At 39.7% G+C, this 288,358-nt stretch overlaps 13 protein-coding genes and 1 pseudogene across 19 annotated transcripts; 7 read left to right on the forward strand and 7 right to left on the reverse strand.

Annotated features, from left to right (window-relative positions):
* Positions 1–826: 826 nt before the first annotated feature.
* Positions 827–4,052, reverse strand: LOC139461612 (putative nuclease HARBI1). Its single transcript, XM_071243081.1, has 4 exons — positions 4,032–4,052; positions 2,853–3,607; positions 1,179–1,296; positions 827–991 (listed from the first exon to the last, which is right to left on the reverse strand). Exons 1-4 carry the CDS (start codon positions 4,050–4,052, stop codon positions 827–829), a joined length of 1,059 nt encoding a protein of 352 aa, XP_071099182.1.
* On the forward strand, positions 2,871–54,236 carry LOC139462416 (egg-lysin-like). 3 transcript variants are annotated; one of them, XM_071244117.1, is made up of 11 exons: positions 2,871–2,890; positions 15,879–15,986; positions 16,978–17,113; positions 18,275–18,402; positions 18,796–19,057; positions 30,367–30,461; positions 45,236–45,326; positions 45,903–46,002; positions 47,003–47,144; positions 53,333–53,384; positions 54,106–54,236. In XM_071244117.1, exons 4-10 carry the CDS (start codon positions 18,363–18,365, stop codon positions 53,356–53,358), a joined length of 756 nt encoding a protein of 251 aa, XP_071100218.1. In that variant the 5' UTR covers positions 2,871–2,890; positions 15,879–15,986; positions 16,978–17,113; positions 18,275–18,362; the 3' UTR covers positions 53,359–53,384; positions 54,106–54,236. The 3 variants fall into 3 exon arrangements, with proteins under 3 accessions (XP_071100218.1, XP_071100215.1, XP_071100216.1); XM_071244114.1 differs by lacking the exons at positions 2,871–2,890; positions 16,978–17,113 and having other exon boundaries at positions 15,580–15,986; XM_071244115.1 differs by lacking the exons at positions 2,871–2,890; positions 16,978–17,113 and having other exon boundaries at positions 15,580–15,986; positions 53,336–53,384.
* LOC139461613 (uncharacterized) lies at positions 6,763–7,797 on the reverse strand. The gene is made up of 2 exons (XM_071243082.1): positions 7,580–7,797; positions 6,763–7,117 (listed from the first exon to the last, which is right to left on the reverse strand). Exons 1-2 carry the CDS (start codon positions 7,795–7,797, stop codon positions 6,763–6,765), a joined length of 573 nt encoding a protein of 190 aa, XP_071099183.1.
* LOC139461614 (mucin-3A-like) lies at positions 9,992–15,796 on the reverse strand. The gene is made up of 2 exons (XM_071243084.1): positions 15,761–15,796; positions 9,992–11,083 (listed from the first exon to the last, which is right to left on the reverse strand). Exons 1-2 carry the CDS (start codon positions 15,794–15,796, stop codon positions 9,992–9,994), a joined length of 1,128 nt encoding a protein of 375 aa, XP_071099185.1.
* On the forward strand, positions 53,493–54,684 carry LOC139461615 (transmembrane protein 53-like; annotated as a pseudogene).
* Positions 54,685–60,234: 5,550 nt separating this feature from the next.
* LOC139461989 (uncharacterized protein C56G2.4-like) lies at positions 60,235–71,423 on the reverse strand. Its single transcript, XM_071243481.1, has 9 exons — positions 71,345–71,423; positions 67,572–67,832; positions 66,499–66,734; positions 64,528–64,711; positions 63,175–63,279; positions 62,613–62,748; positions 62,106–62,230; positions 61,110–61,371; positions 60,235–60,728 (listed from the first exon to the last, which is right to left on the reverse strand). Exons 1-9 carry the CDS (start codon positions 71,391–71,393, stop codon positions 60,467–60,469), a joined length of 1,620 nt encoding a protein of 539 aa, XP_071099582.1. The 5' UTR covers positions 71,394–71,423; the 3' UTR covers positions 60,235–60,466.
* Positions 71,424–75,730: 4,307 nt separating this feature from the next.
* Positions 75,731–89,306, reverse strand: LOC139462418 (transmembrane protein 53-like). Its single transcript, XM_071244119.1, has 2 exons — positions 89,200–89,306; positions 75,731–80,855 (listed from the first exon to the last, which is right to left on the reverse strand). Exons 1-2 carry the CDS (start codon positions 89,239–89,241, stop codon positions 79,983–79,985), a joined length of 915 nt encoding a protein of 304 aa, XP_071100220.1. The 5' UTR covers positions 89,242–89,306; the 3' UTR covers positions 75,731–79,982.
* Positions 89,307–98,992: 9,686 nt separating this feature from the next.
* Positions 98,993–115,387, forward strand: LOC139462419 (uncharacterized). 3 transcript variants are annotated; one of them, XM_071244122.1, is made up of 7 exons: positions 98,993–99,012; positions 102,537–102,820; positions 104,196–104,337; positions 105,422–107,410; positions 109,123–109,364; positions 111,234–111,534; positions 112,060–115,387. In XM_071244122.1, exons 2-6 carry the CDS (start codon positions 102,602–102,604, stop codon positions 111,531–111,533), a joined length of 2,892 nt encoding a protein of 963 aa, XP_071100223.1. In that variant the 5' UTR covers positions 98,993–99,012; positions 102,537–102,601; the 3' UTR covers position 111,534; positions 112,060–115,387. The 3 variants fall into 3 exon arrangements, with proteins under 3 accessions (XP_071100223.1, XP_071100221.1, XP_071100222.1); XM_071244120.1 differs by having other exon boundaries at positions 111,234–115,387; XM_071244121.1 differs by lacking the exon at positions 98,993–99,012 and adding an exon at positions 99,665–99,702 and having other exon boundaries at positions 111,234–115,387.
* Positions 115,388–125,194: 9,807 nt separating this feature from the next.
* LOC139462420 (uncharacterized) lies at positions 125,195–158,102 on the forward strand. The gene is made up of 6 exons (XM_071244123.1): positions 125,195–125,248; positions 130,211–130,568; positions 145,480–145,633; positions 146,629–147,768; positions 148,885–149,075; positions 149,994–158,102. Exons 2-6 carry the CDS (start codon positions 130,428–130,430, stop codon positions 150,366–150,368), a joined length of 2,001 nt encoding a protein of 666 aa, XP_071100224.1. The 5' UTR covers positions 125,195–125,248; positions 130,211–130,427; the 3' UTR covers positions 150,369–158,102.
* Positions 158,103–162,031: 3,929 nt separating this feature from the next.
* LOC139461990 (COMM domain-containing protein 9-like) lies at positions 162,032–178,966 on the reverse strand. Its single transcript, XM_071243482.1, has 6 exons — positions 178,861–178,966; positions 168,450–168,587; positions 165,727–165,811; positions 163,934–164,023; positions 163,029–163,132; positions 162,032–162,278 (listed from the first exon to the last, which is right to left on the reverse strand). Exons 1-6 carry the CDS (start codon positions 178,897–178,899, stop codon positions 162,138–162,140), a joined length of 597 nt encoding a protein of 198 aa, XP_071099583.1. The 5' UTR covers positions 178,900–178,966; the 3' UTR covers positions 162,032–162,137.
* Positions 178,967–179,244: 278 nt separating this feature from the next.
* On the forward strand, positions 179,245–180,843 carry LOC139461992 (uncharacterized). The gene is made up of 4 exons (XM_071243483.1): positions 179,245–179,358; positions 179,982–180,072; positions 180,246–180,375; positions 180,575–180,843. The coding sequence occupies exons 1-4, from the start codon at positions 179,345–179,347 to the stop codon at positions 180,703–180,705; spliced, it is 366 nt and encodes a 121-aa protein (XP_071099584.1). The 5' UTR covers positions 179,245–179,344; the 3' UTR covers positions 180,706–180,843.
* A 17,221-nt stretch (positions 180,844–198,064) lies between these two features.
* LOC139462421 (nucleobindin-2-like) lies at positions 198,065–220,225 on the forward strand. Of its 2 annotated transcripts, none has more exons than XM_071244124.1 (12): positions 198,065–198,162; positions 198,745–198,895; positions 204,192–204,299; positions 204,418–204,580; positions 209,143–209,231; positions 210,352–210,537; positions 211,353–211,443; positions 211,698–211,756; positions 212,104–212,298; positions 213,196–213,279; positions 214,940–215,560; positions 215,688–220,225. In XM_071244124.1, the coding sequence occupies exons 2-12, from the start codon at positions 198,758–198,760 to the stop codon at positions 215,712–215,714; spliced, it is 1,761 nt and encodes a 586-aa protein (XP_071100225.1). In that variant the 5' UTR covers positions 198,065–198,162; positions 198,745–198,757; the 3' UTR covers positions 215,715–220,225. The 2 variants fall into 2 exon arrangements, with proteins under 2 accessions (XP_071100225.1, XP_071100226.1); XM_071244125.1 differs by having other exon boundaries at positions 204,418–204,544.
* A 1,540-nt stretch (positions 220,226–221,765) lies between these two features.
* LOC139461993 (uncharacterized) lies at positions 221,766–224,618 on the reverse strand. The gene is made up of 2 exons (XM_071243484.1): positions 224,343–224,618; positions 221,766–223,529 (listed from the first exon to the last, which is right to left on the reverse strand). The coding sequence occupies exons 1-2, from the start codon at positions 224,551–224,553 to the stop codon at positions 223,126–223,128; spliced, it is 615 nt and encodes a 204-aa protein (XP_071099585.1). The 5' UTR covers positions 224,554–224,618; the 3' UTR covers positions 221,766–223,125.
* A 19,801-nt stretch (positions 224,619–244,419) lies between these two features.
* LOC139461994 (cryptochrome-1-like) lies at positions 244,420–258,408 on the forward strand. 2 transcript variants are annotated; one of them, XM_071243486.1, is made up of 10 exons: positions 244,420–244,470; positions 245,134–245,367; positions 246,260–246,454; positions 247,623–247,741; positions 250,681–250,832; positions 252,285–252,431; positions 254,357–254,521; positions 256,191–256,331; positions 257,142–257,293; positions 257,802–258,408. In XM_071243486.1, the coding sequence occupies exons 2-10, from the start codon at positions 245,153–245,155 to the stop codon at positions 258,115–258,117; spliced, it is 1,602 nt and encodes a 533-aa protein (XP_071099587.1). In that variant the 5' UTR covers positions 244,420–244,470; positions 245,134–245,152; the 3' UTR covers positions 258,118–258,408. The 2 variants fall into 2 exon arrangements, with proteins under 2 accessions (XP_071099587.1, XP_071099586.1); XM_071243485.1 differs by having other exon boundaries at positions 244,444–244,475.
* Positions 258,409–288,358: the final 29,950 nt, after the last annotated feature.

Genomic DNA, 288,358 nt, shown 5'->3' on the forward strand with positions numbered 1-288,358 from the left:
CCATTGAAATAAGTCACAGTTGGTACCGGCTTAATATTAATGATCGATGTAACTACAATTTGGCTGAGATTGTTCTATCTATCTACAAAAAGTGTATATAGTATATATATATGAATATTAGTAAAATCATGCTCCTTTTTCACTGCTTTTTGTTACTGAATTCAATGTTTTCAAAATTAATTAACTGAAATGTATTTTCTGACCGAATTATTTGTAAAAGGAACTAGAGAAAGACATTGTATATTCTATTTATTATAACCAAAAATATGTGTGATTGTAACTTAATTAAAATCTTTATCAACTTGCCTTTGTGTTGGTTCATCTTTTCCTCATCCCGTTAATGGTACAAGTAGCTCACCATATCAATGTTGTTTCCATCTGAATTAAATCAAATGGTCTAAATATCTAAACAAGGTGTATTTACTTGAAAATAGTCTTGTCTCTGTTTTCAATAAAACTTGAAAATTTAATTTAAATCAGCAAATTTACATGTTTTAAACTTACATTTCTCTTTTCTAAATGTTGTCATGAATATTTGAAAATATTTCATTATTACATCCATAATCACATGTAATGAAAGTTTTAATTTTTTAAAATAACTTACATTTCTGTCCCATAATCATTGTCACAATACACAGAGATAGTCATCAATGATCAGGCTTTCTGAAATTTGAAAGCAAATATAACATTATTTAAATTATCAATATTATTTGAAATGTTGATATGAATTAATTGTTACTTCATGTCTTTATATGAATATCAAGATAACATATTTTAAAACCTTCAAATCAAAATTTTATTATGATCATGGATACTCTACACTAACCTAAAAGTACTGTTGGGTGATTTGTTGGCGGTATCTAATTCCATCAGCTGCAACTGGACCTTGGTGAATATTGCCACCATTGCCACCATTGTTATTACCTCCTCCATCACCAGCATTTATTGGGACATTCAAATTCTTGCAAATATTGTGCAAGATAGCACAAGCCTGTATAAAAAAGACATGTGAGAAAATGTTACATTGAATAACATTTCATATACCAATGTCAAAATCATGAACAAACAATGAATGACCTTAAAGTTTTATCTATCAGAACAAGTACATGACTACTTAAATAATTAAAAGAACAGAAAATGAAAAATGATATTAAAATGGGGAAATAATAATTTCTCACCACAATAACTTTGCAGACTTTTATCGGTTCCAAGCGGACCTCACTGTGCAGTACACGAAACCGTCTCTTCATTTGTCCTATTCCACGCTCCACTAAACTTCTTGTGATCTTGTGTGATCTTGAACATGATGTAAATGGTAGGAATTCTTATGAAGTAACTGCTTTAAAACAATTAATTAATTCATAGGCATAATAGCATATTTAGAAAATAATTGGATGTAAAGAAACCCTCAATATGCCTATCAATTACTGAATATGTTCTGTGTATTAGTAACCTAGTGATAAACAGCACAAGTTGTTGCTGTTCACTTCTTCATGCTCAAATTAATGACAGGTGCATTAACTCCCTTGGTTAAATACATAGAGGTTATCACGCGAGTGTGTTTGGGGATGGTAAATATCCTGCATTAGGAATAAACATTGTATTTAGCGAGCCTTGGCGAGCTAAATACATAGTGTTTATTCCTAATACAGGATATTTACCATCCCTAAACACACAAGCGTGATAACCTCTTTATCATATAATGTCATTCTTCAAATCTGTGCTTGAAAATCGCTTCCCCTCTCTCACAAACATTACCTAAACATTGCGAGTTTTCCTGGAATGCGCGCATTAATATTTATTACGTCACAGGGTAGGTGATGTGTCAGTCGGACAGTGACAGTAGCCAATATAGTTCAAACTGAAATCTGTTTCTTATACACTGGCGAAGCAACATATACGCAAAACAACAATTGTTTTTACTTGCCTTTCGCGACAATCCATCGGTCTGTCCGCTAGAGTAACTGCCCTTTGTCAAAGGGAAGCTACTCTAACCCTAGTCTATGAGACATCACGGCCAGTGATTGTTCACAGTCGGCCTGTTCTGTCATAACGTTAAGAAGTGTAGTCAGATGTATACACAGCGCCAAAACGAAACAAGGTAACAATTCATACATATTTCGCCTAAACCCAACTATTTTTATTTGTGGAAAAGGTTTCAAGCCACAGAGGTCTACAAGCACAGGTATGGCTTCTGATCCCGCTTGGCTAGGCCTAGGCCTAGTGCCCTCGCAAAATTGTTTCGAAATTTATATCTCCAAAGTTGCCCAAACTTATAAAATGCCTTAGTTACGTCGCAGTTCGACACTGACTTTCAGTATATAAGACTGGGTTTTTTAATAATTGTATCAATTATCCCTGTAGTTTATCCAGATTCACGATGGTTAATTCTGACTCGATAGCCGAATGACAAATGCGACGCCATGTTTGTTTATATACACTGAAAGTAGTCCCTACTTGACCTTTGATATTTGCATCTCTATCCGCATATGACCCCAACGGATATCGTTTTTATCCGTTGAATTTATCCTGCTGAGAAACCTACCCATTATATGATAAATTTTTATATATAAATTAGATGTTGCAATTAGAAAAGATGGAATATTGATAATGACTCCAATCTCCTTATGTAATATTTAAATGTTAAGCACATACTTTCCGTATCATTAGTCAGCTTAATTACTTCCAAAATAATTTGAAAACTAGGGCCTAGATACTTTATTACATTACTATCAAGTCCACCAAAGATGTGAAGCTTCTGTACAATATTTAAAGTGATAAGGGGACACTACTCTCATTTGTGTTCCCGGCATTCCTTCGGTGACGATATCCTTTTGTTTTGATTTTTTTACCTGTTGTAATTTGTTTGTTGTCCGGGTTGAGGCCGCAGGTAGGGCGTTAATAGATGTGGCCGGCAGGGATAGCCGCTGTCCCCGAGCAGGTGACAACCGTGCGGAAACTGATTATTCAGAAACGCATGTCTCAAAATGGAATTATTCCAAATCCTGGAATCATGTACTGACCCGGGCCACTTTGCCACGATGTTTAGTATTTTGTAATTCGCGTCCATGACGACTTGAACGTTAATGCTATGAAATCCCTTGCGACAAACAAATTCTGGCTCATTTACATGTGGAGCTATGATCCTAACGTGTGTCCCATCAATTACTCCGATCACACCCGGAAATCCACCAATTGCTTGAAATTGCACCTGCGTTCGATTGAGGTCGGCCGCATTGGAGGGCATAGAAATGAAGCGATGTAAGATGGCCGGAATCACTAGTGCATTTAAGGTCTGATTTATGACACGACTGACAGTTGCTTGACTTATCCCCAGATCGTCGCCATTGCAAAGCTGCATCTTACCTGTCGCCAAGTATCGCAGAGTAATGATTACTTTCAGTTCAGCGTCTAGCGACATATTTCGTTTCGTAGGGCTTTGCAACTGATTTGTCACAAAATTTATGCCGGCACGATTGAGTCTGTATCTTTCAATAAGTTCATAATCAGTAAGGTCATTTAACACATCTTTTCGAGCTCGAAATATACGGTTTCTACGATGTCGCAGCTGCACGGCGGCGGCCACATTGGAACTCGAAGAGTTTACCTGAGTAGATAAGAGTGCCAATGACCACTCCTAAAGATAGGAGTAACTTTTATGAGTTAGGAGTTAGGAGTAACTTTTAGGAGTTAGGAGTGAACTCTTAGGAGTTTTGGCAGTTAGAAGTAAATTTCCAACTCTAAGAGTTTATATAAATACGGGCCCGGATATTTACTCGGAGAAATGAATTTCAAAAATAGCATATTAGTGATCACGGGTATCTGTCTTTTATGAAATCACCAATGATCATTCCAAAACGTCTCCGATAACGCTAGAGTCGTTTAGAATGTTTTGGAAAAAAACGAAAACACGAACGCCGAAGTGAACTTTCCGCCATATTGGACAGTGTTTACAAAATCACGTTTCAGGTACACCGGTTATGAGACGCCTGTAACATCACGTATATTTCAAACTTATCTGCGATACCTACCTCCTTGAATTCCTCATACATTTTAGAAACAAATGACCAGTGGTCTTTGCCACCAATACAAAGTGGCTAGATGAAATCAAGCAAAATAAGTTAGGTGTGAAAACGAACGCTGTGCTCGAAAAACTGCACATGGTTGAAATGTAAACAAAGCAAAATTCAGATTTTACACAGTGTAGCATTTTATCCTATTTTGAGCTATCCATTCGTCTATTCGTTCAAGATATTGGCTCAACATTTTCAGAATATACATGGGAAGAGAATCGTAGGAAAAATTAGGGAATTTCAAATAGATACATTGCAATGATTTGATATTTTCAACAGAAGTTGTCAAAGTTACCGTTCTGGTTGACACCATGACTGACGCAAAATCACGCACAACGACAACGGTGTGTTTCAATGAAAATTATGACAACAAATAGAATGTTTCTGATTACTTACATGTCACATTTATGTTTATACGATGCCTGAATCAACGAAAGTCCCCTCGTACAATCCCGCGTACTGTTGACAGTGTACACGCCATTTTGTAAAAGTGGGTCACAGGTAGTGTTGTCATACGTCAACATTGTTGTACATATTTGGTAATTTCTTTGAGGTGAAGGTCCTTGAATGAGAGTGCACACGATCATTGTATCATGCCATTTACAGTTTCAGTTATGGTGTATATTTTGAATGTCTTTTATACATTTTTTCACACAATTAATTTCACTTTGGATATTTGTCAATGTTCAATATGAAATCATACGTACATATAGGCCACAACATGTATGAACGAACGAATAAATGTAACTGCAGCATGTACGTATTTCTTGGGATGTGAATATTATAAGTTCATATATCTAATGTCCATGAATAGCCGTTTCATTTTATAACTAAAACTGAATATATTACTTTAACAAAATGGATAATATTTTTCGGTAAAATATATGCACACATTTCTGAAATGTGTTGGTCTTGGATTTGTCTTTTATGTCGTTGGATACAGAGAACAGTGATATCTAACGATTCGCCAGGTGCGCGTTAGTCACAAACAATTTACGAATTATATTCCTCTCGTTTTGCATTATATAATCAATGGTTTCATTCTTATTTCAATATTGTGATCACAGGATAGTAAATGGTTTACAAATTTATTTCTCCAGGAATTGTAAAATGTATAAAAATAAAACTCATGCCAGGTACCCCGTTGGTTCAAACGTATACGATTATCCTGATAATTCTAGACCAATAGAGCTTTCTTTGCATCTTTTAATGTGTAGGAAATAATAACATAATAATGAACAAATATATGTCCAATATTGAATATAATTTTGGTTGTTTTGAAATATTCTTTTGGGAATTTCATTACGTAAATTGATGCCAAACAGGTGCGTGTCTTGTCCAATTAAGAAATACGATAAACTATCTAATTGTTTACATATTCAAGACATTTTTTACTTGGTGAGAGCAGTCATTTTATGTTGTGTCGAAAAAGCGTCAAATTCCGTTCCACACATCGAGATTTTCCATACCATGAACGAAAATTAGGGGAGATATATATTAATCAAAATACCAGTGTCATCTTTTTCCGACGTTATCAAAGACATAAAACCAGCCATGACGTCAAAAGGAATGGTGTTATGTTTAGGGTATTTCATTACATTTGATGATAAGGCTTGTGCTCCATTAATAATGATGCAACATTAGTCAAATTACACTTACACAATCAGGAGAATGTTGAAATCTAAGGACTAAGTTATAGGTTAGATAAGGCCATCCATTTTTCTATTACCTCCTTTTTATGAAGTACGATTTCATCATTTCTTATGGGTATATTTTATAACTAAACGTGTACAGTTTCAACATCGATATTTGTGTTGGAATAGTTTGGTTCCTCCTGAACAAAACACCACGAAAATATATTGTCCTTACCCACAGCTAATTCTCACCAAGCGACCTGAGTTACAAAAAACTAGAGCTAAGCATAGCGGAGTTATGCCCCCTTTTCTTTGTACGTGTGTAACCTCTCTGTCACCTTTTGACGTCATAGAGAAAAATCAGTTTTCGTCATTTACGGCATGCTATTTTTGGAATTGAATGTATGTCGTTATAAATACGCATATAACTCCATTTGATATGTAGTTATGTCGTTCAGATATTAGGCAGTATTTTGTTCGCTCACAGTTTCCGTAAAGCTTCTTAATACAAAAAATCGTCGCACAGTACTTTTATCGGTATACGATAAAAAGCGGAGAAATTTACTGTTTTTCAACGCAGAATAAATTCTCGGACAACACTTAGGAGTGTCTTTTTTAAAACCGGTTTGATATTTACAGTTAAATTTACACCATCAAATAGGAAATTTAATATTCTCCACCTCTGCGTAATTTTATAGCCAGCGGGAGATCCAGTGCCGCGTGAGCGCAATTCTCGCACAACCTTCACTTTTCCGATCTTAGGAAAATGTGCGTCAGAAAAAAAACTCGGCATCCGGAGGGTTAGTAGATATTTATGAAATGTCCTCCCATTAGTTAGACAGCCAGTTGCAGTGCTGCTACCTTGATTGATAATGGAATGACCCATAGCTAAACATCAAGATATAACAAAACAAAAAGACGTGTAAGTCAGATGTACTTATTTTATAAACGTTCAGATTTGGCTGTTACATCAGATTATATCCACATATATTAAATTTAGTCATGATATGTACACAACGTCATACTCGGTTCATCCTGTTGTCAGACTAAGGTCATTAGGCAAGTTTCAGGAGGTGGCCCACAGCATCCAAAAACTGAACTGGAGTCTTCTGACCAAGGCGTAGATGGTCTTTCAATCTGATGATCCGGTTGTCGATCTCGCGATACACTCGCTTGCGGCTGGGTGGTGCTGCCTCAAAGTTGACCTGGACGAGTCTGCTTCTTTCCGCATGTTCAATACGTCTGGTGACCTCTATAAACCGGAAGATATTGGGATGGCGACGAGGCAGGGACTGGTTCAACCGGCAGTGAAAACCTTCCAGACTGTTCTTGATGCGTGGCCCTTCAGTTTCATGGTGATTCCACAGGGGCAGCGGAAACCATCTACCACCCAGTTGATAACCATGTTGTCTTTGAAATCTACAATGTGGCGACCATCAGGGCAAGAGTTCATTACATCCAGCCATACATCTTGCACTCGGTTTGGGGGAAGTAGAGCCAGGCTAGCCGCTCTCCTGATAAACTGTTGGACCCGAGGGTCTTCTTTGTATGGCACTGCTAGCCCTAGGTCTTGCACTTTACTCCACAGGGCTTGGCAGTAGTGGAAGTAGCACCCTTTGATGATGGTCTGGGGAAACTCTGCTTCTAATTCACGGATTGCGGCCAGCTCGAAGTCTGTCTGAATTTTGGTTGGAGCAAGTGGTCTGTTCAGACTCTGCTGCACTTCAGTCTTCAAGAGTCGGAACAGTCTGACATAGGTGGCGGCTTGACGATCAGGCAACAGGGTGAAGACAAGTGGATAGGATGTAGAACCAGCTCGAGCTTGAAGGAAGCATTCTTGATCCCACAGGCTTTCGAAGTGTGTTGAGGAACTTGTGTTTGTTGACATGTTCTGGTGGATGGTTGTGCTCAGTCTGGTTCCGGAGGAAGTCGTCACTTGTTGTGCATCTACCAGTGCAGGTCTTGATAACACACCTCCAGTGGGTGCTGGTCTGTCTTTCTCGATTTCGGTTGTAGAGATATCCATCCAGAAGAATCTGAGGTGTGCCTCTCTGTGACATAATATATTCCACATTCCTTAACCCAGCCATTCTGATAATGCTACCATGATGTTTGTTGTTGCATTAAGTGTTTAAGAGGTCGCCTTCTGCCTAGGCAATTTCGGCTGACCTGTCCCTCCTTGGGACTCCTGTGTGTGAGAAGGGTACACATATCTGCCAGTAATGATATTTATATCACAGTTGCATAGTTAAACTGAGTAGACTCTGACAAATTGATATTGTTTTATATTAAGAATGTTATTATAACAAGCTAAGTGCAAGTGTAACTTGAGTAGTAGTCTAGTTGAGAAGTTCTTCATTTTCCACAAGTTTTAAAGATCAAACACTACATATTAGATTAACATAATAACTTATAATCAGAGTACAACATGCAACTGGAGTAGCAACTGGAGTAGCAATCTAGTAAATAACTATAACAATAAATAAGTAGAAAATAAGTTGAGAAAGTTCAAACAATGAACCCTGAGACATGCCTAATTAGTTCACTGAGTAGGATTGTACCATTGTTGTGGGCACTGCCCTAATTAATCCCCTACTTAAGTGTCTGACAACTGGCTGTCTAACTAATGGGAGATTACCATTTATAAAGCATTTTTAAATAATGTGATAAACTAGAGCTAGTGGTAATATGGTGCAGGGACAGACTACACTATTGCTAGCTTTTACACTAACAATCGTTGTAGCTAAGATCGCTTTGTGTAAGTGTTTAATTGTTTGTTGTTTAACGCCACACTCAGCAATATTCCAGCTTAATGACGGCGGTCTGTAAATAATCGAGTCTGGACCAGACAATCCAGTGATTGACAGCATGATCATCGATCCACGATGATGTGCATCAACCAAATCAATGAGCCTGACCACCCGATCCCGTTAGTCGCTTGTGACGACAAGCATAGTCGCCTTTTACTGCAAGCATTGGTTGCTGGAGAGTATTCTACCCCGGACCTTCACGGGTATTGTGTAAATGGGCCTTGAGGTAATCAATCGTATCTTCAGGAGTTGTGTACAATGTATCTTGTGTACATAAAGTGTACAATGTATCCATGTTATCGCTCCCTATGCCGGCCCGAGGATCCTCGTGAACAGGGACAACATCTACGTGTGGCTCGTGCTGAAGCAGCAGACGACACTCAACGTGACCACCGTCAAAAACATCTTCGTAACGCTCTTCGATGTTGACTATTCTGTGTATATGGAAGATGTAATCTCTCGCCTAGCTCTGTCAAATGAGTCGGTGGTGTACTTCTGTGTGACGTGGGTGATGCTGTACTCCTGTGTCACACAGGTGATGCTGTACTCCTGTGTCACGTGGGTGTTGCTGTACTCCTGTCACATAGGTGATGCTGTATTCCTGTGTCACAGAGGTGATGCTGTACCCCTGTGTCACACATGTGATGCTGTACTCCTGTGTCACATAGGTGATGCTGTATTCCTGTGTCACACAGGTGATGCTGTACCCCTGTGTCACGTGGGTGATGGTGTACTCCTGTGTCACACAGGTGATGCTGTACTCCTGTGTCACGTGGGTGACGCTGTACTCCTGTGTCACACAGGTGATGGTGTACTACTGTGTCACACAGGTGATGGTGTACTTCTATGTCACACAGGTGATGATGTACTTCTGTCACGTGGGTGATGCTGTACCCCTGTGTCACGTGGGTGATGATGTACTCCTGTGTCACACAGGTGATGGTGTACTTCTGTTTCACACAGGTGATGGTGTACTTCTGTCACGTGGGTTATGCTGTACCCCTGTGTCACACAGGTGATGGTGTACTTCTGTGTCACACAGGTGATGGTGTACTTCTGTGTCACGTCGGTGATGCTGTACTCCTATGTCACACAGGTGATGCTGTACTTCTGTCACGTAGGTGATGCTGTACTCCTGTGTCACACAGGTGATGGTGTACTTCTGTGTCACACGGGTGATGCTGTACTTCTGTCAAGTGGGTTATGCTGTACCCCTGTGTCACACAGGTGATGGTGTACTTCTGTCACGTTGGTGATGCTGTACTCCTGTGTCACACAGGTGATGGTGTACTTCTGTGTCACATGGGTGATGCTGTACTCCTCTGTCACACAGGTAAAGGTGTACTTCTGTGTCACGTCGGTGATGCTGTACTGTGTCACGTGGGCGCTGATGTACTTATGTGCCTCGTGAGTGATGTTGGACTCCTGTGTCACGTGGGTGGTGGTGAATGTGTGTGCCACGTGAGCCGGTGCTTTATTTCTGTGTCATGTGAGTGTACTCCCGTGTCACGTTGGTGGTGATGTACTTCTGTGTCATGTGAGTGTACTCCCGTGTCATGTTGGTGGTGATGTATTTCTGTGTCCCGTGAGTGTACTCCCGTGTCACGTTGGTGGTGGTGTATTTCTGTGTCCCGTGAGTGTACTTTTGTGTCACGTTGGTGGTGATGTATTTCTGTGTCCCGTGAGTGTACTTTTGTGTCACGTTGGTGGTGATGTATTTCTGTGTCCCGTGTGTGTACTTTTGTGTCACGTTGGTGGTGATGTATTTCTGTGTCCCGTGAGTGTACTTTTGTGTCACGTTGGTGGTGATGTACTTCTGTGTCATGTGAGTGTACTCCCGTGTCATGTTGGTGGTGATGTATTTCTGTGTCCCGTGAGTGTACTCCCGTGTCACGTTGGTGGTGGTGTATTTCTGTGTCCCGTGAGTGTACTTTTGTGTCACGTTGGTGGTGATGTATTTCTGTGTCCCGTGAGTGTACTTTTGTGTCACGTTGGTGGTGATGTATTTCTGTGTCCCGTGTGTGTACTTTTGTGTCACGTTGGTGGTGATGTATTTCTGTGTCCCGTGAGTGTACTCCCGTGTCACGTTGGTGGTGATGTACTTCTGTGTCATGTGAGTGTACTCCCGTGTCATGTTGGTGGTGGTGTATTTCTGTGTCCCGTGAGTGTACTCCCGTGTCACGTTGGTGGTGGTGTATTTCTGTGTCCCGTGAGTGTACTTTTGTGTCACGTTGGTGGTGATGTATTTCTGTGTCCCGTGAGTGTACTTTTGTGTCACGTTGGTGGTGATGTATTTCTGTGTCCTGTCAGAGTACTTTTGTGTCACGTTGGTGGTGATGTATTTCTGTGTCCCGTGAGTGTACTTTTGTGTCACGTTGGTGGTGATGTATTTCTGTGTCCCGTGTGTGTACTTTTGTGTCACGTTGGTGGTGATGTATTTCTGTGTCCCGTGAGTGTACTTTTGTGTCACGTTGGTGGTGATGTATTTCTGTGTCCCGTCAGTGGACTTTTGTGTCACGTTGGTGGTGATGTATTTCTGTGTCCCGTCAGTGGACTTTTGTGTCACCTGGATTGTGGTGTCTTGTGTCAAGTCAGTCGGTTCTTGTATGCCTGTGTCACGTGCATGGGTGGTGGTGTATTTCTGTGTCGCGTGGGTGGTGGTGTCTTGTGTCAAGTCAGTCGGTAGTGTATGCCTGTGTCACGTGCATGGGTGGTGGTGTATTTCTGTGTCGCGTGGGTGGTGGTGTCTTGTGTCAAGTCAGTCGGTGGTGTATGCCTGTGTCACGTGCATGGGTGGTGGTGTATTTCTGTGTCGCGTGGGTGGTGTCTTGAGTCAAGTGAGTCGGTAGTGTATGCCTGTGTCACGTGCATGGGTGGTGGTGTATTTCTGTGTCGCGTCGGTGGTGGTGTCTTGTGTCAAGTCAGTCGGTAGTGTATGCCTGTGTCACGTGCATGGGTGGTGGTGTATTTCTGTGTTGCGTGGGTGGTGGTGTCTTGAGTCAAGTGAATCGGTAGTGTATGCCTGTGTCACGTGCATGGGTGGTAGTGTATTTCTGTGTCGCGTGGGTGGTGTCTTGAGTCAAGTGAGTCGGTAGTGTATGCCTGTGTCACGTGCATGGGTGGTGGTGTATTTCTGTGTCGCGTGGGTGGTGGTGTCTTGAGTCAAGTCAGTCGGTAGTGTATGCCTGTGTCACGTGCATGGGTGGTGGTGTATTTCTGTGTTGCGTGGGTGTGGTGTATTTCTGTGTTGCGTGGGTGGTGGTGTCTTGAGTCAAGTCAGTCGGTAGTGTATGCCTGTGTCACGTGCATGGGTGGTGGTGTATTTCTGTGTCGCGTGGGTGGTGGTGTCTTGAGTCAAGTCAGTCTGTAGTGTATGCCTGTGTCACGTGCATGGGTGGTGGTGTATTTCTGTGTTGCATGGGTGGGTGGTCGTGTCTTGAGTCAAGTCAGTCGGTAGTGTATGCCTGTGTCACGTGCATGGGTGGTGGTGTATTTCTGTGTTGCGTGGGTGGTGGTGTCTTGAGTCAAGTCAGTCAGTCGGTAGTGTATGCCTGTGTCACGTGCATGGGTGGTGGTGTATTTCTGTGTTGCGTGGGTGGTGGTGTCTTGAGTCAAGTGAGTCGGTAGTGTATGCCTGTGTCACGTGCATGGGTGATGGTGTATTTCTGTGTCGCGTGGGTGGTGGTGTCTTGAGTCAAGTCAGTCGGTAGTGTATGCCTGTGTCACGTGCATGGGTGGTGGTGTATTTCTGCGTTGCGTGGGTGGTGGTGTCTTGAGTCAAGTGAGTCGGTAGTGTATGCCTGTGTCATGTGCATGGGTGGTGGTGTATTTCTGTGTTGCGTGGGTGGTGGTGTCTTGAGTCAAGTCAGTCGGTAGTGTATGCCTGTGTCACGTGCATGGGTGGTGGTGTATTTCTGTGTCGCGTGGGTGGTGGTGTCTTGAGTCAAGTCAGTCGGTAGTGTATGCCTGTGTCACGTGCATGGGTGGTGGTGTATTTCTGTGTTGCGTGGGTGGTGGTGTCTTGAGTCAAGTCAGTCAGTCGGTAGTGTATGCCTGTGTCACGTGCATGGGTGGTGGTGTATTTCTGTGTTGCATGGGTGGGTGGTCGTGTCTTGAGTCAAGTCAGTCGGTAGTGTATGCCTGTGTCACGTGCATGGGTGGTGGTGTATTTCTGTGTCGCGTGGGTGGTGGTGTCTTGAGTCAAGTCAGTCGGTAGTGTATGCCTGTGTCACGTGCATGGGTGGTGGTGTATTTCTGTGTCGCGTGGGTGGTGGTGTCTTGAGTCAAGTCAGTCGGTAGTGTATGCCTGTGTCACGTGCATGGGTGGTGGTGTATTTCTGTGTTGCGTGGGTGGTGGTGTCTTGAGTCAAGTCAGTCGGTAGTGTATGCCTGTGTCACGTGCATGGGTGGTGGTGTATTTCTGTGTTGCATGGGTGGGTGGTCGTGTCTTGAGTCAAGTCAGTCGGTAGTGTATGCCTGTGTCACGTGCATGGGTGGTGGTGTATTTCTGTGTTGCGTGGGTGGTGGTGTCTTGAGTCAAGTCAGTCAGTCGGTAGTGTATGCCTGTGTCACGTGCATGGGTGGTGGTGTATTTCTGTGTTGCGTGGGTGGTGGTGTCTTGAGTCAAGTCAGTCGGTAGTGTATGCCTGTGTCACGTGCATGGGTGGTGGTGTATTTCTGTGTTGCGTGGGTGGTGGTGTCTTGAGTCAAGTCAGTCGGTTGTGTATGCCTGTGTCACGTGCATGGGTGGTGGTGTATTTCTGTGTTGCATGGGTGGGTGGTCGTGTCTTGAGTCAAGTCAGTCGGTAGTGTATGCCTGTGTCACGTGCATGGGTGGTGGTGTATTTCTGTGTTGCGTGGGTGGTGGTGTCTTGAGTCAAGTCAGTCAGTCGGTAGTGTATGCCTGTGTCACGTGCATGGGTGGTGGTGTATTTCTGTGTCGCGTGGGTGGTGTCTTGAGTCAAGTGAGTCGGTAGTGTATGCCTGTGTCACGTGCATGGGTGGTGGTGTATTTCTGTGTCGCGTCGGTGGTGGTGTCTTGTGTCAAGTCAGTCGGTAGTGTATGCCTGTGTCACGTGCATGGGTGGTGGTGTATTTCTGTGTTGCGTGGGTGGTGGTGTCTTGAGTCAAGTGAATCGGTAGTGTATGCCTGTGTCACGTGCATGGGTGGTAGTGTATTTCTGTGTCGCGTGGGTGGTGTCTTGAGTCAAGTGAGTCGGTAGTGTATGCCTGTGTCACGTGCATGGGTGGTGGTGTATTTCTGTGTCGCGTGGGTGGTGGTGTCTTGAGTCAAGTCAGTCGGTAGTGTATGCCTGTGTCACGTGCATGGGTGGTGGTGTATTTCTGTGTTGCGTGGGTGTGGTGTATTTCTGTGTTGCGTGGGTGGTGGTGTCTTGAGTCAAGTCAGTCGGTAGTGTATGCCTGTGTCACGTGCATGGGTGGTGGTGTATTTCTGTGTCGCGTGGGTGGTGGTGTCTTGAGTCAAGTCAGTCGGTAGTGTATGCCTGTGTCACGTGCATGGGTGGTGGTGTATTTCTGTGTTGCATGGGTGGGTGGTCGTGTCTTGAGTCAAGTCAGTCGGTAGTGTATGCCTGTGTCACGTGCATGGGTGGTGGTGTATTTCTGTGTTGCGTGGGTGGTGGTGTCTTGAGTCAAGTCAGTCAGTCGGTAGTGTATGCCTGTGTCACGTGCATGGGTGGTGGTGTATTTCTGTGTTGCGTGGGTGGTGGTGTCTTGAGTCAAGTGAGTCGGTAGTGTATGCCTGTGTCACGTGCATGGGTGATGGTGTATTTCTGTGTCGCGTGGGTGGTGGTGTCTTGAGTCAAGTCAGTCGGTAGTGTATGCCTGTGTCACGTGCATGGGTGGTGGTGTATTTCTGCGTTGCGTGGGTGGTGGTGTCTTGAGTCAAGTGAGTCGGTAGTGTATGCCTGTGTCATGTGCATGGGTGGTGGTGTATTTCTGTGTTGCGTGGGTGGTGGTGTCTTGAGTCAAGTCAGTCGGTAGTGTATGCCTGTGTCACGTGCATGGGTGGTGGTGTATTTCTGTGTCGCGTGGGTGGTGGTGTCTTGAGTCAAGTCAGTCGGTAGTGTATGCCTGTGTCACGTGCATGGGTGGTGGTGTATTTCTGTGTTGCGTGGGTGGTGGTGTCTTGAGTCAAGTCAGTCAGTCGGTAGTGTATGCCTGTGTCACGTGCATGGGTGGTGGTGTATTTCTGTGTTGCATGGGTGGGTGGTCGTGTCTTGAGTCAAGTCAGTCGGTAGTGTATGCCTGTGTCACGTGCATGGGTGGTGGTGTATTTCTGTGTCGCGTGGGTGGTGGTGTCTTGAGTCAAGTCAGTCGGTAGTGTATGCCTGTGTCACGTGCATGGGTGGTGGTGTATTTCTGTGTTGCGTGGGTGGTGGTGTCTTGAGTCAAGTCAGTTGGTAGTGTATGCCTGTGTCACGTGCATGGGTGGTGGTGTATTTCTGTGTTGCATGGGTGGGTGGTCGTGTCTTGAGTCAAGTCAGTCGGTAGTGTATGCCTGTGTCACGTGCATGGGTGGTGGTGTATTTCTGTGTTGCGTGGGTGGTGGTGTCTTGAGTCAAGTCAGTCAGTCGGTAGTGTATGCCTGTGTCACGTGCATGGGTGGTGGTGTATTTCTGTGTTGCGTGGGTGGTGGTGTCTTGAGTCAAGTGAGTCGGTAGTGTATGCCTGTGTCACGTGCATGGGTGGTGGTGTATTTCTGTGTTGCGTGGGTGGTGGTGTCTTGAGTCAAGTCAGTCGGTAGTGTATGCCTGTGTCACGTGCATGGGTGGTGGTGTATTTCTGTGTTGCATGGGTGGGTGGTCGTGTCTTGAGTCAAGTCAGTCGGTAGTGTATGCCTGTGTCACGTGCATGGGTGGTGGTGTATTTCTGTGTTGCGTGGGTGGTGGTGTCTTGAGTCAAGTCAGTCAGTCGGTAGTGTATGCCTGTGTCACGTGCATGGGTGGTGGTGTATTTCTGTGTTGCGTGGGTGGTGGTGTCTTGAGTCAAGTCAGTCGGTAGTGTATGCCTGTGTCACGCTGCTTGTGGTGTCCTCCTGTATCTCGGTGTACGGGAGTCGATTGTGTACTCCAATGTCACTTTAATATATGCGGAAGTCCCGTTTGACATGGGTTTGCTGGTGTACTCCTTTGCCACGAGTTGTACTCTAATGTGTGAAGTGACTGCCAAGGGCGGTGACTGCTGACGAAGGTAATGCACGGGGATGTCCATGGAGGCAAACCTCAAATGGCGTACGAGATGAGATACTCTTCCGCATTACACGTATATCGAAAAGTAAACTGAGAATGATTGACGATGGACTGTCAGAAAATACTATCAAACTGTTTTTGTGTTGTCAGCAAAGTCGTACGGCTTCAACACGTTCCGAGCCAACACAGACGAGTACGCTGCCGTCTGCATCAGAAGGCTGGGATATCTCAACCAGTGTCCTGGCTACTATGGCAAATGTAAGCTGTCTTAGAATCTTCAAAAACACGTAAGACGAGGCGGAACATGGGTGTGATAACCCGGAACATCTGGTATCAGAATTATGTAACAATCGCATTAAAGTTAGAAACCGCCTCCGTAGTCTAGTGGTAGAGCGTCCGCCCGGAGAGCGGAAGGTCCGGGGTTCGATCCCCGGCCGCGTCATACCAAAAGACGTTAAAAGATGGTACTTGTTGTTATCCTGTCTGGCGCTCGGCATTAAGGGGCTAAAACAAGAAATGGTCGGCTCGGAGTCAGTATACTGTCTGAGTGAAGTATCCATGTTAAACTGCGGCATGGTATCTCAGTGAGCTAGCACTATAAATCGGCATCAGTCCGGACTAGTACAAGCAGCCACACAAACACACACACGTATATGCACGTCGCTATATAAGTGCAATATTCTTGGACGCGACGTTAAAACCAATTTCACCTCGCCTCACCATTAAAGTTAGATCTTATTGCTTGCTACCGCCACACAAAGATCGGAGGACATACGTGATTGGGGGACGATGTTCGTATCACGTAACTCAGTCATAGTGGTTTGGGGACGGAGTTCGTAGTGATTGGGGGACGATATTCGTATCACGTAACCCAGTCGTAGTAATTAGGGGACGATGATCGTATCACTTAACTGAACCGTAGTGATTCGTGGTCGGTGTTCGTTGTGATTAGGGGACGATGATCGCATCACTTACCTGAGTCGTAGTGATTAGGGGACGGTGTTCGTATCAGATATCACGTAACTAAGACGTAGTGATTGGGGGACGGTGTTCGTATCAGATAACTGGGTGTGGGGTCAGGGAACTGATTTTGTATCATGTATCCGATTCGCATGACGCAACTGAGGCTCTTTTTTATCCTTTTAGCCACCGTCAATCATAGTTACACATAAATATCAGAAAGTGTTAATGAAAAAATATTACTTAGTCTATTAGATTTTCCCTAAATAATCCATTTCTCACGTTATAGGGTTAACAAGCTATATCAGGCAACAAGACGGAGTGCCATCCCTGTCGTTACCCCTCCATCTAACTGTCTCTGTTGACGTCAGCTTTTCTGCCCCAGCCATTACCTACAGGTCATGTGACATACTGTACTCAAAAGGGTAGGTCCCCGGCCGTTATAACAGGCCAGGTGGCAGCATGTGTTTGCCTTAGTGGGAAGGTACTTCCAGGTACCCGTCATAACATACCCGTTGTGAAACATATTGTCAGATACTGTTCATGTTCGGTGCTGGCCGTCCATGTTTTAATCCAAGATACAACAAATAACCCAGGTTAGAACAGGTTCCCAGTCTATGGCTCTCTGTAAGATACGTCTAACGGGAACGGTTGATCAGACTCGCTGATCACGATGGCGTGGAGCGTTGCCCAGTGTCCATCACTGGATTGTCTGGTCCAGACTGGACAATATACAGTCCACCGTAACATAGCTGGAATATATCCCAGTACGGCGTTAAACATCAAATTGACAAAAAAGAAAGAAGGCAAATACCCTTTCGGCACCACAGCTTTGTTGAGAGTTTTATTACTATCTCGATCTTTCTCCTTACACACTTGGGGCGGTCGGGTAGCCTTGTGGTTAAAGTGTTTGCTCGTCACGCGAAGACCCGGGTTCGATTCCCGACATGGGTACAATGTGTGAAGCCCATTTCTGGAGTCCTCCGCCGTGATATTGCTGGAATATTGCTAAAGGCGGCGTAACACCATACTCACTCACTCACTCCTCACACTCTTCGCACGAAAGAGGGCGGTGGCCAAAACGTTCGAGGCGCCATCGTTCACTGTGCAGAGTTGCGTCCCTTGGGCACGCCAGAAATCTATGATTGGGTTTAGATCCCGGTTTCTAGGTTTGTCAGCAGCATATTCATTTGGTAAACGTCTCAGACCTGCATCACTTCGGACTTAAACCCAATTCACTCACTTCATACAGAATTCCTCTCGCTCATATAAATATATATTATACATCTAATCCATATTTGACTTATGATATGAACTTTATTGAAATAGGTATAAGTTCGAAACAATTGTGTTTAAATGTCTGAACATGTTTAGATAATGAGGATATAGTGGTGGTGTTCAGGCTGTGAGACGATAGTTCATTTCAAGTGGTTAGACCTAAATGCGTTTTGATAGAACACAACATGTGGGTTTTCAGTTAAGGATGTAAACACATTCTCTATTCGTCAATGTTTACATTCTAAACACATATATGACGGTATAGATCAACATGAAAACAATACCTAGATCCTACACCTCTGTTCCAGACCTGTAAACGTCACGTTAGGTTACCAGAACTTGGAGCTGTTAGGCTCCCTTCAGACACGGATCTCCCCTAAGGTCACTCTGGTTCCCATGGAGATCCGTTATGATCCCCCCGCTGTCAAACTGAGAGGTGAGTGAAACAGTTCCTTGGAAAATTGTACTATCTCATAAATGGAAATGGGTTTATAGGATTCAATATAACTATAAATTAGCATGTCACATGCGCATATTTCACGAGAACTGTCCTCTGGGTCTAGTCACTTCGTGACTTGGATAGTATGTGCACCCTTTTTTCAAAATCCTGGATCTGTTTCTGCAGAGGTGCACGTGGCGTCGAGGTGTGTAGATTTGCAAAGCCAAACTTTCTGTTTAAAACTACTACTCAAAAGACGTTATGGACCACCCGATTCTTTCATGTTGCTATAGTAAATATGTCATGTCATGTCATGTCATGAGTAGCATATTAGCATGCGTGGCGCCAAACATTAGAAATGGGTTGCCATTAGTAGTTGTTTCTTTTCAGACAAGAAGTACACCCTGTTGAGGCTGGACCCGACCCCCGAGCTGGGAAAGACCAAACAGAACTCCTATATTCACTGCATGGTCGTCAACATCCGGGGTACTGACATCACTTCCGGTGACGAGGTGTATGACTGGCTTCTTCCCATGACGTCAACGTTGAATCAGCTCTACCTCTTTGCCTTGTTCGAGCAGACGACACATGTGGGCGCCGCAACGGCGAGGACCTACGGTGGAGCAAATTGTCCTGCTTTCATCAAATTCAGGTACTATGGAATATTCATTATCATCTCAGTCAGGATGTATCCAGCCAACTATTAACAACAATATAACGGCGCAGCCTTATATTTCTACTGTTGGAACTTGTCGTTTTTGTTCTACTTCGAGACGAATAAACCAGAGATGTTGTTTTGAATTTTCGCTCACACGTATCGAGAATTTGGAAAGAGCATCGACGCTGATTGGCTGATTAGATCGTCTGTCCTCAGATCGTCTTGCATGCATATATTTGTTTGTTTGTTGTTAAATGCCGCACTCTGCAATATTCCAGCTGTATGACGACGGTCTGTAAATAATCGAGTCTGGACCAGACAGTCCAGTGACTAACATCATGAGCATCGATCCACACAATTGGGATACGATGACATGCATCATCCAAGTCAGCGAGCCTGACCATTCGATACCGTTAGTCGCATCTTACGACAAGTATAGTCGCCTATAACGGCAAGCATGGGTTGCTGAAAACCTATTCTATCCCTTGCATGCATAGAGGTATTGTGAACTGTGTAGTGTTACGTTTCTCAACGGCCAGGATCTTCTGGTAGTGCTTCCAAATGTTTTATCTTGATTCGACATGAGTAGTATCCTCGGTCACTCATGCCGTGAGAAATATAATGCATGGCCACGGCCTGAGTCACTGGGATTTCCTGCCGCGGCGGCAACCGTGCTATAACTAAAATAATGTTCAAAACAGAGTTAAACCCAACTCACTCACACATTTGTCATGTTGACAATGTAACGCTAAAAGACTGCTTCACAATATTCAGACCGCTTCCGTGGTCTAGTTGATATAGCGTCTGCCCGGAGAGCGGAAGGTCTGTGGGTTCATCCTTTGGCAGCTTCATAGCAAAATATGTTAAAAAATCGCTCTAGTTGTACCCTGCCTGGCGCTCGGCACTTAATTATAAGAGGCTGACAAGGATTCGTCGATTCTTAGTATACTGTGTCTGAGTGAGGTATCTTTAAACTGCCGCATGGCATTTTACTGGGCTAGCATGATAAAACCAGCTTACACGCCTACTGACACTGTTGTCTATATAGTATTGTACAGTATATACAATGGGGAAATTGGGTTTAACGTCACGTCCAAGATTATGGCACTTATATAGGGACGTGTATGCATGTGTGTGTGGCTGTTTGTACTAGTTCGGACTGATGCCGATTTGTAGTGCTAGCCCACTAGCTGTGCATAGGCACCCCGAATATGATGCATGTGGCAGGCATACCAGCAATCCCAGCAAACGTTATACCCCCACCCACTAACGTGTCAAATGACGACCGTAATACAGCTAGAATATATTGCTGAGTGTGGCCTTAAACAGGTGAGGTAAGGTGAGATTGGGTTAACGTCGCGTCCAAGACTATTGCACTTATATAGTGACGTGCATGCACCCATGTGTGTGTGGCTGCTTGTACTAATTCGGGCCGATTTAGTGCTAGCCCCCAGAGATACCATGCCGCAGGTTAACATGAATACCCCACTCAGACAGAGTATACTGACTCCGAGCCGACAATTCCTTGTTTTACCCCCTTAATGCCGAGCGTCAGACAGGGTAACAACAAGCACCATCTTTTAACGTCTTTTGGTATGACACGGCCGGGGATCGCATCTCAGATCTTCTATCTCATAAACTATCGGGCAAAAGAAAGTTTTCACTTTAAAAATAGTTATATAAAATGCAAAAAAGCTGATATAGGTTTGAACCCCCGCAGAAAACATTCGCCCAAATGCAACATGACCACAACCACAACGCAGCTTTCCAAATCATGCATTGTTGAAAACGTGCAAAACGTGATTTTGAGACATTGCTCCAAATGCACGTGCGTGATTGTGGCATAAATACCGACGTTGGACAGAGGCATTCAGTAAGCAAAAAAACACAAAGAATATGCCCAGACTTACACAAGCGCAACGAGACAGAGCGATCGGTATGGCCACCATCAGCAAGTTGATAATCCGCTACCAATAGACAGGACAGACTCAAGACCGGCCAAGATCGGGAATACCGAGAGTGACAACACCGACCGAAGACCGGTATGGGGTGGCATTTGTGGCCAGATTACAACACGGCTGGTTATCATCCGAGGAAACCTGAATGCTCAGCGATACAGGGATGAAGTGTTGAGACCTGTTGTGGTGCCCTTTATTCAACATAAGCCAAGAGGATTAGTTTTGCAACAAGACAACACAAGGCCTCACACCGCCCGAATAGTTCAAGACTACCTGAACAACGTTAACGTCAACGTATTGCCCTGCCACCTTGTTCTCCAGACATTAACCTCATTGAACATCTCTGGGATCATCTTGATCGCCAGCTGAGACATGTACCGCCTCCAGCGAACCGACAGGAACTTGAACAGACTCTATTGAACTTATGGAACAGGATTCCTGTTGACGTTATCCGCCGACTGACGACGTCAATGAGGAGGCGTGTGTTGGCGTACATGGATGCCCAGGGTGGTCACATTCGCTATTGATGATGTGTTACCTGACTACTGTGTCATTAATGGACTCTTCGTGCACTTTTTCAATGAACTCTGATTTGTGTAATTTTTAATTTGGACCCCTTGACTCTTTCTGTGTGTATTGCGGAGAATGCATTATCGGCATTACAATGTATTTTCATTCTAATTCATGGAAAATGATTTCTGTTTATAATTTAATCATCATAAATCTCACATATGCCTTTGTTTTTGGTGTTTGGTCAAGTGAAGTCGGTGAAAACTTTCTTTTGCCCGGTAGTTTAGTAACCTTGTGAGGGGAACTGTTTTGAAGTGAGACCTTTAATATGCATCCAATGCTGATTTTTGACTGTTTAAGAGTCCCAAGTGTTTTCACATGAAAATTTCTGCCCACTGTATTGTAACCCACTGTTTTCCCACTGAGACACAGACGGGGCAGGTGGTGAAAGGGTGTTCAATCTTGCATATCATGACTTCAGTTGTTTGCATGCTGCAGCTGATCTTTCTCTCGCCTCTCGTCAAATTCGTTTACTACTGTGACTACTTTATTGTTTCGCTATAAGGTATCCCGATCATTTTTTATTTCCGAGGCTACGATAAATTTTAACTCAGTCACTCTTATTCTTCTGGTATTATCTTGCACTTAGACAGTTCATACGTTGATTGAAACACTCATCCTCGCGATCGGTTTTCGATGAAAATGTAACATCTTGTGTTTACGAAAAGCCCTTGCGGCTCATGGAGCTTTTCTCGCGCTTGATGTTTTACATTTTCAATCAAAACACTGGAGTCGTGTTTTAACGATAACTTAATCCGATTAGTACAAACAGCCACGCGCATAACATAAGCATGCACGTCGCTGAATAAGTGCAATAATTTTGAACGTTATGTTAAACCCCCATTTCATCTCATCTCACAACATTCAATGACATTCACAACTCTGCTACATACAGGTGCATGTTTCGAGATTGCGACTTCATCCGTGAGAAAAACCTCTCCCTCGTCGGCCTACGTCATCTCAGAATCATCCCTGACACCTACCAACAGTATATGTCGTACACCGTGGCCAAGTTCGAAACCATGGACCAAGGTTTTGGGGGGCGCACACCTTGCTCCACTTCCGGTAGCAAGCACACGACGCCATCGGCGCCCATAGTTGGGTTAAAAGACCCGAGTAGTGGGCTTAAGTTGGGACCTGTGTATTAGTCCTTGGTCCCAGAACGAAAATTTGGCAAATTGGTACCACTTGGGGGGGCAAAGGGACATATGCATTTTTGTACAGCCTAGTATACATTAATCATATTGTGATATGATAGCAAGGTTTTTACGGCAGCTTATTTATAGAAATGACCTTTGACATTTGAGGGTGTCTAAAAATAGTAACAAATATTAAACATTGGAAATGAAAGATTTTCTGTCCCTTTTACCCATTTAAAGCATAAATATGTATGTCTTATTGATACTTTAATATCATATAGCCATATGTATGCTCATCTGGGTTGTGAAATGATAACATGTAATTATTTTAGACCTTTTTCGTAAGTTGGACATGATTTTGTCCACCACAAGGTATCAAAATCCCAATAATAGAAAATAGAGTCTGTTAGCAATCTTAATTGTCATTAAGGTTTTGTCTACTGATTCTCCATCCACAATTTCATAATTGTCCTAAGAACTGTCTTCCAAGGTAAGCTGTTCTTCAACAAATACAGGCTGGATCTCACATAGAAGAGCATGGGGTGAATGACTACTGTCCTTGTAGTAATGTTGAAAATATTGACATCCACAAATCCTTTCTCTCTGTCAGTAATCAAGTTGGCTAGTTCTTTGCAATATAGCACATATATTCTGTTAGGGAAGAGCCTTGTCAGTGATAGTGACGTCTGAGTTGGGTGGAATGACAAACTCCTGTGCACTTGACTAATCCAAGCTGAAATTGTCTTCTCTCAAACTCCCATTCCTGTAGCACGATGCCTATGCTTGAGGGTTGTTTAACCAGCACTGTAGGCGTCTAAGACCTGCCTTACTTCAGGCTTTTCTCCCAAATAAGAGCTGACATTAAAATACACTTGATGATATCTACATAATTACAAATATTATCAGTTCAAGTCAATCTTTTTCGTCTCCACAACTGTCGCCTGACTCGCTCTCCTCACCAAAGTTGGTGCATGTTTGGAGTTTGCACATGCTAGTACAGGTCAGTCCATTTAAGATGCATGTGCAGCTGGGAAGTTTGCATGACTTGGGACACTTGCAGGCTAACAGCTGCAACACAGCTTCAGGCGCTGGAAGACCACTCATCCAGTCAACTGCCAGATCATATCCATCAGCCGTCTGTTCCATGGTCCATCCAAAGCCATCAGGTGATGGGATGTTGGGCCTGTTGTCAAGAGCTTTCTTCCATATTGCTGTTTGATAGTTGGCTCTCTGTGAATGTTTCATCAAACAATCTCTGCATGGTGGAAGTTGGTGGGCTTCCATTTCACCTTTTTTTGAAAGGAAAAGGTTGTGCCGCAATATATTCACATGCTTGAGAGAGAAACCATACAAAGAGCAAGTAAACTCCTCAAGTATGGAAAACACTTCTTCTGGCAACTTATGATGGAGTCCCAGTTCTTTGAAGCAGGCTTGGTACTTCTTGTTACCTTTAAGTAATCCCAAGGCAGACAGTTTACCTTTCCCAGCAAAGGAGCTGATGGTGTCACATCCTGTGAAGGCATGGCATCCAAGAATGGCTTCAGATACATTTTGTCCCAGTGCCTTCCTAACATTGGATATGCTGATGAAACTTGTTCTGTTTCTTGTTCCAAGCTTCATGTAGACATCCGACTGCAGGTGGGAAAGCAAAGACAGGCATAGGAGAAATACATCGGTATCCTCAGAACACACAATAATGGTGCAGTTTTCTCCAATTCCCTGGCCAAAGTTGATTTACTTGTCTTTCTGAGTGATCCATCAGGGTATGCAAGTGACAGTGGTAAAGGTCCAAGGGGGTGGGTGAATACAGATTTCATATTGAGTTGTCTGCTCTGTGCTATTATGACCATATGAGCAAACAGATTTCTATCTGCTCTGAGCACTACTTCAGCTTGACTAGTTTGAACCTTTTGCTTCTTCTTGGTCAGATTGCTGAATGTTTTCAAATTGTTTCTTGGCAGCGGATCGTGAAATTTCTGCAATGGAGGGTTGGTAAGAAGATGTCTGGAATGAAAGTCACTGAAAGACTTTTCTCATATTTCTTCTGCTCTCAGAAGGTCAGAAGTGATGTTTGGAGTGGCTGCAGCAGCAGTGGATAGTGACACCAACTCAGCATTGTTGAAAGGATTGATCCAGTTGTTCTCAAGATGATATTGCCAAATGTTTCTTGGTGTTTCCAAACAATCTCAGCTGCTTTGGCATAAAGGGCTTGATCCAAAGTGACTACAATGTTTTCAAGTTGGAGGGCATTCATTATGGTCAAAGACTGCTGCAAGATTTCATGAACTGTGGACATGTTAGTGGCAGGTGCATTGATGGTTGGAAGGTATCCAATTGTGTCCTGTTTTATGTCATCCTCATCACCACCCAATATATTGAAGCCAGTCCATGAACTGATCTTCTGTTGTTGGATGTTATGAAGTCTTGCAAGAATCCATGTTAGGTTTTTCTTCATTGATTCACCCATAGCTGATTCCGAGGGAGAGCATGGTGCTGGTATTGCTGGTGGTCCAACTCTTTCTCCTGCTTTGTACAGCTGTAACAATGGAACAACTGAGTCAATGGTGCGTCTTCTTGTCTTTTCTACTGATGGAGCTGGATGTTTATCAAGATGTGGGCCATGGATGGTAGGGTGGATTGCTATACTATTCTATACCACTCTGTGGGAAGTGCCTCCTCCTGTCAGAGTTTCCTCAAGGCGGTCAATGTTATCCCATGCAAGTGAAGTAACAACATGAGGGTGAATGTTTTGTGGTAGTGGTACAGCATCTTCTTCAGCCCATGCTAGCTTTTGGAGGCATATTGGAGTCTCAATTTCTTCATATTTTGGGTGTGAAACAGCATGACCAAAACGGTTCAAAATTTGAATAATGGCAACATTGCCAGTGAGAGTCTTGACAGCAAACGGAATCAAAATTTGCTTGGGTGTAATTGTTTTACCACCAGTCACTGCATAAACAAGGTCTTGACCAAAGGAGTCTGAAAGAATTTTTGTTTTCCCCGACATGAATTCTGGTTTCACATCTCCAGTGAGAAGAATTTCCAAAAACTCTTTGACAAACTTGGATGGATTTTTCAAATCTGATGGTTGTGGTGGCCATGGCAGTTCGTCTTTCATATTCTTTATACACTTGCGCAGTAGAATTGCAGCTTCCTGTACAACTTTCTCTGTGTCACTCTTTGTCCTCCAAACATTCAACTCTTCTTGCATCTTTTGATTTTCTCTGGCAATGGTTTCAATAGATGGGGTGTTTGGTAAAAGAAGAAGCTTGCCATTGTTGTCAGTAAATATGTGAAGGCTGTCACCAAATTCAGAACTAAGTTTACGATGCAGGTGCTTCATTGTTGATGCCTTGATTTCCTTGCATCCTGCATTTTCAAGCAGACTTCTCAACTTACTAGCAAGGTCTGTAATCTTGAGCACAGATGGGTTTGGAAATATTGTGGTTCTAATGTACTCACAAACTTCTTCAAAGGCAATTGATACATCATGTTCATAAATTTGATCTTCTTCGGTTTGCTCTACAGGAGTTGAATGGTGATACCTCTCTTCATTCCTTGTGTAATCTCTATAGCAACTTCTGTGGTAGTGTACCTCAGGTGCAATAATATCTCTGCTAGTAACTGCAAGGATTTTAGAATCTAACTTCAGTGTTGCTATTCTCCTGAGAGTTTCATCAGTTCTAAGTTGTGACGATATTACTAACTGCTCCCTAGAGTTGGTGCCTTTTTTATACTTGGTCTTGCTGCAAAATACACATTTTGCCTCATGCACAGTTGTTGAAGAATGGCCTGACCTGTTCAGTTTCTCTCTCACGAGAATAGACTCTATTGTTGCTTCAGGTGACAGGAACTGTTTCAGATCTCTTTCATTTGTAAATCTGCTCCGACAATTTCAGTGGTACAGCAGTGATGGAAATTTATCTTCTTCTGTTATTTCCGCTATTCTTAAAATATTAGCATGTTCTCAAAGTTTTGCTGCTCTGAATAGTGTTTTCCACGAAGAAACAGAAGACAGTGAGGTTAAATTTGAAGAAGACTCTTCACAAATGATGCAGGATTCATTGTAGGTCTTCTGTTTGGACAAGATGGAAACATCTTCATCAGATTTCTCTGCCATGGTCCACTGCCTTCACAGATAGGTGCTGCAACCAAAAGATATTTATAAGTCCAGTGCAAACCTGTTAACATAAAAGTAAATTTATTTCAAAGATGTACAACTTAAGACTAACCCAGCAAAACATATATCGTAATAAATAATCATCTATTGCATATTATATTATCTGACCAGCAACTCTCTGAGAGGACTACACTCACATTTTCCCTACAAAGATTCCTTAGAGATTGTTTACACAATAAACCCATCAGTCATAAAGAAAATTAAAAAATTGGGCATAGCTTTCGCGTGCCGGGCTACCTGCCCGGTCGAGGGAGCATGACCGCTCAATTTCTTCAACCCCCCAACCCATGAGTCACAAGGGCAACTGCCACATGTATGCAATGACTCCCCCATTCCCCAAACAATATGATCACAAATATCAACTTACTTGCAACAAATGTTATCTCTAATTGGTCTTAATAGAACAGCACATACTATTACATTATAGACATACATTCTTTTTTTAAAACAGTAATATTCAACAGAGTACTCATGCCATGATAATATAGTCTTAAGAAAATACTGTCTTCTGTTGTTTGTTTACAGTGTCACAACAGATCTAATTACCAAATCTTTGCATAGATACATTAAAACAACAAGAAGCATTGCACATTGGATAACTAGTAAATGTTTTTTAACTGCTAACTCCCAACTTTGAGGATCATTTGTATGTTAGATTTCATTTTTGAGCAGATTGAAAGAAAAGTTAATTGGACTATATTTAGACATGACCAATTTCTGAACAAAACTTTACCTTCTCATACAGTGTAACAATATTCAAATAAAAAAATAACGAATGATAATTGGACAGCAACAGTAACTTACCTTGTATAGACCTTGGTTCATTGATGAAATTTCATATGTAGCTGTGCATGACAAGAAATAGTAGACCTCTGTCAACCAGTGCTGAGACCTGGTCCCATGCTGCTGCCACCTTGACTGTGCTAAAAATAGCATGTGGCTACTACTAGCCTGCAACTTGTTCCACAATATGTAATTAGCTGGCAGCAGCAGGGCACTAACTAAAAGTGGCTATAAATGTTAAAAGCTGTGAAATTAACTTTGCTATCACATAAAATCATGTTAAACACATTAATGTGTAATGTTTGGTATATGTGACACTTTGCCCCCCCAAGTGGTACCAAAAACATATTGGGACCAAGGACTATATTGTGTGTTTCAGTCAGTGAATCATTTCAGTTATATTTGCCACGGAAGCCCCCGGTTCAACCCGCCCTTCTGGATTTTGCTCTTCAAGGCGAGTGTGTTTGTTTACGCCATCTTTAGCAATATTCCAACGACACGACAGGACCAATCTCATTCAAATCATATCTTAGTGGAATCGCACCCGGGCCTTTGGCGTAACGAGTGAACACTTTAACCGCCCCGTTGAGTATAACTATAAGGGACCTTCCATTAGATATCCTTGTTGGGGGGCGCAGAGGCTAGAATTGGACTTTTAAAAAAAAGGAGACTGAGAAAAAATGACAGTTCTACTTCTGGATCTTTCATACACTGAATAATCAAGGCTGATGTTTGTTTATTTGTTTGTAATGAGTAATGTGGAGCCGCCATAAATCGTATTTGGTATGCAGATTCATCCTTCAAAAATAAATGTTTCACGTAAAATATTCTTTATGTGCTTTATTTTTTCTATATTTTCCATGTAATTCAACTGAAATCATACTTAGACTCCTTTTTTTTTTTTTGATTATTGGTTTGTTTTTTGACGCCGCACTCAGCAATATTCCAGCTATATGACGGCGGTCTGTAAATAATCGAATCTGGACCAGACAATCCAGTGATTGACATCATGAACATCGATCCACGCAATTTGGAATCAATGACATGCATCATCCAAGTCAGTGAGCCTGACCACCCGATCCCGTTAGTCGCCTCTTACGACAAGCATAGACGGCTCTTACGACAAGCATGGGTTAAACTGCATGGAGACCCGGGTGTTCTCGGGTCGTGTGACTTTCGAACAATGACTACGGGTAGTAGGTAAACAATAAATGACCAAATTCAAAGTTAACTACTTATTTGAAATGATTAGAAATATAACAAACAGACGTCAAAGCAAGTTGCCTGAGTGATTAGCAGTTGAAAACATACCACGAAACTGGACTAGTGATAGTCTAATCAGGAAGGGGCGATAACGCTTGTCAGTTAAACTCGACTCGAATAGATCACATAATCGGAGCTGTACCAACGTGAAAACAATTTACTGAACTTTGTTAGCTATGGAAACATATGTCCCTGATTAATCTATCCGTGTACCACGCTAAGTTCTGGCTCCTACACGTCCGTGTCGTTGTACAAAACAACCTTAGCGCCTCGACTGTCGTCAGTCTATGTTAAGGTCATGGAGTTACGATCACCTTAGCAGTAAGATCGCTTTGTACAAAATCACCCTTTTCTACAGCCGAGTTAACTGCAGCTACGCTGTACACGGAGCCTATTAGACGACTAGACTCCTTATATTAGGCCAGCGCGAGCACACTCCCGCTACGCGGATGGAGGTCTAAACGCTGATTGGTTGCCAGATAGGATCTACGTCATACTTGTTACCGGTTACGGGTTCGTGAAGCGCTGCGACGCGTGGGAAGAAGAGACGGCGTCCGTTATCATCACAGGTAGATTTTCCAATTGAACCTTGATTTATGTTTAAATGATTACAACCCGACCGCAAGAGTACACTGCCCTTTATCAAAGGGAAGTTCAAGCTACTCTTACCCTAGTCTATGGGACGTCTCGTTTGTTTGGTCCTCCTGTCCCGTCACACGTTACGAAGTGCAGAGTAAGATGTACAAAGCGACAAAATGAAACAAGGTTACAATATTCGGCAAACTCCAACTGTTTTAAATATTGTGGAAGCCGCCCCAAGCCGCAGAGGTCTCCAAGTTGCCCAAACTTGTAAAATGCCTCAGCTACGCCCCACTTCGACACAGATTTTCAGTATGTTATTACCATTGTATTGATAATGATAATGTTCAGTGGATACCCCAGTAGGCCTAGTTTCTCTAGATTCATGGTTTTGACCAGGGCGACGCCATGTTTTGTTTGCAAAAAACTGAATGCCTAGTAGCCTAGTACTTAGTACTATCACCAGATCTTATATATATATATATATATATATATATATATGTGTGTGTGTGTGTGTGTGTGTGTGTAAGTTACACAGATTTGCTGTGTATGCGATCATTGTAGAGTAAAGCAACTTTTGCCCTACTAACATATACAAACAATATATACAATCTTGATATTTACATGGTTGTTTTTTTGTGACAATTATCGGCCCTGCGTTAACGTAAACGTCCATGTTACTGATCTTGCCGCGCCGTATGGTTTCTGGAAGTGACCGTCAATATAGTTATTTGACATGTGTGCGCAAGGTGAACGTTCGGCTAAAACATACGTGCACACCACTTTCCATTCTGTACCATGCATTGCTAATAACGTTTGTTTTAATTATAGTATGAGGACTTTAGTGCTTGTCTGTGTTTTGATGGCGGCCCTAAGTGTGACGCATGGAAAAGGAAAGGCTGGAGGAAAATCGCTCTCGAAGAAAAGTTAGTGTGTCGATGTTGGACATGTACTGTGGTCTATGTAAAGAATGCAATGCAAACCTTTAATTTTAAAAGTAAACCCCATACTAAGTTGTGTATCTAAAGCATGCAAGGGCACTTTGGGTTCCATGTGTTCTGACCAAATTTAAGGCTTTTGTGTCGTTGCTTTAGTTTATCTAGATAAAATATCACGATGGTTAGAAATGCAGCTGGCCGTTGAAGATACCATTGTTTAATGACAATAAGACGGTTGAGCTCGTTTCACAGACAAATTATTGATAAATATTGAAAACACTGAACACTCGATGACCCCAGCAGCCATGTTGCTTGGCTGGCGTCACCGACATTGTTTCACTTTAACAATTTACGTCATAGGGTTTCTAAACTGTAAACAAAGCCATCTGAGGTGATCGTAACTCCCATACTTTAACACTGGCTTACGATAATCCGAGCGCTAACATCGCTTTGTGAAACGGTGCCCTGACCTATCTATAAACACTAAAAATTAACCCTAGTTAAACTCCTCTTCTCCAAATGTTGTATGGAGAGGGCGCCAGTGCCTGTGTCAATTATCTGAGACGGAACAGGCACACGTTCAGATTGTAAGTCTGATTTTAGTCATATAGTAGTTAGTTTTTGAGTATGGTTTAACGCCGCTTTAAACAAAATTCCAGCACTATCACGGCGAGGGACTTCACACATTGTACCTATGTCAGGATTCGACCCCGGGTCTTCGGCGTGACGAGCGAACGCTTTAACCCTCTGGATGCCGAGTTTTTTTTCTGACGCACATTTTCATAAGATCGGAAAAGTGAAGGTTGTGCGAGAATTGCGCTCACGCGGCACCCGATCTACCTCTGGCTATAAAATTATGCAGAGGTGGAGAATATTAAATTTCCTATTTGATGGTGTAAAGTTAACTGCAAATGTTGAACCGGTTTTAAAAAAAACACTTCTAAGTGTTGCCCGAGAATTTTTTCTACCTTGAAAAACAGTAAATTTCTCCGCTTTTTATCGTACACCGATAAAAGTACTGTGCGACGATTTTTTTTATTTACCAGCTTTACGGAATCTGTGAGCGAACAAAATACTGCCTAATATCTGAACGACATAACTATATACCAAATGGAGTTATATGCGTATGTATAACGACAAACATGCAATGCCAAAAATAGCATGCCGTAAATGACGAAAACTGATTTTTCTCTATGACGTCAAAAGGCGACAGAGAGGTTACACACGCACAAGGAAAAGGGGGCATAACTCCGCTAAGCTTAGCACTAGTTTATTGTAACTCAGGTCACTTGGCGAGAATTAGCTGTGGGTAAGGATAATATATTTTCGTGGTGTTTTGTTCACGAGGAACCAAACTATTTTCAACACAAATATCGATAAAGAAACTGTATACGTTAGTTGTAAAAAAAACAACATAAGAAATTATGAAATCGTGCTTCATAAAAAAGTGGTAAAAGAGAAATGGATGGCCCTATCTAACCTATAACTTAGTCCTTAGATTCCAACATTCTCCTGAATGTGTAAGTGTAATTTGACTAATGTTGCACCATTATTATTGGAGCACTAGCCTTATCATCAAATGTAATGAAATACCCCAAAAAATAACACCGTTCTATTTGACGTCATGGCTGTTTTTATGTCTTTGATAACGTCGGAGAAAGATGACTCTGGTATTTTGATTAATATATATCTCCCCTAATTTTCGTTCATGATATGGAAAATCTCGATGTGTAAAACTGAATTTGGCGCTTTTTCGACACAACATAAAATGACTGCTTTTACCAATTAAATAATGTTTTGAATATGTAAACAATTAGCTAGTTTATCGCGTGTCTTAATTTGACAAGACACGCACCTGTTTGGCATCAATTTACGTACTGAAATACACAAAATAATTTTTCAAAACAATCAAATTATATTCAATATTGGGACAGATATTGGACAGATATTTCTCTTCATCTTGTCTCAGAATTACACACTAAAAGATGCGAAGAAAGCTCTATTGGTATAGAATTATCAGGATAATCGTATCCGGTTGAACCAACAGCTAGGGTACTTGGCATGGGTTTAATGTTATACATTTTACAATTCCTGGAGAAATAAAGTGAACAGTTTAATATCCTGTGATCACAATATTGAAAAAAGAATGAACCCATTGATTATATAATGCAAAACAAGAGGAATAATTCGTAAATTGTTTGTGGCTAACACGCACCTGGCGAATTGTTAGCTATCACGGCTCTGTGTATCAAACGACAAAAATTTTTTTTTAAAATTCCAAGACCAAGACAATTTCAGAAATGTGTGCATATCTTTTTACGAAAAATATTATCCATTTTGTCAAAGTAACATAGAACTATTCATTTTTAGTTATAAAATAAAATGAAACAGCTATTCAAAGACATTGGTAATATGAACTTATGATATTGACTATTACACATCCCAAGAAATACGTACATGCTGCAGTTACCTTTACGCTTCATCTAGTAACACTTGTCCAAAGGAAAGAAATATCGTATTCGACACTAAAAACCTATCAATTGTTATGTAAACAATGTTCAAACAAACAGGAGATTATCAAAGATTCGTTCATACATGTTGTGGCTTATATTTGCGTATGATATCATTTTGAACATTGACAAATATCCAAAGGGAAATTAATTGTGTGAAAAAATGTATAAAACATGCAAAATCTACTTCATGACTGAAACTGTAAACAGCATGATACAATGATCGTGTGCACTCTCATTCAAGGACCTTCACCACAAAGAAATTAACAAATATGTACAACAATGTTGACGTATGACATCACTACATGTGACCGACTTTTACAAAATGGCGTGTTCACTGTCAACAGTACGCGGGATTTTACGAGGGGACTTTCGTTGATTCAGGGATCGCATATACATAAATGTGCCATAAATGTGCCATGTAAGTAGTCAGAAACATTCTGACAATCTATGTACTGTTATTTGTTCTTATAATCTTCATCGAAAAGAACCGAAATAGGCAGAAATTCCGATAAATACCGTTGTCGTTGTGCGTGATTTTGCGTCAGTCATGGCGTCACACAGGACGGTAACTTTGACAATTTCTGGTGAAAATATCAAATCATTGCAATGTATCTATTTTAAATACCCTAATTTTTCCTACTATTCTCTTCCCGTGCATATTCTGAAAATGTTGAGCCAATGTCTTGAAAGAGTAGACGAATGGATAGCTCTAAATTGGAGAAAATGCTACACTGTGTAAAATCTGTATTTTGCTTTGTTTACATTTCAAACAAGTGCAGTTTTTCGAGCACAGCGTTCGTTTTCACACCTGACATAATTTGCTTGATTTCATCCAGCCACTTTGTATTGGTGACAAAAACCATTGGTCATTTGATTCTAAAATGTATGAGGAATTCAAGGATGTGTGTATGGCAGCTAAGTTTGAAATATACGCGATGTTACAGGCGCCTCATAACCGGTGTACCTCAAACGTGATTTTGTAAACACTAGCCAATATGGCGGATAGTTCACTTCGGTGTTCGTGTTTGCGTATTTTCCAAAACATTCGAAACGATTCTCGGGTTATCGGAGACGTTTTGGAATGATCATTGGTGATTTCATAAAATACAGATACCCGTGATCACTAATATACTATTTTTGAAATTCATTTCTCCGAGCAAATATCCTAAATTTAGATTTCAAAACATGCTGTAAATAACGCCATGAGTGGTGATTTAGTAATGTGTAAAAATTGGCGACATTTACGATGTACCTAATTTTCAGAGGTCATTTTCAATAATTTTGCTTGGACTAAAATGGCAGTGGATGATATCACAGAACAGGGATTTTCCCACCTTATTCAAAACTGTGAAGTGTATTTGTGTGGGTGATGTATTTTGAATTTTATTCGACTTCAAAGTGAGGGTTGTAGAGGAAGGACATATATGTCCCTCTGGCATCCAGGGGGTTAACCATTAGGCTACCCTAATATTTGCAGTATTTTGGTCACCACATCGGTGTTTTCCGTAAGAAAACCGCTGCCGAAGGCAACTTCGCTTATATATACGCGCGCAAGCGTGCCGAAATCCGTTAGGAGGCATTGTTTAGCAAAAAGGACCCCCAAAAAGAGCTAGACGTGAAAAGTATGATCTATGATTCCACCCCTGTGGGGGCCGAGAGTTTTACGATAGAAAGTGAAGCCGAATTATCGTACTGTCGACTTCTTGTTGTTTGTGGGCGGGACATTAATGACGTAAGACGTCACGTGTCTGACCATGTGACTCCATATATGGACTCGTTACTACGAAAGCAACTTCGCTCATAACTTGTAAATTCATAAACTGTGGCTTGTACAAATAAAACAGTCGACTTGGAGTACAGTGAAGACATCTTTGCATAGGTATGGGACGAAAACGGGAATGTATGACAATTATTTTGTTCAAAATATTATCAGAAAATAAATATTTCAGTTGTTCAATTGATCAGTTTCTATTATTCTAAGTTCACCAGCCGTGTTTACATTTTTTAAACTTAGGAAGCAAAATGATCGTTTAAGAAAAAGATGAAAAAGAAGCAGAAAAAGAAATTGAACTAGGTCTAGATAGATCCACAGGCTTAGGGCCTATATGACAGTCAATACGAATTCAACGTTTCAAATGATTTGTTTGAATGCGAAAGTATCGGCTTAGCTTTAGAATACAGTACCACAAACTTTTCAAACACGTGAAAATAGTCTATGACGTAATTTGTATTATTTTGTTGCCAGTCACAGCGGCGAAATAATGTCCTATGACGTCAGGGGTCATCGAGTGTGCTCCTCCCAGTGATCTATCATCTCTACACGAAATGTCATTGAATACTCCAAGCGCTGTGGAGTTTTGAATATTTGTCTACTGAATATAGACTGCGGCGGCGCATTTTATAGCAAGCGCTAGTTTACGAAAGCACTTTTATTTTTTATTTATTTTTTATTTCGTTTTTCTCGTAATTCAGGTGGCTAAAGGGGTTATAAATGGGAACTAATATACATATATTATTTTTCGGTGCATTAATTTTCATTATTATGCACAAGAATGTAGTTTATTAGGGATATTAAAGTGACGCTGAACACATCCAAATATCGCTAGTGTTAGGGTAGATTACCCCGAACTCTATCCTTAGCCCTTGGATCAATCACCCCTTTTCGATCATTAGGGTTAGATACCCGTTTAGTGGCTATTAGATTACCCGAATTCTGTCCTTAGCCCTTGGATCCCCTTTACGATCAATCATCCCTTCACGATCATCAAGGTTCGAAAATCTACCCGTTTAGTTTCTCCTAAACGTAATTCTTCACACAAAAACATCGAGTAAAAAGAATTAAATAGTTTTGTGTCGAATACCTTGGTTACTGGAAACTGTCCTGGAACATTCACACAAGCCACTTTCACCGGCTACATTTTTTCAGTACTGATTCAAAAGCGAACTCACCGTTGTGTCGTCACTAGCCATGCACATGCCTCCCTCGTTCCTTACTATTATCCACATCATCCTTACAGTGTTCCCTACCACATTTTTCTGTTACAAAATCCACCCGACGAATTGTTGAATAACTCGTCATTCATGCGTAGTTGCGAGTTCGACGTCTGACGTCTGACGCCTTGGGCCGTTTTCAGTTCTCGCCATATCGGATCATTCCTCGCCACTCGGTATCTTGTAGATTACGGAATGGGACGAGTGTGCCAAATGGCATCGGGATCATTCGTAAGTGTCGATAGACTAAAGTCACGAGACACCATGCCTACCCGTAACCTTCGTAAGGGTCCGTCACCTATTCGACCCTTTTCGTTCAGTCCTGTAACGTCGTAGGCATGACTAGGTAAATTTGCATTTTGTATCACAGTGTGGACGTAGCTCAGTCGGTTAGCTGTCGGGCTAACAATCCGAAAATCGCGAGTTCGCGTCCGACGGACTCTCTACAAACCTGGTTGCTTGTCTTTGAGACATGTGACCTACGGCAGACATCGCCCTCACGAGAAATTGTGGTACTGTATTCTAAAGGTGCTCCTTTATTTTAAAAAGGGGGATCCTCCCCCTTTACCCCCCATTTTTACTTTAATATTTCGGCAAGGGGGGTGCAAACCCCCCTTGAACCCCCCGTGTGTTGACTGTAAGAAAATACTGAACTGCAGACAGCGTTCGGTAGAAAAATGGCGGCCAACAAATCCTCTCGCTTCGACCGTAAATAAAGAACTGCGCATGCGTGGAACGTTTTTCATTCGACAATTTCTGTAAACACGTAAAAACGTTCCCTCCGAAATGGCGACCCAAATACTGCAGTCTACCCGACCGCCCCTAGTCATATAGTACTTACCAAACTGCCTTATATATATGTAACCGGAGTGGTTTAGGTGAATGAATCACTAAACGCAGGTTGATTTGTGGATGCCAGTTGTTTTAATACAGAAATAAAACGGCCCTGTGAAAATAAATACACAGAGTTACAATATGCACAATACGTACACATACAAATAAATCATTACATTATAACTTATTAACAAACATTAGAATCTTAAATATGATTATATACATTGTTATGATCAATCATAGTTAGCATGATTAGTTTTGTCTTACTGTACTGTAAATATTACAGATTTATCATATAATAAATTGACAAACATAGTTTATCAATAATAGGTGAATGATGATAAATGCATTAATACATAACACACAATTAAAGTACATATCACTATAAATACATACAAAATATAAATGTCCTCACCAGGTGTATGGCACTGTGCCCTATGATGTCACAACATCAGACATTTGCTTTACAGGGACACACCTGAACATAAATATATATAACATAATTACAGTGTAACATATTACATCAATATGTTTACATCCTTAGGTATATACAATAACCCTAAAATATATATTCTAATTACTCACCTCATCATACAGACATACAGACATACATTCATACATGTGCAGCTAGGTGCAGAACTTTAATTTACAGGTAAATAGCTCCAGTCTATCAATAAATGTAATGTATGCTTAGTTACACAATAAGTTAAGTAATATCAACATGAAAATGCTAGTTAAGATTATCTATTATAAACATACTTACATAAAGTATTTAAGCAAATTTAGCCTAACTACATTTACCTGAATACGATGACTGATATGATATATATTTATCACACCTAACAATATAAGTATTATTAAAAGAAGTTAAGAAACCATACATATGCACCTTAACAAACTCTTCAAAGCACTAAATAAGAACACATAAATATACAATTCAAACAAACTAACCTGTGTCAATTGACTCAATTATATCAGCGATGAACCGACTACTCCATACATAATCAACTACAAGTGTGAATTTAAACTGACCAGTCCCATAATGCACCCTGTCACTGAAAGTAAGGGGCTGGGGCTAAACAATAGAAACCAGAGAAACAATAGAGAAGGCAAGCGCAAGGGTGACTGTGCTATTGTATTAGTGAAGCAGGTTAGATTGGAGTGTAGACTAAAACTTAGGTATTAAAATAAGAGGTGACCTTAAAATACACTTGATGATATATACATAATTACATACTACTACATATAGGGTGTTATAAGGACCATTAGAAATTTGGGAAATTTGCTATTATTCAGGGTTTTGCTATGGGTTATCACTATAAGGACTAGTGGACTCAAACAATTAATTTCTATGGCTGTGAATGTGAGACCATACGAAACTGGGGGTTTCTTGCTTTCTGATTTTGGCTAAATTACATGAGAGGCCATCAACGTTTGAGGAGAAATCGGATTGCTTTCTCTTCCAACAAAGTTCGTAAAAACTTTGTCAAAGTTTATGACGGTATGTCGAAGTAGACTTTGACCCAGCTTTTTATTGAAGTTTTTTTTGTAGTGTAACGGGGGTGTAAAGGTAGGCTATTGACCTTTTTCACACTTTCGCCATCTTGGATCGAAAACGAGGCTTGGAGAGCATAGCTCCATGCAGTGTGAGTCGCATCAGCTCATAGGGAAATGACAGCATGTTGTGCATTTATCTGATGGACATTTCAAACAAACAAAAAATGGTATCCTCTGTATCTAATACAGAAAATATTTCACATTTAATCCTGAGATCCAACTAAAATATGCCTGTAATACATTGGAATTAGTATTTTGCTGTCAGGATCCCGGATGTGAATCGAAAGGTGCATTTCGAGATACGTATTTCAGAAATAGATTGTTTTATCATAACCTCGTCGGCATATAGGTACAATGTGACAGTACATTCAATGACAGAAGTTTTGTATTGCAAATGAACCGCATAACATGAAACACGTCAGTGTACTTTTGCAAATTTGTTCAGTCAATGCGTGGCTTGGCAAACTCGAGATCGTCGATCATGTTTATTTCACGTTTCATAGTGGTGTTTGATGCACAACACACTATCGTTTTGCCACGAGTCCATTTCACAAAAGACACTCTTTCTGCTATGAGTTTCTTCTTAACATATTACGATGTAAATGAAAATAGTCTACAAAATAATTCGTGTGTCCAAATAAATATTCAGAAGGGGCGATAACTCTATTTAGTGTGTACAATGACAGATGATACTTTACATGTTCTTCAAACATCACTTACTTAACTGATTATTGCCGATTGAGATTGCACCATGCACGACAAAAGTAATAATGTGTGAACTGTTTAAAATAAGTTAAAAGGAAACTAAAAAATTGATAAATATAAATAATGCATGAAATTGAAGAAATATAAGAATTGATACGAGGGGTGTTCATTAAAGATTTCCCCTGACACACTTCCCATGGACCTAGTGGAATGAAACTTTGCATAGGTATTAGTCTTTCTCCACATAGGAACCACCAAGAGTTACACACTTCTCCCATTGTTTTATGTAACTATGGAGACATCGCTTGTAAAAGCCCTCATTTTGCGTCTCAAACCAGGACTTGACTTTTAGAAATCAGTGTTTCATCATCTGTGAAGCGTTTTCCCTTCAAAAATGACTTCATGGTTGGAAAGAGGTGGAAGTCAGATGGTGCAAGATCAGGAGAGTAAGGAGGATGTGGAAGGATTTTATAGCCACAGGACCGCGCTTCTATCAGGGCAACATGAGAGTTGTGTACTGGAGCATTGTCTTGCAGGAGACGGACACCCTTGGTCAGCATGCCACGCCTCTTAAGCTTGAAAGCGTCCCGCAATTTCCGCAGCAGTGAAGCATAATAAGCTCCTCTAATTGTGGTACCCTTTGCCAAGAAATCCATCATCACTACTCCGTGCTGGTCCCAAAACACCGTGAGCATGACCTTGCCTGCAGAGGGTTGGACACGTGCCTTCTTTGGGGGTGGTGTCTCCACATGCTTCCATTGCATCGACTGAACTTTAGTCTCAGGATCATAGTGATGGACCCATGTTTCATCTTGTGTGATAAGTCTGTCAAAAAAGTTTGCCTGTTTTTTTGTGGCACATGTCCAAAAGATCCTTTGAGCAATTGACTCGTTATTGCTTTTGGAAAGGTGTGAGCAACCTGGTAATCCATCGTGCAGACACCTTATGCATGTTCAAATTGTCATGGATGATTTTTTCCACAGACCCTACACTGATCTTGACATCTTGTGCTGACTGGAGAACAGTTATACGTCGGTTTGCCAAAATGGCGGTCTCCACTTGATGGATTGTGTCCTCATCAATGGCTGAATGGGGGCGACCAGGAATGGCAGCTGTTTCCACAGATGTCCGACCACACTTGATCACGTCATATGATGTCCGATCACGTCATATGATGGGGCATCTTCCCCATAAGTTGCTTTTATTTCATCGAAAGTTTCTTTTGGTGTGCGACCTTTCAAATATAAAAAACCTAATCACTGCTCAGTATTCTACTGGCTCCATTGTCACACCCTACTCGATCATAACACCTGTAAAAGTGGTAAGATTAATAGTTCTGTGCTGCAAATTCAGACATAATCATTACACATGTGAAATTTCAACCAAATATGATAACCTTAAGTGGTTTAGGGGAAATCTTTAATGAACACCCCTCGTACAACCACCAACTTCTTGAACACCCTCACCTAATCCTGTATGATGATAGGTAATTGTATATCAAAAGGAAGCTACTAATACATTTATCCTGAATATTTTGTTTTGATCAGATATGAGTACAGTTAAAATAACAAAAGATAAAAAAGAATCAACTTCAATTGGCAATCAAGCCAAGATAAAATATATGTATCGGTATATGTTGATGGAACAATCTGGATTTCTTATATTTAACAAAGAAAAACAAACCAAAATTTTCATGTCTTTATTTCTCACAATATAAGTTTTCAAAGCTTAACATGGACCGGGTGTCTTTGTCAGTCAAAAGCACCTAATAAAATTCCAGGAGAAAAAATAATTTTCTTGCTTATAAACAAATGGTACAATGTGCTTTTTTAGTGTCTGATAAATATTGGCCGTGTTGTTTTGTGAGTGAATAAGGTTTTTCACTTCCTCGTCCTATTTAAGTGAAATGTGACAGAAAGCACATTTGTTGATTGAAAGAAAATGGCTTTTCACTTCCTCATCCTTTGACAGGACGCACATTGTAACCAGTGTGTTACTGTCAGCAGAAAGCTCCTCCTGACATCCATCACCGGATACTAGTACTTCATTGTGTTGACTCGCTGCCCTGAAATGAATAATTCAATAATATTGTAATAATATTTCTACTTCAATAAAAAAATTTATAAACAATGCATATTCACCTTTTCTCAAAATAGTGCTTATTTAGAAAACAACATTCATCGCAAATAGAGAAATTTAAGGAAAATTAATCACAGTGTGTAACATTACATGCAACTTAAGAACAATCTTGAAGGCATCAATTCATCTGATATGTCGAAAACACAAACAGTATATTCTGTGTAAACAGTAACCTCAACAGATGCATCAATTTAATGACAGTGTACTACAGCTCTTTATATCAATGTCACACAGAAATTTACTCTTGTTTTAATGAAACACGTTTTGATATTTGTATTACCGGTATGTATTTAATCATGACATACTTTGTTTAGTCTGACCATGCTGAAAACATACTTTTGCTAGAGTGAAATAAATAAGATTTTTATTAAAATCAGGTGAAATATCACGTTTTGTCATCCCTACAGTCAGTCTGCCTCATTGACACTATGGTAAGGTCATGAAGATCACAAAGAAAATATAAGACTTGAATTTATTTTGTCAAATATAATGTTTATCTCTTCTTGTTGTTTACTAAAGTTGATATCTTGACTTGAAAATATTAACTTTGTCACATCACAAGATGAGATAAATTCACGCTATCATCGTTATTTGACAAGGAAAACAAATTTCTTCCATGTATTTATATTTTTTTATACTACTCGTTTTGATTGAATTATAAAAATTATAAAAATTATCACACCACTTGACTTGATTGAAATAAACTTAAGTTTTAAAGATTGTTAACAATAGTAAAATATTACATCATAACAATATAATTATTGCAAAATGACACAGAAAGCACAACTATATTCTTTCATATAAATTGATATGATTAATAATCAATAATACATGGCAATTGCTTACACAAAAGAAATCATTTTGTTTTTAAAGTTTCAAAACATGTTTGTGGACATAAAGCCAGATGACTTTCACAATTAACCAAAGAGAATGAATGAGTTATGACTGTAATAAGCATTGCAATTAAAAATAATTCTGTTTATACTTTAAGTTTATAGTAATGTCAATATCAATTTATGCATTTGAAATATTTGAATACAAACTGTTAAAGAGTTATCTGTTTGTGTAAATTATATAAAGATCACATGTAGATTGAACATTTACTGGCCATTAATTAGTTGGATTTTTGTTCATTTCATGACATAATTAATTTGGTACAGTAAATATCATTTTGGTAGAAATATTGTTTACAAAATTGCAGATCAAACTGTACTTTACTTCAAATATTTAAACACCTTTTATGTAATAATTCAGTTGAAATATTACACCTCATGGTATCTAATCTGTCAACATTGAGAATCAAAATAACAACTTTCACAATATTGACAGCACAAGTAGATCTAGAGGTCTAATATTTTATTGGAATGTATTTGAGTCCATTACAATTTACATCAAATACGCAACTGATGCTAAATTCTGATTTGTTACGATTATAAATTCTCAGTAGGTTACAATTTGATACATTATATCAACATATCAATTTAGTTAGTTTCTGACATATATCTAGATATGGTCAAAAGGTCAATATTTCGACTTCAGTTACAACCCGCAAAGTTATTTAAACTCACAATAAATAGTTTGGCCTAAAGGTGTGTAAACAATGAATTATTCTTTACAAGATCTCAGTAGCATTTGTATTAAGTCTGTTCAGCTACCATAAACTGCACTGGGAGTTACCAGGTGGTCATGGATATTTTAAAATGAAATCACAACAGAACGGCCAGACTCACATTTATATCGGTAAGGAGACCAGATAACAGTTGAATAGTTTGTCAATGATAAGAATAAGAACAATGTTCAATACTTACGATAAATGTAACTGGATGGTTAAAGAGTCACAGTTTGCCCCGATTGCGTGCCTTGTTGACACATCCTTGTGTTTCATGTGCAATCCAGCCTTCTCCATTGCTCTCCAAGCCTCGCCTTCAAACCGGAAGTAGCGAAGTGTGAAAAAGGTCAATTGTATGGTATTAAATTAATACGTGTCAACTTTTGATGTGTTTGAAGTTCTATTTTTCGGTTGCGGATCGCGAAGATGTCTGCCTGTTTACACACGACAGTGAAATATTATATTCATACGCTTGAGCTCGTTTATGATGTCTATTCCCGTGATGTTCAAGGGTAGAATAGGTCATCAGCAGTTCATGCTTGTAAAAGGCGAGTATGCTTGCCGTAAAAGGCGACTAACGGGATCGTTTCGTCAGGCTCGCTGACTAGGTTGATGCATGTTATCGTATCCCAATTGTGTGGATCGAGGCTCATGACATCAATCGCTGGATTGTCTGTTCCAGACTCGTTTATCAACAGACCGCCGTCATATAGCTCGAATATTGCTGAGTGCGGCATTAAACAACAACAAAATAACCAAAACAACAACATGATGTCTTATCTATCCTGCTGCTTACAGTATCAATCATGATGTAGATTGTGCGCACCTTTTGTGTCTTTTTTCACGCAGTGAATTAAACTATGGATATTTAGCAATGTTCAGTATCACATATTACGTAGATCTAGGCCACACAATGAATGAACCTTTGTTTGAACATCATTTACATAGCAGTTATAATGTCTTAACTTTAGACAATTGTTAGAAGATGAAATGTAAATGTAACTGCAAAATGTACGTCTTTCCTTTGGAGGGTAATATTCAAAATTGTAATTTGGTATATCAGGTCAGTGAATAGCCATTTCATTTCTTCCCAACAACAAACTGAAAATATTTCTATGAAATATATATGCACCCATTTGTAGGGTGAATTGTCTTTGTCTTGGAATTGTATTGACCGTTTGATTGACAGACCATTGATGCACTGTATAACGATTCATCAGCTGCGCGTTAGCTACAAACGGTTAACGAATTACTCTTATTTTGTATAATATTTTCAATTGTTTCAACCTTTTTTTTATATTTTGATCACAAGATATTCTCTGTTTACTTCATTTTTACATGAATTGTTCAAAATGAATATAAACTGCCATGATAATTCCATACAAGAAGAAGCATTTCCACATCTTTCTTTCTATATTCAAGACATTATTTGCATCATCGTATCAATGTCGTCTTTCTTCGCGGACGTCGCCAAAGACGTACAATAAGCCATGACGCCCAAAAGGTGTCAAAATATTAGTAATTCATTGCATTTGATGATGAGGCTAGTACTCCATTCATCAACACTTGTTAAATTGCACTTACACAATCAGGCAAATGTGGGACTAATTTACATGATTGATGAGGTCATCATTTGACTATTACTTCCTTTTAATGTAGATCTAATACGATTTCATCATATCGTGTGATATTTGTGTTGGAATAGTTTGGTTCCTCGTGAACAAAGCATGCCTGCCGTAAAAGGTGACTATGCTTGTCATGACAGGCGACTAACGGGATCGGTTGGTCAGGCTCGCTGACTTGGTTGATGCATGTCATCGATTCCAATTGCTCATGTTGTCAATCACTGGATTGTCTGGTCCAAACTCGATTATTTACAGACCGCCGTCATATAGCTGGAATATTGCTGAGTGCAGCGTTAAACAACAAACCAACCAACCAACCAATCCAGCTACATGGTATAAATAATCGAGTCTGTACCAGACAATCCAGTGATTGACAACATGAGAATCGATGACAAGACTAAACCAGAGATCAATGTAGATAAGAATGCAGGGATAATTCTGAAGGGGCCTTGTGCTTTCAGTCCCTGAATTTGAAAAAGCCCACATTTTCAATTACAGTGGGACATTTTAACATTGTGTGGGTGTACCTCTGGAATATTTGAAATCTTCACATAAAGGGCCCATATCAGTGACTGGATTGTCTGGTCCTGACTCGATTATTAACAGACCACCGTCATATAGCTGGAATATTGCGGCGTTAAACAAAAACAAACAAACCGTCCGAAGACCAATCTCTCCCTCTCTCCCTAAACCTGTGATACTCTCTTTCTCTTCTCCCCCCCCCCCCCCCCCCCCCCTTAACCTGTGATACGTGACCAGTTCCTAACTCCCCTTGCAATTCTCTTGCAGGACAATACGCACTGAAGACATGGATTGTCCGCATTTTCGACAAGAAGTTGCTTCATTTCCTGAGAATGATAAAGGGATGGATTAGTATAAGGCGAGTTATTTTAGGACCATACTTTTAAAAGTGAATATAGAAGTGTAGGAAGTGAGTTCGTGGCGAACCATTTGTATTTCATTGGTTTACATTAAAATGCATTGTAGCTTGTCTCGGAATGACACGAGTTGTCACGGTTTCTATAAAGACGACAGTGAACATCTGCGAAGAACCGACAGCGGGAAGGACAGACTTTTGCAGGAGTGAGTGAGTGAGTATGGTTTTACGCCGCCGGAATATTGCTGAGTGCGGCGTTAAACAACAAACCAACCAACCCGCCTTGTTGTATCCCGTTTATGCCAAGCGCCGACCAGGGTAACACATGACATCTTTTTACCCGGAATTGAACGGTATTTAAGTTATATCACGGCATGTCAGCTAAATGTACAGGTTTGTTTTACTAACCACAAACTCATGAAGACCGATATGGTGCTGAAAAACTAAGAATCACGATCGTAGAATTCCAACAGCAGACTCGATAAATCTTACTAGGTTAAGTGAGTTAAGATTTAATGTCGCATCATTGTCGCAGTCATTCCCAAATATTCTAAATATTTGTTTCTCCTTAAAACACAGCCGTACGCAAGTGAAGCTTCTACTCTATATGAACAGACGTCATATGGTGCGCAACTGCAAGCTCTACCGTAAATACGCCACCGACAGACTATTGCACAACGTAAGTATGCTTTGTTCAAAATGTCAGTATTCTGTGGTGATTCGTGAATTGAACTAAAGGAAAGTACATGGATAAGGTAGTCTGTCTGGATGCTTGGTTGATTGTGTTTCATGTTACCTTGACTGTGTGGATCATTGCTCTCAATATCAATCCCTGGTTTGTCGGGTCCAGACTCGAACATTTGGCTGGAACATTACTGAATGCGGCGTTAACTGCACTGTACTAAACTCCAGCGTTAGAAACTAACAGTTTTAGGCCACTAGTCCTTATAATGATAGCATATAGCAAAACCCTTAAAAGGGCAAATTTCAACTAGTCCTTATGATACCTTAACTATTGGGCAGTTTGGCAAGGACTATAGGACTAGTGCCAAATACTAACGCTGTACTTTTCAAGCACATCCAATTTGGGTAGAGCAAGGTGACCTGCACATTTCATGTTTCTCCTCTGTCATTGGTTGGTTGGTTGTTTAACACCGCACTCAGCAATATTCCAGCTATATGACGGCGGTCTGTAAATAATCGAGTCTGGACCAGACAAACCAGTGATTGATATCATGAGCATCGATCCACGCAATTGGGATCGATGAAATACGTCAACCATGTCAGCGAGCCTGACCACCCGATCCCGTTAGTCGCCTTTTACGACAAGCATGGGTTGCTGAAGACCTATTCTACCCCGGATCTTCACGGGTCCTTCTCTGTCAAGACATAATAACATGGCCCGTATCTCTCGTATGTTACAGATCCCTAAAGATCAGAGTTGTAACTGATATCTAGCAACCCATGCTTGTCATACGAGACTACTGGCGGGATCGGGTGGTCAGGCTCGGTGACTTAGTTGACGCATTTATCGTACCCCAATTGTGTGGATCGATGCTCATGATTTTAAGTCACTGGATTATCTGGTTTAGGCTCAATTATTTACAGACCGCCGTCATAAGCTGGAATATCGGTAAATGCGGCATTAAACAACGATCACACAATCACTCATGTTATAGGATCTTCGACTAACTGCGAAGAACTACGCTAAGATGGGTCAAATCATTGGTTTACGTATCAAGATGGGTTGGAGGTACTACCGGCTGCTATCTCAAAGCCCGCCCCCAAAGTTCACAAAACAAATGGAAAAGACTCTCGCAAGTGAGTAACACATACGTTGAGAAACATTACCGGTGTTTGTGTGTGCAAATGTTCCATAACATAGTTAGTGAAAGGTCTGTCCGCTCAACTGAAAATCTAATCGAAATTAGGCATGGAAGTCTAGTCTGATGGGACTCCCTTCATAATGATTAAGTTAATGGGTTCCTTGATCCAGGACTTGACCCTTAATTCTTTTAAAAACTGTTCATACTGATGGTGATTCATTCTTGTGTTCATGTGCCTAAAGTTCGTAAGAATTCAGTGTACTTTAAAGCTCTGCACGCTAACGTCGAACCCATTCGACAGAGGTGTCGATCCCCGTGCATCTGATGTCGAGCCCATTCGACAGGCGAATAGCATAAGAACACCCCAAAATAAAACTCGCCATATCTATTTACCAAGAAGGCTTTGCGTAACATTTAAATTACTTATGACATGCATAAATGCTCAGCTTGCTCAATATCAAAACGTTCAGTCATTTATTTACCTCAAAAAGAAAATATCGCGAGTTAAAAAAGTTTCGGCAAAACTTCTCGGCACACAACTACCAGGAACGGCCATTGTTGACTTTTGGCACTTCACGTTGAGCGGCATGCAGTCCGATATTTTCTTTATAATTTCATCATTTTTCCTATTCGATCATAATTTTTTGTTTGCTGACGAAAGGAAAACACTCATGTTCCTTTATTTCTAAAAATTAGCAACTTTCGGTGTAACTAATTGTAAACAAAAACAATCTGAATCGTAACATCATCGATTGGATGGAACTTGTACGATCATGGCAACGGCGGTAAACAAACAACTCCACATGCATAGTTATCCCGTTAGACTATTACAATCATTTTGTTCCATCTAACTTAATTTTCTAGAATTATTGACACGCATGTATAAATCTTTGTAAAAAGAATTTCATTTTTAAAGAGTTTGCAAATGATTTCGTTTGATAAACTTTCCGACACATTGACAAGCCGACAAACGTCAATGATACGTTTGGGCGTGGCCTAACTCGCGATTTGTTGAGTTGAACAAAGTCAACAAACACTGCGAAAAATGACAAATATTGGATGATACGCAAAATCTGAACTGATATACATTCTAGGTAAACCGTTCAATAGCAAAATAATGCATTTTACGAGAAATAATCAAAATACTTGCAATTTTAGCTATCATTTCTGAAACCGGAAGCACGTACCGCATGTGACACATGGAAGCAAAATATGCAAAAGTTGGTAAGCTATCATAAAGAAATTCCGAAATAGATTCAAATTCAAAAGAAAATACATAATTTACTATTTTTCGTCAACTATTTACTATTTATTGACCTGGAGAGCAGTCTTCACTCTTATGTGTTTCATATTTCTTCGTGATTGTCGCCATCAAATGTGTAAGTCTAAATCCGAAACCGTAATGGATTTCACGCTCGATGATTTTAATTTTAAAATATTTTCTATAAACGAACGCAAAGGAGAGCGATACAACGTATTGACATGCCATAATAATAACATAATAATAACATAATATTGTTATTGGTCTAACATTACCAAAAGAACAATTTAAATATTAAAGATGTTGTTGAAAACTTTCTGAGAACCTCCCGTCCTCTGAACCGATAACATTTTGGTACACAACGAGGTAGTGTAAATATATATAGATTCTATGCTCCTATTCATATATATGTGTGATTTTGTACCCAAAACAAATTAAATTGTACCCAAAATACTTTGTGAATTTGTACCTAAGAAAATTAGACAATAGATCTATAATTATATTTATGTTTTCATGTAGATGAACAGAACACATAATAAAATATTTCATCAAGTTCCAAATATGATTGTGACTGTGATCCTTGAAATTGATTGATTAGTTTTGAGAGAAAATTGACGTCTCGTTGACGAGAGGCCAGTTAAGTTGGTTAGACCTAAGTTAGAATGAATTGTTTTGATAGGAAAGTGATATTATGTTAAGTTTAAGACACCAAATTAATTTATATCTTTGAAATAATTCTAGGTAGATCTACAGAATCACATACCCATTTGGGTAACAAATTACTAGAAATTTTGGGTACAAAAGTCATCACTGTACATTTCAACTGATTTTCGTGAATCAATGGGATAAAAAAAATTCGTCTGAATGATTCCTTTTCTCATTTTTTAAGACAAGAATTTGTTTTACATAACAAAACAGGCAGATCTACACGGATCACGTTTAGTCCTAAAAATGTGAAAAATATGGACACCTCAGAAATGAGGGCTTATAAGGTTATAATTCTACCTAACTAGTCACATGGTTTGACTTAGATCTAGGTCTATCTAAGAAAAGTCCTTATGAAAATCTTTTTAAATTTTTTTATGACACTGACATTTCTGGCACTTAGACAAAGAGTATTCAAGGAAAGACAGATATGTTTTTGAATGAAAATATGACTTTCCTTTATAATTCTTTTTTCGTGATGACAGGGGAACTTTTAAACACACCAGCTGAGGAAGTTGATACTGTGATTGCATACAAAGAAAAAACAGGTTGGAAGCAGTACCTGTATGTATAAAATAGACCACATAAGGTGAACAAAAGTAATGGATTGGCTGACTGGAAAAAATACATCTGGCAAGGGTAAACATGTACACAGGCATGTTTCTTTTCATTCCAACCAGAAGACTGAGATAGCATTTTCTAAGAAACCTATGGCAAACTTACCAGCTTATGTGCCACCATGGTCCTTGTGATTAAACAAACAAAAATGTCATGTACTGTTACAAGTACTGTTACTGTAATTAAATTAAACTAATTCCTATTAAATTATATTTCAGAATTGTTTTATTTGGAAACAAACCACATAATGAACAAGATTAATGTCCATATGAGTTTAGTATGTATATGTTAAGGATCTGATATATTCATGGAATACTAAAATTAAAATGATGACATCAGAGAGTTACTTATTCACATAGTTGATTTTCAGAGTGCAAGATAATAATTGTTGAATAAATATGTTTAAACTAAAGATAATAATTGAAGTTTGATCAGTTACACTGTGCTGATGCAAACACTAATATTTACTGTCCCCACACATCATCATTGTGGGAAAAATAACCATTAAATATAACTTAAAATTTTAAAACCTGTAAACAGCTGTAAATAATTAAACAATTACAAATCTATCATCAATGCGCAATCATGGTGGTCTTCATATTTTTGGAATAAATTTAGAAATCCTTCGTGTAACTGTTCTAGAATATGCTAGAATCTATGAATGTATTCCCGATAGGAAAACTATCCTAAATGTAATGTGGAACTAACACCGGAAATATGTACGTAGCATTTTATTGCTTATATATATACCCTATCATATTCAGCAACGCGGGGATATTATTTTGAAACACGTTTTGTCAAGCCCATTTTCGCGCACCTGTTATTGAGGGTGATCTTGCTGATCGACGATATCCATAGACGTATTACGTGGGATACACTTGTTGTAGTGAAACTTATCAGCGTGTACATCCCAGAAATATGAATCATGTCCCATATATATTTACAACATTGAATGGTGATTCTTAAATATCAACAGAAGTTCAAATAAAAGATACCGAGAAACTTGCATGTGGCATGTTGATTTATCGTCAACCGTTTCCGGGTCACGGGAGCATGCAAAGTCAAACGGATTAACTAATACGCGAATTATATCGTCAAAGTCACATTTTTATTTCATTTTAGTGGTGATTACTTATACTGTGTATCGACTTATATTTTTGCTCTAAGTGATAGGCGAACTATTTCAAAATTTAATGTAATTGTTTTGTTTCGAAAGCTTATCAGCAGACTACCCCTGTCTGTGACATCACATCCGCTGACCTTAGCACTTATTGAAATAGTGCTGTCAGAATGTCACGATCTTTATTTTCATTTTTCTCTCGTCATATTTATAGGAATATGACGAATAAAACATTCTTCGATTGAGAAGATCGTCAACTTTCGCCAAGTTATATTTATAAAGGCAATGTAAACTTTGTTGATATTAAAATAGCAATAAGTTATGCGGAGGTCGGGCGAAGCGCGCCATGTTTGATTTTAGGACGTCTGCTAGCATCATGACACGGGTTGTTTATTTTTGTATATCGTAAATATTCAACCAAAACGCTTGAAATTAGGATTAGTGAATATTTATAAGTCATTAATTGTTTACTGCAAATTTTATAACATGACACGTCAGATGAACCCGAATATTCGTATTTCTGCAACCGACATGATGACCTCGAAAATTAAGTTATTTTTCTGTTTAACGTTTAGATAATAAATTCACTGAAATGGTTCATAATTTACCATCGCGCTGATATATGCCGATTATAAAAGCCGAATTGTTACTCAATTAAAATTAAGATATCGGAGATATGATTATTGAAATCAATTTGCACAAATGTTACGATATTAAAAGGTTCCTGGCAGGAAATGCAAACCACCTTCAATAACGCAATTCAGGTAAGTTCAAGAAAATTTCGCTTTGGTCTTAACCTTGGTATGATTGAAAACACCAGGATATTTTTATATAGAATTGTGCAGTTTTCTATCAGGAATAAATGTGCCAAATATTTCTTCAATTGGCCCTTGTTTAATGAGGCACCGACTGTTTGAAATCACCCACCCTCTTTAGAGCGCCTTATGCTAAAATTAATCCAGTAGACAGGGGTAAGAAGTGTGAAAATAATTCAGCAGGCTAAAGGTTAAAAAAGACAGAAAGGGTGGGCGCTTATTAGGGACAATTCAGGTCAAATTGGCGTAAATTCATCAGTAAGCCTTACCGTATTTTCTTGAGAATAGTGCGCACTTTTTTTCAAAAAAACACAGCTGCGTAGAAGGGGGTGCGCATTATACACGAATTAATGAGTTTTGATGTTTTTTCCCCCATGGAAAGACATTACTGTGAGCACGTAACACCGGAAATACCATGTCAACAAATCCATACTGAAGTTCGCAAATTATTCATGTAATTACACTGTCTGGCTATAAAAAGTGTTCTTTGTATATCTGGACTTTTGTTTGTAACTTATTTCATTAATTATATTCAAAATTCCTTCTAATATTGTTTTAATTAATTTCACCGTTATTAACAGCAACCACGGTCAGACTACCGCTATTGACGCCTTGAAACGAACTTAAGTTGACAGAGAATGGATACATATATCATAAATGCCATACTTTGAATCGTTAAAAGTCATATTTGTTTTTGTTGGACGATTCTATGTCAACACGTAATTCTTGCGATCACGTGCACGGGAGCCTTGACGGTGACTGGTCAGACTGGTTCCAAGTAAAAAAATAATACCCGGCAATAGCGATCAGCTGCTTCGCTTAGGGTTATTATTATTTTAAATATGTTTAGTAAAAGCTGCATCTAAATTAACCAGATATTGGAATATATTATTCCTGATAAAAAAATAGTTTCAGATACAACTTTTGCCGATCCTTGCATTTAAAATCCTGTAAAGTTATTGGGGGAGGGGCGCTTAATGGGTCGAATACGGTATTTATTCGTAATGGTGTGGAGATATAGTCCAGTTGATACTCAAAGCTGACAATTTACGTGAGGCAGAACAAATCACCACACAACGAAGTAGGAATTGCAGCGCAGTGTTGATGCCTATGTATTGTGTATCAGTAGTGTTCAATACATTATTTGGATATGATCGATATTTCCAGGGATGCTGACAACTTACCGACTCCATTTGCCAATTCGTATCATTTTGTGGAATAAGTCATGAAAACAGGAAACCGTTTATGCCACAACGTGGCACATTACATGAGCGTTTCCAGGAATGGTTTAGTTAGGAAATGGCAGAAGTAGAGTCAGAGGTATGGGAAATGGTAAGATTTAAATCCAATCTCATTGAAATCAGATCTTAAACAAAGTTTAGCGGTAGCGAAAACTAAGATCTGATTTTAATGAGATTGGATTTAAATACTTTACTATGACTTTCCTCTAAGAAGCCAGCAAGAAGTGCTTGCAGGATTCAAATAGCTGCGGTCAGAGGGATGTATGAATTGCCACTGAATGCTGTACTGGAAATGTCAACATCCGTTGTAACACATTGGTACAGCGTAAACACCGAGTCATAACCGTTATTTTATACTAAAATGAGGACTGGAAAACCCAACAGTACGTACCATTTGTTTGTTGATTTTAATTCTGTTTACAGCAGTGCCTGGTTACTTATCCTGCTAGAGTGATGCGTGCGGCTCTCTGATGAGGTAACACACCCAGTCCCTGACACAGTGTCACCATTTATAATACACTGAGTAACGATTCTGTTATGCATATTTAGTTGATGGCACATAGCTCATCTGTAAACCACCAAGATGGAGTAATAGATCAGAATTTCATTAATTTGGTATGGCTATGGAAATTGTTAAGTTAATTGCCCCTGTCGATTGTAACAATATTTTATATCGGTTTTGCTGACAATAATTACTTGTACCCAATTGATCATTAGTAAGTGAGTGAGTATGGTTTTACGCCGCTTTTAGCAATATTCCAGCAGTATCACGGCGGGGACACCAGAAATTGGCATCACACATTGTGACGAGCGAACGCTTTAACCACTAGGCTACCCGACCGCCCCTCATTGATCATTAGAGCACAACAAAAGACTCTGCCACTGGGAATTTGTCATTTGGGCCACGTGTTTAAAGTATTATCCCGATTGTGTACTTCAACCATACACGTTGTACAGCAGTTCCACATGCATGTACACCAACTGTTACAAATGCCCAGGCTGTGGTTCAGGAAAACAAACAAACACACTAACACTAACACACTCATTCACACACATACACACACACACTCGCACGCACGCACGCACGCACGCACGCACACACACACACACGCCTATATTGCTGGAATATTGCTAAACGTGGCAACAACTCATCAGTATTTCCTCGTATTTAATCTTTATTTGCTACTTTGTTACAGATGTCTCCCCTTAATCCAATGTGTTTGCTTCGCCGCAAGTGTCCCTGGGTCAGACACTGTCAAGTTTTCATCTAACCTTGAACTTCGCAGCCGCGGTAATGTAATAAAACACTCTCAAGGTCAATGCTACTAGTAGTCCTCGTTGGTTGGATGAATGAAAAGAAGCGTCATCTTGATAAATACGGAAATCTATATATAAGCAAAGGATTTGACGTATTGAGTGTTCAGGTTCCTCCAAGCAAGGTGATCCAGCCCAAGAAGGCTCAGGTCGTCATGCAGGAGGTGATCAATATTCTGGACGACAGTAGCAGACGCCATAAGCCACTCATGATCCACGGTTTCTCTGTTGGGGGATATCTCTATGGCGAGATGCTGGTCACTCTGAGGGACCAGGCGGCTAGGTACACAAGTATTCGAGATCGACTTCTGGGTCAGATTTTTGACAGCCCTGTTGACTTTGCAGGTGTTCCACGAGGATTCCTTGTAGCACGGAAGTGGACCAGTAAGGGAATCCCAGTCCACCTACAATGCTGGGAGAACTAGCCTAATGTAAGCCATTTCCGCCGACACCCTGTGTAGAATCAGACATGGCGTCCTTGGAGAAAGTGGAATCTCTGCTCTGGGGAGGAAAACGTTGTTCGGGCAGAAAAGAAAGGATAGTTGAATGTATTGACATATTTTCTTTATTGATTTGTGTCGCTTTTCAAACTGCAATCATATTATCATAGCATCCTGACAAGAGTGATCTCCCTTTCATTACAAGTTTTCCACTGGATATTGTCCATTTTTTAGGAATATTTTAAATACCTTGTCTGGTCATACTTGTTAGATCTCACGAAATTCATATTTGCCTGTGTAACTTTCTCCTCCTCTTAAAAAGACAGATTGGGGAAGCTGAACTTTGGCATGTATGTTTCTTCTGATGATGTGTTCATATTTATGCAGACTATCAATGTTACCAGTTCTAGTGTCTGTTTTTATCTGCTGACTACATATCCAGGTGAGCTACATGTCATTGACCCCATTTATCATTATTAAGTGAATTCAATATAAAAATTGCTATTATCCTTTTAAAATACTGTTTCCGTGGTTTCCTCTGATCCCAAGGAAGGTATCCATTATGTATACTGGTATGTCTTTTGTCCGAAGTCTTCTTATATGAACATGGCAATGATCAAATGAATATTTCTTTTGATGTCTCGTCTTGAAGTTGCTTGTTAATTTGTTATAAATGACTCATATCAGATAGGTGAATTCATTGAAGTGTAGTGGTATATGTATTTAATAACAGGAGACCTTTAGATATTGAAATGAAACTGGAATGTGTAAATCACAAAACATGCACATCAGGACCAAATTCATTTTTAGCTCACCTAGATTTGCAGTTTGGTAAGTTAAAGCGTAGGTTGTATGCCCTTCATCTGTCCACTCTTATGTATACATTTACATTTTGAACACCTGAAATTATAATACATACATAGTTGAAACTCGAAACTCGTAAGTTATGGTGTCTCCAAATATTCTTAAAGAATCCAGATCCAGTTACCGCCAATGTGGCCATGTTCAAAATATTACTTGTGCCCATTACGTAAACTTCTCCATGTTGCAGAATGAAAGTGTATTTCCAGTGAGATTATGGTATGCAGAATAACAATACAATTTTTGTGGGGTTTTAATTTTTGACGCTGCTGTGCACTCCTGACCTTCACAGTTTTGTTACATTTTCAGCATCTTTGAACATGGGAGCCATTGGTAAATGTCATGTTTTAAGTTGATGAAATTGTTATATACATAAATTGTTGTATGTCCAATAGCACCATGTATTTTGTTGTGTATTGTGACATTTGGCCCAAATCTTGTTTGATAGGCATTACTTAGAAGTTGGCGGATGACAAGATAGACACAATTTTTATGGATAACAACTTCTTTCATACTGTAAAAAGCGACGTTTCGGTATAAGGATCTATACCGAAACGTCGCTTTTTACAGTATTAAAGAAGTTGTTATCCATAAAAATTGTGTCAATCTTGGCCCAAATCGACCTTTGAGTCTCAATTCTATATCAACCTGTGATTTTTTGTACATGCAAAACTCCCCTCACTTATTTTGAATCTTCTGTTGATCTTTCTCGTCTATCTGACTATCTCCCCGTCTAGTGCATAGAGCACCAAAGTTCGATCACAGTCGCATCCTCCCAGAAGACGTTAAAAGATGGTACTCATTGTTACCATGCCTGGCACTCAGCATTAAGGTGATAACAAGGGCTGGCTGCAAGTATACTGTTTCTGAGTAGGGTATCCATATTTAACTGTGGCATGGTATCTCAGTTGGCTAGCACTAGTAAACGGTCGCTATATAAGTGCAATAATCTTAAAAGCTAACTTAATAGCATTTCACCCCTGATATGATTTCTTTAGGCCAGAAAACAAGTCAGGTGAGCTACAGTCATGTGGTCATTTGATTTAGCAGATTTTGGTTTACAGAGTTATGCCCCTTTACTGAAATGAGAACTTTTTTACAATATCATTGTACCTTTTGTTATCGGGATAACAGCAACACTTTTAAGTCACTCCCTGATATGCCAAAGTAAAAAATTGTTCGCAATGATCTGTTTCAATTGGTTGAAATAAGGTGCGCTAGCGTGCAACACAAAGCCTATGCTGTTTGACAACCTACGATCAATGTGGACCGGTGAGATGATGCAATAGAGATTGTCGATAAGCAAATTACATCATTTTCCACTGATTTCAACATTTTATTTTTCAAACATCTTAAAGGGCAAGTTCACACGGAAATGAACCTTTTTTTTCTTGTACTTTTTCCACATTAAAAGTGTTAACATAGAAGTGTCATAGACAAAAATATAAAAACATCATATTTAATTAACATATTTTTTGCACTAAAACGATTTATATTTTTCACATTTACCAAGTGTTCTATTTCCATAACAAAAACACCATGGCTTATGTCCCTTGCAATATGACGTCATTGGTGCCAATTGATAAACATTATGACGTCATCATGCTTTGTTAGAGCCGCTTCACGTGGTGTAGGTACAGTTTTTTGATTCTAGCATCTCAGATTCCAGCCAGAATTGTGTTATGGCTGAGTCACCACTGCGCCGGAGTGTGTCGTAGACCATGTTGTTTTACCGCAAACTGGTCCTTGATATCTTTTGCGTTGAGAATGAAAGGGACCCAGTTGAATTGGCACCAATTACGTCATAATCTAGGGGGGATAACTCAGGCCTATTTCGCTCGTAAAACGAAGGCCTCATAACGGCATATCACTTTCACACTATTGTGAGCTTCCTACTTTCACTGTGAAAAAAAATGAGTGTATATTTTCAAACACAGATATTAACTAATTCTAAAATTGCGTTTTGTTTAGAAAAAGAAAGAAAGTGATTTTTGCGTGTACACTTCCCCTTTAATAGTTTAGATTTAATAATCACAAAACAACAGTTCGCAGAACATGTTCAAGAAGACGTATTTAAAATCAAAAGCTATTTTCTCCTGTGGAGTGCTTGTAACATATTGTAAGGGCTAGTTGTCACTTAGCCTACAGTTATAAAAGTGGGGCACGGATGTCTCAGTCGTCCAACCCACAAAAATTCGCACTGCAAAGTTTCGTCCCAAAGGCTTGCTTTTGTTTGTTTGTTGTTTAACGCCGCACTCAGCTGTATGACGGAGGTCTGTAAATAATCGAATCGAATCTGGACTAGACAATCCGGTGACGGCATGAGCATCGATCTACGCAAATGGGATACGATGACATGCATCAAACAAGTAAAAGCAAATCAGTGCATGTCTGTGTGGGGTATCCATGTTAATCTGTAGCACGGTAATTCAGTCGCAAGCACCAGAAAACCGACAAATATGTAGTGAGAAAACGAGCTTCCACACATACTAGTGAAATATACAGAATCTCGCCCGAGTGTCTTTTGATATCAAATATATCAACACGAGTTGATAAAAGTGGAAGAATTCCGAGGCTTGCCGAGGATTTTTGCCACTTTTATCAACGTGTGTTGATATATTTGTTATCAAAAGACACGAGGGTGAGATTTTATTTATCATCCAACATCATTCTTTCAACTTTTTCAATTTGTAGACAGTAATTAGCAGTGTCTTCAGTGTAAAAAGAAAACAGCTTCAATACCAGAGCCATTAGTGATGTCATTTGATTGTGACGTCATGGTAAACAGTGACGTCACAATGGTCTGCAAAGCATTGTGATGTAATTTCATTGCAGCGATATCTACAGTGTAGATATCGCTTGATCTCATCCAAGCGATATCTCCTGTGGGAGCCAGTTTTGGATGATAAATTCTTGTAAACGACTTTAAACTCTATTTCACCTCACCTCACATGCACAATCTGCGCACACGAATGACACAAAAACTTAGTATGAGAGTCAGTTTTGTTTGCTTTTTGTTTAAGGCCGCACTCACCAAGAAATGACGGCGGTCTGAAAATAATTGAGTCTGGACCAGAAAATCCAGTGTTTGATATTATGAGAATCAATCTAAGCAAGTAGGATAGTTTGACATGCATCAACCACGTCACCGAACCTGACCACCTGATTCTGTTAGTCGGTTGCTGAAGACAAATTCTAATCAGGATCTTCTCGGGATGAGCGAGTCAGTAGTATATACTGAACCGCAAAAGAAAGACAAATTCCGCCCCACACCATGATGCTCAGACCACCCCACGAGTCTTTCTCAACAACACAAGCATCTGAATAACGTTCCCCACGGCGTCGCCAGACGTCTCCTCCCTCTCTCTCTCTCTCTCTCTCTCTCTCTCTCTCTCTCTCTCTCTCTCTCTCTCTCTCTCTCTCTCTCTCTCTTCCACGCTGGTGGCGTCAATGCTGGTGCTGTGTTGCCAACTGAAGACAGTCCCGGTGATGACGTGGTGTCAGAATGGGTCCTCGGTGTGGCCTGTGCCAGAGGGGGTGTCTGCTTGTCATTCGTCGACGCACGGTGTCCGCGCTAATGTGTCGTTGGTGTGTCCCCATGGTCTGTCGAGCAGTTTCCGCAGCAGTAACAAAGCGATCTTGTAGATTCTGTCGCACAATCTGACGTCGGGTGGTGACCCTTGGTCTTCCACTACGTGGTCGGTCATCTGTAGCGTTGGTTGTCTGTTACCGTTGCTGGAGCCGGTATATGGTCCTTAAGTGGACATGAAATGCATTGGCTACTTGCCGGGCGGTTTTTCCAGCTTGCAATCGTCCAATGGCTTGACGATTCTTGTCAGTCTTGGCATGTGGTAGCAATTCAAAATTATTACGAATGTTATCCGATCTGGGTGGATTTTTATAGGGCGAGATATGGGGGAACGCATGTCCATTTCAATTTGCACGGTACTAACGTGCATCGGGTTACCATGGCCGTTGCCGTGATGCGTTTGGGCGGTCGGTTTTATTGTCATCTGCTTTGTAATTTTGACAAGGTAATGTCAAATTTTAGAAACTTTGCAAAAAATTACCCAGATATTAAAATGACAACTTTTCATGCAATGTTACATGGGGTGACGTTTCTTTTGCGGTTCAGTATATATAATAGTGAGTGGTTTGTGTTGGTGGAGTTGCGGAGACTGACATCAAATCTCCCCCAGAGATCCACTGGTAGCCGTCTTCATAGAGTGAGTTGCGAAATGGTACAGTCTCTTTTGAAGAAAAACATATTGGATTGCCTCCATTTAAAGTAACCAAAGACAAAGTTGAGTGGGTTAGATCGCGGACTTTGTGTGCTTGCGATTAAGTGCCTCACTAGGAGCGTGAGGGTTCGAATCCCGGATGGCGACCCCTAATTAGCATCTGTGCTGTCAAATAAATCACACCAGCTACATGTGCTCATCATCATACTACAATATACCAGAAGCTGTTATCCATAGAGTTGTACGTCTTTATCATTTACTCGCCAACTTCTAAAATACCAATCAAAACGTTAGTGTTATACTACTGAGTTATTTTAACTTTGCGAAAGTAAGTCAAAATTCGTCCAGCTACGGTCATCTATTATGCGTATCTTCCGCAAATACCAAGCTTGTCTGAAACTCTGGCATGCGGTTGTGTTAGTGTAATCGGTGTGATGCGAGTATCTTAACTATGAAATGACTCCGAATGTAAAAACATAAAATATTTTATTTACAAAAAAAAAAAACAAACAAAAATTTCACAAAATTGAAGGACGAAGTTTGGGTTTTAAACTGTGTGGTGTTGACGAATCAAAGAAGGCTGGTAATCGAGACAAAAACAACAACAATAGGTTTCCAGTTTTCAGTTCAGTTTCAAGTGTGATCATACAATGAGCTTGCGCATATTTCTTCTTTCACATGTAGATGTATGACAATGTTGATCACTTCCGTTTTGACATGTATGCAACTGCGGCTGTCAAGAGTGAAATAAAGATGGCGGATGATGTCATTTTCTCTGAAGCGGAAGTAGGACATGGGTTAGCATACCCTTGTGTGCCTTTGCATGCATCGTCCATGCTTTGCAATTTAGCCTCTGAATACGATATAAACTGTCGATAAGTTCCGGGAACAATCTTTAAAAATCTCAGACCAACGAGGGAGAGTTGGTTTGCACGAATGAAATCTCCGGCCCGATAATCGCACCTGTGGCAAAGAAAAGAATAGTTCAATTTGAGTATGAAAGATAAATAACAATAGTGGCGATGAGTGGACTTTAGGATATTGTGAGTGTACTTAAGTTAGGGCAGTCGTGGCTATCAAAAACAAAGAGAATATTTGTTGAATTTATTAATTAACGTCATGTCGCACCAGCAAGGAGCCATGCCAACGGGTTGTGGTGATACCCAATTAATCAAGTTACAGAGATCAGTGCAATTTATTCGATACCTACGACCAACAGTGAGTTGTTTGGGACCTATTCTACGTCAGGTACCCACGGGATATATATGGATGTATGAACGGACGAAAGATGAATTCTGACCGCAACGAGCCACCCATTGTTAACAAATATCATACAAAACCCACCTATTCGAAACAAATTCGTGACAACCGTCTCGACTATATGATTTAGCCGAGGAAACGTTTACAGATGTCGTCTGCTCGAACAAGGCAAACAGGTAGAGCTGAGTCAACGTTGACGTCATGGGCAGAAGCCAGTCATACACCTCGTCACCGGAAGTGATGTTAGTGCCCCGGATGTTGACGATCATCCAATGAACATACGAGTTCTGTTTGGTCTTGTTGAGTTCAGGGGTAGGGTCATACATTATCAGCGTGTACTGTTTGTCTGAAACAAGACAATTACATGCGTAAAAAGTTGTAAAACTACATGCTTAGGCACATCTTGAATGGACGGATTAAATTAAATGTCCATCTCGAAGATGATTTATACTTTGGTATCTTTTAACTTATCAAAACTAAATATCATGTTTTGGTTAACGCCGCTTTGAACAGGTATGGCATTATGTCAGCTTGATGTGGGACGAAATCCCCAGGTGATACTTGGCGTTTACCACTCTGTTGACACCCACGAGCATCGGTATGGTGCTGACAAACCAAGTCATAATCAGGGCGACTCGATCTCACGATCATTGGATTCTTGAGCGACTAAGGGACGCAACTCTACACAGCGGGTGGTTGAGATATATACACTTGATAGTCGAGGATGACCAAGAAAAGGTCAAAACGCTGCTTCCCAAGCCAACACACTCAGCATGTGAAGCTTCATCAAGATGACGAACGGGTAATCCGGAAGATTTACCCTATACTACAGCACATGTTTAGCTACATAGGTTACTCAGTACACCGACTAGTTTTATAATATATAATTTAGTACATTTTTTTTGTAGAGAGTCAATATTCATGCCATATCACCGCGGTTGTACCAATATAGGACATCGAACTTCCGCTTGTCGAGCAGACGCTTTAATCACAATATTGATAACGTTTGTGATTATTGGTTCATATCTCATATTCAAGTGTGTACTTTCTGCTCGGGGGTTCTATTTCACCGGTCATTACCTTTGAGTGTGTTGGCAGGTGCTTGGAGGATCTCCGTGGGAACTAGCTTGATATTCGGGGTGTTTCGAGTCACCACAGTTTTGAGTGTGCCAGAGTTTCTATAATCCAAAGTCACGTTGACCGGGCTGGAAACGAGAAAGGGAGATGACAACGTTTCAGAGGTTGTTTAATACATTCAAACAGTGAATGCATATGCTATGAATATTATTTAAAAAAAAAACTTTTCATAGTGAAGATCATTATCATATACGGTGTCAACATTACCTTGACCTTGCATCCACTGCAGTACCTTATAACGGGGATATGAGAAACCAGGGGTAGACATTCTGTTCATTCCAACTACTAGGAAGCAGCTCTTTTCGGACTAGCGGTGACGTAAACAAATACTAGATTTAGAGTCTAGATTTCCTCTAGTCTCGGACTAACGGACTAGTGGCCGTGTCTATCCGTGTGTGTAGCATGGCACTAGATAATGTTATGGTGTATTATAATATTAAAGGAACCTACCCATTTTTTTCTTCGGTGCAGCAAGCTTCATACGTTATGGAGGAAGCGGTGAATGTGACGTCAACCGATATACTAAGGTCGAAAGGGGGGATAAGTGACGGCAAGCCTCCTCGCTGCCCAATGTAGTCGTCCAGCCCTTCAAATAGAGGAAATGGAGTCTGTATGGGAGCTATAATAGGTCAGTTAGTTCAATACATTACATTTTGTTGATGTTACAACGGTAAAACATGGACTATGCCCCACGATAGATGCTATTTTTCAGAATAGGAGGTGAGGTGAGGTGAAATTGGGTTTAACGTCGTGTTCACGATCATTGCATCTACGTAAAAGGCTACGTGTGCGTGTTTGTGCGGGGGCGGCAGGGGTTGCGTGTGCGTGCGTGCGTGCGCGCGTGCGTGCGTGTGTGTATGTGTATGTGCGTGTGCGACAACAGATATCATCCTTTAACGCCTTTTGGTATGACGTGGCCGGGGATCGAACAACCGACCTTCAGCTCTACGGGCAGACGCCCAATAGGTCTAGAACTCCTGAACACGGGACACACAATGGTCAAGTAACTCACATTGCCCGTAGTAGTGGGGACATCTGTTGTGGAACTTCATTCCACGGACAAGCACAGCGGCATATTCGTCATTGGTTACCTTGACGACGTTGAAGCCGTATGAACCTGTACAGAACATATAAACAACAACATATTAAAGTCGGATGAGTGAAATGAAAGAGTGAGTGAGTGACTGAGTGTGGTTTAACGCCGCTTTACGAAATGAGAGTGAGCTTAATGTGGGACGAAAGGTCTCAGACGTTTACCACTTTGGTGGAATGTACGGGTACAGGTACAGTGTTCAAAGACCTAGAAACATAATCGGGTCGAACCGGGATTCGAACCAATAATCATGGGTGTCTGTTGTGTCTGGGTGGCTTTTAACAGTATTCCAGTTAAATCAAGGCGTGTCAGCTTAATGTGGGAGGAAAGCCCGAAGTGATGCAGGTCTCAGACGTTTACCACTTCGGTGAAACCCACGAGCACGGGTATGGTGCTGACAAACCTAGAAACATAATCGGGGCAAACCGGGATTCGAAACCACAATCATAGGTTTCTGGCGTGCCCAAGGGACGCAACTCGGGACAGCGAGTCGCGGCGCCTTGGACGACTGGGCCACCAATGCCCCGAGTACATAAAGAATCTCACCCGACTTTCGTTTGATATCAAATATTACTTCCACCAGATTCATTTTGTAAACAGTTATAACCAGTGCCTTATAGCTAGCCAACTTGGTTGGAAGATAGATCAGGGGTCCAATTGAAGTCATTTGAATTCACAATTGACTTCAAAACAATTTGATTCAATTTCATTGAGAGCCAGGTTAAGATTATACAGTTTGTGTTACATCACTGCAGATTCAGAACAGGCCCCCAACCGTCTAAATTGTTGAGTGCGGCGTTAAACAACAAACAAACAAAATATTACTCAAAATGCGATGATGATAGATGGATGGTCAGGCTCGGTGGCTGATGGGGCGGTCTAGTGGTTGAAGCGTTCGCTCGTCACGCCGAAGACCCGGGTTCGATTCCCGACATGGGTACAATGTGCGAAGCCCATTTCTGGTGTCCCCCGCCGTGATATTGCTTGAATATTGCTAAAAGCGGCAAAACCAAACTCACTCACTCACTCGGTGACTGATTGTGTGTCATCGACAACATTGAACCAAGTTCATTGCTTGTATTTCAGTCCCTGATTTACTACAGGCCACCATGATACAGCTGTACTATAACTGACCTTGGCAAACAACAAACAGCCTCACGTCTATCGCGACAGTATGTAAACAATCTATTTTGGCCAGGCAACCACAGGCTGATTCAAAGCATAGCATCTACTGACCGAAGGTCAAGCACATGCGCCTGCTTCTGTTCTCACCTGAGAGGTTGAATCGGGTCACCAACATGTCCAGGTACATGCTCCCCTTATTAGCTGCTGTGTGGTTGTTGTAGAACGCCCTGACGTCAGTGGCGTTTAGAGACGTCGGTTGTTCCAAGACGATCCATACGTAGGGGTTTACACGATCCACGGGGCTCGCGGGGCCAAAATAAGACTTGATTGTCTGGGGAGAAAAATAAGACTTGGTTGTCTGGGGAGTAAAATAAGACTTGATTGGGGAGAAAAATAAGACAATTGTCTCGTGAGAAAAACAAGATTTGATTGTCTGGGGAGTAAAACGTACAAGACTTGATTGTCTGGGGAGAAAAATAAGACTTGATTGTCTGGGGGGTAAAATAGATTATTATTATTGACGTGAATCTGATTTTCAAGAAATTAGAGTGAGTACATGTGTAATTACTTATGACGTCAGACGCAATTCCTTGTTTTGACGTGTACCACATGTTCTCGTGTTTTGTTGAGGTGAACCATTGACTTGCCCTTGAATGTGTTTGTGACGGGCGCCACCGATAGAGTGGGACACGCCCACCTTATCGCAAATACCTGGTACACTGTTACAAGTGTGTTTAGAATGTAAACACAGACAAGACATGTTTAGATCTAAATATCATAAGGAATGTGTTTAAATCTTAAACATTTGGTATGCTCTATCTAAACGCATTTAGTTCTAAACACATGACATGAGCTATCGTCTCACAGCCTAAACACCACCTAAACACAACATCCCCATAATCTTAGAAACGGAGCCACAAGTAAGTCTAGCTGAGTTAACGCACTTAAATGCACCGGGAATTATTAAACTCTAACAGGCAATGCTTATGCATGTGTACCCATACGACGTCGTATAAATCATATTGGCAAACAAACAATATTTCAGCTACACCTCAAGCTCGGGTTTCTGAAGACCAATTCTAACCCGGATCTTCGCGGGATGTGAAACGGTTGTTTGTTTGTTGTTTAACGCCGCGACCGCCTCCGTAGTCTAGTGGTAGAGCGTACGCCCGGAGAGCGGAAGGTGCGGGGTCGACCCCCTGCCGCGTCATACCAAAAGATGTTGAAAGATTGTACTTGTTGTTACCCTGTCTGGTGCTTGGCAAAAAGGGGGTAAAACAACGAATGGTCGGCTCGGAGTCAGTATATTGTGTCTGAGTGGGGTAGGTTTCTGAGTGGGCAAGCATTAAATCGGTATCGGTCCGGATTAGTTCAAACAGCCACACACACACAAGGGTGCATGCACGTCGCTATATAAGTGCAATAGTCTTGGACGCGACGTTAACCCCATTTCACCTCACCTGTTTAAGGCCACACTCAGCAATATATTCTAGCTGTATGACGGCGGTGATTTGACACGTCAGTGGGTGGGGGTATAACGTTTGCTGGGATTGCTGGTATGCAAGCCACCGAGAGACCAAGCATCATATTCGGGGTGCATCTCGGATCCTGGTACGGCTAAGGGACTGAACTATATGCACAACAAATTGAGGCGCCTTAGACTTGGCTACCATCCCACTCGGGTCCACTCGGCATTTTCCGCTACCGACATTAATCCAAAAGTTTGGACCCGTAAAGATCCGGGGTAGAATAGGTCTTCAGCAACCCATGCTTTCCGTAAAAGGCGACTATGCTTGTCGTAAGAGGCGACTAACGGGATAGGGTGGTCACGCTGGCCTAATTGGTTGCATGTCATCGATCCCAATTGCGTGGATCGATGCTCATGATATCAATCACGGTATTGTCTGGTCCAGACTCGATTATTTACAGACCGCCGTCATATAGCTGGAATATTGCTGAGTGCGACGTAAACCAACCAACCAATGGTTTGAGACCACCAAAGTGTGGCACATCCGTGACCCAAATGGTCACATGATCACCCATCCGGGTACTAAATCCATGCCCTATTTTAGACCCATGACGTCATCCATGGGTGTTTCTGATCATGGTGTAACATACCTCCCCTCCCTGAAGTCGTCCACCAGCGACGTTGACGTACAACGCATGCGTGAAGAAAATACCGGCGTCATACAGCACAACAGTGTAAAGGGCGTTCTCATCTGCCACCCATGTCACTTCCGGCTGCTCACGCAGATCGAATGGGGCGTAGACGTGGTCGTCGAGAGGGTCGATGGAGAAAGTGCGTTGAGTCGTCATTGGTATCGTCACCTTTCTTCCACAGCCTTCGTATGTACCTGCAGAAAAGAATATACACACGATTAATTTAACGATTAATTGTCGTATGCTATCATTACCTTGGACACACCTTTTTACTTGTTAGATAATGTCAGTTACCATTACTGGGCACCGGTGGCCTGGTTGTCTAAGGCGTGATCCAATTGACTGTGCAGAGTAGCATCCCTTAACTGTGCCAGGATTCGCTGGTAGTAGATTCTGATACTAGATTCGCCCGATTATTATCCTTAGTTTGGAAGCACCATACACACCGTCCTTGGTTTCCCAATAGAGCTACACGTCTACGAACAGCGTCACTTGCTAAAACATTTACTAAAGTACTGTTTAAAGTGACGTTAGTTCCATGTACATCATCATATATAAGGGGACGGTGCACTGTGAGTTACGTCCCTTAGGCGTGCCAGAAACCTATGATCGTCAGTTCGAATCCCGGTTCGCCCGATTTCACAGCTTTCTATACCGTGGGTTTTACCAAAGTGATAAAGGTCTGAGACGTGGATCACTCCGGGCTTTCCTCCCACCTTAAGCTGACACAATGTGATATAACTGGAATACTGTTCAAAGCGGAGTTAAACCCAGCTCACTCACTCACTTATCATATATAACGTTTTAATTTATCTCTGAGAGTGATGCTATACTCACATCACACCAGCCTCTCTGTGAGCGTGTCTAGACGAGACAACCCAATGGTCGATATCAGGACCAACGTCCACACAGCCGTGACACGTATTCCAAACTGGTTTCTAGTGTAACTAGATACAGCTAGCATATTCTTTCTGGGATTAAGAATAACATTTTCTTGTGCTATGAGAAAGACCGTCGTTGACGATGCTTACCTGGCGATGTGGAGTACGTGACGTTGACGACGAATGAGAAACCGCTGGTGTCGGTGGCGGCGTCCCCCATCAGTCGAGTAAGGAGGGACGTACGGGAGCGTTTAGCGTTCATACACAGCAGGGTGTCTTGCAAATTAGCGGGACAGGCCGTCGCATACGCAGACCCAAACCAGTAGGCTGAAGCGTTGGTGTAGAGGGACGTTACGGCCGCCACACATGCCGCGTCATGGTCGACACTGCAGACTGTCTGGGAGCTAATGCCTGAAGGAGCATATTAGAATGGATTAGCAAATTTGTTTTTTATAGCCATTATAAATTTCCATCATCATCAACATCGGCATTATCAACATCATATCTATCAACACCACCAACAACAACAAAGCATTCGAAGCGTTCTCGGAGACCTCCATTATTGCTATCATTTCACTTCATAGTAACTTATATTCACATCACTAGCAAACGTACTACGTCAAACATTCACTGCGTGTGCGTACATTCACAGTATTGGGACATAGATGCATTATCATTATGCATTCACATTATCTTTATACATTCACATTTTCATAGTGCATTCACATTATCATACATCCATGTTATCGTCATGCATTGACTTTATCAACATTCATTCACACCAGCATTATACATTCACATTATCGCCTTTACAATATCATTATACATTCACATTATCGCCTTTACAATATCATTATACATTCACATTATCGCCTTTACAATATCATTATACATTCACATTATCGCCTTTACAATATCATTATACATTCACATTATCGCCTTTACAATATCATTATACATTCACATTATCGCCTTTACAATATCATTATACATTCACATTATCGCCTTTACAATATCATTATACATTCACATTATCGCCTTTACAATATCATTATACATTCACATTATCGCCTTTACAATATCATTATACATTCACATTATCGCCTTTACAATATCATTATACATTCACATTATCGCCTTTACAATATCATTATACATTCACATTATCGCCTTTACAATATCATTATACATTCACATTATCATACTCACATTACCCCCACACATTGACTTCAAAAGCATTCATTCACTGCAGTTATACATTTACGTTAACACAATACACATACACAATTATAATACATTCACAGTATCCCAAAGCATTCACACTATCGTCATATACAATACTGTGACTTTATTTATTCTAAATGAAGTTCTAGAAAATTCTCAAAACGATAACTTTGACCCAGGTATAAACCCCCAAAATAATGTTTCAATGAAAGTCAGTTTCATTAATTTCTTGTTGTTGTGGATCAGCCCAAAACTGTTTTTCTCCCTATTTCCGAGAAAGTAACGCTGCATGTCAAGCGGCAGAAAACAATATTCTGTCTCAAACAAAAACTCTATATCTTTGCATGCGGAACTCCTACTGTCCCAACACGCGGTGTCACATACATCTTTCTTACGTTTGTTTAGCGGTAGTAGAACAGGACACTTTCGTGAGGGGCTGTGATAGTATGTAATATTAATGTTTATTTAACATCCTCTTTTGTACAAGGGGCACGTGTGGCCCAGTGGTCTAAGGCGCCGCGATTTGCTGTGCAGAGTTGCGTCCTTTGGACACGCCAGAAACCTATGATTGTGAGTTCGAATCCCGGTTCACCCCGATTATGTTTTTAAGTTTGTCAGCACCATACCCGTGCTCGTGGGTTTCACAGAAGTGGTAAACGTCTAAGACCTGCATCACTTCCGGCTTTCCTCCCACATTAAGCTGACACGCCGTGATATAACTGGACTAATGTTAAAAGCGGCGTTAAACCCAACTCACTTTTGTACAAACGACACAACACGCTTCTTGAAGCACACAGTGTAAATCACAGAGAGAGTTGTCTCCCTTACATTGCAAACGACGCAACCGGATCAAAACTGGGGTGACCCAGTAGTAAATGGCCACGCCCCTGACTTATATCCTTGTGCGATTCTTGTAATTACTCCGTGACCTGTGACAGCCTTTCCGGATTTTCCGGTTATCTCGCAGGTATGGACATGCATATATTGCTGCAGTGATGAGATACAGTAAGGCACATGGCCTACCGTCAGCCGGATCTTGGCTATCCGGTGACAAAGCGTCGCTACCTGTTACCCTCAGTATCCGCCTTACTACAGCCGCCAGCAACAAACTAACCAATGAACACGATTGTCGTCTTCTTGGTAGAGCTGGGACGAGTCCAAATTTACTACCCGGGTATCCGCCCCCTCTCTTAGCCTACCCTACCCGGATACCCACTCTAGGTATCAGGAGATGTCTCATAATGTCCGATTGGGATATTTTTTTAGCATAGCCCTGGCAAAACGTATTTAGATACATGTATGAAACAGTCTGGTCATGCATACACTGAAGTTGACTTAAGTTATATGTTTATTCAACCATATGAAAAGTCAGAAGGAATGGGTGCATAGTCAGAAAGAAAAGCGAACATTAGTGACTTGTAGTGTAACCATAGAGTTCCAGATAATTTCAGTCATGAGACAATGTATCACGTGACTCACCACGGGTCCGGGTAGTGCTGTGGGTACCCGGGTCCTACTCAGTACCCACCCGACCCGGGTACCCGAGTTGCCCGTCCCAGCCCTACTTCTTGGGGTAATAGGGTGTTTCTGTTCTGGTGTAACGTATAGACTAATGTATTCCTAATGTTAGTGGTACTGCCTAATAACGATATCAGGTACGGAAAACCGCGTTTAAATTCTTTTGGAGTGTATACTCGAAGGTAAATGTGATCATGTTCTTTATTATCATATTGAGATTTGAAAGAAACATGCACATACATTTCATAAATCCACACGAACGCCTCTCTTTTCCCTTGAGGATTTAGTGTGTGTGGTGATAATTGGGGTGAAAAGTGGACGTCGTTTTTTATCATGTTTATTTCTTTTAAATAAAACGTTCAGAACAAAATATAATTTTCAAAGTTAAATTCTGCCTAACATTTAAATTAACGGATGAGCACCGGAAACTATACCTGTCAGCTGACTGTATCATGTTTGATTTTCAAATGAAAATATCTTAAGTCAGCGATATTATATTTTTTTAAAATGAACTGTCTTGACGCTCAGTCAGCACTCAAAGAATACCACAGTGTTTTATTTTATTTATTTTTATTTAAAACCTTAAAAATTAACACACAAAAATCGCATTAGAAACAAGTGCTGATGGGTACATTATAGACATCTTATCTTTCGGCATAAATTTACATTTCAAACATGTTAGGGGTCATGTGGATGCAAATTCATTTCTTACCCCAGTCTACATTGAACCAATATATGTTTACACAAAATCAGGCAGCCACAGGTAACATTTTACAAAGTGTTGCAGGAATGGACGATGGTAAAATAGACACGATCAAATGTAAGTCGGTTGTAACGAATGTGGACAACGAGCATCATGAAACGAACTGATTGTGCGTGTTCATTCGTCATAAGCGAATGGATTGGTTGTACATCATAGCATGTTTACATGTTTAAGTGAAGGAGAATGATTTATGTTTTGTGATTAAAATGTTTTAGATGTTATACAAAGCATTCAAACAAATATCTGACAAAAACAAATGGAACCGAGATGTATACACTAATAATGAGAATACAGAAACAGAATACAGGAATAATTAGAAAAGAAAGTTTTTAAAAATTATAGAAACATTCAAAACTCACGAAAAATATGGAATATATTACATTTATAAAACATAATGGAATCTGAAGAATGGACTTACCGTGAAATACAACAATTTGAAGAACAACAATAACCAGCAGAGGAGCCATGGTAAAACTTGAAACCTGTGTACCTTTAGCTCTACACTAAGAGTGCTGAAGGCGGGGAATAACGCCTTATATACCCGGGAAGATTCTTTGTTAGGATAATTCACGGAAACCCGGATCTGTCAGACACATTGCGTAACGGCTTATATTGCAGAAGTTTATTTTGAACTACAGGATATGAATCAATGTGAAAGACATTGCAAAACGACGACATTGACTTTACAAACGATTTTCAGTGGTCATCCCAGGCTGATTTTGCCAGTCATCGCGACCCAGCATATTCTTCAAGGTATCACTGATCCTTGTCATTAAAAAAAACAGTTTAACAAAGAAGTATCTGCATATAGAGTCCATTTGAAAAACAACCTGTTCTCGATTTCCCAATGTATTATATTTCCATGGTGAATCTTCAATGTAATATCAATCTTATCTACAGCACCGTCCCGTGAAGATTCCTGGTTAGAATCGATCTTCAGCAACTCTTGCTTGTCGTAAGAGGCGAATAATGGGATCGGGTGGTCAGGCTCACTGTCTTCGTTGAATCTCACATCGTATCCCAATCACGTGGATCGATGCGCATGATGTCAATCACTGGCTTGTCTGGTCCAGACTAGATTAATTACAGACCTCCTTCATATAGCTAGCATACTGCGGAGTGCGGCGTTAAAAAACAAACAAGCAACAAATATATACAGCATCGTATCAATTCGCAGATGAAATCACCAGTTCCATTTCTCTTCTCACTAACGGGCGGTCGGGTAGCCTAGTGGTTAAAGCGTTCGCTCGTCACGCCGAAGACCCGGGTTCGATTCCCGACATGGGTACAATGTGTGAAGCCCATTTCTGGTGTCCCCCGCCGTGATATTGCTTGAATATTGCTAAAAGCGGCAAAACCAAACTCACTCACTCACTCGGTGACTGATTGTGTGTCATCGACAACATTGAACCAAGTTCATTGCTTGTATTTCAGTCCCTGATTTGCCTGGCCAAGACTCCATTACTACAGGCCACCATGATACAGCTGTACTATAACTGACCTTGGCAAACAACAAACAGCCTCACGTCTATCGCGACAGTATGTAAACAATCTATTTTGGCCAGGCAACCACAGGCTGATACAAAGCATAGCAACTCTACTACTGACCGAAGGTCAAGCACATGCGCCTGCTTCTGTTCTCACCTGAGAGGTTGAATCGGGTCACCAACATGTCCAGGTACATGCTCCCCTTATTAACTGCTGTGTGGTTGTTGTAGAACGCCGTGACGTCAGTGGCGTTTAGAGACAATGTTTAGGTACAATGTGTGAAGCCCATTTCTGGTGTCCCCCGCCGTGATATTGCTGGAATATTCCTAAAAGCGGCGTAAAACCAAACTCACTCACTCACTTATCGCTAACATAGCACAGAATTTCTCTTCCACGCGACCGGCAAAACGATAAATAATATATAGGGCATGTGTATGTTGTTTAACGCCGCACTTGTAATTCCATCTATATGACAGTGGTCTGTAAATGATCGATTCTGGAATACACAATCAAGTGACTGATATGAGTACGCCTCTAACGACCAGCATGGGTTGCTAGCTGTCGGACCAGTTCTAATCCGGGAACTCAACCGGGCACCGGGTGCCACCTGCGACTAGCTGGATTGAATTCTGGATTCTGTTTATTCTTAGGAACAACTACCATCGGTGGTACATGGGCATAAATTACAATATTTCTATTGTAAGATTATGGTTAGACGTTCTCAATTTTAGGATAGGTAAATAAATATTTTTGGAAAGATGAAGAAATTTTCAAAGTTAGGTTTGGTTCGAAGGTATTTGTAATACAGTGCTTGAGGACGAAAACATACGACAGCCCTTTTTTTTTTAGAAATTGAGATTTGTTCGACATCTGATGATAGCCAGATTGTTGAGCATGAAGAAGGTTCTGAACATATAGCAAATCCTAATTGATCAAGTTAATTCTGTATAAAAGGTAGCTATGGGTATGGGGTATGGCCAAGTTGTGGTGAAACTGTGACGCCACTACATTACAAACAAATAAACAAATATCTATCGATATATCTTTCTTGATTATCCAGTGTATTATATTTCCATTCCATCCTAGTGCGAAATCGGCTCATCTGGAAGCGCTCGTTAAATCTCCAACATCATCATCAGCAGCAGCAGCATCCATTCCATTCTATATGTAATAATATATACCCTTTAGCGCTACATTTCCTAATATCCTTACCTAACATCGACTCTAGGATATCTACTCGCAGGAACCATATTCTCTGGATCAGTTTAGTAAGTTTTTCATAGGATGTATGACCCCTGAAGATCCGGGGTTGCATAGGTCTACAGCAACCCATGCTTGCCGTAAAAGGCGACTATGCTTGTCGTAAAAGGCGACTAACGGGATCGGGTGGTCAGCCTCACTGACTTGGTTGATTGATGTCATCGATCCCAATTGCGTGGATCGATGCTCATGATATCAATCACTGGATTGATGGTCCAGACTCGATTATTTTCAGACCGCCGTCATATAGCTGCATGGAATATTGCTGAGTGCGGCGTTAAACAACATACAAACAAACGAAATCATAGGATATATCTAAGTTAAGCCAACACAATACACAATTGGTCAAATATACAACTTCAATAAGGGACTGGGCTGATATTACTCGGGGTGGGGTGGGGTGGGGTGGGGTTTTGGTGGGTGGTTGGGTGTGTGGTGTATTCAAAATCTATAACATTTTTTTAATTTTTACACAATACAAGCCGTTAGGTGTTATGTCAGGGGAGGACAATTATTTGTGATATTAAATACGATGTATAATGTCCGCGTGCACGTGATCCGGCGATGTCATTTCCCAATGCTTTTTAACACATACTTAACACTCTTCTATGATAAATGAATCTAAACTGTTAACGTATTGGAGGAGTAAAATGGTGAAGTAATTTGCCAATAGACGATAGGTTGGTATTGTCTTGGAGCGTTTGACAGGTTTGGTTCTAGGTTGTCAAACGGGATTGGCTTGGCGTTGCATACTGGCGCACCTTACATTCAACCCATTCAAAAAGATTTTAGCAACAAATTTTAAAATTTTCATTGAGCATTGTATATCAGGAGTGACTTGAAAGTGTTGCTGTTATCCCGATGAAAGATACAATGTGCAAGTGCAGATGCTAGTCAAGGGGCATAACTCTGTAAACCATAATCCCATTGACCAAATGGACACATGACTGTAGCTCACCTGGTTTGTTTTCTGGCCAAAGGTTTACATCAAGAGGTGAAATGGGTTTAAAGGTAGCTTTCAAGATTATTGCACTTACATAACGTCTGTGTCTGTGTTTGCTAGTCGGACCCATGCTGGATTCATAGTGCTTGTCTGAGTGACCATGCTGCAGTTTTAACAAGGATACCCTACTCTGACAGTATACTTGCTCTGAGCCTACCAGCCCTTGGTTAATACCCTTAATTGTAAGAACAATGACCATCTTTTAACCCCTTTTGGTATGGTGCAGCTAGACCACTAGACCAGGAGATGGTCAGACAGATTAGAAAGGTTTTATACATATTCTTACTGCGTGTACATAAAATCACATGTTGATAAAGAGTTGAGACTCAAAGGTGGATTTTTGCCAAATCTCATGATACACAAAATATAAGGTGTTACTGGACATAGTTTACCACAATTTTTGCATATAACAATTTCACAAACTAAGAAAATGACATTTACAAATGGCTGCCATGCTATCCATGAACTTGTGTGGGCCTATTTAAGGGATGTCATTACTGGGATCATTAAAAATCCCAGCTTCGTAAATCCAGAGGTTTCAAAGAAGATGCTGAAAATGCAACAAAACTGTGTGAAGGTCGACAAGAGCGTCAAAAATCGAAACACACCTAAGTTGTATTGTTATTCAGCATATCAGAATCTCACTGGAAATAAACTTTCATTCTGCTACACGGAGAAATGTGTCAGTTATGGGAACAAGTAATATTTTGAACATGGCTACAGTGGCGGTAACTGGATCTGGATTCTTTAAGACTATTTGGGGCAGCATAACTTATATCGTACCTGCAAGTTTACACTATGTATACATTATAATTTTCAGGTGTTGAAAATGTAAATGTATACATAAGAGTGGGCAGATGAAGGGCATACAGAACAGAGAATGGACAATTTACTTATCTGAAAATTCAGGTGAGCTAAAAATGAATTCCATCTTGATGTGCATCTTTTGTCATTTACAAATTCCAGTTTCATTAAATATCTAAAAGTCTCCTGTTATTAAATAAACAACATGGAATAATGATTAAAAAACATTTCAGAAAAATAATACACATCTTTTTTTTAAAATCATGCTTTATTCCTTAGTGACAATATGATGTGATGACACACATTTCCATAAACATGTACAAACTTTCTTTATCAAACAAGGCTCAAGTCGATCTGATTAGAATTAATCAGCAACTTCAAAATGAGACATCACATGAAATATTCATTTGATCATTTTCATATCTCAGTACAGATAAGAAGACTTCTAACAAAAACTTGCGCAAACCCCATAAAATATTCTTCTAAGAACTGAAACACACTGTTAAATATTGAATTACAGTCCTTACTGTGCTTACCATAGCATGTGACTGAAAGTTCCGGTAAACATGTCTTTACCCATGCACCTGGGGTCTGGAAACCGTCAAATGCGCTGGACATGTCCGATTGGGAATCTCAAATGTCCGGTTTAAAATACTGCTTACAGGACATTTAAATTTTTCTGTCCGGACATTTTAAAAAGTATTGTCCTGGCATTCTTAAATTTTGACCGGACATGATCAACAGTTAGGACTGAGCAGTTTCTGTCTGCAGTTGTAACACCATGAAGATTATCTACAAGGGGGGCGTGGCCTAAATGCAAATTTCCGATTGGGATTTCAAATTTTGCGGACCCCTGCCATGCACTATTAGGTCTGATCAATGAATCGTTTTGTTTACCCAAAAAATGAAACTGAAACAATATTCCTTCCAGCCTCTGGCCTTTAATAGATATATCCATTGGTTTAGCGCTATGATCTTACACAGATGTCATGATGAACCACAGAGTGTACCTGATGAAGGCCGGGAGGCCAAAGCTTGAGATTACGTATATTTATCTAAATAATATCACAAAAGTTGGAGTTTTCAAGTACTGTGTTTATGGCAACTTTATATATGTATGTTTGTTTGTTTATATATCTAAAACTATATCATTTGAAGAAGTCTTTTGGAAACTTTTAATTCCCATCAATTCATTTATTTCCTATTGCTTCCTGATATATCTGAAATCTTCCTGCGTATTTCAGATTCTGTTATTGCCTCTCACTGTAAAAGGTCATAACACAAACTGTCAACACATTTAATAAGTAAACACAATATAACTGGCTTGTAACAACACCCAACAGCCAAAGAGCATACATAATGGACACCGTAATTAGTTTCAGAGGAAACCATGAAAACAATATTTCAAAACGAACAATAGCAAATTTCATATTGAATTCACTGTGGTTGATAAAAGGGGTCAGGGAGCTGTTTGACACAACAATTAGAAAGGAAAATAGTTATACTGTTGCTCACCTGGATATGGAGTCAACAGTTAAAAACGCCAACAAAGATGGACTCTTGAAAAATCCAGCTGTCAGCTTTGACAGTCTGCTTAAATACAAATAAGTAACACCAAAATCTAAGGAAATAAAAAAAATATGATCACATCATATACATGCCCAAGAACAGCTCCCTCAACCTGGATTTATAAAAGAAGAAGTTTACACAGCCAAAAATACATTTTAGAGAATTTAAGAGTATGGTGCAACAAAGTAAAAATATTGCAAAAATATTGACAATATATGTTGAGCCAAACTACTAAATACATGTGTACAATTTGTCATTACATTATTATTATTTTTTTTATATTATAATTGTCCGATTCATAGCAGTTAACAGGATTTTCAACATGGCTTGTGGTAAGTTCTAAAACAAATAGGGACGTCATATGTGAAGTTTCAGCTTCAATGAACCAGTTTTCTGAGATGTTTACAATGATGACGCACATCGTACAATGGACATCAGACAAACAGGCCATGCCATAAGCTCACTGAATTTCAGGTCAGGTGATCTAAAAATGATAATTCCAAGAGATATGCAATATTTCAAAACTTTTATCTTAGTAATGCAGAACATTGAAGCTAAAGTGATGTTGATATGAAAGAAAATGAAATCAAATAGTACAGTCACCAAGGTGATAAAAACATAATACTAACACAACAATATCATTTGTCTAGTGTAGACCATCATCTATTAAAGCCCTCCACCACATCTACTGTACTACTTCATCTCTCAAAGCAAGCTAATGCAAAATACAAAAGTAGAGTACACCAAATAAAAATTATGGAGGCATGTAGCAATTAAAAATTGTGCTAAAAATTTACATAAACAGGTAATTCTCATATCTCAACTTTCAAAAAGTATGAAAACCATGAAGCATCTCTCAAATTTGGGACAGAATGTAAAACAAATTCCTGAGTTTCAATAAACAAACATGAACGACTCCGTTACGAGTATCAGGACAAGAATTATGGACAAGAAATGCTGGTAATGTATAAATGTACAATCAAATCATGACTAGCTTGGATAATACCCAATAATATCTAAATTTGTTTACAAAACTGTTATACCCCTGACATTGAAGCAGTGAGTAGAACAGAGCCAAAGAGGTGTCAAAAATAATTAAAAAGAATATTACTGATGTAATCTGAGCGCTCATTGGTATGAGCACCTCTTACTGAAACCATAATGGTTAAAAGTGGCAACCAGCATGACTACACAGCAGCCATATTGGTTATGGAGGAACACAGTGTATACAAACCATTGACGTCCTACCATGATGACAGGACTAACAACACAATATCCTCTGTGCAATAGTAATGCCGTCTAACAGTGCTCGCAACAGATATTCACAATTCATGAATAAACATAAAATTGGCATGACAGAAAACATGATAAACATTTATAGCCAATGTTTTGATCTACTTTTAGCACAAGCATTGAGGAGTGCCTCTGCAATATTCAACAATGTACCCTTACTTTGAACCCTGGGTGGTCATTAACATGATAAATAAGTGCTTTTTACAACAATAAGTGAGTGAATGAGTGAGTGCATTGGGTTTAATTCCAGTTATAAATATCATGGCTTGTCAGCTAAATGTGGGAGGAAAACCTAACTGATGCAGATGTTTACAACGTTGGTGTAACCCAATGAGCACAGGTGTAGTCCAGACAAACCAATAAAACTGAATTTGACAATCATTGGTTTCTGGCATGCCAAGGGATGCAACTCTGCTCAGAGAATTGCTGTGCCTCAGATGACTGGGCCCCCCTCGATGACAATGAACACACAATGAAGATGTCATTGTTCCTGCTGTAAGACCATGAAAAAATAAAACTGTCTCTTCAAAATCCTGTTTTACAAATTATTTTGTCACCAATCTGTAATCTTGTCATCAAAATCCGGAAAAATTACTTCATCAGTAACCATGGCATTAGTTAAGACAAGAACAGATAACTCTTGATGACAGAAAACTGATACCATCTTGATGTTCAAAGCACGAACAATATTACAAACAGATTCTTTTACCAGACAAAAACCCATATCATTGATTGCCATCAGAGTAAAGATTTGATTTTAACGCGACGGCTACCTGTACCTCTGCTTTTGCTTCCCAGATTACTTTGACTAGTCCCCTGTTTTGATAAAAATAGTAAGAGACCTCAGTTTTAATTACCAAAGTCAATCATTGTAAACTTCAAACAACTTTGCAAGGTTATAATAAACTGATTATAAGATTTCATCCCGGCCATGCATCATTCTATTGTCCCGACAAACCTTTCGACGATTGCTATATAGTATATATATTCCTTTGATGACATACACTACATATGTCCTCCCAACAAACAGTCATCATGTTTTATCAATTAAACTAGTCTGTGACACTTGTCCAAAGCCTGAGTCAAGTAAAATGCTCTTTGGTCTAAGCTTAGCTAATAATATTCCATATACACTGTACTACCACTGACCTCTATTGAAATTAAGTTTGGGCAAGTAGACTCAAAAGTTCTTTGCACAGATTGTTAATCTGCATAATGAAGAGATTAATTAGCAGCAATGGACAGATTAATTAGCAATCATCAATATATGAAATACAAGGCCTCTTGCTTCACATTTCTAAAAAATAGAAACAAAATCTAATTATTAACTGTGGCATTTATGATGTTTTTTTGTCATATTTTACTAGAATTATGGCAAATCTTTCCCAAAGTTTATTTCCAAACATCCTGTGATAAAGCCCTCATACATCCCTGTATGCTGTATCATCTTCACAATGTTTCTCAAACAAATATAACTAATTACACTTTAACATGTCTAATTCACACACAATAGGAAACAATATATGGCCTCCCAGTGAAAAACGTGTATGAAAGGGAGACCACTCTTGCCATGATGCTTTGAAATATGTTGATTGTCTAGAAAGTTACATAAATAAATAAACAAAATATGGCAATACATTCAGGGTATCCTTTCTTTCTTCGCCTGAACTACATGTTCCTGGCTCTCCGGAGCCGAGATTCCAATTTCTTCTAAGAAAGCCAGGATCGCTTCAACATACTCGTCAGGGTGTCGGTGGAAATGGCTTACATGAGGCGAGTTCTCCCAGCATTTTAGGTGGACTGGGATTCCCTTACTGGCCCATTTCCTTGCTACAACTTCGATATCCTTTGCCACGCCAATCGGATCAGCTCGCGAGTACAGCAGCAAAGATGGCAGAAGCATCTCGTTATCATGGAATGCTTCAGAAGACCTGATATAATATTTGGTACTTGTTTCTTTGAATAATTTCAGGTATCCCTCAATTGATGACTTTATGAGTGCTCGAGAAAAAGAGTTAAAGCCAAGGACATTAGCAAATCCTCGTGGCACACCTGCAAAGTCAACAGGGCTGTCAAAAATCTGACCCAGAAGTCGATCTCGAATACTTGTGTACCTAGCCGCCTGGTCCCTCAGAGTGACCAGCATCTCGCCATAGAGATATCCCCCAACAGAGAAACCGTGGATCATGAGTGGCTTATCGCGTCTGCTACTGTCGTCCAGAATATTGATCACCTCCTGCATGACGACCTGAGCCTTCTTGGGCTGGATCACCTTGCTTGGAGGAACCTGAACACTCAATACGTCAAATCCTTTGCTTATGTATAGATTTCCGTATTTATCAAGATGACGCTTCTTTGCATTCATCCAACCAACAAGGACTACTAGGGGCCTTGACCTTGAGAGTGTTTCATTACCACGGATGCTGCGAAGTTCAAGGTTGTATGCAAACTTGACAGAGTCTGTCACAGGAGCACTTGATGTGAGGCGAACACATTGGATGAAAGGGGACATCTGCAACAAAGTAGCAAATAAAGAATAAATACAAGGAACTACTGACTAGAGTTGAAAATCTGTATCGGGACCATTACTGATCAACACAATAACCATGCCTCAAAACAATATTCCAGTTACATGACAGTGGCCTGTTAATAATCAATTTTGCATCAGACTAAAATTCAGGTGTCAGTACCTAGTTGACATTTCTGCACAGGTGCTAGTACGTTTATCAAGACCCCTGAAGATTCAGGGTAGAATTAGTCTTCAGCAACCATGCTTCTTGTAAGAGGTGACTGTGCTTGTCGTAAGATGTGACTAATGGGATCGGTAGGTCAGACTCAGTGACTTGGTTGAAGCATGTCATCATATCCCAATTGTGAAAATCGATGCTCCTAAATTCAATCACTGGATTGTCTGGTCCAGATCCAAATATTTACAGACCGCCATCATAAAGATGGAATAGTGCTGAATGCAGTTTTAAACAACAAACAAACAGATGATAATGAAGGAAGGACCAGTGGACTTGTTCTAAATGTCGCATTGAAAGACAAACAAATCTGTATGTCAACTCTGTCCTCATTGATACTACTGTAGTACAGCTCCTAAAATGCCACTTAAAAATATCAATAAGCATGATAGGGTAGTTTAAGATCTGGTATTCACTAAATCGCCATGGACATGCTCTAACTCTGAGGGCTTTGTCAATACTAATAATTAACAGTGATACTGTCAATACCTTCAGAGTTACCTGTGCTATTAGAACTTAATGGAGTCAAACAGAAACACTGACAAGTACCACACTGTAAGTTTGACTGAGATCACAGTTAACTTTGTGCGAGTAGAGTGTTTAGCTGTACCAGCAGATATAAAAATGGATTAACTCCCGCTTTAACATTATGATAACATCACACCCTTCTTGGTGCAGTAGATTCTGAGCAGGAATTCACTGGCTTTTCTGAACGGGCATTTTAGCATGTAAAACTTTAGGTCATCATGCAAAGTCAGAGAAATTATACATCAACCATAACATGGTTGAAGTTTGAGAAATCACTCGAATCTGTTGATCCCAAAGTAGAATCACTAGATTCTCATGATTTCTCCACTACTTCCAAAGCATCTTGACTTGGCAACGCTTGGTGTGTCAGAAATATCCAGAACCCATTGGTTACTGAAGTCAGTTTTTGGTCAGCTGCAATTAAATATAACCAGAGTAGGGATGTGATAATCTCATCTGCCACCTGATAATTGTCTCAAACATTCACATAACCAACCAACTTCAAACAATAAAATAAGGAAAAAACGAAGTAGACTCGGTTTCACTATTAGGAATGCAATACAATTTGTCTTTCTTAGGACGAAACCCCCGCCATACACAAACTGATGGCTCCCAATAATGAAACCCTTACATTAATGTTAGAGAAAAATCACTTCACAAAATAAGTAGTTTAAAAAACACCAATTTTGAACATGTTGAACAAAATAATTTTTCTCCCAACTGCCTGCCAAATTTGGAATCCTAGATAAACCTCTGCCCCCAAAATATTGAACCCTGTTTGTATAACAAGGCATCAACACACTGGTTATTAGCTCACTGGAACTTATACATGTATTAAGCTTATTTCCGTATGCTACATAAAACCTCCCTAGTCCTGCAACTGAAATAGTGTATGAAGGTAACCGAAAAAAAACCACTTAATCTATTAATCTTTTACAGATCCATTCATGGGTAGTAACAACGCGTGTTTGGTCTGATCTCTGATTAATGAATAATTTGAATATTCGTATATGCAAGGGGCCGACGTATGATTTCTGTAGGAAGTGACAACTTGGAGACGATGGCTTGCAGTATATACAGTTTTACTTTATACATGTAGATAGATACATACCAAAGACACTATGTGTCAGGGCAGCACATAGTGGTAGTGGTAGTTGTCTAGGTGCCCCGGATCACCCAGCCTAACCCTAGCTAGGCTAAGGGTAAGACCTTTCTTTTCCCTTCTCAATCTCTCTGGACCAAGACTTATATAGCCAAGGTCACCTGACATTTAGTAAGTAATAAATATAAATATAAACAGTAATTCATCAGTGACATACTTGCACATCTCGTTCAGGATGGCAGACAGTAGATGTACACAAAAATGGGGATTAACAATTAGGATTAGAATCTTATAATTAAGTGTTTCAAGGCATATAGATGTCATGGCTCAAGGGTAATGAGCCTTTGCAATTAAATGTTCTTCAGACAATGGGTGTCGTAAATCAGTGGCTATGACAGTAGTGTGTGGGGTCCTTTCTCGGAAGTATAGTATTTATCTATTAATCAAGACAAAATTTGCCATCTTTTATTCTTGAAAACCCTGAAGTCATGAATCCATTATTTACCCATGTACAACTCAGCTGTGGATGCATATAGCAATTGACATCTATTATCTTATCAGAGATACATGTTTATAATAACAATGGTTTATACTAAGTGGCACACACTCCGCTTCAGCACAATGCTGAATTATATGACTTTATCTACCTTGGTATGTTATCATACATTTATCTGCCTGTCAACTTTGTCAAGTAAGACTTCATCTGGCTGACAAGGTCAATGTTAGTTCCTGACCCAAATTAGATAAACAATAGTGGACCACTTTACATACAATCTGGGCTAAAATATGTTTCAATCTACAAGCCAGAACTGGACCAAAAGCATTATTTTCTGTAGATTTTAATGTTATTTTTCTACTATTAATAGCTTAGCTCACTAAAGACCCCTGAAAATTACGGGGTAGAATAGCTCTTCAGCAACCCATGCTTGCCGTAAAAGGTGACCATGCTTGTCGAAAGAAGCGACTAATGGGATCGGGTGGTAAGACTCGCTGACTTGGTTGATGCATATCATCGATCCCAATTGCGTGAATCGATGCAATCATGATATTAATCACTGGACTGTTTGGTCCAGACTCAATTGTTTACAGACCGCTGTAATATAGCTTGAATATTGCTGAGTGCGGCGTTAAACAACAAACAAACCAACCACTAGACCTAACAAAATGTTACAAGACTTGGGCTTCAGATAAGTGGCCGAAGTCAAAGACTGCAATTAACCATGTGTACAGGTTCGTGCATCATCTGTCTCCCAGACCAAGAAAACAAAGTAAACAAGGAATCAAGTCTAGAAAAAGAGGGGCAAGTCTAGATTGCCCTAGTTCAGGGAATTTAGAATTGTTCTGGGCTCCTTTTGGATTTTATTATTTCTATGTTGTAGATATAGATTTTTACATAAGATTTCAGGAACTTAATGTCAGTCTAGTTTGTGCACAGTTGATGTCAATTTCATCATCAGTTATTAACATGTGTATTAATGTTTAAAATGACTAAAATGTTCACAAAAGCAATTTACAAATTCAATCATTTTTCAAATAGTTTGATGTAGTCTCTCAGTGACTAAAAATGATAGGATTAATAAAACAACAAAAGTCAATGCATATTGTATTATTTTTGTGGCTTTTATTCCTAGCATAATTAGTCTATTGTGAATTTTTTAAAGCTGTTTTGAACTTTTTCTGTCAATTTGTAAAATGATTGAAATATTTAGGTATTTTGTAAATTGCCTTAGTGAACCACATGTTACACATTGACTGTAACAGATACACCTCATTAATCACATGACCTTGCAACCTCACAAATAGTTGGACAATGTACAATGATGTAGTTAAACCATTATATAAAGTATGTGTGTGAGTAAGTGAAAGCTGTGTTCCACACAATAGAAAATAAATTCTTCAGGACCCGCTAACTCTAAGTTGACAAATTTACTTCGAATTGGGAAAAGTAATTTTTGTGTTGGCACAGTTCCGTCATAAAATGGTATGATTACCCACTATATTAAACGCCGATCAACTTCTAGATCAATCTGTCTATGCATTCATACTGAAAATATTCCATCAATGTCGGTCCTACTATTAACTGACTTCTAATTTTACCACTGGTCAGTTTTTATCTCGATTCTACATGGACTTGATTCATCATGTTTACTGGCATCTGCCAAGCAGGCCAGCACATTTGTCATTGCAGGCAACAAGTGATGGAAATTTTCAAGAGGGAACATAGCTCAATCATCAGCATGACACTAACTGGGATAAATGTATCCGACCTTTGGACTATCATGCTCGTCAGCAAACTTGACCTTGTTTACGAACAGACCATATCACTAAATACACGTTAGATTGTATACAAAGTAGCCAGCAACACGCTTGTCCTAAAGCAAGACCAGAAAGTAAAGATTTGACACTGCCACTTTTTCCAACTAACTTTGTTTATGGACAAACCATATCACTAAGTACCATTAGTATTGTATACAAAGTAGCCAATGACAGGCTTGTCCGAAAGCTATGCCAGTAGGGCACGGTCAATTGTCCCTAAATCTGAGAGGACTGGAGGAATAGTCTCTGGTAAAAATCAGCATATATCCCACTCCAGCTCAACAGTAATGGATGTGGAAAACTAAAACTTATCTCACTGCTGATAAAGAAGGCGTTTTCATAATTATTTGATATTCTGGATATCTAGTATTTAAATTCTTGCATTTTTTGTTTTTTGTTTAACGCCACACTCAGCAATATTCCAGCTATATGATACGGTCTGTCAATATCGAGTCTGGACAAGACAATCCACTGACTGACAACATGAGCATCGATCCACGCAATTGGGATATGATGACATGCATAAACCAAGTCAGTGAGCCAGACAACCTGATCCCGTTAGTCGCCTCTTACGACAAGCACAGTCACCTTTTACCGCAAACATGGGTTGCTGAAGACCGATTCCAACCCGGATCTTCACAAGCTTCTGCTAGCATATATAATAGGAATTCTACCATTTGGTAAATACTTGATTTTGATTGGCCAATCAGAGGTTTCAAATCACAATAAGCCCCCTCCGATTGTAACAGCGGATTAGACGGCCACAAAACCGTGGAAGGAAATATTTTTAGAATAGTACTTCTTTTACAGTCAATGTTTTAAATAATTATATGTAAAATTATAGGCTACAAAATGCAAAGTTTCTGTTTCTACAATATTCAAAGGATGTGTGGCAATACTAACTTGCAGAACATGATAGAAATCTACAGACTGAATGTATTTCAACTTTTGAAGACAGAGAGCTTGCTATTTGGCACTTTTCTGAATACATGTGTGACGTCATGTCATGTCACAATAAACAATGTGATGTAATAATAGTCAGTGTTCCCGTTTACTGGTAGTTACCAGTTTTTTACCGGTAAAATTAGGCTTGGACTGGTAATTCATGTGACTGCCAGTCCCTGTGGACCGGCAAATAAAGTACCTTACAAATCTTTGTTGAACAAAACATTGGTGATATTCATATAAGTATATTTTTCAAATGAAGTAAGCTTGTCTAGGGTTCCCCTTGTCTATTTCTAGTGCAAGGAAATAACATTTAAGTATATATTTGTAGTGACTTAGTTTCGAAATATTAAAAAAGAAGAGAGAATTGTGACTGAACTTTGTGTGAATGACAAGTAAATCTTACTAAGTTACTTCAGAGATGACTTCATTGCATTGAATATGATGTTGAGGGAATTAAAACCAGGTAATTTTCACATGTTTTTTTATTTGTTGAAAGTTGGGACTGGCAAAAATTAGAGGGGACTGGTAATTTTTAGAGTTGCCAGTCCACCAGGACTGGCAGTTTCAAAAGTGGGAACACTGAAAGTGGAACAAAGCCTTTGCACAGCTTGCTTAGTTTTCATAAGGGGTGCCAACCTCATGTTAGCTTACAAAATTGGTGTGCTACTTGCTCCCAGTGCCTGTCATAAGTTCTAGTGAAGTATTACGCTGTTAACAAACTGTTTGAGCATATATTTACAACATTCACACTCACTTCACTCAAGATGTGCAAATGATTGAATTGTTTACCAATTTGGTTTTGCAATATGTAAAGCAAGAGAAATCTCCAGTCTAAACCACTGCATATTACAGAAATGGTAGACTGACATTTAGTCCCCTAAATAAAGTTATCTTATTCAAAAATATATATCTACAAAATAAAAAAAATAAAATCAAAATGGAGCCCAGAATAATCCTTAATTTCAGGCCAAGAGCTGAGGCAATCTAGACATGCCAAATCATTCTAGACTTAAGAGGGACTCCTTTTTAATTTTGTTTCTCTAGGGGCTTGGAGACAGACTATAGAAATGGGTACAAATTGTAATACAGTTGAAACATTGATCCATAAAACAACTGGACAATCAGCCTTCAATTCCAGACAAGTAGACTGGAACAGTAACAGCAGAGTGAGTGAATATTGCTTCAAAATGTTTTAAGCAATATTCCAGTAATATTACGTACACAGGAAACAGAAATGGAGTTCAGTGTGCCGAATCCAACCCGGGACTTCATTGTGATGCTGTAACCACTAGGTTACCCAAAGAGATACTGAATTTACCACTTCCATATTGTAACACTAAAAACCAAATTGTAACAGTAATTTTCAAGTACCACTGCTGAATTAGATTAAATAAGTTTATTCTCAACTTTAAACATAAATATCCATAAATAACAATATTTTCGCCGTAATGTTGTATTACCATCATTATAATTCTTTATTTGTGGTTTTTGCTTGTTGTTTTACATTGCACTTAGCAATATTCAAGCTATGTGATACCTGTCTGTAAATAATCGTGTCTGAACAAGAAAATCAAGTGATTGACATCATGAGCATCAATGTTAATTCGCAGTTGGTATATGATGATATGGCTCACATTAAGTCAGCGAGCCTGACCACCTAATCTCGTTAGTCGCCTATTATGATAACTATTGGTTGTTGAAGACCAATTCAAACCCAGGTCTTCACATGTGTCTTTATTTGTAATTATGAAACACAATTCCAAGTTACATTTGTAAGTGCAACTGGAAAATCTCAGGTTTAATTAAGAATTGACCTTCACTTTGTGCGAGGTCAATTCTTATATTTTTTTTATCACAAATTCTTACCCCAAAGGATGTAGGCCAAGATCTAAAAACAATTTTATTTAGTACTTGTGACTTCATGTTTACACTGAAAGCCATACAACAACCAGCTACATCGCGGAGTAAAATAGTTCCTCAAAAAGAGAGGTGACATGGGCGTATGGATGCACAACTTGCTCTCCAGAAACATCTTACGCAGCACACGTGTTCAAATCATATCCTCATTAGATGAGAAAGGTCTGTAAAGAACTACCTCAGTAAGTCAGTCACAATGACAGCGCGTCGTAATACATTTACATCAAGTACAAGACGTCAAAATGGCCGACACGATAAACGTGACGGGAGAGATTTCTGAAGTTGTTAATGAACCTGTGGCGGTTACATGTGTTAGTCATCATTGATCAACTGGCCGATCATTGAAAGGTGAATAAAGATGCGTCAAACAGACACTAAGGTAAATTCATAGATTGCTGGAGACGGTCAATGTCAGCCTAGGCATGGATCGAGTCGATACTAAGATAGTTTAGATGTGCATTTCTTCGTTTATTCATAAGGATAGGCCGTAGCGAGGATAGTCGTTAACAATCATGCAGTCATGCTCTCTGACATTTCTCAATGTATACTAAAACGCTGAGACCAAGAATAAAGGTTCTAAATGATCAGAAAGAGCGCTTATGCATGTTTTCGTGCTAGGGAATTCCCAGGGGTTTCACCAGGAATGTGGAAGTAGTCCGTCAGTGTTTACGTCATTTCAAGAACACGGTCTCGTGAAAAACGTATGAACGTCAAATTGTGTCGTTCATACACTTATGAACGTCAATTTCGCGGTCATGTGACCGACCTCTGGTCCAATGGAAAAGCCGTATATCTTGTAAACTTCAAATTAAAAAATTATTCACTGTTATAGACATATGGTAACAAGTAACATATAGGTCTAAACATTTGAGGGAAAATAAGCACCATCTAAGAATAATAGTCACTGTGTACTATTATGGCAAGCCATCTGTTAACACATATATATAATATATAACATAACGTTACAATATTGCTTTGTCTAACAATAATTGTGAATTATTGACTACCTCTCCCCCAAACCCCTACTGGTCGATTTTATTCATTATTAGGATTATTTTAATGTTAATAATGTGTACATTAAACTGATGTATACAATTCGGTTCACGGATGATGATGTTTGAAATAAGTACCGAATGACAAAAACAATCTTCCCTTGCTCAAACCACTGTCTGATGGTCGTGCGTACAATGTAAACAACAATACCTCTTGACTGCAGTTTGCACGTGTTTAAAATATTGCCCTTGTCTCTGGATAAGTAATTAAGTTCAGTGACATCGTTGATGTTTTTAATAAATGCTCACCCGCAGTGACAGGAAAGATCGCCGAAGGCCGATGGACGACATATTGTTGAAGTGTGATCTAAAGTAAGATTTTTCTCTTCTTGGTCTGCTCAACCTTTCACGTCATCTGCTACACTGAAACCGCATATGTTCACCGCTAGGTGGCGTGCTACGCGAACAGCCAATCAGACCGGGATATCTTCACACATGATATATCGGGAGATTCGTGTACTAGTTAATGGACAGTATCTTTTCACACACGTGTATAGCTCATGGCTTGGCTGCTTGTCTCACAATCCATGAACCATGACATTATCCCTTCTGCCCATATCTTACTCTGATGCTAAAGTCCTAATGAAGCAAGTGTAGATTTTCAAAAGGTGACTACTCTAGAATCTCCCATTTCACTGGGGCTCCAGTAATTTATTTTCAGAGACAAAGCGTTAGTCCAGGAAATGAAGGCATGTTTTCAAATGCACATATTTTGAAATTACTTTTGAGTTTATTTGTCGCCAATCCTTTTGTATGAATATCGGGACGAGGCTCAATTTGCAATTTTGTTTTGAGTGGGTTTTCATCTGAATTATGGAATCACATAGATCTACATACTTCACTCGAACAAATCACCTGACTGTCGATTCTTACCCGGATTGTAACCACGTGATCAAAACTTAACGATGATGTTTAGCTTAATGAAATTTGCACCCGAAGTAACAACTTGATTGTATAAACCTTCCCGTTAATTAGGTCGTGCATGCTCATAAATGGTTCTGGTGTATGCTAAACTGTCATATGCTTACTACTGCTTCAAATTGTTCAACACTATTTTTTTGTACATACCTAAAACTCTGTTAATGAGCTATTCTAACAATTACACCACACCATCTCCAACTTGGTCTTGTTTGCTCCAAAATGCGACCCGTGAAGATCCGGGTTGGAATACGCCACCAGCAACCCATGCTTGCCGTAAATGGCGACTCGGCTTTGTCGGAGGAGGCGACTAACGGGATCGGTTGATGCATATCATCGTATCCCAATTGCGTAGGTCGATGCTCATGATGTCAATCAGTCGATTGTCTGGTCCAGACTCGATCCTTTACAGACCGCCATCAAAACTGGAATATTGCTGAGTGCGGCGTTAAACAACAAACAAACCAAACCAAAACTTCAGTGAAGTTTCTATGATGGGTTGAAATTTCATATGTTTTACGTCATATATTCTCCTAAAATTACAATGTGTATCAGAGACCCTAATATGATTTTTTATGGTCACTTCTTACAAATTTGTTTTTTAGATTAGTAATAAATGATGACGTTCTTCGCTTTTTGTTGCCCGCTGGTTAATCTCGAATTATTATTATTGTTGTTGTTATTATTATACGAGCATGCGTGTCAAACTGATTTTACGAAACGAGTAATACAGTGCACGGGTTTCATAAAATCAGAATGACGCACGCGTGAGTGTAATAATTTCTTTATTACCCGTTATTTCTTAATCCTTTTGAGATCCCCTTTAGAAAAATGCACTGATCACCACCGCTGTCATAGAAGACCAGAATTTGTCGAATGACGTCAACAATCTTCAGCTACGACGTAATTTCGTCTTTTTTTTAATTTCATTTCTTTTTCGAGTACACGAACAATATGTTCACATGCAATCTTAAATGCACACAAGTTACAAAGTATAACTATAGATGAAGTAAGACGAGTTCTATGGATGAACAACTTCTTTATTACAATTAGTGCGACGTTTCGGTGTAGATCCTAACACATTTATCAAGCAAGTGATGGATAGGGCTAAACAACATAGGTATATATACACTTATTGACATCTAAGTTGGATGTCAACTTAAAAGAAATTAATCTAATGCATTCTCCAATGTATCGTTTTGACACAAAACCTCTTTGATCTTCGTTTATTGTTGGCAGAACTTGTTTATTCTATTTGCTATTGTTGCTGATGCTATCTTATAGGAGACATTTAATAGTGAAATTGGTCTCCAATTTTTTAAGTGCAGATATGTATGCAGATCTAGCCAGATCAATTTGCAGAATTCTACAGTAAATCCACCAGGTCCCGGACTTTTTTTATTTTTTAAAGATGTTAAAACTTCCTCATATTGTAACTCACCTTCGAGGCCTAGTTGTTGTGGTGTGCTCAGTCATGAGTTTGGGAATATTAAGGTCTTTAAACACATCATTTAGGTCTACGTTTCTACAAGTCCGTTTCGTGTACAACTGTAAGTGATATCTCTGGGTTTCGTTGATGATATGTTTTGTTTCAGTTATGGTATGTCCATTCTTCGTTTCTAGTTTAGCTATCACCTTATTCAGATAGTTCCTTTTTTTTCTAAGGATAAATAGTATTTTGTTGGGTTTTCTCCAATTTCTCTCCATTCTGCCCGTGATCGCATGATTATTCCTTGTTTTTATGGTATTTAATTCTTCCAATTCAGTGTTTGCCTCTTTAAGTTTCTTTAGTATTTCGTTTTTAATGTCTATATCCTTTGAGGTGTCTAGATTGATTTGCAATGCTTCGATGTTTTTGTAAGTCGTTTTCTTTCTGTTCTAGCTTTCGGTTGCTTTCCGAGGATTATTTTATAGTTTGACCTCTTAGCATCAACATAAGTGTTTCGAAAAAAGTTGGTCGTCTGTATTTCACGTCGTTGCTTTGTTCATCGACATTTGTTATATATTGTTCTATTGTATTTTTAATTACTTCTTTAGTTTTTTCAACAATTATTAAACTTCCAATAGCCTCTTCCTCTCGCGATACTATTTAGTTGTAACGAGATCCAATGTATAGAGTGATCTGATCTGTAAGCATGATCAATGCCAACTTTATCTACGGATTTTACAAGGTCTCTTGACAACAAGAAGTAATCTAATCTTGCTTGTTTTATGGGTTTGGTTTGTTTCCATGTATATCGTCTCCTGTCTGGGTTCATATCTCTCCAGGGGTCACGAGTTGCCCAGTCGTCTAAGGCGCCGCAATTCGCTGTGCAGAGTTGCGTCCCTTGGGCAGGCCAGAAACCTATGAATGTGGGTTCGAATCCCGATTCGCCCCGATTATGTTTCTAGGTTTGTCAGCACCACACCCGTGCTCGTGGGTTTCACCGAAGTGGTAAACGTCGGAGACCTGCATCAGAAAAAATTGGGCTTTCCTCCCACATTAAACTGACACGCCTTGATATAACTGGAATACTGTTAAAAGCGGCGTTAAACCAAACTCACTCATATCTCCCCAAGTGTGAAAAAAGGATTGTTGATCTATGAAATCTAATATTGTTTCTCTGGCGTTTGGGTTGTTTACGTTTTTATAGTTATACTAATCAATGTCTAGGTTTTGGATATAATTCCAATCTCCACAGATGGAGCAGTGACTCAAACTCAGTGACAATATCTATTATTTATCGAAGAATGCTGGCGGTATTTGGACCCTAAAGGTTGATTAAAGGAAATGTTTTTTTCTCTCTTAATTGCATTTTAAGAGCAAGTAAGTTACCATTCATTGTGATGAACTTCCTTTAATATACTCAACAACAAAAGTTCCCGTGACACCAATATTTTAGTGTATTTTTCAAACAAGTAAAGTCTGGTTTTCAATATTGCAGTACATGTATGGAATCAAGTCACAAAAACGTAACTGCTACAGAAAAGCATGCAAAATTTGACTTTTTTGAGAGCCCCATACATTTCACTACCCAGGAATGGGTATAAAAACATGCGCGTTAACGGGATTCCATATGCATTGTTTATCATCGTGCTGACAACAACCACTCAGAAAAACAACAAAATTGCGCATTATTCAACATTACGAAATGCCACGCCTGTCCGAAAGTGAGCGTCTGTGAGCCATTGGTATGCTTGACGCAGGATCGAGTCAACGTGATGTTGCAAGACAATTTAACGTCCACAGAAACACCGCCTCCACACAGAAAATGCCTCTATGCATATAGGTTTTATGGTTATGCCATATAATGTAAACAAAAACCAAGTAGGAATATTATGCATATGTTTTTTTATTGTAGTCTATAGTGTAAGCAAAAATCCTGCGAGGCCTATTATGCATATAGGTTTTATGGTCATTCCACATAGTATAAAAAGAAACCTGGTAAGCCTCTTATGCATATAGGTTTTTGGTCATGCCATATAATGTAAACAAAAACCTGGTAGGATTATTATGCTTATATGTTTCTTGATTGTTGTCTATAGCGTAAACAAAAACTTGGTAGGCCTATTATGCATATAGGTTTTATAGTCATGGCATGTAATGTAAACAGAAACTTCGTCGGCCTATTATGCATATAAGTTATATGGTCATGGCATGTATTATAAACAGGTAGGCCTATTATGCAAACATGTTTCATGATCATGTTCTATAATGTAACAGAAACTTGTTAGGCCTTCATGCAAACATGTTTCATGATCATCTTCTATAATGTAACAGAAACTTGTTAGGCCTTCATGCAAACATGTTTCATGATCATGTTCTATAATGTAACAGAAACTTGTTAGGCCTTCATGCAAACATGTTTCATGATCATGTTCTATAATGTAAACAGAAACTTGTTAGGCCTTCATGCAAACATGTTTCATGATCATGTTCTATAATGTAACAGAAACTTGTTAGGCCTTCATGCAAACATGTTTCATGATCATCTTCTATAATGTAACAGAAACTTGTTAGGCCTTCATGCAAACATGTTTCATGATCATCTTCTATAATGTAACAGAAACTTGTTAGGCCTTCATGCAAACATGTTTCATGATCATGTTCTATAATGTAACAGAAACTTGGTAGGCCTTCATGCAAACATGTTTCATGATCATGTTCTATAATGTAAACAGAAACTTGGTAGGCCTTCATGCAAACATGTTTCATGATCATGTTCTATAATGTAACAGAAACTTGTTAGGCCTTCATGCAAACATGTTTCATGATCATGTTCTATAATGTAACAGAAACTTGTTAGGCCTTCATGCAAACATGTTTCATGATCATGTTCTATAATGTAACAGAAACTTGTTAGGCCTTCATGCAAACATGTTTCATGATCATGTTCTATAATGTAAACAGAAACTTGTTAGGCCTTCATGCAAACATGTTTCATGATCATGTTCTATAATGTAACAGAAACTTGTTAGGCCTTCATGCAAACATGTTTCATGATCATGTTCTATAATGTAACAGAAACTTGTTAGGCCTTCATGCAAACATGTTTCATGATCATCTTCTATAATGTAACAGAAACTTGTTAGGCCTTCATGCAAACATGTTTCATGATCATCTTCTATAATGTAACAGAAACTTGTTAGGCCTTCATGCAAACATGTTTCATGATCATGTTCTATAATGTAACAGAAACTTGTTAGGCCTTGCAAACATGTTTCATGATCATGTTCTATAATGTAAACAGAAACTTGGTAGGCCTTCATGCAAACATGTTTCATGATCATCTTCTATAATGTAAACAGAAACTTGGTAGGCCTTCATGCAAACATGTTTCATGATCAAGTTCTATAATGTAAACACCACTGGGCTCATCATGCATAGATATTTCATGTTCTATAGTGTCAACATGAAATGGTAGGCCTATTATGCATATATGTTTCATGGTCATGCTCTATATTGTGAACAAAACATGGTAGGTCTATTGGTATTATACAAATCTGTTTCATGGTCAGGGTCTAATATGCAAACAAACATGATGGGGCGAATATGCTTATATATTTCGTAACCATGATACTCATTTTAGTTGCCATATTAGTACTGGGCAAGGGGGTCAGGGATAGGCACATTCACTAGTGTCGAGGAGGTATTTGGGTCTTCAGGCCTTTTCACCTCAAGCACAAGGTCAATACCTTTAATTCTTACCCTGGTATACAGGCCCTTTTCCTATTTTAATTCATATGGGTTTTTGTTGTTGAGGAGTGATCTGATCTTTTTCATAGATATCGGGAGGTCTGTAAATTCATATTTGAGCCATACACAGCTCCCCTGACATCGAACACCTCAATCCTGTCTTTAATCGACATGAAAGCTGCAATGATAGTTGTGGCCTTTGCGTTTCACCCGACTTTTCCTGATACCTCGGGCCTGGCAGTCGATAGACATCTTTGAATTTCACATTGTCCAAATATTCTTCTGATAGTTTGAGACTGTCAATCATAAACTGCCTCAGAACTGTTTCACTGTCTTCTTTGGTATTCCGTTAAACAGTAAGTTTATTTTTCTATCATGCTGCTCTTTTCTTATGGCCTCACGGCGGAGCACACCTATCTCGAGCGTAACATCTGCTCTCAAAGTACTGAGCTCTTCCCTCACCCGATCCACGTCCTCGCTGTTGTGTTCTGTACTTCTTTCGACGACACCTACTCTTGTATTCAGGTTGGATACTTCTGTTTCAAACTTATCGATAGCTCTCTGCAGTGTTGTGTTGATGTTTTCCATTTTGAGCGATATATTTTGCTCAGATTGGAGAATTGAAGTTCTTTTATTTCTTCCAGATTAGTTGATCTTCGTGACATTGTGTACCCAGTTTTCGTAGATGTGTAGATGTAGTAAAAAATGTCCTCACAAGATAAAGTATATGCACAGATTTGTATTTTGGGTGAAACCCTAGTGTTTTTTACATATAACTTTTCATTCTTTACCTCATTTGACTGAGTTTTGATCGAAGAGCTTGGATTTTCCGAATCATGATCGAGAACTCGAGTCAAACACGTCTCGGCTTCTTGGCGACCTTGACCTTTTTCTAGCGTGACCCTATTACGTCATAATACTTTCGAATGACGTCAACAATGGTGTCCGGGTGGCTGAAACATATACACTTGTGAGCGTGATATTTCACTGTGTGAACCAAGAGCTTGCGAGGTTTTCCAATACAATAGTGAATCGGGTTTTAGTTTGGGATTGATCAGGCGCAGTCACTTTGATCTGTGTCGGCGGCCACATCTGAGCAGGGTACAACATTGTTGTCATTCACAATTGTCTTGTAGCTAGATGCCTGTCACAAGGCTTCAGAGTCAGTATCGCCCAATAGATCAATTTCGTTCACCTCAGTAATTTTGCAGAATTCATTTTCTTCACTTACATTACCAGTATGTTTGTTTGTTTGTTTGTTTGACGGTCTGTAAATAATCGAGTCTGGACCAGACAATCCAGTGATTGACATCATGAGCATCGATCCAAGCAATTGGAATACGATGACATGCATCAACCAAGTTAGCGAGTCCGACCACCCGATCCCGTTAGTCGCCACTTACGACAAGCACAGCATTACTTATTATCTTCCATATTGTAAAAACAAAGCGCATAGGTCACATTTCTCAAAACTTCGTTTAAGTTATCACAAACTAAAACTTTAAACTGGTTGATATACAAAAACACCAACCCCATTGGAGTGAGAGAGTGAGTTGGGTTTAACGCCGCTTTTAACATTATTTCAGTTATATCGCGGCGTGTCAGCTTAATGTGGGAGGAAAGCCCGAAGTGATGCAGGTCTCAGACGTTTACCACTTCGATGAAACCCACGAGCACGGGTATGGTGCTGACAAACCTAGAAACATAATCGGGGCGGACCGGGATTCGAAGCCAAAATCATCGGTTTCTGGCGTGCCCAAGGGACGCAACTCTGCACAGAAAATCACGACGCCTTAGACGACTGGGCCACCCGTGCCCCCCAACCCCATTGGAACACTGTACTGTGAAACATGTGATGTCTTAGAAGATGAGCAACGTCTTGTATAAAATACAACCAATAAAGAGAATCCCAAACAATCCTCAATTATGACAAAGAATCTGGTACACTCTTACATATTTTTTACAGTTATCCAGAAACAATTTCCAAGATCATTTATCATATCAACAATTATAAACAAATTCCTTGTATGTACAACATTACTATAGTTTTGCTTAATTCTCATATTGTATCCATATTAAACTGACGTCCAGAAGAAACTTTACCAGAGTTTGAAATCACTTTTGCTCAAAAACATCAAAACATACATGCATGAAGTAAAGTGTATTGAGAAGATCAATATATCAACATAATCAACACTGAAAATGACAATCATACCGCGACAGAGAATGACGTCAGAGCCCCCCAAAGTTGGGTGTGGTACAAACCTCGAGCTTTCAGAATCATGAACAATAGGAAGAGTGCATAAACACTCGCTCACGTTCAATAACAAGTCATTAGTAGCGTGTGTGACCACCAAATGCCTCAATACACGCAAAAACTCTTCGACGCACAGAAAAAGTCAGTCGTCTGATGTGGTCACGTGGGATTTGACGCCATTCTGCTTGGAGGGCCAAGATCAGTTCTTGCCGGTTGGCTGGAGAGTGTGTTCGTTGTCGAACACGACGATCCATCAAGTCCCAGAGGTGTTCTATGGGGGACATGTCGGGTGAGCGTGCAGGCCACGGCAGGAAGTTGACGTTGTTGGCTGCGAGGAAGTTAGTGACAATTCTGGCTGTATGGGCTCTAGCGTTGTCATGCTGATACATGACACCACGTGGCTGCTGTAGGAGAAATGGTAGGACAACTGGACGAAGAATGTTATCCATGTAACGCTGAGCTGTCAAGTTTCCGTCAACGATGACCAGCGGTGTCCTATCCTGCCCACAGATCCCTCCCCACACCATGACACTCTCTCCACCACATGGTACGACCTCCTGCACGCAACACGCCGCCGTTCGTGAATAAATCAATAAATTGCATGGATTATCTCCATTACGAAACATTACTAAGTCACATAATGTGACAGGCGATTGTAGGCGATTAGTTAAAACATGACCAGATTAAGTCACTCTCATTTCATTTTAAAAACTCAAATATTTTAGAGAAACCAACATGGCGCTCTACAATAAAACAATACAGAGGGAATAAACCATTAGGGGCGCAGTCGTTTATTTCTTATATGAGATATCAACATTATGTACAGCCTCTTTAAGGAGGGTGATAAAATGTACAAACTTTAAACATATTTACCCGTATTTAAATAATGATGACTCCCTCAACAGAATCGGACCTCAGCTATGTCGGACAAGTCCATTTTATGCACGGGTGGGTATTTCCCGCATATTCTCACAATCCTCACGTCGATTACCTGTACCCTTTCTCCCATTGCCCACTGTCATATCTCTCCCGCTTTGGGATGTGATAGTTCGGCCATTGCGTCTTTGTTTGTTATTATTAGTATTTACATGGTACTGTGACCCAATATACGACGTCATCAAGTTGCGAGCACATGTTCTAATCTCCAGAAATGACGTCATAATATAACATTGTTCTTTGCGATTTATCGCGTAGCTATCTTATGTTATCCGGTAAAGGGATAACGATGGGCATTATATATCAGTATTTCGAATTAAAACATATATACACTTTGTTCGATCACCGCAGACAATATATTTCAAACAATGGTTGTTAAGGGATTTAAAAGGAATCTCGAGTGATGGCACTGACGTGTATATAAAACGCCCCTTTGATTTTTCGTGTGAGGATCTCAACGTAAGCAATGCTCGACTGGGCTCCATCTTATATATGTTAACTAAGATATTGTTCAACAACAGAACCAGTCAAATCGACCGTGTTCGATTGGATAAGGTTGAAAGGCGTATTGGTCTTCCAATTGATACTGGGTTAATTTAACACATAGAAGAAAAAATAGATGGACCTAAAACAAGATATGTATGGGGTAAAGGTATAGTGTATTATTGTTTCTTCGTGTGAATACCAACAAACATTCATTTTATTACGGGTATATTTGCAAACCAGTTTATCCAATCGAACTTACGCAATTCTTGGAACCTTCAACAGCAAACAGGTAGGTGTTGCACTTGTGCTCAGAGTTGCACTAGTAAGTCGATTATAACATATAATCTGTTGCTAAAAATTGAGAATAAACAGATTTCTAACGTTCTTAAACATTCATTATGTCAAATATAGGATACAATTATTGCTCAATCTAATGTTTTGTTTACAGAATACATTAAGTGCGTAGCCCTTACATCTATTTATAGTAATTGGGTAATACCTCGCACATACTTCACAAAACAATACTATATCAACACTAATTATCATGTCGTATGATCACTATAGTTGCTCTGTGCATTATCCCAAAAAATTGATTTGGGGGGCTGGGGTCAAATCAATGTTAAAATCCTAACAGTGATTGCAAGGTACTAGTTCACTTTAAAACTTTGTATCACGATAACACAAACTCCATTTTGAAGTTAAAGTCGACTTATTACGTTTCACCACATGTATCCATCCATATGTTTTCTCCATGTACTGATTCAGATATTTTTTTGTAGAGTGCAAATATATTTGCAAATATAAATAGTTAAGATAAATGACTAAGGAAAGGTGACATTATTTTCTGATTTGAAAGTAGGTCATTCACAAATTGTCCTTTGGATGTGTCATCACATTTTTTTCACCACCTTTGAACAAACATTGCCAGAAGAGAGGAGAATGTTCATGATTCCTGTCCTTATTTGTGTCTTGTTTCCACGTATGTTTTGAAATATTGTTGTTGTTTTGTGTGTGTGTGTGGAGGTTGTTGTTGGTGATACAGTACAAATGCTGTTGCATATGTCCTTGAGAGTTGTACATGTTTTAGATCTAGCCTTTGAAGGAGTCAAAGGCTCAGGCAAAGTGGCGCTTCTATCAACTTTTGATTCAACTATTCACTCACCACTTTGTTTGAGTGATTGTTAATATTTTATGACATTTATCAATCTTACTGTTAATTGTTATTCTAATAACACACAGTTTATGTCTCAAATTCACAAATGGGGAAGTGAGTAGCCTAGTGTGTAAGGCATTAGCTTTTTGAAGGCTCAGGTTTTATTCCCCACAGGGTTCTATGTGTGAAACCCGTCGCTGGAATATTGCTAAAGACGGTTCAAAACCATACTCACTCACTCCAAACATCTAGTCCCAGACTGAAACCGGGAAACAGGCCATGGTGCATAGGTTTCCTTTAAAAGGAGGGCATCTGTGGCCAGGTTGTCTGATGCCTCGCAATTTGATGTGCACAATTCTGCTAAGGCATAGCAGAAACCTCTGATTGTATAGAATATTGTTTAAAGCATTTTAAACCAAACTCACTCACTCACTTTAAAAGAAGATGATGCTTCATTGTCCTTAGCTCGTAAACTGTTAAGGACCAGGGCTTCAGATATGTTGTGTATTTGCATAAAATATGCAAAATACATCAACATTATTGAGTCAATTTTAACTTACTTGCTTGAAAACTTTCACAACCTTAATACTGTAGCAACACTTTGCGTTATTGTCCAATGGATCTTTTTTAACTGGCGTACCAGTCTTACTTTGCAAACCTCTATTTACTGATGGAATGCCATGTTCCCAAGGCAAAGGAGTTAACTAACTATAAGATATAGAAGTCCAGTGTCCTTGCCGCTATAAGCTGGCATATAGAGTTATATTTTGGCTAGACTAGTCAACGAGTCTATGCATAGCCTAATCAAAATCGTGTAACAAAATCAAATCATAAACTGCCATACAGATTTCGATCGCTTGCAGGATTTGCAAAGCATGCGTACCAGCAACTCTGCGTCAACAGATATTTTCTATATCATTTCATGTTTCAATCAAGGTGCACATGTGATTTGATGCACTTTGTGAAGTTAGACCCATTTTATCACAAGATACATTATCATTATCAATCAGATCTCTTGATTGGCCGACTCCATTTTGTTTTTAAAAAATGTAAGTGATATGAGAGGCGGAATCTGATTGGTCAGTAGGAGGGACATAGAAAGGGACATAACTTGTAATAGCGACTGGTGGCGCTACAATCAAACCCAGAAATTCCAGCCTAGTTCGGCTGAGACATTGTCTCTGTATGATAAGGGTGATTATGGACTGTATTAAAGCATGGAATCAGGGTCATTATGCAACTAAACACCATACTCACTCACTCACTCACTCACTTATGTCATATTACCATGTTCACCTATCTTCCACTGAAACTGTCGAGTTTCTTAATATGTCCCTGAAATTATGCTGGAACACATTTGCACAGTATCTCAGTCTGATTTCAATCGTGGTATCCATGTTGAAAATGTCAGTTTGGCCAATAATGTGCTTACAGGAAGATTGTAGTAATCAGATACATGCTAAGTTAGACTTATTTACAATGACAAGATGTCTGTAATCCATCTGTCCATTCTTATGATGTTAAAGGTAGTCATTCAGTTTTTATTCCTAGTGCTGCTTAATTCAAGAATGAGTCTGAAATTATTGTGCTATTTTTAACATTCAGGGTTACTACACAAAAGCCCTTATAGAAGTTGTAACACTGTTGTAGTGTGCAGAAAAGAAAGAATTCCATTGTGAAGTAGTTGGACACATGTTATTTTAGGTCTTCAAGTCTTGATGACTCCCTATAACTTTTGTAGTTGTGTCACAGCAATAAAATATATTGAGCAAAAAGTAGTAATATTTCTGGAATCTTTGCAATATTCTGTTTTAGAGGTCATGATAAAAGGGCAAACAACATGAATAAGAATATGCAAACATAAATAACAGAAATTTCAAAAGAATGAATCATCAGGAGTATTTCACAAATATTGGCCATACTAGTGTCAAGAGTCAAAATATACTGTATTAAAAATTTCTTTCAGAAACCACTTACTTGACTTATTTAATGCATATTCTAACTTGAATTTGGAAAATATTTGATTCTGATTTGTCTGTCTCAGGTTTCATTTTGTTTGTGGTTTAAAGTCACTCTGTGCAATGCTCCAGCTATATGACAGCAGTCTGTAAATAATCAAGTGTGGGCCAGACAATCCAGTGATTGACATCATGAGCATAGATCCACGCAATTGGGATATGATGACATGCATCAACTAAGTCAGCGAGCCTGACCACCCCATCCCATTAGTCGCCTCTTACGACAAGCAGTCGCCTATTAGCATAATTAGGGCAAGCATGGGTTACTGAAGACCTATTCTAACCCGGATCTTTACTGATTCGCTCTGACTCACTCCCTTTTATAAATGACCAGTCCCTAAGTGGGTATGTGAAGAGCAAGTGAAGTGAGGAGACATAGCATGATCATAAATCTAAATGTCTAAAATTGTTTTGTAGTTATTAATCTGCATATCACTTTCTAACTGCATGTATAATTTCATAACGTTTCCTGCCAAAATGGCTGAGAAATGGGCATAACTGACAATTCAAAATTAGCTGCCATTATTGAGCTACCGGGGTACACAAATAAATTTTCATTTTGATCAAAGCAAGCTTATTGATACGTAAAGTATCTGTAGACCTTGTAATTTCAATAATGTTGACCTTTGCGTTTTTTTGCAGCCATCTTTGATGAATGGGTAGACTAGCATAATGCAACATGGGTGTGGTAGCCATGGTAACCTGGAATGATGCCATGGTCATGTGGCGGATGGCAGTTACCTAACAACATGGACGACTTGGATCTGAGGCACATCAAGGGAGAAGCATTGCAGATCCCGATAAGATGTCTCCCACAATCCTGTCGCAAGTTTCTTTCCGATGTCTTAGATCCTGAGTCAACATTGGGAAGGTCTGATTACAGGAGATTTGCTGAACTTCTTGGATTGTCACACTTTGAAACTGAGGTAAGGGTTTCATCATTACCTGTAGGATGGATGGGTCAGGAAGTTAGGTTCAGGGCAAGGAATTGAAAGAAATATGTAATTTGGAGAGGGTCATGAAAAAAGCAGACTGCAGCTGCACAGTTGTTCATGGCCCAGTTGCAATATTTCGGTGAGAAGATTAAATATTGATGCTGAATTACACGATCGATGGTAGGACTGGGACAGATAACTCGAGTACTCGGGCCTGGTGGGTCCTGAGTACAACCCACAGGACTAGCTGGACCTGTGGTTAGTCATCATGTGACATATTGTTTAATGAAAAATAACTGTCATCAGAAGATGACATATCACCCCAGTCCCCATTTTATTAACATAAGCCCAATGGGCCCACCAAGTATTGTCTCCATGGAGACAGGGATAATATTCCTAAAAGTTTCAAAATAAAGGCACCACTGCAGGACATGATGAACCTGGCATGTTTTGTTGAAAAATTTTCATTATTTTCGAGCACTGCTCTGAAAGCGCCATCTACGCCATCTCACGACCAACTCTAATTGTATTGATTCCTTGGAAATCAAGAAAATTGAAAATGCAAAAAATCCTCAGATATCAAAAGGCACCACTTCAGGATACATTTGATATATCTGCCAAGTTTTGTTGAAAGATATGGAATGGTTTTTGAGTTGCGCTCCGGAAATGAAATCAACCCCCTTCTGAGTACAGATTGTTTCCATGGAAATTGGGAAAAGTGAAAATGCCAAATATCCGTAAATTGCAAAAGACACCACTTCAGGATCTGTTTGATATATCTGTTTGAAAAATATTGAATGTTTTCCAAGTTGTGCTGTTGAAACGAAATGATTACAGACTGGCAGACAGACAGACAGATAGACTGGCAGACAGACAGACGGATAGACAGACTTTGGTGTGTTTGAGTAAAGATGAAGCTTCAGATTACTTCAATGATCACATCGTTTATTGAATGTATCTAAATAGTTTTTGACGGGGCTGCAATGAACAGTTCCTAATCTGACAATTTGTACCGACCTAGTAGTAGAAATCAATTTGTTTTGACTCAAAGTTAATCTTGATTGAAATCAGGGGTATCAATTTATATCAGGTTATGGCTTCCATGTATTAAAATAAGATTCTATACTGAATGATGTACCCCATGAAGATGTGGGTTATAATTGGTCTTCAGCAACTACTTGCTGACTTAATTTGATGCACGTCATATCCCGAATACGTAGATCAATGCTCATGATGTCAGTCACTTGATTGCCTGGTCCAGGCTAAATTATTTAAGGACCGCTGTCATATACCTGGAATATTGCTGATTGCGGCATTAAACAACAAACAAACAACAAACTGTATGATCATGTTTATGTCATGCCAGGGTTGTCGGGCCAGGAATCGGGACCGAAGCATTACTGGTATACTGCTGACAGAGTTCGGACATCAACCAATATGGAGGCTCCTGACCATTCTCGGCAAGATGGATGTGGCGGGGGTGAGAGAAATACTCAATTCATGGCAAGGTATGTTTCACAATGTTTATCCCACCAGAACCGAAAGGTCCAAGTGAACTTATGGCATGGGGTGTTGTCCATACAGTTTTCTTGTGACGTGCATTTCATTAACATTTCCGTGTTCAAAGTACACTTTTTATTGATTCATTTCTTTGGTTTCAATTTTCGTCAACATGCCCAAGAACGCTTTCTTGTGACATTTTCTTGTTCAATGTTCACTTTTTATGATTCACGCTCCACAGATTCTTTTCTTTTGCTTGTTTGTTGTTTCTCGTCGCCAGTTTCTTGTGTATGAGAGCCCTCCAAATAAACACAGAAGAGTTTACATGATGTTTACTTCTTCAAAGGTAGAGTGTGAATGTCCCAGAATAAGGCGACAAGGTGATTGCCTGTCTCGTGCGTGATAGATGTGACGTCATCGTGTGATGTGATATCTGCATTGCCGGAAATGGCAGGAATTTGTAATACATGACAGTCCACCTACCTTGTCAAGGAGTATAATTGTAAAGACTGACAGGAACTCTGTAGGTGACCTGTCTTGCTGTGCTCTCAACAGAACAAACACCAGAATTAATGTTGATGTTGCAACCCCTTTGCATGTGTTGCTAAGTTTCACTTTAAAATACGTAGGTGTCAGTGATGTGAATATGAAACTTGAATTTGAAAGTGAGATGGTTTGTGAGGTTTCAGCATTTGATACGACCCGTGAAGATGTGGGTTAGACTAGGTCTTCAGCAACCCATGCTTGCCGTAAAAGGCGACTATGCTTGTAAGAGGCGACTAACGGGATCAGGTGGTCAGGCTCGCTGACTTGGTTGATGCATGTAACCTTATCCCAATTAGGTGGATCGATGCTTGTGTCAATGACTGGATTGTCTGGCTCAGACTCGCTTATTTACAGAACGCTGTCATATAGCTGGAATATTGCCAAGTGCCTCGTTTCACAACAAGCAAGACAGTCCTGTAACTTCCTGTGCAGAGTTGTGTCCCTTAGGCATGCCTGAAACCTTGTAAAATCACTTTGATTTCCAGATTTTCCCTGAGTATGTTGTATTGTAGTTGTTCCCTGTTTATTAGTGCATTTCTGTTTCAGAAATCCGTGGGAACTATCACACAGAACAGAGTCAGTTTGCAGGAGGCTACCAAGGAGGTGTCCAGAATACTGAGAGTCTGTGTACATGCATGAACTGTCCTGCATTTCCCAGCCACCAGAACCAAGACACCTGGGGATACCCTTACATTCCACCCTACCCTCAGGATGAAAGCTGCCATATTAGAGGTCAGGCAAGGCAGAGTGTCATGCATACCCCACCTTCACAGCAGGCATGGCAGCAGCCTCGCACCTCTCCTGAAGGACTGAAGGGGGGTGAAGGACAGGAGGAGGCCAGGGGAAAGATGGAGGGACAGGATAAAGGGATGCAGGAAGCAAGGCCTGGGACCATGAGGAACATCACAGAGTTGACTCAGACAGGTCCTGATAGGTGCAATGAAAAACTGTTTCTTGCTAACAACCAATGGTGTAGAGACGACGGACAAGGCTCCCTGCAAAGGATGATATCAAATGAAGACAATTGCAGCTATGGCATAGAATTGGGTGAAGACGAGTCTATTAATGCTGGGATTAGAAACAATGGATTAGGTGATGGGAACAGTACCCAGAACAATGGACTAGCTGATGGGAACAGTACCCAGAACAGTGGACTAGGTGATGGGAACAGTACCCAGAACAATGGAACAGGTAATGCGAACAGTACCCAGAACAATGGACTAGGTGATGACAACAGTACCCAGAACAATGGACTAGCTGATGGGAACAGTACCCAGAACAATGGACTAGCTGATGGGAACAGTACCCAGAACAATGGAACAGGTAATGCGAACAGTACCCAGAACAATGGACTAGGTGATGACAACAGTACCCAGAACAGTGGACTAGGTGATGGCAACAGTACCCAGAACAGTGGACTAGGTGATGGCAACAGTACCCAGAACAGTGGACTAGGTGATGACAACAGTACCCAGAACAATGGGACAAGTGATGGGAACTCTACCCAGTACAATGGAACAGGTACCACTATCCTACTAAACCAGGGTGACCATAATAGTCAGGAAGAACTCGGTTTGACCCAAAATGGACTTCGAAACAGTCTTTCCATACCTGACAACAATGACTGGCTGCCACCGGCAGACTGGGATTCCATCAGCACGTCAGTTAAAACCTTTGAAAACAAGGCCAGTAAAGCATCCAGGCAGTCCCCAATGGCACATGATATTGCAAGAAATGAACACTCCAGCTCAACACCACAAATGGCAAATCGTAATAATGGCAAACCAGTTACACTGTATCCTTTATCCGCCTGTCCATCTACCTATCCCAACTACATGCCTACTGATACACGTGGCCATGCCTACTCGTCACCACCTTATGCCTATTCTGAATTTGGTAACCCCTATGATGAACATGATCCATCACATCAAACTATGCAGAAGGGCTATTTGTACCAATACGTTGGAGCTCCGAGGACCTATCATGGTGTTCGTCAGATTTTTCAAGGAGCACCTCCGACCCTTCAGCGTTTTCCTCAGACAATCCAAGGAGTTCCTTCAATCAATCAATGTGTTCCTCAGCCAATTCAAGGTGGTCACTTTCAGATGGTCTCTCAGATTCCACATCACTACAATACGAGAAGTCCACCTCAACATGCTACAGGTAGGGGCTCTCACTTTGTGCAGCAACGTGGACTTGATGCAAGAAATTGGCAGGTTCCACACACCTCAGAAATTCCTACTGCCACACAGACTCATCCAGTTGCATCCCAACTTTACCAGTACCTTCATGATGTTCCTGCTGGTGTTCCCATTCCACGAGGACACTCAAATAGACAGTCGGACAGGCCTCCACAAGTGGAAGATTGGCCAGGTTTCAGTGAAAAAGACCAGGTGAAGCTTCGGGGACAAGATTTACGCCAAGGAACTGAGAAGCGACTTTCAGATCCAGCAGTGAGAGAAGAAGTCATTCCAACTTGCCGGCACAGACGTCATGGATCAGACGAAGGGGGAGCTGTTTATGTAAGGGAGGCTGGTAGGTGGAATGTGATTTCATCAGTTGTTGCCCCTGTTTTAGGGATTCTAGGATAGGTTCTCAGTACCCTAGGCTTGTCATAAGGAACTGACTATTATGATTCTAGGTTTAGCACCATACCCGTGCTTGTGGGTTTCACCAAGTGGTAAACATCATAGACCTACATCACTTCAGGCTTTCTTCCCACATTAAGCTGACAAGCTGTGATACAATTGGAATATTTTTCAAAGCCATGTTAAACCTAACTCACTCACTCACTCACTCACTCACTTTTTGTAAATTTGATAATTTTGTTCACAATTCTACATTCATTTGAGCTTAGTCTTCCTAAACAAATTCGCAGTTTTGGACCTGTTATACTTGTCACAGACATTTTTATAGTAAACTTATCCATGGCTAGAATAGCTTATTGAACTGAATCATAAGATAACTAGTGTAAACATACAGACAATACAAAAGTCAACTTCACTTCAAAACACAATAAATATCCATTCACATGTAAAGATTCAGCAGTGTATTTACATGACTCACATGTTAAAATTCTGCAGTGTATTTGACGAATTCTGCGGCAAATAAAAGCAAAATTCTGCACAAGTTATGCACAAAATGTGATTTTCTACAAGATGGTACGTTACTTCACCGAGTGGCATTTCTGCAAAATATTCGCGAGTCTGTGGTTGTGGAATACAGTGGACACTCACTGAGGATCGGGCGGGTATACAATGTGTGCACTGACAGTATGACATTGTGCCCTGACCGTGAAGATCTATGCTCAAGCTGTCAACCACTGTTTCAGTCTGCGACTTTTGCCACTAGTCCGAAGCCCAAATCTAGTCAAATTCTGTTTGGTCCAGTAAGCTCAGCTAATAATAGTCCACATGATAACACTAAAATCTACTGTTCGGGTGAAGAAGGATTTGGCACAGGCTGTTTTGCCTGGCCATAATTTGCTCAATGATATGCAAATGTTACATACCTGTAACGTTGCTGACTACAGCCTAAAACAACATTCACTCACTGTTTGATTTGTGAATATAAGTAGTTCCAGATATCATAAAAATTCACAAAGTCAATTACAGTCAAGTCTCGTTAACCCGACACTTGTTAATCCGACAATCGGCTTTATCCGACACTAATGATGGAAACCAATTAAATCAGTGCAATTTAGACCCGTTAATCCGACAGTCTCACATTCCGACTCCGACACACCTAATTTGCAACGAATTACCAAAATCACTCATTAATCAGTCTTGTAAATCAGACACAGTCAGTCATACAGTCAGTAATAGTTGTCTTGTGTTAAACTTTAGAGGTTGCATGATTAGAAAATATGTTTCGCTAATAATGTAACATAACAATATGAATATTTGATTCTTCACTTTTTTTTCACTTGTTTGTTTCTATATCTATTGTGTAGTTGTCTGATTTTTTCGATCTCGAATGTTGATACTACGTAATTTCGTTCATCCGACATACTCTTTAATCCGACATAATCATATGCAACCAGCCATGTCAGATTAACGGGACTTGACTGTACTGTAATTTAATCCAACCCAAAAGCAGTGTAATTTAACATATTTGTTACAATAAATTTATTTGAAATGTCCCTTGGACACCTGTTGTTCTGAATATTACAGCGCTATTACTAGTCACCCACAACCAATCACGATTTATAAATTACCAGCCTCTACCAACATGTATTAATATTTCAGAAAGTGGACACAGAGGCAGGGAAAAGTATGTGTTCATTACAGGGGGGGACATGGAAAACCAGGAGGCTGTTGCGAAGGAGATGGAGAAGATATGTCACGAACTGCACAAACACAGCATAACAGCTGTGGCTGACCTGCCCAATAAGGTGAAGGCAGTGCCGAGAGATCCCTTGCAGGGAAGTAACTCTCTGTCATTCAGAAGAGACAACATACATGAAGCCAGAATGGCATACTTTGAAAGGGTGAGGCTCTTATTATTTTCAGTTTTCAGTTTCAGCACATAATGTCATGCCTCATCTGTCTGTCTGTCTGTCTGTCTGTCTGTCCATCCGAAAATACTTTTCAACAAAAATTGGCAGATATATCAAACAGATCCTGAAGTGGTACCTTTGCTATTTACGTTTTTTTTGGCTATTTTTGGGGGGTGGGGTGGATTTCCATGGAATTAATTTGAACTAAGTCTCAAAAAGTGGGGGTAGGAGTGGTTTCTGGAACTTGAAAACTGAACATCCAAACTTGGTACATGTATTACCCCAGGGCTTAAGTGGTGGCTTTTGCTATTTAGGAATTTTTAAACTTATCCTATCTCACATGCATTTCTTCTTATTCTTCGATCCTGGTGTGGAAACATCCTAGAACAGTTTCCACCTTAAAAAAACCCCACCCCATCACATCTCATACATTACTAAGTCACCACTGTGATCATGGGTCATTCTCATTCTCAGTTCTATCACCTGGTGTTTACCAGACGTTCACATAACAGGGAATACTTTTAAGTTTTTGGGTTCACACAGAGATAGCTTCTGTCTACCATTACTACGAACTTACGATACGATATGGAGTCGTCACACCCTCTCTGCACAGACTGCACTCGCCGCCACTTGACCCCCAATCCCGTTTGTTGTGATTGTCCTGGTGTATGTGATATTGATGCATGATGTCAGCAGTGTGTCAGAATCGGCTTTCAAAACTTACCTTTGCAAGTGTTCAAAATGGGTGGCTGATCGTCGTGTTATTCCATGTGCCTTAATCTTCTTGCAAGAAGAAAAAATAGAAAAGTTCCCTTCAGGGACGCTTACATCACTCTCCATTGAGGAGGACTAACTCTCCAACTCATTTTTGAATGCTGACCTTCCCGCCCTTTGCACATGGCGGCTCACTGTCTCCTACAGTCGTCCCACTTTCAACTGACCGCCAGACTGTAATGGCATCTGCCGCTTCCCTCCTTATTTCGACAATGGTCGGATCTCCCTTGACCCAGCATTGGGAAAGTCTCAGCTGTCAGCAGAGGGTTGCTTCTCCCCACACCCAGCCCATGAATCTGGACATCATTGCTCCTGGCAGCTCTCTGTGGATGTAGACAGATAGATAGATGGATGGATGGATAGACAAAGCATTGACTATATCCACCTGTATTAAGTTTGTTTTAAAATTTTAAAATTGTTTAACTTTTGGATTCCACTGTTTTGAACATTACATGGCATTAATACACTGTGTTAAATGTAAAAAAAGGCCGCTTATAAAGCATTAGACTCCACACCACAAAGGGCAAGCTCAAGACACGTGACATTATTAGTTTCACAAATGTCATACTACCTGGTACACATTCACACTGCTTGGTGACCAGAAGCTAATTTGAACAGCCTTGGGTACTCCAACATGAAATGTTCTGGGTCATTTCATACCTTCTGGTATATTATTGATACTGTTTGGAAAGGTGATTTTACAAAGCTGACCCTAAAATTATTTAAAAAGAATTATGCAAAGCAGCATATTTATTATGTCGACCCCCTAAATTTCAAAATTATTAGATTTTACTAATGAAATATGTTCAATGATTGAACAAAACATTTACATTAAACATGTCTTTGTGAAGCTTGTTTATCCTTGTAGAAAAGGGAGATTACTCTTGTTCTACAATTTGCAACTCAGGTTGGTATAATTTGCTCAACAAACATTATGTAAGTATGTGGCGACACGCAATGTTTTAAAAAGCAGAAAACTTATCTGAGAGATCTTTTTTTTTTCCACCACAACCAAAATATTTCACAAAATATCCTAGAAACAAAAAAAGTGTTCTTGTTTCCTATGATCCATGCATTGTGTTTCAGGCTACGTGTGTGCTGATGATCGTCAGCCCTGGGTACAAGGAGTATGTGGACAAGGACAACGACCAAGCCCAGGCACGGCCTTCTGAACACCAGTCTTCCACACGACACATCTACACTCTCATGCTGACAGAGTACTGTGAGAAAAACTTCTCCAAGAATAAACGGTTTTATCCAGTGTGCCTTGCAAAACTGAAGACGAAGCGCAGTGATATTCCTGACTGGATTACCTCTACTCTGACATACTGCTTCCCAGGGAAAGAGCTGTTTCAGCATCTGAAACAAGACTTGGAGAATAACTAAAGTTAGCATGCCTAGTGATAGATACAAAGATAGCAATAACAGGACTTCTGTTTCAAACTTTTTTCGGGTTTGGAACTTTTTGTGAATAAAAGTAAATTTATTGAAACTGAAGACGTTTACAGTATGCAGTGGTGGAAAAATATAATATCTATTATTGATTCAGGAAAAGGCCTGTCAAATGAACAGAGGTATCAAAAAAGTTCGTAACATACCATCATTTGTGTGTGCCTTGGTGTAGTTAAGTATCAGATAAAATATTGAAATATGTGCACAACATTTTTATTATACATGTTCAAAGCATTTATTTTTTTGTAAGAATACATTGTCCTGTTAAACTTGTTGATTGATTGAGTTGATGGATTGACGATTGGATAAAACTGACAGTCACTTCTATACGGCAGAGCATTTTTTTCCCCACCCTGCTAAGATTACAACGAAGCTAGACCATATCCTTGTGGTCTGCAGAGGAACAACGGATGCCCATAGTGGCAAGTGAAGTTTCATTATGAACTTGACTGTGTTTCAGGTGTTCAGGATTGCCTGAAGTTTTCTTCTGATTCCAACATTGTGCCATCTGTTGCGCTATTATTGACACCTGGAATGTGATTTGGAACAGGCTGATAATGTGACAATGTGAACCATGCAAGGGTTAGATGGGATGCAAAGACAGCCAGACTTTGTTTTCATCATAGCCAATGCTGACTGTGTCATTGTTTTGAAAAAAAGCTCAACATTTGTTTCAGGTGTTATTCTGTATATCAGACAGACAGTTTACAGACTGTCTGTTGTATGTTAGAGTAGAATTTAGATATTTGTTTTCCATTTTTGTCTTGTATTGGTATCCTCGTTTATCCCCTTACAGCCCCTGCTGTATTCTGCAACCAAAACATCAAATTCCTGCAGTCTATTTTTGTAAATACAGCAACCAAATTTTGATAATTCTGCACACAATTTTGCGAACTTGTTAGCTTGGTCTTCGTGAATTTTGAAGTCTTGCACCTGTTTGTCTTGTGACAGGCATTTTTATGATAAACTTACCCTGGTATCCATGGAGTTCACTAGTATAAACACAAAGACAAACAGACATGCAGTTTCGGGAAACAGTAATACAAAAAGTCAACTTCACTTCAAACAAACAAAATTAAATACTGTAAACAGGAATTTTTTGCGACCATTTTAGTATTGTGAGTTTTGCGAACGAGACTCAATCGCAAAAATTAAAAACGCAAAAATAAGTATAAATAATACATACATAATTTATTCATTGCAACACGTCATCAAATGTTGAAATCATCAACCAGAACCACAAGTTACTCAATAAGTTAAAAACACAAATGAATGCAGAATGGTCACACAATACATCACAAATGACAGTGTAAACAGACCAATTAGTGTCACTGTTACCTCACAGTAATCCTGCCTTCTTCTAACCTCGCTTGATTGCGTCGGTGTCCTTTGCAATTTGTGAGTGACAAACTTTCATTATATAGTTTGCATTCAAACTCACAGTCATGACACTGAGTTGAGTCAATTATAGTATTTGATATTTGGTTGCAATCTCTTCCGGTCAACTTTAAGGCCCACTCAGATTAACTAGCTTCGGAGAGAAGCTGTCTATTGTTTGGTAATCGAGGGGTCATCTCAACACAGCAACTCGCAAAAATATCTCGTCGGAGTAATGTCTTTGGTGTGGTATTCGCAATTTTTTAACGGCGCTGTTAAAAGCTGTTTACCATATCTGTATGCATGCTTAAGACCAGCTTTCGACTCATGTTAAAATTCTGCAGTGTTTTTGACAAAGTCTGTGACAGATAAATGCAAAATTCTGCACAAGTTCTGCATAAAAATATGATTTTCTGAAAGAAAAGTACATTTTTGCACTTAGTGGTAATTTATGCAAAATATTCCACAACCGCTGAATACAGCATGGACTGCCCTTAAAGCCAGGCCCCAGGCAGGGTAACAACAAGGACCATCTCTTGGTATGATGCAGATGGGGATGACAATGAGGTAGCAAATGGGTCCACAGTGTTTACCATAATAGAGAGGGAAGTATGTTGATGCACTTGATGTTTCTTTGTGACACACATATTTTATCTGTTGCTTACAAATAATAGGTGTGTGTTTATTATATTGGTGTTTTTTTAATATACTTAATGTACACATGGTCCAAAGGAATTTACAATTAATTGTTGTCAGTACTCTCTATTTATACACTGAATAATCTGTATTTTTATACTTATATGTGCACAATCAGTTAAGATCTCTTGATGAACATTGTTGTAATGTTTGTATGGTTTTAACACTACAGCCTCAGATTTGCCATGTTTTGATTTGGGTGGCCCAGTTGTCTCAAGACACTGTACTTAGCTGTGCAGAGTTAAACCTGAGTCGCTCACTCACTCACTCATACAGATAGATAGGAGATCATATTTTTATTTAATGAGTCCATTCGTATTGTTTGTAGTTTTTATTTCATTTGTACAACATGTACAAATTTTGCTGAGGTGTACTCGAATACATACTAACATTTTTTAGTCTCAGAAATAAAGTTATCTTAATTAAATATAAAGACGAAGATCATTTATGGGGTTGTTTTTTCTACAATTCACAAAACACTTTTAAACATAAAAGAAAAGATTATGAAATCAGTGACAATTTATCGTCAATTTTGATACAAGATGGTCTCCCTCATCGTCGAGTGTGTTATAGTGAGTGAGTTGGGTTTAACACCAATTTTAAAAGCATTCCAGTTATATCACAGCATGTCAGCTTAATATGGGAGGAAAGCCTGAAGTGATGAAGGTCTCAGACGTTTACCACTTCAGTGAACCAATCAAAATGTCTCTTCCAAACGTGTGTTGGGCATAGATGTATGATTAAAATCATGGCCTCATCTGTGTGAGCCCTCGATGTATTGAAAATAAAATAACAAGACTGTTTTGATTTTTTTTTAATCTGGAGAAGATTCTGGCTAAGGAGGTGCATGGGCCCAGGGTATATATCATAATAAAATAGTGATATGATACACTGGATAGTCAGGGAGGCCATTGTCCATGTCAGAAATCACATGGAATATACACGAGATATCGACCAAGAATCTGTACACATTGTGGCATGTTGTTGGCAGGATAACAGCAACATCATTATCCATACATGTAAAATGTATTCATGACAAGTACCAATCCCGTAATAATGTTCACATTTAAGCCTACTATAGTCATAGTCATATTGTGGCCCCTACAGTGGGGGCACAAATACTGATTGTAACTGGGACAGGTAACTCCGGTACTCGGGCCGGGTGGGTCCTGAGTAGGACCAGGGTACCCACAGTACTACCCAGACCCGTGGCTAGTCACTTGATATATTGTTTAATGACAAAAACTCATTATAGCTCAGTGGTTAAAATACAAGTCGCTAATGTTCGCATTTTTTTCTGACGATGTACACATTTGTTTGACTTGTATAAGTTTGAGTCAAGAGAAAACCTAAGTCACCTTCAGTGTATCTAAATAGTTTTTGCCAGGGCTGCTGTAAAACAATTCCCGATCAGACATTTTATTTCCAACTACTTGAGACATACAGTGAGAACCCAGGTAGGGTCGGTAGTAAATGTGGACCCGTCCCAGCCCTAGTGGGTACCTGGGTAGTAAATGTGGACCCGTCCCAGCCCTAGTGGGTACCTGGGTAGTAAATGTGGACTCGTCCCAGCCCTAGTGGGTACCTGGGTAGTAAATGTGGACCTGTCCCAGCCCTAGTGGGTACCCGGGTAGTAAATGTGGACCCGTCCCAGCCCTAGTGGGTACCTGGGTAGTAAATGTGGACCTGTCCCAGCCCTAGTGGGTACCAGGGTAGTAAATGTGGAACCGTCCCAGCCCTAGTGGGTACCCGGGTAGTAAATGTGGACACGTCCCAGACCTAGTGGGTACCTAGGTAGTAAATGTGGAACCGTCCCAGCCCTAGTGGGTACCTGGGTAGTAAATGTGGACTAGACCCAGCCCTAGTGGGTACCTGGGTAGTAAATGTGGACCTGTCCCAGCCCTAGTGGGTACCAGGGTAGTAAATGTGGAACCGTCCCAGCCCTAGTGGGTACCTGGGTAGTAAATGTGGACTAGACCCAGCCCTAGTGGGTACCCGGGTAGTAAATGTGGACACGTCCCAGACCTAGTGGGTACCTAGGTAGTAAATGTGGACCTGTCCCAGCCCTAGTGGGTACCCGGGTAGTAAATGTGGACCTGTCCCAGCCCTAGTGGGTACCCGGGTAGTAAATGTGGACCTGTCCCAGCCCTAGTGGGTACCAGGGTAGTAAATGTGGACACGTCCCAGACCTAGTGGGTACCTGGGTAGTAAATGTGGACCTGTCCCAGCCCTAGTGGGTACCCGGGTAGTAAATGTGGACCTGTCCCAGCCCTAGTGGGTACCTGGGTAGTAAATGTGGACCTGTCCCAGCCCTAGTGGGTACCCGGGTAGTAAATGTGGACCTGTCCCAGCCCTAGTGGGTACCAGGGTAGTAAATGTGGACCCGTCCCAGCCCTAGTGGGTACCTGGGTAGTAAATGTGGAACCGTCCCAGCCCTAGTGGGTACCTGGGTAGTAAATGTGGAACCGTCCCAGCCCTAGTGGGTACCCGGGTAGTAAATGTGGACCTGTCCCAGCCCTAGTGGGTACCTGGGTAGTAAATGTGGACTCGTCCCAGCCCAAGTGGGTACCCGGGTAGTAAATGTGGACTCGTCCCAGCCCTGGTGGGTACCCAGGTAGTAAATGTGGACTCGTCCCAGCCCTGGTGGGTACCTAGGTAGTAAATTTGGACTCGTTCTGGCCCAAGTGGTTACATGGGTAGTAATTGTGGACTCGTCCCAGCCCTAGTGGGTACCCAGGTAGTAAATGTGGACACGTCCCAGCCCAAGTGGGTACCCGGGTAGTAAATGTGGACTCATCCCAGCCCAAGTGGGTACCCAGGTAGTAAATAGTCACTCGTCCCAGCCCAAGTGGGTACATGGGTAGTAAATGTGGACTCGTCCCAGCCCTAGTGGGTACATGGGTAGTTAATGTGGACTCGTCCCAGCCCTTATTGTAACACATGAAACTGAAATAAATATTGTATAAATCAATTAATCATAAATTTCTGATTGTATGCTATAAAATGGGACACATTTGTAAGATCTTATAAAAATGATTACAAATAAGCTTCTTTCATGTTAACCATATATAATGTTGAAGGTAGATCTAGACTTGGTACCGGTTAATTCCAGGTTTTATTCCATTTGAACAACCTGGAATACATGTATTCTGTAATTTTTAGAAGTGTTTATCATCGATGAAGAATAGCATTAATTTTTTTGGCTTGGTTTAAAAATGAATGGTTTGTACACTAAATAATACTACAATGGAAACAATGAATTGTTTAAAACGTTCAATTTATGTTAGACAGTTTTTGTGAAGTATGTAGAGCTGAATTTGATTTTGTGTGCTGCTTTGTACAGTATTTTAGATATGGCTTCTCCCCTATTTATGGGATGTAGATTGTTGCCATTTAACGCTTACCGTATTCGATGCTTTGCTCTAATAAGCGCCAAGGTGATATTTGCTAATATATTGGCATGATCCGAATGATTAATGTACACAAGACTTGAATTTATTCCTGAATAATACGCACTCGTGTGTTATATGCACCCTTAACTATGGGCAATTAAATTCTGGAAAAATATATCTGTCGCATATAAACATTTCAGGCTGTCAGCATAAACCATGAAATTAACGATCTTTCACCTCTGTTTTTGTTTCACCAAAATAATATTCTAATAAGAGCCTCCTATTTCTAATTTTGAGAGCACCTTGGGCGCTTATTATGTAGAATACGGTGGTAGAATAGTAGATCCGAGGTGCAGATAAACAAGGGAGCATAATTGAAGTGTATCTGGGATTCAACCCAGCAGCAGCCTGAGGTCAGGCCTTTCTGAAACCGGTGAACCTCGAGATGTAAACTCATTAATTGGTCTTTTAAGGATGTATGTTCTTCAGATCTTAAAAAAAATATTTAATTATGTTACTTAATGAAATATTAAATCATATTACTTCATGAATGTTTTACATTGTCCCATGTAGCTCTGAATACAAAGTCTCATACCAAGTTTTCTTTCACTATTGTGTATGTGAAGACATCATTGCATATTTAAGAAAATGTTTAAAAGCCTCTGTATACATTATAAAGAGCCTTCATATATTTATCATCTGTGTTTGTCATATAAGCCAATCTGTATACAGAGTAAAAAGCATTCCTATTTTAATCATCAGTCTTTATATCATAACTTGGAGCATATGTTCTGCTCATTAGTTACATTTGCTTCTCCACCCAACCAGACTATTTCTCATTCTGTATTGGGGGCACGGGTGGCCCAGTCGTCTAAGGCGCAACGATTCCCTGTGGAGAGTTGCATCCCTTGGGCACGCCAGAAACCTATGATTGTGGGTTCAAATCCCGGTGTGCATGTGCCCAGTTTTTATATGGATGTGAACTTAGTTTTACTAGAATTATCCAAATTTAAACACGATGAAAAAGAAAATTAAATGGAGATAAAACGTACTGCAGGTTATGATATTCCAAGGAAAATGAGTTAGATTTCTAGATCATTTCACAGCACCAACAGGACAGATGGACAGATGGAGACTGAGAACAAGTACCAGCACCAAGAAACAATCTGATTTTACCACATTCTGATTTACATCTGAAATAACATGATAGATATGTAACTATTACATTTGAAAATGCCATTAAGAGAAGCAATTATTAAATGTAATCACTGAGAAATATCTGTGCTTCATAAAACACACCAGGAAAAGATACAACTTATAAAATGTTGTGCACAAATGAATAATCTTAATTTTGGTACGAAACGTGTCCATAGGTTTTTTTCTACGTACAGACGTGTGACAAATAATGCTAAAATAATCGCTCTAAATTGTTCAGGTAGTCCTTATTGGTTGATATTTTCGAAAAAGAACTATACAAATTGCATAAAATCTAATATTTCATTCAACAAAATGTGTATAACAACGTGCATAGCAATGTTTACATTACAGTGATTCAACGTTAGTGCGAGTTCATGTACATTTTATTATGGTAATTATTTTCCTAGGATTCAGGTAATCGATTTGATAATTCATATGATTTCTATATATCTATACAATGTTTTACTTACAAAAAAACTGGTATTTGACTGATTATATGACAAATGTAGTCTGCAAGATGACGTCAACAGGACACGATCGCGTCAAAACATGCCGAGAGTTATCCCCCTTTCACCTATGGCCGACTCGGACACACTATTCCGACGTTCTTGCTGTCCCATTTCGTGTAAAAATATTTCCACCACCAATAAGATTATTCTATACTTTTGATATGTTCATATACTACGGTGGCCCATACCCGCCACCGGTGAGATCATTTTTCACTGTATGCCTCTATATTTTATCATCCAAAACTGGCCTCCACAGGAGATATCGCTTGGATGAGATCAAGCGATATCTACACTGTAGATATCGCTGCAATGAAATTACATCACAATGCTTTGCAGACCATTGTGACATCACTGGTTACCATGACGTCACAATCAAATGACATCACTAATGGCTCTGCTACTGAAGCTGTTAGCAGTACTCGGAATTTTTCCACTTTTATCAACTCGTGTTGATATATTTGATATCAAAAGACACGAGGGTGAGATTCTCTATTTATCTGGCGGCCGCCAGATACTTCCAATGGTGAGATCATTTTCCCCTGTAAACCTCTTATATTTTGTCTCACCAGTGGAAGTATCTAGCGGCCGCCAGATAAAATATAGAGGCATACAGTGAAAATGCCATTCACGAGGCGAGAGGTAGATCTATCGTGTACGAGCACAGCAATTTAATCTAGGCCTACTGGTTTGGGTTTTGTTTGAAATAAACTATTTTTTCGGTTCAGCGTTTATAGCTTCCGGAAATCGGAAACTCCTTTCGTAATTTGTAAAACACTTAAAAGCTGTATGTATGCTGCACGTAGGCAGTCGACACCGGTAAGTCGACGTAGGCAGTCGCCAAGGTAAGTCATATATGCATTGATTGTTATTTCACAGTAATGCAGCTGAAAACTACTTATTACAGCTTAGTCATTCTAGACTTACCAAATTATTCTTGACTTGATAAAGTGTTAATTTAATCTCTTGGCTCTGGGAGATAGACTGTCGAATACACTGCTATATTGTAACTGCATTGCTAAACTTGCGCTGGTTTTTGTATTTTCTTATTTCTTTATGTACTTACAAAACGTCAGCAAATACTTAAACTAAATCTATACCTATACATTTTGTCAATGACGTCGAAGATTGATTCGATGTCATCAAAAGTCATCATTAGCAAAAAAAATAAGATATTTATTGGACAAATTCAATGTAACTATTCAACTACAACTATTATGTACTAGTACTTCTACAACTACTAGTATTTTCAAAACCCTTGTAAAATGTTTATACACTTCAACACACGGACACTTTCCTATAACCGGTCGTACGATTTCCTGTCCGCAATCTTACTGTGAGTGGGTTCACTTTATCACCGCTTTGAATAGTGTTTCATTATGTATCACAGCGTGTCAGCTTCATGTGGGGGGATAGCCCACAGTGAGTGAGTGAGTGAGTGAGTTGGATGGGTCAAACGCCGCTTTTCCTGATATCACGGCGCGTCAGTCTAATGGGGAAGAAACCCCAAAGTTATGCAGGGCTTATAGATATTTACCGTTTTCGTGAAATCCACGAGCACAGGTATGGTGCTGACAAACCTAGAAACATTATCGGGGCGATTCGAATTGAGGTGAAATGGGGTTTAACGTGGCGTCCAAAATCAATGCGCTTATATATTACATGCCGCAGGTTAACATGGGCGGACGCTCGACCACTAGACCACGGATGCGGTCCGGGGCGATTCGAACCCACGAACCCCATGTACCCCGATCCTGCTACAACGAATTTAGACTTACCGACACGATTTAATATGACATTGTAAACGTATTTTTTTTTTTTTAAATCAAAATTGATAGACAGCTGATTGATTGAGCTGAAGTTTATTTGTGCTATGTCACGCGTCTTTTATTGACTCGGAAAAGGCGTGCGGCGTTTTGCTTCGAAGCGGGATACAAAGGGTTTATTCTGCCTCTCAGAAATTCACGTGCAGCCTGTCTTGTTCGTGGCGGGCTATAGGGATTTATTCTCCCGCCCAGAGATATATTTCCCTCCAAGACGGGATACATAGTATTTTATCAAGATCATGATAACCAATTAGATCTCATCAATGTGACATGGAGGTATGATAATGCTCGGTAGTCTGTGAACTGCAAGATTGCTGCGCATACTCAAAATGTATCCCTGCAAAATGACATCCTTGTATCGTTTCGTTTGCCGGGCAGTTTATACTTACTTTGTTTCCTAGACAAGATGATGTATACCAACCTACTCCTGATTCTACCACCATGTATGGGACTATATGGACACGGACGTGTACATGGCCATGTATAGAATTTGTGATGTGTACATTTCTCTTGAGAATATAAGGAGCGATAATCTAAGAGTTTGCCAATGGGTAAAACATACATAAATGTACCGCTGCGTCATCTTGTGAACTGTTATTCCCCTAAAAGATTCTTTAAAAAACATTTAGATCATATATTTATAATAATATTTCAGCGTAAAGCACAATTAGGTGTAACAATTATCTGATGGCAATGTGCACATTGATGACAACTTAAGATATCAGTTGTTATCGTTGATGTCCATTCCTTCAGATGCAGGGGGCACGGGTTCGCTGTGCGGAGTTGCGTCCCTTTGGCATGCCAGAAACCTATGATTGTGGGTTCGAATCTCTATTTGCCCCGTTTATGTTTCTAGGTTTATCAGCACCATACCCGTGCTCGTGGGTTTCACCGAAGTGGTAAACTCGTGAGACCTTAATCACTTCGGCTTTCCTCCCACATTAAGCTGAAACGCCGTGATATAACTGGAATACTGTTAAAAGCGGCGTTAAACTCAACTCACTCACTCTTTCAGATCCAATAGACCCCCGTCTCTTTTCGAACAACGTTAATACCTTTGTAACTATTTTACCAGAGATACATACCTCCCTTGTACTCAGTAACAATTTCAGAACTGCAGAATTTAGAACAGAGTTTGTCATCATGTCGAATTCTACGTTACAGAGCCATACAGGTACATAGCTCACTATATTGCCATAGATGTATCCATATTACAACAATCGCAATAATGTGTAAAACACCCAGCGTGATTATTGAGGTGTCATGCTGAAAATAAGACATAATGTATTGAAAAACGTCTCTTTCAGCCCCAAAAAGTGCAGTTCAGATACGTCTGGAATGAACAATTTCTACCCACATTGACTGTGACTTGACATGTATTGCACGTGCATTGGCTAAACCACTGGTTGCGTTCAGGCGTGTGTTTCCGGTAGCTCGGTAAGAAAACGTTAAGGGTCCATCGTTGTGATCAGATATACTTTCATTGCCAGCTTCCGATGTCGGTATGAGATAAATACTATTAGCCAAACAACAAGAGCTCATTTATGAACACAACACTTTAAAAAACTCGGAATATAACGAACCTGCAACCTCCTGATTTATGAACACAACACTTTAAAAAAAACTCGGAATATAACGAACCTGCAACCTCTTTGCTGATTTATAAAAACAACACTTTAAAAAACCTCGGAATATAACGAACCTGCAACCTCTTGATTTGTTGTCATTCACTCTACCTCCTGAACTGTGGAGCCTGTTGTGGTCACAGATGTCCTTTTTCCTAGTCACCATTAACTTAGCCTTGTTTATGTGCTTATGTTTATATTAATATTGTGCTAATCAAGTTCGTTGTAAATCCTGATGGTATGCATTATGCAAGTGCCCGTGAATTTGCTTATCTAATTTCAATATATACACTCTTCAAAAAAAGAAACGCACAGGTATATATTTTTTTACATTTATTGTACCTAATAAAGTCGATATATTTAATTTAATATCATAGATACAAATGTGAAATTTTGGAGGTCGATAGTCACATGTTGTCGTTGTACAAAGGCATTGAAAACTGTTCATTGTCATGTCACATAAGGCCACAAGGTTGCGCTGGATTCAGTATCTCGTGTGACCGGCCCAGGTAGCAATCACGGCTCTGCTTCTCCTCGGTACTGAGGAAATCTGTCCTGCGGAATTCTGCGCCATTCTGCTTGTAACGCGTTAGCCAGCTGTGGGGGTGTCTGCGGCGTGTTCTGTTCGTTGACGTACGCGTCGGTCGAGTTCATCCCAGAGGTGTTCGATTGGGTAGAGATCTGGAGATCTCGACGGCCAGGGCAAGTCGTTGATGTTGGCATTATGGAGATAGTCTACCTAGACACGAGCTGTGAGCAGTAGAGCGTTGTCCTGTCGAAACAGCTCCCTCTGGCGGTCAATGATTGGAAGAAGGTGAGGTTGAAGCGATTTGCTGTCAAATGTCCCTGAACCACAACCAAGTCAGATCTCGTGGTGTAATATATGACCCCCCAACACTATGACACTACCGCCACTGAAATTGTCGAATTCACGTTCCCAATGTGGGGCAAGACGCTTATTTCGACGACGATAAACACGCTGTCTTCCATCTCGCTGGTGAAGAAGAAATCGTGATTCATCGCTAAACCAGACCCGTCTCTAGTTTCTCAAATTCCAAGGCTTTAAGAACAAGCGTCGCTGTTGGTGGATCTGACGATAACTGGTCTTCCGGGTCGCATTCCAGCCTCGCGAAGATGGTTCCTGACAGTCTGGTCCGATATCCTCCTCAAACCAGGGATGCGTCCTGCAGTCTCCGTAGCTGTGGCATTGCGATGACGTAGGTGGAACAGTCGAATGTAGCGATCCTGTGCAGGGGTGGTAACTCTTGGTCGGTCGGTTCTCGGACGGTCTGCAGTGAAATTGAACTGTGTGTATCGGTCACAAAGGCGGCAAATGGTGCTGTGGAGGACGTTGAAGTGGCGTGCAACAGAAGACTACGATTCCCCTCTTTGGATAATACGTCCTATGGCGATGTTCCGATCGGCAGCGCTGAGTCTCGGCATTTTCGAACTTGAAAAATGTTGACAATTGAATGACAAATTATTGGCTAATGCTTGCCTTTTTATAGCCACAACCACGAGTTACGAATGCCATAACTTGCATATGCCTTTTGCTTTACTGTTTTCCTAAAAGACATATTTGAACAAGTGTAAAAAATGCAGCTTAAGACATTGCAAATAGACAATGGCTGCGTTTTAACGCCAACATTTTCCAATAACATATATCAAATTTATATACCGGATTTTTTGTATAGTGTGGTTCAATGAACTACATACTACCTGTGCGTTTCATCTTTTGAAGAATGTATAGTACATCTTATCCATATTTATCCAGATTTAAATGTTATATAAACATGATTAGATTATGAGGAAAAGACACAATGAAATGCATTTTGTCGTAAACATGTTTAAACGCTCGACATGTTTGAATTCTGAAGAAGTTCCGGGTGTCGAGTTAACCCATCTACTGTGGTACATCTATACACATAACTGCATTGCAAGTGGTATCCGACTATAGATATCGTAAGGGTTAATTTCAATAAATCATTACAGTTCGATTTCTTTTTATTTATGTATTAGTATGCTTGTGTTTGTTGCAGTTGCAATTATATACCACTCACAAAAAGTTAAGGACTACCCGAATCTTTGATAGTACTTTTGTTAATCTGCCATGCCGTGATATGAAAGAATCCACTGTCCCTTGCCTCTTTTGTGGGGACTGGTCAATTGCATGTATCAGATTCCAGATTCCAGTTCCACGGTGTTACAACACGCACGTGTACATGTTCCCGTGTGTTCCTGGTTCTGTTCTGGAAATTGAATGTAATACTTTAAGGTTCGGCGGGCGGTGGGGTTGCCGAGTGGTTAAAGCGTTCGCTCGTCGTCGTTCACCACAAGGAGACGATGTGTGAAGACGATTTCTGGTGTCCACTGTTAGAGATAGACAGACGGACAGACAGACAGATCACCACCCGATTAATTTAGTCGTCTTGTACGACAAGCATAGGTTGCCTAGGTCCTTGAAAGGAGTCTTGTTAAAAGCGGCGTTAAACCCAACTCACTCACTCACTTGAAAGGAGTCATATGAGATTTTTGATGGTGGAAAATGATGAATGTTATTAATTGCAACAGTTGTAAACAATCCTTGTCTCAGTTTATGAGTTTGGTTTTACGCCAATCTTTGCAATATTCCAGCTTGGGTCTATATGTGGATTTAAGCTGCCTATGTTACTCCACGTCTGTGCCAAGTCGCACGTTGGTATATTTTTTTTGTTCAGAACCCTCGCGCGAATGTTCTTTGTGAGTTATTCATATTATAAGGACATTATTTCACACAAGAAAATGTATATACTTTTAATTCCTCGTTGCTCATACTGTTCTATAAAAATCGCAATTTCTTGAAAAAAAATTGCAAACAGATATTATATTTCTTTTTAAATAAAGAATGTTTTTGTTCCGTTAACAGAAGTTCCCTCGGCCATCATGACGTGCCTATGTTCTCGCCTCTTTCTGAAATCGACACGCTAGTTGCTCGCTCAAACGCAACCAAAATGGCGTCTACCTACAACTTCCTTGTTGGAACTGGGTGAGGTAAGCATTCATTGTAAACAACATGCTTTTATCTAAATGTCACGTATTAATTATGCCTCTATCAATGCTGGTCATTGGTGTATAAACAGCATGTTATGTTAATGAACATGAGTTTATTTTCAGGAAAGACATTCGCGCAAAGAAAAAGCAGATGGTTCATATTCATTAGCAGCTGATAACTATTGATCGCTGTTGTTGGTGTCCTAGAGCCAGCCATACAAGTGATCAGATTAGGCTTATGTGCACATTAGTTATAATGTCTTTTTCTGTTTACACAAATTTTGAACTAATGGCCAATGTCGTTTTTGATCAAGATAGCTTCTACATATCACATCACTGTTTTCAGGTCAACATGTGTTTTATTGATGAAGTGTTGATATAAGAAATCTCCGTAGAAATGGTGAATATGTATTTGCAGTTCCTCTAATCCACCAATTCCCACGTTTCTGGTTATTCTAAAGACTGGGGTCTGAATTGCCTGGTGCCAAACCAATGACGTACGCGTTAGCCCATTGTACCCACCAAATCATTAAAATCAGACTTATGTGCTGGCGACCCTATCTGAAGACATAACAGGTTTGGTCAGAAAGACTTTTCATCCGACCAATTAGGGGTTATGAGATTGCTGCTAAAGTGAAAGCCTGAATGTGTTTTTTAATGATGTTGTACATGACTGACTCCATCAAAATCTCTCCCTTCAATGGGATATAAACGTTTGAAACATACGAAACATATACCCTCGCGACACGTGTTTCCGTGGTATTAAGAAAAGCATTATGATAAACCAATCCACCTGACTTCGACAAGCAATATATGTGAAATAATTCGTTAGAACACTCACCTTTACACCATTTAATTACAAGGAAACATCATTTTGTCCACAAATGCCTCTGTATCGGCTGCTGTACAATAGCGGCCATTTTTACACAACATGTAGTGATGTCATATGTTTCTGTGGTAAAGTTCATTGGGTCAAGCTACGGGTGGTTAGCACATTCCACAATGTCAAAGTTCTTTGGAATCGAAAGTAATGTTCCCAAAACATTCCAAACGTAACAAAATACAGATAACACTGTACTTAATTATGAAATATGAAATAACTGCGACTTGAACACACATTTTCAGATTATTTACAGTTTATGATCATCACGAATTTCGTTATTCTTCTTGGTGTCTGCAAGGTAGACCGTGACACGGACAGAAAAACACATCATGTCGACGAAGAAAGTAGATGTCACAACAGTATTGTAAATGCACCCAGTGTTCACAATTCCCATGCATGCACTGTCCCCACTTAGTGAACTCAACATGTGGACATCGCCTCAGTTCATCTGGCTGAAACTTTCGGCACACACAACACTTGTCGTCAACATCGTTGATAGATTCAGAATCTGATTGATCGTCGCTTGAGATAAGGAGCTTATCAATCCCAGATGGTCCAGGTTGTTGGGATGACACAACAGTGGGACGTGCAGCTGATTTCCTTATACTGTCTTGCTTATCTTTGCTAGTAGACTTGGTAGTCGTGTTAACTGTTGTCAGTTTAGTTGTCTTTTGCTTCACAGTTGATTTTGATGCCTTGCTTCCTACGTTTGTTGACTGTTTGGACTGGTTGATGTAAGCCGTGACTTGACATGAAATATCTGGTTCGGTAATTGCTTGTCCACCAACAATCTTATGGATAGAACGTCTTAGCTTCGATTTCTTAATGGTAACAACAGGTAGGTGATCTTCAAAAGAATCTTGAATCTGAGGGCTGTTCAACGATGTCAGGACATGTAACTGAAATTTCTGATGCTTTTTCCGCCTGTTGATTGGCAAACGTAGATGGCTTCAGGAATGACATGTCAATTGCCATGGGGTCAAATGGATAAATACCACATTTCCTGAAAGCACTGTGCAAGTTACTGGACAGACAGAGAAATCTCGTATGCCTTACAGGCCAAAGAACAGAAGCTATATCGGTTAATTATTGGTTAATTTGACCGCTGCCATTTCCTACATTCTGAACTGAAAATCTTGGTGAAAGGCCCAAAGCACCCAGCATCCACCGGCTGGAGAACATGGCTTGTGTGAGGTGGTAGAACAAACAGGATTATCCCCTGGTCAACAGCGTAATCTATCAGATGAGGGGTGATGTGAGACCTGTGGCCGTCATATAGCAGCAGAGTTTTCTTGTCACCTCCGACTTTGGCATACTTCACAAAATGGCTTGTCAACCATCGTTGAAATATGTCTGTATTGGACCATCCCGTCTAGCTAACAGTGCCACAAGTTCCAACTGTCGAACCATTTCAGAGATCATCGCGGATGCATGAACCAGGAAAAATGAAAAGAGGTGGAATCTTCTGACCCAATGCATTGCCGCACCCCAATACAGTAACTGTAGAGGATTTCTCTGGGCAGATTTCAATTGGAACTTCGTCTGCAGATCCAACGATTTGCGGTGAAGAATGTGTGATATTAATTCCCTTCTCATCGACGTTGTAGATCAGCTCTGGGCTTGACTTTAGGTCATACTTGTCAAGGACTGCTTCAAGTTGAGAAAAATACTTGTTAATGCTCTCCTCAGATGTGGCTCTTAATTGAGACAATCCCCTTGGTCGTCGCAACTTCAGTTCAGGCCATCTTCCCATCAACCCATAAAACCACTGCAGTGATAGTGATTTGGAATCATTACTACGTTTCTTGAGATTTATGGCATAGTCAGTTCCACGACTGATAACCTGCGACCAGGTATATCCATACCCTACTGAGGCCATAAGCTTTATGTGGTCGACAAGGCGTGCTTCTTCTTCTTGTGAAAATAATGGGCCTGGTCCAGAGGACAAACATTCTGGGGAAGTAATGTCTTTAGTTCTGTCCCTCAGAGTCTGGTCAGGCACAGAGTACTTCCTGGCTGCTTTGTAGATATAAGAACCTAGTTCAACTACTCCAGATAGGGTTCTTTCAGTTGTGTTTGACTATAAGGCCGGTACTGTCGTTTGCGTCTCGCAGGATTATCCTACAAACCACGATAAACGATATAAGATATGGCCCTACTCAGCTTCCATAGTTTTAAAAATTGAGAGGGTATTCACCTTACTAGTCAGGTGATACACATTACTGTTTACATCAGCTAGCAGACGAACTTCTCTTGCTGAAATAACGAGTTGAATATTTTTTACGATCTCATTTTTTATAATGGAACAAAAAGTGCACTACGTGCAGAAGGTTAGTTTTAGTTAGTTTATCGTAATATAAAGCTGTACTTACGCAAATAGATGCGATTCTGAACATTTTTCTCTCGGAGCTGTCACGATCGAGTTGTCAATGTAAACAATCGCTAGGGGGCGCAAATCCGTGCAGGGTGCGCGAGAAATGACGTCATAAAAAAATACCACGGATTGGTGAGTACCACGGATTGATGTGTCGGCAGGATATAGCTTGTGGGAAGTAATGCCATAAATTCTTGGCCATATGTTTGACATTTCACAAGTTTCTTTGGTTCAGTTGTCAATTTTTTAATTGAAAATATTTTATGCAAAATATTTTTCAAAGCATCATCTGGAATGGAAGTCTCCAGGTTGAAACTAGTGCCTAAAGCTCAAGAAGATGCTTTCTGATTGGCTAATGAAGACTTGTTGTCAGTCATTTCATTGGTCAGTCAGAGTTCGCTAAAGGCATTCTGACGTGACCTTAGTGGCATGTCTTCAGATCGATAGCAAGCACTAAGACCTGAATTGAATGAGATTGGAGCCAAATTTACCCCCAAATTTCTTGATCCAAAACAAATATAACAATTAGGGAGTACTGCACTTTATTGGGCACACTTTTTTGGATTTTAATTAGTGCTGTGTAGAGAGCTAAGTTATGCTGCTAATGAGTTAATATCTGGACAAATAATTAGTGCTCATTTCTCATGTGATCAGCACCCAGTTGTTTACCTTGATGCTCGTTTTCTCTGCGAAACCCGTAACTTGATAACAATTGTACAGATATCCTCATTGGAACATTTCGTTGAAAGAAACAGCCAACTAATACCTGAACTAGGAACCAGCCCTGAGAACCGTAAAGGGGTGCTTAGCCTATGTTCACCATGACTGATTCTTGATTTATCATGACCAAACTCGTTCTTATGGGGGTTTCCCTGAAGGTCAAGGTCTGCAATCAAACTTTAAGCTGACACATGAATAACTGGGTTACAAATCCAGAGGGAAAGGCCAGGGTGTCCTGACCCACCCCCCCCCCCCCCCCCCCCGCCCCCCTTTAAAAACCAACTGTTATATGTTGTTGGCTGTAAAATTAGTTTTTTAGGGCATCGGTTGTGAAAATGAAAATCAAGGGTGGGTAATATGAAAATGTGAGAGCCAGGAGAATGAATACTGGGCTTAGTGTAGGTTTTCCTGAATGTGAGAAATAGAGGATGTGTGTTGTTTTGATCAAGGAAACACAATAAAAGCCTGTTTACACTAATTACTTAGATCTTGATCATTTATTAGCTATGAAAAGTACTTTATCTATGACTCTTAGTCAGTATACTGTGTCTGAGTGGGGTATTCATGTTAAACTGCAGCATGGTATCTGAGAGGGCTAGCACTATAAATCGGCATCAGTCCGGACTATTACAAGCAGCCACACAAACACACACGTACATGCACGTCGCTATCAAGTGCAATCATCTTGTACGTGACGTTAAACGCCATTTCACCTCACCTCACCTTCTAGGTAGCCACCACACATTAGCCTGTTTCCAGTCTTACAGGTTTTTTGGTTGGACTAACACTTTTGTCTCGGAAAATATATGATTTGATAGACACATGCAGCTACATTTAAATTGAAAAGGAGCTTCTGAGAACATGTGAAAAATCTTGAATTGCTTCATTTAGGGCTATGGCATTACAGTAAAGGCAGGTTGGAAGGGAAAATAATATGGTTCAGTGACTGTGCTTTTTCTTAGGTTTACAGTTGTGTTGTCTACAGGTTTCAGGTTCATCCAAGATGGTGAGAGAAGTAGCTGCTCAGTCTGCCATTGTTTGGTGATCAGGGGAAGGTGACAGGTTGTCTTCGATTTCACAACTGACCTAGAAGGCTTAAAGGTCACAAAGCTCGTCAAAGGTCAAGGACCTTATTGAAAAATCAAGGTCACACTGAATGGTCAGCCTTGAACTTTGTCTGCTGTGTGTAGGTGAAGGCCGCAATGATGGAGGAAATACCTTTCCGATGTTTGCCCTACACAGCTTGGCAGGAGCTGACTGTGAAATTAGAGCCAAACCTATTGGTTGGCTCGGACTGGCGACATTTAGCAGAGAAACTAGGGTACGACTCAGAAGATGTTGCGGTAAGTTGCTACACACTTTGTATTAAATGTTTTCCATTGCTGTAATACATTGACATGGTGATTGAACATGAATTTTTGATGACAGGGATTTATCCTGGATTCTAAACTGACAGGGAAATTGGGAAAAATTGCCCTTTTGTTCAAAATTGGGATTTTTTAAAGTTCTTTCCTTTCATAAATTCTGGCCTATTTTAACATTATATTTTGAGATTTAATTCTATGCGATAATAGGTCGTTCTGACGTGACCAGTAATGAATAATGGCCTCTGAGTTGGTCTCGATAAATCCCTCATGGAAATCTTGTGTGAAGGTATGTGAAAGTCATGTACCTGTAATACAATCCTTCACTTAAACTCTTCTACCTCACATCCTGCCTGATACAGTCCATTAGGCCGCAGGTCAATTTTGATAAGATTGCAGACTTTTTAAAGGAATGCTGTAATAAATATATGTTTGTGATACAAACTTCCTCTTATCATGCTTATTCTGTCAAGGCACCAAATTAGTTTGATAAAAATGTCCAGCTTGACAAAGCATGCAAAGGGCTGACCTGCTGACTGTTGTATTACAAAACAAGATCCTTTCAGACAAGGTGATTTTCTGCACATTGCACTGTGGTATATTTACCCTCATGGATACATTCCCTACAGGCATAGAACACTTGACACCAGCACACAGTGCAGCAGTAATCAGGTAATCGGTCTGTTGATGTTATCTCGCCTGGTCAAATTGCATCCAGTTGCCATGGTTACTGTAAATTCTTATTTACTCAAACATCATCATGTTCAGCTGCTCATATATCCACTGGGACAATGTTACTTCAGGGTCCTGACATAACTTTCTTTATTTAACAATAACATTATGGCACCCATTTGAAATGTTTAGTTATTGCATTTGTTATTGCATTTGTATACTCGGACCCCGTGGTACCGCGGCATTCATGATTTTGCGGCATTTGTGATTTCCCGTATGCTAATCAGCAACCAGGAAGTCTTCGCTTCGTAAACAATTGCAATTGCTGCAGAATGTTCTGTCTACTGGTAAGTAAGCATTTATACTTAGTTCTAGCTTTTTTTTTAATATTGCTTTACCCCCCATCTATCAATGGAATATGATATAAAACGCTTTTTCTCAAGTGAACTTTCTCGGTCGACCTGAACTTGGTCATCTGCATATTCAATGCTGACAAATAAGGTAGCGGGAGCGACGAATTATTTTCATCCTTTTTTAATAAAAATCTTACAATATTTTTACTCAAATTTGTTGTTTGGTTTTTTATTACTTTTTTGGGGGGGGGGGGGGGAGGGTAAAATGGTAAAAATGCATTTAATACCTATTCATTATTGCACAGACTATATTCTACTTACCGGTACATTTTCTCTTTTCAGGATAGCAAGACTGTTAAAGTAAGGAGGCAACTATCTTTTCAGCAGCCTAAGACAGTTAAAGTTAGGTGCCAGTATGATGCTGCCAATTTGCAGCAAGCATTTGATGCCACTTGCGATGGAATGTCAGTTTATCGCTCATCTTGTTTGTATATAGTTCTGGAGTCAACTCTTCAGGACAGAACAAGGGCTTATGTTCCTGTTGATGCCAAGCCCGGGGGAGAGATGCTTTTGTCTGACAAAGAGGAGCAGCAGTTACTCATGCACATTAAGTACATGTCCAGCATAGGATACGGCCATCCAAAGATCAATGTTCAATACCTGGCAGCCGATTTTGCAGTGACATGTAGCAGTAAAACTAAGAGTGATAGACCTCTTAGTGACAACTGGTCTTATGGGATCCTAAAGTGATGGCCTGGGGTTAAACTTGCCAAACCCCAGAAGCTATCCATGCTGAGAGCACAAAATCCTCCCGTGAAGCACTGCGTTCCTACTTTAAGGAGCTGGCCACTATTTTGACATTCAATGAATTGCGAGAGAATCCAGAAAGGATCTACAACATGGGTGAGACTGGGATCAGTACTGAGCATGCCCCTCCTACGATCGTCTGTGACTCCACTTCCCAACCACAAGCAGTAACATTGTAAAGATCTTCCACAGTTTTGTTTTTTTAAATATTTTTTTATTCAGTTAGATCTTCCACAGTTACCATCAGCGGTGGTGGTAATGCCATTGGTAACCACATTCCTCCTTACTTTGTTTTTTCCCTGGAATGATCCCTTCTTGGATGGAGCGCCACCTGGAACAAACTTGATTACCATATTCGACGTAATAAGCGCCCGGGGTGCTCTAAAAATTAGAAATAGGGGGCTCTTATTAGAATATAATTTTGGTGAGAAAAAAACAACAGAGTTGAAAGATTGTAAATTTCGTAGTTTATGCCGACAGCCTGAAAGGATAGAAAAGAAAAGTATGTATTATACACGACAGATATATTTTCCAGAATTTAATTGCCCATAATTAAGGGTGCATATAACACACGAGTGCATATAATACACAAACAAATAAGTCTTGTGTACATTGATCAATCGGAAGGGGTGCTAATTTGGATTGTTCACTAGCCAATATATTAGCAAATATCGCCGTGGGTGCTTATTAGAGCGGGGCGCTTATTACGTCGAATACGGTAAGTTGAAAATTTGAATAATGTAATACACATAACTTTCATATGAATAAACAATGGGATTAAATAGACCTTTCAAATAGTATATGGCCATATATGATAAAATGTTCTTGAAAAATTGAGTTATTTTACTTTTGTTACTCCAGGATATTTTTTTTCATACCTACCTAATTTTTTAGGACAAAATTCAAGTGAAAAAAGTGTGTGTGTTTTTTTAAAAATTGGCCTGCCCCACTTTTGAAATGAGTTTGAAATCCCTAAACCAAGAAATAAAAAAGTGTCACCTCACACTGTGTTGGTACTCAACCCCATGGGGATTCTTTGACCCTGTATATAATCAAGTCTGGACCAGACCAACCAGTGATCATGCCATCAAGCTATAATGACACGGAATCAACCAAACCACCTAGTCTTGGCCACCCAAAAACAACAGTAAGGCCATATGATTATTATTAGGGATATTTATTTGGAGTGAAACTGAGCTCACAATGTCATAAAACTTATCCTCAAAGAGATTCATGATCCCTAACTTGTTTTGTTTAGTATATATTCATGATATACACATTATATACACATGGCATATTCATCACATACATGCTATGTGAATGCTATATGAATGATATTAATGATGTATACATGATATATATACAATAACATAGGTTGGTCCGAAATGATATTTCAGTTGAACATACTTGTGCAATGAACAGTGAACCTCTACAGACGGAGCAAGGCTGTATTATATCCTGTTTTGAAGGTTTAAATAGAATCCCACTGTCATGCCCTGGGTGTGACTGGCTGGTTCCTGACCTGGACATGCCTTGCCAGGTAGTACAAGTAGTCCAAGCTGTAAGCTGTAGTTCTCTGGACTAGTATATCCTGTTGAGGAGGCACAATCTGCTGCACAATCTGGACCTGTATCAAGTCTAGGTCAAGACTTTCTGAGAAATGTCATGTGTGTTGAAACAGAATATGTCTGTATGAATAGTTTCTGACATACTGCCTGCTGGTGGCTGGTAACTTTTCTGTTGGGATGCATGACTTTTCCTCCGTCTGTCCAACTGTTGTGCAGATAATTTAAGGACTACTTCTGTTTTCAGTTTTATCATACCTCCTCGTAGATTTGAAACTGATTGATTTGCATTATTTCAATTGAATCATGATGCGATTTGTCCCTTATTTCATGTGATTATTTAATATTTATTATCCTTGTTCGCGGGGGATATAGAAACAGGCTCCATCCGTCCGTCACGTTTCGTTTCCGGAGCATAACTCAGAAACAATTCAATATATTTTCATGAAACTTTGCAGGTCTGTCAAGTACAGGCTAAACTGGTGCCTTTTGCTGTTAAGAAATTTTAGAAATATTTATTTTTATCATTTCCATAGCAAGAAGATGGACCTAGGTTCGGTCAATTATTTCAAACACTGTTAGCTGTTACCAGGGATGGAAATTAACCCCTGAATGTCTTCTAGTCCAAACAGTGATGATATAATACATGGAGATAACACACACACACACACACACACACACACACACACACACACACACACACACACACACAATGTTTTGAATCTCTACACTAGGATACTAATGACTGGTATTGGCCTGACTTTTGTTTTGCAATTTATTGTAATAATGAGTTATGTTTTGCGATACATACCACAATATGTTGCATGTATTCTTTCATCAGTAATTTGTTTTCAATCTAAATAGAAATAATTTTTGACATCATAGTTCTATATACAGGAAGCTGATCATAAATAGTTTCACTTTTTCAATCACAGGAATCAGTTGTTTTTTTCTGAATTTTATAATTTCAGTTTTGACTTGTCACTTATGTAACAAGATGGAAAATGCATGATTTTGAAAGACGCAATACACTGATATTTCCAAATGTAATGTGATACGTATTCATTAGTATTTCAAATCATGGTATACCGTTAATACTGCTCATCTCTACTGCTTAAACTGGCGGATCCAAAGGAGTGCGCAGGTGCAAAGAAAACTTTGCTGTTAACTGCCCCTTGGGCCAATTCATGACAAGGATTATTACATGCATCTCCCATTTTCAAATCCTGCATCCACTGTTTTTTGTGTACATCATAAATTGAGAAACAAAAATAGCTGTGTTTAAATGACTTGTAAGTGTGAGAACTTCTTGATACGTGCTCTTTGTGATTTGACGGTTCGAATGGATGAATGTTAAGCATGCTTCAAAAGTGAGGTGTGGAAGCAAAGCTGTTACATTAGTTTTTCTGTATCAGCACCAAGGGGGAAATTGTTGATTCCAATTTGGGAATTGTAACAGACATTTGCTGCAGACTTGGGCCGAATATCGGCATATGAGTAGGTCCAGATGTATCCCTGACCATGCATCCCGAGGCTCATGGTAGACTAATGCTACTAAGTCTCTGAAAATATGTAATGTCGAGATAAACCAGCAACTGCATTTAATTGAAAAGGAACCCCAGTGAGATAGGAAATTCGGGGGAAAATCTTGACTTGCTACATTTAGGGATAGCATTACAGCAAAGGCTAGGTGGAAGGGAAAATAATATGGTTTAGGGACTGTGAGACAGACTAACGCTCATGGATATGCTCCCTTTACTGGCATTGAACAGCAACACTTGACACCAGCATGCATATGCTGTTATCATGTAATCTCTTTCATTTGCTATGACACATAACCGTGATGAATGAGCATGAATTTGTTATGACAGATCCATGCTGTCTTTGTAAGGGCTGCACTCTGTCCGATCCCAAAGTCCAATTTTGAACATGTTGAAGATTACTACATGTATGACATATCCTGAGGAAAGGAATCTTTCCAAGTCAGACAAGCTACTTCCCAGTTTCTGTGAAGAATCTAGGTTAGAATTGGTTTTTGGCAACCCATGCTGATCATAAGAGGTGACTAACGGGATTGGGCGGTCAGGCTTGCTGACTTGGTTGAACCCAAGCTGATCATAAGAGGTGACTAACGGGATTGGGCGGTCAGGCTTGCTGACTTGGTTGAACCCAAGCTGATCATAAGAGGTGACTAACGGGATTGGGCGGTCAGGCTTGCTTACTTGGTTGAACCCAAGCTGATCATAAGAGGTGACTAACGGGATTGGGCGGTCAGGCTTGCTGACTTGGTTGAACCCAAGCTGATCATAAGAGGTGACTAACGGGATTGGGCGGTCAGGCTTGCTGACTTGGTTGAACCCAAGCTGATCATAAGAGGTGACTAACGGGATTGGGCGGTCAGGCTTGCTGACTTGGTTGAACCCAAGCTGATCATAAGAGGTGACTAACAGGATTGGGCGGTCAGGCTTGCTGACTTGGTTGAACCCAAGCTGATCATAAGAGGTGACTAATGGGATTGGGCGGTCAGGCTTGCTGACTTGGTTGATGCATGCCATCCCAACTACATCACGTATGATCATGCAGTCAATCACTGGAGTGTTTTCAGACTGCCATCATACAGCTGGAATATTGCTGAGTGTTTCATAAAGAAACAAACAAATAATGAGACATCACTGAATATGATGGACTGTGGTCTAGGTGATCGCTGTTTAGTGAGGAAAACTAAACCGAATAAATAAAAGATGGATTTAGGAACTATGTGAAATTACAGATTCCTGGTATCTGCCCCCAAATCATTATTTATGTCTTGGCAAGGCACTTGCAATCATTTAATCATGAAGGCCAGATGATCTGTAACTTAGAGTGGGGAGTAGGTTTCCATGGTTACATGCCATATTTCCTCTATTCATATGATTAAGGTCAGTGTTAATGTTTTGAAATCATTCCTTCCAGTACAGAGACACAAAAGGAATGGGAGGTTGTCTCAGATATGGGCTGGATGTCACAGTTAGTGTTGAGCAATATAGCAGCTTTCACGGGTTTCAAGTCACTGTTATTTCCATCAGGATTTTTTTGTGTTTCGCACATTTGCTAAAATACTCTTCAAGAAATGATTCAAGGACTAGTATTGTATTAAAAAAGATTATATATATTTAACCCAACCCAAAGATCTTAGAAAGATTTTGACATGTTCTAAATTTGATTCATCACTTCACAGGTTTCTAACTGGGGTGTGAAACGTTGCCTTACTTGAAGCAATATAATTGAAGGCTGTTCAGTCCAAATTACAAAGGACACTGAATTTACTGTAAAACAAAATATTCATTCAAATTTCATTCATAAATACGCGGCTTAGTTGAATGTAAAGGCGTAAGTTATTTGTCCATTGTCACCTTGGTATTATGACGTCATAGTTCTCCTAAATGTTATGACGTCACATTACTATATGTTACAACTTCATGTCCGTCATTCAGTTATGGCCTGATGAGAATCGTAGGTGGTACGAGTTGAATGCGCTAGCCAATTAAAACAGTTCAGTCTTACTCCACTTATTTAATTATTACTATATTGTGCCTGAGAGCTAGAGCTTTACTGTGCTTTATATACATTTCATTGAGTTTTATGTATAGAGGGGCTTAGCATTTATCAGTCATAAGGAATTGAGCAAATTTTAGTCATGCTATTCAACATGTTTGAAACCCACCTTTGTCATCTGTTAACTCATATTTTAGGATATAGCCCTGTTCTAATGGGTATGGGGGGCACAGGTGGTCCAGTCTTCTAAGGCGTCGCGATTCGCTGTGCAGAGTTGCGTCCCTTGGGCACGCCAGAAACACATAATTGTGGGTTCGAATCCCTGTTTGCCCCCGATTATGTTTCTAGGTTTGTCAGCACCATACCCGTGCTCGTGGGTTTCACCGAAGTGGTAAACGTCTGAGACCTGCATCACTGCACTTCGCAATATTCCAACTAAAAAATATTTCGGAATGAACTATATTCTGACGTCATTCTATTCTTTGAACGCTCCATTATTTTTCACGAATGGAGGGCTGTTTGTCATCTATACATTATCTTGGACCAACATTTGACTTAATTTCCATTTGGAATAGACAGAACTATTACATTTATTGTCAAGTGAATAATTTTGATTCCCCCCCACCCTCCAGTGCCAACGGGGTTCGAACCCTCATCGTTTGATGTGAGGACGTGTTATTGTCAACCTCAGCTACGGCGACGCATGAAGGTGTGGTGGTAATTAACTATAAAATATTTTTGCATAATGCTTAAAAGCTTAAAATAATATGTATATATTTTGTGTTAGAACAGGTTACCTACAACAATGTTCATATGTATAATAACCGGATAAACGAGAAAAAACAAATCAGGTAACATATGTATCCTTGTTCGGGGCTCTATATCTCCTATTATTCAGCATGTATTGACAATGTGCAAGCGATTGAAAAATACTAGTTTAGGACCCAACGCAATTATGAAGAGCCGTGTACCATGCATTGTAAATGTCAGCTTGCGACGGAGCATGGAGCATATACAACAGTGGCAGAGAACGCATTCCTTGTGCATCAAGCAAGGGTGACTCACATAGTATAAATACTGTTCTGGTATATTTTTCAAATATTTTCCACCACTGAATATTTTCTCAAAGTGTAAAAGTAGGGATGAGTTATAAGTAGAGGAATATCCTTGTAACTCTCCATTCCTTAAAAATAATGGGCCTCGGCCTCTGCTCCATTATTTTTAAGGAATGGAGAGTTACTCGGACATTCCCCTCTACATAATGACGCTAAGTATATTTGGTTCAATAAAGGCAATAAGGTGATCAATGAGTCAAGGGTATTTATGATAGTAGTAGGGCTCGGACGGGTAACTCGGGTCCTCGGGTCGGGTGGGTACTGAGTAGGAACCGGGTATCGAAAGGACTGTCCTGACCCATGGTTAGTCACGTGATATATTGTTTCATGACAAAAATTCACTAAATAACTACATGGTTACACGACAATTTTAAGTCTCTAATGTTCGCATTTCTTCATGACCATGAACACGTTCCTTCTGACTTATTATGTCTCCCCCAGAATGGAGGGAGACATATTGTTTTTGGCACGGTTCCCACCGGCGTCGGCGTTCCCACCGTTTCCGGACCATAACTCAGAAACCGTTTAATATTTTTTCGCGAAACTTTGTATACACATTAACCCAGCACTGAAGTGGTGCCCATTAGTTGTTTGAAATTTCTAGGAGTTCTATTTTTGTCTCTGTTATTTAGTAATGGAGGGTGGGAATGAAGAGATGGGGTTTAACGTGAAGTAAACGAATGAATGGGGGTTAGGGGAGTGGGGGGAGACATATGTTTTTACGAGTAAAAACACTTTCTAGTATATGTTTGGACAAAGGTGAAACTTCAGTCAACTTCAGTGTATGCATGACCACATCGTTTTGTACGTGTATCTGAATACATTTTGCCAGGGCTACTGTCAAACTATTCCCAATTGGACAGTTTGTACCTATCTTTTGACACCAAGAGCGGGTACCCGGGTAGGCTCGGGCAGTAGGGATGTGGGTACCTGGGTAATGAATTTGGACTCGTCCCAGCCCTGGTTAGTAGAATGGAGATTTGATGCACCTGATGAATGACCGTCCTGCACAATTATAGCAGAATATCAGTGTTTAATTTATTCAAGTCTAGTTGAAATGATACAAATAGACAAATCTAGATAGCCATATTCCTCACTTTTTTTCTCTCTTTTGTAACTCCATATTCAAACTAAAGATTGTTAATATGTTTAATTTCTTAAAATTAATATTCTGAAGTTTCTGTTCTTTTCACAGGTTAATGATAATAAGGGTGCTTATATAGCACTGGACTCCATACTCAAATGGTATGCTCAAAGCATGTACTGTGGAATGTCTGATTATTGTCACAGAGCTCCAGATGAGCTGCGTATCTGCGTAAAATATGCATCAGAAATGCAGAAATACGCAGTAAAATAAAATCCAAGCGAACATTACAGATACGCTACAAAAATAAAACTTGTGCGTATCATCAAAATATTGTGAAATAACCCTGCATATTCGATTAGCAAATCAGCAACTTATTTTGAAATTATGAACGGGCATTCCATCAACCTTCCCAAACTCCACGATGACAGTTACATCATGATCATATGCCATCACACTTTCTTGTGGAAGTATTGTGGTATTTTTGAATCCTATAAAGCTCTCGAACCCACACAACACCAGTTTGCAGGGACTAGATGAATATTGTTTTTAAATATTTAATCTAATATTTAATATTTAACTTAAATACCCACATGTGTAAAAAAGGTTGGTAACAGAAATTTGAATACCCAGATAGAATTGCTGATGCCCAATGATTTTGAAATGCATGGGTAAAATACCCACAACACCAAAAGCCTATCTGGAGCTCTGTGTCATTCCCATTAGCTGACTACAGATACAGATTATTTTTTAGGGAAAGACAAATTTGTGGTGTAACTGTTTCACTTAGCTGAAAAAATATGATGCAGCATCCAGCGTGCCTGGTCTGTCATACCAAGTTTGTTGTTCGTTGTTTATCACCGCACTCAGTTAGATGCCAGCTATATGATGGCGGTCTGTAAATAATTGAATCTGGACCAGACAATCCAGTGATGATACCATGAGCATCGATCCACGCAATTTGGATACGATGGCATGCATCAACTAAGTAAGCGAGTTTGATCACCCGATCCTGTTAGTCGACTATAACGGCAATCAAAGTGGTTTGTTAGGTCCACTGCTGAAAGATTGGTCAATCACTGTAGTCCTATGATTCTGGGTCTGGATCCTGTATCGCCCCGATTAGGTTTCTAGGTTTGTCAGCACCATACTCGTGCTCGTGGGTTTCACCAAAGTGGTAACGTCTGAGACCTGCATCACTTCGGTCTTTCCTCCTACGTTCAGCTAACACGCCGTGATATAACTGGAATATTGTTTGAAGCAGCGATAAACCCAGCTCACTCACTAACTCACACACTCTCACTGATTTTCATATTTCAATACATTATCATGATCGCAGTTATATTTGCCTTTGACTACTTAGGGTCAAACCATTTGGAATTCTGGGGTCTAACCTACCTACAATGTCCTTTTGCAAAACAAAGCCTCGTACCATGTATACAGTTGAGGGTAGCATTATCCCCAACCCAGGACGCTTTGTTTATACTGCAGGGATAAATTATTAACTGAATCATTATGTCTAAAAAATCAAAATGTGAGAAAGCATAAAACCAAATATTCTACTGAACATGTCGAGTGTTTAACATGTTAAATGAATCATTTTGCAAAACATTCTCCAATATTGAAATTGGTCTTGTACAAGATGACTGTCAGCCCGTCGGAAACATTCTCCAATCTTGAGATTGGTCTTGTCCAAGATGACTGTCAAAATGTCTGATGTAACTTTGTTTGAACCATGTTTGACACGTGTCATATCTGTCATGGGCACTAGACTGGCTTGTCTGCCAGGTGAACTTTCTCACTGACCCAATATTACAATTTACATACTATTATTCAGCAGCTAGAGGTCAGTCTTGCTTTTCAAGTGACCAGGCATGAAGACATTCACAACGTTATAAAAATAAGTTCATCAAGGACAGACTTGTAAGGAAATGTGTCTATACATTAGGGTATATTTCCTAATTCGTAGACAAAAACTTGCCATGTCAGTGTGGGATCGCACATATAATTGATAAGCTGTTAATTAAAACAACTCAAGATATGCCCTGGAGGTATTTGGTGATGGTCCCAGTCGAATGGATCTTATGACCTCTCCCCCAAGGCTAAATTCCACCTTCATAGTGGAGAGTTCAGCCCAAGGGAAGATAACACCTCCGTCACTGAGTGATACAGTTGGCTTGGGGGAGTTATAAACTTGAAGAGGCCTATAGTTAATCTAATTGCATTCGTAATTGATTTATGATATTTTCTTATCCTTTGATTTTTTTCTGTTCTTTGAGCTGTTAGTTTTTTCTTTGTGTGGATCGGTGACATATTGGTTAGGACGATTGGTGGGAAGAGCAGTGCTTACCAACTCGGGGATGCAGGAAAAGTCATTTGTGTTTTGACTTGGTGTGTGTTGTTTGTTGACTGACCAACAAGCAAAATATGGATGTTTTGGATGAGTTCTTTGAGCTTCAGTTTAACGAGGATGAACTTTTCTACGAAGATGTTGATGACGTAAGTTGTTTGAATGTCAAATTCAGTTGAAGATTCTGTGAATCGAAGACATAAAATTGATGTAGTGATGTGAATTTGGATTTTACTAATGTAAATATATAGGATATGGTTCATTTGTAAATCAGACTAAAATTGGTAGAACATTGTGTCATTGATCTTGTGATGTTAAATTAGCTTAATCATCATGTATATTCCAATACAAATATTTTGATGCAGTGAATATAATAGACTACATTAGAAGGTACTGTTGTTTATATACTACACAACTATTGATTGGGATAATCCTCAGTTATGCCATCTATCTATCTATCTATCTATCTATCTATCTATCTATCTATCTAATCTCTTTATTCCGTTACGGTACTACAATACGTTTGGATAATACCAGTATATTGCATTTTTCAAAATTATGCATAACATCTTGTTGGAAGGTTTTACATTAGTGTCAACTCAAATGGAAATTTAGAAATTAGAAACTTCTTCCTGTGTCACTATTTTGGACAGTTTCCACTTTCCTGTATATAATGTGTCCATTACGCATGCTTTGTGAACATGGCAACAAAATATGACGTTGTCAAAATCATGCAGGTTTTTTGTTTTTTGTTCAGGTTCATAACAAATAACAAATAAAAGAACACATGCAATATATTGTGGTATGTATCACAATACATGATTCATTATGGCAATAAATTGCAATACAAAATGCAGGCCAATAGCCATCACTAGGTATTAAATGTTATTATGATAGGGCTGCTGTCCTACACCATGACATAGCTCCAGATAACTTTTTGAGCAATTGAGTTTTTATTCTTTGGTTTCTATTTGGTTTCAATCTATTGGGTTTTTCCCCAAATCAGTGAACATTTTAAGATTAAAAAAAACCGGATATAATGTTATAAATGTATAAAACTGTTCTAGGATTGACCCGGAAAGTAAATTAGCTCGTAATTGTGTTTGTGTTTCGGAAATTAGCTCCTTTGTACGCATGCTGAAAATTTGAGAATTTATGCAAGCTGTTTTTATAAATTTGAGTTTTTCATTTAATGCATTGGTTTCTGTATGCAAGGTAATTGAAAGTAATTGGGTTTTGAATATTCTTGGGGGGGGGGGGGATTTTACGACGCAAATACTCTGCTTATGAGTGAGTGTACATGATGTTTCAGGAGGTTTTTGAGCTACTTGCAGCCTTTCATAGCTGAACTAGGAAGTCATATTATTTGAATTATTATAACATTATGTTCATTCTCCATATGTCACAGGGCATCTCCATAGTGTCCATATCCGTTGTTCTGTCTATTTCCCTGTCTATAGGACGAGGAATGATAAGGTTGTTTGGGATCCTGTTTGTCCACCTATATCTGCATTATTTAAGAAATAAGGTCAACCTTTAGAAATTATTAAAGTTATCAAATCTGTGCATATGAATGAGAACTAGACTTTGTATTTTTCAACCATTGTATGTTTGGACAACACTAAATTTTGATGTCAAACTCTTGGAGGAAAAAAAAGGCTTCTTATCATTCAATAATGTTATATTATTACAAGTTTTCAATAGCTTTATAGTGTATTGTTTCCAGATGATGGCGAGGTCACAACTTGTTATAGTTTGTGGATCAAAGTTTTAAACACCCGGTGTACAAAATTTTACAATTGTGGAAAAGCAAAACTGAGGAGATTTTTTTATCCAACTGAATATTTTGGTTCCTATCACATAGCTAGATTCTTTAGGATATGATATGGTGTTTCCAGATGATGGCGAGGTCACAACTTGTTATAGTTTGTGGATCAAAGTTTTAAACACCCGGTGTACAAAATTTTACAATTGTGGAAAAGCAAAACTGAGGAGATTTTTTTATCCAACTGAATATTTTGGTTCCTATCACATAGCTAGATTCTTTAGGATATGATATGGTAGACAAATTATGATTATCTGACCAAGCCTTTGCTATGACCAGACTTAGGCGACTGGTAATACACATTCTACACATTCTTCCATGAATTACGTGATTCTGATTGGTCAGTCAGAGGCTATTAAATCACAATAAACCCCCTATGATTGAAACAGCTGGTTTGACGGCTGCATCACTGCGGAAGCTAATATTAATAAAATAGTTCTTTTTTCAGAATATTTTATAATTATATCTACAATTATAAGTTATAAAATGCAAAGTTACTACAATATTCGGGGCGGTGGGGTAGCCTAGTGGTTAAAGCGTTCGCTCGTCACGCCGAAGACCCGGGTTCGATTCCCGACATGGGTACTATGTGTGAAGCCCATTTCTGGTGTCCCTCACCGTGATATTGCTGGAATATTGCTAAAAGCGGCGTAAAACCATACTCACTCATTCATTCACTCACTTACTACAATATTCAAAGGATGTGTGGCAATACATTTCGTGCAGAAAACACGACTTAAATTTACAAAGAGAATGTATCTTAGGTTTTGGGGACAACAGAGAGCTTGGAATTTGGAGGTTTTCTTTAAATACGACTCTGACGTCATATCTTTTGCGTCACAATGAGCGATATGTGCGTTCGGTTCCAACTTCAATTTAGCGGGGTTAAATCGACAGGAAACCTAGCTCTACATTGAAAACACATTATGTTTATCTCCTAACTGATAAGAGTTATCACATTAACACATTATGATTATCTCCTAACTGATAAGATCTTTTGTGTTATGACCTTTTTTGAAAATTTGTTTTGCTCTTTCTTGTGTACCTTAGAGTGACACAAAAGTCTCTGACGATTGGTCTACCACTAATGTTATATTACTGACTAGGAGTGCAACGGTATAGTGAACTATTGATCTATTGCAATTGCCCTACAATTGTTCTACATCAATAGGAATGGTATTGTCGATAGTATGCATAATAATTGATGGTTTCAATATTTGAAATTAGTTATAAATAAAACATTAATTATGTGTCAGAAAACCTTTTGCAGTTGAATTTCAAACATGACGTGAGTTGATTAGCGAGGATGACGACAACTTCAGATAAGTGTTATCTCCCTTTGCTTTGAGTAGTGACAGGGAGGAAAATGTTTGTTTTTTGACACTGTCGTCAATACTTTATTCATTTCTATTACATTAAGTGATATAGTGATTGAGCTTTGAAATTGGTATAATACAATAGTCACCCTATTGCTGACATAACAACTAACTCATTCTTATACACATCAGGTTTACTCAAGCTTTCACAGTTAGATTTTATTTTCAGTAACAAGGAAATTAGTGAATGGTAATGTTATTTGTTTCAGTACTTTGAGTCTCGCCGACCGGAGAAACCATGCACACTGTTGCTGCTGGGAGAGTATGTGAAGAAGGAGTCATCCACGATCCAGAAGTTGAAGACGGCACTGGAGGAGATGGCAAGACCTGATGCTGTGAAGGTGCTGAACAATCACATGCAGGGTAAGGAGTACTGAAGCTGACTTGTGAGTGAGTCACTGCTGTGGGTCAGTCTGTCTGCTGGGGAGGAAAGTGGCTGTGGCAGGGTTACTAGTGATGATACAAGGTGTCTGTGGCAGGGTTACTGGTGATGATACAAGGTGTCTGTGTCAGGGTTACTGGTGATGATACAAGGTGTCTGTGTCAGGGTTACTGGTGATGATACAAGGTGTCTGTGTCAGGGTTACTGGTGATAATACAAGGTGTCTGTGTCAGGGTTACTGGTGATGATACAAGGTGTCTGTGTCAGGGTTACTGGTGATGATACAAGGTGTCTGTGTCAGGGTTACTGGTGATGATACAAGGTGGTTGTGTCAGGGTTACTGGTGATGATACAAGGTGGTTGTGTCAGGGTTACTGGTGATGATACAAGGTGTCTGTGTCAGGGTTACTGGTGGTGATACAAGGTGTCTGTGGCAGGGTTACTGGTGATGATACAAGGTGTCTGTGGCAGGGTTACTGGTGATGATACAAGGTGTCTGTGTCAGGGTTACTGGTGATGATACAAGGTGTCTGTGGCAGGGTTACTGGTGATGATACAAGGTGTCTGTGTCAGGGTTACTGGTGATGATACAAGGTGTCTGTGTCAGGGTTACTGGTGATGATACAAGGTGGTTGTGTCAGGGTTACTGGTGATGATACAAGGTGTCTGTGTCAGGGTTACTGGTGATGATACAAGGTGGTTGTGTCAGGGTTACTGGTGATGATGCAAGGTGTCTGTGGCAGGGTTACTGGTGATGATACAAGGTGGCTGTGTCAGGGTTACTGGTGATGATACAATGTTGCTGTGTCAGGATTACTGGTGATGATACAAAGTGCCTGTGTCAGGGTTACTGGTGATGATACAAGGTGGCTGTGGCAGGGTTACTGGTGATGATACAAGGTGGCTCTGGTAGGATTAGTTGGGACATTCTACCATAACTAACACAATGATCACATTATTTTATTTTTATTTTCAGAAGCCGAAGAAAAGTATAAGAATGAAAAGAATGCAGTTCAACAGTCACCTCGCACCCCTGATGAAGTCTCCTACAACTGGCCGTCAAACTCTTTTGCGCCTCACATGTATTCATCACTCGACATGCATGGCCACATGGCACACCAGGGCATGGTGAATTCCATGCAGTATTGCCCAACCAGTGCCTGCCACGTCCACCAGTCTCCACCCTGCAGGCACAATTCCATCCCTGAGCCACGACACCCCATGTGTAATGGCTACCCTAGTCAGAATGGAAATATGTCCTATATCATGTCGCGGGGTGTGCAGGGGCACCCTTACTTTAGTGGTGAATACACTCCACCCCAGCACAATGGCTGCCAGGAGAGCATGATGGTCAATCAGGACCCCCCAGGACCAGGGGACATGATGTCAGTCGATGACATCGACATGGAGGAAGACAATCATCGCCGGGAGGAACCTGCAGCTTTGCCACGGACCATCATGAGGGGAGATAACCAACTGTCATCATTCACTCACTTACAGTCCATGGGACAACCAGCCGCTATAGATGTTGCTCGTGAAGAGGAAGTGAAAACTTCAGGGCGTAATGCCAACTACATTGCATTCAATCACGTTGGTGAAAGACAACATGGTCGACCAGAATATTACGGCCGGGATATGGTCCCCAAACAGCCTATGTCATCCTCCAACAGGCCTTACATTATCAAAGGCACCATCATCAACATGAACAGTCATCAAATGATGCACGATACAGGCCTGCGGAAGGTGTCCTCTCCACCTATATCCAAGCTGCAGCAGTTGGCTCAACTACCGCCTTGCTACCAGCCAAATCAGGAATACAAGAAAATTGTTGCAGATCAGAAGGTGGAAGATGAGCGAATGGGAAGGCCTCGACAATTCAAAGAAGAGAAAATTGATGCTCCCAGCTGTAGTGGTCACGATCATCTGAATTACACTGACCTAAAAAAAATGCAATCGCGAGCTAAAAATGGAGTGAGAGAGACGCCCAAAACGTTTCCGCGGGTGAAGACTGCCACTACAGGGACTGTTGTAGGCAGCCTGCAGATGAACCAGTCCAATACACTCACTAAGTCGTCTTCCATGCCAGTAGATATGAAGCCAGCTGAGTTCAGGAAAGGTAACTATGTGTTGAGCTGTTTGACACTTGATGCACACAGCAGTCTGTGACTAAGCCACTGGTCTGTGTCCATTTAAAGTAAAAGCTCAGCTTATAATAGTCCATATATTAACACTAAAATCTACTGGAAATGATGTTCGAGCTAGTAGTAGAATCTAGTAAAGTCTGTTTGGCCTTGTAAGTTCAGCTATTAATAGCCCATGTGACAACACTAAAATCTACTGAAAATGATGCTAAGAGCTATATTCAAGCTAGTAGTCTGACGTCCGAGTCTAGTAAAGTCTGTTCGGTCTGGAAAGTTCAGCTAATAATAGCCCATATAACATATAATCTGCTGAAAATTATGCTAAGAGCCTTGTTGTGGTGTGGTAGGATAGCCTAGTGGTGAAAGCTTTTTCTTGTCTCTTCAAAGGTTGTGTTTGATTCCCATGATTGGTACAATATGTGAAGCCCTTTTCAGGGGTCTCTTGATGTGATATTGCTGGAATATTGCTAAGACCAGTGTAAAAAACCGTACTCATTCACGGGTAGTGAGGGGGGCAAGGGGGGCCCAGTTGTTTAAGGTGCCACGATTCGCTGTGCAGAGTTGCCAGAAACCTATGATTGTTGGTTCGAATCCCGGTTTGCCATGATTATGTTTCTAGTTTTGTCAGCACCATACCCGTGACCGCCCCTCAAAGGACTGATGTAGTGAATCTGAATTCCTTATTCAAAGTACAGCTGTAGTAGGTCTGAAGTCCTCATTCAAAGAACAGCCGTAGTAGACCTAAATTCCTTATTCAAAGTTCATCTCTGGTAGATCTGAATGTCTTATTCAAGGTACAGGCGTAGAAGATCTGAATTCCTTATTCAAAGTACAGCCCTAGTAGATCTGAATGTCTTATTCAAAGTACATCCGTAGTAGATTTGGATTCTTTATTCAAATTACAGCCACAGTGGATCTGAATTCCTTATTCAAAGTACAGTCATAGTAGATCTGAATCCCTTATTCAAAGTACAGCTCTGGTAGATCTGGGTTTCTAATTCAGCTGTCCTTGAGAGTGAGTGATCAGTATGAGAGATGCCATCACATTTCCACCAGCATATAATTACACAAGTCTCACTGTGTGCTTCCAGCCTTCCGCCATATCAAGGTGTTCGTGACGTACTCCAACGACAGCAAGAACCACCTCTGCCATGTGCTATCGCTGTGTAACTGCATGGTGAAAAACGGGTTCTCGGTCTGCGTTGACATCAACAGCCGCTATGTCTCAACACTCCCCAACCAGCATGACAAGGTCAACTGGTACCAGGAAAAGTTCAATGAGGTCAGCATTTATTCAAATTGTCATTGATGGGGAAAAAAAATCAAACAAATCATGTTGTTCAAAACTACAGGGTTGGGGTTCAAAGTGAAAATAAATTGAATTTAAGAAAAAGAAATTGTGTGTATAAAATGTTAAGCTTTGGATTGAAAGACGAAGCTCTGTGTACGGGTATTGTTTCCCTGAATGACAAGTCAGAGGGTTACTTCCCTTCTCATAATGATATTTTCAATACTGAAATTTGAAGACAGAGAGTAAAATGGCTATATGAATAGGAGCTCTTTCATTTTATTGCATATTTATTATAAAGGACCTAAAATGGAGGGGTATATAATATATTATACCAAGGAATTCTGTCCATCCTTTCGAGGGCATTTTTTGTGTGCAACCTACAACTCAAAAACTGATTCTCTGATTTTTTTCAAACTTGGTGAACACTTTCTATACCAATAGAAGAGTTTGATGATTTTTTGAAAAAACAAAGCTATTTTTCATTTTTTTCCTCAAAATTTGTTAGCTTAAACATTTGTGCGACCTGTGATTTAAAAACTACTGCTTTTATTTTTTACAACTTTAGCGAACGGTGTCCATACTTTTGGAAGAGGTGCAGTTCAAAGTTTGATTTTGATATGTGGATAGTCTAAAAGAATATGAATTTGTCCTATAAGGCTTGTCCTATAAGGCAACTACTTGGATCAGATGGTCAGACTTGGTTGATTGCATGCCATGGTTCCCAGACAGTGTGGAACTTTGCTCAGTTACTTATAGTCTGCCCTCATGGAGCTGGAATATTCCAGAGCATGACATTTAGCAACAACGAAAGAAACTTTAGTGCCAAATATTTGCTGACGTTATTTCTGTTACATATTATCATGAGTTGTGAACTCTTGCTAATTTCACATTCATCATCATCTGTTTCAGTCTGATTTCATCCTAGTATGTCCATCTGCTAAATACAAAGCAGAGATCGAGGCGCAGGAATTGTCCAAGAATGGGATGATGCCGGAGAGTCAGCTCCACACCCGCTACATCTACTCACAGATGCTGAAGGAGTACAGACAACATGAAAAGAACACCAGGTTTGTCCCTGTGCTGTTCCAAGACTCTGATGAACCGTACCTTCCATCATGGCTAAAGAAGACGTTGAAATACTCCTGGCCAAGTCAGTACAAGGATCTGTTGTGGATGCTTACTCGCCCCGAAGATCGAATCAAACCCAAGCCAAAGTTGTTCTCCGAGTCCACCAGCCAATCAAATTCACCAATACATGAGGACGAGCACTTAACCGATTCTTGAGCGGGTGACAGATTGTTGAGAAACATTATTCTTCATGTTCGTTGACTTTCTGTTTCATTCTGAAAAAATCAAGAAGGAAATCGTCTCACTCTCATGGGGAGACTTGACTTGAACCAATTGGCAGCCGTAGGAAGCGTGATACAAACTAATCAAACATCACTTTGTGTGCTAACTCAGATGTTTGGGTAGATGTCAGTCTATTGGTTAAATACCCTAATTCCACAGAGACAGAGTGTAAGTTGAATTGGACACTATTACGATGTCTGGACCTAGAATGGGGAACCAGACTGTGAAAATTAGCCTCCTTTAAGATTGAGAACTCTAACTGACCAGCGAGGCTTCTCCTCAGATTGGGGGCATGGGACATGTTCCACCAAGCACTGATTGACCAGTGTTGATGGCAGGGGAGACATTCCACCAAACAATGACTGACCAGTGAGGCTTCTCATCAGGTTGAGGGCGTGGGACATGTTCCACCAGACACTGATAGAGCTCATCTGGAGACTGTTCGGCCTGGTATTTTGGGGGAGGGGGGTGGAGGGGGTGCCATTTACATCAAGATGACGAACTGTTAAGTCATGATGCCGTAAGTGCTCCTTCAAAGACAATGTGTTCATCTGGCAGAAATACACCTTGGGACTTCACTGGCAGATCCAGAGTGGGGATGTGCAACATCTTTCCACGACACCTTACATGGTGAAGTGCACCCATGGCCAAGTCACGGTATGTCCAACCCCTGTTTTCAAAATCCTGGATCTGCCTGGACTATGTGTTCTTAGGTGTGGCAGCCATTTGTATCAGGATGGCAGACATTTACATTGTGGCCACATCGGTATGATGGAAGTGTTTGCGGTTGGCATTGATGGTGTTTGACTTTATTATACTGGATTCCTAGGGATGTTTTTTTTTTGTGGGGAAGCTATCTTCATTGTTGGAAGTCTGGGATGATTGTGAAGGATGGTATTACATGGTTAGGTCAACTAATTGGTCAACTAATTGCTTTTTGTTCATCTTGATTTGGCAATGGGACAGTGTCTAGAGCATGATCTTGTTCTGGAGAACGATGGCAGACTTGTGACTTGTTTGTGTAATAGCTGCCAGATCCTGTGAACTGAAACCGGAACTGTTTCTTTGCATGTGAACTGTGTACATAAGCAGGTGATAATTATCTGGGAAATGTCTCCGAGTGAATCACAAGCCAGACAAGGCTCTATGCTGTATATCTGCTCGCTATATTTATCTCATATTTACAGGTGTGATATAGGTACAGCGCCATAAAGTCCAATAAAGAGGAAATGGTTTATTGCTTATTTTACACTATTGCAATGAATTAAAATTGAATTAAAGTACTTTTGAATTAAGGAAAATAACATAAAAAATTCCAATATTTAAAAAAGGTTAATACATGCAAATTTGCCTTAGATATTAGATAAATCCCTTATATGACATCCAAAAGTAATTATGATACTTTAAGTGAGTGATTTTGAAGCAATATGTAATAAGCATTCAAATTTTGTTTCTTATATGTTAAATCTTCTCAATAGAACCCACTGCCTACTGTGCTGTGCTATGCTATTTCTGCAACAATATGGGTATGTAGGTAGTTAGTGAAGAAGATGTCTATGTGCATTTGTATGATTTTAAAAATTTGAAACATATAATCAGTGAAATGCATAACAACCCGGTGACTGCCATTTTCTTCATTGTCGTGTAGATATTTGAACTGGCGGACACCTACCTCATCCAAATTGCTCACATATCTTTGGGTCATGTAATTTAAGGCGACTATGGTCGTGAATTGTTCCAAGGTATTTATAACAAAATGGAGATATGTAGTCTGTCTCACGGTCCCTGGATCACTGTCCCTTCTGCCAAGCTGACTGTAATGCTAATGCTCTGGATGAAACAGTTCTAGATTTTCCACAGGTTCTGAAACTCCCATGTCGCTGGGGTTCCTCCTGGGGTTTAAATGTAGTTACCCGTTTCTATCAAAATTATTTATGTTTAGACACTATAACAAGTCTTTGTGATCATGTTAAATGTTACTAGAACATTGAAGCAACGTATACCCCATTCTGGACACAGGAGCAGTATAGGTACCCAGTTTCCCAATCTTGTAAGAACTGACTGTGAGTTCAGGGCAGCCATCATGTGTGACCTGGCTTATGTCTCATCGCACTCACTCGTTCACAGTCCCAAAAGTGTGACTGTGCTTTCTCATCTTGTCTTGATGATGTTCTTCATGTCTCAATATGTAATATATTTCATTTAATATACAGTGAAGCCTTGTTTATCTGGAACCTGTTAGCCAAGAAAACAAGCCTTCTGGAGATACCCACTGAGAACGAATGTCTACATACAAAAAGACATTTCTCTGAACCTGTGACAGTTTCATTCAAATCTGATCTAGGTTCATGTTACTGCTTAAGATCTGAGGACTTCCCATCATAGGTCATGTCGGAACGACCTTTAATGCGATCAATCAGTATGGCTTACCAGATCAGGAAATGTCAAAATGTGTTTTCTAATCACGCATCCTCGGAAGGTTAACATAGGGTATTCCAAACGACAGCTTTGGGCTGTACAAATGATTCTGTCGAAATCATTGTCTGTCTCTCGCTTCAGTCAATCAGCAACAGAAGAGAATTTGCATAGCCTGTTGGAAGTACTGCCATACATTCTCAGCCATCTATTAGACATGCCAGAATGTTCTTTTATTCAGTTTTCAAATTTTGAATTGAGAACTTTGTCATAATATTTTTCAAAGTGTGGATGAAACTAGTGCTGCTTGGCCTGAGAAAGCTGCTTTCTGATTGATTAATGTTGACTTCATGTTAGTCTTGTTTTCCACTCAGAGGTCACAAAAGGTCATTCTGGCGTGACTTGTACTGAGATGTCCTCAGATCTTTATTTATCGGGAACAAGAACTAATATCTCATTTTAATGAGATTGTACCTGTGATACAAATACTTGATATAAAAACTTGTAACTGGTTTCACAAGGAACGCTGCAGACCATATTAACGGAGCATCACTAGTGTTCATACTAATTTCCAGTCAATGGCAAATCTAACCTATATCTAGATTACCATGTATCAGACTTTTCAGTCTCCAGGGCATAACTTGAGTCCATCAGAATCACATGTAGATGCTGGTAAACAAACTGGAGAAAAATCTGCGTGAACACCATGTTTTAGGACAGTAGGCGTTTGTGAACGGAAGAATCTGTTTCAGGGAAGTGAGTGTGACGCAGTGGACATGGTGTTTATGCTGTGTGTGTATCATCATCGCACCACTTCAACACATCACATACGCAGTGCAGTTCACACAATATTCAGTGTTCCCTTTTACCTTATAAATCTTTGTTGTTGAACAAAACATTTGGGATGTTCATATAAGTATATTTTTCGAAGAAAGTCAGCTTGTCTGATACAATCAGGGTTTCCCCTTGGCCATTTTAAGTGCAAGGATTTCGTTTTGCTTTGAGGTGAAATGAATATTTGTAGCGACTTAGTCTTGAAATGTGCAACAAAAAAGAGAGAAAAACTTGAACTTTTTGTGAATGCTGTGTAGATCTAACATTGAACCTATAAGTTTATTTAGGTCCATGATCTAACTAAGTTACTTCAGGGAAGATGTCACTGCATTGAACATGAGGTAGAAGGGGTAGACCAGGTAATTTTCAAAAATTATTTTATTTGTTTAAAGTTGGGACTGACAAAATCAGGGGGGACTGGTAATTTGTAGAGAGTTAGCAGTCCAGCAGGTCTGTCAGTTTCAAATGCCAGTGGGAACACTGATTATTGTATTGATTCTAAAGCGTAAAAGCTGCGGTAGGCAGCAAGTGCATGCAGTTGACTGGCCCAGGAGCAAACCTTCTACCCTTGCCATTATTGTTGACCAGCTGTATTATGATAATCTGCGGGTTCGATCTGAAGTTTGTTTTGCAGTAGAGGTGTCTTATTTCAGAATAATCTGAAACACATTGCTTGCTTTAAGAACATTAATTAAACGAGGAAGGGATTAAGAAAGGATCCCAGAGTTACCCATCATGTTGTGTGAATGAAAAAAGATTTTATTGAAATAGTAAGTCATGCATATTTGAAATGGATGTGGGATGTTGTGCCTTGTTATTCATTTATCAGTTTTAAAGGTAGCATCATTTGAAGGGGCAATATCACTGATATACGGTGTTGTTAAGAGTATTCATATTGTTGGAATATTTTTAGTGACAGGATTGATGACAATGTGTGGGGTTTTGTTGATGTGTAACTGTGCCTATATCTCATTCTGATTTGAGAGCTTGATGTTTATTAGACCAGATCATTCTTTTTCTTCTTGTATTACAATTCTTGGGACAAATTGGCTGGATGGAGGCGGAAAAAAGAATAAAGTTAAAGCCCAGGTCAATACAAAAAAATGTTTGTATTATGGATTTATGGGGCCAAATAGATAAGATTGAGGAAAAAATAATCTTGAAAATGTTAATATTTCTTTATTGATTGGGTAACTGCTCAGAAAAAAACTTCTGCTACTCTAAGAAGCAAAACTTCTTGAAGCCATAATTCAGACTGGCAGGACATGTGGCTATGAATTTGCTGACAAATCATCAACTGTGTCAGTAAGTTTCTTTTCAATTATTTTCCTAATTAGAAAGCTCTTCTGTTATGTGACTATTAGGCTATAGCGCTTTGTCTGCACTGTGCAAAACCGTATAAGAAAAGTCGAGAAGAATCAATTCACAAACTACAACCGGCCTCGTCTAGGTTGCCATTGTTAGTTATGCAAAAATATGTGTACGACAGTATCTTATCAGCAAGAAGTGATATGACTGGCAGAGATGCAGCAGTCCAATGAAATTACTTGCTGATGGCAAGTGACAGTTGTGGAAGAGTTGCTCCCCTTCCCGTGAGAAATTGAATCATATTTTAGTGTTGTTGGTGAATTATTTTTGAAATCATTTAATACTTTCTCTTCTCTCATGTTTTTGAAATAAGGGAAAAATTAGTTCGGTGAATTCGTAGTACAAGAGAAAAAGAGTGCTCTGGCCTTGTCATTTGTTAAAATATATATGTGTTATTATAAGTTACTGTATTTTTTAAATGTTGTTTAGTATATATTTTGTCACCATTGATTCTTTACAGTTTTCATTCCTGCTGTCCTTAAGTCGTATGACTCTAAACAGAGATTTATTTTACAGAGATTGAGATGATTATAGTAAGAGTGTCACGCTTGGCTACCTGGGGGTTTGGTAGTCTCATTCACAAGGAGCCTGTTCCACAAAATGATCATAGCGTGATCAAAGATATCAGAGCCTATGTTAACGTATGGGAGTTACAGTCATAATAGTGCTGTGATCGCTTTGTGAAATGGGGCCCTGATATGTGATAAATAACGTTAGATATTTGGTAGTGCTTTCCGTTTGTCATAATACAAATAGTATTTTGCTGCAACAAAATGAACATCAATAAATATGCTACAACACAATGCTGACAAACCAACAACACTTTGGGTATTCCTAAAAGTTTGTGCTGATGTGCTGTTGCAATACTGTTCAAAGCAGTTTTGAATCACATCTCACTTACATACTTATGTTGTTCTAGCAGTGGCTATTTTAAACAGTATAGAAAGAATAGATTCATTATCTTGCCAAATCTGATTTGAGTGTAGTTGAAGACAATTGTCTCATGGTACATAAATGTATTTTCCACCCTCAAAACTGGAAGGGTTTAGTTTAGTTCTTTGGATATTGCGCCTTAGTGTATTCTTTTAAATTTATTGAGCAGCTAGAAATTTATGCAAATGGGAACCAGATTAGAATAGGTGCCCATCACCTATGCTAGTCACTTCAGGCAGTTGGGTTGGGTGGTTGACCTGGTTGATTGTGTAATTGTACGCCGTGGTGTGGGACGTTGTCCGTGATATCAACCCCTGGTTTATCTGCTTTGATTATTTAAAGGCTGCTGTAATGTGTTGGAATATTGCTGAGTGCAGTGTAAAACAACAAACAGAAACAAAGCTTGTTGCATCAGGCTGAGGACAAACATTTGAGTAGGAGGAGGAGCAACAAAAAACCTTGTGGATTGTTCCAGGGGTTGGTGGAGGTTCACCAAAATGTGATTCCTGGAGATAGAGAGGATGGAGGTGACGGGTGACCTGACTTTGGCTAATCGGCATGGAAACATTTATGAATGTTGGCATTAAATTATGGGGAGGATATGACTTTGGCCAATCGGCATTTAAAAGTTTATAAAAGTTGGCCTTATATTATGGGGAGGAAATGTTTGAAAGGCCTTGAATGTTGTGACTGAAAATATGTATGGCCTTCCCTGAGATAGATATCCCATCATATACCAGATCATGTTAGTTTAGGAGAATATTTGAAAACTATAATGTGATTCCCCCCCCCCCTTGAATCGTTTTTGGTAACATTTCTGATGTTGAAATGTTCCAGTTGAAGTAGTTTAATTAAAGGGCGATAACTGTTGACTGTCTATCATATATGTAGGACTCAGATCTATGGTGGGACTCTGATCTGTGGCAGTTTTCAGATCTATGGCAGATTCCACAAATAGGGCAGATATTGGCACAAACTCAGATCTATGGCAGATTATCATAAAATATTAATAATTGGCAATTTCTGTAGTGCTAGACTTTTGAGTCAATATGATTTCTCTGGATTATTTTTATCATTTCCCATTTGGAACTGCATCGTCAGGTGCAGGGATTGCATGTACTGGTAGGTATTTTTCTTAAATATGTTTTATCATACGTTTTTTTTTTTTAAATTTCGCTGCTGGCAGGAATCTGCATTAAGCAGCTCTCACACTTTGCCGAGGTGGTTGCCGAGCCCTCCCGAGGCTAACTCGGTTAGGACTCGGGAAGAGACTACATATATAAGATTATCATACAAATGCAGTACGAGTGTGTTACGAGCCCCATAGGAGTCCAATAGGAGTTCAACAGGCGTCTAATAGAAGTCTATCAAGAGTCTAATACTATCTCGATACGAGGTGTATGAGCTTGGTACGACTTTGGTACGCGGTGGCTACAAGCTGCAGGAATGACACTCGTACAGCTCGTATTAGACTCGGTCAACTCGGCAATAAATTTTGAAGATGATCCTCATACAAGTTCTGTATGAGCACAATGAGATCGCCACAAGGGATCTACCAATAGGACGAGTGTGTTATGAGTTTGTTACGAGTTTACTAGCCACTGGCTGGCGGCCCGACTGTTTTGAGCAGTTCCAAAACTCTCGCAGATCAGTACGAGGTATCCTGAGTTACCCCGAGTTTAGAACGACCTCGCTACGAGCTCCATAAGAGTACTCCCAAGTCAGCTCGGGTCCTCCGGACGCAAGTCAGCAAAGTGTGAGAGCTGCTTTAACAAAACCTTCATTTTCTATAGTGTCTGGCTCATCTTTTCCTACTGATCACTGTTTCTATTGGTAATAGACGTTAACTTACATGACGTCATCACAGGCAAGGAGTCGTGAAGTTATTTGAAGCATGACACAATGGAACTGATTGTCCATTCACAGATGAGAGATCATTGCAAACATGACATCAGATAACAATGAGAATCTGCCACAGATCTGAGAATACACATTAGAGTCCCGCCATAGACTCCTACATTTATATATAATATATATATATCTATATACACTGTGGATGTGCCTTTGACAACATATATTTATCCAAGTGTGTCAAAATTTGTCGTCCTGATATTGTTATAATGCATGAATTCTTTCGTGAATAAATCTTGTTTAAAAAAATTCTGTCTTCAACTTTGAAGTTTACTTTCAGTATGAGATTACTATTTTTTGTTTGGATGTTTGTGCCTGCTTTGGTTGTGCTGGATGCTAATCAGTCCACACAAGTTCTGTTATCGAGTATAATTCAAAGCCTTTTCATATTTGTTTTATTTCTTTGAGAAAAGTGGCTTTGCTCTAAACAAGATGAACAAGGCCATTGTAGTAACTTAATTCTCACCTAATGACTCAAGTTTTACCGTCCAGATCAATGTAACAAATAAGGAATAACCCAAATACATAGACAATGTCTCAGTTCCACATGGGTTCACCCTTATCATGTTTCCAGGTTTGTCAATACCATACCCATGCTCGTGGGTTTCACTGAAGTGGTAAACGTGAGACCTGCATCACATCAGGATTTCCTCCCAAATTAAGATGACATGCAGTATTGTATTTGAAATACTGTTTAAAATGGTGTTAAACCCAACTCACTCACTCAGTTTCATGTGACTCTTGCTACAGTGTGTGGACTAGGACCCAATATAAACAAATATCTAATTTCTCTTTTTGTTTCACGTCAGGTTTTTTAATCAAACTAAGAAAAAATGTATGGCTTAAAGGAGACATAATCCTTCCTATAACTAAAAAAGATGTGTAATCCAGGCTATCAAATACTGGAAATCATGAAATTAATGTGAGCTTGAAAATGTTGTGAACAATGTGGATGTCCCTGGCTCAAATGAATAAAGTGAGTATTGTTTGAGTTTGTCATGTCAGGTTCACTTCACATGGGACCGCCTCCGTGGTCTAGTGGTAGAGCGTCCGCCCAGAGAGAGGAAGGCCCGGGGTTCGATCCCTGGCTGCGTCATACCAAAAGACGCTAAAAGATGGTAATTGTTATTACCCTATTAACAAGGACAGGTCGGTTCGGAGTCAGTATACTGTGTCTGAGTGGGGCATTCATGTTAAACTGCGGCATGGTATGTCAGTGAGCTGGCTCTATAAATCGGCATCAGTACAAGCAGCCACACACGCGCACATGCATGCACGTCGCTGTATTAGTGCAATAATCTTGGACGCAACGTTAAACCCAATTTCACCTCACCTCCCTTCACATGGTCAGAAACAATGACTTAAATGACAATAAATGTAACAAAACTCACAATAAACAATGTATTTGAGGGATCAAATAGGGTGCAACATGTAGACAGTACTCCTCACCAAGTTCACTGACAAGTGTTTTCTGTTTGTTCACACAAGTTGATCAAGCTGTTGTGACAGTTGCCAATGATGAAGGACATTGTCTTTGTTCTTAGTAACCTGTATGTTTAATCTTATTACTTCCAATAACTTGTGTAACAAAGCTTGCAACCTATACAATCTTCGTTGGTAACCCGATCTATTTAATTTAAACCTGAGATTGGAATCTCCTGCTTTTGATATCATGTCAAGCAGTTGGAGCTAATTTTGTGAAGATAACAGTCAATAATATTCAATTGAACTGCTATCGCCCCATACTATATCATGGAAGTTTAAGTGTGCGGTCTTGGTGTTATGTTTGCTGATGAATTTTCATAGCTCAAAGGCAGGGCTACCTGCATTAATTTCATGACACATTTTAGTCCAGGTGTCGACACTTGCATTTACTTACAGTATACAACAGAAAAAGATAAAAATAATTTTATCAACTCAACTGATGAGCCATCTTCCCGAGGCAAGAGAGTTAACTGACTATAAAAGTCCAGTTTCCACCCTTGACGAACTAGGCTGGTATATTATGAAGTTATATTTTGGCTGGACTAACGAGTCTATTCATATTCCAATCAAAATCGTGCACCGAAATTGAAATCTGGTTCGTAAACTGTCGTGCAGATTTCGGTCGATTGAAGGATTTGCAAAGCATGTGCACCACCAACTTGTTGTCAGCAGATATTTTCCAAATCTTCTCATTTTTAATCAAGGTGCTCACGTGATTTGATGCATTTCGCGATGTAAGACCCGTTTTATCACAATATAGATATTGATTATCGATCAGATCGTCCTGACCGGGCGCAACCATTTTGTGTGAAGCAAACTCAAGTGATACGAGAGGTGGAATCTGATTGGTCCTTAGGAGAGGCTTAGAAGGGACATAATTGGTAATAGCCACTGGTGGCGCTACGATCGAGCCCAGTTATTCCAGCCTAGTTCAGCAGGGGTGGAAACTTGACTTTTAAAGTCAGTTAACTCTCTTGCCTCGGTAAGATGCTGATTAGCAAGACAAGTACAGTACATGTCTCAGATATTAAGTCAATTAAATATACCCACAGAAGGTTGTCTCCTGCTGAGTCATCATTTCTCTCTATTCATGTATCTTTGTATGCTTTAAACATATTTTGTTTTCAAAAGAAATCTGGATGGGTAAACAAGCAAATCTTGCTTATGTAAATACCTCTCCAGGTAATAACTTAACAACAGCTGGTTTTAAATATAACATAGTGCAAAACATAAACATACAAAATGCACACATGAAATACATGAAGCCAATACATTGAAGCAAGTGGTGTCTGTGGAATAAGATAATGCAGTTTTCCATTACTATATGCATAAAATTAAGCTACTCATATCATTTGTTTTTGATAATGAAATCGTGAACTGATTGAAGAATAGTCATGTTTGTAGAACTGCTGACTGAACTATGTATCTTTGTATGTCACTAAAGGGATCGGGTGGTCAGACTTGCTGACTTGATTGATGCGTGTCATCGATCCCAATTGCATGGATCGATGCTCATGATTCACTGGATTATCTGGTCCAGACTCAATTATTTACAGACCGCCGTCATATAGCTGGAATATTGTTGAGTGCAGCGTTAAACAACAAACCAAACCAATCTTTGCATGTCAGGACTGGTCATGGAAATAGCACTGGTGAGGATTAGAGATTGTGAGTAGCAAGTCAAAGGGGAGTAACTCTGTATGCACTCAAAGTCAGCTGCTGTAATTTGTGAAATGACGACAGGGTACAATTAGAGCCATGTTTCTTTGTTCCTTGTCTGTTGGGCAACGGCTAGAATATTCTTAACATGATCTGGCAGCTAAAGTGTATAATCTGTCTGGTCCAGACTCTAACAGGCTGATATAGCTGGAATAAGAGCAGACTGAATGGGAGTTTCGTTACATGTGTGACCTTGCTAATTGTGTCAGCGTACTCAATTTGAGTCATCGACCGCTGTTTACAACTGTTCTATGCTTGGAAACTGCTGCTGTGACAAAACTGTGAATTTCTGACTTTCATCCACGCCCGTGATGATTCCTTGTTAGAACTGGTCCCCCAGCATCTTATGATAGTCAACCAAATGGATTGGGTGGTCAGGCTCGGTGACCTGGCTGATTGCGTACCATCATACCCTGATGATTGTTGTTCACCATATCAATCACTGGATTGCCTGGTCCAGACTCAATTTTTTACGAGCCATCTTCATATGGTGGGAACATTGCTGAGTGCAGTGTTGGAACAACAAACAAGGAAATATGTGAGACTGACAGTATTCACATATCAATATCATCAGCAGTGATGCTGAACTTGCAACAACACCGATTATGATAAATTGTATCAGTTCGTATTGGCATAGAAGTCAACGTGTTTCATGCAACTGCTGCAGGCTTATCAGACCACTTCTGGTATCCCAAGGGGTGCACCAACACCCTGTCATCCACAATTTGCTGTGCAGAGTTGTTTCCCTTCCTTGTACTATTCACAGCAGGGTCACTCCAAGTTCACTCACTTGAAGCCCAGGTGATCTCACTCATGTGTTGCATTCACATATGACCTATCTGACTGCATAATAAGGACATATATACCAAAATGACAATATAAATATTGATAATTTATTTATGTGTTTTACAAATGTACAATATATGGTACAAATAAACATGAAAATATGGTACATTCTTAGAAATGGAAGAATTCATTAACTTTGGTCTGGAGATGAAAACAGATTCTCTAACAGTAGATTGCTAATGTCCACTACACTCATCTGCTTGCTACTGATGAGAGCTGGTCTCGTATCTTCGAGAGTCCGTCCAACATGGTGTCTAGCGTCTCCTTCGACAGTTCTACATTAACACTGGACACATCCGGCACTATCCCCACATCCGTAGCTGTAGCTTGGACCTGGTGGCAGAAGGTGCAGCAGAGTTATCACAAATACGGTGAGTGAGTGAGTTGAGATTAACGTCACTCTGTACAGTATTTTAGTTATAGTACAGTATGCTGGGAGCAAAGCCTGCAGTTCTCAGAAGTTGATCACTTTGATGAAAGCCGTAAGCATAGATATGGTGCTGATTTAACCAAGACACAAAAATCTGGGATTTGAAGCCACTATCACAAGTTCCTGGCCCGCCAAGGCAACACAACCCTGCACCCTGATGCTTAGCCTTGGCTTGTGGCAACAGATTATATATTGTTGTAAAATCCCAGCCCCCGCCCAGAAAATCAAACACTAGGCTTCTAAATTCAACTGTCACAATTTGAAAACAGTCTCTGATGGTATCAGTCAATGATGAAAACAATAAATTGTTTGTCTGTTAAACTTTGTTGATTAGCACCTCACTCAGCAACATTCAAGCTACATGACAGTAAGCCTGACAGCGGCCTGTAAGTAATCATCCTGTGATTGATATTGTGAGCCTCAACCAAGACACGCAACCTGACCATCTGATCCACTAAGTCACCTCTTACGACCTGCATCTAGGTTGCCGGGCACCTATTCTGAACTGGAATCCCCATGGGGTAAAACCGAAATTGTATTAACACTACCATGACCACAGAGCACACCAATTACAATCAGTAAACATGAGCAGGAAATGGTCCGGCAGACAATGAAGCATAGTCCCTCATAATTCCTTCCTGAAGACAACTCACCTGCATGTTCAGGATGCATGTTGGCACCGACATCCTGGCCACGGTATCAGACGATGTCTTCACGTCAACGCGCCAGTCAAAGTCAACCATTTTGGGAAGAGAGACTGAAAATAGAACAGAACATACTACAGGTTGTTACTTGTGTCTTTGGGCAATTGTGTTCCCCGACGTTGAATCTAAATTTCAAAACAGGTCTACCAGTTCCTTTGATAATTACAACTAACATACAATTATTGACATATTTATTACCATACAGGGGGCAACTTCATAATCTGGTACTGTTCCCAATGATGTTTTTTCGGAATGAGTATGAGTATTTATCAGTGCAACTGTTTTTTTTCCAACATTCCGTTAACCATTTACCACCATTTGTAGCAACTTCGCCTCGAAATATTAAAAAAAAGAGAGAGATAATTGTGACTGAAGTTTGTGTGAATGACATATAGATCTAACTAAGTTACTTCCGAGATGACATCTTTGCTATGAACATGATGTTGAAAGAATTAAAACCTAATAATTTTCATGCATACTTTTATTTGTTGAAAATTGGTACTGGCAAAAATTAGGGGGGACTGGTAATTTTTAGAGTTGGCAGTCCCCAATGACTCGTAGTTTCAAGAGCCAGCGAGAACACTACATGTCATCATTCACTATGATGTCACAGTATTCAAGTGTGATGTCATAGCATTAAAGTGTGATGTCACTGTGTCTCACAACTGTGCGAGTTTATGAGCGGATAAAGTACTGCAGACAATTACTAATAATGTTTGTATTTTACAATGATGATAAATATAATGCCTAAGCCGTTGGTTCTAAATGAAGTTTCCAGGCATAGAATACTCCGTAACGCCTGCAAATCTGAAAACACAAGATGGATATCTCCTGAGTTGACATGAAGTACTCACCAAGTCCTCCAGCAGCCTGTGTCTTCCAGCCTGCCATGTGGTCCATGAAGATCTTTGTCAGAAGGTCACGAAGGTTCTTGTGGAAATTGTCTGTGGTGTCAATTGCAAAGTGATATGAATAGTTTGGCAAACCTGCTGAATACACACGGGGAGCAGGAATAGAAATTAACCTAGAAAGTCGACTAGTCCGAACAGTGACAACATATAGAAACATCCCCCCAAATTCTACTAGCCCTTAGAACACCAGTAACATGAGCAAAACTGAGTATGATTTTATGCTGCTTTCAGCAAGATTCAAGCAACATGATGGCGGGGGGACACCAGAAAGGGCATCACACATCATTAACGAAACTGGTTTGGGCTAGCTGGCTGGAGCTAATTTCTATCCCTGGGGGAGATAACTCAAGCTGTAAACAGAGTTTGTGAGCAAGTTGGAATAAAAACACTGCTTTGAACAGTATTCCACTGACATTAAAGTCATTTCAACGTGGGAGGATAGCCATGAGTGATGCTGGGTTTAAAGGTTTCCTGCTTCACTGCAGCTCATGGACATGGACATGGACATGGTGCTGACCATCCAAGGATCAAACCAGAAATTGATACTAAAAGTAATGATTGAGTGAGGTGGGTTTAACGCCGCTTTTAACAGTATTCCAGTTATATCACGGCGTGTCAGCTTAATGTGGGAGGAAAGCCCGAAGTGATGCAGGTCTAAGACGTTTACCACTTCAGTGAAACCCACGAGCACGGGTATGGTGCTGACAAACCTAGAAACATAATTGGGGCGAACAGGGATTCGAACCCACAATAATAGGTTTCTGGCGTGCCCAAGGCACGCAACTCTGCCCAGCAAATCGCGGCACCATAGACGACTGGGCCACCCGTGCCCCCTTAGAATATGACTAAAGTGCAATCCAGCAAGTCACCGAGCCTTGTATGCCAAGCACAGATTGTGGCAATGTATTCTAACCTGGAATCCGCAGAATTGTTGGATGGTTTAGTTTCTACATATAAATCATGTCCAACTTAACTATGTTTACAAGGACAGACTTCCGAATCTGCTGACGAAAAAAAGTGAGAAGAAGTGGGTCTTTCATACCACCGACCAGAAATAAGTACCGTATTCGACGTAATAAGTGCCCAGGGCGCTCTCAAAAGACATAGGGGGCTCTTATTAGAATATTATTTGGGTGGAAAAAAACAGGGTTGAAAGATAGATTTCGTGGTTTATGCTGACAGTCTGAACTGTTTATATACGACAATATTTTTTCAGAATTTAATTGCCCATAATTAAGGGTGCATATAACACGAGTGTGTATGATACAAGAATAAATAAGTCTTGTATACATTGATCAATTGGAAGGGATGCTAATTGGGATTGTTCACTTACCAGTATATAAGCAAATACTTTATATTATTAGAGCGGGGCTATTATTACGTCGAATACGGTAATATGTTTTAGAAACCCTCATTAAGTGTTGATATCGATCTAAATAAATTATCTAAAATACCATAATTGAACCTGTCGAAATTGTACCTTTAAAACTTCAGAACACAACAAATTAGAAAATATAAATATATATTTCAAAGAGTATTTTATAAAATTCTGACCCCCTGACCTGAATATATGGGCCAAAAATCTGAAACAAAAAAGAAAAGAAAACAAATGTCTGGCCCTACTGTGAGATTTTTTCCAACTCCAATCCCGCCCATACTGTGCTGCCATTGTGACCGCCTGATTCCCATTTAGTCGACAGTGGCAGTAACCCATGGTGAGTGATTTGAGGCTGTACCTGGAAAGATGGTGATGATAGTCTTTGGGTCGGAGGAACCGAGGAATATTGCCGAGGAGATCACATGACCCAGGCTTGTCAGGAGCTGGAACACAAGACAGTGGAATATCAGCTGTCTCAAACATTCTTTAATGCTATCTAGATCAGGGATCCGGAAATATATTTTGGCCAATCGAACATTTGCATTTTGATCACGCACCCACCTCATATCTGAGGTGCAGGATATTCTTTAATGAATAAAAAGAATAAACTCAAGTGTCACTTTTATAACACATATACATGATATATATGCAATTTATTAACCATTCAATGACACAGAGATCTAATATATACAATTTCAACCTATCTGGATGTAAGTTTAGGTACCTCATCGTCACATCGTCACAAAATTAGAACTCATTAAAATTCATATATATCATATATAACCGATAGGCGAGGTAACACTTTCGGAAGAGAATTTTCTTCTTTGTCTATTATGCAACTTGAACAGAGTTCTAGACATTATGTGACTCTCACAAATAGCCTTGTGGGGGGATTCCATGTTGGAATTCATCTGTAGGAACCTGGCACAGGAGCTTGATGATAGCGTGAAAAGCATAATATATTCATATTGAAAAATAATTCACACCCCTCTATATATATAGACAAGGAGTGACACCCGCCATCTTGGTTCTTATTTAGCCCTCGGTTCGAATCAGGGCTCGATATAACATGAAATATGAATGTCACTTATTTCAACCCATTGGAACTTGCTAAACAAACCATAAGCTACACAATCGTGTTCATCTGTGGTCACCTCACCTCGTATTTACTTTAAAACAACCATCAAATCTCAACCCTAAGCTTCACCACCAAGGTAAACAAGAAAAAGGTGGCCGGAAATTGCGGTGCTACACGGGCTTGAACTCGCTAAACGTTTCTGATTGGCTTAAATATATAATAGTGGATCTAAATATTAGCACACAGTGAAGGGAGGGAAATTCAAAACCGTCAAAGGTAAGCCTGTTTGCAAAATGTCGGGGTTGACAAGGAAATCTACAGCAATCTAATTAAACATTTTGAAGAAGATTATCATTGTCGTGTCTTGAATTTCCCTCCCCTCACTGTGCTGATATTATGATACACATTTTAACCAATCAGAAACGTTTGCTGAGTTCAAACCTGTGTAGCACCGTAATTTCCGGCCACCTTTTTCTTGTTCACCTTGGCGGCGAAGCTTAGGGTTGAGATTTGATGGTTGTTTTAAAATATATACGAGGTGAGGTGACCACAGATGAACACGATTGTGTAGCCTATGGTTTGTTTAGCAAGTTCCAATAGGTTGAAAAAGTGACAGTCACATTCCATGCGATATCGAGCTGTGATTCAAACCGAGTGTGAAAACTTGAATAAGAACCAAGATGGCGGGTGTCACTCCTTGTCTGTATGTATATAGAGGGGTGTGAATTTTTTTAAATACAAATATATTATGCTTTACACGCTATCATCGAGTTCCTGTGGAACCTGGGTCATAAGAATGAATTAATGGATTGAGTAGTAAGGCTCGGTGACTTGGTAGATGGTGTTATTGTACTCCGTGGTATCAAAGTTTTCCAATTCTTAAATAGCACCAGTTCATCACTAAAAGGCCCCAGGATAAGGTGGTTCATGGCTACTGGCTAGAATGATATCTGTGCAAAATTTGATTAAGAACTATTGAGCTGTCTTTTGGGACAGAGGACAGATGGACAGATGAATATCGCCCATTTCTATATGCTCATCATTTGTTAGGGGGGGGGGGGGGGGGGGGGGGGGTAGTAAATGAATTGGTAGCAGTTTTGTAGGGGGCCACCATTTTGTCTTGCCTTGTTTCATAACCTGTTCTTAGCACTGTGACATTCATTACTCCTTACTCTAGCATAGTTACGATAGTTGTTGCGCAGAGTTCCCTATGTGGAATGAAGCCCTGAGCTACAACTCACAGTTAAGACTAGCCATGCAATATCCAACTGGTCTGAAAATGTCTGAGCTGTCCAGAAAACACTGAGATACATCCGGTAGTGCTGATTATATTGTTTGTTGGTCAGGTGCAGCAATCAATAAAAGTTGGCTATCCGACAGCAGCCTGTAAACACTTGAATTTAGACTGGACAATCTAGTGATTGATATTATGAGCAATGATACACAATGTTAGTGTCATGTATGGATAGTGATAAAATACAAACAATTGCAGCTGATGACATTTTCAGCTTCGACCCATGAAGATTCCGGGGTAGAATAGGTCTTCAGCAACCCATGCTTGCCGTAAAAGGCGACTATGCTTGTCGTAAAAGTCAACTAACGGGATCAGGTTGTCAGGCTCGCTGACTTGGTTGATGCATGTCATCAATCCCAATTGCGCGGATTGATGCTCATGATGTCAATCACTGGATTGTCCGGTCCAGACTAGATTATTTACAGACTGCCGTCATATAGCTGGAATATTGCTGAGTGCGGCGTTACACAACAAACAAACAAAACAAACAAACATTTTCAGCTTCTTTACATTTCCACCATGGCTCCAAGTATCTACTAAAAGTTAGTTAGTGGAATTAATATGAATAAGGATTTAGGGTCTCATATAAATTGTGGATTAATATAACTAAAATGAAATATGTTACAATTTGGGTATGATGACTTGCAATCAAGCAAGTCATTAAGTCAACTGATCCACGTGTGTCGCCTCTTAGGAACATAGTACTTACAGATCGACTGCTGTTCTTATCCACCCCCAACTTCTCTGCAGTGCTGTTGACGACATTGTCTGGCACACAGTGCGGAGACTTATGGCGAAGCAGGAATGCCTCTTCACAAATCTTCACAACTTGGTCCTTGGCAGAGGCCTGCAGATAATCAGGAATGAGTGAGGGAATGTAGTCAACAAATCGGCAATATTGTTACAGGGTTTCAATTTGGTTCATTTTCTGGAACATTGGCTTATTGTTACCAAAAATGTCCTAAGTGTCACGCATCCTAATGGCATTTGTCAATTTTAAAATCCCTGCTTTTGACATTATTATTGAAATCTAAATAAGCACAGTCGTGTTTAACCTGTGCAAGTAGTTAAAACCTGTAGGCGCAACACGTGCTGACCTCAATGACGATGCATGCTTTAATAACCTGGATATGTTACTAAAATGTGCTCTGAAATGCAATCTTTTCAATGTTACAATTCAACACATGTTTAAATGATGTATCATTATTCTGGATATTTACACGACTCATGAATGTGAAAACGTGTAGTATGGATGCAGAAAAAATAATATGCTGCATGTACTTATAAGGGGTCCTCATCCTTATCTACTTACTAAGTTTGGGTTTTAACGTGAGCTTTCGGACATATGCATATTTCGCGCACGGGCCATTTAGTGATGTGGTCAAGAAGGGTATGTCCGTAAGGTAGGGCAACCTGGAGGGGCTTTAGGGTCGCTTAGTTAAATTTTGAAATATGATATGCTCATAAGGTGGGGGAACTAAAGGTGTTTGAGAGGTTGTGTGGATGTGCTTTTGTGTGTTTCTATAGATTCATGATTTATGTTCCATTGGTAGCTTGTTTCTTGTGTTGTTTTTTTTGGTCTGTTTTGTTTAGATAAATGCCTAGTGCTCTATAGGTTGTGAAAGTTATTTAAGGGGTTTAGTAGAGTTGCTAGTGTCATTTGGTTGTTGTAGTTTAGTGTGGATTGGAGTGTTGTTCTGCGTTGTTGGTAATGAGTGCAATGTAGTATTACGTGTTCATGAGTTTCTATTTGTTTGCAAATTTGGTTTGATGATTTTTGATTTAGTGTAAGTGGAGTTTAGTTTAGTGTTGCCTGTTTGTAATTTGGTTATCGGCGCTCTTCTCATCAAACACAATCCCTTTTAAATATCTTGCCTTCACCATGACATCCCTACCCTCGTCAAAGCAGGCTTAATTACATCTGAAGTGACTTGTTGCACAACCTTGTCTAAAGATGCTCTCAGATGTTTTGTATTAGGTATTCCCAGAGCCCTCATCTCCCCTTCTTCATTAAATCTGTTTACCCACACCTATTGACATAGATGATGACTCCCACACAAGTGTCACCGGGGCATCAACAATTGCAGGGTGTTACATCACCCAGGTTAAACCTCCCCCTGGGGTGCATCACGCTCAGGTGGACATCTTTACTGTGACAGGAAGGGACTTGAATGGGACAAGGGGCAATAAACACATGGGGATACAGGCCTTTGTGCTTCAGGACTACAGGAATGTAGACAGGGGGAAGATGTCAAAGGGTGGGGAGGGGGGCTGGGGTATCATTGGGTGGGAGGGGGACGGGGGTATCATTGGGTGGGAGGGGGGTGGGGGTGGCGAGGAGGATGATTTAAGGGTTAGAGATGGGTATGAGATATCAATGCGGGGGAGGGAGGTTTCAGGTGAGACACAGGTTAAATGACAACTGGCTGGGAGGTTGATTAAGGGTTAGAGACTGAGTAAAGACAGGGGGTGGGGGAGACAGGGTTTCATGGTTGGAGAGACAAGGGTAAATATTTCAAAAGGGAGAGAGGGGCACTTTAGGGTTGTAAACTGGAGTAAATCTTCAAAGGGGGGAAAGGGGCACTTTAGGGTTGTTAACAGGAGTAAACATATCAATTGGGAGAGGAGAGAGGGGCAAGGTTGTAGAAAGGAGTCAATATATCAATTGGGAGAGGAAATTGGGGCACTTTAGGGTTGTAGACTGGAGTAAATATGTCAATTGGGATAGGAGAGAGGGGCACTTTAGGGTTGTAGAAAGTAGTAATTATATATCAATTGGGAGAGGAGAGAGGGGCACTTTAGGGTTGTAGACAGGAGTAAATATATCAGTTGGGAGAGGAGAGAGGGGCAAGGTTGTAGAAAGGAGTAAATATATCAATTGGGAGAGGAAATTGGGGCACTTTAGGGTTGTAGACTGGAGTAAATATGTCATTTGGGCTAGGAGAGAGGGGCACTTTAGGGTTGAAGAAAGTAGTAATTATATATTAATTGGGAGAGGAGAGAGGGGCACTTTAGGGTTGAAGAAAGTAGTAATTATATATCAATTGGGAGAGGAGAGAGGGGCACTTAAAGGTTGTAAACAGGATAGAGGAATAAACATTGGCATGGGGGCATAAGGGGTGCTGGACTCTTTTTTGGAGAAAACACTGTCTAACCTCGGGGAAGCAGCTTTGGGTCGATTTTCTGCACAGGGGTCATATATGCATATGTATCTGGCAAAAATATTGTAATTATCTTTGACGGATGATCTTTGTGTTTACAATGAGGGTCTTTCTGAGTAGTGCTGTGAGTATGTGTTTGGTATATCTAGTCAACATATAAGTCATCTCATGCCAGGGCTGTAGTACATGACTACTTCAGTCTTGATGACACCCACATGGGTACAATGTGTGAAGCCCATTTCTGGTGTCCCCTGCCGTGATATTGCTGGAATATTGCTAAAAGCGGCGTAAAACCATACTCACTCACTCACTTGATGACACACGTTGAAATAAAGGGTTCATCATCCCATGTTGCAGAATTTGGGATGACAATCTTTTTGGAAAAAAATTACATGATAGTCATGTGACTCTCACTAATACTGATTGACTGCGAGTTTAGAGTTGCTTTGTAAGCTACTGGCAAACAATTACTCATTAAGAATGTTAAGCCACACCTTGGCAAAATACCAGTCTCATTTAATTCCCCTACTAGTGAGATCTGCTTCACACTGTCGTTATCCTGGACACACAAATACTGAATAGTGATGAGCATTTGGAGATACAATCCAACCTCAGACTCAGCATTCCATTCACTTTACATCCCACTTGTTTCTCTCTAACACCACTGATCAGGTCGATAGGAATTAAAGTTTTGGTGATGATGTTTTAAAAAACTTTGTCAATTCCACTCCCCAACCTAGTTAATTCCACAAATTTTACAAAAGAACCTAAATCATGTTAATATCCAATGTATCACTTAATCACGAGGTTCATACAAACTTGTCTAAACTACTGTGGAAAAAATACTGAACAAAATCTGAAGTTTCTTTGGGGTGTGGTCAATTTCTTATTTGATTCATAATTAATCTATGAAATCGCTCACTGTGGAAAATGAATATTCCTCATCTATCTAAATCTTTGAAAGTCATTAAATAGAAGTGTTAAATTCTCTATGGATGGCGTAGTTTCTACCACCTTGCAACCAAAAAAGAGAAAACATTTACTAGGAAAATTCAATGCTACATACAATGAGAATTACATTCAATGAAATCATATGGCTCTAACACACAACCACCCAACCCCCTGCCCCCAAAATCATATGATGCTAAGTTCCACAATGTTCACAACATAATTTCCAAGCCTCAGCTTCAACCAGAACAGTGATTATTTGGACGACCATATCACTGGGCAGTGAAAACCATCATTCATTCCTACATACCGATTCTACATCAGCTTATATTTCAGGGACATAAAGCAGTGGCACAACACTATCAATGTCATTTCTTTCAAAGGGAAAATGATAAAGGTACCATTTTTAGCAGCTATTTGCCAAACAATATGAAAAACCCAAAGATTGATCAAGCAACATCGGCAACTAAGAGGGTCCTGATGGGAAATACTCCTCAGAGTAACACAGTCCAAAGGAACTAACATAACCGTAAGCTGAATCAAATTGTTATTGTAAAAGATTTATGTAAAATGTCCATAAAAAACTGTGCAACCAAAATTTAAACTTTATTTCTTATTGTAATCATGCCCAAACCTCATATACCTCAAGTCACATCTAACGAGATAAAACTCAGGTACCGTATTCGTCGTAATAAGCGCCCCGCTCTAATAAGCGCCCATGGCGATATTTGCTAATTTATTGGCTAGTGAACAATCCCAATTAGCACCCTTTCCAATTGATCAATGTACACAAGACTTATTTATTCGTGTATAATACGCACTCGTGTGTTACATGCACCCTTAACTATGGGCAATTAAATTCTCGAAAATATATCTATCGTGTATAATACACACAGATTCTTCTGTTATATCATTTCAGGCTGTCAGCATAAACCACAAAATTTACAATCTTTCAACTCTGTTTTTTTTCTCACCAAAATTATATTCTATTGAGAGCCCCCTATTTCTAATTTTGAGAGCGCCCTGGGCGCTTATTACGTCGAATACGGTATTTGCAAAACACAAAATGCTGTCCCCGTGTCCCAAAAGACAGACTGACAATCCGCAGGCGCATGGAGATAAATTCACATTTTAGATTCAACTTGACAGCTTGTCCACTATTCCCATGTTTTTCTTTAACTAAGCCAAAGAAACCAACTACTGACAGAAGGCCCCAAATTTGACTGACTACTGACTACTGACTTGTAACCTTCCCATCAGCATCCTCAACTAAACCAGTCCCCGTTGTAGAGGGGCAGACTAACATAGGGCCCTTGACATAAGGTTATGTATGACAGTAAATATAAATAGTTCAATAAAGAAACCCTAGAGCATTAGGAACCCTCTCTTAGTTTCAGAGCTGAAAACGTGATGAGTTCAGGCTGCCAGAGAGAGAAAAATGCATTTCTCTAAGCTCATCTGTTGTCTACAGCTCCGAACTTGTACATGTCTCTAACATGTCTAAGGCAATGATTATTAGTTGTCCCTATAAAGGCTGGCATCCTTTTTTATATAGTGTCAGCTTATCTAGACATCTTATTATATGGACAGAATTACCATACATCCATGGACTTATCATTACAGTACAGGCTCCAGTACAGACTTGGAGCAAGGCTGGCTACAGCGCCAATCAACAGTTGAACAGATATTGAAACTATCATTATGACAACTTCCTTCTTACCAATAACACATCCAGACACTTCCTCAGCTAGTATAGGGATAATCAAGCATCAGGCTAATCCAGTGTCAGGACATCAGGTCCACAGGGAAAGAGGAAATGCTGACAAGTATCTGGGGTCAGATGTACACACACAGATCACAAGAGCCATACGCCAGTCTCTTTATAGAAACTCCTTAGTATTCCTGACTCATTTATAGTGTCAACATTCTTTCCTGATCAGTTCTTTACACTTAAATTGTAAAGAAAATAACTGATAACTTGAGACCTTTTGAGTGATCAGGGCTTCTATGAGTTTCAGAGTCTGAAAGCTTAAAAGGGACTTTAGAAACTTAATACATATCACATTCAGATTTATTTCATTTCTCAAGACCACAATGGTGGTACAAGAGCAACATGTTGCAAACTATACATTGAAAGATGGTAGACAGGTACATTACTATCTTGATGAACATGTAGTTTAGTCAAATATATGTTTTTGGTTTGGTTTGTTGTTTTACGCCGCACTCAGCAATATTCCAGCTATGACAGCAGTCTGTAAATAATCGAGTCTGGACCAGACAATCCAGTGATTGATATCATGAGCATTGATCCACGCAATTGGGATCGATGACATGCATCAACCAAGTCAGCGAGCCTGACAACCCGATCCCGTTAGTCGCCTTCTACGACAAGCATAGTCACCTTTTACGGCAAGCATGGGTTGCTGAAGACCTATTCTACCCCGGACCTTCACAGGTTTCAAATATATGTAAAATATATTGTAAAGGTGTTTCAGATTCTTAATTTTTTTAATTTCTGATGCCTATTACAATCTTATGTATCATGAATCAATAACTAAAAACAGTAGACAGTAATATGCATCCCTGAAGTAACTTAGTGTCATTCACACAAAGTTCAGTCACAATTTTCTCTCTCTCCCTTTTGTTTTTGAATATTTCAAGACTAAGTTGCTACAAATATATTATTAACCTTGAGGCAAAGCGAAAAGTTATTTCCTTACACCTTGCACTTAAAACAGACAAGGGGAAACCCTGATGGTAACAGATAAAAACTGACTTATTTAGAAAAATATACCTATATGAATATCGCGGATGTTTTGTTCGACAACAAGGAGTTATAACGTACCTTATTTGCAGGTTCACGGGAACTAGCAGTCACATGAATTACCGGTTCAAGCCTAATTGTACCGGTTAAAAACTGGTAATTACCTGTAAACATGAACACTGTGTTCATAGCACTGATAGAGTCGTAGACTATTCCAATGTGTTCTCGTAAAAGCAGTTGGTCATATGTCATTGTATGAATATAGGCATGATGGTATTTCACGGAACACCTTAAAACAGCACAAGAGTACACAAAGTTAAGTCAAAGCTTGAGTGAGTAAACCATTGGCTTGAAAAAGATCTATCAAAGATCTATCAATGACCTATAAAAAAAGTCAATACATATTTAACATGTTTTCTTAGTGTCCTCACCGACGGATTATTTGGGGCCATGTCATTTGAACGTCTAACACAAAAAACTGTAAAAACCTAAGTGACATCATACCAATACCAGGTTTATATAGGGTTCTAAAATAAGTGGTAGGCCAAATGGGACACTCATTCTGATAGAGTCCCTTTTTTTTCTTAATTTCAAACGTATAGGTAATTTACCCTCACATTTAATGCTGCAACATAAAATAAGTATAAATCGTGTCTTTTTATTTATCCTGTTCTCAGTGCAACACAAGTAACCATGGTAACCTTTGCAAAGCTCAAACATTGGTTATTGTCACAGTAACATAAATTTCAATATCTCTACTTCCAATTTGGAATTTTTCAGACAAATGCCCAGTGATATCTTTGACATAAACATCTACAGGTGAAGACCAGGAAACACTGCAACAGCTACAAGTCTGTTTCTTTGTTTGTTTGTTGTTTAATGCCGCACTATGCAATATTCCAGCAATATGACAGCGGTCTGGAAAAAGAATCTGGACCAGATAATCCAGGTATTGATATCATGAGCATCGATTTACAAAATTGGGACACGATGACATGCATCAACCAAGTCAGCAAGCCTGACCACCCGATCCTGTTAGTCCCCTCTTCGACGAGGATAGTCGCCTTTTACAGCAAGGATGGTATCAATCACACATTCAATAAAATAAAATAATCAAAGAAAATCATCGTTGGGATATAATCAATCACCGATTCACAGACTGGAGATTGAAACCAACTGATCATCAATGAAATTGCATAATATATCGAATAATAGAAACAAACAGCAAAAACCTTTGAAGGTATCCATCGATTATTTATTTCACGAACAGCTTGGGTGAGAGTTTTGTGGACACGCCCCTATAAAATTTTTACTCGAATAAATTGTTAGTTTTGCTACATACTTTAATTAATATGTTGGCCTGCTGACATTGTGACCTATTTAGACCAAATGTTACTTGATTTCCTACGGCGTTTGGTTTGACTCGAAGGCTATCTCTAAATGACATATCACCCAACTTTGCAGCACAAGCAGGGATACCAGGAACTGAGACTCCATTGGCTATAACACCCACATTATAACATCTGTGATGCTCAGTGCATGCCATACTCATCCTTATCATTCCAAATTCTAAAACTTGTAAAATAACAGAGCCCAAATTTCTTGCTTGTTTCCTTGGTTGGATATTGAACCAACCAATCATGAATAAAATCAATACTAATCATAGGCTTAGCCAGGCATTCTGAGATGCCAATATTTGGCCTCAAGTCTACATAAAATATTAGTTTCCAATTGGAACAAACTATTTCCGAATACAGGGACTCGATCAACAAAGAGATCATAGCGCTGAGACGATCTTAACTCCCATACTTTTACATACACTTACAACAGTCATGCTTTGTGGAAAGAGGACCAGGTTGGTCATTTTAAGTGTTTTAGCTTTTCAATAGATTTCAATAACATTTAGCCGCAGAAACAAAGTTATCACATTTAAAAATACACAACCACAAAATAAAAATTAAATTGGTACCCAGAACAGAGTTTAATTTCAGGAGCTAGAGACAATCTAGATTTGCCAAATCATTCTAGACTTGAGCTGGTTTTCCTCTTTTAATTTATTCTCTTGGGTCTGGAAGATAGACTAGTCTTTCAAGAGTGACTTCTATTTAGCTGTTAACAGTGCTAATAACAAAGAAAAGACTTTAATACTTACCAGCATTTACATTTTACATTCAATATCTCTAAAATTAGAGAAATCTTTTGAGAATAAAATAACAAATTGAACCTAACAATAGTTTTTGCATGCCCTGGGCTGTTAGTTTGTAATTGTTCACAAATCTGTGCTTTTACCAAATACTGACACACTGGAGCTGTGAACTCCTAATAGCTTCCATGCTTAGATAGCAGAAGATATTACTGGAACAAAGTACCATTCAGGCTACAGTTAAATATCCTTGTCATGTAGAGCAGTAATAAACAAACAAATGCAAAGCATCTTACAACCACATGTGTAATCAGTCACTTTTATGACGCCGATTACATAACACTTGTTCACAGCCTGTTCAATTGATGTTGGCTCATCTACATGCGGGCTTCCAGAATAAAAAGTATCCTAGCAACAATCACAAAGGAAATTGATGAAAATTCAGTGTATATCCTAAGGCATGATGAAATCAGGGTTAGAAATAAATTTTATTGTCTACAAAAATAATCTGCTTCAGAGTTGTCATTTGTCTAAAGGTACAAGTGGTCGTCCACAAGAAAATTGTCTGATGTCATGTTCTACATGAATGTTGCCAGTCTGAGAATAGTAGACTTTAGCGGATTCTAATACATGGTTTCTGTTCCTACAGGGATAGACACTGCCACTACTCCTTAGTCCAATATGGTGTCTACCCCTGTTACTTTGGTTAATGGTTGCGACTTTAGGTAGAACTAAGAGCAAAAACTGAAGAAAAGAAAAAGTTGGTACATTTTCTCTTGAAGGAAAGGTCAAAGAGAAAAATCCACTTTACTAATCTTGTTTCATATATAAGCATCATGTGTTAATAATGTTATTCTTCTGTTGTGTTATTTTAGGAATCTGGACAATTTTACAAAGAACCAATTATTCAAATGAATAAAAGAACATAAATTAAGTTGAAAACATGCAAGGTCATTCAAACAGAATGCGGACCAAGTCAAACCCTCGCGTTTTATTATGGTCATAAAACAAGCTCCCCAGACCAAAGTCTAAATGGTATGACACAGAAGTGTGGATCTGAAATAATTTGTAATCATCCGTAAGTTTTGACATGGGTATACCAAAAGAGCAAACAACTCAGAAACAACGGCCCTTCCATACCCCTGCTCCTATTATTCATGCAGAGGGGAAATAATCAGTATTGTATTCTTTCTTATTATGTCAGTTTGGCTTCATGACTAGCTAAACAGTATCTTGTTATATCGCTGAATTTTACTATGAGCGTCATGGGTATGAAATGCCCAAAGTGAAATAAATCGAAGACCCGACAGGGATTCATCTGGACCTGCATTGAGGCCGAAGTCTTCAAGAAATGACAGAAAAAATGACCAATCTAAAAGAATAATCTCAAAATTCCTCAAAAATTATGAAACTGTGAAAAATACAATTTTGAACAATATAACAATCATTTCCTAATTTGTCTGTCCGGAGTCCTGGACAAATTCGTGCCAGTGCATCTTCTCTAATCTGATTTTCCTCATGTGATTTAGTGATTGAATTCAGAGCCTTTCTTGTTATCAGTTTTAGAAGGCTGAACACCTAGTTACAGTTTTACAAAGGTATACATGGGAAGATTTAATTAAGTCTTAACAAAAGACAAAAACAAAATTAACCCTCTCCTGTATGGAAAGAACACACCCAATGTCCTGTACTGTAAATATGCACATATAGACTGAATGATGACATACTAGCTATAATTTAAATATAACACTATACATTACAACATTTACATTATCATTAGACTGACATCAAAAACAGCCTGCCCCATACCTACTGTAGTTGTGTTTTCACCCGCTTTCTGCGTCTAGTGTCTACTTAATTATATTCATCTATATTGTATTTAGCATTATTAGTACAAATGCAATGCTGATATCATGTTGTCAGTGAGATTCAGTATGTAGACTATAAAGGTGAAGTTTCACATAACATCTGAATTTGAAGAGACACACCCCCATGTCATGCATATTGTTATTGTTTTCATGGCGAATTGTCAGCGGAACCTGAGAGACAAATGTGCGTAAACTAGTTGGCATCTTTGATAACAGTGTACCAGAAAGCGTTATACCTTCAGTAGTAACTCTAAGTATCCAAATTGATCAGTCATTTTCAACAGAGATTTGTTGTATCACCACATTGCAGTCACACTTGATATTTCCGGTCACATGGGTTTATTTACGGCGAAACGGGATGTCACTTCGCGGAACAAATTCTATCCAATGGAAGCTTTCTTGTAGATTTCCTGCATACATTAGCGAAAATGGTGACGGAGTTTCCCGAAAGTATCCGAAAAGGTATTTCCCGCCATCTTTGTTCCTACATTCATTAGAATGCACGCATGCTCAGTGGTTCACAATGGGCGTGACCAAACCAGGATTAAAAACTTTGTCCAATCAGAAGCGAGAAGTCGGTCACGTGACGCATAAATTATACGTAAGAGGCGGGAATCTCAACGGCAGTCGTCTGCAGTGAGCATTGTTTGAGGAAGGCGGCAGTCAGAGTTCTCCCACGTTCGTTTGAGATTTTCTAGAGTTCATACCAAAAACCCCATCATGCCTGGAACAAAGTAAGTCACTATAGCATTCTTTGTGATTTAGTTATAAAATCATGTATGTTTTTAAGTAAAACTCTCACTGTATTTCTATAATTCTTTCTACAAGGAAGTGTTTACGCACAGCCTTTCTCCAGACCACGCTGAACCAGCATGGTCGTCTTTGTTCATTGATGTTAGCATCTTCTCACAGAAATTGTGTCTTTACACTTCTAAATGACTAGAACGTTTTTAGTATTAGCATCGTATAAGGGATGTTCTTTGTTCACTGTTAATGGTACATGAACACATCCAATTTAGTGTTTGAACAACACGACATGAGAAAATTAATGAAAGGAGGTCAAGGCGTGAGAAGCTAAAGCAAGCAGAGAAAGCTATAGTGAGGATCTTAAACCTACATCCTGTTCAGTGTGTTTGATCAGCTTTCTCTGTAAAGGTTTATCTTCGTAGCAGACGGAAAAAACACTGCGCCGTTGGGTGAAGTAGGAAAAGAATGCAACTCGGTGTTAATATTTCCGTGTTTAGGCCTGAGTGATTACTATCGTCTGCTGGATGGAAAAGTAGGTCAGCTGTTTGTGTTTGCATTTACTAGATAGTTTTCATAAGTTTTCATTCAAACATATCTGTGTTCTCACTAGGTCAGAAGTTGAGGTTGACACCACCCAAACCGAGACAGAAACTGTCGAGGTAAAGAAAACAGTCGAGGATGTGAAGGCACAGAAAGACGCCGTGAGTATGAAATCCGTTTTGTAAACAAAGGACGAGTTTACGTTTAGTATTACAAAATGTTATTCAATCACGTGCTCGCTGTAAGTAATACTTGTTTCACAGTTTCGGGAGTTAAATCGTGAAGTTCGATCCATGTTAGTTTTAAAAGAATTGTTTATGTTCCAATGTTGCAGGCCAACGAAGCCACGGAGGCTAAGGAAGAGACCGAGGAAAAGGAAGAGACTGAGGAGAAAGCCAAGAAAGACAAGGAGGAGAACACAAATCAAAATGCCAGTGAACAGAGCGAAGAGGTAGAATCTTCAGGTGCGTAAATCAGTTTTAAAATAGTCCTTACCTTCACCATGTTGATAGTCTCTTGTTGACGATGATGCTTTTCACTCTATCAAACTGTTTACTTCGCGACTAGTATTACGTTGATCAGCTGGTTGTCTGATTTTTATTCCATGGATTATCGATGTCACAGGGGTATGTGTTTTTATGTCTTGTTGTATAATTATTTCAGAGGCCTCAACAGAAACTACAGCAGAAAAGAGGAGTTCAGAGGAGAATGGTGAAGAGGAAAGTCCGACCAAGAAAGTTAAAAAGGATACATCAGAGGAAAAAGAAAAATCAGAGGAAAAGGAATCTGCCTAAATCTGTGTTTCTGGAGAGTGAATATGTGTCTCTCATTGACTGTTTTGTGACTGTAAACATGAGATCAAGTTGTAAAATTCTTCATGTTTCATTTTTAGTTCATGTTCATGTAATAAATCATTATTTAAATTCATACAATTTCCAGTTTTACTTTTAAGACCGCTGTGCCCCACATTACTGTAATATGTATTGTATCTTGGCAATGAGGTCATGGTGGTATCTAGAGTTTCTCGAAGCTCTTTACGTATCATCTAGAGTTTCTCGAAGCTCTTTACGCACTTGGAAATCTATACCTATCGTGACAGCTCCTGGACTGCGAATCGAACACCTTTGGTGTTTGAAAACAATGTTGGTGAATACTTTGTATCCATTTCAAAGTGACAACATTAGTGCGCTTGGATTCACAAAGTTCCATGTTCCAACTTCAATACGATATATTCACTGTTTTGATTTAGGGTAACTATACCCATAAATAGAATTGCAGCCCTAACAGGTTTCCTAACACCGTCAGTCATATCTTAAAAAAACCGTCATTTAATATAAGTAAGACTGCCATGTTTACTGAAATTCCAAGTAAAGAAATATATTTACAAGTTTGTTTCAAAAATTGTATTCTATTTTAAATGGTTTACATATGTTGTGGCCAATATGCCAACGTAGTAAGACCACATCGACTAGGAACATTTAGTTATAGGCAATGTTTAGTATCACTGTGGTTTCGCAAGTGTCGGGTAACTTCTTGCTTGTGCATTAACTGTATTTCCACATTCAAGTATGTAGTTCAGACCGAACAGGAATAGAGGATAACCTCTCGGGAGAGGCGACCGAAACTGATATGGTGACACCCGACGGCGTTCGTGCAACGTTGCAACCATAGGTTTGTCAGTTTCAATTATTACAGGCCGCACCATTTAGCTTGGATATTGCTGACTGTGGTATTCATTCATTAGCCTCATGGATAGTGCTGAACAGTGAATGACCTAACTGACATGTTTAACGGTTATGCGTGATAAATGGCATAAGGTGAAGAAAGTACGTAAATTCTTTGAACACCACTTAATACGTAAGATACACAGAATGCACAATGCAAGGTGGTCATCCTTCCAACGACACTCACGTTAGAACTAACTTGCAACTTTCCTTTGAGAAACTAAATACATAAAATTGGTCATTTTGCAAAACACAATTACAACACTGCCGATCGTGCACAAGAAGTGGCGGATCACTAAGGAAACCCGGATTAGAATAAGTCTTTACCCGTAAAAATTGCTTGATGCATGTCATCGTATCCAAGATGCATAGATCGATGCTTATGGTGTCAATCAGTGGGTAGCCTGGCCCAGACTCGATCATTTACAGACCGGGTGTAATATTGCCGAGTATGGCGTTATGAAACACAAATTTCCCATTTGGCCTTGGGCTAAACCTTAAAATCATTGCTGGAATATGTTTTGAAAGCGGGGTTAAACAACATTCACTATCACTTTGAAAGTGAATGTTTACTAATATACTTGCACGACCGCTAAGTTAAGATATTTTCAATTGTGTATGGTAAAAAAATGTTCACATTGTGATGGTTCAGTTGGAACTTGATCAAGCATCAGTTCGTTTTAATGAACAATCGACGCTTAAGTTAAAACTAACTGAATCGTTCGCAATAATCATGGGGTGTCTGCTCCACTTACAACCATTTGCGATTTTTGTGATATCAGATTCTTAAGTCAACATGAACTTTAACGCAGCAGTGTAATGAACTGGCCCAACATCCCTTCCCGACTATTCCCAATACAATTAAATGTATTTATCAACACAGGCTTGTGTTCAAGCACGGAGTATACGTTTAGGGGCGATGCTATGTCAAACATTTACATCACCTTGTGTCTGGTAGCGCAATGCCTGAGTAAATCCTACGATTTACGATACTGTATTTAGTTTCATTATATCGTGAACAAGAAAAAATATAAATACCATTAATACCAATTTACATTGTGCATCCCATTCTTCCAAACACGCATTTCTTCCAAATAACTTATGAGACGGTCCCTACAGCGTCTCGTCTGTCAACATTGCAACACGTTCGTTTCGAGTAACTGGTCCATTAGGTGAAAGGTTTCTTTGAAGAGGATTTTAAATGTTTCTGAACTATTGTCGCGCAGGGCGATTCACATTCGGCGATTAGCTGCGACCCCACATCGTACTGATAACATACAGAGGTGGGATTTAGATCGGTTAGAATAGGTCTTCAGCAAGCCATGCTTGCTGTTAAAGGCGACTATGTTTGTCGTAAGAGGCGACTTACGGGATCGGGTGGTCAGGCTCGCTGACTTGGTTGAAGCATGTCGTAGTACACCAATTGCGTGTATCGATGCTGATGATATTAATCACTGGATTGTCTGGTTCAGACGATCATTTAAAGACCGCCGTCATATTATAGCTGGAATATTGCTGAGTGCGGCGTTAAACAACAATCAATCAATCAACAAATACGTAAATAACCAACAACAGTTCAGTAACACTGAGTGTTAAGTTTACATGTCGATACATATGGATGTGAATATTGCCGATGCAACGTTAAATATGAGCTTTTCTGCAATTGCACGGCTGATTTTGTATGTACTTTTCATCAACAAATTAGAGTTATCTGCCCCTTAGGCAGCATTCATTTGTCACCACCAATCACGAAGTTCCAAGTCGCAATGTTCTGTTTTGTTAGTTTGGTGGATGCCTTTCGTAAGACAGAATAGATTATTTTAACACATTTGAAATTAGAGTTCTTCTTTGAAAACTTCCTATTAAGGTAAGATCCGCTAACCACAGAGTACCGATAGAAAACGAGAGATGAGAAAATATCTACCATTGTAATAAAAATGATTTAGCTGACGAATACCGTTATTTATTAATGTCCATTTTGTATCACCTAAAAAACATTTTTCCACCAAAAGTACTTTACAAGGCCGCACTTGTTCAATTATGAAATAGATCTACTGATAATCTAACCGACACATTTTATTGAAGAGGTGTTGAAATGTTTTAGCCAAATAAATTAATCACGAATATGCGTCGCATTAAAGTGAATCAGGATTCTTACAACCTAACTGAACACGTTTATCTCGTGACTCGTAAGCCACCATGTCTGTTTCCACACCATATTTTATTGTGTCATTGTTATTGCCTTGAAGCGAAATATTCATTTTGATGTTAGAGGTTAGCATACAGTACTGATGAGCAATCAACGTGGACCGTATCTATTTGTTTGTTGTTTAACGCTGTATACTCGGCAATATTTCACCTATATGACGTCGGTCTGTAAATAATGGAGTCAGGACCAGAAAATCCAGTGATTGACATCATGAGCATCTATCCACGTAATTGGGATACGATGTCATGCATCAACCAAGTCAGCGAGCCTGACCACCCGATCCCGTTAGTCGCCTTTTACAGCAAGCATAGGTTGCTGGAGACATCTAACCCGGATCTTCACGGGTACCATATATGTATCTGTACCTGGCAGTCCATTGTCTGTCTTTATGTAAGAGCATGTATCGATTGGGGATATTCAAACGAGCTTCGTCCACGCAATTGTGATACGATGACATGCATCAACCAATTCAGCGAGCATGACCATCCGATCGCGTAGTCGCCATTTACAGCAAGCATAGGTTCCTGAAGACCTATTCTACCCCGGATCTTCTTTAAGAATATGAAAGTTAAGTTTATCATTTATCCATGGAGTAACTCTCCATTCCTTAAAAATAATGGAGCAGAGGCCCTTTTTTTTAATGAATGGAGAGTTAGGAGGATACTCCCCAACTTAAAACTCATCCCTACTTTTACTCTTTGACAAGATATTTTGTAGTTGAAAATATTTGAAAAATATACCAGAACTCTTTGTTGTCTGTATTTATACTGCGTGAGTCGACCTAGCGTGATGCAAGAGGAATGTGTTCCCTGCTGCTGCACTTGCGCCAAGCTCCGTCGCGAGTTGATATTTACAATGCTTGGTACATGGCTCTTCATAATTTCGTTGGGTCCTAAACTAGTATTTATCAATCGCTTGCACATTGTTAATACATGCTGATGGGTATAATAGGAAATATTGAGCCCCAAACAAGTGATATTTATATTACCTTATTTGGTTGTTTTTTTATCGTCAAAAGTTTATCTAACTGCTATAAATATGAGCATTGTTGTGGGCAACCTGCTCTAACACAAAATATATACATATTATTTTGAGCTTTGAGGCATTATGCAAAATTATTAAAATATTTAATAGTTAATTTGACAGCATGCCTTCATGTGTGCGGCAGTAGCTGAGATTGACAATTACACGTTTTCAAATCTAACGATGCGAGTTCGAACCCCGCTTACGGCACATGTTTTCGGGAAAAAAATACAAATATTCACTTGTACTTAAATGTAAAAAGTAGTTCCGTCTTTTCCAAGTGGACATTAATTCAAATGTTGCTTCAGAATAATGTACAGTTGACAAGCAACTCCATTCCTGAAATAATATGGAGTGTTCAAACAATGGAATGACGTCACAGATGTGTTTTAACATAGAGATAAAAAATAATATGTCTCGGTGATTCCCGCTATCCCCTACTTTCTTTGCATAGTATGCTTACAAACGGAGACAGTAACGTCCCTGGTAATGAAATAAGATAGCCTACACTGAATAAGAGCTCAACTGCGTGGATCGATGCTCATGATATCGATCACTGGATTGTCTGGTCCAGACTCGATTATTTGCATACCGCATTCATATAGCTGGAATACTGCTGAGTGTGGCGTTAAACAACATACAAACTAACTCACGTTCCAGCTTTGTTATCCCTGGCCTTTAGAAGTCTTCATCTTGGCCCGACGGCGGCAAACACCTCGTCGTCACTGGTAAAACACTTTCTGCAGCCTCTGGTGGTGGCATGTGTACAGGCGCATTGTCGGAATGAAGTACACCTGAACAGAACTTTCCTGTGACAGAGTTCCGTAGTTCCATGGTATACTTATATCGTCATACAATAGTAGTACAGATATGTTGACCTCGTTGAGGATAGTCAACTATGACCACCCCCTTACATACCCGTGAAGATCCGGAGTAGAATAGGTCTTCAGCAACCCATGCTTGCCGTAAAAGGCGACTATGCTTGTCGTAAAAGGCAACTAACGGGATCGGGTGGTCAGGCTCGCTGACTTGGTTGGTGCATGTCATCGATCCCAATTGCGTGGATCGATGCTCATGATAATAATCACTGGATTGTCTGGTCCAGACTCGATTATTTACAGACCGCCGTCATATAGCTGGAATATTGCTGAGTGCGGCGTTAACCAACCAACCAACAACCACTCCCCTTACTCCCCCAAACCGAAGTCATGACTTTGCCACTCGCTTGTATACTTCTTTGGTGGCCAAAGGTTTCCACTGTGGCTCTAAGGTTTGGACTATGCATCAAATGATGACCCAGGCCTCGTCTTGGGTTACTATACCTGCGTACACGAAGTATCCAGATTTTACTGAAAACTTGGGCACGGGTGTCCCAGTCGTCTAAAGTCGCCGATTCGCTCTGCAGAATTGCGTCCCTTGGGCACGTCTGAAACCAATAGTTGTGGGTTCGAATCCCAGTTCGCCCCGATTATGTTTCTATATATGTCAACACCCGTGCTCGTGGGTTTCACCGAAGTGGTAAACGTCCGAGACCCAAATCACTTCGGGCTTTCCTTCCACATAAAGCTGACACGCCGCGAAATAACTGGAATACTGTTAAAAGAGACGTTAAACTCAACTCACTCACTCACTACTGATAACTGGCCAAAATGTACCTGGATATGTCCAGTCAGGTCAGCTCCTGATCTGGTGTCAACATTCTGGGGGCAGCTTGCTCACGTAGACGTGTTAGTTGAGATGAATTCTACTGACCTAAGACTGATCCCAATAACTAGAGTCTGCGATATGCTGAATTGTAATAAGTCGGGTGAGGTGAAATGGGACTTAGCATCGCGTTGAAGATTATTGTTCTTATTATCCCCCGCCCAAAAAGTTGGCGGGGGATATAAAAACGGGCTCCGTCCGTCACGTTTCGTTTCCAGAGCATAACTCAGAAACCCTTCAATATTTTTTCATGAAACTTTGCAGGTCTGTCAAGTACATGCTGAACTGGTGCCTTTTGCTATTTAGAAATTTTAGAAATGTTTAATTTGTACGTTTCCATGTCAACAAGATGGACTGAGGTTCTGTGAGTGTAGGGTTCGTTTCCGGAGCATAACTCATAAACCGTTTAATATTGTTTCATCAAACTTTGCAGGCCTGTTAGGTGCATGCTAAACTGGCGTCTTTTGCTATTTAGAAATTTTTATTTTTTACGTTTCCATGGCAACAAGATGGACTTAGGTTCCAAACTCTTCTTTTTTTACAATTTCCATGACAAGTTCCACCTCGTTTAAAAAAGGTAAGGGTTTGTTTAGATTTGATTATGACATAAATTCTGCAACAGGGACGGGGATTATAGCCAAGTTAGTGGCAAACTCTTGTGTATATGTAGTGACGTGTACATTTGTGTAGATACTTGTACCAGTCCGGACTAATGCCGGTTTGAGAGTGATTGTCCACTTAGATATACCATGCCGCAGTTTACCATGGATCCCTACTCCGACACAGTATATATACGCACTCCGAGTCGACCTGTCCTTGTATTTTTCCCTTTATCCCCAGCGCCAGGCAGGGTAACAACAAGTGTGATCTTTTAATGTTGTTTTTTTGTACCGGGCTCGAACCTCCGGACAGACGGTCTATCCACTACACTACGGAGGCGGTATAATACAATGTCAGCCACTTGAATGCCTGGTCCAGTCTCGAATATTTACAGCCGGCCATCATATAGCTGGGATATTGCTGAGTGCGGCGTCAAACAACAAACCAACCAACCAAACCAGCGGTATAACATGTCGGTCAGCCGTAAGCATGCGATGGACAACCTCCACCTGAGTTTCAGACTTGGCATCTTCATGACGACCAGACCAAGGTTCACCTTCTGTGTTACTTCTTCTTGATTACGTTCAGCGGCCTATTTCTCAACTGTCCAGTGACAGACAGTCATCTCCTTATCATATCTACGTGTATTTTCTTTCGTGACATTTCCTTTTTATGAAAGGATGTTTGTCTGTTGCTTACGCCGCTCTCAGCAATGTGCCAGCTGCACGACGGCGGTCTGTAAGTGATCGAGCTTGGGACAGGCAATCCAGTGGTTGACATCATGAACATCTGTCTACCCAATTGGGACACGAGGACAATCATCGGCATGCGGGTGGTTAGATTCCTTACTTGATTCATAGCGTGCCAACGTACCGTTACGGCTCTTCTTACGACAAGCATGGGTTGCTGAAGACCATTTCTAATACGAGTTGTGTTTTGCAGGTACTCAATCACAGCCCTTTTCTCGTTCCTTTCCTTTCCGCTGTTTCTCAAACCCCTGTCAAATTCTCTAGCTGACTCCTCGAAAGCAGATGCAGTTATCAGTCTGTAACATATAGTCTTATATATACCAAGAGATGGTGACCCGTGAAGATCCGGGGTAGAATAGGTCTTCAGCAACAAATGCTTGCTGTAAAAGGCGACTATGCTTGTCGTAAGAGGCGTAACACGATGTCAACCACTGGATTGCCTGGTCCAGACTCGATTATTTACAGACCACCGTCATATACCTGGGATATTGCTGATGGCGGCGTTAAGCAACAAAAAAAACCAAACAAACAGACAAACCAAGAGATGGTATTCTTCCTACACTTGTTGAAACCTCACATTAGTCAATGCAATATCTATACCTGAGGCCTCAGGACTAGTCGATTTACCCCCGTATAACTGTAGAGGGCACGGGTGGCCCAGTCGTCTAAGGCGTCGCGATTCGCTGTGCAGAGTTGCGTACCTTGTACACGCCAGAAACCTATGATTGTCGGTTCGAATCCCGGTTCGCCCCGATTATGTTTCTAGGTTTGTCAGCACCATACCCGTGCTCGTTGGTTTCACCGAAGTGGTAAACGTCTGAGACCTGCATCACTTCGGGCTTTCCTCCCACATTAAGCTGACACGCCGTGATATAACTGGAATAATGTTAAAAGCCGCGTTAAATCAAACTCACTCACTCACTCGTATGACTGTAAAAACTATTCAACGCAGCGTTAAACCAAATCCACTACACTTTAACTAGGGTGTCAAGGGATATATTATATGAAATGCTTTTGTGCACGTGTTATTTAAAATGTACTTGTAATATATCATTTATCTTGACATAGGTAGCATTTTACTATAATGGAAACTATATTTGTATTCGCGATTGCCTGTAAATATGAATTTGGGAAACGTCCTTCTGCATTATGAAAAATTGAAGCCAATGACCCGTATTTTATGTACAATTTAGTTGGCTTTCGACAATTATCGTTTTGATATCGTGATGTACATCAACGCTATATATATGCTCACAATTCCATGGTTACTGAATCACAACGTATCGAACACATCATTAAACGCGAACATTCGCTGTGAGGAGCAGGTAGTGGAAAGGCAGCAACGTACTGGTTCATACTTGCTCCACCACAGCGCATCGAACCCATCATTTATAGCTAACAGTCGCTGGGAGAAGCTGGCAGAGGGGCGATGTGTACCATGACTGGTGCACGGATGTTAACCTGAGAATATAGATTAAATTCATCAACATTAGTAGTTTTTCAAACCCTGGAATATGTTAACTTGGCCACGAATACACATCTAATGCAATAGCCAATGGTCGGTGAACACAGATGCATGTGCGGTCGACATATAAATACATATATTGATTTTATGCTATTTCTGCTGTTACACGGGCTCGCTTGTGTAGTAAATCTGGGTCATCGCAAACAAGTACAGTTTACGAAGCACAGATATATCAGCATGCTTCATGTGTTTATTACAGAGATGATATTTTCAACAACAATAGATCGATGCCCTCCTCCCAACCTTTTTAAAGTTATGTCAAGATAGTAGAAGATTTGTACTCTCTGGTTTATCAAACCTTTCAATGAATACGTAGTGTACACACGCATACACACACGGCTTTATGAACTATGTTGCATTCCGAACATTTTGACATTGGGGGGATCTTGTGCCTATTTGTTATTTAATAACCTGTAGAATTAAAAGTGTCTCCAGTTGATGCGAACATCCATCCAAAATAATAAATATCCCCAGGTCGTATAGACCAATTAAACGTGAACATAGCAGGATCCAGAGAGGGTTCCCCCATAACCACCTTTTAAAAACCAAATGTACCGAGTTGATTTTAATACTTTGCTCTCTCTCTCTCTCTCTCTCTCTCCCCCCCCACCCCCTTTTTCATTTATTTCTTAAAGCTTCAAAGTGTAATTGGAAAAAGGTCGCGTTCAACAACAAAAGTGCTCGGCCTTACCATTCAGATTAAGAAATGAACTATTTAAAATAATAGCAGCTGATTATGTACGTAAATCTAACTGAAATCAAATCACCAGACTCCTTACATGCACACAAAGGTAGGTCCCGAACAATTCTATAATGCAGCTATCGTTGTCATCTCCCCATCTGTTGTACATGGGCACGGCGAAAAATCGCCTCGTGGACGCCCACATTGTCTCTTAGGCTATGTTACCCCGTTTTAACAACAATAATCCAATTTTTAGAAATCCGCGTTATAACGCCATATCACAATAGCGTGTTCCGCCAGGTATTGACAACACGATTTCTCCTTCCTCATGTCAAAGTCTTTATTCACACTTCAACCCTAAATGTGTATAAGTATCCGTTTCCCGCGATAATGTGTTTAAAATTAAAGCAACAAGCACGACACCGAGGCTTATCAACTTGTTAAGTTGGCCTGTTGCACCACCATGTCACCTGTTTGAGTTTTCAACCCTGTAATAATATTCACCGCATCCCTTACATGGCCGGCTCTATGGCCTGTGCTTTGTATTTGTCAAGCCACCCACACAACAGCCTTTGTGGCGGCTGGTGAAGGCCAGATTCATGCTTAACAACAGCAGACATGTCGGTGGCTAGCATCGTTTACATAGATGGAACCAGTACCATTTGTCGTCACTAATTGCGTAACACTTCTCCCCGAATATCGTTCTAATCTCGTCGGACCCATCTCTGCACCGAGTCCACCTGGGCCGGTTTCGTGAACGCGCTGCGCTTTGAACGTTCAACAGGATGTGTCGGGTCTGGTAAAGATTGACACTTCGTACATAGACTTGCAGAGGCTGTTATGGCCGGCGTGCTAATATTAAAAATGTAGCTGTTTTGACAGTCTTTGTGTTTAGAACTGTGCAGCATTGCCACGTTCTTTTGTGTAGGAGATCCAACACACATTCTGCAGTGTTTTTATTGGTTTGTATGGAAGTAACCTAAACTAGATTGTTTGGCTGTTCTAGATCACATAGCCTGAAGTCAAACATGACACTTTGGACTAAAAATACCACCCTGGACCAAAGCTTAAGACAGGACTAGAGTCAACGCTAGGATTGATGAACAATTGGATACTGGTTAATGATCTAAGCAGTACAGAGTAATATTAAGGTACATAAAGTAGCTACAGCATGAAGATAGATAATATTATATTCATATTAGCTCTTTTTCGATCATATCATGATATAAAATATATAGATCGATACCTATGAAATATCAGTTTACAGTTATGTCATGCAGTTGATTCGTGTGACAACTTTCATTATCAGATAGTATTTTTTTCTATTGAAGTAAACAGCAGAAAACGAAATCAAATTGGACCAATATGTACTTATCCCTTTGGCTTCTCATTGGTTCTTCTTGCTGTGATATTAGCAACTGAAATATGGTAACGTCGTATCTGGACCAAAGGCCTTTCAAGTAATGAACATTATTTTTACAATACCCAATTGTGTAGATCGATGCTCATGATGTCAATCACAAGATTCTCTGGTACAGACTAGATTATTTAAAGACCGACGCCTTAAAGTTTGCGCGGCATTAAATAACAGCAAACAATATTATTACAATAGGTTAAGAAAGACAGGGATCTCGTTAATCTGAAAATTCATGAATTAACGAACTCTCGTGTTCATACTGTAACCTGCGCAGAAAGAAGACTTTATCTTCGGGAAACATTTGCAACTGTAATTGTAGTCCATCTGCATATATCATCTTAAGAATTATGAATAAACGTGCATATCTACGCACTGAACAACAAACTACCACTCTCCCAACCGTAAACGGATCTGTGGAATATCGCATATTGTGTAGCCAATCAGAATATTCTTAGCACGGAGGTATGTAATTGTTTCAAAATTGTAATGCGGATGAAATTGTAGAGTAGGTTTCATTTTTCAACCACTGATTTATACCATTGACATTATGATATTAAGGCATCACCAGCCACGTGCCGTTTAGTGTATATCACATTTACGTTGTTCATTGTAAGAGAGAGTCTAGGTCTCCAACTTTGCAAAAAGGCTCCATATGCATTGGACCCGTGTGGTTACTGTCTGGTAAATGCCGTTCAAAGATTCATGGCATGTCCTATACTCCACCCGTTTGTTAATGTCCTGTAGCAGTATTGTCAATATACCCCCTAAAGCAAGTACATATCGTATAACAGACTGATCCACAATTGAGAAAGAGGGGTGCACAGATATCCATGTCCCGACCTGAACAAAAGCGCGTGTTAGGATGTCTGGAAGAGGGATCAGGGACGCGGTTGTATCCGACCCTCAAAACTCAAAGAGTTTTGCCCCAATATCATTCAAGAATATCCTTTAATTGTCCAAAACATATCCTATAAAAGGTCACATATTGTCAAAGGTGAAGGACCCGCTTCAAACATAACACACTTGTAAATATTGTATCTATATCTTGTCACGCTCTCTAAATATACCCTCAAAATTAGGATATTTAATGTAACAAGCTTAATTAACTCTCAACATTCAAGGGCATATCCTGGAACAAACCTATAAATAACTCTCAACATTCAAGGGCATATCCTACAACAAACCTTTAAATAACTCTCAACATTTAAGGGTATATCCTACAACTAACCTATAAATAACTCGCAACATTCAAGGGCATATCCTACAAGAAACCTGCAAATAACTCTCAACATTCAAGGGCATATTCTACAAGAAACCTGTAAATAACTCTCAACATTCAAGGTCATATCCTACAAGAAAAATATAAATAACTCTCAACATTCAAGGTCCTACAACAAATCTGTAATAACTCTCAACATTCAAGGTCATATCCTACAACAAACCTGTAAATAACTCGCAACATTCAAGGGCATAGCCTACAACAAATTTGTAAATAACCCAGGTGTCAATGTACATATTTCATATTTAATACAATTGAAAACAATCCTCATATTACAAAACCCACTTATTAATAACCCCAGATGTCAAGGACATATCCCATAACGCACTATTATATATTATACCAAATGTGTAACTAACTCTAAACGGTCAAGGATGTATAGTCTATTAATTTTATAACACGAATGTAAATGATTCTTGCTGGACACAGATATAGCGTATAACACACTTGTCGGGGGCATGTCCTATAGGAATCATGTGACCTGCCCTGGACGGATTTGACAAGGCGGCCCAGGTGGCCCAGGTGTCGCAATTCATAGTGCAGAGTTGCGTCCCTTCCGCACGCCAGAAACCAATGATTATGGATTTGAATCTTGTTCGTCCCGATTGTGATTCTAGGCAGCACCATACCCGTGTTCGTGGGTTTCACCAAAGGGGTAAACGTCTGACACCCGCCGCACTTCGGGCTTTCCTCACACATTAAGCTGACATTCTGTGAGATTACTGGAAAACTGCTCAAATCGTCGTTATTTCTAACACACTCACTCTTGTTTCTGCGCCCTAATCCATACTGATCGAGCCCTATCCCTTTACAGGACTGTTTTGGGTCAATGATTAGTACTGACAGGTGCATGTATTAATTATGGATGAAATACTGTATTTTCCTTAAAATATTAAACGGATTCGAAACTCGAGTGTTATTTCAATAACCGTGTGAAAAGAATTAGATTTAATCCGGAACTACTTTCAGTCCTCCTCTACGAAAATTCATCATTAATAGACGCTTCAAATAACATGTTCATGCCCTCGGCTGACCTGATAACGTTGACATTCTAACTGGACGAGATGGGCATGATTTATGCAGACTTAGCCAAATTTCTATATTAACTAAGTAACATAATACGTCTGGGAATCAGCTTTTGTCTTGATGATGGTTAGGCCCTTAATTGTAATAGTTAGATCACGAGGGCGAAAGGGTAATGATACACTATCGGCCAGGTCACACATTGTGTCCATCCGAGCCTCACTAATCGCCCCAACTAATACATTAAATTCACTGAAGAAGACCCTTTCTGTTGTACTTTCAAAACGCGTTTATGAGTTTTCCTTCAAATTACAAAATATACGTACTTACTCCATACATACGTGTTCACATTTTGTGTCAGAGAATTGCAGAAGCGGCGCTTCTATTGTTACACTTTTAAAACACTTGAAACGTGTTTTCTTCTTAGTAAATGTTTTATTATGAAACACCAGTAAAAGAATGGTACCTGACAATCGTCACGGCCGTTTTATTACATACATGTATAAACAGGTAGACTGTATAAGGCTTTCAAATACGTCCTGGTATAAAACATGACTATTATTTATATATAGCTTATTAATTTCTATAACAGTCGTATAGTATATATAACGTATAGAGGCAAGTGCCAACCAGTCATATAAATATTACGTAATGTGCCGACCCTGCACATATAAGCAATGTATAAGTACGATAAGCAAGTCTATATGGCTTCGTTTCATGTCAGTACAAAGCAGCTTTGTATTCAAATTCAAATGGTCCGGAGCAAACGCCTTGGCAAGTCTAGCTCGTAAGGCGTGCCGTGTATAGAAATCGTGACAGGGCGCAGGCATGGTCTCCCCGCGTAGCGATCCACAGGCCCGAGTCTCAAGATTACATCTCACTGAGCTCTTATTGTTGCAGGCTCGCCACAATAATGAGCTTGAATTTAAAAGCAACAGTTTCCATGCAAAACAATCGCAAAGTTGTGAACATGGCGACGTGTGCACAAGCCGCATCTGAAATGTGACATCGTGGAAATGTCAAACAAATAATGTAAATGCGTAGTGGGATCTTGCATGCGTCGATATCAGTTTCACCCCGCTGGTGTTTCTTTCTGTCATTACACTACATCCACACAGTCGTATGTTTATAATCTCGTATTCATTATGACATAACCATTTTCAAAATGCTTCCGATGCTTGATATCTGGGGCCGGATATCTACGTCTTTGTCAAGGGGCTTTGAAATAGCTTGGCTACTACATTCCTTGGAATCTCCAACGCAGTATACTAGCTTAATTCAAATTATAAGATTATTTTTGAGTACAGGACATACCACCAGCTGATTATCAACGCTTTAACTTTTATCTTGTGAATTAGTAATTTGTCATTTTTAAATAAGAGGTTAAATATAGACTGTCGTCATGTCACCTCCTCTGGACTAGGTCAGTAGGAGGTTCGGGGTTTTGAAATGTCACGCCTTCGTTTTCACTCGTCTGCAGTTCGTTAAAAAAAATTACACGTCCACATTAACTGGAGTTTTGTCGTACAGTGACATAAAACACTCTTTTATCACACACAGAAAAAACAAATTACTCGTGAAATAAATGCGATTAGCTTACAAAGTTTGTATACTGATGTTAAGTATGAATTTTTCGAAAATTGAAGTATTTGAATATCGTTTTGTTCCGAACGCTTGTCATGCTCTTTGTTTCCACGACGAGTAACGATCCGTTACTGGGTCAAAAGGCTTGAGAAAATGGTTTCGATGTGGGGTATCGGAGGAGAGTTGGGTTGTGGGATTCAACGACCATATGGCGAACAAAGCAAGTCTGAAACCCTGGCACCTGGGCCAGCCACCTGCAAAGTTCGTCCAATGGTGTTTGTCAAGAGGGCGCTCTCTGTCCGCTTTCTCAACCCTATTGTCACAAAGCCATGGCAAACCGGACTGGACAAAACCAACAAAGACCCAACTGGCCAATCAAAAGAACTCAAATAACGATGTATGAAGCAGGGCATGTAGCCATCTTTCAAAGGGACGCAATCGTTGTTAACATGAATACTTTACCGGACTTTAACGGAATTAACCGACATCTTCCGGAGTTTTCAATGTCTCGGCGAAATCGACTTCAGTTTGATAAGCGGCCTTTGTCCCATTACCACTGATGTGGTGGTTTCCATAGCAAAAATGGTATCCATTTGGTGACTGATTTGCATATTCATAATTTCATATATCATTTATCTTTTTACATATTTCCCTTCGACCTACTATGTTTCATCTCGTACACTAAACATTTTACATATATATATCATATTTATTTGTTTCCGAAATGTATCCATGAGTATGAAAAAGACTCCCTGACTCATTGATAAAACGCCTAGAAAAGTATATATCAATTAATTACAGTAACATTCGTGACCTCCAAACATTTACACGGTTGTAGTGTGGCATATAGATTATGGGTGATGACATCTAGGCTCAATGATTTACCATGCTGGATCTGTGTTACATATATTCTATACATGCTAAGCAAATTTCAAGCGGCAAAATCTGTATCACTTATTTGTAAATGAAGGAACGCACTTCAAATTCCAACACATTCGCAGTCCTAAATCGGTCGATAAACATCTCAGTTTAATGGCGTAGTTTTTCGGATGGTAGGCGCAGAGTGGTGTGCGATAATCATTGATTTTTTGTGCTAGACAGGAACCCAGTTCTTCGGACCGCAGTGATAGCCTTCACATAGGTACTGGTGTTTATCTAGATGCGCCTGCAATGCTACAGACTAACGCTCAGTCTCTAAAAATACGTAATTTTGATAAAAACATGTAACTCCATTAAAATTGAAAAGGAGCCCTTGTGAGATTGGAGATTCAGAGCCTGAGGAAAATCTAGACTTTCTTCATTTAGAGCTTTGAATTACAGAAAGGGCTGGGCTGAAGGGGAAATAAATATCGTACAGAGACTGCGAGATGGACTAGCAATGAATCATATATTTCCCTTCCTGAAATAGACGACACATGCATATGCTAAAACATATTTGAAAAGGTCATGGTGTATACACCAAAAGTAGGGCAAGTGAGTTAGTTGTTATATTTAATTATTCACTTTAATGGCGGCCTGCGATGTGTTTTTTTAGAAATTCACACACTGTGAATAATTATAAATAAAATTATGAAAATAAATAGGTTATTTATAAATTATAAATTCCCATGGCAGAGTCATGACCTTTGTGATCACAAGTATTGATTATCGGAATACCCTTTGAAGCGCATGTAAAATATAAAGCACTGCATCGAGATGGAGCGTGTGTGCTTGTGGTGGGATCACACGCAGCATCCCCATCAGACGTTATAATATAGTCATCCCAGGAGTGTTGAAGGATACACCATACCTGTCAACTTAACACAACTTAACGGTTTGTCAGCAAAACTCACTCTCTCACGTAATGTCAGTGTGATCTCACGCCTAGAGAGAGAGAGAGAGAGAGAGAGAGAGAGAGAGAGAGAGAGAGAGAGAGAGTTGTCTGTGTCTGTGTTTTCACCATTGAGCAGTTAATTAACCGATCCTTTCCCTCTACAACTGGGTGCTTGCTTGTGTGTTTGTTTGTATGTAAGGTCGTATAGATCTATAATTATATTCATGAGCATGGGAGACAACCCACACTGTCGTACGAAGACACAATCATACCTGCCACACACGGTCAGTTCTTTCGACTTTCTCCGCTCGGGGAAGCATAACTAGCGTGGCAAGGCATTGATTACCACAGGGAGTATATTGCCTTGCACCATGACTGCGGAATATCTGCATTTACAATCAAAGGTCAAGACGATTAAAAAGTAGGCAAGTCTAGCTAGTTAAATTACATTCCCCAAAATTGAATCAGCATTAGAAAACATTTTTCAATTAGAGAGACAGTAATTGTGTTTTAATAGATTTCATAGCCCATATCTCAGTGGATTATGACGATGATGATGATGATGATTAGCTTATAAAAATGCAAAGTTGTGGCAGATGCGAAATTGCAAATAATTATACTCAATATCATTTTTGATCTAGCTTTCCCTGAAATAAATAGTCAAAAGATTATGATTCTCTATTTTTATCTACATGCGGCCTGAGTTGAATATTATATTTCGTCATAGATGTGACTCGAGGCGATTGTAACGTTCAGTGTTATTACGATTACGATTACGTGTACTTATCAATCCAACCAATCACATTAGAGGTAACTTTTACTCCGAGCCCTGTGTACAGACCACGTACTACTTCCGGTGCTTCTGTGCCGACAGAGCGTCTTGCGATTATTTAGAAAAGATACCATCTGGTAGAAACAGGTAAGCACTTCAGGTCTTCTAATAGTTTCTCTTCCTTAATCGATATCATTTATATTTTATCCATTCAGTTAAGAAAAATAGGTATGTATAGCAATAAGTTTCATGAAAAGTAAGTTAGGTCCGGTTTGACAAGTCCAGTGATTTCCAAACATCTGGTCAAATGTTGTATTTTATACTTACGGTTGAAAATACTCCTCTTGATCTTAAACTGAACGTTATGTAATTACCTTTTTATTCAAAATGATTAATAATGCCCATGATTTTGATTATTAATCTGAATATAATCACTTTTTTACTTTAATACAGTTTGAATAACTGTATTACAGTCAAAAGTGATTATATCTGTTGGTTTCATTCATCATGTTCATTACTATGTTTAAGTTTGAACAATGACATTAATTATCAACAATCTAACTTTAGTTTGATCTAAATTTACTGTAAACTTTATGGGATCATAAAGATGAATAGAAGTATGATAATCATCATTAATGATAAGCATGATAAGCTTACAGCCTTAATAGTTTCATTTTTATTATTTACTGAAACTGATGGAAGCTTGATACATTTTCCCCTCTTTTGCAGGAATTAACAAATCATGCATTGGTCTGTGGCAATAGTTGCTGCTGTGATCTTCATGGCTGGCATGACAGATAGTAAACCTGTGGCTCAAAAGAAGGGGCCTCCCCCTCCCCATGACAAGGCTGTAGAAGGTGGATCAGATGCTGAACAGGAGGTGAGTTTTGTTTCAGTAGTACTCTGTCAGGGTGACTTACCTCTTGTTTATTTGGCTTTATGAGGGATCATTTTCCATTACTAAGTGTTGGAATTCAATTAGAACATTTCAGACCTGTTTTTAAACTCATTTTGTTATGAAATCAAGTGCAAACTCACTTTAAGAAAGACATAAATAGTTGTATATTTTCATGTTATTTGTGTTTATTTCAATTTAAAAAACAACAACAGTAGCTGGGAATAGTTATTGCACTCCCAGATTGGTGACATCAGTACGCAGGGCATGCATATCATAATTAATGTGCACTTAAGTGACCTAATATGTGAAGAACCAGGTTTTGTAGTTGAAATCAGTATTTACCAGAGTAAGCTCTGTTAATTCTAGTTCTTCTTTGTCATTTATTATTTCTTTTTCTTTTGAAAGGCCTTATGTAAGAATTAATGATGTTAAACATGTAAATATTCATTGACAAGTGAACGTAATGAAAATGATGTATACAGGAGAAAGCTTCAGATTTTTAAAACGCCTAAACGATAAAAACGTGCAGAAAATATTACATTTAGTTGCATTATCAGGATAAGAAGGTTCAAAATTTACAATTGAAAGTGTAGGTGGACATAAAAAATATACAGTAGCACTGGCAACATGTTTGATAGTTTAAGAAATTGATTCTATGTATGGAGATTATATTGATTATGGACCTATCAAATCTTATTTCAAGAATTTTGTTTCTTTATCCAGTTGATAATATTATGGTGCACATCTAAGCTTGAAGATCAAAATATCTTTTGATAATAAACATCTTTTTTTAAGAAGATCTGTTTAGGTGTCATCATCAGTCATGTTAAGAATTAAGGTGTGGTTCTTTGTTATTTGAGGTTTTCTGGTATAGTATTTAAATCTCAGGACCCCATATATCTTAAATTTAACATTAAGATGATGATTAGGACACTGTTGTCCTAGTTTCTTTACACAGCTCGTTACACATGGTCATCTGATTCAGAAAAATAAGTTGATTATCTGTTTTTAACAAATTACCTCATCTTCATGATCCTTGCTTCTTTTTTACACAAGGATCCTTTACTTTAATGTCCTTCTGCTGTGCACCAGCTGTTTTGTAAGCATGCTCGTTATTATATTGATTTTTCTTGATGGATAATGTCAGCTGTTCTGTATGTAAGTGCAAACTAATTTGTCAGTTTCATTCTACCATAAATCAGATAGCCATTTATGTATGTCATAATCCAAGGATTTACCTAGGTCTATATATTTGTGGGTAATGAGGACTGGTAATGATTTTTTTGGGTCTCAGGTATAAAACTATGTAAGATGTCATTTACTTCTTTCCGAAAGGGATTTTCTTGTTTGAATTAAATCCAATGTGACTTGCAGTGGATACTATTTGCATCCATTCTGAATTGTTATGCATATGGGACACAGTATGTTGTGTCCTGTGAAACAATGCTTATCATATCAAAATTGGTTAGTACGTGTGAAAACCAGTTTCAAATGAAGATGATACTCTGTGATAAGTTCCTGATATGTAGCAGATGCCTTGGGCGTGATGCAGATTGATTACCATATATATGCCTATAGGCTCCAGTGGTGTGACTGAAGTGATGTGTGGACATTAGCACTCTGAGAATGGAAGATGTGCTGATTTTTCAAGACTGGATTCTTTAATGTTGTTAAAAATGTTTTCCTTTAACATTGTCAATGAAACCCTTCAGCTGCAAGTGCTGCTTCTTCTAAACTGAATGTGTGCAAAGTGACTGCTTCTTCTCAGCAGCAGTGTTCAGAAGAGATGGAAAAGTCATTTCATTAAAAGTCATAAGTTTAATAATAGAAACATAATACTTTCATGGGTCAGTGGATTAAGAATGAACTGTAGTAGGAAGTCTCAAAGACACCATGACTCCCCTTCAGATCTAAGAGAATATCATTCACTGACATTTGGAAAAGTAATACTGAATAGTACTCAGGGCAATACAGATATTGTATTTGATTTATTCAGTGGTCAAGGGACCCATAAGATATGGGTTAGAATTGGCCTTCACCAACCCATGCTTGTCCTAAGATGTGACTAATGGGATTGGGTGGTCAGGCTCACTGACTTGGTTGATGCATGCCATCTTATCTTAATTGCATAGATCGATAATTATGATGTCAATCACTGGATTGTTTGCTCCAGACTTGATTACTTACATATAGCTGGAACATTGCTGAGTGCAGCGATACACATCAGACAAACCAAAAAACAAAGTGGTCAGTGACATAAAAGTGTTGATTATATTTTTAGATTATCTGATCCACAAAATCTTGTTCTGTATAGAAGAAGCAGTTGATGTGAAGCATGATATTGTTGTGGGCTACTAATAAAAGTCACATATTCATTAACTTTTAACTTTGTATCTTAAAACAGTCCTTGAACCTGGTGTTGACTGAGGTAGTCCAGTGGTTAAAGTGATCTTTTGTCAGAGTCACACTGAAGACTCAGATTTGATTATCAGATGGTATCCCCTACAGTTCTATGAGGGAACAGCTTCCCAGGATCTAAACTTAAAAAACCCTGTTCTTCCATGAGCAAATATGGTATACATTTTACTTGTTACAGATATAGCCACATGTGTGATGCTGCTCTTCCAATTACAATTGTATATTTATGCAATGAGTCCCAGATTTTGTGAGTCTGGGAGAAAGAATCACCATCCATTGGAGACTCACTGAAACCATGTTAGCACCACCTTATTGCCAAATCTTATTACATTATACTATAAGAATGAAACTAACTAACCAATTCTTCTGGTTAAATGCAGCATGGTTGATGCCAACCGCCTCTTTTGACAGGGCCACATGGTAAACCAATAAGAAGTACACATGTATCGCACATTGAGTGTCAAATATCCCAATATATATTGATACATAGGGTTGGCGTTTTAGTCAATTCTTCACAAGCTGACCACATCTATAGCACTAATAAAGTTTCTTCTTACAAATGCTTACACAGAGTATGAAAGCTCCATGTCGCCTGCAGCTGTTGTGGAGATAGGTAGGATGTCAGAGACATTTGCTACAGTGTGCTGGTTAGTGGGAAGTACTATTGTAACCTGTTTTAGAGTTAGATAGTTTGGGAGCAAGGAGATTGAAAGCCTCTACATTATTTTACATTATTTGATTTGATTTATTTCCTTCAGTTTGTTCCCATGGTTGCTGGTGTTTCTTTCATTTGATAGAACTTTTAGGATTTTGATGTACATAATGAGTTAATATCTTTTTACTCATGAACATGTTATAATTTTTAATTTTAAGATGTTAATGTAGTCTATTTTTGTGTGTCATCTCTCTTACCACTAACTGTATATGGTACTTATGTTTCTAACACTTCGTTCATTAATAGTCAATTATATGAACGGCTCTTTGGTCCAGTGGATAGAGCATCTGTCCTGGAGGTGGCTCGATCCCCGGCCGCGTCATACCAAAAGACATTAAATGATAGTACTTGTTGTTATCCTGTCTGGCACTCGCCATTGAGGGGTGTAAATAAGGACTGGTCCATGTTAAACTGTGGCATGTTATTTCAATATGCTAGCACTATAAACCCTGGCATTAGACCAGACTAGTACATGCAGCCAAACACACACACACACACACACACACACACACATACACATACATGCACATTGCTATATAAGTGAAATCTTGAATGCGATGTTAAACCCCATTTCATGTCACTTCACAGTGCTCACCTCACTTCCATTTTTTTGCTGGGAAAACAACTCCTACTTTTCAGCACTCTTTTGTGTGATAACTATACCATGTAACTGTATGTTTACCTGTTGTTTGTGAATTGATTAGTTGTGAGTTGTGATTGAATTATCATGTTTATTGGTAGCCTTTCCAAATGGAACTGGAGTAGCAGACAAAATGGAATGTGTAGCCTGCTAAGTTTGGCCAAACCAGCACCAAATTCTTAACAAGGTTAATCATGTTACCAAAGTGTCGCAGGTATAGGCCAATGGGGCCTATCAGATTCATTTATCAGTTTTGGGGAGTGGGCTATTTCCTATGATTGACCTCATCAGCATCATAAAAAAATATAGAACCAAGATATCCATAATGTTATGCTGCCCATTGCTTCTTTCTCATTCAGTTTTTGAGTTCATTAAGTATATTGATGGACTGGTGTGGCTTAGTCTGACATTAACACAGAGAAATATGTTGCATGTAAGCTTAATGAATAAGATAAAACAACTATTTATTGGTGTGGGTTAATGTTGGAAAAGATCATGGACGAGGGTAGCCTTATGGGTAAAGCACTCACTTATCATGTTGAAGATCACAGGGGTACTTTGTGTGAAGACAATTCCTGGGGTCCACATACTGTGTTATTGATGAAATAGTGCTGTAATATTGCTGGCATGTTGCTGACATTTTTGGAATATTATTTGAATATTGTTATTTCTGGCATATTGCTAAAAGTGCTGTTCAACTCTTCTCACTCACTCACTTTCAATGGCCTGTATTGTTGGTGTCAATTTAGCAAGTCTAGAATTAACACTGGTCAAGAGATCTCTGATACACAGCTGCAGAGTGGTCAGCTGCTAACACTTACCAGTTGCCTGAGTAATCTACAAGGGGACCAGTTATATTTCGTGGTACATGACCTGTATTTTATATTCTGTCCATTCTCTTAGAAGATCCTTCAGGCAATAGAGATCAATTGCTGTGTGTGTTTTCTTATCATAAATATCATATGTTAGGAATACAATTGTATTAAGCAAGCCTTTGATCAGGTTGGTGACCTCAGTTGCGAAGTCATCAGATCACAAAACCAAGTTATTGGATTGGTTAATCTCATTGATAAAACTATCCATCATGCAATAAAAGACTGAATAACGACAACAAAAACTTATTTAGTCAAACACTATTCCAGTAGCTTTGTTACAGGTTGTTTTCGCATATCATTTCATTTAAATTGTTGACACCTCAGGTTTCGACGTTATCAAGGACCCACTCAATTAGGGGCTTCCCAAGTCATGCTGATGGTGTTGTAGCTGTGTATAGATATTTTAGCTTATCCTGCATTACTTAATGCATCTTTATCAGATAAAGTAATGCAGGATAAGTATACAAATGTAAAAAAATATTTTGATTTTACTAAAATTGTTAGTGTCTACATATTGAAAACAGAATAATGACTGGAGCATGTTGATTGCAATATTATTCATTCTTTCATCAAATGCTTTGAAAATCAAGTTTCATTAGTATTAAGATGTTTATGACCAATTTATTCCAGGGCACGAATTTACCTTATGACCGCTATCTCCGTGAAGTTGTCATGGCACTGGAGGAAGATCCAGAGTTCAGGAAGAAATTGGAAGAGTCTAATGTATCTGACATAAAGGTAAGTAAACCGATTTTTAGTTATTCGGTGACCTATCAAGTTCATAGAATCTGAATATTACATGTATAACTGATAAATGTTTCGAAACAAGCAGTACATGTGTCTATGTCTCTTCTAGGATGGGAGTGTGGCAAAACACATAGAGCTTGTTGGACATCAAGTCCGCTCCAAACTAGATGAGATTAAGCGTCGTGAAATCTATCGCCTCCAGGAGCTCCGCCGTTTACAGATGAGGTCGATGCAGGGTACGAAAGTCCTTCATTACATAGCCTATCATGGAGGTAGGCCATTATTGTTGACAAAGAGCAGTTTTCCGCACTGACGTCTGCTCCCTCAATGCCGTCTGCTGCTGTAGTTGTCGCCTGCTCACAACGTATGCTGCCTTGCTCCCTAGAACACCTTTCAGTTGAGTTAGGGATGTGACAACTCAAGACATTAGTTTATTTAGTTTGTATGTTGAGTTTGGGGATAGTTTTTGTTGTTTATGGGTACAGACCAGTAGTTGCATTTGGAGACATGGGTGTCAAAGTGAGTTGTCATATCCCTGTTTAAACTTTGTGACAGAATTTTATACAGTGAATTTTAACATGTGTATTTTTACAAAAATGATAATTTAATGAAATATCTTACAAATGCTTTGGAATAATGGTATTCATGTAGGAACTGTACATATGTTACACCTTGAAAATGAATGTAGTTGAGAATTATGTTCCTGTAGGTTTTTGTTTGATCATACATTCCATGGTTAACATGGTTAACATGGTTAAGATCTACCTATTCAGTTTCAGTGGTTAGATTATTCATGTAGGGTTGGCTGTATAAACATCCTCTGTCACATGGTTTTGACATTTCTGAGAAACTTATGTTTCACTAAACTATATAACGTCAACACTATCCTTCAAATGTCTAATGATAATGCTTCTATTGTATCCTGACTATTCAGTTGAATTGAATATATATGAGAGAAGTGAGCATGGTGAGAATATCCTTCCTTATTTGTTATTGCTTCCAAGTCGACAAGCAATTTGACCAAGACATCTGAAATAATCATAATTTCTATCTGGATGGGATTAATTTTTAAGCTATACATGAATGAACCAATTTTGGTTTTGTGAAAAAGAAACTTTTAAAATGCCCTCTAATAAAAAATAATCTAATTAGCAGCAGAACACAGGTTAGGATGTTTGTAGGGTATGTGTAGAGTGAGTCTTAGTCTTAGACTAACACTTAGTTTCTGAACATATATAATATGGATGGAAACAAACAAGTTCAACTCCATTTAAATTTAATAGGAGCCCCAGTGAGATGGGAGATTCAGATGTGGAAATTCTAGACTTGCTTAGTTTATGGCTGGAGCATTACAGGGGGCTGGGTAGAAATGAAAATGGTATGGTTAAAGTGCATCCTGACATAACCAGATATAGAAATGACCATTCTCACTGTTTCAAAGATCATTATGGAGCCTATGGTACAGCATGTACATGGTGTTCTATAGTTGAATAGAGGTTAGAAACGACTATGAATAGGGACCAGATTCCATGTATTTGGTCGCTAAGAATTGTGAAATTTTAAAATTTGTTTAGAAGTATTTTTCAAAAATATTGTATGTTTACATAACAATGTTCACATTGCATTTAGCCTATCCGTTCATTTTTGCACCAAACACTCTTTAAGCAACACTTTTTCACCTTTAACAGCACACATATTACACCTGTGTTTAAGAACATTGTATGGAGGCTGGATAGTTCACTCCTGTTGTGACTGCATATCATCAACTTTGGTAATCATCATTAGGTAATTAAATGGATTTAATTTTCAGATAAACTGTGAAGTGATCTTGTAATGTCATAGTGATAAGTATTGTATCTCAATATTGCAATAAGCATCACACAGTCAATACTTTCATCTTTGTAAAGAAAATGATAATGTTTTTTACATATATTGGAATTGAAAGGCTTGCAAATATTAATTCTTTCACGTAAATGTTTTAGTGTATATCTGCAAAATGTATTCTTGAGCAAATTATTCAAAAGTAGCTATTCAGAACATTTTCATTTGAATATTTAATGACAGATGATTGTATTGATGAACTTTTTTGTAAACATAGTAAAGTTAAAAAGAATATTTTTGGAGGGAACATTGTATAACTGTCTGTTGCTGTACTTCAACTTGGGAGTAATCAAGTACGGTATTTTTTGTAAGCCAATGTGGAAGTATATTCTTTTTCTAAACATTTAGCCATGATGTGAGTTTTGAGCAGTGACTTGAAATTAACAATGATAATATTCATAATAATCATGACAATTCAGTAATCATGTTTAAGGAGGTTTTGACAACATGTTGACACAAGGTGACTAATTTCATGACAGGTAAAAGGTAAATGACTGCTAAGAATTCTAAACAACCTGTAACAGATATACAAGTAAGAAGTTAACACCCATTTTGTTTCGTATGACGATAGTTAATCTAGCCATGATAGAATGATAGAAAAAATATAATCATATGAAATATTGGTTTGTTCTTTAACTTCTTTTTAGTAATATATTTATCACAGATCATGAGAACTTTTTGAAATATATTTCTACCTAAATAAAGTGATTATAAGATCTAGAGAGGTTCCAATGTATAGTTAAAGGACTGACACAACTACCAAGCTTAACATTACATTGGAATTTGAATCTGCCATGCCTCTGTGAGACAATATGATGATCATGATGATAGTGTTAATTTGCAGTGTGGTGCTCTGCCCATGTCCTCATAACAAAACTCACATGTCGGCCAAGACAGTATTGATGTTTCCCCATCCTTGAAAAGGCTGGCTAATAAGAGGCACAACAACTCGTGCTTCAGTCTGTGCCAACGAGATTTGAGTCCACTAGCCTGAACTTGGCTATAAGCATCATATGATGTTGATTTTGATGTTACTTTTAGACTATTACAAGCTGTGCTTTCTAGACCTAACAGAATTGTACTAGAATCGAGCTCTGGAGTAGTAGCTAAATTTGCAGACTGCATATCAGAGGGAGTTCCAGAATTTTTAACAATTATCCTTTTACCGTATTTACAAATCTATGATATGTCAATTTCTTATCTCCCTTACTATATAGTGTGTGTTCCTGGTATATCCAGGGATTTAATATGATATATTGACTCATTTTAGTTTTCAAGATAGTTTTCTTGAAGATTGTAGGGCACTAGCTGAATTGGAGTTTTTGTATATAACACTGTATCATTAACCCGAGTAGATGAAACACATCCCTAAATCCTGTATGCCCTAACTAACCTATTCCATAACAATTCTTATGACCTTGATGAGTTGGTTGTTTTTGTGTAAGATTATGATCATGACAATCAGCCAAAAAATTGCATGGCATCAGCATGATTAGAGAGCTTTGATATCCTCCCCTGTGTTTTATACCAGTGAAGATACGGATTGGATAATATGGATACAGACTGGTTTATATATTCTCCCAACAAAACATGGGTAAAAAAGGAATTTACAAAAAGAGCTGAAATTTGTATCATTGGTCTTGGAGCATCACTGTTATCAACAAAGTGCCATTCTAACTATCAGCTAGGAGTATATTTGTTGGACTCTGATCATGTTTGTCTGTGGTAGATTTTCTATTTTGTGTCATAATTTACAATCTGTTGTTACATGGCACCACGCCAGAGATGAAATGACAACATGATACTGTTGTATTGTGGTTAGTTCTTGTTCCCCTTTTAGTTTCTGAAGTAGCCCTTGGGAACCCTTGTAACCTTTTATTATATATTCGTTGATTTACAAAAAAATTGGCCTAAATTAAATTACATGGTGGAAGAAAATGAAAAACCTTGAAAGACACTGAGGGTAATTAATTGTTTTTCTTGTTAGATTAAAGATTATATATATATATTATTCCCCATTTCTATTAAGAGTGGAGATAAAATCTTGTATTTTTATTTCACCTAATTGTAGGACAAACAAAGTCGTACCCAATTTTTTGTTGTCAAAAGTAGTTTATTTCCTTCCAACATCTAAAATCTATACAAGTCAAAGGTCAGTGTCCATAGCGTTATGAGGGTTATGGACAGACCACCATACATGATGGTAGTTAGATGGATGGGTTCAAGCAATGGAGTCTACAACTTATGCCATTGGTCCAAAGCCTAAATCTAGTTACACTTCTTTGTTTAAAGTCATCATTGCCCATCCTGCAACAGTAAAAGCTATTAAAATTGTTGAAGTTTGAAAAGTTGGGACTAGTAGGCTCAAACATTTTTGACAGAGGCTGTTGAATGTGGAAAATGATTTTATTTTGCTTCACTTTGGGCTTTTGATATAACTGAAATATTGCTCAAAACAGTGTTAGCATGACTCACTGTAAATATGAAAGATCGGTTCAGCTAGTAATACGACTTCAGCAACCCATGCTTGTCGTATTTATGGGATTGAGTGGTCAGACTTGCGGACTTGGTGAATTTTATCTCAATTGTGTAGATTAATGCTCATGATGTCAATGACTGCATTGACTTGTCCAGACTTGATTGTTTCAAAAACCTCAGTCATCTAGCTAGAATAATGCTGAGTGCGGAATTCAACAACAAAGAAACAACATCATGATAATAACCCTTTTTTCTGGAACATGTTGATTTTTTTGGTGTTTCCAGGTAACTGCTTGGTGGTACTGACTCCACTGTAGGAATCTCCTATAGTCCTAATGAATCCAGTTTCTACTTCAGTAATAGAATATAACCTGTCAACTTTGTTAGAATTGTAAACATACATGCATTTCATAAATGAGGGATTATGTTGTGATTGCTTATGTTAATCAGTTGGTTTGGTGTGTTTGTTTGGCAGGTGTTGGAGGTATCGAGGTACCAGTCCATCTTGATGTAAAGAATCCTCACTCATTTGAAATGAAGGATCTGGAAACACTCATTAAACAGGTACATAGTTCTTCACCATGACAACAAGATCCCTTCCCTCGCCTTGACATTTTGACGACATCTAGTGTGTGGTTACTATAGAAATGGCAGATTGGCAATATGGTTAATAGGTTTCACACAGTTTCATTTCACATGTTCAGATGCAGAATTGATTGGCTCACATCTTTGTAAGCTTTGACATTGTTTGGACATCTTTGACACCTTTTAAAGATCTGCTGAAACAAGTGAACAGCCATTTTGTGAATGATCTTTAAATGCCATATGGTATTGTCAAAGTGACTCAATTCAGGTTTGTTGATCACTTTTAGAGCCAGGATGGCAACCATTTTTGAAATTATACTTCTGAGCAGTTTCTTAATGTTGTGAGCACAGGTTCAAACATTTATCTTAGGCCATTATAAATTAATCTTTAGATTCCCTGCCCACCACTATACCAAGCACCCTGCCTCACATCAGTTTTGGGGCAGTGGGGTAGCCTAGTGGTTAAAGCATTAAAGGGTTCGATTCCCTACTTTGGTACAATGGGTGAAGCCTATTTCTGGTGTCCCCCGCCGTGATATTGCTGGAATAATGCTAAAAGCGGCTTAAAACCATACTCACTCACTCACTCACTCACTCACTCACTCACTCACTCACTCACTCACTCACATCAGTTTGTCCCCATATACCTACAAAGAAAATTGCTATGTGTGTTCCTTTCTTTACTTGATGAAATACACAGTCCTACCAAACATTCATGCTTCGTGAGAATCACGTTCATCTACAGTTAATGAACACAGATTTCTGGAGCTCTTTGCTTGAAATAAAATAAAATATTAAAAATAATATTTCTTTCACTACCATCATTACATTTATGAGCAATTTAGATGAAACAATAATTATCAATTGTTGCTGTATACGCTGTGTGTAATCTGTTTGATATCTCAATGTTAGCTCACCTGAACCATTGATAAATGGAGCTTTCTCTCAAAGTTCATACCTCTGTCTGGGAGCTGGTCATTGCAATATTTCCCTTTGGATCACTCATGTCACAGAACGAGTTTCTCTGTTGATGCATTGTGTACCCTCTTGTATGTAACAATCCTCATCTTTGTGATAACAATCATATTCCTCCCTACAGACTACAACTGACCTTGAGCAGCTGGATGAACAGAGGAAGGAAGAATTCAAAGAATATGAAATGGAGAAGGAATATGAGAAGAGGGACAAATTAAATCACTTGTCAGAGGAAGAGAGGAAGAATGAGGAAGCACGTTTGGAGGACATCAAGAAAAAACATGCTGAGCATCCGAAAATGCACCATCCAGTAAGTCGTGGGGAAGAGTCCAGGACTGTGTTGTCAGTTGTATGTTTCCATACGTTACCATACGCATGGTATTAAGCCATTCATTTGTGTGTGCAAGAGGAGGTGTTGATTCTGCGGTAGAACAGGTCCCCAGTACCCCTGTATGTGACATTGGAGTTATTACCTGGCTGATTGTGTGTCATATGCCACTGTAGTGGAGTGTTGCTCACACTGTCAACCATTGTTTTGCAGGTTTCAATGCTATTCAAGGCATAAAACAAGGTTCAGTCAATCATTCTCAAGAGTATGTTCCATACATGGTGCCAATCCTAAAATGTAATGATTATCAGGTGAATGTCCACTATTCCCATGAATAAGTTTCATGAGCCATTTTATTTTTATTTTTTTCAACCTGAATGTATTTTTATCCTCACGTTTTGAAGAAAAAACTACTTAGTTACAATTTAAAAGTATTGTGTATGAGACTCAACAATAATGTGTTTGATGCATGACATTTGTGATGACAATGTCTGGAAATGTTGCTTTATGCCGAGGGCAAGTTTATGTGAACAGAACATGTTCCTGAATATCCAATGTTCAAACAAAGGGTGGCTCATTTGGTTAAAGCTGTTGATTTGCTGTGCAGAGTTGCATCCCTTAATTGTGCCAGGATCCACTGTTTTTGTATATTCACCCTGATTATTACCCTTTGTCTGTGAGCATCATACTTGTGCTTGGGTTTCAACAGTGTGGATAGTGTTTATCAGTTTTAGCTTTTCTTATCAAGAGCTGTAAGTGTCTCTATGAAGCTGTATGACCATCATTTGTGTTTACAGGGGAGCAAGGATCAGTTTGAAGAAGTCTGGGAGAAGAAGGACCATCTAGAAGACCAGCTATTTAATCCTAAAACTTTCTTCAAGCTACATGGTATGTCCAGGAGAATATTAGCCACAGTAGCCAGCCCATGACCAGATGGCCATGGGATTTTTGCATAATTATCTTGGTGACTGTGAAGTCCTTCAAGGACCCTGATGGCATAGATGCTTATACTATCATCAGCAACCCCAGACATGAATCCACACATGTCTACTGCTGTACGTTAGCTAAAACAGTACTGAATTGTTTCACAATTATATTCCTTCATGTATTGTTGTGTTCACGGTTACCTCCCTTCCTTGCAGATATTGAAGGTGATGGTTTCTGGGGTATTGAAGAAGTTGAGGCTGTGCTGCAGAGTGAGGTGAGAATTGGGTGCAAATGTTTCATAGGACTTGTGCCAAGGTCTGGATGATGTCTCTTGAGTAGTCAAAGGGAGATAATCAAGTCATTCTCTTTGTGTGTTCCATCCATCTTGCCTGACTCATTGGTATAACCTGGCTGATGTGAGTCTGTCATCATGCATCAATAGTGAGGGGCACCAAGTCCTGTTAGGCTGGATGCAAGTTAAATTTGTTTTCAGAGAATGAGTGGTAGTGAACAATATTTAGTTCAAACGTCAATGGCTTAAAACCATACTCTCACTCACTCACTCACTCACTCACTCACTCACTTGACCTGCACTGACTTGTAGCTGTGCCCTTGTTTCAGCTGGATAAGGTGTACAATGGCAACACTCCCGGGACGGACCCTATGGAGAGGTTTGAGGAGATGAACAGAATGAGAGAGCATATCTTCAATGAGATTGACAAGGACAAGGATGCTCGTATCTCCCAGGACGAGTTCCTGCAATACACCGGACCTCATGGAGATAACAAGGAGTTCAAGAAGGATGAAGGATGGAAGGTGAGGAAGGATGGAGATATTGGCTGGATGGAATATGGTTGATGGAAGGTGGTTGGTGGAAGTATAGGTGATGATGAGAAAAAGCAATTGATGGAAGTTGATTGATGGATAGAAGGTGGTTGATAGTGATTGAAGGATGGGTTGTGACTGATGGTAGAAGTTAGTTGATGATGGATTGTGATGGATGATGGAAGGTAGTTGATGGGTTGTGATGGATGATAGAAGGGAGTTGATGGATTGTGGATGAGGGATGGGTTGTGATGGATGATGGAAGGTAGTTGATGGATTGTGGATGAGGGATGGGTTGTGATGGATGATGGAAGGTAGTTGATGGATTGTGGATGAGGGGTGGGTTGTGATGGATGATAGAAGGGAGTTGATGATGGATTGTGGATGAGGGATGGGTTGTGATGGATGATGGAAGGTAGTTGATTGATTGTGGATGAGGGATGGGTTGTGATGGATGATGGAAGGTAGTTGATGGATTGTGGATGAGGGATGGGCTGTGATGGATGATGGAAGGGAGTGATGATGGATAGGTGTTATGGGTGGTAGAAGGTAGTTGTTGATTGAAGGATGGATGATGATCATGGATGAAGATAGATGATTGATGATGATGAAAGTGACTGATGGATGGAAGATAGACACATTTGGCAATACATTCTCATTCAGTTACTAAAAGTTTAGGACGATGCCAGAAGTATATCATTTCACTCATAATTAGTAAACATGATAGATGGATTGTTTAGTTAGCATCACAGCATGTGAATGAATGAGACAGCCCTGCAGAGATATTGAGGGATATCTAGAAGAGATCAATAAATTTCTGCTGCTTTGGTGACTGTATCCATGTGGATCCTCTGTTTAAAGATCCTCATCTATTTGTTGGTATTGCAGACTGTTGATGAGGACCAACTATTCACTGATGATGAATATCAGAAGTTTGTGGAGGAACATCATGCTCAGCCTGGATTAGTTAATGTAGGTCCATTGTCTGTTCACATTTTAGTTCACCAGTACCATGAGTACTGGAGGTTCATGTGACATTCTCTAATAACTTTGCTTCAGAGACATCTACAGTCAAGTCTCGGTAATCTGACACTCGTTAATCCGACAATCGGCTTTATCCGACACTAATGATAGGAACTAGGGCTGGGAAGAGTACAAATTTACTACCCGGGTACCCACCACGCTATTGCCCGACCCTACCCGGATACCCGCTATATGTCTCAAGACTTAGGTGTATTAAGTCCGATTGGGAATAGTTTGACCATAGTCCTGGTAAAATGTATTTAGATACACGTATAAAACGATCTGGTCATGCATACACTGACTAAATTTTATCTTTATTCAAACCTATAAAGGTCAGAAGGAATGGGTGCATAGTCAGAAAGAAATGCGAACAATAGTGACTCGCAGTGTAACCATAGAGTTTTAGATATTTTTTGTCAATAAACAATATATCCCGTGACTAACCACGGGTGCGGGTAGTCCTGTGGGTACCCGGGTCCTACTCAGTACCCACCCGACCTGGGTACCCGAGTTACCCGTCCCAGCCCTAATGGGAACCGATTAAATCAGTGCTATTTAGACCTGTTAATCCGACAGTCATGCACTCTTACTTTGACACACCTAATTTGCAACGAATTACCGAAATCACTCATTCTTGTTAATCCAACACATTGATCAGCATACTACATGGTCATCTGCCTGCGAGTGCACAGCCCATGTTCTGATGCGAGACAAGTCGGCTGGTAGTTGTATATGACAACGGGTGCAGAGATAAACTTGCTTAAGAATAAACAATAATTGATGCTTTAAATAAGAAAACAGGATTAATCACATGCTTAGATCACCTCAATCTCATTAAAATCAGATCTTGCTATCGCCAAGGACATCCCATTACAGGTCACGTCAGAACAACCTTTCGCAAACTATGACTGACCAATGGAATGACTAACAGGAAGTCAATGTAAGCCACTTAGAAAACAGCTTTCTTAAGCTTTGCGGTACCAGTTTCAAACTTGCTGCTTCCATTCCAGACTATGCTTTTTAAAGTATTTTGAATAAGTCATACAGTCCGTAACAGTTGTTTTGTGTTGAGCTTTAGAGGTTGCATGATTAGGAAACATATTCCGCTAATAAAGTAACATTATATTTTTTTATTACGTGTTTGTATCGTTATCTATCGTGTAGTTGTCCCATCTTCGATTCTACTTAATTTTGTTTCTCTGACATACTTGTTAATCCGACATAATCATATGCAACCAACCATGTCGGATTAATGGGACTTGACTGTACTTGTCTTCTCAGCGCCCACATAAATAATAACATACTATGATAGGAAAACTGAATAAATAGGAATTGTGTGGTTGTTCATTGTTAAATTTGATTCTTTAAAAGACCTTTATGATTTTAATTTCACATGATTTAGAATTTTATTTGCGCTGTTGAAAATATCCATACATTCATGAGAGCTACAGAGACTTGTTATTCGAAACGACTTTTTCCATGTTTGAGATGCCTAATAAGACATGCAACCTCTTCTTCTTTCCCAGTGTTTGGTTGTATCTTGTATTGACACAAATAGATTTCTGTTTGAAAATGTTTTCTTATATGGATCATATAATGCAATTTTCAGCAACCCCCTGAACTCTTTGACCCAAGTGTGATGCAGATGAACCAGGGTCAAGTTCCTCCTGGTCACATGCCACAGCAAGGTCAGAATCTTCAGTATCAAGGTCAGCCTCAAGCTCATGACTTCCAACAGCAACAACAACAATTTGCACAGCAACAACAAATTCTTCAACATCAACAGCAACAGTTTGCCCAGCAGCAGGTTGTCCAACAACAACTTGCAGAACAACATGCCCAGATGCAACAACACCATCAACAGCAACAACAGCAACAGCTGCATCTTCAGCAACAACAGCAAATGCTTCAGCAGCCTCAAATGGGCCAGCAGTTGAACCAGCAACAGGCTCAACAACAGCAAGGTCAAGTACCAAATCAGGGTCAACAACAGCAAGTTCAAGGTCAGGTTCCAGTTCAGCATCAACAACAGCAAGTTCAAGGTCAGGTTCCAGTTCAGAATCAGCAGCAGCAAGGACAGGTTCCTGTGCAACAACAGCAAGTTCCTGTTCAGAACCAGCAACCAGTTCAAGCCCAGCCACCTGTTCAGGATCAACAAGCCAAGCAACCCATACAGAATCAGCAGCAACCTATTCAAGGACAGCAACAGCAACAGCAACAGCAACAGCAGGTATAATCTGATAACATTTTTCAAACATTGATTTAACAATTACGATGGAATTTTTCATACCCTTAAAAATGCAAATTTGTCTACTCATATTTTTCCAATTGTTTTCACCAGTCTTTTCTTTTTCCAGGCTCAACCAGTTCAAGGTCAAGTCTAATCCTAAAGGTGAATGTTATTCCTGTGGAATTTGGAATGCACCAAAGGTCAAAGATGACAAGGACAATGCTATAAACTGATAAAAGTGATGTGATGTTGTTTATGTTATTTATTTTACTCAAGGTGGAGGAGCCATACTTACTATTGTTTAGTTGTCAGATATTTCTTCTTCTGATAGAAAAAAAATCAAAGTACTTTTGTATGATGTTTATTTTTATTATTCTTTTTGTAATCTGGCACTGTTGTAAATGTCATATATGAGGTTGTTTTTTTTATATTCTTTTCAAACTCACATCTAGAAATCCACACTATCTTTAATGATACAGTTTCACAGTTTTATGTTATCAAAGTGGAATGTTGAAAATTAATGTTTTTATGGAAATTGTTTTGGTTAACTTCTGAATCTCAGACAATTAAATTGCAGTTAAAACAAAGTTCCATTTGATTTCAAAAATTGAAAATCTTAAGATTGAATGTGTAATATGAATAACTCATTCACTCACTGCTGACACATCTGTCCAGTACTTGTCTGTGTTAGGTTTCAGCCCTGCCACCATGTGATTACACTGTTGCTAAAGCTGTGTAAAATCATCCTCAATCACTGTTAGTTTAAACAAGAACATTACGTCTTCGTCGGAGTTATCTCCCTTCATTTTTCCTTTCTTTGGGTTGACTTTTAATGAGACAGTCAGGTAACCTAGTGGTTAAGGTGTTGGCTAGTCAGGCTGGTTTGTATCTCCCAACCCTTCATGGGTACATGTGGGCCCATGCTTGATGTCCCCTAGCTGTGATATTGCTGGAATATTACTTTATGAGGCGTAAAAACAAGCTTCCGCACAGAGACAGAACTTCCTTCCTTCAGTATCTTCCTGCGAAAAGTACTCTTTATGTTATTTCATTGACAGTTGTGAAGATGAATTCAAGAGAAATCACCCTCTCCTCCAGACAGAACAGTGACAGCAGTAATTAGCTGTTTGTTGCCCAATCCAAGATCTGGGAGAACTGTGCATAGATATCTAACTGGATGTTTTTTGTTATTTCTTGAGTGCTTATTGTGAGAACTGCCAGGCTTTCTTTGTATGTCATCAGCTACATATTTTCAATTACCGGTAGGAGGGTTGTCATTGATTGGAAATTTCTGTATTGATAGTGATAGTTACCAAGTAATATTCACATATCAGTACATTGAAAAATGATTCAAGGAAAGAGTGAAGTTGTTTCTCAGAGTAAATATAAACAAAGTACCGATTCATATATTTCAGAAGGATAAAATCACCATTTAAACTCCCTTACTTGGGCTGGATGAATTGCTGTAGCAGATAATGATTATTGATGTGTGCCTTTGTATATTAATTATAGATACCTCTGGCTGTATACCTCACGTTGTGAGACATTGAAAGTTGTATTAATGTATGAATGTGAAATGAACATCTTAACCAACGTGTCAGTATGTAAAAAAACATTTTGACATGTTGCTGTGCTCGGCGCTGTTTATCAAATGCTAAAAGTTTTTGTTTTGTAAGTCAGTTTTACCGGTTTGTTATCATATTTAATTTGTACATATTTTCTTTTATTTCCAGGATATATCTGTATATTGTGATATTTTTGCAAAGTATTTCAGTGTAATATTTTGAATGTGTATCGCTGCATGCTTTGACATACAAGAACTGATGTAGGCCCGTTACTACCTGATATATCATCACAGCAGAGACTTACAAGGGGCATTGAAGTAGCTCAGTAGGACGTGCAATTGCTTGACACATAGAAGACCCATGTTCACGTCCCACATGGGTACAACCTGTAGAGCTGACGAGTCATCTCGGGGAAATGGCTGAAAAATACTGCTGTAATCTGTGTTAGACCCTCTCTCACTCAAATCATATAAGCATGCCAATTATATACACTGCTACAGCACTGCCTGCTTATATCTTAAGTTCCTTAGTCATTGTATTCTTTGGAATAAGACTGAAATGCCATATGCTTCAGTGCATTAACCAATGAAAACAGTAAGCTAGGAGTTCATTATGATTTGATTGGTTAATTCAAAATTGATTTGACTAGTACTGGGATGACAAGGACCAGGTCCAGGAAAGTCCTTGTGTTGCATTCAGGGGTCAACTCTGGTTTGGCTTGAATGCAAATCACCTATCCTGACATGAAGAACAAGCCATCATATTGTGTTTGGCTACTTTGGGGAAACCTTATCACAATGATGCATATATATTCAGAGAGTTTTAATCAATTGAGTCATATCAAATCAGGAAACGTGTGTGTGCAGACATTCTGTTAAATGGTTTGATTGCCAGGAGATAAGTATACACTGTAAAACTAATTGAGAGTTTTTATAGATTGATTTGTTATTTTTGTTTAAAAAGATTTTTTTTGTGAGAGGAGGCACACATGTATTTGTGATGATAGCCTGGTGCTAATCTTGGGAACATGTAGTTTAGCTTGGTGTCAGTTTCAGTTTCAGTTTGAATATTATACTCATTACCGGCAAGAACTGAAATCACTCATGTGTGCTTTTGTTTGAATTGTTGTATGTTGGTTGCGAAGTGATAGGCTCTTTGTTCAGCATTCAGTATTTGGCTTTGCAATGCATAAGGTTAACATTAACATGTGAAGCAATTTAATCAAATATTTATTTCAACTTACTGTATCATTCCAAAGAGACTATTAATGTTCTCCTAATCAGAGACCATATGCCAATATGATCTCTGACATTATGATGTTTGTCAATAAACCACCTTATTTGGAAAAATGAAACAAGGTGGGGAAAAATTAAAACAAATTTTATGCATTTATGATTTAGAAAATTGTGTCATTTATTGAAAAACTATGTTTTTTAATATATTTTAAATATGTGTTTGTTAGAAATAATAGATTTATAACTACGACTGAACAAATGTCAACACTTGTGCAGATCTTACAGCGTAGCTATTGTCAAAACCTTCGGATCTTCTGGTTGAAGAGGTTTGTCATTCATTGATTCAAGCATGAAAATAGGCACATCCATCGTGAACAAAGTCTTGTCTCCAAATCATTGCCACTTCTTAAATACTTGTTGTGACAAAACTTTTAGTGTTGATGTAATATTTCTGTGTATCCATATGTTTTGCCAAAAATTGACAATTGATTTGTTTTTTGAATGAAACTTAGGAGAAAATACATACCTTGAACATTATATTCAGATATTAAATAAATGTAATAACTAACATTGTTGAATAATGCCTTGAGATCTTCTTATTATGAAACTGCATTTGACAGATACATAATTCATGTACAGTGATACAGTTAACCACTTCTGGGAGATTGATGTCAGGAAACCTACCTATATGAAATAGAGGGACATTACTACGTACTGTGATTTACCAGGGAATATTAATCCAGAAATCACAAGGAACCATGTCTGGTTGTATCTAGAAGTTATTAATCCAGATACCACAAAGAACGATGTCCAGATTAAAAAGGTGTCACTGCAAGTGATATTTAATGTCAGCAACAAGTATTTCTGTGGTAGCTAAGGGACCCACCATTTAATATTCTGCTTGGGGGCCTTGGATTTTTCACAACACCTTTTTTTCTGAGCATCCAGCATCTCCAGCATAGACATTTATTGTTGTTGGTGAAATCTGAGGACAAAGTATTATTTTGCATTTTGTTTTATGGAACAATTCATTATTTTTTAAATTTTTTTTTGAGAAAAAAAATTCCCAGACCCCTTCCCCAGAAGATAAAATGGCCGGTCCCTGATTGACTCTAGTCGTTTGCACCTCATCACTAACTGATATAAATCAAGGTGCTGGTGAATCAGCTGTAAGAGCTGCACTGGATTTGTGATTCCAGTGGAGTCTTGTTTGTAGAATGTTACCGTGCAGTTTGTTCATACCTCTTGTCATAACCTGGGCACTGTTCCACAATGCGATCTTTGCATTAAGGTGATTGAAACTCCATTACTCTAACGTAGGCTTACGATTGTCATAGCGCTAAGGCTGCTTTGTGGAATGGGCTTGGGACTCCATGGAAGGTTTGAGGAGGGACTCCTCGGTCTGGTGCCAAGTTTCTACATAGGTCTACACATCGCTATTAGTGACCTCTGGTACTGAGACACTGTCAGGGTAATCCTTTACTTGCACCCAACCTGGTGAATATGACAATGAACATGATCATTGTTTGACATCAGATTAATCCCCAGCAGCTTCATCTAACCCAGTTTGGCAAAACCACTTCTGTTTCTTTTGTAAAAGTGTACTAAGGGTGTTCGGAGATCTGCATTTGGCCAATTTGAGGGCCATGTTTTGAGTCAGTTTGGCCAGTTTGATGTTATGGATGTTTCTGGAAGTTTGTATAAGTTTGATGTTATATCATGATCAAAAACAAAACAAATGTTGTTAGACTCCAATGTCTTGTAGAAAGCTGTTCCGGAATTTTGTGTTAAAACAGTTCTAGTTTTATTGTGAATGTTCCATAGCCCATGGTGATGTGAAAGAGAAATAAATGATTTATCATGTTTCTTGGACTCAAAGTGTTTACTTCACACAGTCCAACAAGATTCAGTGTTGAGTAATGATCTCATTTCATGTGGTCTGGTAGGTCTTCAGCATCCCATGCTTGCCGAAAAAGGTGACTATGCTTGTTTTAAGAGGCGACAAAGAGGATCGGGTGGTCAAACTTGCTGACTTGTTTGATCCCAATTGCATGGCGAGATGCTCATGATGTCCACCACTGGATTGTCTGGTCCAGACTTGATTATTTACAGAACGCTGTCATATAGCTGGAATTATGCTGAGAGCGGCGTTAAACAACAAACCAACCTACATGTGGTTTGGGGACAGCAGTAGATATGTCTATGGTCAAATGGAATATGGACTATGACAATGATCTTCTGCCATGACGGGTGATGATGTAGGGACAATCTACAAGAGGTGAATTGCTAAGAGTGCACTTTCCCTGGGTATAATGTGCATTGAGTTGTTTTATGCCATTCATTACAAGTCTGGATATATCATGGAGGCCAGTAAATATTAATGGTCAAAACACAAACCATTGAGGTCATACATTTGACCAACACATACATACACCGCATCGGCTCTTACAACAAGCATGGGGTACTTGGTACCTTGTCTGCTCCCAAGTTTACACAGGTGATTGCAACTACTGCCGTGTATGACAATGTTTCCTCAAAAGTTAAATGATGTTGAAAATCAAAGTTAATTCAGTTTCTATTTGAATCCATCCTTGAAATACATGTAATTTTCATCCAAGTTTCAAACTGTTTACTACATTCTACAGTCACCTCGTGATTTGAAGTGCCTGGAGTAGGGAGTCCTTACTTACTGGTGTATCTCATTTCAAAGGGTTTCCAGATGGGGTGAAAAAGCAAAAAAATATAAGGAAAAAAGGTTCCTTATTGAAGAATATGTATTCTAGGCTATGATGATGTATACAAAAAAGTAGACAATTTAAAGATCCTGGTTGACTTCTGACAGCAAGCTGAACCCGAAAACCAGAATTTAAACACATTGTGGATAGGGATCTGAGAGGAAAGCACATGTTGATAAAAATAGAAAGAAACCATCACCATAAAGTCATATTGTAATTAAAAACATTCTTACCATTGACCTATTTTGAGTCACAAGACATTAAACACAGATTTGAATCAGTTCTAAAATCACTTCACTTTTAAAGCATATATATGTATCTTTTGACATGCAATCCTGGGCAAAATGTAATTGGGATACTAGATTGTAATTTTAAAAACAAAGGAAAAACTTTCATCACAGGTTTAGATCTTGATAGTTTCTTAAACATGTTTTATATCTCCTATGTGCAGATGTGTACTTTCTGTACAAATCAACCTGAAACTATAATCCATATGTTGTATGATTGTGAACATGTAAGAAAGATTTGGGAGAAACTGTTTACATGTATTTGGATAATATCTGTTGTGGGAGGAACCATTGATTTAAACAGAGACAATGTTTTGTTTGGATTTCAAGGCAAACACAACAACCAACTGAATATTGTACTTTTAATAACAAAACCAGTAATATACAGACAATGTAGGAAAGGACTACTGCCACATTTTGAACACATACAACATGAGATAATTAGTAATTACAATGCAGGTAATGTCATTCACAAATTGTAACTATGCAAACTTTTTTAGTTTCTGGTCTTCCTTCCACACTTTGTTAAAAACTGATACAGTGATACAGGACGTTGAACATTTTACAGGCAAGAAGTTATATGTATGAAAAGATGTACATTTCTTGAATACCATGTAGCACAATTGTATTGACATGACTCGATACATAAATGCTGTACCTGCTGAGATCAATAAAGAGGGGGGGGGGGAAAGAAGAATAAAAAAATGTTTCCTATTTATTAGAATGACGGATAGGCCTGATGTTGGTCTACAATCTGTTGATGTTACAACGTTTTTGTCATGGTCAAAGGGAGACAATTCAATTGATTTGTTTCCATGGGGTAAAATTTGTGGTCAAAGGGAAGTAATTCAGCTTGGCAGTTAGACTGATCCTGTCTGGCTGTGGTGCTAAACTTGCGGTGCGTACGAACAGTGTAACCAGGTTACTTGGTAATTTCAAACAAAGTTATGTCCCTTGTACAAGCTCCCTTCAGGGTTGACATGCACACTTCAGACATTGCGTTGTACTCTATCAAACTAAAGGGAAGAAACCATGTTAAGAAGAAATTCATAGACTGGTGCTTTCCTTCTAATGGTTTGTGGTGCGATGAGAAGCGCCTCTAGGCCAGGCAAACCAGTCTAAAATAATATGTGTACTATACGCATGTCCGAGCTATGTTATGACATCATTCGACCTTGTAGCAAGGGAGATAACCAGTAATTTCTAAGCTCCTTCTCAGTGTATGAATTGGCTATCGCTGTGAGGAGCTTGAATTTCCTTATAGAACTCGGAAAATTTAACGCGATATGTGGAGTTTAAGTTAACACACTGTGTGGAGCTCATACAAGGGCCTTACTCTAAGATTGGTTCCCGTTCGTTCCTGTGTGTTGGTGATGTTTTTTCATGGTGGGCGATACCGGTCCTTTCCGTGGAAAGAAGAGCAAGAGCAGCGATACCAAGCGGAGGATCTGGGAACCAAACTTGGCCTTACTCTTATTTAATATTAGCATATCATAACACGATTATCTCCTTAGACCATAAGCTACATTGATGGCAAAGTCACTTAACTCTCATCGTTGTTCGGCGAAGGTAGAAGTCAGAAGATTTTCAAACATGGTAGTAAGTTGTGTCTACTTTTACGACCAAAATGGCACCAACCTCGATCTTCAAAATTGACAGAGAGGTCAGTCTCTGTGATCGTAATTGCGCAGGTTTTCATGCCTTGTACTTTCTCAAACATCAAAACAGCACCCCCCTGCTTTTTTAGTGGAGGCGAATCCTTTTCCAGATAACACAACTTAACGGTCCGTTGGTGGCAATGTTTTTCAAACACTCATTTTGCTCCCGAAGTTTCCTATTTTCATCCTTTAATCCCAAAATTTCTATATTTGCCAATTTTAACTTCTCTGTGTCCGATATTTCTGTATTTGTATCGACACAGTCAGTCTCTGGCATATGTCCAGACACATCTGCGCCTGTATTGATAGCAAATGATGCATTTAATTCCAAAAGGCTCATTGCAGCTTCAGTAGCTTTTATTGATTCTTTCCTCTTCTGCAATCGTTCATGCCTGACAGCTGATACCACTGGTGATTTCACAGAAACGTAGCCCAGGTTGATGCTCGGTACATAATCTGGATTTGTTTCATCATACAAATGTGGTTTACCTGAAATAAAAAAAGCAGGATAGATAGTTAGATAGATAGATAGATAGATGCAAAAGTTAAAAAATCAAAAGTCAATTCAACTCTCATGAAATGTGTATAAATTAGTGGAATGACTGGAGGAGTGTCATCAGGTCATTGTAATGTAATTAGGGCTGGGACGGGTAACTCGGGTCGGATGGGTCCTGAGTAGGACACGGGTACCCATAGGACTACCCGGACCCGTGGTTAGTCATGTGATATATTGTTTAATGATAAAAACTCACTGTAGCTCAGTGGTTACACTACAAGTCGCTCATGTTCGCAATTCTTTTCTAAGGATACACACATTCCTTTTGACTTGCTTGTGTTTGAGTAAAGATAACGCTTCAGTCAACTTCCGTGTACGCATGATCTGATCGTTTGCTACATGTATCTGAACAGTTTTTGCCAGGACTGCGTAAAACAATTCCCAATCAGACATCTTGTTCCCAACTTGAGACCTGCAGTTGGTACCCGGGTAGGGTAGGGTCGGGTAATAGGGGGCCGGATACCTGGGTAGTACATTTGGACTCGTCCCAGCCCTAAATGTAATACATGTCATCTACCAACCTATCATCTGCATGTGTGAGAAATGCATGGACTATATATGAAAAAGAGACAGATATATATACACCCCTCCTGCTTAGATGTATCACTGGTCAACTAGCCTAAAGCCATTATTACTTCGGCCAGTAATTACGACTACGATAACAGTAAACACACGTGAGGTGTTTACTTCTCGCTGACAAAATCCAATCTTAAACTATTTTAAATTAAACTGATATAAAATCATACCCGAAAGGAAGTGGTCGGAACAAACACGGAGTTGATCATACGTTTTCATATCGGACCTGTTGATAGCCTCCAACCAAAGACGTCTGCGCCGCCCGCTTTTCCTCTGTGTGTCCTCGCCTTGATGACAAATTACCTTTGGGATCCGATAAAAGTTCTTTTGGTCTCTACCAGATCGGTTATGACAATTGACAATAGTGCAAGTAGTCGGCATTTTCACGTGTTTGATGACTGAGCATTAACAATAGGACAGACCGAGCGTGTTTACAAGCCTACCATCATGGCCGCCGGCGATGCATTGTGGGTAATCGGAAAATGCTCGGAGCCCTCTAAAATACAGATACAATATTTGAAGAAATTTCGTACGATATTACAGTCACACTGTACGAATTTAAGTGATCGTTATTAGCCTCCTTTGACTAAACGTGTGGGCAAAACGGAAATCGGAATGTACAACCGGTTTAATGGGGTGGCAAGATGATTGGATAATCTTTCGCCTGGTATGCCCCATGACACAGTATCTGCATACAAAGCTTGGTGGATGAGACCGGCGAATAAAAGTGTACGTTATTCGGAGAACTGACTCTATATAGTCGGCACATAGCCAGTGGTTTTTCCTGGCAGTCCACTCGCGGTCCGACAGGTGTTTATCACAATTTCAGAACACATGAATAAACGTAGATCTAGCAAAAAGTTGCTTGAACTTGCTTCCTTTCCAAGGTTCAACAGTTCAACAGTTTTCGAAGTGAGGTGAAAGGGGGGTTAAACGTCGCGTCTAAGATGTACATGCACGTGTGTGCGTGTTTGTATGTGTGCGCGCGCGCGTGTGTGTAGGCAGGATTGATGCCGATTTATGGTGTCTAGGAGATACCATGCCACATTTAACATGAATACCCCACTCAGGCACAGTATACGGACTCCGAGCCGACCAGTCTTTGTTTTAGCCCCTTAATGCTGAGCTCCATACAGGGTAACAACAAGTACATCTGTTAACGTCTTTTGTTATGACGCTGTCGGGGCGGACGCTTGTAGCGACCAGAACTGGGATACGACCAGAACTGGGATAAACACCGTAGAGAATTATATCTGTGGCATGCAACTATGTGTTTAATTGACAAACATTTAAAAAGAGCAAAATCATCTGCACTTCTTGTGTTTTGTATTTTTACTCCGTTCTGCAAAGTGCGCCAATGGCAATGCTACTGACTCGATGCCCGACATTTGCAGCTAAATATAGCAGCGTATAAAAGTGGTAATGTGGAACTAAAGCGGAATACAATTTCTTCTTTTTATGCATATTGCTCATGACAAAATGCAATTCCTATAAAAATGGTCGTGTTGCTTATTATCTGTAATTACTGCCCATTGCCATGTTTAATTTCTAACCATGATATCAGTCCCAAATGTATTATTTAATTGTCTATCATATCATAACCTTTGTGAGGTGGTGACATGTTTAAAAACAGAGTAAATTTTCTGTTAAATAGATATCTTGGCCACTTCTGAACACAGTGTTTCCTACAAAATAGCAAAAGCCAAATGAAAATAAAATTATTCTCTAATTTATGTATTTTAAAGTTGTTATGCCACTCATTGGTGGGGATACAAGCGTAATAATTCAAGTTCCTAGGATGTTTGTGTTATGCAATTTTGCAAGAGTTATGAGAGTTGGACATATTTCTTCTCATACACAGTAAAACAGCAGGTAAATGTCTAGGAATAAATACTCATGACATTGTACAATAGGCCATGATGTTCACAAAATATATGTGGGAGGGTATGTACATCAATATAATAATATTAATTATTTTGAATATAACTAAGTGTGTCATTAAACATCAAACAATGAATACTCAAAATGTCAGAGTTGAAAGGGGTACAGTTAAATTTGTACTGTTCAAGGGATTTCTGAGCAACAACACCTCACAGCCCTCTGGCAACTGATGTGTGTATTTTTGTTTGTATTCTCAAGTCCCAAAGTCATTTTTTGTAAATATTACTATCATTAGCATGTTAGATTTTAGTGGTAACAATTATTAAAAATCACTCCATTTGATTATTGTGTACATGATGATAAAAGCAACTATTTTCTTATATTAATGGTGGAGGTACATGTAACTGCTTCCAGGCATAGCAGATGCAGGATGTGAGAAAGTTTGTGCTTCATCTTAGAAGTCTAACTTAAAAAATAAAAGAAACTAATTACATAGAGAAATATTAGAGTAGAAATTGTTGAAAAAGATTTCTCTTTTTAAAAAAAGATTTCTTTAATGTTCCTTTGATTCACCCACCACCCTATTCTTTTTCTCATTGTTTTAAAGGAAAAAATACATATGTAATACCCGGTATGACAAAATCTCCTTCCTAGTCAGTATTAAAATAACTGGGAAACTCATTGAACCATTCCTGGTAGGTTATTGACATAAAAATGTTGAAGCTTTCATAACCGTTTTGCCAGCAAAATGTCCTCATATTTCTGGGGAGACGATATGGAATCTAAATGATATTATTTAATATGATTGAAATATTTAGAAAGGTTTCAAAATTACCAACTTAAGACAGATAACATATATCTAATAAATCCATTACTAATAGAGAACTGAACTTGTTATCTCATGCTCTGTCACCATTGACATTAAAATTTACAAGACAAAGCAACAGTAAGAGTTATCCTCCCTTTACAACTTGATCAAAATGGTCGTCTGGTCCTTGCTGTTGAAGGCCAAGTGGCTGAAGTTTCTAAGATAATATTTCTTTGAAAGACCAGAATGTGTAGGTAAGTCATTATACCTTTACTTTTTACCTTTTTTCTGTGGTTTCTATCTAGGCAGGTACAGACCTAGCACAATGTCATGCATTGTGCAGTCAGTCCCTCCATGATGATCAGTTAGCCTATTACAGGTGTGAAAGGGACGAAGCTTTTTTTTAAACTATGTAGTTTCATATGCACAGCTTATTGTCAAAGTACATGTTTCTCAAAGGTTGTAAATGTGAATGACAATGTTCAGAAAACAAAACTCTCAAGATTCCTTTCATTCTTGAAAGCATAACATTTATGCCACTTCTGGTTGAGGGGATGTGAGTAATAATATAGTCAACAATCTCTTAACATTAGCAATATTGACCCATAGCATTCAGATTCTCCTCACAGGTTTGAAATGCTATTTACTATCATCAGCCAAGAAGAAATCTTAAGATTTCATTAATAGTAGATTTTAAAGGTGTTATCCCATTTCTGGTCAAGGTTATATGAATAATAATATAGTAAAAAAAATCTTTTAAAATTAGAAATCTTGACTCAAAGTGTTGAGGCTTTGTTCACAGGTTTGAAATGTTATTTACTGTCATCAGCCAAGAAGAAATCTTAAGATTTCATTAATTGTAGATTTTAAAGGTGTTATCCCATTTCTGGTCAAGGGCAGATGAGTGATGATATAGTAAAAAATCTCTTAAAATTAGAGGGGGCACAGGTGGCCGTGTCGTCTAAGGCGCCGCGATTCACTGTGCAGAGTTGCGTCCCTTTGATCCGCCAGCAACCTATGATGGTTGGTTCAAATCCTGGTTCACCCCAATAATGCTTCTAGGTTTGTCAGCACCATCACTTCGTTCGGGCTTTCCTCCCACATTAAGCTGACACACCGTGATATAACTGGAATAATGTTAAAAGCGGTGTTAAACCCAACTCACTTAAAAATTAGAAATATTGACCCATTGCATTCAGATTCTGCTCACAAGCTAGAAATGTGCTTTGCTATCAGCAGCCAAGAGAAAATCTTAAGATTTCATTAATTGTAGATTTTAAAGGCGTTATCCCATTTCTGGTCAAGGTTATATGAATAATAATATGGTAGAAAATCTCTTAGAATTAGAAATATTGACCCATTGCATTCAGATTCTGCTCACAAGTTTCAAATGTTATTTACTATCAGTAGTCATGAAGAAATCCTCAGATTCCGTTAACTGAAGATTTTATAGGTGTTATCACATTTCTGGTCTAGGGGATATGAGTAATAAAATAGCAAAAAATCTTTTAAAATTAAAAATATTGGTCAATAGCATTCAGATTCTGCTCACAAGTTAGAAATGTGATTTACCATCAGTAGCTAAAAGAAAATCTTAAGATTACCTTAATTGTAGAGTTTAAAGGTGTTATCCCATTTTTGGTCAAGGCAAGATAAGTAAGGATATAGTCAAAAATCTCTTAAAATAAGAAATATTGACCCAAAGCACTCAAATTCTGCTCACATGTTTGAAATATGATTTACTATCATCAGCCAAAAGAAAATCTTAAGATTCTATTATTTGTCGAGTTTGTAGGTTTTATCCCATTTCCGGTCAAGGTGATATGAGTATTAAAATAGTAGAAAATCTCTTAAAATTAGAAATATTGTCCTATTACATTAAGATTCAGTCCACAAGTGTGAAATATTATTTACTATCATCAACCGAGAAGAAATCTTTAGATTCCATTGATTGTAGATTTTAAAGGCATTATCCCATTTCTGTCGAGGTGATATGAGTCATAATATAGTCAAAAATCTCTTAAAATTAAATACTGACCCATTACATTTAGACCTTTGTTCATAGGTTTGAAATGTTATTTACTATCATCAACCGACAAGAAATTAGAAATCTTGACTCAAAGTATTCAGGCTTTGCTCACGGGCTAGAAATGTTATATACTATCATCGGCCAAGAAGAAATCTTAAGATTCCATTATTTGTCGAGTTTATAGACTTTATCCCATTTCTGGCTGAGGGGATGAGTAATGATATAGTCAAAAATCTCTTAAAATTAGAAATACTGACCCATTACATTTAGACCTTTGTTCATAGGTTTGAAATGTTATTTACTATCATCAACCGACAAGAAATCTTTAGATTCCATTAATTGTAGATTTTAAAGGCATTATCCCACTTCTGGTCAAGGTGATATGAGTCATAAAATAGTCAAAAATCTCTTAAAATTAGAAATATTGTCCTATTACATTAAGATTCTGTCCACAAGTGTGAAATGTTCTTTAATATCATCAACCGACAAGAAATCTTAAGATTCCATTAATTGTAGATTTTAAAGGCATTATCCCATTTCTGGTCAAGGTGATACAAGTCATGATATAGTCAAAAATCTCTTAAAATTAGAAATATTGACCCATTACATTTAGACCTTTGTTCATAGGTCTGAAATATTATTTACTATCATCAACCGACAAGAAATCTTAAGATTCCATTAATTGTAGATTTTAAAGGCATTATCCCACTTCTGGTCAAGGTGATATGAGTCAAAATATAGTCAAAAATCTCTTAAAATTAGAAATATTGACCCATTACATTAAGATTCTGTCCACAAGTGTGAAATATTATTTACTATCATCAACCGAGGAGAATTCTTAAGATTCCATGAATTGTAGATTTTAAAGGCATTATCCCACTTCTGGTCAAGGTGATATGAGTCATAATATAGTCAAACATCTCTTAAAATTAGAAATACTGACCCATTACATTTAGACCTTTGTTCATAGGTTTGAAATGATATTTACTATCATCAACCGACAAGAAATCTTAAGATTCCATTAATTGTAGATTTTAAAGGCATTATCCCACTTCTGGTCAAGGTGATATGAGTCATAAAATAGTCAAAAATCTCTTAAAATTAGAAATATTGTCCTATTACATTAAGATTCTGTCCACAAGTGTGAAATGTTATTTAATATCATCAACCGACAAGAAATCTTAAGATTCCATTAATTGTAGATTTTAAAGGCATTATCCCATTTCTGTCGAGGTGATATGAGTCATAATATAGTCAAAAATCTCTTAAAATTAAATATTGACCCATTACATTTAGACCTTTGTTCATAGGTTTGAAATGTTATTTACTATCATCAACCGACAAGAAATTAGAAATCTTGACTCAAAGTATTCAGGCTTTGCTCACGGGCTAGAAATGTTATATACTATCATCGGCCAAGAAGAAATCTTAAGATTCCATTATTTGTCGAGTTTATAGACTTTATCCCATTTCTGGCTGAGGGGAGATGAGTAATGATATAGTCAAAAATCTCTTAAAATTAGAAATACTGACCCATTACATTTAGACCTTTGTTCATAGGTTTGAAATGTTATTTACTATCATCAACCGACAAGAAATCTTTAGATTCCATTAATTGTAGATTTTAAAGGCATTATCCCACTTCTGGTCAAGGTGATATGAGTCATAAAATAGTCAAAAATCTCTTAAAATTAGAAATATTGTCCTATTACATTAAGATTCTGTCCACAAGTGTGAAATGTTCTTTAATATCATCAACCGACAAGAAATCTTAAGATTCCATTAATTGTAGATTTTAAAGGCATTATCCCATTTCTGGTCAAGGTGATACAAGTCATGATATAGTCAAAAATCTCTTAAAATTAGAAATATTGACCCATTACATTTAGACCTTTGTTCATAGGTCTGAAATATTATTTACTATCATCAACCGACAAGAAATCTTAAGATTCCATTAATTGTAGATTTTAAAGGCATTATCCCACTTCTGGTCAAGGTGATATGAGTCAAAATATAGTCAAAAATCTCTTAAAATTAGAAATATTGACCCATTACATTAAGATTCTGTCCACAAGTGTGAAATATTATTTACTATCATCAACCGAGGAGAATTCTTAAGATTCCATGAATTGTAGATTTTAAAGGCATTATCCCACTTCTGGTCAAGGTGATATGAGTCATAATATAGTCAAACATCTCTTAAAATTAGAAATACTGACCCATTACATTTAGACCTTTGTTCATAGGTTTGAAATGATATTTACTATCATCAACCGACAAGAAATCTTAAGATTCCATTAATTGTAGATTTTAAAGGCATTATCCCACTTCTGGTCAAGGTGATATGAGTCATAAAATAGTCAAAAATCTCTTAAAATTAGAAATATTGTCCTATTACATTAAGATTCTGTCCACAAGTGTGAAATGTTATTTAATATCATCAACCGACAAGAAATCTTAAGATTCCATTAATTGTAGATTTTAAAGGCATTATCCCATTTCTGGTCAAGGTGATACAAGTCATGATATAGTAAAAAATCTCTTAAAATTAGAAATATTGACCCATTACATTTAGACCTTTGTTCATAGGTCTGAAATATCATTTACTATCATCAACCGACAAGAAATCTTAAGATTCCATTAATTGTAGATTTTAAAGGCATTATCCCACTTCTGGTCAAGGTGATATGAGTCAAAATATAGTCAAAAATCTCTTAAAATTAGAAATATTGACCCATTACATTAAGATTCTGTCCACAAGTGTGAAATATTATTTACTATCATCAACCGAGGAGAATTCTTAAGATTCCATGAATTGTAGATTTTAAAGGCATTATCCCACTTCTGGTCAAGGTGATATGAGTCATAATATAGTCAAACATCTCTTAAAATTAGAAATACTGACCCATTACATTTAGACCTTTGTTCATAGGTTTGAAATGATATTTACTATCATCAACCGACAAGAAATCTTAAGATTCCATTAATTGTAGATTTTAAAGGCATTATCCCACTTCTGGTCAAGGTGATATGAGTCATAATATAGTCAAAAATCTCTTAAAATTAGTATTATTGACCCATTACATTAAGATTCTGTTCACAAGTGTGAAATATTATTTACTATCATCAACCGACAAGAAATCTTAAGATTCCATTAATTGTAGATTTTAAAGGCATTATCCCATTTCTGGTCAAGGTGATATGAGTCATAAAATAGTCAAAAATCTCTTAAAATTAGAAATATTGTCCTATTACATTAAGATTCAGTCCACAAGTGTGAAATATTATTTACTATCATCAACCGAGAAGAAAGCTTTAGATTCTATTAATTGTAGATTTTAAAGGCATTATCCCATTTCTGGTCAAGGTGATATGAGTATTAATATAGTAGAAAATCTCTTAAAATTAGAAATATTGTCCTATTACATTAAGATTCTGTCCACAAGTGTGAAATATTATTTACTATCATCAACCGAGAAGAAAGCTTTAGATTCTATTAATTGTAGATTTTAAAGGCATTATCCCACTTCTGGTCAAGGTGATATGAGTATTAATATAGTAGAAAATCTCTTAAAATTAGAAATATTGTCCTATTACATTAAGATTCTGTCCACAAGTGTGAAATATTATTCACTATCATCAACTGAGAAGAAAGCTTTAGATTCTATTAATTGTAGATTTTAAAGGCATTATCCCACTTCTGGTCAAGGTGATATGAGTCATAATATAGTCAAAAATCTCTTAAAATTAGAAATACTGACCCATTACATTTAGACCTTTGTTCATAGGTTTGAAATGTTATTTACTATCATCAACCGACAAGAAATTAGAAATCTTGACTCAAAGTATTCAGGCTTTGCTCACGGGCTAGAAATGTTATTTACTATCATCGGCCAAGAAGAAATCTTAAGATTCCATTATTTGTCGAGTTTATAGACTTTATCCCATTTCTGGCTGAGGGGAGATGAGTAATGATATTGTAAAAAATCTCTTAAACTTAGAAATATTAACCCATAGCATTCAGAATCTGCTCACAAGCTAGAAATGTGATTTACTATCCGCAGCCAAAAGAAAATCTTCAGATTCCGTTAACTGTAGATTTTATAGGTGTTATCCCATTTCTGGTCGAGGGGATATGAGTAATAAAATAGCAAAAAATCTCTTAAAATTAGACATTGACCCATAACACTCAGGTTCTGCTCACAAGTTTGAAATGTGATTTACTATCATCAGCCAAGAAGAAATCTTAACATTCCATTTAGTGTAGATTGTATGATGATATTGTGTATAAAATGTCCTAGGTTGATTATGACCTGTGAACATCTGTATAGATTGATGTATTACCACCTTCCATGGATATGTGTATTTGTCTGTTTCTAGACTTGCTAAAGCCAAACTGGGGAAAGTGGAAATTGATAGTTTATACTGAAGGGTTCATTGGTCTGTTGAGGGTTCAAACAACTGAATACAGGCGAGCTACTGCTAGCACTGACCTGACACACTAGCCATAAACATGTCACAAGATGATTCCCTAATTACTACTGACTAGTTGTCTGTTCAGATCTCTTACTGCTCAGGAGATTGTTGATACTTGAATTCCAAGGAGGAACTATCTCTATGAAGGGTGTGAGAACCTCAGTGTAAATTTAAGCAAGGTCATTCGCTCATATTGTTAATGTTGTAGCAGAAAAAAATAATTTTACTTTACTGGAATTATTTGAATTATACCTTGCTTCAAACCATCCATTCTGTCATTAGCCTTAAATATGTACAAACCCATGTAATCCTGTGACACATTAAAAGCTGCTTCTTCAGCTCTCATTCTGTTTGATAAGATATTGATATGTTGTCCTATTATGTTCACGTCGCTGTCAGGGCGGCACCAAATAAATTGTGTGAGAATTCACCAATAAAAGGTAGCAATGCTCTCTTGGAGCGAGTTTGAGAACCAACAATTTGACCTTGAAGAATAATGTTTCTGATCAAAGTAACCCCTCCTAACATGTCTTTGAAAGTGTCATCATGTACGCGATAAGTAAAATTCAATATAGCCCTCATATTTTCATCACAGGACATATGATTCGCCTGAAGACTAATTCTTACTAATACTTTGTGAACTCCTGAAGCAAAGACAAAAAGAAACTATTCTGCCTGACATAGATTATCAATATGTACATTTTACCTCAACATTCAAGTAGATCTCTACATTAACTATGGTAATAAGCAGTACTTCTTTGTTCTCATTTCATTTGCCAGGTACTATACTCAACAACAAAAGTTCCTGTGACACCAATATTTTAGTGTATTTTTCAAACAAGTGACGTTTGGTTTTCAATATTGTAGTACATGTATGGAATCTAGTCACAAAAACGCAACTGCTACAGAAAAGCATGCATTCGATGCAAAAGTTGACTTTTATGCAAGCCCCATGCATTTCACTACCCAAGAATGGGTATAAAAACATGTGTGTTAACTGGATTCCATGTGCATTGTTTAGCATCGTGCTGACAACAACCACTCAGAAAAACAACAAATTTACGCAATTATTCCACATTACGAAATGCAACGCTTGTCCGAAAATGAGCGCCTGTGAGCAATTTGGTGTTTATGGCAACATTGGCAACAGACGAATGCAGTCAGAGACCATCCTCGCAGTGGCAGGCCATGCATAACCAATAATCGACAAGACAACTGGATTTGAACAATACACCTACGAAATCGATTTCAGCCAGCAACAGTGACTGCAAGAAGCATCCCTGGCCTTTGACAAATATCTTCACAAACCGTACCTCACCACCTCAGATGTGCAGGGATTGTCGCCAGAAGACCCACCAGAAGTCCCATTTTGACAGGAAACCACCGTCAAGCATGTCTACACTGGTGTAGACAGCGTCTACGCTGGACGGCCATGCAGTGGGGACAAGTTCTATTCACTGACGAGTCTCGTTTTCACCTCAGCCAAAGCGATGGACGGATTCGTGTACCTACGTCAAGGTGAATGTTACTTCAATCGTTGTGTTATGGAAGAAGATTGGTTCGGGGGCGGCAGCATTATGGTATGGGGTGGGATTACAGCAAGACAGAGGACCTGTTTGATAGTGGTAAAGGGAAATCTCATTGGACAGCGCTACCGTGACGAGATCACTGGCCCTGTTGTTCTACCGTTTTGTCGTCGTCATGGCCCAGGCATTACCTTTCAACATGACAATGCCCGGTCTCATATTGTTCGACTTGTTCAGCATTCTCTTCAACAAACCAACGTAATTGTCATCCCCTGGCCGGCTCACTCCCCTGATCTCTCACCAATCGAGCACATATGGGATGAGATGGATCGGCGCCTTCGACGTCAACCACGTGTTCCACAGACCCAGCAGGAACTTCAAACATGCTCCAGCAGATATGGACAGATAACCCACATGACTTTGTGCGACGCCTGGTATATTCCATGAGACGAAGACGTGTTGCTTGCATTGCAGCCAGAGGTGGACACACACACTATTGATTTGTAAATTGACATTTTGGCATGTTCATGTTTTTTATGAAATCACGCTTTTTCTGAAGTCAATCAATCAATCTTTATTGTATGAAAGGCCATTGGCCCATATACACATTCAGATAAACAATATCATTTACAGCTGTACAGCGCATTATATAATTATTGGATAACTAATATGATGCTTGACATGTAATAGAAGTATTGTAATAACAGTGGTAATAACCACAGTGACAGCAGTAGTAGTATGAAATACAAAAGGAATACAAAAGGAATGGAATGGAAATATGAAGTTTTATGTCGCAAAGGCTTTCAGCCATAGCATGACGTTCAATACAAAAGGATCTATCAGTAATATACTCATCATGTCATGACAATTTGACAATTTAAATGTATATGCATTTCTAGTAGAAACAAACCGACAAAAATGAAATGTAGATACTCCTGATCTAGATGCGAAAGTTTCAAAACAACTAATTATTTCTGGACATATCGGATTTACTAAGTAATTTACTACGCACTCGTAGACTTTGATAGATGTATTGTAATATCTTAGTTAATTTTTGACTAGGGATACCATTAAAAGATAATATTTTGTTCATGGAATAGTGGTTCTTAGTGATATCAGGCATATATTTCAATCTTAGCAATTGTTTCAGATTTGGTAAAAAACATAACTTTGCATTAAATCTTATTTAATGTCACAGGAACTTTTGTTGTTCAGTATATATTATTACTTATGTGGCCTCGACCAGAAAAAGGGAGAACACCTGTAAAATCTACAATTCATGGAATCTTTAGATTTTCTTTCAGCTGATGATAGTAAATAACATTTCAAACTTGTGGACAGAATCTGAATGTAATGGGTCAATATTTCTAATTTTATGAGATTTTATACTGTATTATCATAAAATGGGTAGGTTTCACAGCAGAATAAAGCCAATGGATAAAAACGATATCCGTTGGGGTCATATGCGGATAGAGATGCAAATATCAAAGGTCAAGTTGGGACTACTTTCACTGTTTATAAACAAACATGGCATCGCCCTTGTCATTCAGCGATCAGAATCTGGAGAAATATCAATTACTATGTATTTAACAAGCCAAGGCTCGCTAAATACAATATTTATTCCTAATACAGGATATTTACCATCCCCAAACACACTCGCGTGATAACCTCTATTTATCACTCATATCACCTCAACCATAAGTGGGGGCGGTCGGGTAGCCTAGTGGTTAAAACATTGGCTCGTGACTCCGAAGACCTGGGTTGATTCCCAATATGGGTACAATGAGTGAAGCCCATTTCTGGTGTCCCCCAGTGATATTGCTGGAATATTGGTAAGCAGCATAAAACCATAGTCACTTCCTCGCTCAACCATAAATGGAATAACACCTTTAAAATCTACAGTTAATGGAATCTTAAGATTTGTTCTCGGCTGAAGATAATAAATAACATTTCGCACTTGTGAGTAGAATGTGAATGCAATGGGTTAATACTGTTAATTTTAGAAGATTTTTGACTATATTAAGACTCACATTGCCTCGACCATAAATGGAATAATGCCATTGAAATCTACAATTAATGGAATCTTAAGATTTCTGGTTGGCTGCAGAAAGTAAATAACATTTCACACTTGTGAGCAGAATGTGAATGCAATGGGTCAATATTTCTAATTTTAAGAGATTTTTGACTTTTTTATGACTCATATCACCTTGACCAGAAGTGGGATAATGCCTTTAAAATCTACAATTAATGGAATCTTAAGATTTCTTGTCGATTGATGATAGTAAATAACATTTCAAACCTATGAACAAAGGTCTTAATGTAATGGGTCAATATTTCTAATTTTAAGAGATTTTTTACTATATTATAACTTGTATCAACGTGACAGATGTGGGATAATGCCTTTAAAATCTACAATTAATGGAATCTTATGATTTCTTCTCGGTTGATGATAGTAAATAATATTTTGCTCTTGTGGACAGAATCTTAATGTAATGGGTCAATATTTCTAATTATAAGAGATTTTTGACTATATCATGACTCATATCACCTTGACCAGAAGTGGGATAATGCCTTTAAAATCTACAATTAATGGAATCTTAAGATTTTTTGTCAGTTGATGATAGTAAATAATATTTTGCTCTTGTGGACAGAATCTTAATGTAATGGGTCAATATTTCTAATTTTAAGAGATTTTTTACTATATTATAACTTGTATCAACTTGACAGACGTGGGATAATGCCTTTAAAATCTATAATTAATGGAATGTTAAGATTTCTTGTCGGTTGATGATAGTAAATAATATTTCACACTTGTGGACAGAATCTTAATGTAATGGGTCAATATTTCTAATTTTAAGAGATTTTTGACTATTTTATGACTCATATCACCTTGACCAGAAGTGGGATAATGCCTTTAAAATCTACATTTAATGGAATCTTAAGATTTCTTGTCGGTTGATGATAGTAAATAATATTTCACACTTATGAGCAGAATCTTAATGTAATGGGTCAATATTTCTAATTTTAAGAGATTTTTGACTATATTTTGACTCATATCACCTTGACCAGAAGTGGGATAATGCCTTTAAAATCTACAATTAATGGAATCTTAAGATTTCTTGTCGGTTGATGATAGTAAATAATATTTCACACTTGTGGACAGAATCTTAATGTAATGGGTCAATATTTCTAATTTTAAGAGATTTTTTACTATATCATAACTTGTATCAACGTGACAGACGTGGGATAATGCCTTTAAAATCTACAATTAATGGAATCTTAAGATTTCTTGTCGGTTGATGATAGTAAATAATATTTCACACTTGTGGACAGAATCTTAATGTAATGGGTCAATATTTCTAATTTTAAGAGATTTTTGACTATTTTATGACTCATATCACCTTGACCAGAAGTGGGATAATGCCTTTAAAATCTACATTTAATGGAATCTTAAGATTTCTTCTCGGTTGATGATAGTAAATAATATTTCACACTTATGAGCAGAATCTTAATGTAATGGGTCAATATTTCTTATTTTAAGAGATTTTTGACTATATTTTGACTCATATCACCTTGACCAGAAGTGGGATAATGCCTTTAAAATCTACAATTAATGGAATCTTAAGATTTCTTGTCGGTTGATGATAGTAAATAATATTTCACACTTGTGGACAGAATCTTAATGTAATGGGTCAATATTTCTAATTTTAAGAGATTTTTTACTATATCATAACTTGTATCAACGTGACAGACGTGGGATAATGCCTTTAAAATCTACAATTAATGGAATGTTAAGATTTCTTGTCGGTTGATGATAGTAAATAATATTTCACACTTGTGGACAGAATCTTAATGTAATGGGTCAATATTTCTAATTTTAAGAGATTTTTGACTATTTTATGACTCATATCACCTTGACCAGAAGTGGGATAATGCCTTTAAAATCTACAATTAATGGAATCTTAAGATTTCTTCTCGGTTGATGATAGTAAATAATATTTCACACTTATGAGCAGAATCTTAATGTAATGGTTCAATATTTCTTATTTTAAGAGATTTTTGACTATATTTTGACTCATATCACCTTGACCAGAAGTGGGATAATGCCTTTAAAATCTACAATTAATGGAATCTTAAGATTTCTTGTCGGTTGATGATAGTAAATAATATTTCAGACCTATGAACAAAAGTCTAAATGTAATGGGTCAATATTTCTAATTTTAAGAGATTTTTTACTATATCATGACTCGTATCACCTTGACCAGAAGTGGGATAATGCCTTTAAAATCTACAATTAATGGAATCTTAAGATTTCTTCTCAGTTGATGATATTAAATAACATTTCACACTTGTGGACAGAATTTTAATGTAATAGGACAATATTTCTAATTTTAAGAGATTTTTGACTATTTTATGACTCATATCACCTTGACCAGAAGTGGGATAATGCCTTTAAAATCTACAATTAATGGAATCTTAAGATTTCTTGTTGGTTGATGATAGTAAATAATATTTCACACTTGCAGACTGAATCTTAATGTAATAGGACAATATTTCTAATTATAAGAGATTTTTGACTATACCATGACTCATATCACCTTGACCAGAAGTGGGATAATGCCTTTAAAATCTACAATTAATGGAATCTTAAGATTTCTTCTCAGTTGATGATATTAAATAATATTTCACACTTGTGGACAGAATCTTAATGTAATAGGACAATATTTCTAATTTTAAGAGATTTTTGACTATTTTATGACTCATATCACCTTGACCAGAAGTGGGATAATGCCTTTAAAATCTACATTTAATGGAATCTTAAGATTTTTTGTCAGTTGATGATAGTAAATAATATTTCGCACTGATGAGCAGAATCTTAATGTAATGGGTCAATACTGCTATTTATAAGAGACCTTTTACTATATTATCACTCATGTCCCTTTGACCAGAAATGGGATAGCCCTTTCACATGTACAAATAATGGAATACTTGTAGCTGATTTTTATTAATTATCGATTAGATATTTACCCTTGTATTACTGTAATTAAGCCATGCAGAAGCGTCATAACACATTTAAAATTTATTAACTGTTGAATATTTATCATTATTTTTAGCTTTTGAAAGTGATTAGGACCACAAACTTAGCAAATATTGAGGGAGGTCATGATTGTTACTTTTCTAGGGAATATTATACCCATAAGTGTGTTACACAAGGAGTGTCAGAATTCAGAAATTCTTGTATTTACCCAGTGAGGGTGAAGGTAATACATGGATTCTTACATGAGTTTTGTAAAACAGAATATGTACTGTGTTTATCCACGTTTATCCATGTAATGCCAATCGTCAAGCACGTGTACTATCTTATTCCGTGTATTTTACCTTCCGCTGTCTGGGGTGCGATTGGTTAGCCTATTGGTCAAAGGGTTTACTCGTCACGTCGAAGGCTCGGGTTCGATTCCCTTCATGTGTTCAATGAGTAAACCCTATTTCTGGTGTCCCGTGCCATGATAATCCAGGAATGCTGCTAAAAGCAGTGTAAATACATATTCACCCACTTACTCACTCCTTCTGCAGACGTCTATCCACTAGACCACTCAGGCAGTTGATTTCGTGTAGAAGGGGTCCCCAGCAACACATGCTTAATTTTAATTGTCTTACTAGGTGACTTCATGGATCGGAGGTTCAAGGTCCTCCGACGTGCTGGATGTTTGCTTATAATATCAATCACTATTTTGCTCTCTGCCCATGTGGACCAACATTTTACTGCAAGAACCAGTAACAGCAAAGCTGACCATGCAGGTAATATTCCCATGATCGGATGGGGAGTCCGGCTTAGAATCGTATAATGAGAGGTGACTAACGAGCCTCGGGTAGTCAGGTTCGTTATTTGGTTGATTGCGAGACATCGTACATGTCGGCGTGGGACGTTGTTCATACTTAAACCAATCGTTTATTTACATGTATTTATATCGGGGTACATGACACACAATTAACGAAGTCACTATACAAGCATGCCCACCCGGTCCATCGATTGTGGTGCCCGTGAAGACCCGGGGTAGAGTAGGTCTTTTCAGCAATCCATGCTTGCCCTAAAAGGCGACTATGCTTCTCGTAAACGGCAACTAACGGGATCGGGTGGTCTGGCTCACTGACTTGGTTGATGCATGTCATCGTATCCCAAATGCATGGATCGATGCTCATGATGTCTATCACTGGATTGTCCGTGTTGTCTGGTCCAGACTCGATTATTTACACACCGCCGTCATATATCTGGAATATTGCTCAGTGCGGCGTTAAACAACCAACCAACCAACCATCGATTGTCGCCTAACATGACAAGCGAAGCGATGGGTATGTTTTAAGCAATGCCCAACATAGACATACACAATGCACTGTCCATGGATCATCATGATTTTAGGATAGATATATAAATATATTATTTCGACTTGCTTCAATATATCTTTCCTTTATTTCAAATTGAAGCTGCCTGGTTCCTAAAACACTATGGAGTAACTCTATACTCCTTTCTGTTAGGTCTGGTTTACTGGTGCATGCATGCGTGCATGAGGAGTCATATCCGTCTTACCGCTTATATCTGTTAGTTCTACATTTATATTTATACATTTATTATAAATTTGCACACCAAACTTCTGAACTTGCATTACCTGCATCATGTATATGTGATAGGGTTAAGTTAAGGAGGTATTTGAGGTTACCACTAACTTGTATATGTGGGTAGAATGCCATTCTGAAACAATCGTCAATATCAAGCTTGGATACTTCTTAGCATGTTTCAAAGCTTACATTGGTCTGCATCTACAGCATTCTGAAGTATGTAAAATATAATACATCCGATACAAACCCTCTATCGTTATCTATCGTTCTGAGTGATGTATAGTTTATATCCGATATACATACTCACCCGCGTCTTTCATTTATAATGATGTATAGAACATGTCTGATATACAACACCCCGCGTTTCATTCTGAGTAATGTATATTTTATGTCCGATGTACCTGTGTACTTCCCCGTAACTTTGTAAAGAAGAATTATAAAACACTTTCATCTTGTGTAATTTTCGCCTCAATCTTCTGGCAAACCATATACAATTAACCCATCGAACTAATTAAAAGAAGTGGAAAGAGCTTGTCTAAATACAGAGGCAAGTGAAATAATTGTTTTGAAATTATATAAATATGATTTCTCACATCTACTCATGTGTGAATTACAAGGATTCCATTCAGCACAGTTACATTAAATAAATTAATGAGGATACATGTTTTGCATTTCTATTCAGATCGTGGGATTGGAGGAGACCGCACGTTAAATTGGCCCACAAACAACAGAATACGGAAAATTGTTTACAGTTACAAACAAAACAAAATCTAAATGGAATGCATAATGTGTCGGGGCTCTTTTATTTAACGGCCACAATCCGAAATATTTCATAAACCCCTCGAGTTACCGCTTTTACTTTTGTAATATGGCCGATTCCATTACATTCTATACACTATTGTGACCACAATGTGATGTAGAAACACATCCTTGATTTCAATTATTGATCTAATTATAACATAATTTGTTAAAAGAAATATCGGACAGACAATGTGACATTTGGGCATAAATGTGAATTGCCGCACAGAAAGGCGTGTTAATATTTGTCAAGTACAAAATAACAAAATAATAATAATAACTACAGATGTTTCCAATTTATAGTGAAGAATTTAATGTGCGTTATTTATTTGGAATGGGACATGGAAATATACAAAAGATCATATTCAGTACGGTCCCCCCAAAAATATAAACTAAATCATACTCCGCATATATATCGCCATGTGTTTTAGAGCTAACCGAAAGCATTACCGCAGTAAATGGGGTTTTGCGAAATTGTGGACTGTTTATCCCAGTTCTGGTCGTATCCCAGTTCTGGTCGCTACAGACGCTCTATATCAGTAGGCCTTGGATCAGGCGGTCCAGTTCACTTGAAGAACGCATAGTGTCGTTTTTATATATACGACCGTGGTTGTGAAATTTGATATGTTATTCGAGAACCGGCGTACAAATACAGATGGACGGCGGATAATTCGTGATTAAACATTATGGTTTTCATGGGCAGATACAGCTTTTTTGAAAAGGGGGGGTGCACAATTAAGATCTATTTATTGTCTTTAATTGGTGGTAATTTATACAGAAATAAAGATTTTTTTCGAAATAAAAGGGTGTGGGGGGGGCAGGGGGGGTGCGCCCATGTTTTTTTTCGGAGGGAGGGAAATGTGCAGACGGCACATTGAAATTGAAATGTCGATTGAAATTAATGTACAGAGAAACTGAATTGCTTTCAAACACCCGGACTCCCCCAAACTAAATCCATTCAACAGCTCCATTTCATTTTCGACAAAACTCTTGAAAATTTACCAACCGCCAATATAGAGTGATGACAAGTAACATTACGTGCCATACAATTAAAGTATTTCAATATCAGTAACAAATACCATTAAACGAAGTATGGATGAAGAGATATTGTAACCCCCAGTAGCGAAAACCCCCCAAACCGGACATTAAACGAAAATCAGATGACGAGAGTAGCGACATTGATTTGTTTGTTTGTTGTTGAACGCCGCACTCAGCAATATTCCAGCTATGTGACGGCGGTCTGTAAATAATCGACTCTTGACAAGACAATCCAGTGATTGACATCATGAGCATCAATCAACGGAATTGGGATCGATGACATGCATCAACCAAGTCAGCGAGCCTGACCACCCAATCCCGTTGGTCGCCTCTTACGACAAGCGTTGTCACCTTTGACGGTAAGCATTGGGTGGCTGAAGACCTATTCTACCCCGGATCTTCACGGGTAAGAAGCGACACTGAGGTACAACGGACATTCAACGAAGAACGGACATGTGAAATGTGACATGGTATACCCAGTCCTGACATGGAGACGAAACTGACATTAAGCGAAGAACTGAGGATGAGAAACGGTATCCCCCAGTTGCGACATTGAGGAAAAACGGATACCCAGTACTGACACAGAGAAAAACGGACATTAAACAAAAAAAAGATATGTGACATGTCACATGGTATACCCAGTACTAACACAGAGAAAAACGGACATTAAACAAAGAACAGATATGTGACAGGTATCTTGAAATTTCAACTTAATATTTTGAAATTTCAAGATAGTATAGAAAAATTTAAAAAAACCAAATGGCCCTGAAAGGCTTCCGTACATAAATCAGTCAATTACGATTTTTATACAGAAATCCGTGAATTGTTTTAAAATCACCAACGTCTGTACAGTTATAATGTTGAAGTGAATAGTGAGAAAATGTCCAATCTCCTCCTGAGGTATAATGTGACTAGAACAAAAACAATTCGGGTATCTTTTATGAAAATCCCCACCTCAGTCCCCCAAATTAAGAAAACAACATAACCAAGCGAGAAAGTGACGTCCTCCCCAGGCCACCATACAAATAAATGAACTGCGGGCACTGTTGCGGTGTAGGGGAGGTAACTCTGTGACACTGCTGTTTACATAACAAGAGCCACACGCTGTTTTCAGCTTCGAGTAACAAGTCAGGTTATTTGTATTTACTGTTGTCCTCTTCCATGCATATGTTGTAAATTATGAAAATAGCAACGTATCTATATTATGAAACCGCTGTACCCATTCACCATTTTCATTCAACCAAATGTGCTCTAGTTTAGATAATCGGCTTGTATGTGGCCAGGCGGCCATGGGACTGGATAATTGTCCTAGGCAAATAGAGGCTACATTTGTGTGTGTGTGTGTGTGTGTGTGTGTGTGCTCTGTGTGTGTGTGTGTGGAGACATCGAAGGAGGAAATTATAACCCAATTAATAAGGGGATGGGGATTGATTGGGGAGGGGGGGGGGGGGGGGGGGATGAAACAATGGGGTGTGTGTGTGGAATTTGTTTAAAAAAAAAATGGGGGTAGGGGGTCAAAATATGATACAACCCAAGCCCTAACAGATACAGTGGCTTGTTAATTTATGAAAACCATGGAATCCGGCGAAAATATGTTGTATGGTTGTAGGTAGACATTATAAAACGTAATTTGTCCTTCAGTTTTACTAAATCAGCAAAAAATGTGAACTTCTGAAAAAGAGCATTTTTTAATTCATAACAATATAAAACGTTTCATCAGAGACCATACAGATCTAGTTGTACTGATATAGTATCTGACTCAGATTTCTTGTTTTGCGATCTCATTTCAGGTATTGAGTAATATCTACTATGTCCCACAAAACAATCCATTGGTTCCGCAAAGGTCTGCGTATCCATGACAACCCAGCTCTCCTGGCTGCTGTCAAAGACGGAGAGGAATTATGGCCAATATTTATTCTTGACCCATGGTTTGCCAAAAATGCTCGAGTTGGAATCAACAGATGGCGGTTTCTACTTCAGTCTTTAAAGAATCTAGATGAGAATCTGAAGAAAGTCAACTCAAGGTATTGATTGTTTAAACCAAAAGCAGCTGTACTATTTGTCTTGTATCCCCGGTCCATTCAACCATGACATTCTAAGACTAATGAACCCTGGGAATTTGTATTGGCTCGACAAGTTATGAAAAAAAACTATAATGAGATATCTGCATTTTCTACACAATGGTATTAAGACAGAATACATTATCTACAATACTTTGGCAAGTCTAGATTTCTCCAGTTTCTGAAAATGGAGATATTCTCTGTGAGCCCCTTGCTATGTATTTATAGACAATTTAAGAAATAAGTCTTAAAGGATTTCGTTTATAGAGAAAGTAACTGTTAGAATGTTCTATTCATTGTATTGTAATCTCTCGTCATTTTTTTTAAAGAATTTGCTATTCAAGTGAATGGTGGTGCTTGTTACTTGGTGGGTCTGTTAAGGTGTGCCATTTGTTGAAGAATATCCTAAATTCTGATTTGACAAGCACCTGGAACATTCATTCAAAACATATCAACACCGATGGTCAATCTTATTTTTGTCTTGATATTTTTTACATACAATTAGTTTGGATGAGTTGAACTAAAAGTAATGTACATTTGAATATGTTTTATTGTAAATTTTTTTGCATGATATTGTGATGTCAGTTGGGGAGAAATGAATGCTGTCTTTACATCAACCAATATTTCTTAATTTGATCTTTGCAATGGCCGCACCATGCATTTGTATTCATTGTACTCATAGTGATTGTGATAGTCATGAATTGATATATTTTGAATGAAGTTCAATTATTGTATTTTTAGTTGGTGGCTCTTGTCTTGATCACCAAACCATAAAGAGAAAAATTAAACGGGTGTTGGCATGAGTGAGTATTGCTGACTTTTAGAACTAAGACTTTCCCCTCCTTCTTTGTGACAGGCTGTTTGTCATCCAAGGCACTCCGACAGAGGTGTTCCCAAGGCTCTTTAAACAATGGGAGATAACTCGACTGACGTTTGAGGTAGACACTGAACCCTATGCCGTGGCACGCGATGAAGAAGTCAAACAACTCGCACACCAGCATGGAGTGGAGGTCGTCACAGAAGTGTCCCACACTCTATTTGATGTCAAGAAGTAAGATGTAGACTCATCTGTGATACTACGTACAGGGTTGACCACCCTATATCCCGGGGAGGGGGGTTGATGGGGGGGGGGGGGGGGGGGGGGGAAATTCAGTACGGATACTACATATTTTTTCAGCTCCAGCTGCAACATCAGATATTTTATAAATTATGTCTATGAGCCTAAATATTATTTAGAAAAACCCTTCTTGCAGCAATGTATTTTTAATGGCAGGCAATTTCTTATTTTTTCTACAGTCTGAAGTATTTTTTTTGGACAATATGTTATTTTTGATAAAATCCCAGACAAGAATATATGGTGGTCGGTCCCTAAGGACCATGTGGCTATTCCCCACAATGGTACAATGTGTGAAGTCCATTTCTAGTGACTCCATCCGTGATATTCCAGCAATAAAGTGAGTGAGAATTGTTTTACCCCTCTGTAGGTTGCGTAAAACAATACCCACTCACTTTACAGTGTGTTTGACAAGAAATCTACTTAGGCGTCTGTTACCTCCTACATTGTTGTTGAACCACCTCCGGGTTCCCCTATATCTGCACCGTCAGTAGCAGAGGTTATTGTTTCTGACGGTTTCCTGACGGATGATGTCCCTCCTGTGACGCCTAAACAGTCCATTTCCGATACCTCTGAATCCACACCTAAGATGGAACAATCAGAGATCTCGGATTTTTGTGAAGTGCAATCAATCCAACCAAACCTCCTGTGACCACTCCTGGTTTGCCAGTTACCAGTCAACGTTTTTCTCCCGCTCCTCCACGTTCTGTTTCAACCAAGTCTGGTTGCGCATCTTTGCCTAAGCCTACTGACACTCATCCAGTAGCTTTAGGTCACGCCTCAAAATAGTTGTTTTTTCGAAGCTGATCACAGAGTGTGTGATTTCAGCACTTTCTTTTGAACATTAAATACTTTCTACAAAAGTATGAATTTTTCTCTCTTGTATATTGCCTAAATGTATAAAGCGAAATTTATTTCTGCAACATAACCGCAATCAATTTGTGGCTTTACTTTACATCAGAACATTTAGAACACATTACTTAACTATGAGTAATCTTCTTTTCTTGATTAAACAAATTGGCAGTGTAACAGTTTATGGCAAGGGGAGGTAATTCTGACATGGAAGATGTTATTACCATATGATTACATTTGGTTTCTTTGGCAGAACAATACAGAAAAATGGTGGATCACCCCCACTCACGTACCAAAGACTTCAGACATTGATCTCACAGATGGGGGCGCCTCCATCACCCGCAAACACTCTCACCAAAGAGGAGATGAAAGGTAAGATTTATCCGTAAATTAATTCATGTAATCACTGATTTGTCCTTAACTTCATTCATGACCAGAGATTTATCTAGGTTTGCAAACTTACTGCCCTTAGTAGGCAAAATGTGAAAAAAGTACTTATTTTTTTTGAAAAGAGAATTTTTAGAAGTACTTTGGTTTATCAGTTCAGAGGTATTTTAACTTTGTAATTTAACTTTAAAACCCGCTACCGCTAAACAAAGATCTGAGGACATCCAAATACGGGTCATGTCAGAGTGACCTTTCATCCGACTATTCAAAGCGTTGCTAACCAGATCATGAAAGTGACAGTCGGAATGTGTTGTCTAATCATGTAACCTCGAAAATGTTAACACAGGGTATTCTGAATGACAGTTACGGCCCGTATGACTGATTCCGTCAAAATTATCGTCTATCTCTCGCTTCCGTGGGATAAACATTTGTAAAAGAGGAGGCGTTGCACAGTACGTGGGAAGCACTGCCATACAATCTCAACCATTTATTAGACATTCCGGAATGTTATTTTGTTCAGTTTTCAAAATTTTAATCAAGAACTGCGTCAACATATTTTTCAAGCGTAGTCTGAAATGGAAGTTGCCAGGTTGAAACGAGTGCCGTAAATCTCGAGGAAGCTGCTTTGTAATTGGCTAATGTCAACTTCTTGTTAGTCATTTCAGTGGTTGGTCAAAGTTCGCGAAAGGTCGTTCTGACATGACCTGTAATGGGATGTCCGCAGATCTTTGTTAAGCGGCAACGGGAACTTAGATCTGATTTTAATGAGATTGGGACCCAGTGTTATTTTTGTAGTTATGCCATCCCTGCCCCGGTCTGTCAAACAGTAACTTGTGTCTGGAGAGAAAATGAATAGAGTTATTGCCATCAGTCACAGGGCATTAGCAGTGGGTCTTTGGATACTGAGAACAGTTTATTATATGGCAGTGGAGGTTGTTGTACGTTTATTTGTTAGTGGCAGAACATGACTGAAGCTCTCGTAAGATGTCAAGTGCTGTAGTGGCCAGATTGTAACAGGAAGTGTGATTTAGAGTTACCTCCCTGGTGTTGTTGACAAACACGACAGTCTTGGTTGTTCGAGATGATTCAGGATGGGACAGTTTCTAGAGCATGTAGAAGGCTAGCTTCACCTAAAGTGATTTGAGGCCTTTTACGACCTGACTTGCATTTTGTCTATTTGCGAAGTGAGGTTTGGATACCTATTTGGAACACTAAATTCCGGCCAACTTTTCTGGATTCAAGAATGGAAGACAGGCCTGTTTAAAGACATTTGACAGTGTGCTTTCATTAATTCTAGGGCCCGCCTGTTATTTGACCCATTGTATTACCTGTTTTGGATTGGAAATCTAAAACTGTATTTTTGACTATTAGTGATCTTTGATCTTGTGTGGTATTTTACTGATTTCACAGTTTAGTTCTGTTTGAACTGATTTCTGGTTTAACCTTTGCGTTTTAATTGTAACAATTGTTATATATAGAACAGCCCCATCTTACCCAATGACCCCAGTAGAGGGTATTTAGAGGCGTGGGCTACATAATGGGGAGATCAGGCTGGAGGTCAGCTCACTGTGGCCACTCTCTAACATGTAAAAATATATTTATGTTGATGTATAACAATGGTCTGAAGTTTAACAAGGCGATCAGGTAGCCTAGTGGGTAAAGCGTTCGCTCATCACACCGAAGACCCGGGTTTGATTCTCGACATGGGAACATTGTGTGAAGCCCATTTCTGGTGTCCCCCGCCATGACATTGCAGAAATATTGCTAAGAGCAGCATAAAACCATGCTCACTCACTCACTCACTAAAGTTTAACAGCTATTGTATGAGACATTTTCCTCAGATATTGTTGTGAACTGGATCTGTAGCTTTCAGACAGAGCCACGTACTCTTCAGCTTAGCACCATAGTTCTCTCCCCTTACGTCAAGTTCGGCTGTGTCTGTGCGTGCACATTTTACTTGCGACTACTGTTTGTCTACCGTGGTCAGAAGTTTGGCTTATTTTAACCTCAGTTTTAGTTGTGACAAGTGGTAAAACTGAGGCGTGTTCAGGAGGGTGAGCGACCGCGCGAGAGTACAGTGAGGCAATATCACGCCTTTCGGAACGGGAGTCAGGTACTCGCTCTCGTGGCACAGCGTCCATAATAACGTCACCTGCGATCAAAACAGCCCTGTCCACAAGTGTCATAGATTCACACATTTAATTTCATCACAAGTTTGATGGGTTCATACTTTGATGTTCATGATAACAAAGTGTTTATTTTTATTATTAATTACATGTCCCTGTGCTGGACCAGACAATCCAGCAATCGACATGAGAATCGGTCTGTGCAATGGGGATACGATGACATGCATCACCAAAGTCAGCGAGTCTTATCACTCGATCCTTAAGGCAAACATATGGGTTGCGGAAGACCTATTGTCTTCCCTGATCATTACAGGTCAATATATTGAAAATGCAAAAATAACTTTTTGATGGTAGATCTAGTGTAAAAGATTATTCTTTTGACATCGGTTCCATTCTCGTCAAAGGCAAACATTTGTCCAATGTGCGACGCCAACTTGGATTACGAGGCGAACTACCTCTCGGGCTCGATCGCAAGTACACACGTGTGCTCGCGCGGTTAGCCTTGTTCAACAACGCGTGCTCGCGTAATATAGCGAGCGCCCACCCTCCTGAACATGCCTCAGAACTACTATTCAAGTAGCATTACACCCAACTGCCTTGCTGTGTTACAGACTCTCAGGGGGCGGTGGGGTAGCCTTGTGGTTGAAGCATTTACTTGTCACGCCGAAGACCTGTGCTCGATTCCCCACATGGGTACAATGTGTGAAGCCCATTTTTGTTGTCCCCCGCTGTGATATTGCTGGAATATTGGTAAAAGCGGCGTAAAACTATGCTCACTCACTCACTCGCTCACTACAGACTGTCGGACCCCTCAAGCAGATGACACAGAGAAGTACACTGTTCCGGCGCTGGAGGACCTGGACAAGTGCGTGGACGAGCTGGGTCCCAACCTGTACCCTGGAGGGGAGAAGGAGGCACTCACCCGCATGGAGAGGTATCTCAAGAAAACAGTAAGTATCATGTATCATGTATCATGTCAGAACTTAAAAGTTGATTTTTGAATTGTGTGGGAGTGTTGGAATCATTGAGTTGCGCTATTTGCATTCATATTCCCAATAATCCATGGAAATATGTTTAGAGTGAGTATGTTTTATGCTGCTTTTAGCAATATTCCAGCACGATCACAGCTTCTGACACCAAAAATTGGCTTCGCAAATTGTACCCATGTCAGGAATCGAACCGGGGTCTTCGGCATGATGAACGAACGCTTTAACCACTAGGCTACCCCACCGCCGCAAATATGTTTAGAAAGGCAACCAGGGTATACAGGATCATGATATTGTTTGTTTGGCATTTGAAGTTTGAGATGTTAGGAACGTTTAGTGCTGCTTGTGGCTCAGTCAATTTAGATGGCTTGGGTGTAGGCTTGTGACTAGGCTGACTGCAAGTCATGGTGCCTTGATAGCATAGATCATTGCTTACAATATCAACCACTCTTTCGTCTGTTGTCATGATACAGCTGGAATATTGCTGTGGGGTTAAGACAATTCACTCTCTCACTGTTTCAGTGGGGCTTAATTGTAGGACAATTCTTCTGAATATTTCTGAAATTTAACATCGATTAGGAAAACGTAATGCAGATAATTTAGTTTGTTCAGCTTAAAAAATGTTTTTATAGAGTCCCTTCATTTATTCAAGGACCAATAGACCAAAGCTGCATCTTTTTACATTGGCAAGAAAAGTGTTTTTATTAGGAAGTGTCGGAACAATACTGAAAACTGGTTGGACGGCAGGCTGAAATATTTTTGTTTGACTGCAAATACGATACAACATGTACATCTTATCTTAGAGTTCAGGTCCACACCCACAAAGAGATCTCAGTGCTAAGACTATCGTGACGCCACTACTCTAATAATATAGAGTCATAGATTTAGCGCTATGAACCCTTTAAGTAGGTTGGTTGGTTGGTTTGTTGTTTATCACCGCACCGCAATATTCCAGCTATATGACGGCGGTCTGTAAATAATTGAGTCTGGACCAGATAATCCAGTGATTAATATCATGAGCATCGATCCACGCAATTGTGTTTGTTGACATGCATCAACCAAGTCAGCGAGCCTGACCACCCAATCCCGTTAGTCGCCTCTTACGACAAGCATAGTCGCCTTTTACGGCAAGCATGGGTTGCTGAAGATCTATTCTACCCCGGATCTTCACGGGTCCTTAAGTAACAGGGGCCCAGTGTAAAAGAGTTTTAGGAAATGTACCCACATACAGATTAATTTTGTTAACAATGATGTGTTTATAAAATGCAAATTTAATGCCAAGAATCAGAAGTGCCAACAGCAAGGTACCATGGAGGCAAGGAGGAAAGAAGTGCCGGCTTTATTTGAATGACTGCGGATGTTATCATTGCTCTTTACATATTATCATGATTATGCAGCCATTTGGTTTTGCTTCAGAATTGGATCTGTAGCTTTGAGAAACCTAAGACGGAGCCTAACAGTCTTCAGCCCAGCACCACAGTTCTCTCCCCTTACCTCAAGTTTGGCTGCCTCTCTGCTCGTACATTTTACTTCCGGTTACTTGACGTCTACCGAGTCAACAAGGTGAGGGTGCAGGTAGAGGGGGAATAAGCTGAGATATCATGTTATAAGAGCTGTATGTGTAGGTTAGGAGGGTGCTATTGAATTTTCTGTCCAAGGGTTGTGTTACATTATAACTCTCATCACGTGCACATGCTGGATGGTTTACCAGAAAAACAACCTGAAGGTAAGGTGAAATGGGGTTTTAAGTTGGAGTCATGTTTATTATGCTTGCAAAGTGATGAGCATGCATGTGTGCATGGGGCTTGCACAAGTCGAGAATATGTTGGTGTTGTACTGCTAGCGTACTGAGATACCATGCCGAAGTTCGGACACAGTGACTCCAAGCCAACCTGTCCTTGTTTTGTCCTTTAATAATGCTGAGCACCAGGCAGGGAAACAACAAGTACCATCTTTTGGTCTGCCGAGGGCAGGAGATGAAATCTCTCAGCTGACGCTCGATCCACCAGGACTTGGAGGTAGCCGAAGAACAACATGAAAGACCATGGAGGTTGTTGTCTGCGTTGTGTGTCACACAGCATAAGGGTGTCATCCGATGCACATCAAAATTAAAAACGGATACAAATAATGTCCACTATGAGTTTTGTTGGACTCAAAATGTTGATTGCTTGAATTACAACGCTCTACTGAATGACTGGGATTGCAATCAGGGACGAGTTATTTCCCTTTTTATTTAGTAATAGCACTGAATGTTAACATGTTGTTTGTATTATTTATGTGCCTTGAATTGTAGTAAGTGTGCCTTGAAAAAACTTTGAAAAGGAATTGAATTTTTTTAGAACATCTCTGTACTAACCCCGAGTTGAGGCCATGTATCACGGAAGTCATTCATGCATTAACTTTGTACAATCCTTTTTGATCCCAATTGCATCGATCGATGCTCATGATATCAGTCACTGGATTGCCTGGTCCAGACTCGATTATTTACAGACCGCTGTTATATAGCTTGAATACTGCTGAGTGCGGCATAAAACAACCAACCAACCAACCAAACCTTGCCATTGCCTGATATTGAAGCAGTGTGTAGAGTAGATGGATGCAAGGGTATGGCGGATATATATTGCTGATATTATCCGAACTTTCAATAGTCTGCACTCACTGGGAACAGGCGGTCACTTGATTGTTTGGTTGGTTAAAAATAGTGGTAACACCTCACATTGGCCTTGAAGTCAAGAAGCGTTGTTGATAGCAAATATACAGTAAAGTGAATACACAATGCCATTTAGAAAGTCGTCAAATGTAACAGATACTATATTTGGGATAACACTTTCTTAGTAAAGTACAGATTCTCGTACTTCTTTGGGGTTGAGTCCCGTCTAGGATTCGAACCCACACTTGCCAGAGTGAGGCACCTTATCGCCAGCACACAAAGTCAGCGATCTAACCCACTCAGCCACCGAGGCTTCCACAAAAGTGAAAGTCCGACAACTGGTAGTCTAGATCGCGTACAAGTGTAAATTGGCACGGCTCTCATGGCCGAAAGCTATGAATACACAATGCTATTTGGGGCGGTCAGGTAGCCTAGTGGTTAAAGCGTTCGCTCGTCACAACGAAGACCCGGGTTCGATTCCCGACATGGGTACAATGTGTGAATCCCATTTCAGGTGTCCCCCGCTGTGATATTGCTGGAATATTGCTAAAAGTGGCATTAAACCATACTCACTCACTCACTCACTCACAATGCCATTTAGAAAGTGGTCAAATGTAACAAATGTTATAACCAGGTGTGGGTTCGAATCCCGGACAGGACTCAACCCAAGAAAGTACAAGAATCTGTACTTTACTAAGAAAGTGTTATCCCAAATATAACATTTGTTACATTTGACCACTTTCTAAATGGCATTGTGTATTCATGTTTGTTCGTTTGTTTGTTCATGAGAGTGTCACCCCAGATGAAGTTTGCATCAATAGATGTATTTGTGTTACAGAAGCACACCCAACCCCCAGTGTCCCTGCATGGACAGTTGTTGTGGCGGGAGTTCTTCTACACTGTGGGGTCAGGGACACCGAACTTTGACCGTATGGAGGGCAACTCAGTCTGCACACAGGTGCCCTGGGAGAACAACAAGGAGCTGCTGGAGGCATGGACACAGGTCTGTTGTGGTGGGGTAGAGGGGAACAGGTCAGTCGGGGTGGGGGTGGAGGGGAAGGGAACAGGCCAGTCTGGCTGGTGGTGGAGGGGAACAGGTCAGTCCAGGTGGTGTTGGAGGGGACAGGTCAGTCAGGGTGGGGGTGAAGGGGACAGGTCAGTCTGGGTGGGGGTGGAGGGGAAGGGAACAGGCTAGTCTGAGTGGGGGTGGGGGTGAAGGGGACAGGTCAGTCTGTTGTGGTGGGGTAGAGGGGAACAGGTCAGTCGGGGTGGGGGTGGAGGCGAAGGGAACAGGCCAGTCTGGCTGGTGGTGGAGGGGAACAGGTCAGTCCAGGTGGTGTTGGAGGGGACAGGTCAGTCGGGGTGGGGGTGAAGGGGACAGGTCAGTCTGGGTGGGGGTGGAGGGGAAGGGAACAGGCTAGTCTGGGTGGGGGTGGGGGTGAAGGGGACAGGTCAGTCTGGGTGGAGGTGGAGGGAAGGGGACAGGTCAGTCTTGCTGGTGGTGGAGGGGAAGGGGACAGGTCAGTCTTGCTGGTGGTGGAGGGGAACAGGTAAATCGCAGGGGGCTGGGGGTGTAGTAGAGGGGGGGAAGGGAACAGGACCATCGGGGTGGGGGTGGAGGGGAACAGGTCAGTCAGGGTAGAGGGGAAGGGAATATGTCAGACGGGGTGGAGGTGGAGGGTAAGGGAACAGGTCTGTTGGGGTTGGGGTGGAGGGGAAGGAAACATGTCAGACGGGGTGGTGGTCGAAGGGAAGGTAACAGGTCAGTTGGGGTGGGTTGGAGGGGAAAGGGAACAAGTCAGTTGGGGTCAGGGTGGAGGGTAAGGGAACATGTCAGACGGGGTGGGGGTAGAGGGGAAGGTATAAGGTCTGTTTGGGTGGGGGTCGAGGGGAAGGGAACAGGTCTGTTGGGAAGGGGTGGAGGGGAAGGGAACAGGTCTGTTGGGGTGGGGGTGGAGGGTAAGGGGACAGGTCTGTTGGGGTGGGGGTCGAGGGGAAGGGAACATGTCAGGCGGGGTGGCGGTCGAGGGGAAGGGAACGTGTCAGACGGGGTGGGGGTAGAGTTGAAGGGAACAGGTCAGCTGGGTGGGGGTCGAGGGGAAGGGAACATGTCAGTTGGGGTGGGGGTAGAGGGTAAGGGGACAGGTCTGTTGGGGTCGGGGTGGAGGGGAAGGGAACATGTCAGACGGGGTGGGGGTAGAGTTGAAGGGAACAGGTCAGCTGGGTGGGGGTCGAGGGGAAGGGAACATGTCAGACGGGGTGGGGGTAGAGGGGAAGGTATAAGGTCTGTTGGGGTGGGGGTAGAGGGGAAGGGAACATGTCAGTTGGGTAGGGTTCGAGGGGAAGGGAACATGTCAGATGGGGTGGCGGTCGAGGGGAAGGGAACATATCAGACGGGCTGGGGGTAGAGTTGAAGGGAACAGGTCAGCTGGGTGGGGGTCGAGGGGAAGGGAACATGTCAGACGGGGTGGGGGTAGAGGGGAAGGTATAAGGTGGGGGTGGTCAATTAGAGAGAATGAAACAGGTTAATTAGACTGTAATTAGACGGTATTTACATATTTTGTTGAGATATCTCATCTTTGAGTGCAAACATTTCCCCATTTGTGTATGCAAACATAAAAAACGTAACATATATAATGTTTTAACAATAACATATGTTCACTATACCGCAGGCTCGGACCGGCTACCCATTCATAGATGCCATCATGACCCAGTTGAGACAGGAAGGATGGATCCATCATCTTGCACGGCATGCAGTCGCTTGTTTCCTGACTCGTGGTGACTTGTGGATCAGCTGGGAGGAGGGACAGAAGGTAACCCAACTCACTCCTTGTCAGCAGTTGTTCTCATCGTTGTGTAGGTGTTTGAGGGGCTGCTACTGGATGCTGACTGGAGCCAGAACGCAGGGAAATGGATGTGTGTGAACCCAACTCGCTCCTTGTCAGCAGTTGTTCTCATTGTTGTGTACCGGTAGGTGTTTGAGGAGCTGCCACGGGATGCTGACTGGAGCTGTAACGCAGGGAACTGGATGTGTGTGAACCCAACTCGCTCCTTGTCAGCAGTTGTTCTCATTGTTGTGTAGGTGTTTGAGGAGCTGCTACTGGATGCTGACTGGAGCTGGAACGCAGGGAACTGGATGTGTGTGAACCCAACTCACTCCTTGTCAGCAGTTGTTCTCATTGTTGTGTAGGTGTTTGAGGAGCTGCCACTGGATGCTGACTAGAGCCAGAACGCAGGGAAATGGATGTGTGTGAACCCAACTCACTCCTTGTCAGCAGTTGTTCTCATTGTTGTGTAGGTGTTTGAGGAGCTGCCACTGGATGCTGACTGGAGCCAGAACGCAGGGAAATGGATGTGTGTGACTCCCAGCTCACTCCTTGTCAGCAGTTGTTCTCATTGTTGTGTAGGTGTTTGAGGAGCTGCTACTGGATGCTGACTGGAGCCAGAACGCAGGGAAATGGATGTGTGTGAACCCAACTCACTCCTTGTCAGCAGTTGTTCTCATTGTTGTGTAGGTGTTTGAGGAGCTGCTACTGGATGCTGACTGGAGCCAGAACGCAGGGAAATGGATGTGTGTGAACCCAACTCACTCCTTGTCAGCAGTTGTTCTCATTGTTGTGTAGGTGTTTGAGGAGCTGCTACTGGATGCTGACTGGAGCCTGAACGCAGGGAACTGGATGTGGCTGTCTGCCAGTGCATTCTTCCATCAGTATTTCCGAGTCTACAGCCCGATCGCCTTCGGCAAGAAGACAGACAAGAATGGTGACTACATCAGGTAGACATGACTGGTGAAGTGTGGTTGTGGGGTAGCCTTGTGGTTAAATTTTTACTCATGAAATTTGAATATCTGGGTTTGATTCCCCACTTGGATGCAGTGTGTGGTCATTCTCAGTATCCTTATGGATGTTATGGCTGGAATATTTGCTAAAATTGGCAGATGAGATAAATGCTCAATGTCGTTTGTGACACTTTGTTGTTCATAGGCTCCTGACCTTTAAAGGGTCAAGCAATGTTAGATGTTGAAACAGTCTCGGCACTACAATTGATTAGTGGAGCTTGGACCTTATCATTTCTTATAGTAGGCGTGGTAGACATTAGTTCATTACCGTTGATTTAGAAACTATCTTTTGCAAATATATGCTTTGAAAGACTTTTGCATACGAAAACCTTATAAAGAGTTTTCATATATTTTGTTCAGCTTAAATGATTTCAGTGATATTTATTTTAAATGTTTTGTGTACAGAAATCACTAGATAAGAAATGTACCATCATTCCCTGAACAGGAAGTACCTGCCACAGCTGAAGAAGTTCCCGGCGCAGTACATCTACGAGCCGTGGAAGTCTCCCCAGTCAGTGCAGAAGGCAGCAGGCTGTGTCATAGGCAAAGACTACCCCAAGCCTATAGTGGACCACGACAACGTCCGCAAAGCCAACATCAAGAAAATGGCAGCTGCGTATGCTAAGAGGAAGGAAATGGCCACGAAAGAGAAAAGCACTTCAAGTCCTGCGAAGAAACGGAAATCTTCAGCAATGGAGGATGGGATGAAGAAGAAATCCAGATCTGGAGACAAGAAAATGACAGATTTTTTCAACAAATAAATTAAAAAGTTCATTTGTTATGTAAGTGAATACAACCCGATATGGGAACTGAGTGAGTGAGTGAAAGAGATAGTTGGGTTTTTAATGACGCTTTTAACAATATTCCAGTTATATCACGTATATAAGCTTAATGTGGGAGGAAAGTCTGAAGTGATGCAGGTCTCAGATGTTAAACCACTTTGGTGAAACCCACAAGCACCGTATGGTGCTGACAAACTTAGAAACATAATTGGGACGAACTGAGTTTTTAACCGACAATCCTAGGTTTCTGGTGGTGAAACCCACAAGCACCGTATGGTGCTGACAAACTTAGAAACATAATTGAGACAAACTGAGTTTTTAACCGACAATCATAGGTTTCTGGTGGGGCACGGGTGGCCCAGTCGTCTGAGGCGCCGCAATTCGTTGTGCAGAGTTGCACGCCAGAAACCTATGATTGTGGTTCGAATCCCGGTTCGCCCCGATTATGTTTCTAGGTTTGTCAGCACCATACCCGTGCTCGTGGGTTTCACCGAAGTGGTAAACATTTGAGACCTGCATCACTTGGGGCTTTCATCCCACATTAAACTGACACTCTGCGATATAACCATCTTCCCGAAGCCAGTGAGTTAACTGACTATAAAAGTCCAGTTTCCACCCTTGCCGAACTAGGCTGGTATTATGGATTTACATTTTGGACTAACGGGTCTATGCATAGTCCAATCCAAATCGCGCACTGAAATCGAAATCCGGTTCGTAAAGTGTCATGCAGATTTCGGTTGACTGCAGGATTTGTCAAAGCATGTGCACCGCTAACTCGTTGTCAACAGATATTTTCTAAAAAATTTCATGCTTTTAATCAAGGTGCTCACGTGATTTGATTCACTTCTCGATGTAAGACTGGTTTTATCACAATATAGATGTTGATTATCAATCGGATCGTCTTGACTGGGCGCCACCGTTTTGTTCGAAGCAAATGCAAGTGATACGAGAGGTTGAATCTGATTGGTCAATAGGAGAGGCATAGAAAGGACATAACTCGTTATAGCCACTGGTGGCGCTACGATCGAGCCCAGGAAACTGGACTTTTAAAGTCAGTTAACTCTCTTGCCTCGGGAAGATGCAATATAACTGGAACACTGTTAAAAGCTGTTAAACCCAAGTCATATAGCTGGAATATAGCTGCGTGTGGCGTTAGATGCAGGACAAAATTTAACAGTATTTGAAAAGAAAGTCATTTAATATTGCTTATTGAACCGATATCTCAATAAAATATTGACAAAAATCAGCTGATGATCCAAAATATTCAGTTTGCTCTCTGTTTAGCCTCCTCTCATTATTATCACTAATACACTACTCGTGGAGGTAAAACAATTGCAAAACAGATTGCAGGACGTGTTTGTTGGATAGTGCAACATTATTTGTGAACCTGACTGTGACGTTGTAATGGTTGTATGACCAGTATGGCTTATATGTTATTTTAGCCCGGTTACGCCTGATTTGTGAATTTAAGCGGATCTACAATGGGGCCTGAGATCCATTTGCAAAATCAATAGCTTTCCTATATTTTCAAAGTACCTCCTACTCCAACGATTAGGCTGCATAAAAACGTTTCTCGGGCACAAGTTTACATTAGAAATTAGCCTCTTATGAACTCTTTGATATTTTCAACCAAGAGTATCAACACACACGAGGGCACACATTGAACTCGGCCCTTAATTCAACGTCAGTTGTCAAGCATATCTGGTGCCTACACCGGTTATTAAAAAGGACTGACGTTCAGTATTTTAAGATACGCATTGACGTCCGAGAAACAGGTCCCTTTTGCAACATTATACCAGTACAGCAGGCTGCCAGCTCGTGGGACACGCACACCCGACTGAATACCGTATTGGAGCTAACATACACCGGGTATACTGCAAAAGTATTCGAGTGGTTCAACAGATATGAGGGCGGTCGGGTAGCCTAGTGGTTAAAGCGTTCGCTCGTCATGCCGCAGACCCGGGTTCGATTCCCGACATGGGTAGAATGTGTGAAGCCCATTCCTGGTGTCCCCCGTCGTGATATTGTTGGAATATTGCTAAAAGCGGCGTAAAACCTTACTCACTCACTCACTTAACCGAGATGAATTTTCTGAATTGATCGATTACAAAAGGCGGGCGTAAAATCTGCCTGATCAACAAGGAAAAGACAGCTTCGCGGATTTACAGTTTTCACACCGTTTTTTTTAGTTTATACCACCATAAACGGAAACAATAATAAAGTCAATTCTTAAATAAAATATCTGGTTTAAGTGAGATGGACTCTTTCAAGGCGGGATCTTAAAGATGTCGATAAACTAGCTATGGCACAAAATGGAGTGAGATCACGCCAACACAACCAAATCGGTATTCCGTTTCAAGCCGGTTGAATGTGATTCAAGACAACTTACAATGAAAAAATACCTGTTCGCTCGTATATTTTTGTAGTGAAATACGTACTAGAATTGTAATGAATAAACAATAAAATTTACATCTGAAATGGTTTTTTTATTAAGTCAATTACCATAACGTTTGTCTTTTTCACAACACTGAAATATTTTTTGGATGCCATTTTAGTCCGTTCCTGTAGTTCAATTGATTGTAAATTATATTGTCAGAGATGTTTTGTGTTTCACAATGAAACACAACAATGCTACAACAGTCTTTCGTGTATATGCATGCGCAATATTAAAAACAGCCCGGTTGAGACATAGCAGTGTGAGATGAGAGTTTTGTTTACAGTGACGCTATTCCAAGTTAAACTGAAGAAACTGGCCGTTCCAGATTAAGAAAATCTTTAATAATTGTCTCCCTTTACAAAGCAAATGTAAAGTTGTGTCCAAACAAAATTTATAAAATTTCTGTATCATTAAATTTGGTTTGCTATTTAAATATGACAATCGAATCAAAAACAACTAATAAAAGTAAATAATCTAAATAATCAGTAATATATTATGTGCGCTTCATTCATATTTTTGTTAATAATCCCACGACAAGTTGACTTGTAGCTCAGATTAAAACAGCTATCTTGCTGATCACTCTGAACATTAATAGCGTGTGAAAGTCGCCCGAACTGAGGAAACAAACATTCTGACGCCACAGTAACAAAAAAAGCTAGCGTTTCCGAGTCAAGAACGTTATTGATTCCTGGGCTGCTAAACTTCTCTGTAACACGTTTCTATTTTTTTTTAATAATATATCTGTATTCATTTCAAAACAGCTTAGTTTATGACAGTTTTACCGCAGTTTTAAAATTGTGAAATAATCTTGATAATACACAACATTTTTCTGTGTTTCCATTTTACAAGTGTGATGTACTGTTGTCAGCAAAATTCCGAACAACAATTTTATTACATCAGTCTGACGATAAATCTCAACGTTAATGTGGTCATAATTAAAACTGGAGGGGAAATAGAATTCTCGGCAGTTCCCAGGATGTCCCTCAAGACATTCGGCCCTTAAATATATTGATATAATTCGGTTATATTTCAGAAATAGATCCTGCCCTGACGTCGGAGGCAGACGTACACTTCAAGTGGGTTGAAAAGAATATAAAAACATTTTAATGAAAACAGCAGAGCATTATTTGAACGTTCATTTTTTTGACAAACTATCAATTTATAACGTATTTAAAGTGACATTTCAGGAGTAAGAGAAGATAAGCGAGATGTGAGACAGCCTTGGTAATCCTTTTAGTCGATTTTGGAACAGACCCCATGCACCTTGGGCATTGTAAATCAGTGTTGAGGTGAGGTGAAATGGGGTTCAACGTTGCTTTCAAGATTATTGCACGTATGTGTATACTTGTCCAGACTAATGCCGATTTTAAAGTGCCAACAGAGAAAAATGTGAGTTTAACATCGATACCCCATTCAGACACAGTATACCGACTCCCAGCCGACCAGTCCGTGTTTTAGCCCCTCATGCCGAGCGCCAGACAGGGTAACAACAAGTAACATCTTGGAATGTCTCTACCACTAGACCACGGAGGCAGTCTGTTAATCAGAAGCTATATACAACAATTTTTTATCATTAAGTAGATATTTAATGTATTTGATACAGTAAACAGACCGATTTCCGCCCCACAAATATATTAAACATTATTTTCTCAGTTTCTGTCTGCCTTATCGAATCGATTTTTCTCAAACAAAACGTGACAAACGTTTTATTTCCCTCAGGCTAAAAGGGGTGATTGAGTTGGATTTTACGCTGCTTTCATCACCATTAAAGCAATATCACGGCGGAGTCACAAGCGGATTGAGATTTAACACTTTACAAGGGGTTTAAAAAACTAAAAAATGGAAGACAATAGTTTGTCCTCATGTTTTATGAAAAAAGTGAGTGAGTGAGTGAGTCGGGTTTAACGCCGCTTTTAACAGTATTCCAGTTATATCGTGTCAACTTAATGTGGGAGGAAAGCCCGAAGTGATGCAGGTCTCAGACGTTTACCACTTCGGTGTAACCCACGAGCACGGGTATGGTACTGACAAACCTAGAAACATAATCGGGGTGAACAGGGATTCGAACCCACAATCATAGGTTTCTGGCGTGTACAGGGGACGAAACTCTGCACAGCGAATCGCGGCGCATTAGACGACTGGGCCACCCGTGCCCCCTTATTAAAAAAGAATATTGTTCGATGTACCTGATATACTGTATGTCTTGATATACTGTATGTCCTGATATACTGTATGTCCTTATATACAATATGAATGTGTGAAAAACTAAATCGATCTGCTTCTTCTTTCACAGAATGTTTTGTCCTTTTTTGCAGCAATGACCGGGAAAAAATATTCTGGCAGCCGGTCTTCTGTACATGTTGGGAGGAACATTTGTTCTTCAATCACCTTAATCAGCTACCTTAACCCTAACTTAAGGACAACCCTAACATTAACCCTCGGCTAACCCTAAACTTAACCCAAGCGATACACTGCATAGCAATTGCACAATAATGATTTTATGCTACTCAAAAGAAGTTAAGAACACCCGATTCTTTTATATTACTATGGTTAATATGTCATGTCCTAACTGTAGTAATGTGAACGAATCGGGGGTTCTTAACTTCTTTTGAGAAGTATAATATAGCCTGACTTGCACCCCCGAAATCTCAGTGAGCGAGTATTGATTTACGCCTCTTCTAGGAATATTCCAGCAATATCATGGCAGGGGACACCGGAAATGGGTTTCACAAAATGTAATCGTGGGCTATCTAACCCAGGTCTTCGGCGTGACGAGCGAAAGCTTTAATCGCTAGGTTACCCCTCCGCCCCCGAAATCTGGACACTGATTGTACAACATTGCTACTGATGTAAGATAGCGGAGGAAGTGGCATCACTTGTTTCTCCAAACAGCTCCTGCTACTGTGGTGCTCTTGAAGCCATCATAAACGTATTTGTATTTGGTACGGCCGCCGGAATGCGTTTGTATTCTGTCTGCTGGTTATCGTGTCAGCGACTGTTAAAAGCGGATTCACACGTAATTTTCACGTTCCAAATCTCAAACAGTACAAACAACGCCCTTTCTCAACTTGATCGTGTCTCCAACGTAATTCCCAGCTTGTCACCAGTGTCGTGCTGTCAGCTCTCTGCATCCCTGCTTATGAAAGTGATGGGACATCTATGGTATCGTTATCTGCACGTTAAGGTTAAGTATACGAGCGTAAACACAGCATTTTAGAGGAGGGGAGTACGCACGCACGCACGCACGCACGCACGCACGGTGGGCTAGCTTGCCCCCGCCGTAATATTACTAGATAATTGCGGCGTAAACCCATACTCACTCGCTTGCCCTTTTCATAGTGTAAACATTTTGAAATTATAGATCATTTTAAAACGTTAGTGCTAACAGGATTAAATAATAATACATGTACATGTATGCTTTGTTATGTATTAATATCAAATTCTTCTGACTCATGAAAAAACCCATTCGATTTTAATTATTCAGTGTTTTTGTATGTTGTAAGACTAGTCGACTTCAGAATAAAGGGAACAGGAACTTTGTTTTAGACTGTAGTGAATTTGGCATTAAGTTATTTTGGGAGCATACTTCCGTTACGCAATAGTTCGAACCCTGAACCAAAGATTACTCCCCTTTTATCTTCATCTAATCAGTGAGTGAGTGAGTTTTGTTTAACGCCGCTTTTAACATTATTCCAGTTACATCACGGCGTGTCAGCTTAATGTGGGAGGAAAGCCCGAAGTGATGCAGGTCTCAGACGTTTACCATTTCGGTGAAACCCACGAGCACGGGTATCGTGCTGACAAACCTAGAAACATAATTAGGGCGAACCGGGATTCGAACCCACAATCATAGCTTTCTGGCGTGCCAAAGGGACGCAACTCTGTCATCTAATCATCCAACCTCGTCATGTGTACAGACGGGCGAAATCAAAGTAAACTGACCAGCCGAAACAATGGACGTAACACACCGTATTTGTGTAATTGAACACATCATTATAATTATTTGTCTGATGAAGTCTGTGACGCTCTTAATCCCGGCAATAAATATGATTTCTGTAACGATCTGCTGTGAAGATGAAAATTACTTGTTTCCTAACAGACTCGATGTGATTAGTATTCATTGTCATTTTATCCTCTCATCAAATCCACGCGACTGCCTGCCCTCAATAACGGGACTGTCGGGTCATGGGAAGTCTCGTTATACAATTATTTATGCCACTTTCAGGGCGATTTGTGTTCAAGGATGAAGATGTATGTGTGTTATATTGCCTCCGAGGCCCCGACAATACTCACGATGAATGTACAGTTCATTTCAGACAGCGAGTCAGTCGTCGATATGCAGATTCGCCGTGTAGCAATCACATCAACGAGAGACGAGAGGCGAGTTCTCTTCCTTGGAGCTGAAGACGATTTACGGGGTTGATGAACTTGAGAAAGGCCTGTTAATTTTTCCATTTCATGGGAATGCGTAGAAGACATGATATACACTCAAACCTCATTGTAGCCCCTTGCTATATAACAGCAATTGTCGGAGCGCGTTTTACTATTGTGTTTGGTTATAACTGCACTATCTCGTTTGTTCAATAATTTATGGTATATTCTTGGACGAACCCGAGATCTCCACAACAAGCAAGCTAGTGAGGCTGAATTATAGACATCAGTTGTTTTTTTTACAACGTCATAACATCGTAATATGTCTCATAAAAAGAGGCCTTGCTGAGGCACCGTAGAATGGCTAATGGCGGACCAGAATAATCACTAGTAAGTAAATTTATCGTTAACCTTAAATTCGTAACAAACGCCTGTAGTACTGATTATATTTGCTTCTTTTGAGTTAAGGAAGCTAAACTTACATAATTTCAGGTGAATAGCATCGCCATGTTTAGCGGTATTCCTGCCCGTTCATATTGTGTTGCAATACATAATCTTCAGATTGTACAAGTAAATGACCATTAGTGACGCTTTGCTTTCTTTGAACTGGGAAATGTTATAATCAATCAAATCGAATCCATGTTAGAACAGAAACACACGGTCTTTGCTTATGAATCAGTGTCACTAAACCAGACACAGTTTTCACTTGCATGTTATTGGATTTGGTGTCACTGCTGTTGTGTGACTCGCATCATCAGTGGCTTGCCCAATGTTGAAGAAGCGTTTGGTTATGTGGCGAATCCCGTTTCCTTCTTCAAAGGATAGATGGGCGGATCCGTGTATATCGGAGACGGGCCGAGCGTAAACCGGACGTTGCGTACAAAAACGTCGATAGATTCGATGGAGGAAGTGTCATGACGTGGGCAACCACCTGTGATGGACGAAGAACAGATGTTGTTCATGTCCAAGAAAACTGAAAAAAACGTGCTTTGTGTTACGTTGTCCAGGCTCTGCACGGACCAGGCGCCATTTCTCAGCATTGCAATGCACGTCCAACGTGTCTGAGATATCAGAACATCAACATACTGACGAGGTCGTCAAGGTCACCGGATATCCATTCCTTTTGAGCATTTGTGGGGTTAGCTAGTCAGACGTTTACGTTAACGTCAACCAAGGCCACAGAATGTGCAGCAATTACGCCAAGTTCTTCATGAAGAATGATGGGCTGCCATTCCACAAGTGTCATCCGCAAGCTTCCTTTCATGGACAGGAGGTCTCGTACACTCATCCACGCCCATGATGGCCACACTAGGCTTCACGACTGCCGTGCTTGAGATAGTGACTTAACTAACACATGCAAGGACGTCTTAAAACACACACATTTCCATAGTAAGGCTTTAAAGCCTTGCATACACGGAATAAATCTCTAGGCGTTTCTTTTTGGGGGGCAGCGTTTCGTTTTTTTGGGAAGGATACGTTTACACTGTACCAGGTTCAGCGACAGGGCATGGGTTTAGCAATGTACAATATAGAATACAATGTGGGGGAATCGAACCGTGTACTTCGGCGTGACGACCCAACGCTTACTTTTTGCGCGCCGGTCATATACCTCAGAACAGACAGAGGTAATACTGGCCATAACCTTTCAGCTTCCCTTGTTTCGTGTCAACCTTTGTTATCTTATTGCTTATTTTGTTTTTACATGTACATATACTCCCTGCATCCTAGCCTACATTCACCTGATGAAGGAGAAAACAGATACTCCGAAACGTTGTCTGCCTCAGAGTAAAGAAGTCGACATCCACAAATTCTCTCTCTTAATATTATGATATTCGAATAAACAGTACCTTGTTTCAAAACATGTAGCAAGGCCATACAGGAATACTGCCGGTGTGACTATCAGTCGTAAATCGCTCTCATTGTGACACGGTGCAACGAACTGACTGATAGGTCAACATTGTATTTTTTTGGATTGTATTTCAATTACTGACATTGTTTATCACACGTCGTGCCAACACAATGGCAGTAAGATCCATCTAAATATGTCTTCCTTTAATAGGCATTTGGCTTAAATCGAATAAAGACAATGGACAATTCTGAAGCGGGCATGGTAATACACACTCACACATCCGCTCTGTGTACAGCAGTCTTGTGAATGTTAGAAAGACCATTTTTGCCGGAACAAAGAGATGCTGACACATTAGCGATGACCTATAAGGACTCCGCCTCTCTGGGTTTCGTTAACAAGATATCGAGCCACCGAAGCCAACCCTTCACACACGCTGAAGACGAGTGGAGATGGATCGGGCAAATGTGGCTGAACGTGACTTGCTGGCGTGGAAAACTCACTTGAATACATCAGAGCAATTAGAACCGCCTCCGTGGTCCAGTGGATAGAGATTCCGCCCGGAGATCGGAAGGTTGATGGATGGATCCCCGCCCGCGTCATACCAAAAGACGTCAAAAGATGGTACTTGTTGTTACCCTGCCTGGCGCTCACCATTAAGGGGCAAAACAAGGTTTGGCCTGCTTGGGGTCGGTATACTGTGTCTGAGTGGGGTATCCATGTTAAACTTCGACATGGCATCTCATGGCACTATAAAACCGACATTAACCCGGACGAGTACAAGCAGCCACACACACATGCACGTACGTACGCACGCACGCACGCACGCACGCACGCACGCACGCACGCACGCACACACACATAAAGGTGCAATAATCTTGAACGCGACGTTAAACCCCATTTCACCTCAACTTAGAGCAATTACAGTGTAAAGGCCATTCTTGTCGTAAGAGGTGAACAGCGGAATTGCAAGTCATCGTATCCCAATGCTCATGTTGTCAACCACGGAATTATCTGCTCAAGATTTGATTATTTACACATCGCCGTCATATCGCTGTAAACTTGCCGAGTTCGGCGTTAAACAACAAACAAACACGCAATGCAAATAGTCAATTTTAATAAACTGTATATTTTATGTTAATCTGATTTCAAATTTAACCTCTCATATAAGCTTGTGAGGTCATTAACATGCAACTGTATGAATATAGGCCAGGAGGTATATATCACACATAATGGCATCATAACCTTAATGCGAAGTTCCGACAAAGACAGCTCCTTTAAAGACACGAACATCTGACAAAAGTCTTATTCGGTTCACGAACGGAAGTGGAGACGTTCAAGTTGTCAATGCAACGTACTCTTGTCGAGTCGATCGCCAAGTTTGATTCCTTAAAGAATCCTGACTACTGTTATTTATCTTTCATACGAATTTGCAGCTTTCTGGACGTTGTAGTTTCTGAGGAGACATTTATCTAAATTATTTTTTGTGTATTTTGCGAAAAACGTCATTTTCAATTTGATGTAATGAGGACACATGACGACCACGGGTGTAAGAAACATCCACAATTTCAATTTAATCCGTCAAACGACATTTTTTTCTCCAGCGGTCTAGTTAAATGTACATGATCATCTGAAGAAATCTGAAAGCACCTACGGTCGTTATCAATTAGTTTTGACAGAAATGACATATATATCAAATATCTGACAAGCTTCCAGGGACTGTTGCACAGTGATTATGAAACGCCAGGGCCAGAGAACAATTATCATAAAAAGTAAATGTTGGTTTGACACCGCACAGCTCCTGCCATGTGACGGCAAATCAAGGGTGGTTGACCAGAACATCCTGTGACATGATATAACAGTGAGTGAGTGAGTGAGTTGGGTTTAACGCCGCTTTTAACAGTATTCCAGTTATATCGCGGCGTGTCAGCTTAATGTGGGACGAAAGCCCGAAGTGATGCAGGTCTCACTAGTTTACCACTTCGGTGAATCCCACGAGCACGGGTATGGTGCTGACAAACCTAGAAACATAATTAGGGCGAACCGGGATTCGAACCCACAATCATAGGTTTCTGGCGTGCCCAAGGGACGCAACTCTGCACTGCGAATAGCATTTACTGATTTTGTTGAAACTGTAAAACGATATGGTTATTTTACGTCTGTTGTTTACATGTGCAGCGATTCTGATGCTTATAGGGCGGTCGGATAGCCTAGAAGTTAAAGCGTTCGCTCGTCACGCCGAAGACCCGGGTTCGAATCCCGACATGGGTACAATGTGTGAAGCCCATTTCTGGTGCGCGCCCCCCCCCCCCCCCCCCCCCCCCCCCCCGTGATATTGCTGGAATATTGCTAAAAGCGGCTTAAAATCATACTCACTCACTCACTCACTCTGATGCTTATAAGTAAAGAGAGATGTTTAAGTCACGTGTTCGTCACACTGAAGATCAAGATCAGATTCCCAGATGGTTACCATCTTTGAAATCCAGTTTCCATGGAAAGTGGATGGGCGGTATTGACAAATATTAAAGTGCTGTGTAGCTGTTTCCACACTTTGCCAGTTACTGAGAAAAAGTTAACAACTTCAGTGTCATCATTCGTGTAGTGAGTGAGTGAGTTGGGTTTAACGCCGCTTTTAGCAGTATTCCAGTTATATCGCGGCGTGTCAAGTTAATTCGGGAGGAAAGCCCGAAGTGATGCAGGTCTCAGACGTTTACCACTTCGGTGAAACCAACGAGCCGGGTATGGTGCTGACAAACCTAGAAACTAGAACCCACAATCCTAGATTTCTGGCGTGCCTGCATCACTGCACAGCGAATCGCGGCGCCTTAGACGACTGTGCCACCCGTGCCCCCCCCCCCCCCCCCCCCCCCCTCCGTCCACGATATCAAATAAATTATCATCAGAAACAAAAACATGTCCAAAAACAACCACCTAATCTTTAAAAACATTAACCGCTACTCACATCAGCAATATTTCAGCCATGTAATGCTATGTCATGTGACAATTGACACAATCTCATTAAAATCAGATCTTAGTTCTCGCTATCGCTAAACAAAGATCTGGGGACATCCCATCACGGGAGGACGGGTCCCGAAAAGAAGAGGGTTGAAAGAAAATAAAATGACAAAGAATCCTGACCACGAAATATATCAATTTCCTTAACGTCATGAGCTGTACAAAAACATGGTTACTGTCGAGCGCCTTGGACTGAGTCAACACGACACAAGTCTTGTCATGCATCCTGTCCTTGTGGACACTGCTTGACAAGACCGGTAGTATCAGCCATGTTTACTGGCGCATGCTGTTCCTTCACAAACGTTCTCGTGACAGATAGTGGCGAGAAGAAATTGACAAGCTCTCATTGACTGCCCGCCAGCACCAATAACAAAACAAGTTTCGTAAGTTGCTTATCATTCATTGGTTCTTTCTGTCCCAATTGTCATTGTACAAATCTAATCTATCCCATCATGCCCCGTCGAGCACAATGTCTGAATGACGTGTTGATGAGAGCGGAAGTGATGACAGCTGACGTAATATATATGGTACAACTGATGAAATCGGGAAAACTAAAACAAGATGGAGACAACGACCTCGAACGTGTTGTGTTGTAATCACTGACACGACAATTATCGTAACCGTCTATTTTTTCGTCACACCATCTTTTCCTATAAAAAAGGTCTGCAAGCATGTTTCATGTTTAGCTCACCTGACTGAAAGTTAGTTAAGCTTCTACCATAGCCAGTCCAGAACCACATGGCCTATAAATCTGAAACACGTCCTTGTTCCACAAATAACACTCCATTTGTTCAAGAGGTTAATCCGATTTTCAATATGGCCGTCATGTTGAATTTTTGTACTGCCACTGCTCGACCATTTTTGTTCAGTATATAATGAAATTTGTATGTGTGCAATGATAAGTGGGACTCAACAGGGATATGTTCCGGGTTTTATGTGTGGATATTTTAAATTTTGATCATGCTTTGACCTTTACATTTGGCCAACGCTCTTTAATTCTTTGAAAATACATTACCTTCAGGTGCAAACATTATCTCCTCAGAAAATGTCTTCTACATATTCAGGTGGGCTAAGGTGTCGTGGCACTATTTTATATATACATAAAATCTGCTTTTCAACTATTGCAATGTTTTACCTTGTCTGTGTTTGACTGGGCTCCTGTCTATATAAACTAGTAGATTCTCGGCGGCCGCTTTGTCGTAGGCTGCGATTGGACGACACTGAACATATCATTCATTGGCCTTTGGTATCAAATGAAAACAAATACTAAGTTTAACACCACTGCCACAGGCTAATTTGCACATCACGTGACCGGACGTTTTCTCTTGTTTGTAAACAATCTGAAATCTGAACTGACTGACATAGTGCAAGCCTGTCGGTGCTCTTTACATATTGTTTTGCATAATTATTTAGATATGCTACTACAACTGCGACAGTGAGTTGCATGACAATCATTATACATCAAACTGACCGTATCGACAGATCTCTGTAAGGCTTCGATGACATCACGTGGAGCTGTGCAACCATTGTAAATAAAGGACAACTACGCAAATGAAAATAGTTTTTCACGTGTAAGGATATTCTGTCAATGAAATTTAACCATCCTGTGACATATGTCTATCTTGATTTGTCATAAATGGCGAACAAATGAGAAACATATGCAATTCCGTGAATGGACTGTGTTAGAGGTGACGTATCGTCACATGGTGCTGGCCTGTGGCAGAGGTACTATGCTGGCCGCATGGAATGAGTGAGTATGGTTTTACGCCGCTTTTAGCAATATTCCAGCCAAATCACGGCGGGGGACACCAGAAATGTGCTTCACACATTGTTCCCTGTCAGGAATCGAACCCGGGTCCTCGGCGTGATGGGCACAGGTTTTAACCACTTGGCTACCAGATATGATACTTATTGTACCACATTTTTGGTCGCCACCTGTTTGCTAAATGCGGTGGGCGTACCAACAATGGAACCAGTTTATGTCTGCGTTTACCTACTCCACCACATCGATCGTGGTTGATGCTATGAATGCAGAGAAAGCGACTAAACCCTCATTTAGTGATGATATCCTTTGTTATTATTGGATAGTAATTCATAAACACATGCTCATGATATAGTAGAGATTTGTAATGTTTATGGAAAGTGTGTGTCTCTTTTATTTGGAAGCCAATACAAAAGAGTTTTAGTGACAAAAAACGGCCGGGAACTAAACTCGGGTGCCAAGGTTGTCATGGTTACCTAGGCGCATCATTACGTTGTGTAGAGTTGCGTCCCTTTGGCGTGCTATAATCCTATGATTTTGGGTTCGAATTCCAGATTCGCCGTGATTTATGATTCTTGGTTGAACAGCCTTATACCTGTGGTCGTTGGCTTTATCAACGTGTTTAACGTTTAAGTAATATTTATTACGATATACTATTATGTTATGAGGTGAAGTGAAATGGGGTAATATTTATTACGATATACTATTATGTTATGAGGTGAAGTGAAATGGGGTAATATTTATTACGATATACTATTATGTTATGAGGTGAAGTGAAATGGGGTAATATTTATTACGATATACTATTATGTTATGAGGTGAAGTGAAATGGGGTAATATTTATTACGATATACTATTATGTTATGAGGTGAAGTGAAATGGGGTAATATTTATTACGATATACTATTATGTTATGAGATGAAGTGAAATGGGGTAATATTTATTACGATATACTATTATGTTATGAGATGAAGTGAAATGGGGTAATATTTATTACGATATATTATTATGTTATGAGGTGAAGTGAAATGGGGTAATATTTATTACGATATACTATTATGTTTTGAGGTGAAGTGAAATGGGGTAATATTTATTACGATATACTATTATGTTATGAGGTGAAGTGAAATGGGGTAATATCTATTACGATATACTATTATGTTATGAGGTGAAGTGAAATGGGGTAATATTTATTACGATATACTATTATGTTATGAGGTGAAGTGAAATGGGGTAATATTTATTACGATATACTATTATGTTATGAGGTGAAGTGAAATGGGGTAATATTTATTACGATATACTATTATGTTATGAGGTGAAGTGAAATGGGGTAATATTTATTACGATATACTATTATGTTATGAGGTGAAGTGAAATGGGGTATAACGTCGCCTAACGTCGCCCAGTAAACGTCATGTGCACTCGCACTTGTGTATGACTGCTTGCACTAGTCCGGATTAATGCGGGTATTTTAGTGCTAGCCCACTGATGTACATTGCCGAAGTTTAATATAGATATCCAACAGACACAGTATACCGACTCTTAGTCGATAAACCCCCTTTATGGCGAACGCCAGGCAGGGTACCATCTTTCAATGTCTTTTGGTATGACACATTGTTGTTATGTTTATTTGTATAAAGGTGTTTGTGTCGGTCGGATTACCTGACCGCCATTTATACAGATGCGTTCCATTACCATAGTACATTTTCGTTAATCCGCTTTACAACTTTCTCAGCGCCGGTCTGGTGCCACATTTGATATATCAAAAACATTGACAAAAGTTGCAAAAGGAACCGTTGTCCTTAAATATGTGTTTGTCATTAAATCCTACTACTTCATTCAAGCAGTTCGGATTGGAGTTTGCGTTTTCTTGTACCGCAATTGGTTAAAATATGTTGGAACCCAGCATTGCTGCAATGGTTTCTGGAACCTTTGAATATTCAGTGAAGTTGCCATGATTTTCACTTTTTTTCTGGAACCTTCTTTTTCAGTGAAGAAGCCTTGGTTTTACCTTGTTTCTAGATACTTCTTGAATATTCAGTGAAGTTGCCATGGTTTTACCCTGTTTCCGAAGGCTGCACGAATCTTCAGTTAAGTTGCCATGATTTTACCTTTTTTCCCTGAACTTTCTTTAATTTTCAGTGAAGTTGCCATGGTTTTACCTTGTTTCTGGAGCCTTCTTGAATATTCAGTGAAGTTGCCATGATTTTACCTTTTTTTCCCTGAACCTTCTTGAATCTTCAGTGAAGTTGCCATGATTTTACCTTTTTTCCCCTGAACTCTCTTTAATTTTCAGTAATGTTGCCATGGTTTTATCGTGCTGCTAGAGCCTTCTTGAATATTCAGTGAAGTTGCCATGATTATACCTTTTTTCTGCAGCCTTCTTTAATTTACAGTGACGTTGTCATGGTTTTACCTTGTTGCCGAAGCATTCTTTAATCTTCAGCGACATTGCCATGGTTTGATCCTGTTTCTGGAGCTTTCTTGGATCTTTAGAGAAGGAGCAACTTGTAAGGCCAGACATTGAGAAACTGTATTTAGCTGCTGAGAAACTGTATTTAGCTGCTGAGAAACTGTATTTAGCTGCTGAGAAACTGTATTTAGCTGCTGAGAAACTGTATTTAGCTGCTGAGAAACTGTATTTAGCTGCTGAGAAACTGTATTTAGCTGCTGAGAAACTGTATTTAGCTGCTGAGAAACTGTATTTAGCTGCAGACAGATTCTTCCTTTTCGGATGTGTGCTGCCTTAGACATGTCTGAGAATGTTGGCAGCGTAGTAATTCTTAAAGTGATTGCGGCTGTCGAACAAATTGAACAATCTCCATAGCGATGTCTAGGGATTTTGTCACACGCTATTTCACAATCATTATTATCTGTTTATATCAATCATAACCACAAACATATTTTTGTAGCTATAATTGGACACAGAAAAACTAGTTTGATTATAACAACGTAAGTTGATTTTAAGTACGTGTGCACACCGACCGGGTCGACTTCTCTTTGGATGCATGATGTGTACATCTCGGAGCCCTGAACTTGAATGAAGACAACGCGCTCAGTATCCATAGAAGTCGGGCCAGGACGCGAATACACACGCACTTGGGATAAGATGAGGACGTACTGCGAACGAGTTGGTCGGGTTAAGAATTAGTTAGAACTGAAGGGCTACGGACGTGCTCGAACTGCTTCGAAACGTTGTCGGGTTGAGGTGAACGGGCACTTTTACACGATCTGAACTGGATACAAACGGACTGCAGACTGGCTAAGAACGAGATAAGAACGAGATAGACGTATTGAGGACTGCTTATGAACGAACTAGCATCGTATTTTTCGCCAAACTACGCGTTCTACCGTGATCACAGCTCGTTCTAGTATTTTGTTTAGAACGGGGTAGGACAGGATAGAAATACTTTGGTGTGATGATAGCATTAGCGGGGACGAGGCAGCTCTTTACAGTTCTTTCTTGTGGTTATTATCTGTCGTTCGATTTATATGCCTCTTTTGATATCATCAATATGACATCTCTGATCTTGTATGTTAATCGGGTCAGTACATTAGAGGTCTCTTGGTTAATACCACAACAGTTAATTATAATGTATTATTTTCATGTTGCAGATGTGTATTGGTGGTGTTTTTTTCTGATCATAAGTGAGTGAGTGAGCTCGGTTTAACGCCGCTTTTAACAGTATTCTAGTAATCACGGCGTGTCAGCCCGAAGTGATGCAGGTCTCAGACATTTACCATATTGGTGAAATCCACGAGCAGGGGTATAGTGCTGACAATCCTAGAATCATAATCGGGGCGAATCGGGATTCAAACCCAGGTTTGTCGCGTGTCTGATCATAAACCTTGCAAAGCCCTAGATGGCATAAAGACGTTTTTCACCCACCATGCCTCATTGATTTAAGACTTAAGCCAATCAGTCATATTTTTATGAGTGAGAATTAAGACTTCGTTCTTTTCAAAACTCATTTTAACATTAAATTGAAGTTACGGCTACACTGATTAAAAGTGCTTTAGAGATTTTTGTCGGGGAGAGAATTCTTCCAAAGTTCGAACATGATCATTTTCGATTATCAAGAGTATCATATATCCACTTTCTTATGAAAAATATCCCAAGTAACAGTGTAGCTGCGCCTCTCATTTAGTTTTCGTATATGTTTTGACAACAGCAAACTTCTGAATTTCATCATTTCGGTAAGTCAAAATTTGTAGAAAGAAGAACTGGTCAGACATCTCCCATAACTTTGAAATCGCTTGGTGCCACAAAGGCCCTATTCTCCGCGTATGAAGATATTGAAATATTAACGTAATTTCAGACTAATACGTTGGTAACCTAGGGAGGTGTCCGTGCCCTGATTGTGGAAACGCGTTTGTGTCAAACCTACACATACATCCACATCTTTACTTGATTTTGAGAACATCAATTTAGAAAGAAATTGTTCCAAGAAATATCATCTTCCCGAGGCAAGTGAGTTAACAGACTTAGTATGAAAAAAAATCATTTTCCACCTGTGCCGAATTAGGCTGGAATTTGGGCTGGACTAACGTGTCCATGCATTGCCCGAACCAAATCGCGCAAAGAAATCGACATCCGGTTCGTAAACTGCCGATCTGACCTGTCTGATTGTGTGTCCTCGTTCCCCGATGACGTATAATGGTGCTTTTGTAGTCAGCCATTGCTTTATCAGGCGTAGACCTAGTTGCTGGGTTTCATTCACACACTTTCAGCGTACTTAAAGCTCCTTTGACTATAAAGTTACATGACGAAGTCATGAGATTTGATGATATGCCTTCTTTAGTGATATCAGCATAAATATCATTCCTACCCAAAATAAACCTGTAACAATAGAACTTGCGGTGTCAATCGTTTTAAGTTTCACGCAACCATAGATTCCTCCAATAGGTAATTTAGGCGGCATGAAGTCTGAAATATTTGCTTTCTTGTCATTTTCTCTGTTTTCAGAAGTGTTGCCATGGTGTTTGTGGAGTTTGTTTTCTTCCGCGTCAAGCATCACATTTGTTTAACGGAACAGGTGAGGTGAGGTGAAATGGGGTTTAACGTCGCGTCCAAGATTATTGCGCATATATAGCGACGTGCATGCACGTGTTTGGCAGCTTGTACTAGTCCGGACTGATGCCGATTTATAGTCCTAGCTCACTGAGATACCATGCCGCAGTTTAACATGAATACCCCACTCAGACACAGTATACTGACTCCGAGCCGACCAGTCCTTGTTTTAGCCCCTTAATGCCGAGCGCCAGACAGGGTAATAACAAGTACTATCTTTTAACGTCTTTTGGTATGACGCGGCCGGGGATCGAACCCCGGACCTTCCGCTCTCCTGGCGGACGCTCTACCACTAGACCACGGAGACGGAGGAAGATAAATGTGTAACATTTACCGTTACTCTAGGGTGTTTTGACACTGCAAATGATTTATAAAAGTTTATTTTACATAATAACAATTTTAAGTATGACATTCTTACTAAAAGGGCAGATATTTAACGGATATTGTGTGGAAATGTATGACGGATACCAGAAGAGTGGGTGAGTGAGTGAGTGAGTGAGTGAGTGAGTGAGAGAGTGAGTGAGTGAGTGAAAGTTCAATATTCAACAATGTTACCAAATGTACGAATCGCTTACCAGATTTTAATGGTCTGAAGATCATGTTTAATTAGTATAATTTTATCAGATTGCTTATTCGGTATGCAAATGTGGAAAGTTCATGACCTTCTGGTCCATATGTCACAATCGGGGGCACGGTTAGCCTAGTCGTGCTCGCTGTGCAGAGCTGTGTCCCTGGGTCACGTCAGAAACATATTATCGTGGGTTCTAGGTTTGTCAGCACCCGTGGGTTAAAGCATCGCTTCGGTTTTTTCCCCCACATCAAGCTGACACTCCGTGATGGAGCTGGAATACAACTCACAGAAGCGCGAAACCCAACTCACTCACTCACTCACATGGTTATAATCTGATTTTCAGTGCGCATATTATGCTATTTTGTTGTGTATAGTGGGAGTAGATTAGTTTTGTTTTGATGTACACGGTAGTAACGACGAGAGTGTTCATTAATTGCACATGGGTGAGTGAGTGAGTATGGTTTTACGCCGCTTTTAGCAATATTCCAGTAATCACGGCGGGGGACACCAGAAATGGGCTTCACACATTGTACCTATGTCGGGATTCGAACCCGGGACTTCGGCGTGACCAGCGAACGCTTTAACCACTAGACTACCCCACCGCCCCACTGGCACATGGATACGGGGTTACATTTAGCGTGCGTATACCAACCACCCCTACATTCCTCAGTGGACTCGCCGTACCACGCGTTACGTCTGCGCAGGTTGAACACTTCTGTTTGCTGAAAGTGTAAAGTGCGAACCTGGTCAGCTCGGAAACCCGACATTCCGGACGATTACTGTTAGGACGGTCCCAAAATACAGAGGAACAATAAGCAACACAGTTATACCATTTATTCATTAACCTTGAAATTTGTAAATCTGAGTAACTTCACCTGAAACGGTACCGCCCGGATTGGCGTGTGTTTCCTTGGTGTGACTTTAACAGGTGTTTGTGACGAGTGTCACAGGTGGAGCAGGATACGCTACCCTTTCCACGAACACCTAGACCATCACTATTTGATAGTGATTCATAAACACATCCTCATGATATTGTCGGAATCGTGCAATCGGCTCAGTTTTTGGAAGATATTTCTTATGGATATGGAAAGGCTTTTTCGCTTTTATATACAAGCATTCGCATGGTGCTTACAAAGCAAAGAACATAATCAGCGGATCCTGGCATAACTAAGAGGGACAACTTTCCATATCAAATTGTAGCACCTGTAGACATTCGTCCACGGATACCCATGTGTTGTTAACATACCACAAACCTATGATGGCCGTGAGGGGACATTGCTTTATCGCCTTCAATTACGGCCGCGAGATTTGATAAAACGATAACACGAGACGAGAAAGCGATATTGTTGTGCAAGAAAAATCGCTTTTTTCGTCTCGTATCCTCGCTTTATCGCCATCTTGCGGTCGTAACTGAAGTCGATAAAGCGATGTCCCCCCTCGGCCACCATATAAACCGGGGACGTCATCCGATTGTTTGTAATCTGAGACATTTTCCCGGAGCGTGTCTACCGCCAAAAGAACAACATAGTCAAGTTAACAGTTACCGATGTAAGGTTCTCGTGCTTCCTGTTATTTACAATGTAGGTTGGTCAGCTTAACAAATCAATATATCCGTTTTATGTCCCTAGAAATTCAAACGTGATGTTCACAATAAAAATGTTATGTCAAATCATGAATGGCTGCTTGCGAGTTAATTTGACCTAATTACGTCCTAGGGCGCCGTTCACAAATCGATAAGAGTGAATGAATTTACTACTTCCGTGAATACTTCGAACACGGGTATGGCAATGCGATCTGAGCACTACTGCTTTCCACACTCCCATATCATAGTGAGTGAATTGGGTTTAACGCCGCTTTTAACAGTATTCGAGTTATATCACGGCGTGTCAGCTTATTGTGGCAGGAAAGCCCGAAGTGATGCAGGTCTCACTAGTTTACCACTTCGGTGAATCCCACGAGCACGGGTATGGTGCTGACAAACCTAGAAACATAATCGGGTCGAACCGTTATTCGAACCCACAATCATAGGTTTCTGGTGTGCCCAAGGGACGCAGCGCCTTAGAAGACTGGGCCACCCGTGCCCCCTCCCATATTATAACATGACCTATGATCGCCACAGTGTTGAGACCGACTTTGAAATCATTCACTCTTTTTCACGTCTTCTTTATCATGTACCCTTTAACCTGCGCCGATTCCATGTCTAGAACTATTCAGGGATGGTTTTGTATCCATGGGAATTAAGATTATTATTACTTCAAAGATGCGGGGGACTTTTTCACTGTGATACCAAACACAGCAAATGATCAAAGGTGATATTAATGTCATGGTGAGACTCGAGATCAGCTTTAAATCTCTGTCTGTGGAAAAGTGTCACACTGAAGACACCAGCTGTAACCGTTTGACCACAGGGCTGTCATTCAAACGGGAAATAACCGTCCACCAGAGACCTATTCCGTGTAAGTGAGTCGATTGCTTCGGGGAATATTCGACAGCTCTCGCATCTTTCCGTAACCTTAAAAAAATCTCGCCCCCTATATATGAGAGGTCTATAAATAACCTAGTCTGGGCCAGACAATCCAGTGATTGACATCTGGCTGATCGATCTACCCAACTGGGATACGATGCCATGCATCAACTAAGTCAGCGAGCCTCACCACCCGATCCTGTTCGTCGCATCTTACGACAAGCAAGCTAAGTGATGGTAATGTGCTCCCATACAGACAAGTCGACGTGGATCCTATGCATATTAGATCCTATGCACATTAGTCGTCAAGGATCCCATAAACATTAGTCGACAAGGATCCCATACACATAAGTCGACAAGGATCCCATACACATAAGTCGACAAGGATCCCATACACATAAGTCGACAAGGATCCCATACACATAAGTCGACAAGGATCCCATACACATTAGTCGACAAGGAACCCATACACATTAGTCGACAAGGATCCCATACACATCAGTCGACAAGGAACCCATACACATAAGTCGACAAGGATCCCATACACATTAGTCGACAAGGAACCCATACACATTAGTCGACAAGGATCCCATACACATCAGTCGACAAGGAACCCATACACATTAGTCGACAAGGATCCCATACTCATAAGTCGACAAGTAACTTATACACATCAGTCGACAAGGATCCCATACACATAAGTCGACAAGGATCCAATAAACATTAGTCGACAAGGATCTGATACATATTAGTCGACACGGAACACATACACATTAGTCGACAAGGATCCCATACACATTAGTCGACAAAGATCCCATGCTCATAAGGCGACAAGGATCCCATACACATAAGTCGACAAGGATCCCATACACATGTCGACAAGGATCCCATACACATAAGTCGACAAGGATACCATACACATAAGTCGACAAGGATCTGATACACATTAGTCGACAAGGAACCCATACTCATAAGTCGACAAGTAACTTATACACATTAGTCGACAAGGATCCCATACACATTAATCGACAAGGAACCTATACACATTAGTCGACAAGGACCCCATACACATTAGTCGACGTGGATCATATACACATTAGTCGACAAAGATCTGATACACTTTAGTCGACAAGGATCCCATACACATTATTCGACAAGGATCCCATACACATTAGTCGACAAGGATCCCATACGCATTAGTCGACAAGGATCCCATACACATAAGTCGACAAGGATCCCATACACATAAGTCGACAAGGATCCCATACTCATAAGTCGACAAGTAACTTATACACATTAGTCGACAAGGATCCCATACACATTAATCGACAAGGATCCCATACACATTAGTCGACAAGGACCCCATACACATTAGTCGACGTGGATCATATACACATTAGTCGACAAAGATCTGATACACTTTAGTCGACAAGGATCCCATACACATTAGTTGACAAGGATCCCATACACATTAGTCGACAAGTATCCCATACACATTAGTCGACAAGGATCCCATACACGTTAGTCGATAAGTATCCCATACACATTAGTCGACAAGGATCCCATACTCATAAGTCGACAAGTAACCTATACACATTAGTCGACAAGGATCCCCTACACATTAGTCTACGTGGATCATATACACATTAGTCGACAAAGATCTGATACACTTTAGTCGACAAGGATCCCATACACATTAATCGACAAGGATCCCATACACATTAGTCGAAGTGGATCATATACACATTAGTCGACAAAGATCTGATACACTTTAGTCGACAAGGATCCCATACACATTAGTCTACGTGGATCATATACACATTAGTCGACAAAGATCTGATACACTTTAGTCGACAAGGATCCCATACACATTAATCGACAAGGATCCCATACACATTAGTCTACGTGGATCATATACACATTAGTCAACAAAGATCTGATACACTTTAGTCGACAAGGATCCCATACACATTAATTGACAAGGATCCCATACACATTAGTCGACAAGGATCCCATACACATTAGTCGACAAAGATCTGATACACTTTAGTCGACAAGGATCCCATACACATTAATCGACAAGGATTCCATACACATTAGTCGACAAGGATCCCATACACGTTAGTCGACAAGTATCCCATACACATTAGTCGACAAGGATACCATACTCATAAGTCGACAAGTAACCTATACACATTAGTCGACAAGGATCCCATACACATTAGTCGACGTGGATCATATACACATTAGTCGACAAAGATCTGATACACTTTAGTCGACAAGGATCCCATACACATTAATCGACAAGGATCCCATACACGTTAGTCGACAAGGATCCCATACACGTTAGTCGACAAAGATCTGATACACTTTAGTCGACAAGGATCCCATACACATTAGTTGACAAGGATCCCATACACATTAGTCGACAAGTATCCCATGCACATTAGTCGACAAGGATCCCATACACGTTAGTCGATAAGTATCCCATACACATTAGTCGACAAGGATCCCATACTCATAAGTCGACAAGTAACCTATACACATTAGTCGACAAGGATCCCCTACACATTAGTCTACGTGGATCATATACACATTAGTCGACAAAGATCTGATACACTTTAGTCGACAAGGATCCCATACACATTAATCGACAAGGATCCCATACACATTAGTCGAAGTGGATCATATACACATTAGTCGACAAAGATCTGATACACTTTAGTCGACAAGGATCCCATACACATTAGTCTACGTGGATCATATACACATTAGTCGACAAAGATCTGATACACTTTAGTCGACAAGGATCCCATACACATTAATCGACAAGGATCCCATACACATTAGTCTACGTGGATCATATACACATTAGTCAACAAAGATCTGATACACTTTAGTCGACAAGGATCCCATACACATTAATTGACAAGGATCCCATACACATTAGTCGACAAGGATCCCATACACATTAGTCGACAAAGATCTGATACACTTTAGTCGACAAGGATCCCATACACATTAATCGACAAGGATTCCATACACATTAGTCGACAAGGATCCCATACACGTTAGTCGACAAGTATCCCATACACATTAGTCGACAAGGATACCATACTCATAAGTCGACAAGTAACCTATACACATTAGTCGACAAGGATCCCATACACATTAGTCGACGTGGATCATATACACATTAGTCGACAAAGATCTGATACACTTTAGTCGACAAGGATCCCATACACATTAATCGACAAGGATCCCATACACGTTAGTCGACAAGGATCCCATACACGTTAGTCGACAAGGATCCCATACACATTAGTCGACAAGTATCCCATACACATTAGTCGACAAGGATCCCATACACGTTAGTCGACAAGTATCCCATACACATTAGTCGACAAGGATCCCATACACGTTAGTCGACAAGTATCCCATACACATTAGTCGACAAGGATCCCATACACGTTAGTCGACAATCATCACCGAATATCCTCCCTCCCCCACCCTTCGAATATCCAATGGTCCATGGGCCTCAATCACCTGAACTTGAAACTAAAAGAGACAAGTGAAACGTTTTCATCTGTTTCATGTTTAGATCTATGCATAAAGATTCAGAGGGATAATAAAACTATCCACAATCCTGTGTGACAAGATGGATGATAAAATGTATTTAGTTTCAACAAAATCAATAAATGCGCAATGCCAATGGATATTCCATAATTTACGTTTCCTAACCTCTGCGGGGGGGGGGGGGGGGGGGGGGGGGGGTCACGGATGGCCCAGTCGTCTAAGGCGCCACGATTTCGCTGTGCAGAGTTGCGTCCCATGGGCACGCCAGAAACCTATGATTGTGGGTTCGAATCCCGGTTCACCCCGATTATGTTTCTAGGTTTGTCAGCAACATACCCGTGCTTGTGGGTTTCACCGAAGCGGTAAACGTCTGATTCCTGCATCGCTTCTGGCTTTCTGGCTAATTGAGTGAGTGAGTATGGTTTTACGCCGCTTTTAGCAAAATTCCAGCAAATATCACGACGGGGGACACCAGAAATGGGCTTCACACATTGTACCCACGTGGGGAGTCGAACCCGGGTCTTTGGCGTGACGCTTTTGTATGGCTATTCATCTACCAATCATCTGAAAGTGGACACACAGTGTATACTTAGTGTCGTCAGAAACCGATGCTTTGTGTCAGAAACAACCAGACCGCTGTCAGAGGGAGGGTTAAATAATAGCCGAATTGACTGTTGGTAACGCCTCCCTCTTGTACATATCGGGTGACACGACACTAAATATTGTTTATACAATCTGCGTGTCGTATTTAAATGCCTTTAAATACAATTGCCCATTATTCCATGGCATTTGATTGGTAAACCAAGACAAAATAATGGCGTTTAGGTTTCCTTAACCCGATTGGATAAGCCACATCAACTATGAACTGGGTTTGTTTGTTGGTACGCGACACATGCTCAGCGCGATTTAGCCAACAGGCGGCGACCAAGAAAAGTGGTACAAGCCTGTACCACATCCGGTTATGAGTGCGCATGTCCTGAATACCGAGTTATTTTTTTACGCAAATTTGATAAGTTCTGAAAAGTGACCGTTGCGCAAGAATTCAGATCGCGCGTCACCGGGCCTATTTCGGACTATATCATTAAACAAAGATATATAATAGTCGGTTCCTATCAGAGAATGTAAAATTAATCGCACATATATGAGACTGGTTTGAAAAACAGACAGTGCTTAGTGTTGTCCGAGATTTTGTTATGCTAAAAAGACAAGCAGATTTCGCCTCGTTTTATTCGATACCAAAAATAGCTTGTCCTAAAAGACGAAAATCGATTTCCACTAGGACGGGAAAAGACGAGTGAGCGATATACACACTCACAGAGGAAATCAGTTGCCATAGATTACGATGATATATTGTCGTAATTTTTTTGGTTACTTGGAACCACAGTGTTTCAACACAAATACATATACATTTAGGTATTATCACAAATCATAAGAAATTATGAAATCTTACTACTTAAAAAATAAAGTCAGAGCGAAATTGGTGGCTTATTTGATATGTAAATTAGTCTTTTGATTTCCAAATTCACCTGATTGTGTACGTGTAATTTGATTCATGTTGCAGCATTATTAATGGAGTACAGGCCCAGTCATCTAAGGCGCCGCGATTCGCTGTGCAGAGTTGCGTCCCTTGGACACGCCAGAAACCTATGTATGTGGGTTCGAATCCCGGTTCTAGGTTTGTCAGCACCATACCCGTGCTCGTGGGTTTCACCGAAGTGGTAAACGTCTGAGACCTGCATCACTTAGGGCTTTCCTCCCACATTAAGCTGACACGCCGTGATATGACTGGAATAATGTCAAAAGCGGCGTTAAACCCAACTCACTCACTCACTCAATATCCTGAATGACACACCGTTTGGATTGACGACGTAGCTTGTTTTGTGTCGTTGACGAAGTGGGGGAAAGACCACATTGCTTTATTAATTAATATACATCATACCTAATTTTCGTTCATAGTGTTAAGTATAATATTTTGTGGCGTCAATATTTAAAAACTTGTAAAACGTGATTGTAATATACAAAACAGGTGGAGTAATTGTGATTGACGGTGCAGCTAGCATAAATAGTTTCGCAATCAAACGAACAAAAGCAATTTCTATGACGGTTTCCTTCTACTAATGTGTTCATACAATTAATAAAATATGATGTATGTTCTGTTGAGGTAATATATTCAGTTTTAGTTTCATACATGTGGGTCTTCAGCAACCTATGCTTGTCATAAAAGGCGACTAACGGGATCGGGTGGTCTGGCTCGCTGACTTGGTTGATGCATGTCATCGTATCCCAATTGCGTGGATCGATGCTCATGATGTCAAGCACTGACTGGTCCAGACTCGATTATTTACAGACCGTCTAGCTGGAGTGACTGAGTGAGTGAGTTGGGTTTAACGCCGCTTTTAACAATATTCCAGTTTATCACGGCGTTCTAGCTGGAATATTGCTGAGCGTTAAACACAAAAATAAAAATATAATCACCTGAAAATTACATTTTCGAGGTAACATGAACATTACGTGTAACACTCTACAGCAACGACGTCGATGAACCCCACACATGGGTATGGTGCTGACAAACCGACGATCATAACCAGCGCGATTGGAATTCGAACCTGCCACGGCTATAGGCACGTCTATCTTCCGGCGTGCAACACAGTACAACGAAATGCGACCCCTTGCGACGGGGATACTCATACTTTAGATTGCATTAGACTGCGACATTTTGTCCCAGTGGTAAAGCATGTCGTTATGTAAGTGAAATAATTTTGAACGCCACGTTAAACCCCATTTCACCTCTTCTCACCTTAGTAAATTAACACAACGCGTGAACAGGTATATATTTTGACAGACACGTCGACCTATCAAAGAAATGTTGTTGACTTAATAACCGTGTTACCTTTTCGATGTGAATACAACCAGCTATACGTGTCTATAACCCACCCTGACTTTTGCATCGTCCGGGCCTCCTGTCAACAGAGGTCATGACTTCAAAGCAAGCAACCTCGTTATAACGTCCCTTTTGTTGACATTGATGCCACATTCATTATAGCGACCGGTGTACTAACAGGAGTGAAATGGTTTAAATGATCAAGCCAGTGATTCATTATTACAAGGTGTGGCATACATCTAACATCTTAACATTGCAAGTAATCTCATTGTGGATGTACATATGAATAATGTGGTGTTTGTTGTGACAGGTGACCCCAATTCTAGGTCACTGTGCCATGTGATAAACTGATTGACAGGTGGGCTAGCCATAGTGTTATCCTGCCTTGAAAGACCCTGGCCCCATTGTGTTATACAAAGCAATGAAAATGGCGGACAATTGGGTTGCGTTGCTGGTTCTTTCCTTCTTATGTTGCGTTGGTTATGGACATGAGGATATCGGAGTCCAGATGGAATGGTTAAAGAACGTGTTAGATCAACAGAGAATAGATCTTCAGCTCTTCCAAAGCAGTATGAACACCAAGATGGAAACGTTGAGAGCGGATGTGTTGGAGAAGATTGTACCTCGCTCTATCAACACTCAACTGGAGGCGTCCCTGGAAAAACTACTCGGTGCGGGGTCTGTTGATTGTATCGGTCACGTGACGTCAAAGATACGACATCTGGAGCGGGGATATCAGCAGATGAAGAGACAGATGAGCATCCTGTCCCGGCATCTGAAGCCCGGGGCGATACCACATGGAGCATCAACTCTGGGGGTTAAACACGAACATCACCACCTCAGTCTGCAGATGGATCACCTTCAGCGTGATGTAACCGACACAAGACGTCAAGTGACTTCCATAGACAAAGAAATGACTTTGCTAAAGAATAAGGTCTCTATGATGAATGAAACATGTCAAGTCGGGGATATTAAAAAACAGAACTTGGACGAAGCTGTCAGAGGTTTTCAAATCACTATGAATCAAACACGACTTCACGTGCACTCTCTAGAAACACAGACTGACCTATTGCGGGATGATTTGAAAAGAATGGACAGAAGCCACGCCATGGATTTGGACAGGATGCGAGGTGTTGGTTTAAATGTCACACATCAACGTCAGCTACGTCCATCAATGCCGTCGCCTACGTCAACGGCAACGATGCCAGCACAATCAGGGAGGTTTGGAGAAATGACAAGAATATTGGTTGTGAGATTCTGGTACAAGCACAAACGCCAACCACATCAGATAGACATGCGCAGTAACGAAATGAAGACGTATCGGCACCTGCGTACCTCGTACGTGGGCGCCGTGACGTACGATCATGTGTCAAGGAGACTGATTTTCTCAAGGAACAGACCAGCGGGTGTCTACTCCTGTCGTCTAGATGTGTCCGGTGTCACCACCCTACGAGCGGGGGTCAGGTCATGGGGTATTACGGTAGATGGTACCAGGCAAATGATTTTCCTCACCACCTACAAGTACTCCGGCGGTGGAACGATCACCCGGATGTCAACAAAGGGAGATAACTACAGTGACATCGTAGACTTGTCTAAGACAAAGACGCAAACATACACTCCAGTTGGTATAGCCGTAGACAGCGGGAAGCGGGTGATATATTTCAGTACATACAGAGACGGGCTGTGGTCCGTGGATTACGATGGCAGAAATCTTCGTCAAATACAGACTGGGGGTATGTTCAGGTCTGTTGCTATGGATACAATAAATACAAATTTGTATTTCAGTGACGGAAAGAAAGTCATGATGCGTTCCCTGACAAGTAATGTGACGTCAGAGGTTATTAAGACTGGCCAGGAAATTCTGAAGCTGGTCTATTACAATAACAGACTGTATATCAGCAGCTTCACGGGGAATATTGACGTTTTACATCTGAGGAACAACGAACATTTTAATCTGAAAATGATGGATTATATGAAAAATACTATTTGTTTGATTCCGTGACCACTGTCGTCTAGGGACAGCGGACACAACAAGCTGAATGTGTGCCTGTGAATTTCATCCTGATTTTTACATTACTTTCCTCCATATACCCATCCTCGACTATCTAGGGCATTATGCTTCGTTTCATAAGTGACGTCACCAACTTAATCTCTTTTTACACCAACTTCTGATTTATCTCCTCCATATACCCATCCTCGACTATCTAGGGCATTATGCTTCGT

Source organism: Haliotis cracherodii, unplaced genomic scaffold (genome assembly GCF_022045235.1).
Source record: "Haliotis cracherodii isolate W230 unplaced genomic scaffold, xgHalCrac1.p SCAF_15, whole genome shotgun sequence".
Classification (NCBI taxonomy): domain Eukaryota; kingdom Metazoa; phylum Mollusca; class Gastropoda; order Lepetellida; family Haliotidae; genus Haliotis; species Haliotis cracherodii.

Bases quoted from the DNA above. Each gene is read 5' to 3' on its own strand.
- LOC139462416 (XM_071244114.1), top strand. From the start codon at position 15,835: ATGGACTGTCAGAAAATACTATCAAACTGTTTTTGTGTTGTCAGCAAA. The intron at 45,327-45,902 runs GCGAGTTATTTT...CTTAAAACACAG, and splicing joins AAGGGATGGATTAGTATAAG to CCGTACGCAAGTGAAGCTTC. The intron at 46,003-47,002 runs GTAAGTATGCTT...CTCATGTTATAG, and splicing joins CCGACAGACTATTGCACAAC to GATCTTCGACTAACTGCGAA.
- LOC139461994 (XM_071243486.1), top strand. From the start codon at position 245,153: ATGTCCCACAAAACAATCCATTGGTTCCGCAAAGGTCTGCGTATCCAT. The intron at 252,432-254,356 runs GTGAGGGTGCAG...TTTGTGTTACAG, and splicing joins ACGTCTACCGAGTCAACAAG to AAGCACACCCAACCCCCAGT. The intron at 254,522-256,190 runs GTCTGTTGTGGT...ACTATACCGCAG, and splicing joins TGCTGGAGGCATGGACACAG to GCTCGGACCGGCTACCCATT.
- LOC139461614 (XM_071243084.1), bottom strand. From the start codon at position 15,796: ATGCGGAAGAGTATCTCATCTCGTACGCCATTTGAG. The intron at 11,084-15,760 runs GTTTGCCTCCAT...ACCACAATCCAG, and splicing joins CATCTCGTACGCCATTTGAG to GTGACACAAAAGTCCACTGA.
- LOC139462420 (XM_071244123.1), top strand. From the start codon at position 130,428: ATGATGGAGGAAATACCTTTCCGATGTTTGCCCTACACAGCTTGGCAG. The intron at 145,634-146,628 runs GTAAGGAGTACT...TTTTATTTTCAG, and splicing joins GCTGAACAATCACATGCAGG to AAGCCGAAGAAAAGTATAAG. The intron at 149,076-149,993 runs GTCAGCATTTAT...CATCTGTTTCAG, and splicing joins ACCAGGAAAAGTTCAATGAG to TCTGATTTCATCCTAGTATG.
- LOC139462419 (XM_071244120.1), top strand. From the start codon at position 102,602: ATGATGCCATGGTCATGTGGCGGATGGCAGTTACCTAACAACATGGAC. The intron at 104,338-105,421 runs GTATGTTTCACA...TTTCTGTTTCAG, and splicing joins AATACTCAATTCATGGCAAG to AAATCCGTGGGAACTATCAC. The intron at 107,411-109,122 runs GTAGGTGGAATG...TTAATATTTCAG, and splicing joins TGTTTATGTAAGGGAGGCTG to AAAGTGGACACAGAGGCAGG.
- LOC139462418 (XM_071244119.1), bottom strand. From the start codon at position 89,241: ATGTCGTCCATCGGCCTTCGGCGATCTTTCCTGTCACTGCGG. The intron at 80,856-89,199 runs GTGAGCATTTAT...ACTTTGTTGCAG, and splicing joins GATCTTTCCTGTCACTGCGG to ATGTCCCCTTTCATCCAATG.
- LOC139461992 (XM_071243483.1), top strand. The intron at 180,073-180,245 runs GTGAGTATGAAA...CCAATGTTGCAG, and splicing joins TGAAGGCACAGAAAGACGCC to GCCAACGAAGCCACGGAGGC. The intron at 180,376-180,574 runs GTGCGTAAATCA...TAATTATTTCAG, and splicing joins CGAAGAGGTAGAATCTTCAG to AGGCCTCAACAGAAACTACA.
- LOC139461613 (XM_071243082.1), bottom strand. From the start codon at position 7,797: ATGGCTGGGTTAAGGAATGTGGAATATATTATGTCACAGAGAGGCACA. The intron at 7,118-7,579 runs GTTCCTCAACAC...TAGATTTCAAAG, and splicing joins GAACATGTCAACAAACACAA to ACAACATGGTTATCAACTGG.
- LOC139462421 (XM_071244124.1), top strand. From the start codon at position 198,758: ATGCATTGGTCTGTGGCAATAGTTGCTGCTGTGATCTTCATGGCTGGC. The intron at 198,896-204,191 runs GTGAGTTTTGTT...AATTTATTCCAG, and splicing joins GATCAGATGCTGAACAGGAG to GGCACGAATTTACCTTATGA. The intron at 213,280-214,939 runs GTAGGTCCATTG...TGCAATTTTCAG, and splicing joins CTCAGCCTGGATTAGTTAAT to CAACCCCCTGAACTCTTTGA.
- LOC139461993 (XM_071243484.1), bottom strand. From the start codon at position 224,553: ATGCCGACTACTTGCACTATTGTCAATTGTCATAACCGATCTGGTAGA. The intron at 223,530-224,342 runs GTATGATTTTAT...TTTTTATTTCAG, and splicing joins TTCCGACCACTTCCTTTCGG to GTAAACCACATTTGTATGAT.
- LOC139461612 (XM_071243081.1), bottom strand. From the start codon at position 4,052: ATGTATGAGGAATTCAAGGAG. The intron at 1,297-2,852 runs GTAAAAAAATCA...ATCATGTTCAAG, and splicing joins CAACAAACAAATTACAACAG to ATCACACAAGATCACAAGAA. The intron at 992-1,178 runs GTGAGAAATTAT...TTTTTTATACAG, and splicing joins AAGTCTGCAAAGTTATTGTG to GCTTGTGCTATCTTGCACAA.
- LOC139461989 (XM_071243481.1), bottom strand. From the start codon at position 71,393: ATGGCTCCTCTGCTGGTTATTGTTGTTCTTCAAATTGTTGTATTTCAC. The intron at 62,231-62,612 runs GTAGGTTCCTTT...TCTCGTTTCCAG, and splicing joins TGCACCGAAGAAAAAAATGG to CCCGGTCAACGTGACTTTGG. The intron at 61,372-62,105 runs GTAATGACCGGT...GTCTTGTTTCAG, and splicing joins ACCTGCCAACACACTCAAAG to ACAAACAGTACACGCTGATA.
- LOC139461990 (XM_071243482.1), bottom strand. From the start codon at position 178,899: ATGACTGATCAATTTGGATACTTAGAGTTACTACTGAAG. The intron at 168,588-178,860 runs GTATAACGCTTT...GATTATCTGCAG, and splicing joins ACTTAGAGTTACTACTGAAG to GCCTCTGCCAAGGACCAAGT. The intron at 163,133-163,933 runs GTGAGTACTTCA...TTCTATTTTCAG, and splicing joins ACAGGCTGCTGGAGGACTTG to TCTCTCTTCCCAAAATGGTT.